General features: G+C 37.4%; 13 protein-coding genes and 2 long non-coding RNA genes across 15 annotated transcripts; 13 read left to right on the top strand and 2 right to left on the bottom strand.

The window, feature by feature from the left end:
• Positions 1 to 1,280: 1,280 nt before the first annotated feature.
• On the top strand, positions 1,281 to 13,578 carry LOC143451651 (uncharacterized). The gene is made up of 16 exons (XM_076952351.1): positions 1,281 to 1,425; positions 1,580 to 1,705; positions 1,900 to 2,070; positions 2,172 to 2,261; positions 2,430 to 2,552; positions 2,841 to 2,912; positions 3,128 to 4,110; positions 4,192 to 4,522; positions 4,618 to 4,696; positions 4,782 to 4,921; positions 5,566 to 5,653; positions 5,737 to 5,882; positions 11,638 to 11,724; positions 12,369 to 12,628; positions 13,254 to 13,424; positions 13,507 to 13,578. Exons 1-16 carry the CDS (start codon positions 1,281 to 1,283, stop codon positions 13,576 to 13,578), a joined length of 3,084 nt encoding a protein of 1,027 aa, XP_076808466.1.
• An 11,587-nt stretch (positions 13,579 to 25,165) lies between these two features.
• Positions 25,166 to 26,443, top strand: LOC143453424 (uncharacterized). The gene is made up of 3 exons (XR_013115174.1): positions 25,166 to 25,300; positions 25,622 to 25,881; positions 26,338 to 26,443. It is a non-coding gene; the product is annotated as an uncharacterized LOC143453424 (long non-coding RNA).
• A 307-nt stretch (positions 26,444 to 26,750) lies between these two features.
• LOC143453426 (uncharacterized) lies at positions 26,751 to 135,778 on the top strand. Its single transcript, XR_013115177.1, has 3 exons — positions 26,751 to 26,811; positions 27,181 to 27,375; positions 135,631 to 135,778. It is a non-coding gene; the product is annotated as an uncharacterized LOC143453426 (long non-coding RNA).
• On the top strand, positions 28,056 to 118,137 carry LOC143453396 (uncharacterized). The gene is made up of 4 exons (XM_076954732.1): positions 28,056 to 28,078; positions 28,944 to 29,010; positions 29,313 to 29,508; positions 117,310 to 118,137. Exons 1-4 carry the CDS (start codon positions 28,056 to 28,058, stop codon positions 117,381 to 117,383), a joined length of 360 nt encoding a protein of 119 aa, XP_076810847.1. The 3' UTR covers positions 117,384 to 118,137.
• On the top strand, positions 30,139 to 31,637 carry LOC143451648 (5-oxoprolinase-like). Its single transcript, XM_076952349.1, has 5 exons — positions 30,139 to 30,231; positions 30,297 to 30,686; positions 30,750 to 30,832; positions 30,901 to 31,061; positions 31,292 to 31,637. The coding sequence occupies exons 1-5, from the start codon at positions 30,139 to 30,141 to the stop codon at positions 31,537 to 31,539; spliced, it is 975 nt and encodes a 324-aa protein (XP_076808464.1). The 3' UTR covers positions 31,540 to 31,637.
• Positions 43,034 to 55,564, top strand: LOC143451647 (uncharacterized). The gene is made up of 15 exons (XM_076952348.1): positions 43,034 to 43,196; positions 43,323 to 43,454; positions 43,610 to 43,780; positions 43,888 to 43,977; positions 44,166 to 44,288; positions 45,189 to 45,332; positions 45,626 to 45,724; positions 45,846 to 45,917; positions 46,092 to 46,115; positions 46,232 to 47,202; positions 47,282 to 47,612; positions 47,711 to 47,774; positions 47,863 to 47,927; positions 54,575 to 54,661; positions 55,293 to 55,564. Exons 1-15 carry the CDS (start codon positions 43,052 to 43,054, stop codon positions 55,562 to 55,564), a joined length of 2,790 nt encoding a protein of 929 aa, XP_076808463.1. The 5' UTR covers positions 43,034 to 43,051.
• LOC143451646 (uncharacterized) lies at positions 99,693 to 102,517 on the bottom strand. Its single transcript, XM_076952347.1, has 4 exons — positions 102,422 to 102,517; positions 101,787 to 101,972; positions 101,004 to 101,163; positions 99,693 to 100,760 (listed from the first exon to the last, which is right to left on the bottom strand). The coding sequence occupies exons 1-4, from the start codon at positions 102,515 to 102,517 to the stop codon at positions 100,705 to 100,707; spliced, it is 498 nt and encodes a 165-aa protein (XP_076808462.1). The 3' UTR covers positions 99,693 to 100,704.
• Positions 109,091 to 112,084, top strand: LOC143453398 (5-oxoprolinase-like). The gene is made up of 5 exons (XM_076954735.1): positions 109,091 to 109,148; positions 109,814 to 110,051; positions 110,187 to 110,471; positions 110,610 to 110,698; positions 111,731 to 112,084. The coding sequence occupies exons 3-5, from the start codon at positions 110,315 to 110,317 to the stop codon at positions 111,839 to 111,841; spliced, it is 357 nt and encodes a 118-aa protein (XP_076810850.1). The 5' UTR covers positions 109,091 to 109,148; positions 109,814 to 110,051; positions 110,187 to 110,314; the 3' UTR covers positions 111,842 to 112,084.
• LOC143451645 (uncharacterized) lies at positions 113,876 to 116,572 on the top strand. The gene is made up of 3 exons (XM_076952346.1): positions 113,876 to 114,095; positions 114,324 to 114,439; positions 116,442 to 116,572. The coding sequence occupies exons 1-3, from the start codon at positions 114,016 to 114,018 to the stop codon at positions 116,570 to 116,572; spliced, it is 327 nt and encodes a 108-aa protein (XP_076808461.1). The 5' UTR covers positions 113,876 to 114,015.
• Positions 118,289 to 119,727, top strand: LOC143453386 (5-oxoprolinase-like). Its single transcript, XM_076954717.1, has 3 exons — positions 118,289 to 118,430; positions 118,746 to 118,855; positions 118,921 to 119,727. Exons 2-3 carry the CDS (start codon positions 118,763 to 118,765, stop codon positions 119,302 to 119,304), a joined length of 477 nt encoding a protein of 158 aa, XP_076810832.1. The 5' UTR covers positions 118,289 to 118,430; positions 118,746 to 118,762; the 3' UTR covers positions 119,305 to 119,727.
• Positions 121,549 to 124,417, top strand: LOC143452519 (uncharacterized). Its single transcript, XM_076953523.1, has 2 exons — positions 121,549 to 121,921; positions 123,436 to 124,417. Exons 1-2 carry the CDS (start codon positions 121,828 to 121,830, stop codon positions 123,810 to 123,812), a joined length of 471 nt encoding a protein of 156 aa, XP_076809638.1. The 5' UTR covers positions 121,549 to 121,827; the 3' UTR covers positions 123,813 to 124,417.
• Positions 135,779 to 136,852: 1,074 nt separating the features above from the next.
• Positions 136,853 to 146,997, top strand: LOC143451772 (NACHT, LRR and PYD domains-containing protein 3-like). Its single transcript, XM_076952499.1, has 7 exons — positions 136,853 to 137,011; positions 140,927 to 141,023; positions 142,645 to 142,746; positions 142,923 to 143,899; positions 143,973 to 144,303; positions 145,875 to 145,955; positions 146,966 to 146,997. The coding sequence occupies exons 1-7, from the start codon at positions 136,946 to 136,948 to the stop codon at positions 146,995 to 146,997; spliced, it is 1,686 nt and encodes a 561-aa protein (XP_076808614.1). The 5' UTR covers positions 136,853 to 136,945.
• A 3,779-nt stretch (positions 146,998 to 150,776) lies between these two features.
• LOC143451766 (uncharacterized) lies at positions 150,777 to 151,487 on the bottom strand. The gene has a single exon (XM_076952493.1). It carries the CDS (start codon positions 151,485 to 151,487, stop codon positions 150,777 to 150,779), a length of 711 nt encoding a protein of 236 aa, XP_076808608.1.
• Positions 151,488 to 174,437: 22,950 nt separating this feature from the next.
• Positions 174,438 to 179,675, top strand: LOC143452368 (uncharacterized). Its single transcript, XM_076953311.1, has 12 exons — positions 174,438 to 174,615; positions 174,738 to 174,869; positions 175,020 to 175,190; positions 175,522 to 175,620; positions 175,791 to 175,913; positions 176,536 to 176,646; positions 177,323 to 177,453; positions 177,801 to 178,041; positions 178,441 to 178,524; positions 178,992 to 179,045; positions 179,220 to 179,351; positions 179,425 to 179,675. The coding sequence occupies exons 1-11, from the start codon at positions 174,471 to 174,473 to the stop codon at positions 179,339 to 179,341; spliced, it is 1,413 nt and encodes a 470-aa protein (XP_076809426.1). The 5' UTR covers positions 174,438 to 174,470; the 3' UTR covers positions 179,342 to 179,351; positions 179,425 to 179,675.
• Positions 179,676 to 187,997: 8,322 nt separating this feature from the next.
• On the top strand, positions 187,998 to 190,323 carry LOC143451765 (corticotropin-releasing factor receptor 2-like). The gene is made up of 4 exons (XM_076952492.1): positions 187,998 to 188,217; positions 189,283 to 189,416; positions 189,731 to 189,952; positions 190,192 to 190,323. The coding sequence occupies exons 1-4, from the start codon at positions 187,998 to 188,000 to the stop codon at positions 190,321 to 190,323; spliced, it is 708 nt and encodes a 235-aa protein (XP_076808607.1).
• Positions 190,324 to 203,195: the final 12,872 nt, after the last annotated feature.

Genomic DNA, 203,195 nt, shown 5'->3' with positions numbered 1-203,195 from the left:
AGCTGTTGGTACTGTTCGGAAAAGAATTGTAAATTTAACTTAACAGCGTCTGTTTGAAAATATTAAAACACCGATAATCACCGTAATATGACGTCTTACGATTGTAAAACACTGTAGTTAGTATGTGATAGCATTTAGGAGGGAATATAATTCTGGGAAAAATCCTGCAAACTAAACTGACAAAGTTTAAAGTGTGCGTTGTTGCTCCGTCCCTCCGTCTAGCGGTGGTTGCAATTCAGAAATGATTCTTAATTCACTTCAAGAAAATAAAATTTAAAATGCAGTGCTTGCTGAGTAAAGTCGACTAAAATTAACATAACTCGATACAGATGACTTATTTCAAGTAACCAATAGGAGAGCGACAAGTAACATGTAATCCGGTCAACCACACAAAGGCAATGAGACGGTCATCAACAGTATGTCAAGAAATCAAATAAACTGACAGCAACGGTTCATAAAACAAATCAATTAGAAGCACAAATAGCGACACAACAAAACTGATCTATACGGTTATAGCAAAACCCACCAAACCGGCAAAGTAAAGAAATATACCCTCATGTAAATATGATTTAATAATATGACATATATTGATCATATAATATTCCACCAAAGTGAACTAGGTTTCTGTAAAAATACTATGTTCGCCACCAGGCAAAATTTAAGTAACTACAGGTGCTCAGCTGGTGAATTAATTCCTTATGAACCAACATTTCGCAAACCCATGCGTGTGAGCTTCGTCAGGGCCAATAGGAGAATAAGAAAGTTGCCAAAGTAAGATATATTTCTGAAAACTGCAAACATGTAAAATTACCTGTAAATAAAATTATGTTACTGTAAGTTTCGTATGTGAGTAATATTATCACAATAGAATAATGATAATAGAATACGGCCAGGATTTGCCAGGAACAGATACTTTTGACGTCTTCAGATATTTGAACGCTACCGAAGTAAGACAAAATAGTCTATTTGAATAAAGCATATGATGCTTCCAGTGAAATATATTTCGTATATTTGTATACGGGTGTAGAACAATGTGGTCTGGTTACCTACAACAACAGATAATAATTAAATTTCCTTTCTTAAAAGTGAGAGTCTGCATGAAATTTGGTAGACAGGCAAGGGGCAGAGATCATGTTATTATAAAAGTAGCTCGTATGTTGGTAGTTACGTTAAAATTTCAGGTTCAGCTTCAGTATTTTTTGAAAAACTTTTACGTCATCAAATTAATTTCGACTAGGTGTATATAACATAAGCTAAGATAATTACTGCAACGTTGAAGTATGTCGAATCCAGAAGAGCAAAAATTGACCGAAGATAAACCTCAACTTGTACAACCTGATAACAATGAAGAGAGCTCATCAGGTGAAAGTGATGAACAACCTGGAACATCACGTGCTGTTGCAATGCAAGCGGGGATGCCTCATGGTGAGTAATCTGAGATTAAAATGTTTAAGTCTTTGTCTTTGCTATGATTAATAATAGGAACCTTTTAATAATTAAAAATAGGAGCTTTTGACGTTTTCCTTTAAATTTGATGAAAAAAGAATTTTGTTTTATTTTTCCTTTGCTTTAAATCCAGATTCTGCAGATACAGGAAATCAAGTCTTGCAAACAATGGAAAATGCTGAAGCTTCTCAGAGTGCTTTAAGTAGAATCGATCCAGGATTGATTGAGCTTGCAAACAAAATGGCTGAAAGCAGAGCGGGTAAGTTTTATTAAGACTAATTTGCTGAATACGTAAGTACGTAAATGATTGTGAATATTTAAAATACAGCTCACAATTTGCATTTGTCGTAATATGTTTCAATAATGTATTGTTTCTGATATTGATGATGTTCAATGATATTCTGTTTTGATGCCTTCTTATACAAGATAATCTTTACTTTTACCGCAAATCAGGACCAGTTATGATCATTAATGCTCCTAAAATTTATCACCACGACGAAAGGCAATACCAACATCACGATCGAAGGCAGTATCAAGACAAAAGAAAATATAAGGAAATGGATATCAGTGATTTAAAAAAAGGAAAATCGACACAAAGTGCAGAAAAACAAATAAAATCTTTAGGTAAGCAATATGTAATACCGTGCAATGTTTTGTTAAAAAATTTTATTTTATGAGATTATTTTTTGAGATTCTCCTCTTGAGCTTACCACATTTTTACCAAGATTTTGCAAAAAGATTTGAACCAAGAACTGAGCAGCAGGAGTCGGCAAATAATCCCTTTGATCTTCACCAATTAAACACCCAACCACAAGGTGCATATTTGATGCGTTAACATTTGGTTAAAATCTGATCCAAATATGCCACTTTTGTATTATCTGCCAACCTGCGAAATCTTTGCTTAGATTTTTTGTGTTTCTATTTCATACGTTAGTTATTTCATTTGTACGTATGATAATATATGCTGACACTTTCATTACTAGATCCACTTGATGTGACTCATCCAAAGCAACCGATCGAAGCAAATCCACATGTTGAGCCCCACACAGACATCTCAGAAGTGACCAATCAATCCAATGCTTTGAACATTGAGACACCTTCTACAAGTAATGATTAGATTATAGAAAAAAGCAGTCAATACTGTCTGTGTACTGACTGTCTTTCTTACAAATTCGACAGTCAATTAAAATCTTGATTGATCTAATTGTCCATCTTGACAACATCTGGAATCTTTGCAAATTATCATGAAGTAGCTAAAATCAACGGTTTAAATTTAAATGAAGTTTTATTTGAAAGTTATTATTCGTTGCTTGCAACTAAAGCTTCATGTTTTATATAATGTGTTCATATCTTTGAGCAAACCGGTTTTACGCAACCTAAACAACTAATTCCAGCATCAAATTCACAAACTGAAGTACCAAGCACCAGTCCCTCAATCGCCAATCTACCAACGACTTCATCTGCAGGTATTTTTTTAAAGTATGTTTGGAAAATATAGATGTCAAATATTTGTAAGGGATCTGACGCGAGAGTCATGTAACATATGTGCAGCATGGCACTTTTTTATTTCTGCTATCTTAAATAAATTAAGTTAAAAATTTCAAACATTTCTGTATCTAAATATTTCAAATATTAAAATCTCGCAATTATTATTTATAATCTATAATATTAATCTTATCAGACCAACGAATACTAAAAAAGCGAGAGGAAGCTATTGGAAAAGTTTTGCAAGAGCAAAATAAACGCCGTGAAAATGACATCCGTCTACAAGCCGGAATCGACGTCTCAGTAGCAGATATTCCAATTGTCCATCCAAAGTACACTAAAGTATCTTATTTCCGTGGAAAAGCAGTTCCTAAACATGAAATCTATGCCCCGTCAACTGGTGAACCTGATACATTTGAGCGGGATGAGGATATTGAATTTGAAGAATTGCTGAAGTCCAACAATCGCTTTACCGCCTTCATAGGTTACCCCGGATCCGGAAAGACGACTTTGTCAAAAAGATTAGCCAAAACAGAAGAATACAAATGTCTTCATTACAAATTTATGGAGATGCCTGTTGGCAAAGAGGTCAGTTTCCGGAAGCTAATTATGGATAACATTTATCCGGATTTAGACGACAGCACTCGAGAGGATGCATGGGAGTGGATCAAAGAAAATCAGAAAAGTTGTCTTCTACTCTTTGATGGTCTGGATCAGGCGGAGTGGTCATTTAAAGACAAAGTACCCAAAGTAAACTATGATACTCCCCAAAGTGTACCGAATCTTTTAGCCAATCTTTGCAATAAACAATTCCTTCCAGACATTAAGCTCATCTTTACCTCCAGGCCCCACAGCATTATTACGCTTCCTGCTCCACTACGTCCAGACTCTACAATCTTACTTGGTGATCTGCCCCTTGACTCTATGAAGGAACTGTTTTATTTTTACGCTGGTGCTTCTGCCGACAAGCTTTGGAATGATCTTTCCCGAAATGCTAAAATTGTTTTTGCACTTTGTTTTAACCCGCTGTTGCTTCAGTTAGTTATAGCAGCAGGTTTGGCTCCTACAACACAAATTGGAAAAATCAGCACCACAACGCGGGTTTTTGCCACAGTTTTGGAGAACCTCAGATGCAGTGACAATGCAAAACACCAAGACATCACTTTACTAGTAAAGCAGGTGAGAGAACTGAACATGTTTCTGTTTGCCTAAAATAGTGAGAATGAACAAGATCATATTATTAATTGTTTTGTGTTGCAGCTCAGTGAATTGGCCTACAAAACCACAATGAGGTCTTCAGTTGTCATCACACGAAAGGATCTCACAGAAGTGAAGCTTGAACCAGACGAGATACAAGATATCGTCGTCGGCATTTACGCCCATTTTGCGGAAGTCTGCCGTGTGTTTGATGGCCACGTGAAGTATTACTTCGCCCACCAACTGTATCAGGAGTTTTTCACCGCAAAGTTTATCGTTAATGAGCTGCCCATGGATAAGTTTAAGCACCTTGTTTCAAACGAGCTATTTTCCGAGGAGAAGTGGTCTGTTATTAGGAGATTTGTTTGCGGTCTGCTCATAGATATGATGAAAGGTATTATCAGGATAGTAGTAATGTGCATTTTAAGTTATGATTTACTATTAAGCTTATTCAAACATGAAAATTGTAAAATATCAACTTTTCTTCAGATTCCAGCATCAGCAAGATTGCTGCAACTGGGCACGATCAACCAGAACGATCGTGCTTGTCCTCACCTCCTTTCAACAGGTGAAGTTAAAAACGTTTTTGTTGTTCTATAAGCGGTCTCATACTATAGGCAAGAAAGAGAAAAAAGCAATTATGACATTTTCAGACAAGATGAGCAGGTAGAGGAGCAGATTTCACTTACACAAGAGCCAGCAGAGGAGAATATATCATCTCCAGAATACCAGTCATCATCCTTACTTTCGCCTAGGTCTACAGAACAGCAGGCAGAGGAGATGGAATCATCCGGTTTGTACCATAATGTTTTTTTTAGATTTTGCACACATTTATGAAAAACATAATTAATAAGAAAGAAGATGTGAAACATGTTGCACATTTTGTTGAATCGTTTTCACAAAAAAACTTGATAATATACAAACATCGTGCTTTTACCATTTGTGCTGTTTGTTTAGTTATGCTTCCGTTAGACAACTTGCCGTGATATGCAGGAAGGAAATGTCCGACAAAAATAAAAGTTGTTGTAATAATTTGTTCCTGTTCAAGAAGCAGTTTCTTTATTAAAGCGCTATTCATAAAAAACAAGCTTCCGGTGTAACACTCGACATTTTCTCTACTATTGCACTCACTTAACGATCTTTACTTTACTATTACTTAACGACCGGGTGGGTTCATTGGGCCAAGGGTGCCTTTTACAAACCCAAGCGTTAGTGACTGCAGATGTTTTCAGGTTTTCATCAATTTTCTTTCAGTCCCTTATATCTTGTTTTCGAATCTTGGAGCTATAATTATGTGCCGTTTGATCATACAGTAGACATCAAAAAAGGTTTTTTTACGCAAAGTGTTCTATATGCAAATACCTATTTTTGTAAACGTTTAGCCATTATGCAAATATTTTCTAAACATGAACCGATCAAACGATATATTTTTTGCAGATTCCAGCATCAGCAAGATTGCCACATCTGGACACGAGCAGGGAGACCGCTCGTGCTTGTTATCTCGATGTTTTTGCTGCCTTAACAGGTAAAGTTTAAAAAGTTTTTACTGTTCTATAAACGAGTTCATATTAAACATGAAAGAGACAAAAGCAATTATGACTTATTCAGACAAGATGATCAGGTAGAGGAGCAGATTTCACTTACACAAAAGCCAGCAGAGGAGGAGATATCATCTCCAGAACATCAGTCATCAGCCTTACTTTCACCTAGGTCTACAGAACTGCAGGCATATAAGAAGGCAACCTCTTCATCCGGTTTGTACCGTTATGTTCTTGTTACAGTTGTTGTTACTTGTTCTTGTTACTTTGCAAATGCTTTTGCAGAGTAATTTCGTACAGTTTTCAAAAGTAGCAACGCTCAACGGTACCAGAAACTCTGTATTATATAGAGCAGTGCCAAATTGTATAGGACTTGGTACAAGAATTTATAAGCTACGATTGCAAGTTTTATTTACTTTGACTTACGTTTATGTTCATCGTTATAAAGTTATAGCTTGTGTTTTTCTCGCTAAATTGGATGAGTTTCGTATCTATCGGTGATGAATTATTCCGTCGCAAGGGTCATGATATTATGGCACTCGCTCCAACATGACAAACTTTGTCAATATGATGTTCATTGAATTGACATCCCTGTAACTTCAAATTCCACAATAACACTACAATAACGTATCCCTTCAATCACATGTTTTTCGTTTTATTTCAAGCCTTAAATATGAGGAACGAAAAATTGTGCCGACGTAGGTGGTCGCAAGGACATAAACAATTACGATGATAATTACCACAAATAAAACATGCAAATGTGGCCTCGCAGGCTAAAACGTGCATCACAATAATATAATGGCAAAGAATAACATTTTATTTCAAATGGTATCGAATACAAAATAAATGCTCATTTTACTAATTTTATTTTCATTATAAATCAATCCTAAAGTACAACGAAGCATATAGCAAAGGATTTATCAAAACTTCAAAGGTTTGGTGGAAACATCGTCTCTAATGGTTACTGTGAAAATAATCAAAATAACAACAAAGTCACGTGATCGATTCATTGTTGTCATTTTGTATCAAACTGATCCAGACCTGCAATTGATGAAGTTAACTGTAACTGCCACTTACACAACTGTTTAAAATTTTAGTTATACTCTAAAAGTAAACGTTGCGAAGTTAAGATGGACACTATTACTGTTAATGAGGTATGAAGATTATGTGGCGTCTGAATTATCCCGTCATCACCATAGAACAAGGGTAATGCTAAAGCCGAAACTTGTGGTAAAGTACCGGTAATAAGCATACATGTGAAAAACCTACGTTTTATGTCTGACTAAAACTTAGTAATATTCCAAGAAAAGTTGCCGAATATTACGGCATGTTTCAGTGCATAAGAAACATAGCAGGCTAAAGAATTTAGTAGGATGTAAAACAAAATATGAATAATTTTCTGACAAGTTTTAGTGCAGTAGTTGGCCTATGTATAAGCTACGGGTAAACAAATTGTCGTGTAATTTGCAACTACAGAACTACATTTACGATCCTTTTTAATCATTTTTGCCATTTTTAATCATTTTTGCCATTGCCATTCTTTTTAATCATCATTGAACATCAATTTTTGCCTTGCTTTGTCTTTGCCCACAATTTAGGTGACTGTAAATTTTAGCACACTACCGTCTAACAAATTGCAAAACTTGAATTTATAATAGATGTTATAACCGTCAAGCTAAAGTTCCTGGGTTACTGCTTTCAGAAATGTTCCAATGTGAAAGCTCTGCTCATATTTTACAAAAGCTTTTATGGACATTGTTTTTTTAGGTCCAAGAACTTAAACACAACTGCATAATAATGTTCATCGAAAAGTGGTTAACATTTAACACAAAGTAAAATGACCAATTAACTTACTTCCAGTTATCATAGGCTGGTAAAATTGGCTGTAATTAACCATAAACACATGACTGGACGATAATAGTTGCCTTCATTTATCATCTTCTACAATGAGTCTTTTTTATAAATTAGATGTGATAAAAGAGAGATTTGTTCTTGTGGAAGTATTACACAGCATGATGATGTCATTAGATATATCACCCATGCTTGTTGCTGTGCTACTGCTATATCTGTTTAAGTCTGATATGCTTGGCTTAGTGCACTAGCCTTGTGGAGCTCTAGAACTGCCTTTGTCTCACTTAGCATTTCTTAAATTGTTCTCATAACAGTTGTTTCCATTTGTTGTTGCATATATTGAGTATAACTATCAGCTGAAGCTCTTAAATGTGATACGCTAAAGTTAAAATCATATCTTTGAGTTGAAAAGGCATTGAGTTAGATAACTTTGGATGAACAGGCTATATTTCTAGCTTGTAATAACCCATTACTGAATCAAATAAATAAATCACTATGGTGTTTATGTTTATTTCTACTGATAACAATTTTTTCACTAATGTTGAGATAATTAGTGCTAACTATGCTCTGGGAAACAAAAAGAACACTTCAGTCACTATTACTAGTTTACATGAATTTTATTAGGTTAAGTTTCCTTAAATTATTTGAATCTCCATTCAAATGAAGTCAAGTTAATGAGCTTTAACTGTATTACAATTTCTACTCGAACACTGATACAACATTTTCTACATTACTTGAATGAATAGATTTACACATATCTATTTGGGTGGTATAAAGCTCAATATTGGGTACATTTATTTTCGCACATTGCTTGTAAGTGCCGTGGCATTAACTGTAATTTGTGCATTGTCATTTCCACATCATTCAACACAGCCAGTCCATAAATGTCATTTTTGTGTTGTATTGTATACAAAACAGGCCTTACTAAGCATGAACCCAATGCAAGAACTGATAGTGGGCATTTTTTGCCAATTTGAAATAACTTAATGTAATAATATTCATAACAACGTTAACCAAATATAAACTCTTTGCAAATCAGCTCTCATCAAAGCTTTGCTTTGTGATATGTTTTCACCAAGTTCACATTCTCTTTCGAAAAAAAGTTAAATAATAACATCGATAATAACACTTCGAGAACAAATTGAGAACACTGTGATCTGCGATTTCTGTTTTGTTACTATTTCTGTTTTGGTACTAAGCAGCATGTAGCCCAAGTTGGTTAAATCACTGACAATGGCCTAAGACCAGCCCTGACAATAAATATACATGTACTTGTAGTATGAAATGTTTCTTTTGTCAGTGTCTCATTGTGGCAAATGCTGCCAAGTATACAATGTTTACTCTGTTTTAAAGGGCAATGATTAACATTGTTACAGTAATATAAACAATGTCCATTGCCAAATCATGTGATCACTCTGTAGTTGTTACTGGAGTAAGAGTCAGTGGTTGACTTTTGGGTTGACTATTGATCAGTTTCAGAATTGTAACTGGTGGTATAAGCCGGTTGATTTTCATCGGTTTTGGTTTGACACACAGTTCACTCAGGTCTGTTGCAGTTTGATAGCATTTTTCTAGCAGCACAAGGTGGTCTTCACGTCACACAAATGCATGTGATGTTCGTGGTATGGTTGCACCTTACTATAGACATCGTGTTTGTTGAGCATGTCTCTGAGGTTGAGTGCAGATTGTGGAAGAATACTTCAGTGGCTGTTTTGCGAATGAGTTGTCATTCTAAGAATATAAATTTCATTAAATGTAAAATAGAGAAAAAGCATTGCAAATTAAATAATAATTTACAAGTTTTTGTGTCACAACAGGAAATCATTTATATTGCCATTTTGCTATATACAAGTATTTTGACACTGAAAATCACAACTAAACATACTAGCAGAAAATTAGAATAAACTAATTTGGAGCATACGCACTGTTATTCATCTGTATAATACTATAATACATGGTTTGGTCGCAATGTTTCGATTGTTTTTTCAAAAATTTGGTTTTGATACTCATAAACTGATTCAGTACTCCTCTACTTATTATTACAAAAGCAATTACAGCACTACTACGAAAGCAAGCAAAACCTGTTTCTGTTTAGTTTCTCCGCCAACAGAAATTAATATAGCTGAAATATGGTTTAGGCTAACACTTATGTTATTTTACACTGGCCACCCCTACCAACTCATGTAAAAAAATGATAGCCACCATATGGTGTGCTACACATTTATATGCAATAAAGTCGGCTTTAATATGACAACCCGCTTTATATGACCGTGATGATATAGTCCCAAATTTTGCCATACAAATGTCTCTGTTTACTATGACCTGTGTTTGAGTATTACGACCACTTTTTCAATTTTATTCACCCAATGTTTCTTTGTCAATTATGCAATGTGACAGGAATGATTGTGCCATGTGAGTTTTCTTTCGCATCATGTAAGAAATGTATGAGATTTTAGAAAGTTTAGTCAACTTGTTTCCGACTGTGTCGATACTGCTTAGTGTGTGGTGCTGTATCAGGCTTGCAGTTGTGGTTATTATGACTATTCCAATGTTGTGACCAGAATGGTTTGGTCCAAAGAGAGTCATAATAAGCGAAGTCTACTGCATTAACATGCAGTGTAATAATTTCGTTCATTTCTCTTTGCTATCATGGTATTAGAAGATAGTTTTTACACGACCTCAGAGATGATTCCCCACCAATCAAACATCGGTTATTGAGCAAGACTTAGTACAGTTCTCAGAGGTGAGCAATACAGCAGTACTATAGTACCAAATTATTTTATTGCGGTACTTTATTCAGTACCGATACCATCGGTACTTTTAGAGAACAGTACAGAATCCCTGCACTGAATTACTTTTTTCTAGAAATTTAAGTTCGTCCCAGTGCTTGGTACTTCTAAAATGATTACTTCAAGGTTTTCAGAAGTTTGCTTTTTAAAATTTCATTTTAATTGAAACTTGATTTCAATTTTAGTGTTTTTTGCTCTTTTTTAATCTACAAATGTCTAATAAAGCGGCATAGAGTGAGTTCACATTGTTTTTGACCTGAAGTAACCTTTAGCGGGGCCATAATATCAGCAAAAGTTGCACTTGTAACATGATCCACTGTACGAAAAGTAGTTTGGTACCCAGTACTGGCAAAGTACCGGACTACTTTTTTGAAATAGTACCAAATACCGGAACCGTTGGTACATGTTTTGCCGATGGTACTTTCTACGTACTGAGTGCCCACCTCTGACTGTTCGAGATCCATGTACTTTATAATAAAACGGTGTCATGCACAGTTTGCTTATTATTTAAAACAATGCATTGTAATACATAACCGTTATAAAATAAAAGATCCTCTAGCAACTGCTCTTAACATGCAGTCTTAAAATATTACTACAACCAATTTTTTGTTTTCAACATTATATATACTGTGCCTATTTCGGAAACTACACTTTATCAAATTTGTATGAAAATATTGTTTTAGAACGTTAGTAATCAGCAGCAAAACGATAAAATAGTTGTCTGTTTTATGAGCAGCCATTCGCACAGTTTGGTAAATCAAAAATGCAACTTCAGTAAATGGCATCCAGTCAGTTAAAAAAATGCAAATTTAGCAAATCAGCAAGTAGGCTTATATGCAAAAAAATTGGCAATAGTTTTATTTAGTACATTTCACTGCATTCTAGCCTACAGTTACTTGCAAGCTATTTTGTATAGGCAGGGTTGCCATACCGTCCTTATTTATAAGATTTGTCCTTATTTTAAAGGTCCGTGTCTTAGAAAATATGTTTGTCCTTATTTCTAAGAAATGTCCTTATTTTCACTTTCGTCCTTATTTTTAGGGCGGAGGTGGGCACTTTTGTCCTTATTTTGGGCATTTTGTCACCTTTACGATACCATTTTGTACCAAAGAGATACCAAAATTATGAACTTGCAGATAGTGTCTTGCTTTTTTTTTTTTTTTTTAGGAACATTGGTTGCTTTCTCTTGTTGTACACTGGTTAAGGTGGTATTCCTCGTTCATTTTCTAGTCGTCCTTATTTTTGAGTTGAGACTGATGGCAACCCTGTGTATAGGCCTAGACTATATTTGTCACCTGTCAGTATTAAGCTTGATAACATTTTATTTCCAGATGTTGCTGAGAAGAGGAGGATTTGGACAGAAGCACTAAAGTCACAGCTGGTACGATTTGAGAAAATGCAGTTCACAGATTGGTCACGTAAGTTTATTTTCTGACTTTGTCCTAAATCTGCGATTAAATGAATAAACTACATGTGCATGTTATGCATTATTTGCCACAGACATGCATTATGTGCAGCAGAACACACATTTACGTTGAATTTCAAAACTTACCTTTACTTGGCCTAGTACAGTAAGGCTGCTGGCAGACTGGTGATGCTCTGAAAATATTTGTGTGATAATATTTTGTGAAACTTGATTGAAATGACATGTGGCCTATTTAGCCGGGAAATATTTCCACATAATCACTGGTAGATTAATACAACAGCCTACTAGGCCAAGTAAAAGTAAGTTTTGTCATTTACATGTCTATTGCAAACATATTGCCAGTGCTAGTGTACAGAGCCTAGCTTAGTAGGCTGCCGGTAATTCTGGTGAAAATATTTACCGGCTAAATAGGCCACATGTCATTTAGATCAGTTCTGGTTGTTGTATTAAGTTTATCTTCAGTTTAAAATGCCTGCTTCTTTTTTTAATTCGTTCCAAACAGATAATTTAAAGAAAAGTCAGTTTTCGCTTTCAACTTGACTTTGTAGCTTAAACATGAAAAATTTCCGTCTTAAATTTATTTCTATAACGCGGCGAACTACAACCGGTAAATAATTAACTATTATGTTTGTTTAGATGACGACCAACGCAGATATATTTCGCTTTTATGCGAATTAAACGAATCCAGCGACATGGAACTCTTCAATATGGCGTCACTGCGCTTTCCAACAGAGATGATTCTGGATCTATTGAAATTGTCATCATCGGAAGTCGCGATCTTTTGTGACGTTTTAAGGAAACAACGAAATGATTTAAAGAAGCTTGGTCTGAACAACTGCTTCTTCCCTGGTGATGTGGAAAGATTAATTTCGGCGATCTCTGAGATGCCTGGAAAGGTTTGACGATTTATTCAACTTTTTATCGTTTGCTTAGAACAGCATATGACGTCATCATCAATTGTTTACATTTGTTTTTATGACGTCATAATGGCTAGTACGAAGATATTTTTCAAGGCAGTTTGTTGAGATTACTGGGCAGTGTAGGTCGGATATTTTGTGCTAATTTATATAAAATTGCAGAATAATTTTGCGACGGTTTAATGATTACTTGAATCTACAAGGAATGTGGAATCTGCGATAAACTTGGTCGCTTGAAATTCCTACTTTTTAACGAAAAAATGACAAAATTTTGTTGGATCAGTTTTAGCCTGGCATGTACCGGTTAATTTTTGGGTCAACTGAAAAGTTTCATTTTATTTAAAACTGAAAATATTTTTGCAAACTTATTATCAGGATTTGTTTCTACAACTAATACTCGATACCGGTTTTAATCGGCCGCTCAAAATTATTTCTATTTAATTCAAAAACCAAGAATTTGTGTTGGACCAGTAGGCTAGGCCTAAATCTGACCACATGGTGCTGGTTAGTTATTAACCAATTAATGGTAATATTAACTTGTATGTAGTAATATATTAGCTTCACCAATACACCAGGTTGTAGTTTACAAACATTTCATCTGCAGGTAAAATGGTTGAGAATCATTGGCAACAAAATCAAAGACATTCCAGGACCAGAATTTTTTGCTAAAATTGAAGAAGATCTGTGGATGGTTGATTGCTTCGAAGATGGAAGATTCGCAAATTCGAGCGAGATTCAAAAAATTCAACTCGTCCTTGACCAGCTTCATGGCTCGGTATTCTTTATATCTTGTCATGTTTGTGTCAACTTGAACTTTGCACAGAAATTTAATTTTTAACCTAATTTTTAATTTATAGCGGTTGGAAGTTTATGTTGGTTGGGATGACGAAGGTAATGACGTCTATCTCACTCCGCGCAATCACTGCTGACGTAATAATGGTAAGTAGGTTTCATTTTTAAACAGAAATACATTATTTACTCAAATTTATAAAATTCCTTCCACACATCGATTCACTTTTATAAAAGGAATTGCGTCGTGGCCGGGATTCGAACCGCGGACTTCTGCAACATCGAGCGATCGCTCAACCCGATGCGACATCTACAGATTTATTAATTCATTGATAATATTGATTTATATTTGTACATAAACTAATAGTGATGTCATAATTATAATTGTTAGACATGCTTATTCAAATAAGTATTCACTGCATTATGTTAAATGGTGAATTTGCTGCAATGTTTTAGATTTGCTGATTATTGTGATTTGAAATATCCAGAGTGAGTTTTGTAGAAATAAAATTTGTTGTAAGACAGAAATTGGTTTTGTGTCATATTTTCAGCGTCATATTTCTGCCCAAGCGTTATAAGTAAGTTTTTATCATCGCTAATTGCTTTGTAGAGTTCAGCTCTAAATTGCTTATATCTGCTCAAATCTAATGCGACTGATGCTATGGCTTGTACGCCAAAGCATCTGCCTCGAATGCTGCCTCTACCTTGTAACCAATGATTAACAGAAATATAAGCTACCAAAATTTTTATATCAACTTGACGCAGACAAATAACAGCAGTAATATTAATAACAGCACGGCGTGTAGTTGGGGCAAGACATCAAACACACAGAGTTATATCAGGAGATTAGCTTCCTGCTGCAACTTTTGCTACGAGTTGTTCGGCTGGAAATTTATGAAAACAGTCGATGTTATGCGTTCCTGAGATGCGGAAAGAAACTGCGTCTTTGCTTACACTCCGTGCTTATGACAACCAGGTTAGCAACCAGCAATGTTCCCTCTAATTCTTCACGAGTCTGAGCAAACATACTAACTCCCTGAGCGGTCCTTGGACCACTGTGGGCAACATCAGACGTGCCACGTGCGCACTGTGGCCATTATTATGCGTTTATTTTGTTTTCACTTCAGGTAGAATTTTTTTCTTGTGCGCAGCACAGATTTTCTGTGCGCGAAAACCGTGTCAGCAGTGCGCACGCGCGCAGCTTATAGGGAACATTGGCAAGCAGTGAGGTATTTTGAATCGCGTTGAGAAGCGGGGAAAATTGTTTTAAAGTCCCCTTTAAAATACCAGCGTCTGCTCACTGTGTAGCCCTATCAAAATGCGGGGAGTGAAAAAGTTTTGCTTGTTACGCTTGATTAAGTGCTTAACGACTCGAGATGAACTGTATGCTCTATTACTCTCATATTAAGGCAGGGGCATTCGAACGCGCTCCTATTCTTTAGGAACGATCTCGAGAGGTTAAGCAGTTTATTTGTTTATTTGGTTTGAGCTAGGAAAAGCTCTTTTGTCAACGTTGGAACGGAACCACGCCCGCGCTCCCTTTTAGGGATTATTCGCTCTTCGCTATTTTTTTGCACAAGCAACGCTAGGTTTAAGGACTGCTGTAAGAACATCATTTTATGTAGTGACTAAAAATTATACCTTTGAGACTAATTCAACAACAAAACGGTGAAAAGGATACAACTTAATACGCAACACAATGCACAGCAGCACGTCAGAACCTTGTTTTAGAGGTTCGATATAAACGCTTTGTTTTTAAGCTGACATCATTGTGTCGAGAATCGTAAGTTTGTCGATGTTGTGCGTGATCTACTTTTGCATGAGACGCGAAAGCGATATTTATCGTGGGCTTTGTGCAATCTGATATCACTTTAACAGCTTAGCAGCGTCACTGCCGTACTTTCATACTCGGTTTATGGTTGTATCAATTGTTATAAAAGGACGGTTATGACGACACGACATCAACATCGTTTTCTGATATTACCCAGCTTGGAAAAAACGGCAAAGTGGGCAAAGAGCCGAGTGCAGATGTCGCATTTCAATAACATTTACGCAGAGAATTCATACAGATAAAAGCTATCGATGGTTTGTGTGCATAAAATGTACCAAAAAGTAGTTTGCGAAATAACGTAATTTGTAGCAAACGTTTGTAACAGGAGCTCCGTTACGTGATTACGTACGTTGCGTAATTATTTATAATTTCGTGCAACATTAGCGAGCACACACACTTGGTATAAACCTATTTAGATGCAAATAAAAACTCTCGAAACTCGGCGGGGTCCTGGATGCATAATGATTGATAAGTTTGCTTTTGTAACACCTCAAAAATTTCCTCTTTCAGTATGAGAACTCCAAAGACATCCATTGCGGAGCGGAAGTATCGACCAAAGCTTCTGCCTTTTATGTGAGGTGCAAAAATAAAAAATTTTGCGTCCCTCGCGTTTTGGCCTAGATGTGTTACCGGCCTTTTCTTATGCTGGTTCGAATAGACCTGCAGTTAAACTATAGAATTGTATTTGATAAAATAAAGGGTAAAAACAGGCACGTCTGCTCACAGCTCAGGCAACGGTAGAGTGACACGTTCGCCAACTAGCCAGGCGCAATTACAAACATCAGCGCCTCCGGCCGAAGGCAGAAACACAAGGCACGTCAAACGAGAACAAAACACGTAACAGATGGTCAACCAGCCTTTAAAAACATTCAACTTTCTACGAAATTCAAAATATGGCTTCGGGAATGGGGCGATATTTTCTGCCTTAGCGCAGGGCTGCTAAAACCTAGGTTACGCCGCTGTTTCAGAATAACTATGACGTGGTGACAATGGAGCTCCACAATTTAAAGTTGCCTCAGAGCTAAAACATCATCATCATCATCATCATCATCATCTGCCAATGGCTTATTGGAGTCTGCCTCGCGTCCATCGTAACAAAGCGACTGCTTTGCATGACGTATACACATGATGACGCGTGATGACGCATGACGTATACACAGTGGTGAAAACAAACCGGAACGGTCCGGAACACAGTTCCCGCAAATGAGTTATTGCAGGTACGGTGCACCTGCAAGGGAGAAACGCCAAGATGTCAAAAAGTGATAAGTCAGTTAGTTAAAGTAGAAAGTTAAAAGTTGTGATACGAAATGAAACAAAATTTTCCGTGTAAAGTTTTTAATAGATATTTGCACCAAACGTAGTCACCGTTTTATAAACCAGCTCAGGACCAGAATTCTTTTACTCTCAACGACCGTGTCAATTTATCTTACTTGTTGTCTTGTTTTTAGCACCTCTTGTTCAAGAGTTGGGGAACCCCCTTTTACGAAAGTTGTGACATGTCCCACCTTGAAAATAGGTCCTACTCCTTGGTTATGGCTGCATTTAATAGGGTCAATATTTTGTTTCTCAGATAAATTTTGGAGTCTATCATGACATATGTTGCAAACACAACACTTCTTGTCAAGATTTTTGAGATAAATAGCGCATGGTTATGCCTGCATTTACTAACGTGGCCTGACAATTATAGCAAATATCACAGCTACCGCCAACTAACGGCTAATGCATTCCAGCTGTCAGTTATAGTAAATTCCCGCCCCACACAGGAAGTATTTAGACCTAAATAGTTTTAGTAAGTCATATCATATAGTTTGGAAATAATATAATTAGGGGAGCTATTAATAGGAAAGGAAGATAAAATTTTTCGAGAGGTAGTCTGCTCAAAACATGTCGCAAACGGCCTTTTATTAAAACATCAATTGCTATTCTTGCACTTAGTGCAGAAGTGCACCGTCAGACTTTTGACAATCTGTAAATTCGAACAAAGTTAATATTGTTGGAATTGGGGAGGAATTTGTTTGACCGTCAACACAGCGTTGGTTCTGGTGAAAATCCAACAAAGCGCCAACAAGTGGGGACTAAACCTACAATGAATCTGTTACCAAATGAATCGTTACTTAACAATAAGAACGAACATCAACGGGAAGTTTCAGCCTTTCTACGTATTCATGTTAATACGCAATTTTCTTGTAAATTTTTTTTTAAAATATTGCATTTTATAGAAAGTTGGTTGTTGATTTATACATAGTTTGATGTAGGATCTACTTGACGTCAGAGGCGGTATTACCAACGCACCCCGCAAGGATTCAGTTTCTCGTAAGTGACGCTTTCACTCACAAATTCCTTCCGAGTTGTACCGGAGTGCTTCTTGGAAGGATAATGAGGTTTAGCGGCAATATTAGCAGTAATATTTACAGGTTCCTCTGACCCCACTTAAGCACATTGCAAGGAAGTAGGCTGCTTAGGGAAATATAGGAAAAGAAAAAATATATAGATAGAAAATATATAGATATATAGATATATATAGATATATAAATAGATATATAGATATATAGATATATATAGAAAAAATATAATATATGAATATATATGACGAATGCTTCAAAACAGTTGTGTCTTTGATGTGGTTAACAGAAATAGATAAATCAACATTAAAATGATGTCTTTTCATAACTTACAAATTTTCCAAAATCGTTAAATTTAGCTACGACATTTTTCTAGTGGAGTAGAGGAATGGTTATATTGCCACTTAATTTCCCACATTCAAAAAGAATCTAAAAATATAAGACTTCTACAAGCAAGTGCGGACGAAATTTGACACTGAGGCGTCAATTTTAACGCACGATAACTTTCGTACTGTACCTTATGACTTTGTTTAATTTCCTTCTGTAATTTTCACTCGTAGCTGGTAAAAAATTAACTTTCCAGATCATAACAACAAACGAGCTCTTTTATAATTATAGGTTGAAAAGTTCTCGTTTGCAATAAGAAACTTACAACTAGACACTCAGAAATTGTGGTTTATAAAATAAATTTGACTTAATTGTAAAAAATTCCATGCAGGTTTTGAAGATCAAGATTTACTGACAGGATTGCAAAAAGACAAATGAATAGAAACATGGCTTTATTGGGTTATAAGTGAATACGGCCTCGAATTTACACTCTAATTGGATATACTCCAACTTCAGAAGAAATGGCATCCCGCAAAATTAAATTTTCTTCATAATGTAGTTTGCCATATGCTTGGGTAGTTAGTTCAGTGCAGGGCTGTAGAGTGACGCGGTGTCGTGGCGGATTTATAGAATTGCATTGATCAAGCTTGCCGTGTTTATTGAAATCTCTTCTGAGTTGTTTCTTTTATGTTTGCGGTCCGTTGCTTTACTCGAACTTTTAATGTTAGACTTGCATGTTTCACTCATGACTGTTTTCGCTTTCTGTCTTCCAACAAAGATTTATAAGTAAAGAATAATGAAAAGTTTATAAAGTTATAGTTATAGCCACAGAACGTCCATATGTCGTTGCAATAAAAGCAACAGTTGTAGTGCGAGGTGTCTGAGTTATAACCAGAGCAGAGGATGTGTTCAGGAATTAATGGGTATGCTTTTATTAATAAAAATAGTTGGGATAAAATTAAACAAATTTTGTTCGCTTTTTTCTGCATCAGCTATAGGCCTCTATAAGAAAAGTTTCAATTAAGAGATGGTTCAAGTAATGACGTCATTGACAATGATGTCATTCTCGTAAAAATTAACGTTCAAACAATTCCAGTAGTCTTGGTTTTCTTGGCCGCACAGGTATTAAGTCAAAGTACAAGATAGGTGATGAAATATGACGTATTGTGCCTAATAACCTGGCCACGTTGCTGCAACTTGCATTTTGACGTTGTCAAGTAACTAAGATATGTATAGATATGTAGAGCTGTTTATCAATGTGGTTATGACTTAACAATTGCTGTAGTTTATAACTCTACGTTTATTTTTGATCCATCAAACTTTCCACCAAAACAAAACCAAGCGTCATTTTCTGCTGCTAGTTTTCAACGGAGTTGATGGTCAGTGGGATCATTTCAACAAATTTGGACAAGATGTGTGCCAATTATAGGTATTCGCTTTATGTCGAAAATGATGTCATAATAGTTCTCTGTGACGTCTTATTTTAGTCGAACAAGCTACTACTGTATTTATTTTTCCTATTCGACCCAGCCAAGAGCCCCATGACAAAGAAATTGAGTTTCTGGGAGAGAAACAGACGAGTTGCGTCATCATTGCCAAATTCTGTCAAAATTACACCAATGTTTCCGGTAATATTATGACGAAACAATCTCTTGTCTCAATCTCAACTAAAAAACACGGAAACAATTCCAATTTTTCACAAAACTAGAAATACTCGATATTTCCACAAAATCCTCACCTTACTTTCCTTGTTAAAGGTCACTGCCCTTACGTCAACACTCACGTGACCAACATGAATCCCCCGGATGTCTGCTTTTCCCAGACGCTTGGTGGCGGCATTGCTTACACGAGATGTTTTAAGAAGCTCAATGGAGTTCATTACAACAATTCATGTATGAGGGTTTTAACCTGGACGACATTAAGTTATTCACAGTATACTTTTTATATTCTCATTGCAATGGAGCTGCCTATATTACTGTTTACAAATAGATAAACTGAGAACTTTATATGACATTTGGTAGTCTACAAGGTTATCGATGAAAATAAATGGAACATTCTTATGAGTTACTTTCTTTGAAATCCAGTTAACGCGACTCGCAAGTGTGAATCGGACGGAAGATGGTCTCGCATTAATTTTACTGCTTGTCGTCCCATACCGGACTCGGTCAGTTCTGCATGAATGCGTTCACATAAAAATTTGATAACCTGCACTCATGGGTTTAATAATTCCAGAATAACAACAAATAGAACTTACATTCAATTAACTTTAAATAAATTCAATCTGGAGTCAACAAACTTTATCAATTATATGATCGAGATTGCTTGCTTGTCTCGACTTATATGATTCAATACTAACATCGCTTGGGATGGGATAGAAATTTTTAAATCTAAAAATTGATTTACACGATTTTTAAATTTCAGAGTGACCCTGCCGAAGATTACTTCAATGCCCATCTCAAGATTGTCGTCATGATAACTTACGTAGGCAGGGGACTTTCCCTCTTCACATTGATCATCGCTTTTTTACTCTTCTGGAGACTCAGGTACATCTATGGCGGATGACATCGATTTTAAAACATCGCGATAACTCGATTTAGAGGTCATTGACCCCGTATTCTTTGATCTCAGTCTTAACCGTTTGAAACTTTGGGTCATAATTATACTTTGACTTCAAAGTAAATTCAATTATGACCTAAACGTAGTTTGGGAAAATTCACAGCGAGGTGATGACGAAAATTCGCGGCTTTACGCGATGGAAGTTCTGCAACGATTCAATTATAATAAACTGGTTATAAGAAAGTGCTTATAGTTTGTATGTTGAAAGTTAAAAGACTTATGTGAGAAAAATATCTCTTGCATAGGGAGGACTCTATCGCATAAACTCTATGCTAACACTTTATACAAAGCATTAAGTGAAGTCCAATTCTGTTGTTCTCTTGGCAAAAATAGGTTATTTCGGCTTTATTACGGCATGCATACGTCATTTTGTTTACGTCATCACGTTGTAGAAGCATCCGGTGTTGGAGAAATATCATTCATTGGAATCTTGCTACGTCGCTCATTCTACAAAACTTCATCTGGTTAAGTCATAGTTTCTTCACCAGCTACCAAACAAAAAAAAACAATGAAGTATTTTGACGTAATTAGTATGACGTAAACGATATCTTATGCTTACCACTACTATTACAACAAAGCTAATTAGAATGTTAAAGTTTAAGTTCAATTACAAATTTACGGTTTGTTGTATCGACATTTTTTGGTAAACAAAATATCTTTATATAATATGTGCAAGTCTGCACAATTGTTTGCGCCACTTCTTCTTCACACAATCACCCAGGTTTGGTTCCAGGTTCTATGTCGCGTCCTGGCCGCCATCTCCATCTACTCTCAAGTGGCCACCTACTGCTGGATGTTCGTGGAGGGCGTCTACCTTCACATGATGGTGGTCATGGCTTACACGTACGACAGGTTCAGCATAAAGCTATACATGGCGCTAGGTTGGGGTAAGTCAGGATTCATTACAGTTGCTTTGATCAATATTTCGATTCCCATTTTACGAGTCAGTGGGTTTCGACCTACAGTCAGTTCTGAAGAAACAATTATTCTTCATCATACATTTATTTATTTTTGCCGAAGTTTGGTGACAGGGTATCATGGTCACGTGGTAGTATTAAAGCTACCTACACACATACTGACTATTGTGATGTCAGATAAGTCCATTGTTACCGCCATTGTCTTTGGCTTCTACAAAATCCTGTTCAACCATTGACTTAGTCAGGTTATTTAATGTCATATATGTCACGCAACTTAAAATTGGTCCGAATATTAACATCCTAAAACTTGTCCCAACTCTTTTAGATTGCGCTAGGAATGTTTTGTTAATAGCGCTGTAGGAGTATAAAGGAGTCTTTTGTGTTTTTATACGTGTTTCTGAGATGTTGCATAAACCAAAGCTTATACCTGTTTCATTAAGCTGTTTGTATCAGATATGTTCAGCACAAATTTTCGTCGAAAACATGTTAATTACTAATAACTCAAGATGTCTATGACGCAGGCACACCGATCCCAATCACGGTCTTATGGGCAGTGCTCAAAGCGGTTTATGAGGACAAAGAATGCTGGATGCAGAACCCGACAGATACCTGGGTCGAATATTTCTACCAGATTCCCATCTTTGTCTTGTTCGCGGTAAGTTTTTATGATGTCACATTATAACAATGATCAGAATTAAGTATTGGCTATAGCAGTCAGGATCAGAACTACCAGTCGCTCGGAGTAACTTATTTGAAGTACTTTTTGCCATCTCTTAGTAAACATGAAGAAGCAAGCTTATGGTTGCGAAAGCTCGTATAGAAGAATCTAAAATAAAGTTAACTTTCAGAGTGCGACCACCTTATATCTTGTTTTTATTTTACTATCTACTGGGTCAACACGGTTCATCCACCATCAACCAAGTAATTTATGACGCTTTGGAATTAAAACATTTATTTCCTTCTAAGCAGATCAACGCGTTGATAATGGTGAATGTCGTCCGAATTTTGGTCACTAAACTCATCAAGCAGAACTCGCTGGAAAGTGCAGTGACGTATTCAAAAGCAGTAAAGGCGGCTTTCTTTCTTTTCAACCTTCTTGGAATTACTTACATCTTGTTTTTCTCAGTCCGGGAGATGGCGCTGGTGAAATCGCTTTCTTCCACGTCAACGCCATCTTGCAGTCATTTCAGGTAAATTTGTTGATTCCTTCGATTGTGCGGTCAGAATTGTCTTTCATCTCCGGGATGCAACTGGCACCTTTAACTACATGTCTTACAATCGCGATCTGCACATAATTGCGCTTCTCTACCATTTGTGTATTGACGACTTGACGTCATAGCACTCTGTCGTTTCACTGACGGAGCCATAAATGTTTTGATTAATACATTTCTGACGAATTTCAGAGAACTTATTGTTTTTTATGACACGGCAGGGTTTCTTGGTCTGTTTGATTTATTGCTTGAGCAATTCGGAAATTCTCAACGCGGTTGGAAGGAATTGGCGGAAATGGCGTCACAATACAAGAATGCCCTGCTTCGAGAAAGACCTCCGTGGTATTGGCTGATGTTTAATCTGCAATTTATTAAATATTTTTTAACAAATGAAGGTTTCCCCCATCCAGCCACAAATCAAAGATGTCATGTCATTACTCGATTTGAATGGCCTGCTTGGCTTATGACGTAACAATCACAGTTAAGGCATGATTATGACTAAATTTAGTGAGACGTCACTCGACTCAATCCACATCACCGACCACTCATTTGCACGTAACCGTCAAGCTAGACAGGCATTGTGACGAATCCGGAACTGAAAGACCAGAACAATTGCCTTCCCACCAATTGCGCTCGGTCATTTTGCATGAAACGGGTGCTCCGACGCTCCATCCAGCGGAAAACGAATGGTAGGAGCACAGTGTATTACTTTGTGGCATCATCCCTACTTAATACCATGTACTAATTAAATGCTTTTCATGTAAGTTGTTACGTCACTGTATTACAAAACCACGAATGAAAAGCTTCGATGACGTCACACCTTGCCAACATAGCAAACGCTGTTACACGTCACACTCAAGTAATTACATATTAGGTCCTATACGTCCTATTACGTCCTATAGTTAGGAACCACATTTTTTAGCTTAATTTAAGGTTATCTTGAATATATTTGCTGTGATTTTTAACATAAATGCCATGTTTTTATGTTAAAAGTAAATCAAATAATCGTAGCTCTTGTGTGCGTTAGCATTCCCGGATTATTTAAAAAAAAAACGTTTTTACGTTTCTAAGAAAGTAATTTGGGTTGTGACGTCACGCGTGACTCGCGAGTCATGAGTTGTTGTGGAAATGCTTAAATTTTAAGTTGGGATCTTGCAATTCAGTTGCAGACCAAGCTTAAATTCTCCTTAATGACGTTCAGAAAAACTACCTGGCTTGAACTGGTGTGCCATATAAATACCGATATAATGTTTGCAATCTTTCCTTTTACTGTTCCCATTCACTTGTTACTACTGCGTAATGTAACATTCAGTAAGATTTGCCCAAAGGTGTAAGCCTTTGAATCTGATAATAAATAAAAATGGGACTTTAACATTTACTAATATGCATAGACAGAATTTAAGCAACTAAAACAGCATAGTCACGCCGTTTGAGAAATGAGAACTCATACCATCGAGTGAGAAGTAAAACAACTATCAATCAACATTGTACTTCGCTCATATGGTAACACGAACAGCCAGAGAAAGTCCGGTCTTTATGGCAAAGGTGTTTGTTGTGTAATAATTCAAGCCAAGTAATACAACAACGAAATTATTATTTGTCATAAACTCATTTTTCATAGGTTAATGATAGTTGTAAAAAAATGTCGGCCTGTTGTATTTACACAGGATTACTTCTAGGTTGTTTTGACCTTGTTGCACCTTGCATTTAGTAGAAAAATAAAAATTCATAAAAATATGACATTGCAAGGATAAGGAATCTTTTAAACAGTGACGAAATGTCACCATCTCAATATTAATGTGATATTTATCGCGATAACAGCAACTATTAAGTCATTAACTCTGATTGTGTCAAGTGGCTCCATATATTACATGACACGAATGAGATTAAGCCAGTAGTCTTTCACTTATAACGAAGTAAACGCCAATCACATCGTATAATGGGTTTTAGTTAACCAACATTGTTTCCAGTGCATCGGTGGGACGTAGCCTAGTCAGCCATAAAAAGGCGTTGCAAACTGCATGTAGGCAGATTTATGGGTACTTGACCACAATAAGGCATGATGGCCAATGTTTTTAAACGAAATCGGCGTCTTATTAGTCAATGATAAAAATTTTGGACTAGCCTAGGCCTAATGACGGTCACTTTTTTCCAGTGTAATATAGTTGCTGAAGAATTGTTTGGTTTCAAAAGAATAATATTTGAAAAGCAAATTTTTTAAGTAAAGGGCCTTCAGTAGGCTGTATAAGAACATGTATACACTGGCTGTATGAAAAATGTTGACCCTGGTTTGTTTAGCCTGGAAAATATAAATATAGGAAATATAATAATTTTGTAGTCAGTTTCGATATCGTTAGCCTAGTATTTGTGTTCACCTGAATGCAGATGATATTCGGCGAATCTATTCTAGTTTGGGTTTGTATCGGCCTAACTCTACAGGCAGCCTTGTAAGTGCCTTTTATTATGGCATGAAAGAAAATAATGGACGCACTCCGACACTATGCTTAGATTTTAGGAAATACTTAACATGATAAATGCTGAGTAAGTTCTGAGAAGAAACAAATTTTGAATCAGAAAAGTAAACACAAGGGGAAGGAACTTGAAGGATTATGGAAGAGGTTTGTGACAAAAATAAACACATAGCCAATATGGTAAAGTTTATCATAATTTTATTGATGATTTTATGTCTCATAGTTGTTTCAAGTTTACTAATTTGCTTCGTTGACAAGGCTAAAAAGATTATTGTGAAAAGTAGTTTGATTTTAAGGCTGGTGTTTAATTACAAATATGCCCGTAATTTTGTCTCTAATTAAACTTAGCTTCCCTTCATTTCCTCAAGTTTAACCATTTGTCGACTTGGCGAAAACCACTGCTAAGAACTGTTGTTTAATTTGATAGACTGCCTAATTATGTATACATAGTTTAATTTTGTTTTAAAGAGTTGAAAATTATGATGATCGAATCATTCGACTCAAGTAAGATCGATTTCATCCGGATTGGAACGACGGTCGCTACAAATGCTCTCCTCGAGAGGAAAGGTGAAAGAATGGCACTTGCTCTCACTAAGGGTTGGAGAGATCTTCTTTACATTGGAAATTAGTCCAGACTGAAGATATTCGACCTCGTAAGCTGATCAACTCTGATGTTTCCAGTTGACAATGCAGTTGTATTAAGCTACTACCCACTGGTGACGCTAAATGTGGGTTTTGTATTTTTCGTCTTTGCTTATTTCATAGTTTCTATGGTTTTAAATACTTAATTAGAGACGAGTTTATTACCACTTTTTACTTTGTTCTTAACCTTTTTGATCTGCTTTCCCATTAAAGCCAACCAAAAAACTCAAATTTCCCCTTACTGATATTCTAGTTTTCCGTTAGTTTTAGTACAGTAAATACACTTAAGCTAGTGTCTGATTAGAGCTCAAGTAGGCCTCACTTCTGTATGTAATTATAGTAGTTTATTTGTTTCATGCTGTTGTAGGTAGAAATAGAAACAAGTGAGGACTCAAACTAATTATGACATCATTTGTGCTTATGATTGTGCCTGCCTGTACAAACTCAACACCCAAAGCAACCCATGAGTTCAAAACTGTTGCCCATCCTGGGATTACATCTTCTGATATAAAATATAACATCTCACACTCCTCTATGCTCAGGTTCAATGAAAGTAGAACAATATTATCCGGCCCAGCAGGTGGCGTTATGTGGTACGCTATGACGTCATTTCAAGACCAACATAGCATTTGGGTACAACATGAGAGGTATGGTGCCGCTAATATATCCAGTATCAGTATGAGCATGTACGTTGCATGCATGCACAAGCTAGATAAATATTAATAAGATTACGTAAGTTATGTCCTTGTGTTGTCATCGTGGTATCCCAACCATTTATTCCAGTGCTTGGTGTTGTGGCCGTGTGGCCAGACACTTGTTTATACAATTTGTGAATATCCTGACAGGTTCTTTGTTCTGTAATAAAGAATGATTTTGTGACATGCAAATACTTAAATTGTGATGAAATTTATGACACTATTTACACAGGAACATCAACAGATCTAAGTCGATACGACGGGGAATATGAGCATGTATTCAAGTCTACTACAGCTGGTGTCACCATACAAGCACCACAGGTATTTTGTTTTCAAATCTTAAATTAAAGCAAAACTTCAACAATGGCACAAATTTTCCTGTTAATATCAACATCAGGACAAAGTTTGTTTTTATTTCAATGTGCCGATATGTGCTAGTATGTGTTGTTTGGACTCTACATGCTTTGTTATATTTTTGTGTATATGTTGTATTTACTATCTTGTTTTCTTTCAAGCTTTTTGATATTTTTTACCTATTTAGCTTTTACAAATTAAAGTGGACGTTCAAAATTTGGAGAAAGACGACTTGTCTCATTTGTTCTTGTCTCGTTTTGTATTATTTCTACTGACAGTAGAATATGTTGTCTTATTTTGTTTGATTTCTATGACAGCTGAACATTTTCATCACAGCTTGACATCGACACAGTCGCAGCACGGTCTGGTCTATGCAATTTTTCCGGTTGGGTTTCTTTGTCGTCAGCCCTAGTCCTCCCTGAATCTGTTGGGGCTCACCCAGGCCCCACATGCTACAGAAAGGGGATTCCCTAACTGTGACGCCAATCTTTGTCTGGGAATGTTGTTGCCGGAGCAAATGTTGTACGACAGGTAACAATATGATTTGTGATGATTAGGGCAACCAGTTTTTTGACCTAAAAATTTTAAATTTTGACCTTATTTTGACCTAAATCGTTTAAATTTTGACCTCATTTTGAAAAACGCTATACTGATAGTCTCTACACTGTCTACAGCAATTTTCTAATCTAAAGCTGCATTTAAAAATGACAAAATGCTTTTCTAGTGTTGACTTTTTTTTCGTTTCTGCGAATAATGAATAATATTACAAAATGGTTACAAAATTACAAGTTTAATAGATTTTGACCTAAGAAAAAGACCTAACGAAACAATTTGACCGTATTTTGACCTTACATAACATTTTGACTTTATCTGACCTAATAACTCCTATACCACACGTCGTACAAAGCTGAAATTTGTTTTGTGTTTGTTTCATAGCATTCTGAGCAGGTAAAAAATTGACCATATTGACTTTTGGTTGCCCTAGTGATGATGTAAAGTGTTGTTAAATATCAATGCTAAATTTTTATTTGCTGGACCTATGTGTATGTTGTGCTATCGTCTTATTACAAATACTTAAATCACAAACCGTGCATAATTTCATCAATAACTCTCTATATTTTCACACAGGTCAGTGTTATTTCGTAGATACAGTTTTTGGAAGCAAGTTTATAACTGACAATAACTGGAAAATTGAATATCAAATGCATGCAATGACCATTGGAGTAGTTGTAAGGTGCGGCTGGGTTCTTTGTCATTCTCCGTTATTTTAAATATACAGTCAAATCCGCTTTATTCGGCCAAAATGCTCGGGAACGGAACAAAAGTAAAAATTGAACGTAAAAAACTCCTGTTAATTCGGACAATTCTCCGCTTAATTCGGACACAAGTTTGCAATTCCATCGTTAGGTTATGATACAATAAACAGTACTTCGTTCGTTTTAAGACAAGATTTAATTGCATTACGAGTGATTATGGTGAAACAATGACGATACATGCAGTAACAATCGACAATGAACTCATATAACGCCATGCCAGCTTCATAGTCGCTTTTACTTCGGTACAATTGCGTCCATCTTGTAGGACAAAATTGTACAGAAAAGTTTAGCACAAAAAGTGAAATTGCTCACTAAAGTAAACGAAGACGTTTTATGCGATCAGTGCCAATTACTGCAGTATAGCGCAGCAGCAATTCATTTATTACGCAACAGTGCAGTATTTTAAATGCATTTTTTGCCTTTATGCATGACCATGAAACGAACAATTGATTTTCCGCTTAATTCGGACAAAGCCGTTTCTCAGCTTAATTCGGCCAAAAGTGAGCTGAACCAAAGTGTCCGAATTAAGCGGAGTCGACTGTATAGGTGTTATTTTGTAGACTGAATTTTTCGAAGCGATTTTTATGACTGTTATTATTATTTCAATTTACCCAAATGACAATAACTGGGAAATTGAATATCAAATGCTTGCAATGATTATGGGGGTAGTTGGAAGTGAGGTTGGGTTATTTGTCATTCCCGATTTACTTTTGTTGTGTGTGTGCTAGACTGGGATCACTGATCTTATCAATATATTATAACCTCTGACCTTTGACATCAAAGGTTCACGAGCATTGCAGAACAGATGGGTAGGATTCTACAACGGACAGCAATATCCACTAACATTAAGGTATTTGTCTGGCTTGAACTTGTCATATTTTAACATGTTTGTTATTTATACATTACTGGTCTAGATAATCGTCCAAAACTGCTTTTATTTGTTTGGTCTAATTTCTGCGAATTTATTGCACCAAGATTTCCCAGCCCTTGACATTTTATCCGTGGTGCAGTTGTTGAAAGTCCTGTATAGTCTTGTGTATATTGCAAGACTTGCTTGTGTAAATACGTTCTTGATAACTGAGTAGGTGTGGTTCTATTATGATGATTGTGGGTCGACATTATTGTATTGTGTAACATTACATGAATCGACAGGTACGACTTGACTTCCCGTGCGCTCTTTTCGGACCCGATGGTGGTCTTGCTTCCAACGCTCCTCACATCCCAGGCCACCTAGGGGCCATGTTGGATGGCGTGCAGTACCAGATGTGGGCGATAGAGATCAATGAAGCAGATTACATCGTCTTCAATCATCCATGTGCTGGAGGAGTTCATCTTCCTGTTTACTCTCGTGAGTATGATCATGTGATATGCTTGGTGATGTGATAAATGTTATAGATCTGATCACGAAGTTTATCATATGACGTTCAAAAATTTCATAGTTGTATAGCAACGGTGTTTGTGTTAACCAACCGCTACTGAAACATTTTGAGAAGGTTGCGATTTATGCTGGGATGTGATTGTGATTTATGTGATAATGTTGTGAATGACGTGCTTTCTCGTATCATATGATGCTGAAAAGTTTCATGGTAGTTGTTGTGTGAAATGACAAATTGGTTTCTGATTTTTTAATGAGTCAGAATTACCTTTAAACCAGTGGTTGCGAATGTTTTTTTAGTCGCGTACCCCTTTTAATAAATTTTCAAGCCTGCGGACCCGTACCTAAAATTTGCCAAGAATTCAATCAGAAAATATCTTGTTATTTAATGCATAACCTACTATTGAGGGATATTTACTGTAATATCGGATATACTTGAGCTGCTGCAAATTTCAATGAAATAGCGTCTTAAAATGTTTATGATTCTTTTCTTTCGTTGCACAAACCCCCAAGTGGTCCGCGAACCCCAGGTTGGGAACCACTGCTTTAAACCCTATTGAACTTGTTTTTACTTGTTACCTCACAGAAGTAACAGCGTTTCTCATGCTCCCAGGAGAATTCACTAGTTGCAGCCGGACCCACAATATCCATGGCTACCTGGCCGACTTGAGAGCGCTAGTTGCCGCTAACCAGAAGGTAAGTGTCTTTGTGACGTCACAACTGTATCAATCTCAGACATTTCAACGAAGCTTTCTGTTTAGGGTATCCACCTGGTCCAGGAGCTCATATCGAGAAGCGCGACATTCGATTTCGAGGGGACATCCCCTATGGTGATAAACAAGTTGAACGCGCCGAGAGCGATCAGCAAGTCTGCTATCATCTACTCTCTCAGGTGCATGGTGGGCTACGACATCCCGCTTAACCATGGCTGCCTCGCCCCTATTCCCGTCAACATACCCAAGTGGTCCATACTCGACCCCGATGATGACGCGGCCGTCGTCGGTGGCAACGTGCTTACGTCACAGAGGATCGTTGACGTCATAATGAAGGCGTTTAAAGTGTGTGCTGCGTCGCAGGGTTGCATGCACAACACGACCTTTGGTGATGACAGCTTTGGTTATTACGATACTGTCGCCGGTGGAGCTGGAGCGGTAAGTTCTTTGTTTTATAAATGACGTTTTGCGTGACGTAATGATGACGTGGCGATTTTGCAGGGACCAACCTGGCACGGTCGCAGTGGGGTTCACAGTCACATGACCAACACAAGAAGCACTGATCCGGAAATTTTTGAAAAAAGGTGGGTAAGTTATATTTTATTGTGACGTCATAAAGTTGATTATTTGGTAACGAGTTTGTTTTTGGCAGATATCCGGTTCTCCTGAAGAGCTTCCGGCTTCTCCCGGGCACTGGCGGAGAAGGGCGTTATAGGGGCGGGGACGGGGTTTTGAGGGAGATTCTTTTTCGAAAAAACTTAACCCTGTCAGTGTTGAGCGAAAGGAGGGTTTTCCAACCCTATGGAGCTGATGGTAAGGGGGATTCCCCGTATACCCACTTAGAACCAGTTTGTGATGAAATATTTGATAATCTTGGAAGATGAAAAAGCGGCGATGTAGGAACCGGTGTCACGAGGATGAGAGAGATATTACGAAAGTTCTGACCATTTTGCTTCACAAACCTTAAATATGACTCATCACCAGCGCACCACCTTTGGTGGGGAATCTGCTAAAATTTCACTAAACTTGACCTTATAATGCAGGTGGTGGACCTGAAAGTCGAGGTGAGATTGTTTCGTCAAAAAAGTCTACAACACCGCTGAAGCGTGACGTGCCATTGGAAAAAAGAATTTCGTCTTCCACAACATTCCTCATAGTTTTACCGTTTCGAGTGAAGTGTGTGTTTCTTGCGGAGAAATTACAGTTTTGTGTGTTTAAAACTTTAAAGATTGTTCGTCTTTCGCGCGCATTTTGCAACCGTTTAACATCGAATGAGGCGATGGCCAAGTAGCAGTAAACGTTTTATTAGTTTGTTAAAACTTTTTAGCTACTTGTGTGGTTACTTTGCCAGCTTCATAGTCGTGAGTATAGGTAGAGGAACAATACAATACAAAGACTAGTCTTTAACCAAATACCTATAACCTATAAATAACTCTAAACCGGTTTTGTTTGCTTAAAATGAGAACACTTCGGTAAAACGGAAACCACGTTCACATTTTCCACCGGACAACTTGGAATAAATGAGACAATCATCACAAACTGGACATAAAGCTAAGAACGTCGCTTTTGTTGAAGCAAGTTATTCAGCAGAAAGATTTTGTCAAGTGGACAGAAATTAAGAGCGGAAAGTAGAATGCGAAGGAATTTTATATTTATTTGCTACATCCAGCAAGTATTGTTGCTGTAAAGTATGTCTCAAGATGGCGCCCTGCAGCTATTAAAGCAGATTTCCAACATATTTTTCTTCAAAAACAATAAAAACCTACAGCCCTCGTGTATTGGGGTCATATAAGAACCTCGACCGCTTGAAGGAATTTTTGCTGGAACGTTTTGTTCCTGGCAGCGAGTTTATCTTATCGACACCAGGTGGCGTTATAGCCCGCAGTTGTAACGCACTTGGACAAGGCATTAACGGCACTTGTCCTGTTCAGTGGACCTGGTGGGTAGTTCTTAATTCAGGCGATAACTTATTACATAAAGGTCAAAGAGAAACTAATAAACAACGTGTGGGAATCAAAATATGCACAAAGGCTACCTCGGTAACCGGGACTCGAGGGATGAGAAATCGTCGCCATGTTTAAGACTTGCAAATACTGTTCTCAGTCCGAGGACAACGATTAATTATTATACCAAGCATTAAACAAACTTCTCCTAGTTTTATGATAATAATAATCTTTACTTCTCTGTGCAGGGTTTCGTGACGTATAAGTTGAATAAATTTCTCCTTCGTAGTCAACAGCTTTATACCTGCTGCTCGGTCTCCTCTCACACAGACACAACTTCCGTGTGACCGTGAACTTGGTGCTTTGCTCCTCGGAGTTGTCTTTGTTTTTGGCAGGGAATATGGAATTGTTAAAGCATGGAATGGAATGAAAGATTTCATTTATGAAATGGAACGAATCTTCAATAATAAAGTTGAATGCATATTCACACAATTGAACTCAGTTCACGCATTCCCAGAACAGTACACGCGCACCCTCATTCACACAATCAAGTGCGTTCACCACAAACTTTTAAAATTATAACAGTGTGGTTTCTTCCATTTTCGAAGGCGTTAATATCGTACAAAGTATGGAATATGAAATGAAAGATTTTGCAGGATATGGACCTTGGAAAAATTTCCATTCCACAGCATGTCTTGGTCTTTGGAATTGTGGGAACGTCGCTCAAGCGTGACCAAGCGTTGAGACTGCGCATGACTTGTGTGTCATTCATTCTATCTGTGCTGTTATGGAAAGCGGCCACTTATTTCATCTTGTGCTTTTAACATGTTATTCACTTATTTTGTCCGGGTCGTTGATTGCTCGGAAACCTGCTGGTTTTAAAGAGCCAAGAAAATACAACACTACGACTGGTGCTTTACCGTCATCAACTGTAACACCAACACGAAACTTAATGCTAATAATCTGAAACCAACAAACCTAAATACGTTCGTCGCCTCCTATCAGTGAACAGTAATTTGATTGGTTTAAATATTCGCACAACAACTTTATCGTAGCAATTAAGAAGTTTTTCTCGGCATACTTTGTTCACTCACTTCATCGTCCGCCAGTTTGTTGCATTTGGTTGAAAGCATGTTTTGTTGTTTTGTATTGCTATATCCAGGGTTGCCATCAGTCTCAACTCGAAAATAAGGACGACTAGAAAATGAACGAGGAATACCACCTTAAACAGTGCACAACAAGAGAAAGCAACCAATGTTCCTAAAAAAAAACAAGACACTGTCTGCATGTTCATAATTTTGGTATCTCTTTGGTACAAAATGGTATCGTAGAGGTGACAAAATGTCCAAAATAAGGACAAAAGTGCCCACCTCCGCCCTAACAAATAAGGACGAAAGTGAAAATAAGGACATTTCTTAGAAATAAGGACAAACATATTTTCTAAGACACGGACCTTTAAAATAAGGACAAATCTTATAAATAAGGACGGTATGGCAACCCTGCCTATATCTATGAGTATCATGATATCATCTGGAAAGTATCATTTTTTCCTTCGAACATTTATACAAGTGCTTCAAAATCTGATTTAACTACAACTCTGTTTATCCGTGAATTCATGTACGTCACACTGGTTATTGTTTCATCATTTGACAAAAGAAACTTACTGCGCAAGTGAATACACTAGTATCAACTTTTATGTAAGATCGTATCACATCTTGTAGGAAAAAGTTCTTCATTACAAAAGAAATAAGATCTGGTCGCCATTATCTCTGTGTACTAACTTCAGCTTGTGGCAGTTTAAGCCGTCCCTGGAATTGATTTGTTTTATAGGGATTTGTTCTAAAGGGACTTAGTATTTTGATGATATTTTATTCTGCTGCAAATCCAGCATTTAACGTTTTGAAATTTATCTGAAGATAAGCTCTTGTAGTTTTAAGTTCATTTGTGAGTTACAGCTTACACAACGGAGGAAAACTATGACGTCATAATCGGTGAGTCTACTAATGATCAAACAATGTAGTAATTTGTTGATTGTCTTGCTAGTTATTGATGTTGTCTCGTACATTGACCGTTCAATTTACTTAATTTGTGTTTAAACATTCCAAATATTAGCAAATATTAGAACCGAGGTAACTTTTCAGCATTCTAATACATTGAGAATCCATTGTAGTGATGTGTTGACTTAAACGTCTGGTCCAGCGTGGTCCAACTTCTTTTCATCGCGAGCCAAAATCAGAAAATTTTTTATCTTGCGGGCCAATGTTTTTAAATTAGAACTGAAGAACAATGTGACATTGATATTAGAACTGAAAAAAGTTCTATTTTTTATTAAAACTGAAATTAGAATAGTTCAAAACTTAGCTGATAGAATTTAAAAGCTGATCAATGTGACATCTGTGGTCGAGGTTCTTCCTCAACAATAGCGACTATCAAAGCTGACTATCAGTTCGCGGGCCTGCAGTTGGACCACGCTGGTCTGGTCAATATAATGGTTTTATTTATTTTTTTATGTTTGGATAACAACTCTGTAGCTTTGTTTGAACTGAGACCTTTGGTCATTGCTTCATTGTGACGTTTGAACGTAACAATCCCAGTGCAATGTGCGGCTTGCGCTTGGTTACAAATGATTTAGCCGCTGAATTTTGACCAAACTTTGTTTGTTAGACAAGGAACTGTCATGTCCTGTCATGTCCTGTCATGTCCTGTCATGTCCTGTCATGTCCTGTCATGTCCTGTCATGTCCTGTCATGTCCTGTCATGTCCTGTCATGTCCTGTCATGTCCTGTCATGTCCTGTCATGTCCTGTCATGTCCTGTCATGTCCTGTCATGTCCTGTCATGTCCTGTCATGTCCTGGCATGTCCTGTCATGGCCACGCTACAAACGCAACAGTTGACTTTTTAAGTTAGCACCGGTTCAATCCCAAATATAACGACTTTCTTTTATGCCTTGTTCATTGAACCGTAACCGGTTGGTAACTTTCATATCTGAAACAGTTTTACAAAATCCTTTAAAAAGTTCGATTAAATTTAAGTAAAATTTTAAATTTTAGTCATAAAACTTTGTAGTTATCACAGTTTGGTGACTTTCATATGAAGCCTTCCATAATATAGAGGGAAAGAGATGCTTTGTACTTGATGAGTTTGTCGTAAAACCTGGTTCAGCTTAAATTACAACAGTTAAGATTCCAACCATTGTTTGATATTTTTCCGATTCTCCCCGCTCTTTATTCTTTCAATTGAATTTTCATTTCATGCGACCGCTTCATTGTGACCGTTGCTACGTCGAAGAACACGTTTCTTAGAAATTCTACGTCATTAATTTGGGCTTTCATCAAATTTTTTCCTGAAAAAAATTCTTTAACAGAAACCAGTGATCCAACACGAAAACATATGAAAAGGATTCACAGACGATGTGTTCGTTTTTGGTGTGTCGTGTCCGATGACCATGGTAGGCCTATTTAAGGATAAATGGTACCAAAATATTTAGCCTACACAGAATTTTGTTTCCAAACCTTTAAAATAAAACAAAACATGCGATGGCCGCCGCTTTATAAGCCCACCTGAAGATTGATTGACCTGCAGTGTGGTGCTTTCTACAGCACAAAACCGAACAACAGTGAACTCGTTCTTGCTTCAACTGAGTTTATGACGCAACAGTTTTCCGCCCGGAAAAAAATATTTATGAAAAAGCGTAAAATAAAACAACGCTTCGCTTGGGTGCACTTGGCTTGAAGCAAACTGCGCGAAAACTTGCTCACTTCGTCTTTGCGCTCAATATTATGCGATGGTGTTTGGAAAACGGGCTCATATGAAACGGGGTTTCGTGTTTATTAAGTGTGGTGTTTTACTACCGGAATGAACAGAGTGCGTCTGAACCACGCAACATCGGGTTTCATTAGCAGGAGGGCTTATTATATACCGGAACGTATAAAGCGGCGACCATTGCATTGAAACAAACGATATTCTTCTAAACATGTAGTAAAAATTATTTTATTAAACAGTTTATCAAGACCAACCAGATAAAACATGTTAAAATGTTCCGATTTTTAATGGGTCGAGTGGACTACGCTGTGATTCACTTATTTAAGAATTTGACCAGTAGTGTCGCATTAGGGTAATTACCGTCGAACGCAACGTTGTTAATTAATCTTAAACTGTTGCGTTGTTAATTAGGACCGGCAACATTTTTTGACGTCATAACATGTTTTGATTGAATGAAATCGTTGATTTGCGGAATGTCTGATACAACTTTGATGAACGTCTGGGCCTTTGTGTCTGTTTGTTGATTCATTGAGCGGAGATTGCTATCTCAATTGCGCTTTGTCAACATCAAGTGGCCAAATGTGTATATTGGTCAATGCGGTTCTCAGCGGCAGCGCAATGTGCTGTGTTGGTGTAATGTTATTGTTAGCCGACCATCATCTTTGAATAAATTTAGAAACAAAAGTAATAATTCTTCGGGTATAAATTAGAAGGTTTATTCGCTTTCTTTGCGTCTCTCTCCGGATTTTGCTTGATGTCTATTCTTTTGCACTAAATCGTTGTGTTTCGATCAGTCAAGTTTAAGTCGAGTTGTTTGCGATATTATGAACTACATTGTATTATGCTACTCAGAGTTAATTGTTGTGGTTTGTGCTAATAACTACGAGACCAATTCTCAGTCACAAATATTTGTACAGATGCTTGAGTCTTAGATCAGCGTATTTCCGATTCTTCTGATAAATTATTTGTAACGGTTGGATAATATTTCATGGTTGGCGTAGGTATGGCCTCTATGCAGGATTACGATTATTTCTTATGATTCATTTCCAATATAGGCAGAATAAGCAAGATTATTGCGGACTTAGCGGGAAAAGTGTCAGGTTCCGATTTAAGTAGGGCGAGTAAACAACCGCTATAATTCACTTATTTAGGAATCTGATCTGTTGTTTCGCATTAGGGAAATAACTTTTAAACGCAATATATTTGAACTCTTCCCCCGTTATTTAGGAGCGACAACATTGGTAGATGTCATGAAATGTGTTGAATTAAATCGTTAATTTGCTGAATGTCGGATACAACACTTCACTATGGGTGAGCGTCTATTCACGAATTCGTTCCACAGTTTAACTTTTGAGCAATGAATAAGCAAGATGGTTGCGACTTATTCATAACAGCTCCAGGTGTTCAGAAGTTAGTCTCTGGCATATGTTTGTTTTCGGATAAGGAGGCATTTCAGATTTTAGTTCGAGTTTTCTTTCTAGATCGACCTCTCCTAAACGCTCGCCCGCGGGCTTCCAGCAACTTTTGGCCCGTCAAGCTATTTTGTTTGATCCAAAATCATTTGCTTTACTCGCAGCGTAACTCTAATAGTGGTTCAGAAAGCAAAAGTTAGATCTATGTCAGTCATTGTAAGAAGTGGAAGAATCCTCTAGCTTAGCAAGGAATTGACGTCACTACTTTTTGCCAAAGTCGATTATTTAGACGGGTAATATGATATTCGGGTTTGCCATTGTTATAGTTGGCTTATTCGTGTCAACTCGAATCAAGAATATGATATTCGGGAAAGTATTCTTCAGTTTGTCGTCGCATATCAACCTATCTTGATTTCGTAATAAATACTCACATCGATTCATCGGAGTTCGATTGAGCTTTTCTCATCCTTCAGCATCTCGCGAGAGCTCAGCGTTTCGACATGGCCGCCATGTTCCTCAGCCAAAGCGACAAGAACATTGTTGGCGAAATATTTGCCAGTCTGGCCAACTCTGTGGAACCTCATCAAGTCTTCCTTCGACTTTTCCGACTTGAACCGACGGAGAGCTTGTTACAAGATCTACCTGTAGCCGTCTGCGCTTCGAGAGATATACAACATAAGGAGAATTGCCATCAATGATGTCATAGCAACGTCGCTAAGCGCAGGTTTCTTGATGGCAGAAACGGTACTTAATTTTTGCCTTCGGTATGGTTTGGTTTTAGATATTCAGTGAGTTGACTTCATTCGAGTCTTATTTGCCGGATGAGTCGACTTGACAGATTCGAGTCACTTCTTTCAAAATACTTGACTTGGGACTCGAGTCTGATGACTTAGTTACGACTCGGCAAACGAGCGAGTGTAGCTTAATTCAAACAAATACGTCACTAAGCTTTGTGCGTTGGTTAAATTCTGTTGATGATTTTAAATCACTTAAATATCGGTGACTTGCTTTTCCGTTGGTTTTCTGTTACAATTTGGCTCGTGATTCCCGAACTAGAAACAATAAACTTCTTTCAAAGAGAAGTTGTGAATGATTCTATTCGATAAAACTGAAACCGAACAAAAGTTAAGGGAAATCCCCTTCGCGTCTTAGAAGCTCAACCTTTCAATTAAGGCTGCATGGACAATAGAACAAGCCAGACTTTAAACCCCCGATAGATGGAAAATTAACTTTGCTTTCCACAACTCGCTTTACAATATTTGTGCTTGGATAATTGACGAGTAGCAGAGAGAAATTGGTATTGTGATGTTATGATCATCTTTATCTTCGGACTGACGAAATTTTTACGCGACTTAAACCCGATGATGATTCTTCATCGCTCGAGCCCCTGTGTCCGAGCTAGCAAATTCCGATTGTCACACTTTTTTTATTTTTTTATTTTTATTTTTTACGTAGTATTTCCCGAATTTAGAACTGTCCACCATGTCCACTGAACAGAAGCAAGTGTGGTTATAATCTTATTAATTATTATATCATATTACTGGCATGGCCAAGGACGCGGGATCACGAGAAGTTACCGTGAACAAACTCACCGGCGACAACTGGTAGTGGCCCAAACCACTCGGCTACTAAGAAGACTTAATTAATAAATTAAGTGACGCAGTCATTTAAATATTGTCCATATCAGCATAGTTCTGTGAATAAGCTTTTATAGCCTTCAAGTATATTTGTTACGGCGTAATCGGCAGCCAATGATGCAAAGCATCTGGATATTTGGAACGCAATTTCTAAATTATTGAGATATCTCAGTATGTTTGAAATTTACCTCTTTTGTTCGAATGATCTGAACCCGGGCATGATGACGTCAAAGCTACCAGCTCACCGCTGGAAACCTGATACCTGTGCGAACGTTACGAAGCTGCTTTGTGCAGATATAGCTTAAGAAAGAAGTTTTATGTGCTTTTGTTTTTCATATTATTATCCGGTAACCGCCCGATTAACCGCCCAGTGGTTTGAAAGTTCGCCTTGGAAAGCTACTTTTTCAGGACCGAGCCTGCACACTTCAAAGACTTTACAAGTGAAAATTCTCTTTATGCCGGACACCATCAGTCGGTGTCCATCAGTCGGTGTCCGGCATAAAGAAGGTGTGTAGCGAGACGAGAGTAAATAAAGTTTGAAAGATTTAATATACATTATGTCTATGTTTACAAGTAGTTCGTATGTAGTGATATATGAGAAAAAGTAGGCCTATATATTTCGCATTGGTCGGTAGCTTGCAGTAACAAAAATACGACTTTCCGCGCATTTTTCGTTGATGTCCACCGTCAATAACTTAACCTGAGGCTTGTGACCAGTATAAACGTAGGCGGCCTACAGTAACTAGTTGTAGTAACCAAATCACTTCTGCCAGGAGAGAAAATTTGTTCAATTATGTCAATAAAACTGTGCAACAAATTCAATATCGACGAGTAGGCATTGCAAGAAATAGCAAGAAATTTAAAGATTTAGCAAAAATTTTGCCAACGTAAACCTACGCTGTTAGTGATTGTATGCGCCCACTATTGCCGCAATATAACATAAAGTTCATGTTTTGTAAGTTGTTCATATATTTGGAAATATCCATCGACAGTCGACCATCATTGCAGATTTGAAGCATTTGCATGTCATAGATTCTATTCAAAAATTTCACAACCGTATATACAGCATCTTATTATATCAAATGTAAATGTGGTCAATTATATATATATGTCAATTAATTATATAAATTTATATAAAAGCATAAATGCAATGTAGCGATGTTGGATGGCAGTTGTTCATAATTTTCTTGTTTTACCACAAATTTTGCAGACGCCGAGTATTGTAAGCTGGCTCGTTATAATGGCTGGAGGGACAAGTTTCTTTTTTAACCTTAGACAGTTAAAAAAGATCGTTTTATAAAGATGTTTTGCGCCAGGAAAAGTTTAAACAGAGACCGCGAACAACCTTCCAGATTTTCACTATTGTTCGAATGACGCGTCTGTGATGACGACACAGATACAAGACCTCATCAATTTCAGAGAAAGGCAAACACGTGAATGGAATTTTTTTTTTTTTTTCTGAAACCTGACACTTGCACCTATGATCGTCACTTGCACCTGTGATACGTCACTTGCACCTATGATCGTCACTTGCACCTATGATACGTCACTTGCGCCTGTTCTACTTTTCAATAGAATTGATTTACCACTTGCCTTATTCCGTCAGCATTTTTTAAATCTGCGTTTCCATTTGATTTAAAAATCTTGATGCGTCTGTGATAGGCTAGATATTGTCTTTCAGTCTTATTTGGGCGGGATAGGCATGCCATTGGCATAACAGGTTTAATATGGACTAAATGAGAACTTGTTGTTACAAATAAGATCATTTTGGAAAATGCGTTTTGCCGCGAGTTTCTTGAGCAACAGCTGCAGATCAGAATAAAACACAACGCTGTAAAGCTCCACAGGCGCAGATTTACGTGGTGGAATGCCCTGGGGCCCAGTTTGTGTGGGGGCTCATTCATCAATAAAATTATATATTAGGCACATATTCGCCAAGTTTAACTTTATGGACTTAGTCTATCCAGCTGTTGGTACTGTTCGGTAAAGAATTGAACATTTAATAGAACAGCGTCTGTTGGAATATATTAAAATACCGATAACCATCGTAATATGACGTTTTAAGATTGTAAAACACTGTAATTAGCATGTAATAGCATTTAGGAGGAAAAATAATTCTGGGAAAAATCCTGCAAACTAAACTGACAAAGTTAAAAGTGTGCGTTGTTGCTCCGTCCCTCCGTCTAGCGGTGGTTGCAATTCAGAAATGATTCTTAATTCACTTCAAGTAAATGAAATATACAATACAATGCTTGACGAGTAAGGTCAACAAAAATTAACACAACTTGATAAATATTACTTATTGCGAGTAACAAATAGGAGAGCGACGAGTAACGTGCAATCCGGTCAACCACACAAAGGCAATGAGACGGTCACCAACAGTATGTCCAGAAATCAAAAAAATTGAGAGCAGTGGTTCATAAAACAAGTCAATATGAAGCACAAGTGGCAACACAACAAAACTGATCTATACGGTTAGAGCAAAACACAACAAACCGGCAAAGTAAAGAACAGCGAAATATAGACTCACCCTTCGCGTAAATAGGATATAATAATATGACGTATATTGATCACATAATATTTCACCTGAGTGAATTATGTTTCTGTAGAAATACTATGTTCGCCACCTGGCAAAATTTCAATAACAAAAGGTGCTCAGCTGGTGAATTAATTCTTATGAACCAACATTTCGCAAACCCATGCGTGTGAGCTTCGTCAGGGAAATAGGAGAATAAGATATATTTCTGAAAACTGCAAACATGTAAAATTACCTGTAAATAAAATTATGCTACTGTACGTTTCGTATGTGGGTAATATTATCACAATAGAATAATGATAATAATAGAACACGACCAGGATAAGCCAGAAACTACTTTACTTTTGACGTCTTCAGATATTTGAACGCTACCAAAGTAAGATAAAATAATCTATTTGAATAAAGCAGATGATGCCCGCGTCGGGTGAAATATATTTCTGGTTTTAAAATATCAACTCAGCCGATCCCTTCGAACGCTTTCTTGCTTTAATAGCGGTGGCTGAGAAGTTTTTTAAATCCTGGTTTTAGACAAATTTTATTCTAAGTTATCAAAATAAGAATTGAAAACTTTCCAAGAATTCAGTCCAGCCAGCACCCAAATTTAATCGGGGAGTAGAAACCAACAAGTTGAACACTACCCTGTGTCAGCGGGTGTAGAACAATGTGGTCTGGTTACCTACACAAACAGTTAATAATGGAATTTCCTTTAAGTAACTAAAGGTGCTCAGCTGGTGAATTAATTCCTTATGAACCAACATTTCGCAAACCCATGCGTGTGAGCTTCGTCAGGGCCAATAGGAGAATGAGATATATTTCTGAAAACTGCAAATATGTAAAATTACCTGTAAATAAAATTATGTTACTGTAAGTTTTGTATGTGGGTAATATTATCACAATAGAATAATGACAATAGAATACGACCAGGATAAGCCAGGAACACGTACTTTTGACGTCTTCAAATATTTGAACGCTACCAAAGTAAGATAAAATAATCTATTTGAATAAAGCAGATGATGCCCGCGTCGGGTGAAATATATTTCTGGTTTTAAAATATCAACTCAGCCGATCCCTTCGAACGCTTTCTTGCTTTAATAGCGGTGGCTGAGAAGTTTTTTAAATCCAGGTTTTAGACAAATTTTATTCTAAGTTATCAAAATAAGAATTGAAAACTTTCCAAGAATTCAGTCCAAGCAGCACCCAAATTTAATCGGGGTGTTGAAATCATCAAGTTGAACACTACCCTGTGTCAGCGGGTGTAGAACAATGTGGTCGGTCTGGTTACCTACAACAACAGTTATTAATGTAATTTCCTTTCGTAAAAGTGAGAGTCTGCCTAAAAGTTAATAGACTAGTCAGGGGCAGAGATCATGTAATTATAAAAATAGCTCGTATGATGGTAATTACGTTAAAAATTTCAAGTTCAGATTCAGTGTTATTTGAAAAACTTTTATGTCATAAACAATTTTGACCAGGTATAAAACATAAGATAATTAATTACTGCAACGTTGAAGTATGTCGAAGCCAGAAGAGCAAAGATTGACCGAAGATAAACCTCAACTTGTACAACCTGATAACAATGAAGAGAGCTCATCAGGTGAAAGTGATGAACAACCTGGAACATCACGTGCTGTTGCAATACAAGCGGGGATGCCTCATGGTGAATAATTTGGGATTAAAAAGATTATGTCTTTCTACTTTGCTGTACTTAATAATAGGAACCTTTTGATGTTTGCCTTTAAATTTGATGAAAAAAGAAATTTGTTTTATTTTTCATTTACTTTAGATCCAGAGTCTGTAGATGCAAGAATTCAAGTCTTGCAAACTATGGAAAATGCTGAAGCTTCTCAAAGTGCTTTAAGTAGAATCGATCCAGGGTTGATTGAGCTTGCAAGCAAAATGGCTGAAAGCGGAGTTGGTAAGTTTTATGAAAATGTTTTGCTGAATACGTAGGCACCCAATTGTTTTTAAATACTTAAGATAAAGCCTATTAGTTGCATTTATCAAATTATGTTTCCATATTATTGTGATGCCTTTTTATAGATGAAAATCTTTACTTTTGTCGTTACACAGGAACAGTCACGATTAATTATGCTCCTAAAATTTATCACCACGATGAAAGACAATACCAACATCACGATCAAAGACAATACCGAGACAACAGAAAATATAAGCAAAAAGACATCAGAGACTTGAAAAATATAAAACCAACACAAGTTAAAGAGAAAAAAATAAATCCTTTAAGTAAGCATTATAAAACCATACAACTTTATCTTGTAAAGTGCTTATTGTCTTTCTTTATGGTATCACATTGTTTTTCTTTCTCATTGAGCTTACCATATACTTTAAAGATTCTGCAAAAAGATTTGAACCAAGCATTGAGCAGCAGGAGTCGGCAAATAATTCCTTTGATCCTCCACAATTAAACACCCCAACACCAGGTGCATATTCGATGCTTTAACGTTTGTTTAAAATCTGATCCAAATATGTCGCTTTTGTATTATCTGCCAACCTGTGGACTGTTTGTTTGGATTTTGCTTAGATTATATTTGTGTTTCTATTTCATATGTTAGTTATTAGTTATTACATTTGTACGTATGGTTGTGTTTGTTGACATTTTCATTTCTAGATCCACCTGATGTGACCCATCCAAAGCAACCGATCGAAGCAAATCCACAAGTTGAGCCCCACACAGACACCTCAGAAGTGACCAATCAATCCAATGCTTTGAACACTGAGGTATCGTCTTCAGGTAATGATTAGATTATAGACTAAAAAGCAGTTAATGGATACTAAACATGTTTTGTTAACTAACAAAACCCATCGTTAGTTAAACGAAATTCATAACACCTATAAATCATCACTTCTTAGGCCGTATGTTAACCAACATTAACAATACATTGTCTGTAATTACTATAAGCAGGAGCAGAACGAAAAACATTGAGAATTTAAAATTAACACAAACAGTAGCAGTGGAGAAACAAGTGACAACGAGAGGGATCAATGAACAATGTCATTGCTTCTTCAGTTGTTAACAAAACGGAACAAAACGTGCATTGCAAGACGTTGAACGTTTTTATTGTCTACATTCGCATTTTCATATTTCAACTAACGCACTGTTGGCAGCATATAATTAATATCGAAGCTATCTTTTAAAGTTTTACTTGAATGGCGCCATCTACACTGAAGCTTTCCCAAAAGAAAACAGTAATAATTTCCCTTCAAAACATGGAGTTCATCAATATTTAAAGCAAAATGATATGTAAGACCTCGCCACAATAATAATATCATTTAACTCATAGAAATAACTTTATCCAGATCTATTGCTCAGATGCCGGGTAAATTCCTTTAAAACGTATCGAATTACATCTAACTCTGTTTTGTATTTGGTGATGATGAAAAATTATTAGTACTAGGCTGTAAAATTTGTTACCATTAGGCTGTACCGTAGAACTTAAAGATTTCATTACCAGGGTGTTGTTACTTGTACAACAAAGTTCAATCTTGCGGCTCAGACAACTAAACCCTTATTGAATCAAAATAAGCATTATGATAATGGTTTAAATGCAAGATTTAATCCACAATACACATTTGCTTGTTTTGTTGCACTGAAAACAATCGTAATTCAGTCAAAACAAAATTGTTTTATTAGAAAACTCAAGTGGTATCCAAACCAAGCAAGCAGTTTTCTCTCAAGCTGCAAACACACCAGCCAACTCTGATCTACCAAGCACGAGCCGTCAGTTAGATTCCAGCCCAGAAACATCTCCATCTTTGAATGTTTCATTCAATCCAGGTATTGCTTCCTTAGTTAGCATAAACAGCAAAACCCTACTTAATACTAACCATACAACTGGCATCGTCTATAAAACAATGAATTTAATCTCAATTATTAAAAAATTGTTTGGTGATTTTAATTTTATCAAAATTAAAAAACGTTTATAATTATAAAGTAGGTTCAAAAAACACAATTACTTTGTTCACATATCCTGACAATTAGACATTACAGAAACATCAAATATTGCTATGTGCAATATATAAGCGTTTATTTTGTGCTTTTCCTCTTTAAAATGCTGTTCTACTGACCAGCTGCAAATCAAGGAAGTCAGTTATCCAACCAGCCATCAACGTTTAGAGCACGTATGGAACCAAACAAAGAAATTCCAAGTATAAATGCACCTTTCAATGGTAAAACATTTTTATTTAACTAGATAACGTACTAAGTTAATGATAATCGTTTTTCTTCTGTATGCATTGTTGCGGTTAAAAAAGATGTAAATTAAATTTCAATACTGGAAAGTTCTTTCAGGTCAAGAAAAAGGGTTTTCCACCAGCAATGCTACCAATATGAAACAAAAATCTCGACTCATGCCAAAGTTCAGTAAGTCTTTATCTCATTAATTATCTGTAATCCAAATTACATTAGAAATATCGTCGTAGTGTTGATAATTCGATGGAGCATTTAGCTTCAATCAGCTATTTTATAATTATGATATTTTCGAAGACATTTATTTTAATTATAGTGTTTTAATGTTGTTTGATTTTACTCTTTTAGGAAAGTTATTTTCGGGCAAAAAAAGTAAGTAAACAAGCAAGATATTTATCGATCCCAACTGAATAGTTGAAAAATATTTACTTAAATTTCTTGAAAAATAAAGATGTTGAGATTGAAATTGATATTTATTTGGTCATCAGATCGGAAAATGAAAAAAGCCATTGAAAAAGTTCGCCAGGTGCAACTTGAACGTCGTGAAGACGACATCAGGCTACAAGCCGGAATCAAAGTTTCAGCAGCAGATATTCCAGTTGTCCATCCAAATTACAGTGAAGTTTCTTTCTTCGAGGGAGGTGCAGTCCCTGAACATGAAACCTATGCCCCGTCAACTGAAAAGCCGAAGGGGATGAAACACAATAGAAATGTTTCCTTTGATAACTTACTAAAGTCCAGCGAACGATTCTCGGCAATTGTCGGTTTTCCTGGATCCGGAAAGACTACGTTGTCGAAACGTCTGGCCAAGACCCAAGAATACTTTTGCTTGTACTCTAGGTTTATGGATTTACCCGACGGCGAAAAGCTAAACCTACGTACACTGCTGATAGATAACAATTTTCCAGAACTGGACGATGCCACTTGTGAATACGTGTGGGAATGGGTAAAAAAGAATCAGAAGAAATGTCTCCTGCTGTTTGACGGCATGGATCAAGCTGACTGGTCTTTCAACAAGAACGCACCTAAAGTGTCATATGATACTCCCCAAAGTGTACCAGATTTAATTGCAAATCTTTGCTGCAAACATTTCCTTCGAAAGGTTAAACTTATATTTACCTCCAGGCCCCACAGCGTTATTGCACTTCCTGAGTCCCTACGCCCTGACGCCACAATCCTGCTTGGTGACCTCCCTTATGAGAGTATGAAGAAATTATTCTATGCCTATTCGGGTGAATCGGCCGACAAGCTGTGGAAAGATCTCTCTGAGAGCGCACCAGTTGTCTTCTCGTTGTGTTTTAACCCATTGTTACTCCAATTGGTAATCGCAGCAGGTCTAAATCCTTCCAAAAATGTTGGCGAAATCAACACAACCACTCGGGTATTTTCAACTGTGTTGGAAAATCTGAGATGTAGTAATCACGCAAAACACCAAGACATCACTTTACTTATGGGGCAGGTCAGTAGATTGTTATAGTTTTAATTAACCAAAGTTGTAATGATAACAAAAACGTGATATAACTTTTTTTATATCACAGCTCAGTGAAGTGGCCTACAAAGCTACCATGAGGTCTTCAGTTGTCATCACACGAGACGACCTCAAAACAGTTGGTCTTAAACCAGACGAGATACAGGATATCGTCGTCGGAATTTACGCCCATTTCACTGCTACCAGCCGCGTGTTTGACGGCCATGTGAAGTATTTCTTCGCCCATCAGCTATATCAGGAGTTTTTCACTGCTAAACATATGATTAGTAACTTGTCACTCATTGAGTTTAAGGGCCTTGTTGACAATCAACTTTTCTCTAGTGAAAAATGGTCTGTTATCCGTAGATTTATCTGCGGCTTGCTGGTAGATTTGATGAAAGGTGTGTCAAGAAAATGTCAAATTCGCATGCTTAGTAATGCTTTACTATAATTCTTTCATTTATGGCCAAGAAATTAATATTGATTAACTACCTTTAAGCTATCATAGATCCAAGCATCAACCAGATCACAGCAACCACCTACAGTCAGACTGAAAGTACCAGGTTGTTTTCATCTAACTTTTGCGTACTTCGTACTTGGATCGCCTATGCCTACCATAAATATTAACTTCTCACAAACCTTCCCATTCAGGCAAAAAACACACGAACACCACTCCGGGAATGAAAACATTTTTCCGAACGATCAATTTTCTCCAGGTATGTATTGTTCATTAACTTTATTATGCCCTAGGGAGATCCTGAACCTCAAGATATTATTGCACTTAAACGTAAATTTCGATCATATTTTTTTGCAGCGCATAGTTGTAAGGAGTTTGCAGTGTAATGAGTAAGCTACATGCCGCTAACACAATATATTCCACCTAAGAACAATGTTAGTCAAGTCACTAGTTTTGCATTTTAAATCACCATGACTTGAAAATTAGTCTCAAAGCCTTTAAAACTTCCTTTCTCAACTTTAAAGCGCATTCACAACGTTCTTTCATGCCAAGCACACAAGCCAGCAGAAAAAAACAAATTTTAAGCTACACTTGCAGTTGATGGTCATAAGGTTAGAGGTTGTGATTACTGACTAAATTGAATGAGTCTCTTATCTAACGGTGATGAAGTATTCCGCCGCAAGGGTCATGGTACTTTTATGCTCACCCCAACTTGACAAGTTTTGTCAATATGATGTTCATTTTATTGACAACCCCGTATCTTCTAATTATACAATAAGAATGCAATAACGTATCCATTCAATGACATAGTTTTCATTTTATTTTATACCTTAAATATGAGTGACCAAAAATTCTACTCACGTAAATGGTCGCAAAGACATAAAAAATTACGATGGTATTTACCACAAATAAAACGGGCCAATGTGGCCTGAAAGGCTGAAACGTGCACCACAATAGTAGCCTATAGTGGCAAAGAATAAAATTTTATTTTAAACGGCATGGAGTAAGAAATAGGCCTAACTGTTCATTTTAATGATTTTATTTTCATTATAAATCAATCCTAAAATACTACGAAGCACATAGCAAAGAATTTATTAAAACTTTCAAAGGTTTGATGGAAACATCGTCTCTAATGGTTACGGTGAAAATAATCAAACTAACAACAAAGTCACGTGATCGATTTATTGTGGTCATTTTGTATCAAACTGATCCAGACCTGCAATTGATGAAGTTAACTGTAACTGCCACTTGCACAGCTGTTTAAAATATTAGTTATACTCTAAAAGTAAACGTTGCGAAGTTAAGATGGAAACTACCAAATTTAATGAGGTATGGAGCTTACGTGGCGTCTGAATAATCTCGTCATCACCACAGGACAAGGGTAATGCTAAAGCCGAAACTTGTGGTAAAGTACCAGTAATAAGCATATGTGTGAAAAACCTACGTTTTATGTCTGACTAAAACTTACTAATATTCCAAGAAAAGTCGGCAAAGGATTAGGACATGTTTCAGTGTATCATAAACATAGTGAAGAATCCGGTAGGATGTAAAACGAAATATGAATAGTTTTCTGAGTAGTTTGTGTAGTTAGCCTATGTAAGGCTACCGGTAAATATACTTTTATATCAGTTGCAACTACAGAGCTACAATTAGGATCTTTTTTAATCATTTTTGCCTTGCCTTTGCTCACATTTTATTGCACACTTAGCACACTACCGGCTAACAAATTGCAAAACTAAATCTGGCTAAATTTCCTGGGTTACTGCTTTCAGAAATGTTCCATTGTTCATATTTTACAAAAGGTTGTTGTGTACATTGTTGTCTTAGGTCCAACTTTAAAACAATTGCATAATAATGACATCGAAAAGTGGTAAACCTATTAACACAAAGTTTAAGGACCAATCAACCTACTTCCAGTTATAATAGGCTGGTAAAATTTGCTGCAAATAACCATAAACACATGACTGGGGTATAATAGTTGCATTCATTCATCATCTTTTACATGGACTCTTTTTTGTAAATTAGATGTGGTAAAAGTGAAATTTGTTGTTGTAGAAGTATTACACAACATGATGATGTTATCAGATTTATCACCCATGTTTGTTGCTGTGCTACTAATATATCTGTTTAACTCTGATATTCTTGGCTTTGTACACTAGCCTTGTGGAGCTCTACAACTGCTTTTGTCTCACTTAGTTCAGTTTCTTAAATTGTTCACATAACAGTTGTTTCCATTTGTTGTTGCATATTTTGAGTATAACCTTCAGCTGAAGTTCTTAAATTTATGTGATACGATAAAGTTAAAATCATATCTTTGAGTTGAAAAGGAATTGAGTTAGACAACTTTAGATGAACAGGCGAAACTTCTGAGTGAGATTTGTTCTTTAGGAAGTATTACACAGCAAGATGATGTTATTAGATATATTACTCATGTTTGTTGCTGTGCTACTGCTATATCTGTTTAAGTCTGATATGCTTGGCTTAGTGCACTAGCCTTGTGGAGCTCTACAACTGCTTTGGTCTCACTTAGTTTAGTTTCTTAAATTGTTCACATAACAGTTGTTTCCATTTGTTGTTGCATATATTGAGTATAACCTTCAGCTGAAGTTGTTAAATGTGATACGCTAAAGTTAAAATCATATGTTTGAGTTGAAGAGGCATTGAGTTAGACAAGTTTAGATGAACAGGCGAAACTTCTAGCCTATATTAACCCAATATTGAATCAAATCATTAAATCACTATGGTGTTTATTTCTATTAATAACGATTTTTTCACTAATTTTGAGATAACTAGTGCTAACTATGCTCTGGAAAACAAAAAGAACTTTTTGTCACTACTAGTAGTTTACATGCATTTTATTAGGTTAAGTTGCCTTAAATTGTTTAAATTTCCATTCAAATGAAGTCAAGTTATTGAGCTTTAACTGTATTACAATTGCTATTTGAATGGTATAAAGCTCAATATTGGGTACATTTATTTTCGCACATTGTTTGTAAGTGCCGTGGCATTAACTGTAATTTGTGCATTGTGATTTCCACTTCATTCAACACAGCCAGTCCATAAATTGTCATTTTTGTGTTGTACACTATACATAACAGGCCTTACTGAACACGAGCGCAATGCAAGAACTGATAGTGGGCATTTTGCCAATGTATCAATATTCATAACAACGTTAACCAAATATAAACTCTTTGCAAATCAGCTCCCACCAAATCTCTTGCTTTGTGATATGTTTTCACCAAGTTCACATTCTCTTTCGAGAAAAAGTTTAAAAAAAATATTGATAATTCGATTCGAGAACAAATTGTGAACACTGTGATTTGCGCAAAGAAATGCTATTTCTGTTTCGATACCAAGCAGCATGGGGCTCAAGTTGGTTAAATCACTGGCAATGGCCTAAGACCAGCACTGACAATAAATTTACATATATAAGTTCTCTGAAATGTTTCTTTTGTCAGTGTCTCATTGTGGCAAATGCAGCACAGTATACAATGTTTACTCTGTTTTAAGGAATAATGATGAACATTGTTACAGTAATATAAATAATGTCCATTGCCAAATCATGTGATCACTGCTGATAGTCTGTAGTTGTTGCTGGAGTAAGAGTCAGTGATTGACTTTTGGGTTGACTATTGATCAGTTTCATTATTGTAACTGCTGTTATAAGCCAGTACTTAAATAAGGCTTTTCATTGATTTTCATCAGTTTTGGTTTGACATAAAGTTCACTCAGGCCTGTTGCAGTTTGATAGCATTTATCTAGCAGCACAAGGTGGTCTTCACGTCAAACAAATGCATGTGATGTTCATGGTATGCTTGGTCCTTTTGATAGACATGGTGTTTGTTGCACATGTCTCTGAGGTTGAGTGCAGGTGGTGGAGGAATACATCAGTGGCTGTTTTACACATGAGCTGTCATTCTAAGAATATAAATTTCATAAAATTTAAAACAGAGCAAATGTATTGCAATTTAAATACTAATTTACAAGTTTTTGTATCACAGCTGGAAATCATTTATATTGCCATTTTGCTATATACAAGTATTTTGACACTGAAAATCACAACTAAACATACTAGCAGAAAATTAGAATAAACTAATTTGGAGTACAAGCACAGTTACAGTCATCTGTATAATACAAATGTTTACAATACTATAATACATGATTTGGTCGCAATTTTTCGATTGTTTTTTCAAAAATTTGGTTTTGAAACTGATAAATTCATACACTGATTCAATACTCCTCCCCTTATTATTATACAAGCAATTACAGCACTACTGTTAAAGCAAGCAAAACCTGTTTCTGTTTAGTGTTTAGGCCAACAGAAAATAATATAGCTGAAATATGGTTTAGGCCAGGGCTACTCAACTATTTTTAGCAAAGGTCCAGTTACAAAAGTTCAAAATTTGCTTAGGTCCGTTATAACTCTCATGAAATAATTGACAGTCATACAAATGTATTAAAATACAGTATATAAAATAATATAATTCTGTGGATGGGTATTAATTTAATTTTAAAATCTCTGGATTTTAAAATATTAAATTCTCTGGAATTTTTTAACACAACAAATGAAATATGGTATATACAAAATCCGGTAAAGCGGTATTAGCAAAAGCAATAAGCGAAATTTATTTATTGTTCTGTTAGTCAAAGCTAGTGGGAGAATTAGAATTTCTTGTTTCTTGCTAGTTCTTTAAATCTTGGTTCTAAAGTAGTGAGAGCGAGTGGAAGGCAGTGGTGAAGGTTTTCATTGGTCATGCAGATGCGAAATTTATTCTTTAAGAAGTTCATGTTTGAAAACGCTGACTTGCAGCTTTGCATTGTGACGTCAACAAGGCTTGTTTGAAATTGTGCTATTGTCTGCTGTTTTTTTGTTTTGGCAAATCAAAGATAAGGGATTTGGTTTTGTTAAAAAACTCGTGTTTTTTATGAAGTCACAGATATCATTGTGCCTTCATAAAGTTTCTTTATGGGTTGCAATTAGCGCCTTGCTGATGATGGGCTTTATCCAGAAACAGCGCTTTCGAACGCTACATCTCCTTAGTTGTTTTGTAACTTGTGTAAACATCGTTTAATCAACAAAAGATGGCGAAAAACACCGATTGACAAACGACCTATTAACAAAAACCGCTAGAAGACTAGTTTGAGCTACCACTTACACATTCGCTGATTAATTGAATAAGCAGGAATAACAAAACTAATGATGAACGATTCCATTCGCGTAAATGCTGAGACAGATAAGGTCCGGATTCAACACTGAAAAGGTCCGCATTCGGACCGTGGTCCGCCAGTTGAGTAGCCCTGGTTTAGGCAAACACTTATGTTATTTTACACTGGCCGCCCCTACCAACTCATGTAAAAAAATGATATCCACCATATGGTGTGCTAAACGTTTATATGCAATAAAGTCGGCTTAATATGACCACCCGCTTTATATGACCATGTTGATGTAGTCCCAAATTTGGCCATACAAATGTCTCTGTTTACTATGACCTGTGTTTGAGTATTACGACCACTTTTTCAATTTTATTCACCCAATGTTTCTTTGTCAATTATGCAATGTGACAGGAATGATTGTGCCATGTGAGTTTTCTTTCGCATCATGTAAGAAATGTATGAGATTTTAGAAAGTTTAGTCAATTTGTTTCTGACTGTGTCGATACTGCTTGGTGCGTGGTGCTGTATCAGGCTTGCAGGTTTGGTTATTATAACTATTCCGATATTGTGACCAAAATAGTTTGGTCCAAAGATAGTCATAATAAGCAAAGTCTACTACATTAAAATGCGGTGTAATAATTTTGCTCATTTCTCTTTGCTAATTTGGTATTAGAAGATAGTTTTTACACGACCTTAGAGATGATTCCCCAGCAATCAAACATTATTGAGCAAGACTTAGTACAGTTCTCAGAGGTGAGCAGTACAGCAGTACTATAGTACCAAATTATTTTATTGCGGTAATTTATTCGGTACCGATACCATCGGTACTTTAAGAGAACAGTACAGAATCCCTGTACTGAATTACTTTTTTCGAGAAATATAAGTCGGTCCCAGTGCTTGGAACTTCTAAAATGATTACTTCAAGGTTTTCAGAAGTTTGTTTTTCAAAATTTCATTTTGATTGAAAGTTGATTTTAATTTTAGTGCTTTTTGCTCTTTTTTAATCGAGTGAGTTCACATTGTTTTTGACCTGAAGCAACCTTTAGCGGGGCCATAATATCAGCAAAAGTTGCACTTGTAACATGATCCACTGCACGAAAAGTAGTTTGGTACCGAGTACTGGCAAAGTACCTGACTACTTTTTTGAAATACTACCAAATACCGGAACCGTCGGTACATTTTTTGCCAAGTACCGTTACTGACGATACTTTCTACGTACTGACTGCCCACCCCTGACAGTTCGTGATCCATGTACTTTATAATAAAATAGTCTCATGCACAGTTTGCTTATTATTTAAAAAAATGCGTTGTATTTGTTATATATAACCGTTATAAAATAAAAGATGCTCTAGCAACTGCTCTTAACATGCAGTCTGAAAATATTACTGCAACCCATTTTTTTGTTTTTTGCAAAATATATACTGTGCCTATTTCGAAGACTACCGTTTATAAAATTTGGATGAAAATAGTGTTTTCAAACTGTAGTAATCGGCAAAGTAATTGTCTGTTTTATGAGCAGCCATTCGCCCAGTTTGGTAAACCAAAAAAATCAACTTCAGTAAATGGCAGCCACTCAGTCAGAAAAATGCAAATTTGGTAGTACACAGCAAGTATATGCAAAAAAATGTGCGATATTTAAAATTAGTACAATTCACTGCATTCTAGCCTACATTTTATTGCAAGCCATTTCGTCTAGGCCTAGACTATATTTGTCACCTGTCAGTATTAAGCTGGATAATAATTTATTTCCAGATATTGCTGAGAAGAGGAGGATTTGGATAGAAGAACTAAAGACGCAGCTGGAACGATTTGAGAAAATGCAGTTCTTGGAATGGCATGGTAAGTTTATTTTCTGACTTTGTCCTAAATCTGCGAATATTTGAATAGACTGCATATGCATGTTTTGTATTATTTGCAATGGACATGCATCATGTGCAGCAGAACACACATTAACGTTGAATTTCAAAACTTAGCTTTATTTGGCCTAGTACAGTAAGGCTGCTGGCAGACTGGTGATGCTGTGAAAATATTTGTGTGATAATATTTTGTGAAACTTGATTGAAATGACATGTAGCCTATTTAGCCAGGAAATATTTCCATATAATCACTGGTAGATTAGTACAGCAGCCTACTAGGCCAAGTAAAAGTAAGTTTTGTAATTTACATGTCTTTTGCAAACATATTGCCAGTGCTAGTGTACAGAGCCTAGCTTAGTAGGCTGCCGGTAAATCTGGTGAAAATATTTGCCGGCTAAATAGGCCACATGTCATTTAGATCAATTCTTGTTGTTGTATTAAGTTTATCTTCAGTTTAAAATGCCTGCTTCTGTTTTTAATTCGTCCCAAACAGATAATTTAATTTAATTTCAACTTGACTTTGTTGCTTAAACATGAAAAATTTCCATCTTAAATTTATTTTTATAACGCGGCAAACTACAACCGGTAAATAATTAACTATTATGTTTGTTTAGTTGACGACAACAACAGACGCAGATATATTTCGCTTTTATGCGAATTAAACGAATCCAGCGACATGGAACTCTTCAATATGGCGTCACAGCGCTTTCCAACAGATCTAAATTTGAATTGTTTGAAATTGTCATCATCGGAAGCCGCGATCTTTTGTGACGTTTTAAGCAAACAACAAAAGGAGTTAAAGGAGCTTGATCTGAGCAACTGCTTCTCCCCTGGTGATGTGGAAAGATTAATTTCGGCGATCTCTGAGATGCCTGGAAAGGTTTGACGATTTATTCAACTTTTTATCGTTTGCTTAGAACAGCATATGACGTCATAATTGTTTGCTTACATTTACGCTAATGACGTCATAATCGCTAGTACGAAGATATTTTTCAAGGCAGTTTGTTGAGATTAATGGGCAGTGTAGGTCGGATATTTTGTGGTAACTTTATATAAAATTGCAGAATAATTTTGCGACGGTTTAGTGATTACTTGAATCTACAAGGAATGTGGAATCTGCAATAAACTTGGTCGCTTAAAATTTCTTCTTTTTAATAAAAAAATGACAAAATTTTGTTGGATCAGTTTTAGCCTGGCATGTGCAGGTTAATTTTGGGTCAACTGAAAAGTTTCAATTTTTTTAAAACTGAAAATATTTTTGCAAATTTATTATCAGGATTTGTTTCTACAAATAATACTCGATACTTGTTTTAATTGGCCGCTCAAAATTATTTCTATTTAATTCAAAAACCAAGAATTTGTGTTGGACCAGTAGGCTAGGCCTAAATCTGACCACGTGGTGCTGGTTAGTTATTAACCAATTATTGGTAATATTAACTTGTATGTAGTAATATATTAGCTTCACCAATACACCAGGTTGTAGTTTACAAACATTTCATCTGCAGGTAAAAGTGTTGGACATCAGTGTCAACATAATCAAAGACATTCCAGGACCAGAATTTTTCGCTAAAATTGAAAAAGGTCTGTGGATGTTTAGTTGCTTCGAAGGTGAAAGATACTCCGCAAATTCGAGCGAGATTCAAAAAATTCAACTCGCCCTTGACCAGCTTCATGACTCGGTATTCTTTATATCTTGTCATGTTTGTGTCAACTTGAACTTTGCACAGAAATTTAATTTTTAACCAAATTTTTAATTTATAGCGATTGGAAGTTTGTGTTGGTCGTGACGACGAAGGTAATCGCGTCATTCTCACTCCACCCAAGCGCTGCTGACGTAATAATGGTAAGTAGGTTTCATTTTTAAACAGAAATTCAATATTTACTCAATTTTTATAAAAATTCCTTCCACACATCGATTCAATTTTATAGAAGAAATTGCGTCGTGGCCGGGATTCGAACCGCGGATTTCTGCGACATCGAGCGATTGCTCAACCAGATGCGTCATCAACAGATTTACTAATTCATTGATAAAATTGATTTATATTTGTACATAAACTAATAGTGATGTCATAATTGTAATTGTTAGACATGTTTATTCAAATAAATATTCACTGCATTATGTTGAATGGTGAATTTGCTGTAATATTTTAGATTTGCTGATTTTTGTGATTTGAAATATCCAGAGTGAGATTTGTGGAAATAAAATTTGTTGTAAGACAGAAATTGGTTTTGTGTCATATTTTTAGCATCACATTTCTGCCCAAGCGTTATAAGTAGGTTTTTATCATCGCTAATTGCTTTGTAGAGTTCAGCTCTAAATTGCTTATATCTGCTCAAATCTAATGAGACTGGTGCTATGGCTTGTAGGCCAAAGCATCTGCATCGAATGATGCCTCTACCTTGTAACCAATGATTAACAGAAATATAAGCTACCAAAATTTATATCAACTTAACGCAGACAAATAACAGCAGTAATAATAATAACAGCACGGCGTGTAGTTGTGGCAAGACATCAAACACACAGAGATATATCAGGGGATTAGCTTCCTGCTGCAACTTTCGCTACGAGTTGTTCGGCTGGAAATGTATGAAAACAGTCGCTGTTATGCGTTCCTGAGATGCGGAAAGAAACTGTGTCTTTGCTTACACTCCGTGCTTATGACAACCAGGTTAGCATGCAGTGACGTATTTTGAATTGCGTGGAGAATTTTTGCTTGTTACGCTTGATAAACTGCTTAACGACTCGAGATGAACTGTATACTCTATTACTCCCATATTAAGGCACGAGCATTCGAGCGCGCTCCTATTCTTTAGGAACGATCGAGAGAATTCGCTCTTTTGTCAAAGTCGGAACGGAACCACGAGCGCGCTCCTTTTTAGGGGTTACTCGCTCTTTTTCTGCACAAACAACGCTATGAACGCGCAAATTGGCAAAAGGTCCATAGATTGAAAACGTTTTAGGTTTATGGACTGCTGTAAGAACATCATTTTATGTATTGACTAAAAAATTACAGCTTTGAGACGAATCCAAAAATGAAACGAAGAAAAATAAACAACATAATACGCAACACAAAGCACAGCAGCACGTCAGAACCTTGTTTTAGACTTTAGAGGTTCGATATAAACGCTTTGTTTTTAAGGGGTCAATTCCCATTTAGGGATTATTCGCTCTTCGCTCTTTTTTTGCACAAGCAACGCTAGGTTTAAGGACTGCTGTAAGAACATCATTTTATGTAGTGACTAAAAATTATACCTTTGAGACTAATTCAACAACAAAACGGTGAAAAAGATACAACTTAATACGCAACACAATGCACAGCAGCACGTCAGAACCTTGTTTTAGAGTTTCGATATAAACGCTTTGTTTTTAAGCTGACATCATTGTGTCGAGAATCGTAAGTTTGTCGATGTCGTGCGTGATCTACTTTTGCATGAGACGCGAAAGCGATATTTGTCGTGGGCTTTGTGCAGTCTGATATCACTTTAACAGCTTAGCAGCGTTTATGGTCGTAGCGATAGTTATCAAAGGATGGTTATTACGTCACATCACCAACATCGTTTTCTGCTATTGTCCGGCTTTGAAAAAACGGCAAAGTGGGCAAAGAGCCGAGTGCAGATGTCGCATTTCAATTGCATCTACACAGAGAATTCATACAGATAAAAAGCTATTTAACGATGTTTGTGTGCATAGAATGTACCAAAAAAGAAGATTGCGTATTAAACGTAATTTTTAGCAAACGTTTGTGAAAGGAGCTCCGTTACGTGGTTACGTACGTTGCGTAATTATTTATAATTTCGTGCAACATTAGCGAGCACACACACTTGGTATAAACCTATTGCGGTGGAAACAAAAACTCTCCAGGAAATTTGATTTTCTTGCGAAGCGAAAAACTGGCAGTTATACCCCGACCTTTTCATGATGGCCGGTTAAGGTGAAAAGCGAAACTCGGCGGGGTCCTGGATGCATAATAATTGATAAGTTTGCTTTTGTAAGATCACAAAAATTTCCTCTTTCAGTATCAGAACTCCAAAGACATCAATTGCGGAGCGGAAGTATCGACCAAAGCTTCTTCCTTTAATGTGAGGTGTAAAAATAAAAAAATTTGCGTCCCTCGCGTTTTGGCCTGGATGGTCAACCAGCCTTTAAAAACTTTCGACTTTCTACGAAATTCAAAATATGGCTTCGGGAATGGGGCGATATGTTTTGCTTTAGTGCAGGGCGGCTAAAATCTAGGTTACGCCGCTGTTACAGAATAACTATGACGCGGTGAAAATGAATCTCCACGATTTAACTTTGCCTAAGCGCTAAAACATCACATCATAATCATTATCTGCCAATGATGTGATCTATGTGTGTGATCTACTTTTGCATGAGACGCAAAAGCGATATTTCTCGTGGGCTTTGTGCAGTCTGATATCACTTTAACAGCTTAGCAGCGTTTATGGTTGTAGCAATAGTTATCAAAGGACGGTTATGACGTCACATCACCAACATCGTTTTCTGCTATTGCCCGGCTTTGAAAAACGGCAAAGTGGGCAAAGAGCCGAGTGCAGATGTCGCATTTCAATCGTATTTACGCAGAGAATGCAAACAGATAAAAGCTATCGATGGTTTGTGTGCTTAAAATGTACCAAAAAAGAAGATTGCGTAATAACGTAATTTGTACCAAACGTTTGTAACAGGAGCTCCGTTACGTGGTTACGTACGTTGCGTAATTATTTATAATTTCGTGCAACATTAGCGAGCACACACACTTGGTATAAACCTATTGAGGTGGAAATAAAAACTCTCCAGGAAAGTTGACTCTCTTACGCAGCAAAAAACTGGCAGCTATACCTCATCGTTTTCATGATGGCCGGTTAAGGTGAAAAGCAAGACTCGGCGGGGTCCTGGATGCATAATATTTGCCTCTTTTGCTTTTGAAAGATCTCAAAAATTTCCTCTTTCAAGATGACAACTCCAAAGACATCAGTCGCGGAGCTGAAGGATCGACCAAGACCAATCCTTTGAAGTCGTGACACAGATGCCCCTGGTTTTGCGACGACAATTCCAGGCCATCTCGGCTTTGCTGACGACCGCTTGCGATGGCATTCTCACCCCAGTCTACTGCCTGAGCTCAATGTTCTTCGTTTGGCGAAGAAGTTCGAGGTCGCCGGAATCCCATTCGAAGATGCAGCTCGACATGAACTAACATTGGATGAGATACTTTAGTGCACCTCGGAGCTAAGCGACGAATGAAGCGCCAAACAATAAGCCACACGATAAGGTGAAAACTTAGAAATTTCCGCAGCGATTTTAAATGTAAGTAGGAAAATAAATTTAACTTTTGAGGCATTTTAAAGCGTTTTATACGAGGTGTAAAAATAAAAAAGTTTTGCGTCTTGAGCTGGATGGTCGAAACGCAGGAATTTAACAACCAGCCTTTAAGCACTTTCGGCTTTCTACGAAATTCAAAATATGGCTGCGGGAATGGGGCGATATTTTCTGCCTTAGCGCAGGGCGGCTAAAACCTAGGTTACGTCGCTGTTTCAGAATAACTATGACGTGGTGACAATGGAGCTCCACGATTTAAAGAGCTAAAACATTACCTCATCATCATCATCTGCCAATGGCTTATTGGAGTCTGCCTCGCGTCCATCGTAACAAAGCGACTGCTTTGCATGAGGTATACACATGATGACGCGTGATGGCGCATGACGTATACACATGATGACGCGTGATGACGCATGACGTATACACAGTGGTGAAAACAAACCGGAACGGTCCGGAACACAGTTCCCGCAAATGAGTTATTGCCGGTACGGTGTACCTGCAAGGGAGAAACGCCAAGATGTCAAAAAGTAATAAGTCAGTTAGTTAAAGTAGAAAGTTAAAAGTTGTGATCCGAAATGAAACAAAATTTTCCGTGTAAAGTTTTTAATAGATATTTGCACCAAACGTAGTAACCGCTTTATAAACCAGCTCAGGACCAGAATTCTTTTACACTCAATTTACACTCACTGTGTCAATTTATCTTACTTGTTGTCCTGCTTTTAGCCCCTCTTGTTCAAAAGTTGGGGAACCCCCTTTTTCATAATATTTGCCCCTTTTGCTTTTGTAAGATCTCAAAGATTTCCTCTTCCTGGATGAGAATTTCAAAGACATCCATCGCGGAGCTGAAGGATCGACCAAAGCTTCCACCTTTGAAGTCGTGACAGAGATGCCTCTGGTTTTGCGACGACAATTCCAAGCCATCTCGGCTTTGGTGATGGCTTTGCTGACGGCCGCTTGCGATGGCATTCTCACTCCAGTCTTCTGCAAGGTCAGACCGCTGAGCTAAAAGTACGTTGTGCTTTGACAGATCTTTTTGGACTGCAACAATCTCCACCGATAAACAAAAGCTAAGAAGACTCTCACCGGCCTTCGCGCATCGCTTCATCAACCCATCGGCCATGCTTTGTAGTGTGGGTTTTATTTCCGACGTTGTCACCATCGACAGCAAAATTTCTCACAATTCGTTGTCGATACTCGTCGACCAGTTGGCAGGGCTTAAAAAAATTCAAATACATTTTAATTTTGATAAGGCATTTACATGAAAGTTTACCAATTTTTCCCAAACCGTAATTATCTGTCAGAGCTCGAGCAGTAAAGCTCGACATATATACTTAGTCAATGCCAGTACTAGTAATAATAATACAATAATAGTAATACTATTTAATCTCTTTATTCGTTATAGCATGGTACTCTTTACTCTAGTGTAGAGCTTGCATGTATATTACAAGTTTTCTTATGTATTTGTATATTTCACGTTGTACTGTACATTTTCAAAATATTATTACAATTCGCAACGGACTGTGACGTAACCGCCACATTTATTGCTTAGTTAACTAGTTACTCTAGGCCAATTTTTATGAACACATGACCATACCTCTGCCTTGACACACCTAGTGTTGAAGAGTTTGTGATGATTTTATACAATTGTTTGCAAATCAAATGCCGCATAGTAAACGGAAATCGGCAAAGCAAAGCATTGCGTTACGTGTCGCCTATGCATGACTTCCGGTGTATCGTTATAATTCGTGACGTGAATTATTCTTTCGTTTATAGCTATTTGTTGCGAGACAGTCTACGAAGTTAACCATAGAAAGTGGTCGACTTTATTGTGTAGCTGTCACAATGTCTTATTTAATGTAATCGTTTAAACAAGAAACAATATAACCAGTTTATACAGTTGTCATGGTGTACAGTTGATTCTAAGATTAAGAGAAGCGAAACAACGACCTGAGACTCATTCATTATCGAGGACTACAATTCAACAGACAAACATTGTAATTGAAGTGGTCGTCCTTACAGGTTAAGGAACGATACATCACCATTCCATTACAAGTTAATTCAGATGTAGTATTCGCTTTAACCACCTAAAATGTCGGGCTATTATAGCACAGACGGTCGAAATAATAAAACAACCTAAAAGTTAATATGTATTTATCTGATCGTATGCAAGTCATTCCTAGGACAGTAACTAATTAGCATTATTCACATATTGAGATGAGGTTCGTTAGCATCGAGGAATACTGTTCGTCTTGCTCAGTTAACGGAATGATAGAGGAATACCTTGAAACAGCGTTACACTTCACCATCCATAACGTGCGGGTAAAGGAATGATAAAATCCGCAACTCATTACGTAGCATTGACGGATGTTATTGCAATATCTCCAGTAATGCAGCACGCATCTCGAAGCGTTATACGCATGTGACGTGAAATGCGTCAAATTTTGCGTGGTACCTACGGCGCTGCATTCATATAACTTTGCCTTGTATTTTAAGCAAAAGTTTAAAAAATAGACAAATGTGGCAGCAGATAACAACTGAATTACTTTTAGTACATTCCACCCCGACAGTGATTCCCAAAGGGCCTATTGTTACGCCAAGCGATTATGACATTCTGCTAACTGGACGTATTGTTGGGGTTGTGAACTGTTGTTAATTATTGCCTGATCGTTTGTTCGCTAATCTGACACCACTGATAGTGCATTCATTAACCCGTGATAGCCAGTTAAGCATCACAGTATTAAAACCAAACTGTCGATGTCTTGAATCATTATTTATTATAGGTTCTCAACGAAACGGTTGCTGTTTTCAGAGCATAGAATCTAGCTGCATTCGGTAGACTGCAAATTACAGACTGTCCAATAACAGAACTAACGCATTGAGCGCTGTAGTGCGAATGATGTAATTCAGATGTAAACATAACCGGGTCGTGCATACTAAACACGGCCAAAGTATAGTACGGCGCTTGTTGATAAACACACGAAACAGAACACAAATAACCTTATAATATCATTAGATCTGCAGGAGAATTCCGTAGGAATAAGATCTAATTATGACAATTAGCACAAAATAATTAACGTAATGTAGAATGAACATTCGACTTTGCTCCAACCTGCGGACCTTGTTGCCACCAAACTACGGATCGCGAGATTAGTTTATCAAGCCCGCCTCACTGTGGCAAAATAGAGCTTATTGTTTTGAAGTCTATTAAAACAAAGCGGCAATCCGGCACACGATCATCAGTTCTCTGCTTATCTGGCCCTTTGTGAAAAAAGCTTGGCTGCCGTTGTTTCATCGTAAAAAATCGTTCATTCAAATCTTTGCTCTTTTTCACAGTTTCTTGTTAGATTTTAAAACATAATAAGCCTAACCTAAATCTACCTTCTAATCTAAATCTTACTTTACAGTCGTGGTCAAACGTTTAGGACCAGCCCTAAAAATTCTGACTAAGACAACAAATACCATTTAAAAACTTCGACTTAACAATTTCATTACTTTTTAAAAATTGCTTTAATTTTCAACTTGATAGATGTTGGAGTTTTGCATCGTTCTTAGCTCCTTTTCATCAATATTTGTGCTCCATGGAGGGAATTACGATTGTGCAGACATCTACAATTGCATTTATATTTACCAAAGCCCAAAAAAAAACATTTGCTTATGGAGTGATCCCGCGATGTAAGATGTCTATGCTGTACACTCTTAAACAGCAACCAATGTAAAGTAGTTCATAAAAAATGAAAATACTCAAAAACAAAATAAACATTACATTAGTAACTGCATTAAAATGGACGAACTTTACTTATAATAGCATGATGGCTTATGTTTTTACAGTTATCTTGATTGAATTCAGTGTAACCACTGTCATGTTGTTCACTATGAACGACGCTTTGCGTGCGATGTTCGTCACAATCGCCGTGTTGTCGCTTTAAAAATATTCCATCGAAAATCAGGCGTTTCAAAGCTAAAAGCCTAGCGACTGAGGACAAAAATCCAAGATGCTGTATCTTGCAAATGTCCTTCGTTTTCAGAAAATTTCTTCGAAGGAGAAGAATTGAAAACGCTCATTTAGAAAACAATTTTAACTTGAAACCCGTTGGCCGGTTTTCTTTGTAAATTCTAGCGGTTCGTTTCCGTTCTTTCGAAAGCAAAAGTTTATCAAAGTAACCTTCTTGTTTTAAAGACAATTATTTTCAAGCCATATGTCGCGCCTCTGCTTTTCGCTGCTGCAATCCCGACGCCGAGCACCATTTTTCAAAAATCCCGTGACGCAGTACTACAAAAATAATCGAATCGACATCGCGCCGACATCGCCTGGTTACCGCCGACGCCGACCGATCTCATCACCGAGCTCACTTATACGCATACCTATCCGCTTTTGGCGTCTGCATCTGCCAAGCAAACGAAACTGTTATCATGTATCATTTCCATTTCTTTCTTCTAATGCCTCTTCCGCTTTATCGCGCAGTCACAAGACAAGTCTATCTAAATCAAACCGGGTTTGCTTGTACATCGAAGCAGCAAAAAATAGACACCGGATGGCGAGGTAAGTTTTTAGGTTGCTATATCCGGTAAAGTAGATCAGCTCCAAAAGGCTGCTGCCACAGTAATATGCTATCCTCGCTCATATATTAAGTAAGTAATAACCATCTGAGCTCAACACTTTATTGGCATCATCGTCGAATCGCCGAAACAGTGGCAAAGAGAACGAACGAGAGAGCAAATGAACATGCGGTGTTCGATCACGATTTTACATCAAATTCGGGGAGTAGCTTAAGAGCGCCAACCAGCGACAGAGTGAAAGAGAGGCGAGAAGCAGCTACTATGAATAACACGGATTGTTGCAATCGAACAAAGACATGCGTTTCCATAGCAGTGAAGAAAGCGCAATTTACACACAAAATTTACACGTACACCATACAAGGGTAGACTGAAACAACTTATTCTTGGCTACAATAAAGAAATGATTCAACGAAATAGAAACCCTACTTAAAAGAGACGAACACGCGATAACAGCCCTTAGTAAAGATGAAATCGGATTTATCAAATATCTTGACGCAAAAAAGTATCTACGAAATTTTAAAAGAAAGAAAATTATAGGTAGAATTGCAAAAAATAGGGAAAAAATAGGTAGCAAAGAGTTCTTTGCCAAATTTGAAAGCAAACAAAATGAAACGTATATAAATGAACTGTATGATAAATATTTCTTACCGAATTCCAATGTAAAAGAAATGATCCAAACCACCGCGTCATTTTACGCTAAACTCTACGCCTGTACTAAAACAAATGCTTGCACGAAAAACGCCTTTTTGAAAGAGATAAACCCAGAAACATCATTAATTTTGAAACAACCCCTCGCGGTAGAGGAAATGGAAAATGCGGTCAAAACAATGAAAAAAGGTAAGTCGCTGGGTCCAGACGGGATCTCTGTGGAATTCAACAAATCATTTTGGCCTAAAATAAAGAAAGAAATCCGCGATTTAATGCAATTCTGGCTAGATTGCAAAGCTGTACCCAAGAGGTTAAAAGAGGTTCAATCACGCTAATATACAAAAAAGAGACGACGCCAATTTAAGCAACTATAGACCCATAACGTTGCTAAATATAGAATATAAAATCTTTACGAAAATCCTGGCCAATAGAATACGACAAGTAATTCCCTACTCGGCGTAAAAATTGGTAAAATCAGCCTGAACCATTTTTGGCAAGAAATTGGCGAAAAAATCGAATCAGTAATAAAAGAAATAGATAAAACATACACCATGTTCGACGCTAAAGAAATATTAATAAAAGCGAGATTTGCCGTATACCCTCTATTTTCTTAAAACATAACCTGTCATGGAGAGGTACCGAATACCTTGATATAAAGACCAACTTTCCATTATATTCTTTCTGCACTGGTTATTGTACAACAAAACAACTGGTTACTGGTACAACTGGTTACAATGCTATTCGGATGTAAAAATTCGGTAATTTTATAATTCAATTTATCTTCAATCATTCAAGTCGAGTCTTGTGTGTAATAATATAAGGTATGTTATGATACTCAAAGATTAAATATTGTTGTTATGAGTCTTTCAATAATTGTATTCTCCTGATAAAGCATTGGTAAGGGTTGGTTACAACACGACAGGTGCTGTACATTGTTAAACAAAGATCACTGGACAGGAGCAAGCGTCGTTAATGTCTTGTCCTTGTCCACGCACATGATCTTGGATTAAGACCGAAAGACCGCGCTCACGGGTGCAGGCTTCAGAAATAAGAATTTCAAGGAGAGTTTTATAATCGAAGAAACGCTGAGCAGGGGGATGCAATTATAACAATGATACAACAATGCAGTTCTGTATGCTTAGAAGCGGTATCACAACAATGATATCACGCTGAAGCTGATTTCCTGGCTTCAACACACGACTTCCTGGACCATTACAAACAAAGGGCGTATATGTAATGATATGATAGCACGGTTGCATGTAAGCATTCGTTATACGGGCAAATGGCTCTCTCACTGCCTTGCTATTTTAGGTTAGAATCATGCGATGTGTTGAGTCTCATATTCGTAAATAATTTGGTCGTTGGTTTAGGCTATTTTTTGACAACTCACGATAACAAACAAAGTTCAAGAAAGTTACAAGTGCTAAGCAAGATGTGACCAAACCCAGGATTTAGCGTTTAGCGCTGGTTTTTATACAAAAGCACACAAGAGATTGATGGCAAAGATGGTTTAAAATCAGAAAGCGGTTAAAGCATCGCTTCTTCGAATAACTTAATTCAATGATCTCGAGCTAAAGTTCTTAGACTTCATCATGAGACATCATGTTGAAGATTTATGAAGAAGCCTCAGTTGTTGTAAAATGCGGCAAGATCCGCAAGTTACAAACTATAGGTCCATGATAGTAGATAGATTTGAAGCAGAAACTTTGTCACGAATAAGATGATTTGTTCTAAATTGACCAAATGACGCTTTTGCAAAGTTTACTCCATTTATCGTCAGATAAGAGCTAATGTCCAGGCTTTCGTTTTCACAGAACTTTTATCAAAATATCAGCTCACGTGACATCTAACAACATGATTATTGTCGTCGTTTCATGATCTTTCACCTTTTACATCGGTTTGCAAATTTATGCGCACTTTATATCTATATCGAATATCTCTAATTTAAACTATAACGTACAACATCAATAACGCATATGACGTAAATGGCAGACTTTGACGAGATTAAAAACATCTCTCGGTTGGAAGATTAATTTATAACTAAGCTGTAGTTTTACAACTTTTATAGCTGTCCTTTATGAGAGGTTATCCAAAAAAATTTGTTTTCATTATTTTACAATGAAACCAGTTTACCTAACGCTCCTTCCGAGAGCGACCTGGCTTCCTTGTTGCTGCCAGACTAAGGCCAACAAACGACGATTATGACGCAAAAAGTGAATTTACGTCATCGTCTGAACCGCATGAGTGTATCTCACTTCGTCAATGACTTCCTCGCAACCTGTGCTAAAAGCTTTAGACTGTTTTGTTTTAATTGAGTCATTGTGTTCACAGTTACAGTAATTTTCAAAAGAAACAAAAACTACAAAGTGCATCTTTAGAAAACTTTCAATCATGAACAATCACCCGCAAAGAAATGCTGTCAGTTAAGGTAACTGTATAAAAACAATCTATTATTTTTTTTATACAATGCAACTGATACAATAAAATAGCCTGAAAAAGAATTAAGTTATTACTTGTTAGCTCTAAAATTAAGCAATGGTTTGTGACGTACAGCCATTAGAGGGACTAGTTTTTAGTTAAGCGTTGTTAATTCTGCCTGTATTGCTTATTAAAACATGTTATGTTATGTTATGTCTGTAATCCTTATTAAAATGATGTAGGTTACGAAAACCTGGTTGCTAGGGACAAACGTGCATAGAAATAGTTATAACATAGAATTATAACTTTAAAGTGTGAACTAGTTCAGTGGAAAAGAAATTAAAATATTTTTTGCGTTTTGAGCAGAACATGAAGTATTTAATGTTCCAATATGGCCGGCACACATCGTCTTGCCATGGCAATAACTTCCTATTTCCTGTTTCAATTCTGTAGCTCTTTTCGCTGCTTATTTTTGCGTTATTTGTCGAAGTAAGGTTTTGCTTTGACATAGAAAATTTACAAAGCTTTTCTTAAAAAAATTTTACCGCAAGTATTGGCCAACTTGTTCCTAATTAGAGGTTATATCTTTGACAATAGTGAAGTTTTGAGCAAGAAGATTATTAATACAATGCCCCATCGATGATTCGTGGTTCCAAATGCAAGCGATTATACCCTTCCTTACCAAAATATGCACCCTTATGACCTTTATTTTACAAAGATTGTGCTGTAAGTTATCAGACAAATCTTGACTTGCTCAAAACATGTTGCCGTATAACCTCTATTTTCTTAAAACATAACCTGTCATGGAGAGGTCCCGAATCCCTTGATATAAAAACCAACTTTCTATTATACTCTTTCTGCACAGGTTTGACATTCGACAAATATTACTTTTTTCCATGCTGTATTTCAGCACTGGCTTCAACCGACGCAATTTTTTCAATGCGTTTTGGCAAGAGTTATCGTTTTCTTTTTTCATAAAGGCTAGCCTTATTGTCTTCGTTTCATCCCTCCAGATAAAACAAGCCACCATTACTTCCAGTTCCGACAACCTAATACCTTCTAGTTCCAGCAGGAATTGTGTAGTGGCAACAAAACTGCTTCAAAATTTCCTCCCGTGTCAACAAGTCCTGGAGCAGTCTGGAGATATTTGGAACTTAACTGTGGCGGCAACCACGCTGCTCCAGAAATTCCGGCAGAAAACCTGCTGACTGGTTTGGAAATTCGGCGGAAACGAGAATGCTCTGGAAATAAAATCCGGCGGATAAAAGATTTACTCCCGGAACTTCAGTGGAAGCGATATTTCTCCGGAATTTAACACAGGCGTTAACGAAGCTGCTCCAAAACCTCCAGCAGCTACAAAACAGCTGGAGGAACTTTATCGGCAAAGAAATCGCTTCAGACAGGTGACACCGAGACTGTTTCGCGAACTCCGTCAGCAACCAGGCTTCTCCGGCAACTCGAACGGAAAAAAGAAAGCTCCGAAACTTAACCCGATGGCAACAAAGCTGGTCCGAGGACTTTGGCGGTGACGAGATTGTTTAAGTACTTCGGCAGAAATACGATTGCCTCGAAAATTAACTCAGGTGCCAAGGAGGCTGCTCCAGAACTTAGGAGGAAACAAGACTGGAAATTAACTTGGGAGGATTGTCCAGAAATTTGACGGAAGCGAGATTGGAACTTTATTTCAGCGGCAACGAGGTTACTCCGGAGTTATACTCTGGTGGCATTGACACTGATCCAGGAACCTCGAAAGATACAAGATTACTCTGCAATTCAGGCAGAAACGAGGCTACTCAGCAACTCCGGCTTAAACAAGCCTGCTCCGGAACTCAAATTCGTCGGCAACGCACAGACGTGTTCGTGCTGACAGCAGCAGCACATATAATCATCATATATATATATAAACTAATAAAATACTAAAAAAAATACTAAAAAATTAAAATAAAACTATATAGACTAAAGAACTAATCGTTTTGTTAACAAACTTCAAATTTCAAGTTCACGTCATCAACAATTTCCACCAGGTATAAAACATAAGCTAAGATAATTACTGCAACGTTGAAGTATGTCGAACCCAGAAGAGCAAAAATTGACTGAAGATAAACCTCGACTTGTACAACCTGATAACAATGAAGAGAGCTCATCAGGTGAAAGTGATGAACAACCTGGAACTTCACGTGCTGTTGCAATGCAAGCGGGGATGCCTCATGGTGAGTAATCTGAGATTAAAAAGATTAAGTCTTTGTACTTTGCTGTAATTACATAATCACTCACTTACATCACATCACTTACATAATCACTTTCCTTTGATTTAGAATCAGAGTCTGCAGATGCAGGAAATCAAGTCTTGCAAACAATGGAAAATGCTGAAGCTTCTCAGAGTGCTTTAAGTAGAATCGATCCAGGGTTGATTGAGTTTGCAAGCAGAGTGACTGAAAGCGGAGTTGGTAAGTTTTATGAAAATGTTTTGCTGAATACGTAGGCACAAAATTGTTTCTTAAATACTTAGGCTAAAGCCTATTAGTTGCATTTATAAAATTATGTTTCCATATTATTGTGATGCCATTTTATAGATGAAAATCTTAACATTTACCGCAAATCAGGGCCAGTCATGATTAATTATGTTCCTAAAATTTATCACCACGATGAAAGACGATACCAACAGCACGATCAAAGACAATACCAAGACAACAGAGAATATAAGCAAGTGGATGTCAGTGATTTAAAAAATGTAAATTCTACACAAGTTAAAGAGAAACAAATAAATTCTTTAGGTAAGCGTTATAAAACCGTACAACTTTTTCTTGTAAAATTCTTATTGCCTTTCATTATCGTATCACATTATTTTGCTTTCCTCTTGTCACTTCCTGAATTATTTTACATGGGTCGCTACCTGTTTAAGTGCTTCGCGTTTCCTTTCTCCAACAGCGGTATAAAAGCAATGCATCTTTGCTTAAATGTTACATCTTGTTTCAGAACCTAATAATCCACAAGCAACAAATTCACCTTGTGGACCTGGGACCAAGCAACACCAGGATGATAACAAAGGCAACCAACATATAATGATCAGTTATAACTGGAATGATTCAAAGAATCTTGCTCATAAGGTTTGTAAATATATTTTATGATCTCAATATATATGTTTTAACGAAATACACGAAATGTTAATAAAATTAATAATCAAAAAAATTTTAAAACTGCAAATTCAAACTTTGTCTTTTGGTAAATACATAGTTTCGTTCTTCACTTTCGCTGTATCTTAATTTAAATGTATGTGCTAGGGTCAAGAAGAAAGTTTTATTTCATACACATATCGTAAATATCAGTTACAACATCACTTAGATGATGTGGAATATTATAAAATGCGCTGTTCTGTTTTCGTGTTAGATTTATTTTGCAAATTACTAATAACCGAAACCGCTTGTTGGTTTTAGAAAGATATGAAAGTCAAAGAGTTGCAAATTAGCCAATGATAGCAATATCTTAATATTAATAATCTAGTTTAAATTTTTCGCACTTTTGCAGATATCCGATGAACTCTCTGCCGCTGGTTACAAAGTGTGGATTGATAAAAACGAGATGAGAGGAGACATTTATGACAAAATGTATGAAGCTGTTGACAACGCTTACTTGGTCCTCATGTTTCTGTCTGAAAATTATAAAATCAGTGAAAACTGCAAAAGGGAAGGCAAACTTGCTGCTGACAAGAGAAAACGTATAATACCCATTATCACCCATGACAACTATAAAATGGAAGGCTGGACAGGTATGCATTTTTATTATACTTTTAATTTGTGCTTGGTTGTTTTCAACACATTTTAATGCTCATGACTCGTTGATTTTTAAATTGATTTCTACGTCACAAAATGGGATGTTGCTTAAGGTTTGAATGGTAACATTAAATTTAGTATTGTTATTTTCGTTATTAATCATACTGGTTACACAAGAAGACGTAAACTCAAGTATACGAAAGCTTGTGGTGATAAATCAATGTTAACTTTAAAAGTGCTATATATTCTGCTCTTGCTCTAACCAATCATTTATGTAAGTTATGTTAATGTATTTTCTATTTGTATCTTTTGATATTCGTTACTGAATTGATTTTTTTCACCAGCTTTCACCACACATTAACATTTTTACAATTTTTATCAAAAGCTCTTTTGGTGTCGGGAAAACTCTACTACGATTTTAGAAAAGAATCATTTGAGGATAACTTTGATAAACTTATCCAAGAAATAGGTAATTAAACTCATAAGTTGAAATAGGTATTTTCACAACATTTTATCATTAAAAAATTAACTGAAGTGTTATTATTGGTTATTAGTTCATTTTATTTAATTTGCTGTTAGTTTTTATGCTTTTATCTACTGCTACCTCGAGAAATATTAATAATTCCAAACTTTACAAAACTGTTGGCACGTTTTGTAATTATTTCGTTTTCGATTTCTTATCACGACTTTTGTTTGCTAAACTAAATTTTTGTTAAAAGAATACTGCTGCACTTATTATCATACTATCGTTTTATTATAACAGTTAGCAGTTATACATAGCAACGATTAAGAAACCAGTTAAACTTTTAGTCAAGGTTTTTCCATTTTTGCACTGTCATGGCTTGTATTTATTTGGGTTTGGAACTAAAATCCAAATTTTTCCTAAGAACATTGTTTCTTTCAACAATGCATAATTCTTTTTTACCTGTTCCATAGATCATCCCAATGAACAACAGCAACTCACGAAATGTTTGGAGGCAAATAAAGCAGGTTAGTATATACAATGACGTATTTAATGGACCATTAATGTTTGTTTTATATGCCGTAGTTGCTGAGGAAAACAACATGTGCGTTCTGTAACTGTTCCAAATTATAAATATATATATAACCTTATGCAGTTTCCTTTACAAAAATTCATGCTTTAAAGGTCTGTATTATTATCAGACCACCGAAAACTCGGAAAGCGAGAGGAAGCTATTGGAAAAGTTTTGCAAGAGCAAAATAAACGCCGTGAAAATGACATCCGTCTCCAAGCTGGAATCAACGTCTCAGTAGCAGATATTCCAGTTGTCCATCCAAAGTACACTAAGGTATCTTATTTCCAAGGACGGGCAGTTCCTGAACATGAAACTTATGCCCCGTCAACTGGTGAACCTGATACATTTAAGCGGGATGAGAATATTAAATTTGAAGATTTGCTGAAGTCCAACGAACGCTTTACCGCCTTCATTGGTTACCCCGGATCTGGAAAGACGACTTTGTCCAAAAGATTAGCCAAAACAGAAGAATACAAATGTCTTTATTACAAGTTTATGGAGATGCCAGTTGGCGAAACGGTCAGTTTTCGGAAGCTAATTATGGATAACATTTATCCAGATTTAGACGAAACCACTCGAGAGGATGCATGGGAGTGGATCAAAGAAAATCAGAAAAGTTGTCTTCTACTCTTTGATGGTCTGGATCAGGCCGAGTGGTCACTTAAAGACAAAGTACCCAAAGTGGACTATGATACTCCCCAAAGTGTACCAGACCTTATTGCCAACCTATGCAATAAACATTTCCTTCCAGACATTAAGCTCATTTTCACATCCAGGCCCCACAGCATTATCACGCTTCCTGCTCCACTACGTCCTGACTCTACAATCTTACTTGGTGATCTGCCCCTTGACTGTATGAAGGAACTGTTTTATTTTTACGCTGGTGCTTCAGCCGACAAGCTTTGGAATGATCTTTCCCGAAATGCTAAAATTGTTTTTGCACTTTGTTTTAACCCGTTGTTGCTTCAGTTAGTTATAGCAGCAGGTTTGGCTCCTACAACAAAATTTGGAAAAATCATCACCACAACGCGGGTTTTTGCCACAGTTTTGGAGAACCTCCGATGCAGTGAGCATGCAAAATACGAAGACATCACTTTACTAGTAAAGCAGGTGATAGAACTGAACTTGTTTCTGTTTGTCTAAAATGGTGATAATGTACAAAAACATATTAGTACTTGTTTTGTTGTTGCAGCTCAGTGAAGTGGCCTACAAAGCCACAATGAGATCTTCAGTTGTCATAACACGAGACGACCTCACAGCAGTTGGTCTTGAACCAGGCCAGATACAAGATATCGTCGTCGGCATTTACGCTCATTTTGCGGCAGTCAGCCGCGTGTTTGATGGCCACGTGAAGTATTACTTCGCCCACCAGCTGTATCAGGAGTTTTTCACAGCAAAGTTCATCGTTAATGAGCTGCCCATGGATACGTTTAAACAACTTGTTTCAAACGAGCTATTTTCCGATGAGAAGTGGTCTGTTATTAGGAGATTTGTTTGCGGTCTGCTCATAGATATGATGAAAGGTATTTTCAGGATAGTGACAATGTGCATTTTAAGTTATGATTTACTAATAATAATCAAACATGAAAATTGTAAAATATCAACTTTTCTTCAGATTTCAGCATCAGCAAGATTGCCACATCTGGGCACGATCAGCGAGAACGCTCGCGCTTGTTATCTCGTTGTTTTTACTGCTTAAACAGGTGAAGTTTAAAAAGTTTTTGCTGTTCCATAAACGAGTTCATATTAGACATGAAGGAGACAAAAGCAATTATGACTTATTCAGACAAGATGAGCAGGTAGAGGAGCAGATTTCACTTACACAAAAGCCAGCAGAGGAGAAGATATCATCTCCAGAACATCAGTCATCAGCCTTACTTTCACATAGGTCTACAGAACAGCAAGAATATATGAAGGCATCCTCTTCATCCGGTTTGTACCATTCTGTTCTTGTTACAGTATTGTGCAAATGCTTTTGCAAAGTAATTTGATACAGTTTTCTAAAGTACCAACGCCCAACGGTACCAGAAACTTGCTAAGTTATCTAGAGCATTACCAAATTGTAACTTATAGGACTTTGCAGAAGAATTTGTAAGGTACGATTGCAAGTTTTATTTATTTTGACTTACGTTTATGTTCATCGTTAAAATGCTATAGCTTGTGTTTTTCTGACTAATTTGGATGAGTTTCGTATCTATCGGTGATGAAGTATTCCGTCGCAAGGGTCATGATATTATTGCACTCGCCCCAACTTGACAAGCTTTGTCAATATCATGTTCATTGAATTGACAACCCCGTATCTGCTAATTCCACAATAACACTACAATAACGTATCCATTCAATCACATGTTTTTCATTTTATTGTATGCCTTAAATATGAGTGACCAAAAATTCTACTCAGGTAAGTGGTCGCAAAGACATAAACAATTACGATGATATTTACCACAAATAAAACAATCGAATGTGGCCTCCAAGGCTAAAACGTACATCACAATAACATAATGGCAAAGAAAATTTTTTTATTTCAATTAGTACCAAATACAAAATAAGGGCTCATTTTAATAATTTAATTTTCATTGTAAATCAATCCCAAAGTATTACAAAGCACATAGCAAAGGATTTATTAAAACATCCAAGGTTTGGTGGAAACATCGTCTCTTATGGTTACTGTGAAATTAATCAAAATAACAACAAAGTCACGTGATCGATTCATTGTTGTCATTTTGTATCAAACTGATCCAGACTTGCAATTGATGAAGTTAACTGTAACTGCTACTTGCACAACTATTTAAAATTTTAGTTCTACTCTAAAAGCAAACGTTGCGAAGTTAAGATGGACACTATCACAGTTAATGGGGTAATGGAGGTTACATGGCGTCTGAATAATCCTATCATCACCACAGGACAAGGGTAATGCTAAAGCCGAAACTTGCGGTAAAGTACCAGTAATAACTAATAAGCATATGTGTAAAAAACTTACGTTTTATGTCTGACTAAAACTTAGTAATCTTCCAAGAAAAGTTGCCGAAGATTAGGGCATGTTTCAGTGTATCACAAACAAAGCGAATAATCCGGTAGGATGTCAAACGAAATATGAATAGATTTCTGAGTAGTTTGTGTGGTTAGCCTATGTATAGGCTACCGGCAAATATACTTTCATATCAGTTGCAACTACAGAGCTACAATTAAAATCCTGTTTAATCATTTTTGCTTTGTCTTTGCCCACATTTTAAGCTACTGTACATTTTAGCACACTATACTGGCTAACAAAATGCAAAACTCGCATATATGTTATGACGTTCAAGCTAAATTTCCTAGGTTACTGCTTTCAGAAATGTTCCAATGTGAAAGCTCTGTTCATATTTTACCAAAGCTTTGATGGTTTTTATGGACATTGTTGTCTTAGGTCCAAGAACTTAAACACAATTGCATAATAATAACATCGAAAAGTGGTTAACCTATTAGCACAAAGTAAAAGGACCAATCAACCTACTTCCAGTTATAATAGGCTGGTAAAATTGGCTGCAAATAACCATAAACACATGATTGGGGTATAATAGTTGCATTCATTCATCATCTTTTACAATGACTCTTTTTATGTAAATTAGATGTGGTAAAAGTGAGATTTGTTCTTGTGGAAGTTTTACGCAGCATGATGATGTTATCAGATATAGCACCCATGTTTGTTGCTGTGCTACTACTATATCTGTTTAAGTCTGATATTCTTGGCGTTGTACACTAGCGTTGTGGAGCTCTAGAACTGCTTTAGTCTCACTTAGTTTAGTTTCTTAATTTGCTCACATAACAGTTGTTTCCATTTGTTGTTGCATATTTTGAGAATAACCTTCAGCTGAAGTTCTTAAATGTGATACGCTAAAGTTAAAATCATATCTTGAGTTGAAAAGGAATTGAGTTAGACAACTTTAGGTGTTGAGATAATTAGTCCTAACTATGCTCTGGGAAAAAAAAGTACACTTCAGTTACTATTAGTAGTTTACATGCATTTTATTAATTTAAGTTGCCTTAAATTGTTTGAATTTTCATGGAAATGAAATCAAGTTCATGAGCTTTTACTTTATTACAATTGCTACACATATTCTGGATATTCAATTATGGAATTACACAAATCTATTTGGGTGGCATAAAGCTCAATATTGGGTACATTTATTTTCGTGCATTGTTTGTAAGTGCCGTGGCATTAACTGTAATTTGTGCATTGTCATATCCACGTCATTCAACACAGTCAGTCCATAAATTGTCATTTTTGTGCTGTGCAGTATACAGGAAAGGCCTTACTAAGCACGAACCCAATGCAAGAACTGATGGTAGGCATTTTTTGCCAATAACTTAATGGAATAATATAACTTAACTTTAAATAACTTAATGGAATAATATTCATAACAACGTTAACCAAATATAAACTCTTTGCAAATCAGTTCTCATCAAAGCTTTGCTTTGTGATATGTTTTCACCAAGTTCACATTCTCTTTCGATAAAGTTAAATAATAACATAGATAGTAACACTTCCAGAACAAATTGAGAACACTGTGATTTGCGTAAAGAATTGCTATTTTTGTTTTGGTACTAAGGGGCATGGAGCCCAAGTTGTTTAAATCACGGGCAACGGCCTAAGACCAGCACTGACAATAAATATACATATACTTGTAGTATGAAATGTTTCTTTTGTCAGTGTCTCATTGTGGCAAATGCTGCACAGTATACAATGTTTACTCTGTTTTAAAGGGTAATGATGAACATTGTTACAGTAATATAAACAATGTCCATTGCCAAATCATGTGATCACTCTGTAGTTGTTACTGGAGAAAGAGTCTGTGGTTGACTTTTGGGTTGACTATTGATCAGCTTCAGCATTGTAACTGCTGTTATAAGCCGGTACTTAAATAAGGCTTTTCATTGATTTTCATCAGTTTTGGTTTGACACACAGTTCACTCAGGTCTGTTGCAGTTTGATAGCATTTTTCTAGCAGCACAAGGTGGTCTTCACGTCAAACAAATGCATGTGATGTTTGTGGAATGGTTGCCACTTAAGATAGACATCGTGTTTGTTGTGCATGTCTCTGAGGTTGAGTGCAGGTGGTGGAGGATTACATCAGTGGCTGTTTTGCACGTGATTTGTCATTCTAAGAATATAAATTTCATAAAATTTAAAGCATAACAAATGTATTGCAATTTAATTACTAATTTACAAGTTTTTGTGTCACAGCTGGAAGTAATTTATATTGCCATTTTGCTATATACAAGTATTTCGACATTGAAAATCACAACTAAACATACTAGAAGAAAATTAGAATAAACTAATTTGGAGCATAAGCACAGTTACAGACATCTGTATAATACAAACGTTTACAATACTATAATACATGGCTTGGTTGCAATGTGTCGATTGTTTTTTCAAAAATTTGGTTTTGAAACTGATTCAGTACTCCTCTACTTATTATTACAAAAGCAATTACAGCACTACTACTAAAGCAAGCAAAACCTGTTTCTGTTTGGTGTCTTGGCCAACAGAAAATAATATAGCTCAAATATGGTTTAGGCTAACACTTATGCTATTTACACTGGCTGCCCCTACCCACTCATGTAAAAAAATGATAGCCACCAGATGGTGTGCTACACATTTATATGCAATAAAGTTGGCTTAATATGACCATGTTGATATAGTCCCAAATTTTGCCATACAAATGTCTCTGTTTATTATGACCAGTGTTTGAGTATTACGACCACTTTTTCAATTTTATTCCTCCAATGTTTCTTTGTCAATTATGCAATGTGACAGGAATGATTGTGCCATGTGAGTTTTCTTGCGCACCATGTAAGAAATGTATGACATTTTAGAAAGTTTAGTCAATTTGTTTCTGACTGTGCCGATACTGCTTGGTGTATGGCGCTGTATCAGGCTTGCAGCTTTGGTAATTGTGACTATTCCGATATTGTGACCAAAATGGTCTGGTCTGAAGATAGTCATAATAAACGAAGTCTAATGCATTAACATGCAGTGTAATAATTTCGCTTATTTCTCTTTGCTAATATGGTTTTAGAAGATAGTTTTTACACGACCTCAGAGATGATTCCCCACCAATCAAGCATCGGTTATTGAACAAGATTTAGTACAGTTGGCAGAGGTGAGCAGTACAGCAGTACTATAGTACCAAATTATTGTATCGCGGTACTATATTCAGTACCGATACCATCCTTACTTTTAGAGAACAGTACAGAATCCCTGTACTGAATTACTTTTTTCGAGAAATATAAGTTGGTCCCAGTGCTTGGTACTTTTAAAATGATTACTTCAAGGTTTTCAGAAGTTTGTTTTTTAACAATTGATTTTGATTGAAACTTGATTTCAATTTTAGTGCTTTTTGCTCTTTTTTAATCTACGAATGTCTAATAAAGTCGCATAGAGTCAGTTCAAATATTTTTTGACCTGAAGCAACCTTTAGCGGGGCCATAATATCAGCAAAAGTTGCACTTGTAACATGATCCACTGTACGAAAAGTAGTTCGGTAACGAGTACTGGCAAAGTACCTGACTACTTTTTTGAAATAGTATCAAATCTGGAACCGTTGGATCCTTTATTGCCAAGTACCAAGTACCGTTACCGACGGTACTTTCAAAGTACTGACTGCCCACCTCTGACAGTTCGTGATCCATGTACTTTATATTAAAACAGTTTCATGCACAGTTTGCTTATTATTTAGAACAATGCGTTGTATTCGTAATATATAACCATTATAAAATAAAAGAACCTCTAGCAACTGTTCTTAACATGTCTGGAAATATTACTACAACCCATTTTTTTGTTTTTAGCATTATATATACTGTGCCTATTTCGAAGACTACTGTTTATCAAATTTGGATGAAAATAGTGTTTTCAAACTTTAGTAATCAGCATCAAAAACATAAAATTGTTGTCTGTTTTATGAGCAGCCATTCGCCCAGTTTGGTAAACCAAAAAAGCAACTTCAGTAGGCCTAAGTGGCAGCCAGTCAGTCAGAAAAATGAAAATTTGGTGGTATACAGCAAGTATATGCAAAAAAAGTGCGATATTTAAAATTAGTACAATTCACTGCATTCTAGCCTACATTTTATTGCAAGCTATTTCGTCTAGGCCTAGACTATATTTGTCACCTGTCAGTATTAAGCTGGATAATAATTTATTTCCAGATATTGCCGAAAAGAGGAGGATTTGGATAGAAGCACTAAAGTCACAGCTGGTAAGATTTGAAACGCTGACAAGTTGGTCAGGTAAGTTTATTTTCTGACTTTGTCCTAAATCTGCGAATAAATTTGCCACAGACATGCATTATGTACAGCAGAACACACATTTATAGTGAATTTCAAAACTTATCTTTACTTGGCCTAGAACAGTAAAGCTGCTGGCAGACTGGTGATGCTTTGAAAATATTTGTGTGATAATATTTTGTGAAACTTGATTGAAATGACATGTGGCTTATTTAGCCGAGAAATATTTCCACATAATCACTGGTAGATTAGTACAGCAGCCTACTAGGCCAAGTAAAAGTAAGTTTTGTAATTTACATGTCTATTGCAAACATATTGCCAGTGCTAGTGTACAGAGCCTAGCTTAGTAGGCTGCCGGTAATTCTGGTGAAAATATTTGCCGGCTAAATAGGCCAAATGTCCTTTAGATTAATTCTGGTTGTTGTATTAAGTTTATCTTCAGTTTAAAATGCCTGCTTCTTTTTTTATTTCGTTCCAAACAGATAATTTAAGGAAGACTAAGTTTTCGCTTTCAACTTGACTTTGTAGTTTAAACATGAAAAATTTCTGTCTTAAATTTATTTTTATAACCCGGCGAACTACAACCGGTATATAAGTAACTATTATGTTTGTTTAGATGTCGACGCACGCAGATATGTTTCGCTTTTATGCGAATTAAACGAATCCAGCGACCTGGAACTCTTCAATATGGTGTCACTGCACTTTCCAAACAAGCTGTATCTGTCTGGTTTGAAATTGTCATCATCCGAAGCCGCGATCTTTTGTGACGTTTTAAGAAAACAACAAAAGCATTTGAACAAGCTTTATCTGATCAACTGTTTTTCCCCTGGTGATGTGGAAAGATTAATTTCGGCGATCTCTGAGATGCCTGGAAAGGTTTGACGATTTATTCAACTTTTTATCTTTTGCTTAGAACAGCATTTGACGTCATAATCAATTCTTTATATTTGTGCTTATGACGTCATAATGGCTAGTACGAAGATATTTTTCAAAGCAGTTTGTTGAGATTACTGGGCAGTGTAGGTCGGATATTTTGTGCTAATTTATATAAAATTGCAGAATAATTTTGCAACGGTTTAGTGATTATTTGTGTCTACAAGGAATGTGGAATCTGCGATAAACTTGGTCGCTTAAAATTCCTTCTTTTTAATGAAAAAATGACAAAATTTTGTTGGATCAGTTTTAGCCTGGCATATACCGGTTAATTTTGGTTCAACAGAAAAGTTTCAATTTTTTTCAAACTGAAAATATTTTTGCAAACTATTTATCAGGATTTGTTTCTACAACTAATACTCGATACATGTTTTAATTGGCCGCTCAAAATTATTTCTTTTTAATTCAAAAACCAAGAATTTGTGTTGGACCAGTAGGCTAGGCCTAAATCTGACCAAGTGCTGCTGGTTAGTTATTAACCAATTAATGGTAATATTAACTTGTATGTAGTAATATTATAGCTGCATCAACACACCAGGTTGTAGTTTACAGACATTTCATATGCAGGTAAAAGTGTTGGTCATTACTGGCAACATAATCAAAGACATTCCAGGACCAGAATTTTTCACTAAAATTGAAGAATATCTGTGGATGACTGATTGCTTCGAAGGTGGAAGATTCGCAAATTCGAGCGAGAAACAAAAAATTCAACTCGCCCTTGACCAGCTTCATGGCTCGGTATTCTTTATATCTTGTCATGTTTGTGTCAACTTGAACTTAGCACAGAAATTTAATTTTTAACCAAATTTTTAATTTATAGCGGTTGCAAGTTTATGTTGCTGGTAACGTCATACTCACTCCACCCAAGCACTGCTGACGTAATAATAGTAAGTAGGTTTCATTTTTAAACAGGTTTCATTTTTAAACAGAAATACATTATTTACTCAATTTTTATAAAAATTCCTTCCACACATCGATTCACTTTTATAAAAGAAATTGCGTCGTGGCCGGGATTCGAACCGCGGTCTCCTGCGACATCGAGCGATTGCTCAACCACATGCGTCATCAACAGATTTACTAATTCATTGATAAAATTGATTTATATTCGTACATAAACTAATAGTGATGTCATAATTATAATTGTTAGACATGTTTATTCAAATAAATATTCACTGCATTATGTTAAATGGTGAATTTGCTGTGATATTTTAGATTTGCTGATTTTTGTGATTTGAAATATCCAGAGTGAGATTTGTGGAAATAAAATTTGTTGTAAGACAGAAATTTGTTTTTTGTCATATTTCTAACATCACATTTCTGCCCAAGCGTTATAAGTAGGCTTTTTTTATCATCGCTAATTGCTATGTAGAGTTCAGCTCTAAATTGCTTATATCTGCTCATATCTAATGAGACTGGTGCTACGGCTTGTAGGCTAAAGCATCTGCCTCGAATGCTGCCTCTACCTTGTAACCAATGATTAACAGAAATATAAGCTACCAAAATTTATATCAACTTGAAGCAGACAAATAACAGCAGTAGTAATAATAACAGTGCGGCGTGTAATTGGGGCAAGACATCAAACACACAGAGTTATATCAGGGGATAAGCTTCCTGCTGCAACTTTCGCTACGAGTTGTTCGGCTGGAAATTTACGAAAACAGTCGCTGTTATGCGTTCCTGAGATGTGGAAAGAAACTGCGTCTTTGCTTACACTCCGTGCTTATGACAACCAGGTTAGCAAGCAGTGACGTATTTCGAATTGCGTTGAGGAGCGGGGAAAATTGTTTTAAAGCCCGCTTTAAAATACCAGCGTCTGCCCACTGTATGGTCCTATCAAAATGCGGGGAGTGAAAAAGTTTTGCTTGTTACGCTTGATAAACTGCTTAACGATTCGAGATGTACTGCATACTCTATTACTCTCATATTAAGGCAGGGGCATTTGAACGCGCTCCTATTCTTTAGGAACGATCTCGAGAGGTCGCTCTTGTGTCAACGTTGAAACGGAACCACGCCCGCGCTCCCTTTTAGGAATTATTCGCTCTTCGCTCTTTTTTTGCACAAGCAACGCTAGGTTTATGGACTGCTGTAAGAACATTATTTTATGTAGTGACTAAAAATTATAGCTTCGAGACTAATTCAACAACAAAACGGTGAAAAAGATACAACTTAATACGCAACACAATGCACAGCAGCACGTCAGAACCTTGTTTTAGACTTTAGAGGTTCGATATAAACGCTTTGTTTTTAAGCTGACATCATTGTGTCGAGACTCGTAAGTTTGTCGATGTCGTGCGTGATCTACTTTTGCATGAGACGTGAAAGCGATATTTGTCGTGGGCTTTGTGCAGTCTGATATCACTTTAAAAGCTTAGCAGGGTCACTGCCATACTTTCATACTCAGTTTATGGTTGTAACAATTGTTATGAAAAGACGGTTATGACGACACGTCATCAACATCGTTTTCTGATATTACCCGGCTTGGAAAAACGGCAAAGTTGTCAAAGAGCCGAGTGCAGATGTCGCATTTCAATCGCATCTACACAGCGAATTCATACAGATAAAAAGCTATTTAACGATGGTTTGTGTGCATAGAATGTACCAAAAAAGAAGATTGCGTAATAACGTAATTTGTAGCAAACATTCGTGACAGGAGCTCCGTTACGTGGTTACGTACGTTGCGTTATTATTTAAAATTTCGTGCAACATTAGCGAGCACACACACTTGGTATAAACCTATTGAGGTGCAAATGAAAACTCTCCAGGGAAGTTGACTCTCTTGCGCAGCGAAAAACTGGTAGTTATACCACATCATTTTCACGATGGCCAGTTAAGGTGAAAAGCGAGACTCGGCGGGGTCCTGGATGCATAATATTTGCCTCTTTTACTTTTATAAGATGTCAAAGATTTCCTCTTTCTGGATGAGAACTTCAAAGACTTTCATCGCGGAACTGAAAGATCGACCAAAGCTTCCACCTTTGAAGTCGTGACAGAAATGCCTCTGGTTTTGCGACGACAATTCCGGGCCATCTCGGCGTTGGTGATGGCTTTGCTGACGGCCGCTTGCGATGGCATCCTCACCCCAGTCTTCTGCATGAGCTCATTTCTCTTCGTTTGGCGAAGAAGTTCGAGGTCGCCGGAATCCCATTCGAAGATGCAGCTCGACATGAACTAACATTGGATGAGATACTTTAGTGCACCTCTCAGCTAAGCGACGCATGAAGCGCCAAACAATAAGCCACACGTTAAGGTGAAAATTTAGAAATTTCCGCAGCGATTTTAAATGTAGCCTAAGTACGAAAATAAATTTAACTTTTGAGGCATTTTAAAGCGTTTTATATGAGGTGTAAAAATAGAAAAGTTTTGCGTCCCTCGCGTTCTGAGCTGGATGGTCGAAACGCAGGAATTTAACAACCAGCCTTTAAGCACTTTCGGCTTTCTACGAAATTCAAAATATGGCTTCAGGAATGGGGCGATATTTTCTGCCTTAGCGCAGGGCGGCTAAAACCTAGGTTACGCCGCTGTTTCAGAATAACTATGACGTGGTGACAATGGAGCTCCACGATTTAAAGAGCTAAAACATCACATCATCATCATCATCATCTGCCAATGGCTTATTGGAGTCTGCCTCGCGTCCATCGTAACAAAGCGACTGCTTTGCATGAGGTATACACATGATGACGCGTGATGACGCATGACGTATACACAGTGGTGAAAACAAACCGGAACGGTCCGGAACACAGTTCCCGTAAATGAGTTATTGCAGGTACGGTGCACCTGCAAGGGAGAAACGCCAAGATGTCAAAAAGTAATAAGTTAGTTAGTTTAAGTAGAAAGTTAAAAGTTTTGATACGAAATGAAACAAAAATTTCCGTTTAAAGTTTTTAATACATATTTGCACTAAACGTAGTCACCGCTTTATAAACCAGCTCGAGACTAGAATTCTTTTACACTCAACGGCCGTGTCAATTTATCTTACTTGCTGTCCTGCTTTTAGCCCCTCTTGTTCAAAAGTTGGAGAGGACAGTACCCCTTTTTCGAAAGTTGAGACATGACCCACCTTAAAAATAGGCCCTACTCCTTGGTTATTGCTGCATTTAATAGCGTCAATATTTTGTTTCTCTGATAAATTTTGGAGTCTATCATGATATATGTTGCAAACACAACACTTCTTGTCAAGATTCTTGAGATAAACAGTGCATGGTTATGCCTGCATTTACTAACGTGGTCTGACAATTATAGCAAATATCGCAGCTACCGCCAACTAACAGCTAATGCAATCCAGCTGTCAGTTATAGAAAATTCTCGCCCAACACAGGAATCATTTAGACCTAAATAGTTTTAATAAGTCATATCATATAGTTTGGAAATAACATAGTTAGGGGAAGTATTAATAGGAAAGAAAGATATAATTCTTCGAGAGGTAGTCTACTCAAAATATGTCGCAAACGGTCTTTCATTAAAACATCAATTGCTATTGTTGCACTTAGTGCAGAAGTGCACCGTCAGTCTGTTCACGATGTATCGATTCGAACAAAGTTAATATTGTTGGAATTGGGGTAGAATTTGTTTGACCGTCAATACATCGTTGGTTCTGGTGTAAATCCAACACAGCGCCAACAAGTGGGGACTAAACTTACAATGAATCTGTTACCAAATGACTCGTTACCTAACAACAACAACAATGGGAAGCTTCAGCCTTTCTACGTATTCATGTTAATACACAATTCTTTTATAAATTTTTTTTTTAAATATTGCATTTTTATAGAAAGTTGGTTGTTGACTTATACATAGTTTGATGTAGGATCTGCTTGACGTCAGAGGCGGTATTGCGAACGCACCTCGCAAGGATTTAGTTTCTCGCAAGCAACGCTTTCACTCACAAATTTGAGTCAACTTGAACTTTGCACAGAAATTTAATTTTTAACCAAATTTTTAATTTATAGCGGTTGGTAGTTTATGTTGGTGGTGGCGCCATACTCACTCCGCGCAATTACTGCTGACGTAATAATGGTAAGTAGGTTTCATTTTTAAACAGAAATACATTATTTACTCAATTTTATAAAAATTCCTTCCTCGCATCGATTCACTTGTTTAAAAGGAATTGCGTCGTGGCCGGGATTCGAACCGCGGACTTCTGCAACATCGAGCGATCGCTAAACCCGATGCGCCATCTACAAATTTACTAATTCGTTGATAAAATTGATTTATATTTGTACATAAACTAATAGTGATGTCATAATTAAAATTGTTTGACATGTTTATTGAAATACTGTAAACATTTACTGCATTATGTTGAATGGTGAATTTGCTGTAATATTTTAGATTTACTGATTTTTTGTGATTTGAAATATCCAGAGTGAGTTTTGTGGAAATAAAATTTGTTGTAAGACAGAAATTGGTTTTGTGTCAATATTTTTAGCATCACATTTCTGCCCAAACGTTATAAGTAGGTTTTTATCATCGCTAATTGCTTTGTAGAGTTCAGCTCTAAATTGCTTATATCTACTCAAATCTAATGCGACTGGTGCTATGGCTTGTAGGCTAAAGCATCCGCCTCGAATGCTTCCTCTACCTTGTAACCAATGATTAACAGAAATATAAGCTACCAAAATTTTTATATCAACTTGACGCAGACAAATAACAGCAGTAATAATAATAACAATGCGGCGTGTAGTTGGGGCAAGACGTCAAACACACAGAGTTATATCAGGGGATTAGCTTCCTGCTGCAACTTTTGCTACGAGTTGTTCGGCTGGAAATTTATGAAAACAGTCGCTGTTATGCGTTCCTGAGATGTGGAAAGAAACTGCGTCTTTGCTTACACTCCGTGCTTATGACAACCAGGTTAGCAAGCAGCAATGTTCCCTCTAATTCTTCACGAGTCTGAGCAAACATACTAACTCCCTGAGCGGTCCTTGGACTACTGTGAGCAACATCAGACGTGCCACGTGCGCACTGTGACCATTATTATGCGTTTATTTTGTTTTCACTTCAGGTAGAATTCTTTTCTTGTGCGCAGCACAGATTTTCTGTGCGCGAAAACCGTGTCAGCAGTGCGCACGCGCGCAGCTTAGAGGGAACATTGGCAAGCAGTGAGGTATTTTGAATCGCGTTGAGGAGCGGGGAAAATTGTTTTAAAGCCCCCTTTAAAATACCAGCGTCTGCCCAGTGCCCACTGTATGCTCCTATCAAAATGCGGGGAGTGAAAAAGTTTTGCTTGTTACGCTTGATTAAGTGCTTAACGACTCGAGATGAGCTGTATGCTCTATTGTATCTATATCTATACCTGTATCTATACCTAAGGTATATTATGGTACCAAAAATAACAAAATTGATAAAAGGGAATTCTTTAAAATACTGATTGAAGTTAAGTGTCCCGTCTTGCCCCACTTTCCCCTACTCTCATATTAAGGCACGAGTTTTCGAGATCGCTCCTATTCTTTAGGAACGATCTCGAGAGGTTATGCAGTTTATTTGTTTATTTGGTTTGAGCTAGCAAAAGATCTTTTGTCAACGTCGGAACGGAACCACGTCCGCGCTCCCTTTTAGGGATTATTCGCTTTTCGCTCTTTTTTTGCACAAGTGTAGCGGCCGTTGGGTGTTTGTTTGGTTTGTCGCTGGTTGGCGCCCTCGGGACGTTCCCAGCATGTGTTGATTTCTGCACTGAACGTTCGTTTCACCACTCCAGTTCCACTTTTCCAATGCTTGCGTGCACAGGACTGTTTTCGATTAAAGGCTTGAACTAAGATGGTCGTGTTTTAACCTTTAATATATGAGCGAAGCTAGCTTACACTGAAACAGCAGCCTTCTGAGTCAGGAGTCAGCAACGGATTAACCTAACAACTTAATAGCCCTAGCCTTCGCCATACAAGCAATGCTAGGTTTAAGGACTGCTGTAAGAACATCATTTTATGTAGTGACTAAAAATTATACCTTTGAGACTAATTCAACAACAAAACGGTGAAAAAGATACAACTTAATACGCAACACAATGCACAGCAGCACGTCAGAACCTTGTTTTAGAGGTTCGATATAAACGCTTTGTTTTTAAGCTGACATCATTGTGTCGAGAATCGTAAGTTTGTCGATGTCGTGCGTGATCTACTTTTGCATGAGACGCAAAGGCGATATTTGTCGTGGGCTTTGTGCCGTCTGATATCACTTTAACAGCTTAGCAGCGTTTATGGTTGTAGCCAAGTTATTAAAGGACGGTTATGACGACACGTCATCAACATCGTTTTCTGCTATTGCCCGGCTTTGAAAAACGGCAAAGTGAGCAAAGAGCCGAGTGCAGATGTCGCATTTCAATAGCATTTACACAGAGAATGCAAACAGATAAAAGCTATCGATGGTTTGTGTGCATAAAATGTACGAAAAAGTAGTTTGCGAAATAACGTAATTTGTAGCAAACGTTTGTAACAGGAGCTCCGTTACGTGGTTACGTACGTTGCATAATTATTGATAATTTCGTGCAACATCAGCTGGAACACACACTTGGTATAAACATATTGAGGTGCAATTGAAAACTCTCCAGGAAAGTTGATTCTCTTGCGCAGCGAAAAACTGGCAGTTATACCCCGACCTTTTCATGATGGCCGGTTAAGGTGAAAAGCGAAACTCGGCCGGCCCTGGATGCATAATAATTGATACGTTTGCTTTTCTAAGACCTCAAAAATTTCCTCTTTCAGTATGAGAACTCCAAAGACATCCATTGCGGAGCGGAAGTAACGACCAAAGCTTCTTCCTTTTATGTTATGTGTAAAAATAAAAAAATTTGCGTCCCTCGCGTTTTGGCCTGGATGGTCAAAAAGCCTTTAAAAACGTTCGACTTTCTACGAAATTCGGGAATGGGGCGATATGTTTTGCTTTAGCGCAGGGCGGCTAAAACCTAGGTTACGCCGCTGTTTCAGAATAACTATGACGCGGTGAAAATAAATCTCCACGATTTAACTTTGCCTAAGCGCTAAAACATCACATCATCATCATCATCATCATCATCTGCCAATGGCTTATTGGAGTCTGCCTCGCGTCCATCGTAACAAAGCGACTGCTTTGCATGACGTATACACATGATGACGCGTGATGACGCATGACGTATACACAGTGGTGAAAAAAAGCGGAACGGTCCGAAACACAGTTCCCGTAAATGAGTTATTGCCGGTACGGTGTAAGGGAGTAACGCCAAGGTGTCAAAAAGGATTAAGTTAATTAGTTTACAGTTTTTGAAAGTTTTGATACGAAATGAAACAAAATTTTCCGTGTAAAGTTTTTAATAGATATTTGCATCAAACGTAGTCACCGCTTTATAAACCAGCTCAGGACCAGAATTCTTTAACACTCAACGACTGTGTTAATTTATCTTACTTGGTGTCCTGTTTTTAGCCCCTCTTGTTCAAGAGTTGGGGAACCCCCTTTTTCGAAATTTGAGACATGTCCCACCTTGAAAATAGGCCCTATTCCTTGGTTATGGCTGCATTTAATAGCGTCAGTATTTTGTTTCTCAGATAAATTTTGGAGTCTATCATGACATATGTTGCAAACACAACACTTCTTGTCAAGATTCTTAAGATAATTAGCGCATGGTTTTGCATTTACTAACGTGGCCTGAAAATTATAGCAAATATCGCAGCTACCGCCAGCTAACGGCTAATGCAATCCAGCTTTCAGTCATAGAAAATTCCCGCCCCACACAGGAAGTATTTAGACCTAAATAGTTTTAAGAAGTCATGATTAGGGGAAGTATTAATAGAAAAGAAAGATAAAATTTTTCGAGAGGTCGTCTACTCAAAAAATGTCGCAAACGGCCTTTTATTAAAACATCAATTGCTATTCTTGCACCTAGTGCAGAAGTGCACCGTCAGTCTGTTCACGATGTATCGATTCGAACAAAGTTAATATTGTTGGAATTGGGGAGGAATTTGTTTGACCGTCAATACAGCGTTGGTTCTGGTGAAAATCCAACACAGCGCTAACAAGCGGGGACAAAACCTACAATGAATCTGTTACCAAATGAATCGTTACTTAACAATAAGAACGAACATCAACGGGAAGTTTCAGCCTTTCTACGTATTCATGTTAATACCCAATTTTCTTGTAAATTTTTTTTAAAAATATTGCATTTTTATAGAAAGTTGGTTTATACATAGTTTGATGTAGGATCTGCTTGACGTCAGAGGCGGTATTGCGAACGCACCTCGAAAGAATTTAGTTTCTCGCAAGCGACGCTTTCACTCACAAATTTCTTCCGAGTTGTACCGGAGTGCTTCTTGGAAAGACAATGAGGTTTAGTGGCTCGTAATATTTACAAGTTCTTCGTCAGACCACCCTAGAGCACATTGCAAGGAAGTAGGCTGCTTAGGGGAGTATAGATGACGAATGCTTCGAAACAGTTGTGTCTTTGATGAGGTTAACAGGAACAGATAAATCAACATTAAAATGCTGTCCTTTCATAACTTACAAATTTTCAAAAATTGTTAAATTTAGTTGCAAAATTTTCCTTGTGGAGTAGTTGCTGAAAGGAATGGTTTTATTGCGACACAATTTCCCACAGTATAAAAGAATCTAAAAATACAACACTTCTACGGGCAAGTGCGGACGAAATCTGACACTAAGGCGTTAATTTAACTTCGCGATAACTTTCGTACTGTACTTAACGATTTTCTTTAATTTCCTTCTGTAATTTTCACTCGTAACTGGTAAAAAAATAAACTTTCAAGATGATAACAACAAACGAGCTCTTTTACAATTATAGGTTGAAAAGTTCTCGTTTGCAAGAAGACACGCGCAATTAGACACTCAAAAATCGTGGTTTATAAAAAAAAGATGACTTAATTGTACAAAATTACAATCCAAGTTTTGAAGATCAAGATTGCAACAAGACAATTGAATAGAAAAATGGCTTTTTTGAGTTATAAGTGAATACTTAATCTGGCCTCGAATTTACACTCTAATTGGATAAAATTCAACTTCAGAAGAAATGGCATCACGCAAAATTAAATTTTCTTCATATAGTAGTTTGCCATATGCTTGGGTAGTTAGTTCAGTGCAGGGCTGTAGAGTGACGCGGTGTCGTGGTGGATTTATAAAACCACCCGCATTGATGGAGTTTGCCGTGTTTATTGAAATCTCTGATCAGTTATTTCTTTTATGTTTGGGGTCAGTTGTTTTACTCGAACTTTTAATGTTAGACTTGCATGTTTCACTCATGATTGTTTTCGCTTACTGTCGTCTAAGAAAGATTTATAAGTAAGGTATAATGAAAGATTTATAAAGTTATAGTTATAGCCTCAGAAAGCCCATATGCCGTTGCAATAAAAGCAACAGTTGTAGTGCGAGGTATCTGATTTATAACCAGAGCAGAAGATATGTTCAGGAATTAATGGGTATGCTTTTGTTAATAAAAATAGTTGGGATAAAATTAAACACTTTTTTTCGCTTTTTTCTGCATCAGCTATAAACCTGTGTAAGAAAACTTTCAATTAATAGATTGTTCAAGTAATGACGTCAATGAAAATGATGTCATTCTCGTAAAAATGAACTTGGCCGCACAGGTATTAAGTCAAAGTACAAGATAGGTCATAAAATATGACGTCTTATGCCTAATTACCGGGCCACGTCGCTGTAACTTGCATTTTGACGTTGTCAAGTAACTAAACTAAGATATGTATAGATATGTAGAGCTGTTTATCAATGTGGTTATGACTTAACAATTGCTGTAGTTTATAACTCTACGTTTATTTTTGATCCATCAAACTTTCCACCAAAACAAAACCAAGCGTCATTTTCTGCTGCTAGTTTTCAACGGAAAACTTCTTTCAGAGATTCAACGCTTTATCTTCAACTTTTTAGTAGTCATGAGTGTCTTAATGTTTCATTAAGTCTGCCATAATGTTGGCGACTTTGACTAAATCTTTAAATAAATGTGAAATATTCAGAGCGAGATATAGAATTGATGGAAATAGAATTGTTGTTTATAAAAGATTTTTCATATTTTATTCTGAAATAAGTAAAACTAGTTGAAACCGAGTCATATAAAAAACTAAACCAGAAAAACCTGTCGTTCAATCGAACTGAAATACGATTTAAGCCGCAATGACGTAACAAGGATCGGAAGTAACGTGGACTATGTATCACCGCTGTGAGAAAGCGAGTCTTCTTTTCTTACGTCACTTTCAAATATCAACAACACTTCTGGTGAGTTGTACAGAGTTGATTGATTTTAATTTTTGTATTTTTCGTCACTTTTATTCTTTTCTTAGTTGATGGTCAGTGGAATCACTTCAACAAATTTGGACAAGATGTGCGCCAATTATAGGTAATCGCTATATATCCAAAATGATGTTATAATAGTTCTCAGTGACGTCTTATTTTAGTCGAACATGCTACTACTGTATTTATTTTTCCTATTCGACCCAGCCAAGAGCCCCATGACAAAGAAATTGAGTTTCTGGGAGAGAAACAGACGAGTTGCGTCATCATTGCCAAATTCTGTCAAAATTACACCAATGTTCCCGGTAATATTATGACGAAACAATCTCTTGTCTCAACCTCAACTAACAAACACGGAAACAATCTAAATCTTTCACAAAAGTAGAAATACTCGATATTTCCACAAAATCCTCACCTTACTCTCCTTTGCTAAAGGTCACTGCCCTTACGTCAACACCCACGTGACCAACATGAATCCCCCGGATGTCTGCTTTCCCCAGACGCTTGGTGGTGGCATTGCCTACACGATATGTTTTAAGAAGCTCAATGGAGTTCATTACAACAATTCATGTACGAGGGTTGTAAATTGGACAACATTAAGTTATTTGCAGTATACTTTCTACAATCTTATTGCAATGGAGCAGCATATATTACTGCTTACAAATAGATAAACTTGAAATTTTATATGACAATTGATAGCCTACAAGGTTATCGTTGAAAATAAAGGGAACATTCTTATGAGTTACTTTCTTTGAAATCCAGTTAACGCGACTCGCAAGTGTAAATCAGACGGAAGATGGTCTCGCATTAATTTTACTGCTTGTCGTCCCATACCGGACTCGGTCAGTTCTGCATGAATGCTTTCACATAAAAATTTTATAACCTGCACGGATAGATTTAATAATTTAAGAATAACAACAAGTAGAACTTACATTCAATTAACTTTAAATAAATTCAATTAAGATTCAACAATCTTTATCAATTTATATGGTCAAGATTGCTTGCTTGTCTCGAATTATATCATTCAATACTAACATCGCTTGGGATGGGATAGAAATTTTTAAATCTAAAAATTGATTTACAGGATTTTTAAATTTCAGAGTGACCCTGCCGAAGATTACGTCAATGCCCATCTCAAGATTGTCGTCATCATAACCTATGTAGGCAGGGGACTTTCCCTCTTCACATTGATCATCGCTTTTTTACTCTTCTGGAGACTCAGGTACATCTATGGCGGACGACATCGATTTTAAAACATCGCAATAACTCGATTTAGAGGTCATTGACCCCGTATTCTTTGATCTCAGTCTTAGCCGTTTGAGACCTTGATTCATGATTATACTGTGGCTTCAAGTAAATTCAATTATGACCTAAACGAAGTTTTGGAAAATTCACAGAGAGGTGATGACGAAAATTAGCGGCTTTATGCGACTGAAGTTCTGCAACGATTCAATCATAAGAAACTGTTTATAAGAAAGTGTATAACTTAGTTTGCATGTTGAAAGTTAAAAGACTTATGTGAGAAAAATATCTCTTGTATAGGGAGGACTCTATGGCATAAACTCTATGCTAACACTTTATACAAAGCATGAAGTGAAGTCCAATTCTATTGTTCTCTTGGCTAAAATAGGTTATTTCGGCTTTATTACGGCATGCATACGTCATTTTGTTTACGTCATCACGTTGTAGAAGCATCCGGTGTTGGAGAAATATCATTCATTGGAATCTTGCTACGTCACTCATTCTGCAAAACGTCATCTGGTTAATTCATAGTTTCTTCACCAGCTACCAAACAAGAAAAAACAATGAGGTATTTTGACGTAATTAGTATGACGTAAACGATATCTTATGCTTACCATTACTCTTACAACGAAGCTAATTAGAATGTTTAAGTTTAAGTTTAATTACAAATTTACGGTTTGTTGTATCGACATTTTTTGGTAAAAGAAATATCTTTATATAATATGTGCAAGTCTGCACAATTGCTTACGCCACTTCTTCTTCACACAATCGCCCAGGTTTGGTTCCAGGTTCTATGTCGCGTCCTGGCCGCCATCTCCATCTACTCTCAAGTGGCCACCTACTGCTGGATGTTCGTAGAAGGCGTCTACCTTCACATGATGGTGGTCATGGCTTACACGTACGACAGGTTCAGCATAAAGCTATACATGGCGCTAGGTTGGGGTAAGTCAGGATTAATTACAGTTGCTTTGATCGATATTTCGATTCCCATTTTACGAGTCGGTGGGTTTGAAGAAACAATTATTCTTCATCATACATTTATTTATTTTTGCCAAAGTTTGGTGACAGGGTATCATGGTCACGTGGTAATATCAAAGCTACCTACACACATAGTTTATATTGTGATGTCAGATAAGTCCATTGTTACCGCCATTGTCTTTGACTTCTACAAAATCCTTTCCAAACAACAGACTTAGTCAGGTTATTTAATGTCATTTAGGGGAAAGTGGGGCAAGACGGGACACCTAACTTCAATCAGTATTTTAAAGAATTTCCTTTCATCAATTTTGCTAACTTTGGTACCATAATATACCTTAGGTGCACCACTACCAGCAACCATAATATTAGACTCGGCCAAAATCACACACCGCCGTAATTAAAAAAATAAAATAAAATTAAGTTGTCCCATCTTGCCCCACACCTAGGGCAGAACGGGACACCCGTCCCGTCCTACCCCATTATTACCAAACTCGATTTGAGCTTTAATTATGCAGGTATTTTGTAAGGTTTGGACTTCTATAACCACCACTGAAGCCGTTTTGTATGTTTTTTGTGCTTAATACTCTGAAATATTTCATATTATCTTACTCTAATTTATGCCTTCCACTAAAGCATTGCGTGAAAACAATAAACAAGTAATCAATTGTAATAACGAATATATACAGCACTGCCAATATCTTGTCATATCAAAAAACGATTTGTCTCTATTTGCAACACACATAGGCGAATAACATTAGCCAACAATGAGGCAGAATGACAGGCTACTTTTTAGCGCAAAAGTCACACACAAAATTTCCATGTCCAGGATAAGCAGAGCAGTTTTCATGACACCACTTTTTGCACAAAGAACACTGGATCCAGTCTTCTTTCGGTGGATGTATATACAATTCACTGCAAATCAGACATTCATAGCTTCCGGGAAATTGCAATTGCTTCTTGTTCCTTTTATGGATACGTTTGTTTGAGGAAGGAACTTTGCTCTTTGAAAGTAAAATTTTCTTGAAAGGTGAACTGGTTAGCACCTGCGATTTCATGGCTTTCCTCTTCCGAGTGGTCAGTTTCGCATCAGGAAGTGGAGAGATGTCCATCACATGCACCCTGGTGGAAGGGCCATCAGTCAGCTGCACTTCCGATTGAACTGCAATCTGCGCACTGGTGGTAGGGCCATCACTAAGCAGAATACCCCCGAGCCCTTCAGCTGCAGCCTGATCGCTGGTAGTAGAGTCACCACTCCGCTGCATGCTTGCAACCCCTTCTCTTTCAGCTGAAACCTGATCGCTGGGAGCATAGTCACCACTCCGCTGCATACCCGAATCCCCTTCTCTTTCAGCAGCAGTCTGAGAGCTAGTGATAGTGATAGTGTTATTACACAGCTGAATACTCATAACCCCTTCTACTTCAGCCAGAGAGCTGGTAGTTGCACCATGAGCTTCCAATTCCGGTGGACCAACAGCATGGATCTCGGTCACCATCGACGGAGCAAAGTCTGTTTCGACAAAAATGTCCGGGTTGAAGGGCATTATACCTGCCGATTTGAATCCATTTACAGCTTTCTGAACTGTAGCCGCTTTGGAATATGCAGTGCAAAAAAATCCACAGACTTGAGAACTTTGAACACGTTTACCATAATTGGTAACCATCCAGTGGTCGATAGCCTGATTGTAATATGTCTTCAAAGGCCCAAAGAATGTCCTATCCAGGAGTTGCAAGCGGTGAGATGTGTGAGGAGGAATTGACAACATTATGATTCCATTCTGACGAGCAAACTCCATCGCAGGCAGGTTCAAATGGCTCGCATGATTGTCCAGGATTAAAAGAACTTTTTTATCAATGGAGGGATTTGCATATTTTTTGAAGTGTTTCAACCAATCCAAAAATATTTCGGAATCTATCCAGCCAGACGGTGAGGCAAATCCACGAGAACCTGGTGGGGCATCCTGCAATAGACCCATGGCCATCCGTTTTCGAGGAAAAATAAAAATAGGGGGGACATAATTCCCAATGGCACTCATTGCACAAACTGCAGTAATAGTTTTTCCCCGCTCAGCACTTGTAATCCTACCCACTTGCTTCATCCCCTTTTTTGCAATTATTTTTCCTGGCTGTTGGACACAGGTAATTCCAGTTTCATCCACGTTGTACACATTTTCAACAGTTATTGCTTCTTTTTCATAAATGCCCTTGAGCAAATCAAAAAAACGACCAGCTTGTTTACGGTTAAAGCCCGTTGCTCTTGACAGGCTTGTTGGCTCTGGTTGTCGCAGACTCAAGTCAGGATGTCTCTTCAAAAAACATGACAACCAGTCTTTGCCTGCTTTCTGGTTGTTTATGTTGAATGGTACTGGAATGCCATTTGCATTTGCTAACTGGAAGGCCAGGGCACGAAGAGTTTCACCAGTTAATCTGAAAAACATTTCCTGCATTTTCTTATCATGTTCGACGAGCTCTTCTTCTAAGTCGCTGTTAAGAGCTCGCTTGTACTTCCCTAGGTTTACTTTGCCAGGGTGAACAACTCTTCCTTTCCAATGTCTTTCCAAAGTACTTTTTGGGACTCCATGCTGTTCAGCAGCTTGACGAATAGACAACTTTTTATTTTTGATATCATCAATTGCTTTTTTCATATTTTCTTCTGACCATTTACCCCTCTGGGTTTTTCGTACATAGTTCCACACCATGGTTCATAAGTAGCAATAAAAGTAAGAATACAGAAATTTAAGCATATTATAAGCATCAACACACCAGCTAAACAATACAAAAAAACAAGTGTTATACGCTACATATTAGACCAGACTACGTTACTTAACAACACCAAAACAGTGAGCTAAAATTAGAATACCGGCTGTTTACATTATTAGACTAGTTAAATTCACATTTGCATCACATTGCAGTAGCCTAGACGACAATTTAGGTTAATACATCATTAGATATTAAACAAAGATTATCAATAATTTCAATGGGGCAGGACGGGATATTTGACCCGTCTTGCCCCAAGCAGTCCTGTCTCGTTTTGCCCCAATGACCAACATTTTGAATTTTTTGGTTTGCTTATTATATGTAACTCAGATCTGAAAAAGTTATCTACCTTTTAAAATTACTTGTCTTGCTGCATCTCTAAAACACATTTCATTTTCCAAAGTTTTGTCAAATCTAGCTAAAATAGTAGAGTTTTAAGAAAATTTCTTATAAGAAGTGGCTTACAAACACTTCTGCCGCTGCCTAAACCATCTGCTTCACGCAAACTTTTCAATTTTTTGCAAGTCACTAAGAATTGTGGTAACCTGTACCATCCAAATGGATAGAGGGCGCTAAAACCAATACTTTTGGAAAAATCCATCATGTCCCGTCCTGCCCTGAGTCCCATCTTGCCCCACTTTACCCTATGTCACGCAACTTAAAAATGGGCCGAATATTGACATTCATCTTTTATTGGGTTCGCGTTTCCAGTACGCTGACATCCTACAACTTGTCCCAACTCTTTTTATTGCGTTAAGAACGTTTTGTTAATAGCGCTGTAGGAGATAAAGGAGTCTTTTGCGATCTTATACGTTTTTCTGAGATGTTGCATAAACCAAAGCTTATACCTGTTTCATGAAACTGTTTGTATCAAATATGTTCAGCACAAAATTTCATCGAAAATATGTTAATTAATTACTAATAACTCAAGATGTCTATGACGCAGGCACACCGATCCCAATCACAGTTATATGGGCGGTGCTCAAAGCGGTTTATGAGGACAAAGAATGCTGGATGCAGAACCCGACAGACACCTGGGTCGAATATTTCTACCAGATTCCCATCTTTGTCTTGTTCGCGGTAAGTTTTTTATGACGTCACATTATAACAATGATCAGAATAAGGTATTGGCAATAGCAGTCAGGATCAAAACTACCAGTCACTCGGAGTAACTTACAGTCGACTCCGCTTAATTCGGACACCTTGGTTCCGCTCACTTTTGGCCGAATTAAGCGGAGAAACGGCTTTGTCCGAATTAAGCGGAAAATCGATTGTTCATTTCATGGTCATGCGTAAAGGCAAACAACGCATTTAAAATACTGTACTGTTGCGTAATAAATGAATTGCACCTGCGCTATACTGCAGTAATTGGCACTGATCGCATAAAACGCACAAGAGTACGAGTAAATGAGTACGCATAAAACGCACATTCTGAGCCGCTTCCTCTCTGTCTTTAAACCTCGTCCACGAAGCATAGTCTCCTCACGTTGTTCACGCAGATTTGCATCATTTTTTGCCAATCTTGCAAAGTACGTTTTGATATCCCCACCAACGCAGCTAACTGCCGAACTGTCAAGGAAGCGTCGTCATTTTTTTCTTCGTTTACTTTAGTGAGCAATTTCACTTTTTCTTCTAAACTTTTCTGTACCATTCTGTTCTACAAGATGGTCGCAATGGTACCGAAGTAAAAGCGACTATGAAGCTGGCACGGCGTTATATGAATTCATTGTCGATTGTTACCGCATTAATCGTCATTGTTTCACCATAATCACTCATAATGCAACTGCATCTTGTGTTAAAACCAACCAAGTACTGTTTATTGTTTCATAACCTAACGATAGGAATTACGAACCTGTGTCCGAATTAAGCGGAGAATTGTCCGAATTAACGGGAGTTTTTTACGTTCAATTTTTAATTTTGTTCCGTTACCGAGCATTTTGGCCGAATAAAGCGGTTGTCCAGGTTATCCGGTGTCCGAATTAAGCGGATTCGACTGTATTTGAAATAATTTTTGCCATCTCTTAATACACCTGAAGAAGAAACTTATGCTTGCGAAAGCTCGTGTAGAAGAATCAAAAATAAAGTTAACTTTCAGAGTGCGACCACCTTATATCTTGTTTTTATTTTACTATCTACTGGGTCAACACGGTTCATCCACCATCAACCAAGTAATTTATGACGCTTTGGAATTAAAACATTTATTTCCTTCTGAACAGATCAACGCGTTGATAATGGTGAATGTCGTCCGAATTTTGGTCACTAAACTCATCAAGCAGAACTCGCTGGAAAGTGCAGTGACGTATTCAAAAGCAGTGAAGGCGGCTTTCTTTCTTTTCAACCTTCCTGGAATTACTTACATCTTGTTTTTTCTCAGTCCGGGAGATGGCGCTGGTGAAATCGCTTTCTTCTACGTCAACGCCATCTTTCAGTCATTTCAGGTAAATTTGTTGATTCCTTCGATTGTGCGGTCAGAATTGTCTTTCATCTCCGGAATGCAACTGGCAGCTTTAACTGCATATCTTACAATCGCGATCTGCACATAATTGCGCTTCTCTAACTTACCATTTGTGTATTGACGTCATAGCACTCTGGCGTTTCACTGACGGAGCCATAAATGTTTTGATTAATACATTTCTGACGAATTTCAGACAAATTATTGTTTTCTATGACACGGCAGGGTTTCTTGGTCTGTTTGATTTATTGCTTGAGCAACTCGGAAATTCTGAACGCGGTTGGAAGGAATTGGCGGAAATGGCGTCACAATACAAGAGTGACCTGCTTCGAGAAAGACCTCCGTGGTATTGGCTGATGTTTGATCTGCAATTTATTAAATATTTTTTAACAAATGAAGTTTCCCCCCCACCCAGCCACAGATCGAAGATGTCATGTCATTACTCGATTTGATCGGTCTGTTTGGCTTATGACGTAACAATCACAGTTAAGGCATGATTATGACTATATTTAGTGAGACGTCACTCGACTCAATCCTCATCACCGACCACTCATTTCCACGTAACCGTCAAGCTAGACAGGCATTGTGACGAATCCGGAACTGAAAGACCAGAACCATTTCCTTCCCACCAATTGCGCTCAGTCATTTTGCATGAAAAGAGTGCTCCGACGCTCCATCCAGCGGAAAACGATTTGTAGAAGCTCAGAGTATTACTTTGTGGCATCATCCCTGCTTAATACCATGTACTAACTAAATGCCTTTCATGTAAGTTGTTACGTCACTGTATTACAAAACCACCAACGACAAGCTTCGATGACGTCACACCTTGCCAACATAGCAGACGCTGTTACACGTCACACTCAAGTAATTACAAGGCGAGAAAGCAAAGTAGAAAATGCTAAAATAACAATGCAGTGTGGTATTGGATTAGATTCAATGATACTATATTAGCGGTCATATGCACATAGAAACATTATTAACAACCATAACATCATGTTACCAATCATCAATAGTTTGAATATAACCGACAAAGCCAATGATTTGGTTAAGAATTTAGCTGTTGGTTGGTTGGTGATTATCAAATTGGCAATAACAAAGAAAAAAAAAATTTACTTGAAAAATCCAATAAAAAATATGCAAATACACAAGGTAAGAAGGCAATGCTAGGAAGAGAATGAGGAAAGACAAAATCTAGAAATGAATACAAGTCACAATCTATAAACAAAAGAAATCAACTCAACTCCCAAAGTCTGAAAAACAAGATTTATTGCCTCAAAAATGATGCAACCTTTGACTTTGGTGTGCCACCAAATGAGCAAAACACATAAAGTATTGTCACGTTTGACCTGATCTTAGTTGGACAAGTTGTGACAATTTGATTTCAACATTCAGAGTAAAAAGTTAAAAATCTAAGAATCATATTGCGATGATGCCATAGTCCTTCCATAGAAATCAAACGCTGGGAGAATATGGTGGAGGGGCAGGCTGTTCTGTGTACGGCGGTGGGACTGAAATAGACAAATCAAGTTGAATCACAGAAACACTCTGCTAACTCTCTTGCCCAACAGCTTAAGATAATTAAAAAGTAAATCATACTGAAAATGTACCATATTTGTCATACAACTAAATAAGAATCATGAACTTTAGAACTCCAGTGAAAACTTGTAAATTCAACTTAAAGTATCATGTTAAGCCTTGATCCAGATCCCAATCCAGAATTCATTTTCATGGGATTGAACCCAAAATATTACCTGGTGGTTGGACGTTGGAGACTGCATTCATGCCGTCCACGTAAGCTCGTACCAGCATCTGCGCCAATTGTTGTCGTTCTGCTTGATTGACACCTTCAATATAAGTGACCATCGCTCGAATTGGGCAGTCAAAGTCATTTGAGTTCATCGCTCTATAAATCTGTGATGGAATAAATGTGCAAGTTAAAGCGAAGCAGAATTCCATGGAAAATAGTGAACTCCAGTCGTCGAAACTGAGAAGCTGAAACAAATTCTCAGAGTTGCCTAGACACGCACCAAATATAATCATAATTGAATCCCAAACAGAGGAAATAAGACCAATAATCATCACTTCCGCTTTCAATTATGTCTCAATAAAGACAAGAAGAGTCAAGAAGTTTAAAGCACAATAAAAAGCAGAAATAACAAAGAAATCATAAAATCTTGCTTTTAATTTAATTTTTAAATTAATTAATTTTTAATTTAAAATCCTGTTTTAGCAGATTGCTGAAATACATGGTTGGTTGCTTCCTACATTAAACATCAGACATGTGGCGTCCACACAAAGTAAACTTACCAGTAACCTTGAAAAGTAAAAGAAATATTTCCAAAACCAGCACCATTTTTACAAGTTAATTTTTTCCAAGGAACTGTGGTTTTAATTAAGGACAAACACTAAAATGATCTTAATTATTTCAAACCGCATTGTAAAGATCAAAATACAGAGTGCTTAGTTACGTTTAAACGAATTGTGATTTCCATAACTCCATTAAAATCTAATGTTGGAAGAAATATCAGACTTACACAGTAAGGCGGTCCGCACAGCAGCATACACGGAAAGCATCCTATCCACACGAGGGGGTTGTAACACTCATTGAAGCGTTGGCGAAAGTTTGTGATGCAAAAATTGGAGCCCTCCGCAGAGTAGGAGCCGGAAGATTGCGCAAATCTTGTCTTGTACCAAGCCTTTAGAGCTGGTCCAACTTTGACCTATGCACGTCGGTAATATTTATGAATCGCACAGATATCCAACAATGACCAACACTGTGATAATGATATATCAAAGCAAGTTTGACAATTATCAATGCATTATGCACTATCCAGGTGCCACAGCCTTTGAAACGATCACTGTAACTAACTTTCAGTGTTTTAAACGAGACCGTATAGAAACTGAATTGTTATGTAACGTGCAAAAAGACGATTAAATAAAGTGACAAAAAAATATTAGCAATTAAATATAAAAAATAAATATAAAAACATTTTTTTCGTGGCATCTTCTTTAGGTTTGACAAGTAACGGTTTGTTTGCGATGAGATGCGATACAGGGAAAATTTGTATTCCAGGTGGGAGATCCATGCTTCGGGATTGAATTTCCAAAAGGTAGAAAGCTTGACGTGTGAAAACAAATCGTTTCGCGAGGTATTGTCCTGTGTCCGCACACTTGTCTGTAATTTATTGTCAGCACCCAGACCAGAGGTTCCAGCCGCCTCAATGCTGGGGGGATCTGACGATTGTTCTCCGTTTCCGCTGGACATGGTCGTATCCTGAATTGACTCGTCGAGCCGCGGGGTTAATCGTGTGCTAAAGTGGTACTTTGACTTAGTTTTGCCTGGTATTGCAGTAACTTTTCGTTGTGTCGGCAACGGTTTTGACATTTATCAGAACCGATAAAAATTTCGACGACACCACGAAAAACATTTCGGTCCCAAGAGAACCCGAAGAAAAAATTTTTCAACAAAAACTTTTATTTCATAATACAACGCGATGTGAAAATGATAGCCTAAGCTAGGTGAGCATGCATTCCAAGCTGATGAGCGTGCATTACAAACTAGGGTTCCAGCTAGTTGTAAAAAAACATGCAAAATCCACTTACCAGTGAAGAATGGCTGTAAGGATTGAAACACGTCGGGTCAACGTCGGGGTCACCAAAATGCAGAGGTTTTGCAATGCTTGTCAGTCTTAACTTGTGATTTCGGACTTAATTTACCTGCCGATTTAATGATCTGACTCCATGGTTCCGTGCGGTTAGAATCCTCCAACCTTTTACTAGCCGAAAGCTCTTACGTTATTACAGATACAGTTTATCATAAACGATCCTTTATTGTAGGAACTGTACAGATTCCAAATATGACACAATCACAAACTTATCATTCACGATTTAAAACAAGTCTAACGAATTACAATTAACGCAAATAACGTAATACGTTCGTACGATTCTGTATCTCTGTCTGAGCGGTTACTCGCACAGACGTTTGAGCTTATAACAGCGTGGAGCGGTGTGAACGGAAATGTTCGACACAAAATACACGAACATTTCAAAACGTGCGAACGATAAACACAAAGCGTTGGCAATGGGAATTAAATTCAGTTAAAACTAGGGTTGTTATGAAATCACTTGGTAACGTACTAAACGGCGTTTTCACATAAAGTTATTTAGAGCAAGTTTCCAAATATTAGACGACAATTGCAATATTTCAATAATTAACTGGCGAATACGTTCCCACGAATGATATAATGGTATTAAAAATGCCTCCCAGGCCACTACAGTGTCATAAAGATAATTAATCTGCCATTGAACCATTGACATATTTTTTCCATGTCGAGCGCAGGGCAACATCGCCATGAGCATATAAACGTTTAAATAATATTTGTAAATGTTGTAAATGTTGTAAATGTTCTTCTTGATGACGAGATAACAATAAGACGTCATTAAGGTATAAGAAACAAAAATTTACATCTCTCGTAATTGAATCCATAAAACATTCAAAGCTTTGAACAGAAGCTGAAAGCCGACTTTGCTTTATCTTCGGAGGCAATGGGGATTTGAAAGAATGCTTTTAATAAGTCACACTTGGAAAAGATCGTTGCATCGTGTAACTCACTAGTGAAATCTCACAAGTTCGGAAATTTGTAACGGTCAGATTTGGTGACAAGTTTGAAATTACGGAAGTCACCTACAATTTTCACACCACCGTTTGAATTTTTCCAAGTGCATGGGAGATGGGACTAGACCATGTGGACTTGTTGAGCTCAATAATGCCCTGACTAATCATTTTAACAAGTTCTTCTTTAGCTGCACGAAGTTTCTCGAAAGATAAACGCCTCGCGGGAAAATGAACTGGCGGTCCGGTCGTTTTGATTTTGTGCTGATCCTTGTCCTTAATTACTCACCAACATAAAGACGCATGAAATATTTCCGGGTGAATGCCGCGAAATTCGGCCAAACTCTTATCAGATGGTGCGCTAAGCGCTTTTGCTGAAAAAGATGAATTTTATCTGGCGTCGAATGTACTTAGCCTGGCCTCGTCAAGTTTAACAACAAGTTTAGCGCTTGCTTCCGACGTCAACCGACCGACAAATTGGTCAACCAACAAATTAAAACGCTTCAAGAATTCCGCACCAAGAATCAGATAAAGGATGTCCACCAAGGCGAAAGTAAATTGAAACGTGCAAGAAGTCATGAACTCTGAAGTCAACTCATGAAGACAGACGTCAATGGATTTGTAACCATAAGTTTGCATGCGACTACTATTTAAGGTGGAAAGAAATGCAGTTAGTTGCGCATTATCGTAACAAGTACGAGACAAAAGGAACAAACTAACTTGACAACCTGTCAATGATAAAAAAAATTATGGTTGAGTTGAGTTTAAGTTTTGCTCACTGATAGGTCTGTCGGAATTGTGACCACGTAAAAATTCCGACCTAAGCATTTTTTGGAGCATTTAGCCGACTATTCCAGTTGCAAGGTGGCTTGCAGTGAAAAGCTCGATGAACAAACTTGGAATGGTGAAAACACAACCCAGGAAAACCAGTGTCCTACTCGTGACCAGAGTATTTCCTATTGAATCGGTGACCGAAACAATTAACTGGCCCAGATTTGCGAAAATCATGAAATCCATTAAAACGGTCACGTTGATGATTTTCCCCGGACGCAGCTTGTGGCGCTGAATGGGACATGGTTGAAGCTCTCGATTTCATTGGCTGTTCCAGTTTTTTTAATTTCTCGGAAAGTGCATCTAACCAACTCATTAATGACACTTTGGCGTGGAAATGAATTTGAAGAGACTGGTTTTGCGACAGCCATGATCTTGTCCTCCGTGAGGGGGCGTCAAAGACCGAAAACTTAGATCTCTATGGTATTGTTGGACGTCCTACGTAGGGTTTTAAAAAACATGTTTAGACCAATCAGAAGGCAGCATGGTTGGTGTGGTTTTCTAGCCTGGGAATTACCCTAGCAGTTGGTGTGCTTCAATGTCCCAAGTCGCGTGCAGAATTAGGCTAAAAATTAGCACGAAAGTAGCTAAAATTGGGTTTTTTAGACCAAGCATTCTAGTATTTTTATTTTGCGCCTCTGTAAAAAAAGTTTGAATCATGGTTTTTTGATGACATTTTATGGAATGGTAGTTTTGTAATGATGTACGTTGGGTGGAATGATGTGCTTGACCCTTTGATGAATACTCGCAACTGCACAGACACTGGGCTTCCGAGCACCAACCCCCAAGGCTGCGGCGACCCAATTATTGCTGTTCTTTATTTCGTGTTTTATATATTTATTGTGTTTTTAGGTAAGTAACCTTTCACTTGATATTTGCAGTTTTTCTCTGACCAATCCACCATCTTTTCTTATTTGCAGTTATTGTTAATATGTACATCGCCATTATTTTGGACAATTTTGACGAAATATTGAAGCAGGACGAAAGCGGCGTATCACAGGGAGATTTTGAAACATTTTACATGGTATGGGGCAAATACGATCCGCAAGCCAGCCAGTTTGTGACGCTTACAAAACTGTCCGACTTATTGCATGACTTGCATCTTCCGTTTCAACTAGCAAAGCCTAATTCAGTAAGATCCCTGAAAATATATCTGCGATTACTGCCAGAATATGATTAAGTATTGGTCATACTCTGTACTGTCTGTAGTGGCTTTAGTGAGCGAGGCGGTAATCCAAAGCATACTAAATTGACATGCAAAATTTCAGAGAGCTCCATATGGAGTATTTTTCAAGTAATCAGTATTTTAATAAGTTTACTGTATAACAAAACAAACAAAGATTTTATAGCATTTTTTGGTGTTTGAAGCCACCTGAATCGCGTGACTAATTTGACCGGAACTCGCCGAAAGCCTTGAAAAATCGGCATTTTTAGCGTTTCCTAACCTCTTTATGCATTAAGATATCGTCTTTACATTTGATCGGTAGATGGGTACATTCCCCTTCAGTATTCAGCTATATAGGCTACCCATACCGATCGACTTCATTTCAGCCTCAATTTTAGCTGTGCTCGTCTCGAAGAGTTGGTCAAAGTTGCATGTATTTGTATCATCCATCGCCATTAAATAACCTGAATAGTTTTGACGCGACAGTACGACACACACTGTAATTCAAATTACAGTAACGATCGCGACGTCGTAATGCGCATTGTTGCTAGTTATTCCCGTGTATGCATTGCAAAAGACGGTAGGCCTACGAAAGCAGACAGTTACAGCTTTCACTTCGGGCAGTATTTTTAATTCCGCAATAACGTGATATGGGGCTAAAGCCGATAGATTCTACCACGTGTAAGTGCTGGATTGAAATTGACATGCAAAATTTCAGAGAGCCCCATGGAGGATTTTTCAAGTAATCTGTCTTTTAGTAAATTTACTGTATAATAAAACAAAAAAAGATTTTATGGCATTTTTTGTTGTTTGACCCCCTTAAGCGAAAGCTTGTCCAAATTTCTTTCTGGATCAATTTTTAATATTAATTGCGCTTGATAAATCGAAACTGTCCAAGAACAATTTGCGCCATATATTATACGCCATCTCGTCGTCAAAATTGTACGAGCCTAAGAGTGACTTCATGTATTTTAAATTGTCACTCGGCTATTTGCCTTGAAAAGTCTTGCTGTCCAAACGAGCACTCAAACGTTTATCTCAACTCAAATCATAGGTTAGCGCGGATTGGCCAGAACGACGGGAGTTTCACGTCAACAAGTTATCAACCATCAATCGTCCTCACTCATATAGTAACAATAGCCGCCAGTGTATGCGGTCTTTATGGCGAATATGTTTGTTGTTTAATGCCTCACACAAGTAATACAACAACGAACTAAAAATTTTCATAGTGTAAACAAAATAAAAAATATAATCCACCGGCAAAATGACTGAGAGCGGTGAACTAAACGTCAAGATTCTAGAAGGGGAAGATTCTGCATGGGTTCGTGGCTGAAAACTGGACAGAGTGACGCTGTGTAGGACGGTGAATTAAAATTTGCGGCAAATCAAGCAAGGAATCACCGCAGAAACCAAACAAAAGGTTTTCAAGATCTATCAGCCCGAGGTGGCTCAGACACGCGAAAAGCCAAATCACAGGTAAGATTATGGCCGGAGCAGGCGGCGAAGGAGCAACCTGGGCGTGGCCTTGACCATGACGTAAAGTTGAAAAGTTGTTTTTGCATATCTTGGAGATAGGACATCTTCAACAACTTGTCGTCGGAGTCACCAGATTATATGGCATGACATGAGTTCACAAAATTGTGTGGACTACATAAAAATCAAATTATAATTTAAAGCGCACGAACAATATAAATGCAATAAAGAGAGAAGACAACGCGTTATAAAGGAATTTATTATCACGAGCTATCTTCGTTAAGCAGATGTCAGATATAGAATACACCATCCTTATAACTACCTCTGTTTTCAAGTAAGTGATGTTGAAAAGTTTAATGCTTGACAAGAAATATCGTGATAATGCTACCAGGCTAACACAAATAAACCTGATTCTATTGGCTTAGATGACAAAGACTGGTACAACTGGGCTGTGCTCACTGCTCAGGAGATGCTCCTTTACTCCAACAAAAAAGGACAAGAAGCAAAAAAATCAAAAGTAATCGTCTTCATTGGTAGGCACACTTAAAGGTTTCCAACCAAGACGATATACACTTCACTAGGTAGCTACAAAAAACATGTGAACGTCTGTTTGCCAATTAACAAAGGAAGCGTACTCCAACCCTCACCTTTCCACAAGGTAGAGTCAACAAAAAAACATAAACCTGCCAAAGGTGACCAAGGTACAATCCAACCAAGGAAAAGCGTTAAAAAATATCTTTTCAATCGGATTCCAATCCTGCCGGCCGGGAGCCGTGAACTGTTTGAAATTAAATATTTACATGTTGTAAGTATACAGGATTTTCCATTTTACAAGTTGAACAGTAAAATTTTAATACCTCAAATAATCGATATTAGTGGGATTGTTTGATTGTAATTCTGTTTGAATTTGTTCTAACAAAGTGCATAACATTTGTTATTATATAGTTAGGAACCACATATTTTAGCTTAAATTAAGGTTATCTTGAACATATTCGTTGTGATTGTTAGCATAAATGCCGTGTTTTTATGTGAAAAATAAATCAAAGAATCGTAGCACTTGTGCACGTTAGCATTCCCTGATTGTTAAAAAAGGTCTTTATATTTCGAGGAAAGTAATTAGGGTAATGAAATTTGTATTAAATGTCTGCCTATTGTACTTACACAGGTATACTTTTAAGTTGTTTCGTCCTTGTTTAACCTTGCATTTAGTGGAAACGTTTATAAACTTACGGCATTGCACGAATGAGAAAGTTTTTAAACAGTGACGAAATGCCACCATCTCAATATTAATGTGATATTTATCGCGATAACAGCAACTGTTAGGTAAGAAACTCTGACTGTGTCAAGTGGCTTCGTATATTACATGGCACGAATGAGATTAAGCCACTAATCTTTCACATATAACGAAGTAAATGCCAATCACATCGTACACTGGGTTTAGTTGTAGCCATCATTGTTTCCAGTGCATCGGTGGTGCGTAGCCCTAGTCAGCCATAAAAAGGAGTTGCAAACTGTATGCAGGCAGATTTATGGGTATTACTTGGACCACAATAAGGTATGGGCAATGTTTTTTCAACGAAATCAACGTCTAAATAGTCAATGATAAAAATTTTGGACTGATGACGGTCACTTTTTTTCCAGTGTAGTAGGCCTAGGCCTATGCTACATAGCCTAGACATGAAAAATGCTAGTCCTAACTTCATTATCGATATTGAAAGCATTCATTGCAAATGCAGCAGAAGTAGTGCACTTGCTCTCACTGAGGGTTGGAGAGATCCTCTTGGAAACCAATCAAGACCAAAAATGTTGGACCTCGTAAGTTTATTAACTCTGATATTTCCAGTTGACAATGCAGTTGTATTCAGCTACTACCTACTGGTGACTTTAAATGTGGGTTTTGTATTTTTCATCTTTGCCTATTTCATAGTTTTCATGGTGTTTAATATTTCGTCAGAGATGAGTTTATTATTACTTTTTACTTTGATTTAAATCAGCGGTTCTTAACCTTTTTGATCTGCTTTCCTATTCCTAATTATATCCTAGTTTTCTGTTGGTTGTAGAACTGCACCTACGCTTATGTTAGTGTCAGGCAAGAGCTGAAGTAAGCCTCACTTCTGTGCGTAATTATAGTAGTTTATTTGTTTGATGCTGTCATGCATTTATACATGTGAGTCTATGCTGTTGTTACAATGAAATTACATACAGCTTGGCAATGCATATGTGTTGGTGCTTACAACTGTTTTGCTTTGTTTGGCAGCAAAAGTAAAAGAATGCTGAGTTTGAGTCTTGTTTAAGCTCGATTGCTTTAAGTTGTCGTGGCAAAACTTTGCATCATCGATTGTTTGGTTAATGGTTATTGTTCACTTTGTCATGCTGGTCTATTGTGTTTATATATTGATTAGTCATTATGCTATTGCATAATCAAGTTTAATTTAATATTTTTAACGTTCAACTGTGACATCAGATGTCTATGTATGCAGCTTTTCCGAGTATGAAGTAGCAGTTAAAAAGATTGCCATGGAGATGAGATTTAAACAAGTCTTAACTATCATCTCAAGTCCATGGTCAAGATTGTCTCGCACGACTTCGCTGCATGCGTAGATGCCTACCTCACACTGTGAGTTAAAGAATATGTAGAAGCTTTCAGTCTGACGTCAGCAACATAGACATCAACTCGCTCTTTATGCAGTCTGATGGTGGCCTCACTCCTATTGATAAGTAAGTTTGTTCGTAAGGCTGTGATTATATTATTATATTAACATGAAGTATAACAACAGATCGTCATATTCATTTAAATCAGCGATAAGCAAGCTACCAACGAAGTGACACCTATCATTGCAAACTGTGTTGTAGATTGAGGAACGCAGATATAGGAGCAAGTAACAGCTCCAACTAATTATGACATCGTTTGTGCCTATGATCTGGCCCGCCTGTCAAAACTCAGCACTCAAACAGCCCTTGAGTTGGAAAAGATTCATCAAATGTTTACGTCTTCTGATATAAAATACAACATCTCACACTCCTCAATGCTCAGGTTCGATAGAAATAGAGCAATATTATCCGGACCAGCAGGTGGCGTAGTAGGGTACACTATGACATCATTTGAAGACCAACCCAGCATTGGGTACAACATTGGAGGTATGGTGCCGCTAGGATATCCAGTATCAGTATGAGCATGTATGTTGCATGCATGCGCAAGCTAGGTAAATATTAATAAGATTACGTAAGTTATGTCCTTGTGTTGTCATCGTGAAATTTATGACAATATTTACACAGAAACATCAACAGATGTGAGTCGATACGACGTAGAATATGAGCATGTGTTCGAGTCTACTACAGCTGGTGTCACCATACAAGCGCCACAGGTATTTTATTTTGAAATCTTAAATTAAGACAAAATTTCAACAATGGCCCAAATTTTCCTGTTAATGTCAACATCAGGACAAAGTGTGTTTTTATTTCAATGTGCCGATATGTGCTTATATGTGTTGTTTGGACTCTACATGCTTTGTTATATTTTTGTGTATACAGTCGAAATCAGTTAATCGCATAGTCAATTTTCCAAGCTTTTTTATGCGATTAATCGGTGTATGTGTTCCTACATTTTCTCTGTTATTCTTTTTTAAACACCGGCGCACGAATTCTTGCTCCTCCGCCGATTTTTGGAATGACGCAACAAGTGAGCTTCCTTCTTTTCGATTTCGACACAAAAAATTTTTCAATAACAAGGATTCTATCGGACAGACATAAATCTTTTCGCTTTGCTGGCTTACTATTTCCTGGCATTTTATATCGTATACGTAGGCTACAGTACAGTACAGGTATTCTACGTTTTTGCAGTGGTTTGCGCTTTGCGACGTAACAATGCTTAAATAAAAATTAGTCTTGTTGTTCTATTGTGATGTAACGATCCGTAACAATCCTTAAATGAAACGTAGTTTTGTGGTTCATAATCACTGTAGAGAAGGCTTTTTTTCGTGAAGTTTTACTTTATTGTTCAAATCATTTACGTGCTACTGTCTCTATAGCCTTGCGAGAGATCTGACGATGATTTTTGTTTATTGGTGAGGATAATCTTCAGCGACTTAACACTTCATCAAAGGAAATATGCGGTTAAGTGGTACAAGTCTACAAATCAATCAAGAAAACCTATTCGATTAACCGATTTATGCGATTAACCCTTATGCGATTAACCGTTGAATTTTCTTCAAAAGTGAATGGGAATGGTTTGGGATTATGCAATGCAATGCTATTAAGCGATTTATGCCTTTAACCGATATGCGATTAACCGATTTCGACTGTATATTATAGAATTGAGTATCTTGTTTTCTTTCGATCTTTTTGAGATATTTTATCTTTACCTTTTGTAAAATATTGTGACTTTGTGACTTTCATAGAGGATCTGTCAGGTGATTCACGGTCCAGCGATTATCATCCACAAAATCAGCACAATCTTGGTGGAACCTGACTGCAAGGGAAAGATGACTAAGAAAGTTATTGCATTATGACATCATGGTTGCGTATGACTATGTATTGCATTATGACATCATGGTAACATCACTTTAGATTGTGTTGAGGGTTGTCTTTTCGTTACATGATAGACTGACAACATCATTGTAGCTTGCCGCGATTAGAAATTGTAATTTTGTGAAAATTCGCTTATTCAGGTGACGTGACCATCATGATAGGGAAGGGAAAGCCGAGGCATATTGGCAAGGAATTGGACGCCATCCAACTCTCTATATTTTCACACAGGTCAGTGTTATTTCGTAGATACAGTTTTTGGAAGCAAGTTTTATAACTGGAAAATTGAATATCAAATGCATGCAATGACCATTGTGGTAGTTGTAAGGTGTGGTTGGGTTCTTTGTCATTCTCCGTTATTTTAAATAGGTGGTATTTGTTATTGTTAAGTGTTATTTGGTGGACTGAATTTCTTGAAGCGATTTTTATGACTGACAATTTACCCAAATGACAATAACTGGGAAATTGAATACCAAATGCATACAATTATTATTGGGGTAGCTGTAAGGCGTGGTTGGGTTTTTTGTCATTCCCAATTAACTTTTATGGGTTATGTGCTATACTGGGATCACTGACCCCGTCACTATATTATAACCTCTGACCTTTGACATCAAAGGTTCATGAGCATTGCAGAACAGATGGGTAGGATCCTACAACGGACAGCGATATCCACTAACATTAAGGTCTGGCTTGAACTTGTCATATTTATACATGTTTGTTATTTTATATTACTGGTCTAGATAATCGTCCAACAGTGCTTTTACTTGTTTGTTCTAATTTCTGCGAATTTATTGCACCAAGATTTCTCAGCCCTTGACATTTTATCTGTGGTTCAGTCGTTGAAAGTCCTGTCTAGTCTTTGTATATTGCAAGACTTGCTTGTGTAAATACGTTGTTGATAGCTGAGTAGGTGTAATTCTATTATGATCATTGTGTGTCATTAGAACACTCATTGTTTATTGTATAACATTACATGAATCGACAGGAACGACTTGACTTCTCATGCGCTCTTTTCGGACATGATGGTGGTCTTGTTTCCAACGCTTCTCACATCCTAGGCCACCTAGGGGCCATGCAGGATGCCGTGCAGTACCAGATGAGGGCGATAGATATCAATGAAGGAGATTGCATCCTCTCCAACCATCCATGTACTGGAGGAGTTCATCTTCCTGATCAATCTCGTGAGTATGATCATGTGATTTGCTTGGTGATGTGATAAATGTTATAGATCTGAACATGAAGTTTGCCATATGATGTTCAAACATTTCATGGTTGTGTGGCAACGGTGTTTGTGTTAACCAACCGCTACTAAAACATTATCAGAAGTTTGCGATTTATGCTGGGACCACCACCATTATGTGGTTACCTAATTTACCAGCTATGTGGTTATTTGGCAATTTAGTTGCCGATGTGGTAATTTATGTTGTTACCAACAATCATTTGTTTAGTTGGTATTATATCATATGAAATTAGCTGAATATTTCCCACAACATTATGCAACATGGCTTCATTATTTCCAACCACACACCAGGTTTTCATCCCTGAGCACACGAAGCCGATATTTTTCACGGCGAATTGCCACGAAAAATTTGCCATTCCGTTCGTGGTCCATGTGTATTTAGTGCTAGTTTTGCGGTAGCTCAGGCAACTTGACAATCTCTTCTCTCTACAACAAAGGCTGTCTCTTATTTAAACAAGATTAAATAGTTACATCTTTTCCGAATGTTTTCACTTATTTAATTCATTTGGGTGACTTTTTTTTAATTAACAGTTTGCAACAGTTATTTTACATCATTATTACCAATTTGTTACATCACAGTGTATTATCACAGTTTAAATCATCATCTCGCTGTAATGGTTGGATAATAAAATGTCATATAAACATCTCAATATACATATGTTAATTGATAATCTCGTATTGGTAAATTGGATGATTGCAATTACCTAATAATTTGTTCTTTTCTGATTTGTTTGATATAAATCTTTTGAGAACAATTTCGTTGCATTTCGATCACAGAGCCCATATCTGCACTAGATGTCACTATTGATGAGCTTATAGTCGAGTGTGTGCAAGCATTATCAGATCAGGGTTTCCCCTGAAAGCATCAAAACCGATCTTTATTTGAATCCGAGGTATGAGCGGACCGACTGCGCCCTCATGTGTCAGCCTTCTACGGTGAAAAACTTAGATTTTGTCGCATCAAAGTTTGGTGACTTTTTGCAGACTTTCCAATCCAGGTGGGTTCTAAGGTCAACACTGGTGCAGTTGAAGTATTTTCCACATTTAGTTGCAAAGAACCTCATCCATGTATAAGTTGTTGTCGAATGATATTTGTAGAATGTTCACAACCAATTACTATGCAACAGCTACGCTGTCGTTTTATTAAAACTTAGCATTCAAATTTTTAGATTATTCAAACATTATTATTTAGTTCACTAACATCAAACTCATTCACGCATCTGCAGATACAAGAAAGAATTTGGTTTTGCCAATCCAGGACGTGACATCATCAACGACGGGGGCAGAGTTGGAGGTATCGAACTTTCTGGGATTGAAGATCATGCTCTAGTGACATCGAGTGGTAAGCCACCACATGTCGAAAAATTAAACAGTTTTTTCATATCTAGTTCTCGTATCCTGGACATAAGATCATATCAGATTTCATCCATCAACAATGCCACCTTCTAATGGAAATAATTCAGCCCTTTTAAACACGTTTTCTATCGCTGATTCTGATGTCGCATCCCATGCATGGTTGACGTAATTCGCTGCATCTAGCAGATGATGGTTGCCATAGGCAACACCCGCTGCCCCTCTGGGTAACCTTTTTGCTTGCTCTTGTTTGCGTAACTTCAAAGTCTCTTTTAGCTCATAAAGGCTAAGAACATCTTTAACATACAAATATCTCAACTTTTCTTTAGTGCTGCAATTATACCCATATCGCATGGTTGCTTCCAGCTAGTGCAGTTGGAAGGGAAAATGCCACCATGACGTTGTTTCTCTCAAAAGCATAAAAATGACCAGGGCCAGTGTCCATCAACAAGAGAACCCAGCGTCCTGTTCTCTTCTTCACTTCAGGATGAAAAACTTTATTGAACCATTTCCAACACCTGTCAACGTCCATCCATGCTTTACCCTGACTTAGTACTTTAGAGGCCATTCTCGATTCTTGACACAAGCCGGAAATTTTGGTTTCCCAATCAATGTACAAGGAACTTTATACGTTTCTGTGGTATTTGTGCAAACACCCAGTGACACTCATTCGTTAGCTTTCTTTTTCCTCGGGTAGTGCTGACATCGCCAGATGGCATGAGCAAGGTATATCTGAGCAAGAGCTAAAAAAATAACCCAGTTTCCCAGTTTTGTTATAAACATTCTCGGGATCATACTGAGCAATAGCATGCATATAAATCATTTAATGCAGCCAGTAATCCAAATTTTTCTTTATCCACTTCTGCTCGTTCACCGTGGAGAAGAAGTTTCTGCTCCACCATGTGATCGGAATCTGCTAAGCCACTGCCATGAAGCTTTCAAGTCATCCTCTGATATTAATAGTTGTTCGGCGATTTGCTTGGCTTTTAAAACAAGCAATGAAGGCTGAACTGGAAGGCTTGTGCAGTGCATGCTATCAATCCAAACATACAACATATCCTCCAGTTCAGAAAATCGAACAACAGATGCTCGAAATTGTTATGTTTTGGTCTCTTCATACATCAAAGCAGATCATTTTCAAATAGCTTCTCGATTCTCCCAAACCTTTCGAATAATGTCTTCACTCACTTTGTCCTTTTGAGCAAAACTTTGCTTACTAGGAGGAGCTGGGTCCCTCAACTCTGTAATTCTCTTAAACGCTTTCCTTTGCCTGTCATCATGCGCAGTTAAAAGTTACAGAATTACTAGGAGTAAGCTACTGTGCAATTATACTCACCACCTAACACAATAATTTCATCTGCAAAAACTTGTACAATTTTACTGCAGGCTAGCTCACTACTGCACCCATCTCCTGCAGGTGTTGAATATAGTGCATGCAGATTTGAATCCACAACCTGGTACACTAATAATAATTAATCTATTTGCGATTACAAGTTTGATGCTTTGGACTATTTTACTAATCTAAATTAAAAACTTAACCTCAAGGACCAAGCTTCTTGCATTTCTTGTCGTAACAGTAAACCCAGCAGACGAAATTACACTTGCGTAATTGTTACGGCTTAAAAGAGTTGATAGTGATGCGCAGTACTGTCACCGTACACATTTCAAGGGAAGAAAAAACGAAAACATTGCTAAGTACGCGCACCTACCAGTTGCGTACTTAAGCTGGAGATTACTGGTCTAGATAATTGTCCAGCACTGCATTTACTTGTTTGCTCTAATTTCTGCGAATTTATTGCGCCAAGATTTCTCAGCTCTTAACATTTTATCTGTGCTTCAGTCGTTGAAAGTCCAGTATAGTCTTGTATATACTGCAAGACTTGCTTGTGTAAATATGTTCTTGATAACTGAGTAGGTGTAGTTCTATTATTGTCATTGTGTGTCATTAGAACACTCAGTATTTTTAAATATAACATTACATGAATCGACAGGAACGACTGGACTTCTCATGCGCTCTTTTCAGACCCGATGGTGGTCTTGTTTCCAACGCTCCTCACATCCCAGGCCACCTAGGGGACATGCAGGATGTCGTGCAGTACCAGATGAGGGCGATACAGAATAAGGAGGGTGATTACATCCTCTCTAAATATCCATGGGCTGGAGGACTTCATCTTTTTTATCTAACTGTGATCACTCCTGTGAGTATGATCATGTGATTTGCTTGGTGATGTGATAAATGTTCTAGATCTGATCACAAAGTTTATCATAGGATGTTCAAAAATTTCATGGTTGTGTAGCAACGGTGTTTGTGTTAACCAACCGCTACTGAAACATTTTGAGAAGGTTGCGATTTATGCTGGGATGTGATTGTGATTTATGTGATAATGTTGTGAATGATGTGCTTTCTCGTATCACATGATGCTGAAAAGTTTCATGGTAGTTGTTGTGTGAAATGACGAATTGGTTTCTGGTTTTCTAATGAGTCAGAATTACATTTAAACCAGTGGTTCCCAATGTTTTTTTAGTTGCGGATTCATTTTAGTAAATTTTCAAGCCTGCGGACCCGTACCTAAAATTTGCCAAGAATTAAATCAGAAAATGTCTTGTTGTTTAATGCATAACCTACTATTGAGGGATATTTACTGTAATATCGGATATATTTGGGAGCTGCTGCAAATTTCAATGAAATATTGTCTTAAAATGTTTATGATTCTCTTCTTTCGTTGCACAAACAATAGAGAAATAAAGTAGCCTACATGCAACCAAGACACTCACGTACCCCCAAGGGGTCCGCGAAACCCAGGTTTGGAACCACTGCTTTAAACCCTATTGAACTTGTTTTTACTTGTTACCTCACAGAAGTAACAGCGTTTCTCACGCTCCCAGGAGAATTCACTAGTTGCAGCCGGACCCACAATCTCCATAAGACATAAGATCATATCAGATTTCATCCATCAACAATGCCACCTTCTAATGGAAATAATTCAGCCCTTTTAAACACGTTTTCTATCGCTGATTCTGATATCGCATCCCATGCATAGTTGACGTAATTCGCTGCATCTAGCAGATGATGGTTGCCATAGGCAACACCCGCTGCCCCTCTGGGTAACCTTTTTGCTTGCTCTTGTTTGCGTAACTTCAAAGTCTCGTCTAGCTCATAAAGGCTAAGAACATCCTTAACATACAAATATCTCAACTTTTCTTTAGTGCTGCAATTATACCCATATCGCATGGTTGCTTCCAGCTAGTGCAGTTGGAAGGGAAAATGCCACCTTGACTGATCCAAATTAAAAAGTTCACCTCAAGGACCAAGCTTCTTGCATTTGTTGTCGTAACAGTAAACCCAACAGACGAAATTACACTTGCGTAATTGTTGAAATTACACTTGCGTAATTAAAAGGGTTGATTGTGATGTACAGTTCTGTCACTGTGCACACTTCAAGGAAAGAAATAACAAAAACATTGCAAACTACGCACAAACCGACCAGATTTAAGTTGCGTACTTAAGCTGGAGACTGCTGTGTGCATCACTGGTCTAGATAATCGTCCAAAACTGCTTTTACTAGTTTGGTCTAATTTCTGTGAATTTATTGCACCAAGATTTCTCAGCCCTTGACATTTTATCTGTGGTTCAGTCGTTGAAAGTCCTGTATAGTCTTGTGTATATTGCAAGACTTGCTTGTGCAAATATGTTCTTGATAACTGAGTAGGTGTAGTTCTATTATTGTCATTGTGTGTCGTGAAAACACTCAATATTCTTTGTGTAACATTACATGAATCGACAGGAACGACTTGACTTCTCATGCGCTCTTTTCGGACCTGATGGTGGTCTTGTTTCCAACGCTCCTCACATCCCAGTCCACCTAGGGGCCATGCAAGATGCGGTGCAGAAGCAGATGTGGGCGATAGAGATCAATGAGGGAGATTGCATCCTCTCCAACCATCCTAGCGCTGGAGGAGTTCATCTTCCTGATCTCATCGTGAGTATGATCATGTGATAAATGTTATAGATCTAATCACAAAGTTTATCATATGATGTTTGAAACATTTCATTGTTGTTGTTTAACAATGGTGTTTGTGTTAACCAACCACTACTGAAACATTATGCGAAGATTGTGATTTATGATGGGTTGTGATTGTGATAATGTTGTGAATGACGTGCTTTATCGTATCATATGATGCTGAAAAGTTTCATGGTAGTCGTTTAGTGAAACGATGAATTGGTTTCTGGTTTTCTAATAAGTCAGAATTATCTTTAAACACTGTTGAACTTGTTTTTACTTGTGACCTCACAGAAGTAACTGCGATTCTCATGCTCCCCGGGGATTTTCCTCGTTGCAGCGGGACCCGCAATCTCCATGGCAACCTGGCCGACTTGAGGTCGCTAGTTGCTGCTAACCAGAAGGTAAGTGTCTTTGTGACGTCACAACTGTATCAATCACAGTTATTCCAACGAAGCTTTCTGTTTAGGGTTTCCACCTGGTCCAGGAGCTTATATCGAGTTCCGGGTTGGAAGTGCTCCAAGCTTACATGGCACACATCCAACACCACGCCGAGGTCCCGATTAGAAATCTGCTACGCGACGTCTCCACGACAACGGACAGCGTACTCCACGCGTCGGACAAGATGGACGACGGATCAGTGATCAACCCCCGCGTGGAGATCGACTTGAAGGAGGGAAGCGCGACATTCGATTTCGAGGGGACATCCCCTATGGTGATAAACAAGTTGAACGCGCCGAGAGCGATCAGCAAGTCTGCCATCATCTACTCCCTCATGTGCATGGTGGGCTACGACATCATCCCTCTTAACCAGGGCTGCCTCGCTCCTATCCACCTCCTAATACCCAAGTGAATACTCCAAATACCCTATCCACGTCCACATTGACCGAATTGGTTCCTACTCGACCCCGATATCCAGTTATCCGGTCGTTCTCAAGAACTTCCAGCTTCTCCTGGGCACTGGCGGAGAGTGAAGTTATAGGGGCAGGGACGGGTTCTCCTGGGCACTGACTATTAAGCAATTGTTTTGATTTTTTAAAGTTACTGAATTTTGTCAAAACTTTATATTTTTAAGCCGTATTCTGATGCACTCGTAGACAATATTTTTTGCGTCACTCGCAAAATAACGCGGTGTAGTTTCAAATGACATCTGTTCGTATTATTTGCTGTCGTCCTTTCAAACCTTGTCACGTGCATCAGCCGCAGCACTACTTCTACAAGTTTTAATTTTGCGAGGTAATTCACCGAAAGCGAAATACAGCTTATTCCAACACCAGCCAGACACAAAATCCAGCTCCATGCGACCTGATGCGTGTTGTTGAAGCTTCCCGACTACTTGTGAGTGACCTTGCAGCCCAGCATTCGAGAGATCGCAATCTCGTCCTTACTCCACATACAAGCCAGATGCGGGAAACGACGCAGGAAAGTTTCGAGGCAGCATCTTTTCTCAGAATCCTTTTTTTAAACAGACGCAGCTAACTTACAGCAAATGCAGATAAATAATACGCGGTCCACAAGATAAAAATATATTTCATGGCAAGTTTGTATCTACCCAAGGTCCCGGCTCACACCTACTCGTGTGACCACACAATCAAGTAATTTTTGTGACCTCATTTGACCTTCCCTGCACCTTATCGCGTTACAATAATAATCGATCTAGTCAACCTTTTGTATCGCATGTTGGCGCTAGTGCGCTACAATTATTTCAAGCTTTTATGTGAACATTTTATATCATTTGCTGTGCTGGTGTGAAGTAATCGCTTGCACACGAAGCAAAATAATGGTTGGTTTCTGTGGGTTTCATAATAATTATTATTCAACACAAAGCAAACAGTAAGTTTCTTTGATAAAAATACGTTTTAACATTACCTATTATTACGTAATAAAAGCTGTGTTGAATCATAAATTTTTGCTTATGTTAGCGAGAATAAATCGATCAAATTGGTCAAAGTATCGTACACATCATAAAACTCTCCAATCAGCAACGATAAACATGAATCTGAAACACGACGACAACCTGAAAGTTTTTAAAGCAAAGCGGAAGTCCAGAGAACAGCTGGAACATGTTGCGCATGCGCACAAGTATTCCATGTATGCGTGTACAGCGACAACCGACCTTCTTCTTTGAGCAGTGATGCATGTCTGGTCCAGGTCAGCACGCTAGTGACGTGATTTGTCGGTGACGGTGAGGCGACGTTATCATTCAACACCACAGCATTGGTGCCAGATCACTGCAACTAACGCGTCATCGAGAAGCAAGAAAAATAAAATTTGCAATTCAGCAGCTTGTTTGAAAACAACTTACAAGAAAATTTTATTTTGGTTTTAAGACTTACTCGTTGTTACGCTGAAGCTAAGTATTTCATCATAGGTTATGTTTTATGTTGTTGTATTGTCATTGTAATGGCAACGTAACCCCTGTTTTTGTACGTTAACAGGTTCGCTGCAAAAGCCAATACAATTCATACAAACAATAATGTTGATGTCGTCGTTTCTCCTTTTAACTTTAACAACCATTACAGGTAGAAAAGGATTTGGAACAAAATTCTTGGTATCCATAGACTTGTGGAAATGGGCTGCTATGTTAATCATTTTAATGCTTGAATTCTCCTTCATAAATTCTTTTACGCTGCAATTCATTAACTTATAAAAATTACGTAACAGTTTAGTATTACCTTGTTGCGCCAAGTTGAAGCCAAACTTGTGGGATTCTCCTACTTTCTCACGCGTTTGTTGATCGATGGAGATCCAATTTCAGTTCCGTTTTCAGGGATTACCCACAGTCGAAGCTGTTGAACAGGACTATAAAATGCGATTGTTTCTCAGCACCGAACAGCTAAGGACTAATTGTGGGTTTGATGTGCCCCAGCTGACCGAGGTTAACGCAGCAAGTTGAATTAAAATAACGTTACGAGAAAGCGATACAGCTGAGTATGGCACAGCCGCACCCAACACTGTTTTCGATGAGCTACAGTGACAGTGGCGCAGGTCAGGTGCTGCCTATAATTTTGCACTTAATGATTTGGACAGCAGGCCTACTGTGCACTCAATTGTTATTTGATGGAGAGATTGAATTATTCAAACTGTTAATATTACTACGTAGAAACGCACTTCAAGTGCATCCAAAGATTTTTGTGCAACCGCTCTTTTCATTTTTGGTTGTTTAACGCACGCAAGATTTTGCTTAAAATGGTCATACTCTGCATTCCAGTTGGACAGGCATGCCTATACCGCTTGACTGAAAAGTGTTGCGAATTTAAACGAAAGATCGTGCATACGTACAGAGGTATATCAGAAGTTTGGTGACGGCGTACACCAGAGTGGAAAGTACTGTATGGCCTGAACTGCAAAGTATGGCAGTTTTCACCAAGAATTCATGTGTGCAGAGACAAAATTCTGGTGTGCAAGGAAGCAGCTGGCGTGCACTGCGACTTGTAGCCCAAGGCTGCCCGATGTTTGTGATAAGCAAGGTACGGCCCTTTATGATAGAAATCGTGGGAAAAGTTAGTGGTTCCCATCTTTGTTTTAGAGACATCGCTTGTAAACACTAATTTTGCAGTACAAATCGGAGCGAAAATTAGTGTCTCCTTTTTTTTTGGAACACCGGTTTGTTCTGGTGTGCGATGCCATTTTGGAAAAAAAAATTCGAGTGTGTTCTTGTCATACTCTGCAGTCTGGATAATGGCACTTGCATGCACGAGGTTAATCAACGGGCAGCCTGAAATTTTTTTATCTTCATGCTGATTTATAATAACTAGGCTAAATAAAACTCGTTGCTTGAACACTAATTCATAATAAGTAAAAAATGAATTCACGCTTCAGTTTGTCAATACACATCATCACACCAAAATTTGCAGCTTTGTGGTTCTAGTTCTCGTCGATAACTATCATACTTTCCGGTGGAAGGCGTGCACTGAAGCTTTAAGCGTTTGCTTAATCGTTGTAAATTGGAGTTTAAACAATGAAATCTACATAGGAAATATTTTTTTGTGAATCGGCACTACAATGGGCTTTGTGCTTGCGTTTTCCACTTTTCTACTCTCTGTTTATGGGCGAAATATTTTTAATTTATAGAACCAGGCCGTTTTTCTACTGTATGATACACAAAATAGCTTATGTCTATGTGCCTTATTTTCATGTTGACAGGGTACTGGTCTGTATTTCGCGGCAGGTGCATAACCGAGATGAATTTCAGGCAAACTTTTTCCGTATTTTGATTATGAAGCGCACAAGAGGCGCAATAAATACACACAACAGTAATACAAAGATAGAAATTACAAAAGGTGACAGGAAGAAGTAAGGGTCGGATAATTACAAGGGGGATACAAAGATGTGGTAACTCTGGTTTATTTGTGAATTTCATTGATATTCATTTAAACGATGTGAAACAATAACGAACTCGTCGGATAAAGAAATGATTACATGTGGGTGGTAGCAGGCCAGGGTATTATGTTGAAACAAATACGTGCAAGGTAAAATAGCGTATATGAAAAGGTGGTACAAGTACTCCTGTCCTGTTTGTCCTGGCTAGTGTGTCTGTCACCAAGTATTGCTGAGAGCATGAGATGCATAGTATGCAATGTACAACGGAGAAGAGAGACGTTAGAATGAGATGACGCTAATATGAGAAGGGCATTAGTATTTATGAGCGCACAATATCATGTATGGTAGGAAGTTGCTTACAGAATGTTATTAGACTTGAATAGATCTTTAAAACGGAATGGAATTAGGAAACTCATGTGGAGATAGTGGTAGGAGTCCAGCAGAGTTGGGTGGTTGTTAAGTGGGTTTAATTGTTTGTAGATATGAACGAAGTGAACCGAGGTCATGCTTATAAGGGCCAATGTTTCGATGCTTTATTAATTAATGACACAAGCGAGTGTAAACTAACGGTTTTGTCATGAAAGTGTATATTGTTCCTACGTTTCCAAATCTGTTGTTTGGCGATGGTGATCATGAAGGTGATAATGTCTTTCTGTTGTAGATCGAGATTTTGTACAGCATCATCATATTCCATTCGCCTGTTGTTCAGGCCTGGTCTTTATCCCGAAACAAATTCAGGGTCAATCAGTTGTCTGTAGCGACGCCTCCACTATCCCCTGTCAATGGCATCCTCGATCTTCAAACCTCTCCTTCTCATATCATCCTTCACCGTCTCTTCCCATGTTTTCTTTGGTCTTCCTCTTTCCACCTTTCCTTCAATCATCTTATGTTGTACTCATCTTATTAAGCTCTCTTCATTCATTCGCTCAACGTGTCCCAAGTTCCCAACCATCTCAGACGATGTCCTCTCAGATGTTCTTCAATATCTTCCACACATGTCCACCTTCTTATCACATCATTGGTAATCCCATCTCGTAGTGTCTTACCACACATCATTCGAATCATCCTCTTTTCTGTCGTCTGCATTCGCCTGATATTAGCCTTCTTCATCGCCCAGCATTCAGCTCCATAACACATCACACTTCGTACACATGCTTTATACAGCCTTCCTTTCAGGTTGCTAGAGAGTAGTCCGCCTGATTAAGTGTCCTAGTGATTATGTGTCGGTGATTAAGCGTCGCGTGATTAAGTGTCGCGTGATTTAAGTGTCGATACACCCATATCCCCCAAATAACGAAACTCCTTAACAAGCTCGATCTCATCACTTCCCAATTTCACATATTTCTCCTCTTCTTTATCACTAATACAACCTTTACTTCTGCCACATTCGTAATTCATTCCACTCGTCAGCCTTCCATTGACACCTGAACATCTCTTATGCACCCAATACTTGCACTTGTAGTGGTCTGGGAGGCACTTTTAATACCAATATATCATTCGTGGGAAAGTATTCGCCAGTTGTTTATTGAAATGTTGTTTGTTGATGAAACTGCAATTGTCGCTTAATATTTGGAAACTTTCTCTAAATAACTTTATGTGAAAGCGCCGTTTAGTACGTTACCAGGTGATTTCATAACATCCGAGTTTTAACTATAAATAATCCCCATTGCCCAACGCTTATTTTATCGTTTGTGATTTCTGAAATATTTGTGTATATTGTGTTTCCGTTCACATCGCTCCGCTTTATAAACTCGAGCTGATACGCGAGTAACTGCGCAGACAAAGATATAAAATCGTACGAACGTAATGTTAATGTTAATGGTGAATGTTAAGTTTGTGATTGTGTAATAATCGGAACCTGTACAGTTCCTACAATAAAGGACCGTTTCTGATAAACTGTATCTGTAATATCGTAAGAGCTTTCGGCTAGTAACACGATAGGTTAGAGAATTCTAACACGCAACCACGGAGTCAGATCATTACTTCGGCAGGTAAATTAAGTCCGAATAACATAAGTTAAGATAAACAGTGCTATCCTCTGCATTTTGATGACCACCGACGTTGACCCGACGTGTTTCAATGAAGCTGGTACTGCTAACTTTATTCTTGTAAACAAGTTGATTTAACAACAACGACAGCAATGGCTCCTGCTCAAAGTAGTTCAGTTTCTGACGGAAATGACGAAGACGACGATGATGACGACCTCTTCTGCCACATTCAGGACTTTTCGGACTGGTCGCAAAATCATTCCACCGAAACGTTTCTCTGATTACAAACACAACATGTTCATTTGTTTGCTGCTTACATGTTTCGCTTACATTTCCGAAGTTCTCACTATTTTCAACGAAGAGAACAAGTTCCTACATTGTCAACTCACGAAGCTGATTGGCACACTCTACAAAGCAGTTGGGAAGATTTTCCCTACTGAGATACTGTCTTCCACTCTTGGACATCAAACCATGGGTTCCAGCCTTGGAGATTTTATGTCCAAAGCAACATGTCACTCTATCAACGGTACCGTCTTACCGTCACTTGCGTACAGAAACGCATTCAGTCAACGTCCTCTCATCCTATATCGCGATCAAAACGGCCAAAGTCAATACGGCCAACTCATTTCGGACAACCTTGTCCTACCGGGAGTACATCTGCTGGAATCGTATCGACCAGCGAGAAGTTTTTTCTTCCGAGTTCTGGGACACACCGTCCTTTATCACAACTATACTTTATCGCACGAACATGTGCAGGTGCATCAACTCAACTTACCATTGTCGACTATACACATCAACTACAATGCTCCCGACTACGAGAAGATTCTCAACGAGCTACCTGACTCCAACTCGTTCACTGACCTTCAATCGCTGCTCAGCTCTATGTCTGAAGCCAACCTGCTTAAGGAGAAAATGCGACATGTCATAACAGGTCTTACTACAACTGATGAAACTATGATCAACGGCTCCTACGTCACAGACACATTCGTGTACGCCGCAAAACAAACGTTACTGCTTGCACTGTCGCAGATTACGAATCCATTTCTCTCAGCCCTTATCTTCATCCTGCAATTACTTGCCATGATGTGGGCCCTCTTTTATACCATCGGGTTTATCCGATCATCTCCGCACCATTTACAGTATGCCAGATCTCTTGTATCCCGTATTCGCGCTGGGCGCAACCAACGAGATGCACGTCCACAACAAACTCAACCGTCGCCTTTGCTTCGACGTTCTCGTGACCAACCGTCTCCTTCTGGATCTACTGATGACGCGCCGCCCGCTTAGTCGTCTCGTGATGAGTTCGCGGACACACACACACTTTGAGTTTCATTTTGTGTATCAACTTGTTTTTCGGTGCCGTTATGTCTTATGCATGTGTCACGAGAATATCTTTTTACACCTGTTTTATAAGCACTGCATTTTAATGTTGGAACACCCGATTTGTAAAACGCTAGTTTACGATGTAAGCTGTTTATGACTATACTTAGTGTTTGCTTTATGTTTACTACCCCGTAAACTGTTAGGGATTTTTTACCTTGGTGTGTGCGTGCACTGTTTTTCTGCTGCATTATTTTATACAGTAATTTGGTCCAATATGTGTGTGTCAGCCGTTTCTGTGGATGCTGTTCGTTGCTTCATTTGTGTGTGCTTGCATATGCTTGTCGGTTTTCATGACTTCTCTCGCACTGTCGCACTTCTTTACAATTTACACGTGCAGGTTTTTTTTTAGCTTGTTTCTTGTTCCGCGTCACCGCACTACCCATGTAGGCCTATTTGGTAATTAACGCCCCACGCTTATTTTCTTGCTATGTGGCCAAGATTAATTCTGTGTTTGGTTGGTTGCTCGGCGGACAAGTTTTTGGGTGGAGTTGAGTTAGTCTACGCTTGGTTTTAATAAAGAGAAGACGTTTGTTTTTATTTAAGGAAGACTCGTAAAAATAAGAGAGTCTGGCGAATTGACTAGCCGTTAAAGCGGGGAGTTAAAAACTTTGGTTACACATGTAACTTTTTGCCATTTCCCTTTGTAGTTGTCGGCCGACATTTTTATTATATCTCTTTTGCTTAGTGCATGCCTAATAACTAATAACCTTATCTTTGCTGCGACGATTTGTCTTGTGCTTGTATCGTTACCGATTTTCCGTCTTATTGCATGCTCACTGTTGTAATCAGAATGTTACTTTTTAATTGTCAATTTTTTTCCCTTCCGTAGCGGGGGAGGAATGTAGTGGCCTGGGAGGCACTTTTAATACCAATATATCATTCGTGGGAAAGTATTCGCCAGTTGTTTATTGAAATGTTGTTTGTTGATGAAACTGCAATTGTCGCTTAATATTTGGAAACTTTCTCTAAATAACTTTATGTGAAAGCGCCGTTTAGTACGTTACCAGGTGATTTCATAACATCCGAGTTTTAACTGTAAATAATCCCCATTGCCCAACGCTTATTTTATCGTTTGCGATTTCTGAAATATTTGTGTATATTGTGTTTCCGTTCACATCGCTCCGCTTTATAAACTCGAGCTGATACGTGAGTAACTGCGCAGACAAAGATATAAAATCGTACGAACGTAATGTTAATGTTAATGTTAAGTAAATGTTAAGTTTGTGATTGTGTAATAACACAATGTAACAAAAAAAGAAAATTTTTTTGTTCCCAGGTTCTAATCGATTTTCCCCTATTGCTTAGGACCAGTAAGTGTCGAAAATCAACTTTATTTCATATAAACTTTGTTTTTGTGGTTTAGAGACTGAAATTCTAAAATCGCAATATTTTTGAGAAAAGATATCAAAGATATGGCTAAAGAGCATCCAAGATGGATGTTAATAACTTTTAAATGTTAATATACTCTCATTCAGTCCACCTGAAAGAAAACTATGAGACTGTTACGACTTTGTTGAATGTTTTAAAGTACGATCAATATAACTGGGAAAAATTGGGGACTTTAAAATGGTAGCGTTTTTAATGGGTATGCAAGGGGGGTTCACCAAGTATCCTTGCCACCTTTGCCTTTGGGATAGTAGGGCTACCACAGAACACTACAAAAAGCAAATATGGCCAAAACGAAACGAATTTGTTGTTGGAGAGAAAAACGTAGGGCAAACTCGGTTGATTAACCCAAACAAAGTGCTTATGCCTCCCCTTCACATAAAACTTGGGCTTATAAAGCAATTTGTGAAAGCATTGGATAAAGGTGGTGACGCATTCCAGTTTCTGAAGAACTTGTTTCCTGAACTATCAGAAGCTAAAGTAAAAGCTGGTGTATTTATTGGCCCACAAATTAAAAAGATTCTCAAGTCAAATGATTTTATCCAAATGCTTAATGATGTTGAAAAGAAGGCTTGGGATAGCTTTGCAGATGTGGTGAATGGGTTCTTGGCCAATAACAAGGAAGATAACTATGCCGAACTCGTTGCCAATTTGGTAAAGTCGTATGGAAACATGGGGTGCAGAATGTTCATGAAAGTACATATGCTTGATGCTCACTTGGACGAGTTTAAAGACAATATGGGAGCTTATTCAGAAGAACAAGGGGAGCGATTCCATCAAGACATAACAGATTTTGAAAGGAGATACCAAGGGCAATATAATGAAAGCATGATGGGAGATTATGTCTGGGCCTTGATGCGGGAAAGTGATGTAGAGTACAAAAGAAAATCCCGCAAAACATCCCATTTTTAACTGATTTTATACTTGAACTGTTTTAGCCTGAAATATTTATTTAGTTTTGCATTTAACATTTAATGATGGTATTGATTCGGATACAGTTGATACATTTATGTGCAAATTTCCATGTACCAAATGCCTGTGCTTTGTGATTTGATTTTAATAACAAAAATTCTAATTCGTTGCCTGTTACTAGGCAAACTCAGAATTAACCCTTTGCCAGACAGAAAAATAGCCAAAAGTTGGCTGTAATTTGCTTTGCGAAAAAGCAATCGATAGCCTACGACTAGCGCGTCAGAATATTTAGTAAATACATTGATAGAATATAACTTCTTAGTCGATGCCAAGCGATTAAAAATGGACTTACAGCGATCAAAGACAGTTTAGTAAATATCCATTTCCTATAGGGTAAATCAGTATAACCATGCACAATATTGCATATACCAGCAAATTCAAAAAATTACTCTCCTAACCACAAAATCAATGTTTGGAATGAACTATATTGATTTTTGGAGGTTTCTAGGTGAGAGAGATCAGGAAATATCAATTAGAACCCGGGAACAAAAATCGTGTTACACAGTGTAATCGGAACCTGTACAGTTCCTACAATAAAGAACCGTTTCTGATAAACTGTATCTGTAATATCGTAAGAGCTTTCGGCTAGTAACACGTTAGGTTAAAGAATTCTAACCGCACGCAACCACGGAGTCAGATCATTAATTCGGCAGGTAAATTAAGTCCGAATATCATAAGTAGGGCAACCAAAAGTCAATATGGTCAATTTCTTTTACCTGCTCAGAATGCTATGAAACAAGCACAAAACAAATTTCAGCTTTGTACGACGTGTGGTATAGAAGTTATTAGGTCAGATAAAGTCAAAATGTTACGTTAGGTCAAAATACGGTCAAATTGTTTCGTTAGGTCTTTTTTTAGGTCAAAATCTATTAAACTTGTAATCTTTTAACCATTTTGTAATATTATTCTTCCGTTTTTCTCTTTTCTTGTACCGCAAACAATTCCAGTCCCGCAAATTTTACTTAGAACCAAAGACACAAAGAGAGGGAAGGCTTTTCAGCGCGTTTGGTGACGTCACGATGTGACGGCATTGCATTTGAAACTGCAAGTTGTCAATCTTAATACGCAGAAACGAAAAAAAGTCAACACTAGAAAAGCATTTTGTCATTTTTAAATGCAGCTTTAGATTAGAAAGTTGCTGTAGACAGTGTAGAGACTATCAGTATAGCGTTTTTCAAAATGAGGTCAAAATATAAACTTTTTAGGTCAAAATGAAGTTAAAATTTGCAAATTTTAAAGTCAAAATTTAAAATTTTTTGGTCAAAAAACTGGTTGCCCTAATCATAAGTTAAGACTGACAAACAGTGCAGTCCTCTGCACACTTTATGTATTGAATGGAATTTCTCCCTACTCTCTTCCCACAAATTGCGCAAGGATCAATAGTACTGGCTACTCTCTTCGACGATTTTCTACCAATTCTCATCGCTTTGGTTTTATTGATGTTCACCTTCAAACCTTTGCTTTCCAGTGCGCTTTTCCATCTAACAAACTTCTCCTCCACCTCTTTCCAGCTATCTCCTACGAGAACTAAATCGTCAGCATACAAGAACTCTTCCATTGTTGTTTCCAAATCATGTGTCAGAGCATCCATAACAATTACGAAAAGCAATGGGCTTTGCACTGAACCCTGGTGGACCCCCACTTCTACCTTAAACCATTTCGCCTTCGAGTTTCACAGATGTCTCAGCTTCCTTATACATCTCCATCACCGCTCTTACTTCTGGTTCCATCACACCTTTCTTCCTCAAAGCCCACTAAATCACTTCTCTGGGAACACGGTCAAAGGCCTTCTCCAGATCAACAAACACGAAATACAGCTCCTTCCCAAACTTTTCGTATTTCTCTATCTATTGTCTCACAGCAAACATGGCAAACATGATTTTGTACAGCATCAAAATTTATTATTTCAATAGGTTGAGTAATAACATGTGGGTAATATCAGCGAGTAATATATTGTTGTTGAGTTATAACAGTGGGTTGAATTAGTAATGTTGGACTTGTAAAGTTTTTGTGTGATATTTGAAAAGGAACCCATAGATTAACGATTTTGCACCTAGTGAGAGTATGGGTTAACGTATCTGGACCCCAGTCAAAAATTATGTAGGTTTTATCTATGGGCCTTACATGGCTACGAAGTAGCATGTATGGCTTATGTGTGGGCTTACTGAGGAATGGCCAAATCATTAAATGCCAAACAAGGGCCATACATGGCTTTTGTCTGTGAAAATGCAAAAACATTTTTATTTGACTATATCTACTTCATAGTGATAACAATTGTAGTTTTTGTTGCATTTTGTTATCGTATAGTTCAATATTTCTGTATAAATTTTCTCAAAACTTTGCCTAATTTCATGTGCGAAAAATGCTGCAGTTTGTAGTTTTTAAAAGCTGAAATAGAAGCAAACAGTGTATTATTATTTTATAAAGCAATGAAAGATATCTTTCATTTAAATTCAAAACGTATACACATTTACGGTTACGAAATTGCTGTTTTGATAATAACGTTTTAGAAAAATTAGAAGTCAGTAATTTATTGAACTTTTAAAAACCTAAATAATAAGATGTTAATTTGGCAATCAGTCTATTCATACGTTTAAATTAATGTCATTATAACAAAAAATAAATACAATATATAATAATCTTTTAATAGAAAGGTATTGTTTAAATTAAGAAACTGTTTATAAGATCTTTATAATTTTCGCGCTCACCTGTCATGCTAAATTGAGCCATCAAAAACGAACCAATCAGAAAGTAGTGTGGACACTACCCTTTCACTTGTTCAACTTGCGCCATTTTGCGATTTATTAGCCTTGCCGATGTTTGGTATAAATAGTTTTGATAGTGCATGTTGCAAAACAGGATTCTCTCGGCAGTAGGCGAGATTTTACTAGTTTTTGTTCCTGCAAAGCTCTTTAAGCGCTTGATCAATGTTTTTAAGGTTTGCCAAGTAACTGGATAATGTGTGTGAGTTTTTCACTGAAAGTATAGGATAGGTTATGCAGGCTGTTGTTAAACATAGCCTATACCGGTTAGGTTAGAGAAGGGGTATGCAAAAAGTTGATCCTAGCTATTTTCGGTTTAACTGGAGTTAGATTTAGATTACAAGGTGAATTTAGGTTTTAAAGTTTAGGTTACTCTGTTATAACACTTAAGTTAGGTTGACAAGAAACTGTGAAAAATAGCTTTGAACGAACAATGTTTTCCGGTGTAATATTGCTGCATGTTTTTTAAGTAGGTTTGGGTAAAATTAAGTATTATTAGGCGCAATTATATTATAAGATATGCAGACTATAGCGAATAGGGTAATTTTTTATTTTGGTAATCAGTCGCACGCTGAACTTTTATGTAAACAAAACTATTCGTACTGTCATTTGCTGACGATAAGGAATAGGCCTAGCCGAGATAGGCTAGACCAGGGGTGGGCAAACTTGTTCAATGAAAGAGTCACTTGCGGAAAAATATAAACACCAGCGAGCCGAAAAATCAGTAATGATTGTCAATTTGGTTATTATAGGCTATTATTAGTAGTCATTTTGGGATATTACTTTTTAGCTAGAAGACCCTTAAAAAACATGTCGGCGAGGCACACTTTGACAACCTTTGCCTTAGAGCAGGCATGCACAGCATATGGCCCGCGGTCCGCATGCGGCCCGCGAAAGCTTTTCATGCGGCCCACGAGATATTCCGTGATTTCGCTCATTCAGGCATTTTCTCCACGGTTACAGTTACATAATCAACGAATCCGATGCTTTACCACCGCTAAGCGTTAAAAACAACTAAATACTGTAGTGCGAGAGGCAACCGTCTCTTGACAGTACCCATCTTCTCAACGATATCTCTTATTCAACGGTTAATCGGTCACATCATATAAAGTAGGCTACACGTTAGTTACAACAACGTTAGCACGCGGCCCACGAAAAATATTTTTTCGCTAAAATGGCCCGTGTACTGTTTTGAGTTGTGCATGCCTGCCTTGGAGTATAGAATCTATACCTGAAAACAATGTCGAATTCTATATGTAGTGTTACGTCATAAACGAAATGCTGGCCTAAATAAAGAAATAATAGACAGAAACGTTCATAAACAGTACTCATGGTAGCCTTTACAATTTTTTGGAATTTTACGGTTCGACAAGAAGAGCCACAAACAACATGCATGCGGCTCGCGCCGCAGTTTGCTTGGACCCATGATAAATTATCTATGGCTAACGAAAATTTTTCTAACAGGTACCTGTTAGGCATAAACATGAAGCTGATTTTGACAATGGGGTATAATTTATTGGGTTTCCTCAGGTGTTTAAATCATTCCATTTATAATAATTGTTGAAGGCCTTTTGCCAATTAGATAAAATTAGGTTGTGTAGGTTACGAGGGGCCAGGATTTTTTTCGGGACCTTGGTGGCAGATTGAGGGTTCACTGTCTTTTATCAAGCGTTGGTATGTTGGCCGATGTTATCACTAAGTGCTGCGTCTTCTCTGTTTTTTGCAGTAATCAATAAAGAGATTTAATATAAGGAGGTCTGTATAAAGCGACAGGTTGGTAATATCGTATCCCCTTATGGTCTAGGCCAGGGACCCGTGTCAAACTCAATCGCACCAAGGGCCAAAACTCGAAACTTATTTAACGCCGCGGGCCGTAAGGATAAAACTTAATGGAGCGTTTCGTGACACGAGTACATGAATCGGAACAGGGAGCGAAACAACACCAAATTTTTGATGTTTATGACGATTTTTGACTGGGCTATTTTTGATTATTCTTCTCCTACATCATTATGTTTCATTCATCTCCTTGCAAAAGTATTAAAGAATTAACAAACAATAAAGAAAAAAGCAGCCCAGATTACAAGCGCTAGGATAAATCGATTTGTTCTATCGTATGATGGGACAACTGTTGTGCTGCTGTATTATGCAATTTGTTTTAATCTTGTTTCTTGCTTGAAACAAGTAAGTTACACTGTACAATGGGTTACGCGGGCCAGAAATAGTTCAATGTATAAAAGAACATTGCGAGCCAAGTTTTATTGTAAAGCGGGCCGGGAGTTTGACACGTATGGTCTAGGCCAGGGGCGGGCAACTTCTTCGGTCGGCGGGCCTGATATGAGAAAATGAAGTACTTGGCGGGCCGGATTGCTGAATATATTGGAACGCAGCTTTGTCTTATTAATGTTAATGGTCAAAAATGTTTGCTCATAAATGTATGTAGACCCGAACAGAACAAGTAGATTCATGGCCATCTTTCTCAGGTTGGCAAACTTGAACTTATTCAGTGACGCAATACAGGGATTGCGGCAGAATGTGGCCGCAGGCCACATTATCATGTAAGACCGGAAACTGTCTGCGGGCCGCTCAAAATCCTGTCGCGGGCCGGATCCGGCGCGCGGGCCGTATGTTGCCCACCCCTGGTCTAGGCCTATGTAGCGTTTTATCGTTTGCAAATTAGTTGATATTCTTAAGGATGAAACTTTAAACGATTTTAGTTCTTAGGTGATACTGGATGGCAAAGGTTGGGGAAAGACGTTTGCGATATTATAGATAAGAGTTTGGTTTTATCAAGTACGCTCTTAGCATTTAGAGTTGAAGGAAATATCTTAAGATGTGAATCTTCTGCTTTTACTTTTCTTGATGGCTCTGTCTATTCTAAATCTTATAATGCTGAGTGTGGTACCTAATATATTTAAGTGTGTTTGGGTCTATTTGATCGGGAACACGTTGGTAGATAGGACAATGTTGGGTTAGGTTAACACACCTTGCGGTTTTGCTACATTTATTCATAAACCGGAGTCTGTGATATCTTTGGGATATTGAGGAGGATATTTTTCAAGAACTTGTAGAATAATTAATTATGGTCAAACGTACTAAATCGGGTACTCACAGATTTGTCCCCAAAAAAGCACCGATCATTATGAAAAGCAAACAAAAATATTATTGCATTTCCAGTCCTTTTGTTGACCAGTCTTTCATCTAACCACACGCTGAAGATAAGCTGAATGCAAGTCTTCTGACTTCTTCATCTGAAGGTGTTTTGTCAGGCTTTTAATTTTAGGCGAATAACATGTTTCGCATTGGCTGTCTGAACTTTGTTGTTGCACATTCCATGCCGGTAATTTAAACAGATTTTATGTCATTTACTGATGGCGGGACTTTGTCTTTGGTCATATGTTAAACATTTAAATCCTGTTTATTTATATTTTATCTATTGCTGTGCTTATGGTCCCTTAAGAGTAGACACTGAAAAGTAGCAAGTGGTGCGTGAAGTGAAGTCTATAAATATACGAGAATTGGCAACAAAGCAGCAATCAACTATTTTTGTTGTTGTGGCTCACATTTTTTTGCTGTCATAAAACCTGTCTTAGTCGATTGTTGTACTCATCCATTTTATTAGGTTAAGCAACGCAATTCGATAAGATTGTGGACTCATGGACAAGGTCATTCGATAGAGAATAAATTGAACAAGGCCACATGCCAAGAAATTCAAAGAGGCAGACTTTGATATTAATATTGACTTTGATATTAACGGCACGCCATTCTATTGTTGGTAGACAATACTACCTGCTATATTTACCATCAACAAACATAATACATATTAACAAAAAGTAGTGAGTCTTAATTCGAACCATTAGTGGCATTACAAGGTAATAGCATAAGGCCTACGAAGTGATGAACAAGAAAAGTTTAAGATTTAGCAGAATGACTGATTAATTTCCAAGCTAGTTAGCTGTCAAGAATAGTCATAAAGTATAGTTGTTTGTTATCGTATTTGATTGTGTATCATCTGTCCTGTTTATTTGCTTAGTGAAACAAATCGATTGAATCGTATATGTTAACATCTATTGTCTCTGCATCTATTTACATACTAGCGCTGTTTCTTCAATGTTTTTGGCCTCCAATAAAAACGCAGGGCAAATTACTAATTATTAGGGCAACCAGTTTTTTGACCTAAAAATTTTAAATTTTGACCTTAAAATTTGCAAATTTTGACCGAAAACGTTAAACTTTTGACCTTATTTTGAAAAACGCTATACTGATAGTCTCTACACTGTCTACAGCAACTTTCTAATCTAAAGCTGCATTTAAAAATGACAAAATGCTTTTCTAGTGTTGACTTTTTTTTCGTTTCTGCGTATTAAGATTGACAACTTGCAGTTTCAAATGCAATGCCGTCACATCGTGACGTCACCAAACGCGCTGAAAAGCCTTCCCTCTCTTTGTGTCTTTGGTTCTAAGTAAAATTTGCGGGACTGGAATTGTTTGCGGTACAAGAAAAGAGAAAAACGGAAGAATACAATTACAAATTCGTTACAAAATTACAAGTTTAATAGATTTTGACCTTAAAAAAAGACCTAACGAAACAATTTGACCGTATTTTGACCTAACGTAACATTTTTACTTTATCTAACCTAATAACTTCGATACTACACGTCGTACAAAGCTGAAATTTGTTTTGTGCTTGTTTCATAGCATTCTGAGCAGGTAAAAAATTGACCATATTGACTTTTGGTTGCCCTACTAATTATACGAAAAGTACAGTCAAATCCGCTTAATTCGGACACCGGATAACCCGGACAACCGCTTTATTCGGCCAAAATGCTCGGGAACGGAACAAAAGTATAAATTGAACGTAAAAAACTCCTGTTAATTCGGACAATTCTCCGCTTAATTCGGACACAGATTCACAATTCCATCGTTAGGTTATGATACAATAAACAATACTTCGTTCGTTTTAAGACAAGATTCAATTGCATTATGAGTGATTATGGTGAAACAATGACGATTCATGCAGTAACAATCGACAATGAACTCATATAAGGCCATGCCAGCTTCATAGTCGCTTTTCCTTCGGTACAATTGCGTCCATCTTTTAGGACAAAATTGTACAGAAAAGTTTAGCACCAAAAGTGAAATTGCTCACTAAAGTAAACGAAGACGTTTTATGCGATCAGTGCCAGTTACTGCAGTATAGCGCAGCTGCAATTCATTTATTACGCAACACTACAGTATTTTAAATGCGTTTTTTGCCTTTGAATGACCATGAAACGAACAATTGATTTTCCGCTTAATTCGGACAAAGCCGTTTCTCCGCTTAATTCGGCCAAAAGTGAGCGGAACCAAAGTGTCCGAATTAAGCGGATTCGACTGTAGTTGCTGTTATTTAAAAGTAGTATTATTTACACGTGTAGGTAGATACCGCCTTTCACCCAAGCATGATTTATTGCAAGTTGATGCACAAGCAAACGTGTAATTGGAAAGTTTCCAAAAAAGTGTGCCTAATTAGGACGTTGAACCATGATTTACTAATATTATATAATTTAATAGTTAATGTTGTGGAATATGTGTTGTTTATTGTAGATATAGGTAGCAGACAATATTGTTTAACTGTGCTGTGGTTTTAAATCTTGTTTGTGCACTTATTCATTATTTGTCAAAGACTTTGAAGAGAAAAGTGATGGGAAGAAAGAACAGGAAACGACGTGGAAAGCAGAGCTCTAGTCAGACCCAAAAAACCCCAAAGGTGCTACACATATAAGGACAATGTGTACTATATATGATTTTGTTAGGCCTATTCAAGACCATTTGTATGACAGCTTAGGTGCTGACTTATTTTTGCATGGGGTGACTGTGGCGTGACAACTTTATGTCGTCTTGGTTTGTTACGTTAAAGCGTGTTATTGTCATCTTTTTGGGCCTGGCTGTTTAAAGCAACGATAACGCGCTCACCTCGATTGTTTCGGGAGAGTGATTGATAACTTTCCATGAGCGCACAAGATGGGCAGATTTTACATCTTGCAAATGTTGATAGCTAAACATTCAACTTTGATGAATGCATTTTTATTCAGCTTTCAATTTGTTGCCGACTTCCTGGATTGCGAGATCTTTCGACGATCTCGACATTTCTGTTATACATTTCTTGCGAGGAAAGTTTACTGACTTTCTGAGGAGCCAAGTGGCGCCAGCCCCTGAACACTTGGGACTTGGCAAAAAATTTACAACAAGTAAAAGTGATGCTTAAGTAGATAACCGTATTGAAAATGTGTGTTTATCGCAAACGGCCTTATTTCTTACTTCGCTTTTGAAGACACGCATTTCCGCCGAGGCATTGTTTATATTAAAGCGATCTTTTTGAAACATGGTCGACAAATCAACCAAGTGAGATACTTTAAAGCGTCAATGATAAACCATAGCATTCATCTTATTCTTTTCGTATAAAGACGTTGATATCAAATGGTGTAGTTGCAATAACTTTCATCAGTATTCACAACGTAATAAAACCTAACATAAAAGTAGGCTACGAATGCTACAAATACTTCGCCTGTAAAATTCTTTAATTTATAGTTTAAAGATGATCATGTGTGGCCTATTTATTGCATGAACAGAATTCGGTTGACATTTATAAGCATAAATAAATGATATAAATGAAGTTAGACATAAATGTTTTACCAGATTTTTGGTTCAGCGTATATGCCCCCTCTCATTTTTGACCCTATATTTTTGCAAAAAAAGGAGCTTATACGCCGGTATATGCGAGACACACATGCATTTATTGAATAAGTGTACACATAACAAACTAATGGTAGCTGTCAGTATAAACACATGTTATTAGCTTATAGTGTTGCTTAGGTGATCGTTAGGGCCAGTTTTATTTTGACCTAAAAAAAATGTTTTTTGACTTTATTTTTATCAAATTTTGACTTTATTTTGACCTAACGAAATTGCTTATTTGTAGAGAGGCCAGAGTTCTTCCTCCAGTTACCCAAACATATTATTTTGTCGATTTCAGACCCAAACGTAATATTTTGTCGAAAAGTCAAGGTGTTTTATGGATTATAAAAAGTGCGTCGTGTTTTTGGCGATAGATTTAGGTAGCTTGTGTTATTTTGTCCTTGTGAAAAGGGCACTTTGCCTCGATTTTCTCCACATGGTAAATTCTAATAAACAGCAAATTATACAGGGAAGAAGTAATGTAACCCCCTTCATGCGGCATGAGGATGATTCAAATACGTAACAATGAATAAACAATGGACAATTTACGATAAAAGTTACTGCTGATCCAAGTGGCCATTGTGACTTATTTCCTGCTTTTATGGGTTTGTAATGAAATGATTGTTTGTTGTTCCTTATCCTGTAAGGACGACCACTTCAATTACAATTTTGTCTGTTGAATTGTTGTCTTCGATGATAAATGAGTCTCAGGTCGTTGTCTGCTTTTCTTAATCTTAGAATTAATTGTACACCTCGACAACTATATATTCTGATTATATTGAAGTTTCATTGAACGAATAAATCAAGATAGAACATTGTGACAGCAACAGCATAAAGACATGTTGCGGCGTTGAACATACGACTGTTAAGTGATGACTCGTAATGCACGCACAGTAACAGAGAAGCAATCGATTACGTCACGCAGTGTTATGCTTCGCTGATTCGATAGACAAGAATTCTATGTCTTACACAATTTTATATTACATTAATTGATATATTTATCACAGGTTAATATGGTTTAATTGTGTCGCAGTTCCTGATTTACAATGCTTCCTCGAGGATTTTTACAAAAATTACTCTCGAGAAACACAAAAACTTTGTCAAAAGCTATAATTTGACAAATTTTGACTTTATTTTGACCTATAAACTTCTTAAACCCCCCCCCCCCCCTTTTGGTGCTGAAAACAAATTTATTCTTTGATTCATGGTCAGACGAGGTCCTTAAAATTTTCTGACTTTATTGACTTTGGCGGGCCCTAGTGATCGTTAAGAAACTTTAGAAGAACACAGCCTATTGAAAATAAATCGGTAACAGTTAATTTTCTGCTGTAGTTGCAGAAATTTAAATTTTGAGAGATTTGAAGAATTTGAGTATAGGTAGTTTCGGCCTCCAAAAACATCTTCACAAAAACGCTGCGGGCGTGCGTATAAATACGGGTTTACAACTGCAAAAGTGGCAAGTTAGTTGTGAAGGTTTGGAAAACCCTAAAATTCGTATATTACATGACACAGCGTGCAAGTAAAATACCACGTCGCAGTAAATGTTGCTTTTGTAAAAGGTCACAAACATTGGCCGATGTTGAGAAGCACCATACATCGGTAAAACCTGGCATCGGTACATCTCTTATGCAAAGGCATCTTGTATAAAATACGAATGTAACTATCCTGTCAAAGTAGAGTATTTATGCGCTAAAACGTATTAAAACATACAGATCTTTTGCAAAACAATACACTACATAAATAATGCAATTCCATTGAACTCTTCCAACATATGATAGGACAATAACATCTTACAAACAATTACGATATTTGGTTAAACTCTTGAAACATAACGTACATAAAAATTTTGAAACTTAAATACCTAGTTGAAAATATAGTTACAATATTTATTAAAGTACTCAGGTTCTCACTTTTTAAGTCAATACCTTTGCACAGTTCGCACGACCTGTGCCGAGGAGCTTAAAAGAGAGAAAAATTGTCGAAGAGAAAGAGAAGGGAGACAACACGCATTTTGGCGTCACACACCAAATGCTACATTGCGGGTGTGTTATTAGAAAGTGAACAAATTTTGCTAAACATGGCCGCATATTGCGTAGAACTAACAAAGGCCCAGAAGTTCACTTAAACTTTAGAACTCAATGTTCTAGCTCAGGGGTGGGCAAACTTTTTGTACTGAGGGCCGCATTAGAAAAAATGTTGCAGCCGGCGGGCCGCACACTCTCATTACAAAGTAGGAAAATTATTACCCGGTTTGTAAATAAACGCATATTCATATTAAACACAATTTTTGCATTTCACACTCAGTTACGTTTAAAGCTACGAAATCTTCATCACAAAGGCCTACGGTAGCCGCTACCGTATTTGTATTTTATGATCAAACGATTGAATCAAACAATGCGTGAGAAGTGTACGGCTAGTTGCTGAAAGCATGTTGCAATACATGCGCGACTGACGTGTGTGTGTTTACGCACTGAAAGTGAAGAGAAAAACACACTCGTAAAGGTAATAATATTTTGTCATGTAACCTGTTTAATTAAAACAATAAGTGATGAGTAGGAGTTTCTGCAAGTGCCGGCGGACCGCATGCGGTCCGCGGGCCGTAGTTTGCCGACCCCTGTTCTAGCTAATAAGGAAGACACATAGCTAGCGAGCTAAAAGAGAAAGTGACCTTTTTACAGAGAGAGTAATGCCCAATAGTAATGTCCAGTAATGGCCCACTCGCCACACGTGAAACAATGAATCTCATGTCAGATCGTGATCTCATCGTATCTCAAACTATGTATCTCATATCAGATCAGGTGTTTTTGAGACTGGAATGCCACCCATTTTTTTTAAGCAAACCCAAATCTAACTATCATATTTTGTTCTTAGTTATTCGTATTTTCCACTAAATCATATTTCATAAAGCAAAATTGGGGATGTAGATGAAGTTTTTTTGTGTGTTAAGCGGAAGACTAAAGAAATGCTGGAGACCACAAGTGATGTTTGCGCTGACCAAGCAGGTCCTTCAAATGTATCAACGACGTCGCAAAACGTTGCCACAGGTAAACTGTATGGAACATTATGTAATTGTTTGCATTGATTTTCAAACTTTGGCATACTGCCCGTTTATGTTGAACTACTCAGCTATTTTAATTAATTTTTGCCGAAAATCAAGTCTCAAAAAACTTACTCACTCAAGTAAAATTGTTTCTATTAACCCAAATGTGGACTTGGTGGCATTATAATTAGGTCGAAAGTAGATAGTTTGGGGTGGTTTTTGAGGAATTTTTGTGTATTTTTGTTCAACATTGCCAGTGAAAGCAGAATTGTGCTGATGAGTGGCCTTCCTGGGGCTTTTATTTCGTCAAAAGATTTCTTTCACATTCCTTCCATTTGGCTACGCTCCAATTAAATATGGTTGTTGCGCGATATACTGCTTGAGCAGTGTTTCTCAAATTGTGTTGCACGAGCTTCGAAGTGTTCCGTCAAACAAATCATTTCTGTAATCCACTGTCACAGTAATGTTGCATACTAGCAGTTGAGTTATTAGCAATGTATTTCACTGTATACCCCAACTCCCTTTTAAATACGTCGTTGTTTCTTGTTATTCCGTGTGGAATGATGAAATAAGTGGGCGTGGCATGTGATGTCACACTACATCATCACGTCTCCTCCATAGGCGTCATTTACAATAGTTCAGACAGTGGTCATTGTGCAACTAAACCAATGACAATGGCAATGACACTTATGCTCTCTTCACTAAAAAAAAATGCACAAAGTTGAGTCAAACTGAAATATTTGTGATTAAGAAATTTGATATAGCTTTACCATAGTTACAACGTTTCTATGTGGACATTCGACACAATGACCATAAATTATCCTGCGTATAAGATTATGAGGCCATTACTTGGTGTCACTGTTCAGGGAGATCAAGCTCTTTATACTATGGAGTGGTTTGTATAAGATGCAAGTCGTAATGAGATGACTTGCCATTAGTATCTCTGCAATGTCAGGTTGCACTCGCTGTCAAGCCTCAACCTGGTATTTCAGAAACAGTTTTACTATACAAGAATGTTTCTTTTTCGTTAATGTTTCTTTAGGAATGTTTATTCTTATTGAAATAAAATTTCTTCAACTTGGAACAAAAAAGAACTGCATATTGCAGCCTGTCACAAACTGTTGAATTTGCCGGATACACCGGACTTTGCAGAAAATCTTGATCTGGCGGAACAGTTTTGTATATTGTCTTTCAGGCATGCATTCTCAGCAGTATAGCCTGTAGACTAGTAGTAGCATAGTATTCTATGCGAGAAAAAGTCATGCTCCTGTGCCAGTGCAGGTCTTTGCAAACAACATGTGTGGCTTCAGTTAAGTCTGCATAAGCCAGATATACGAAACACAGTAGTGGCAAAAAGTAACTCGTAAGCCAAGTGTTTCCCAGCGTTACACAATGTTAGCTTGCTCTTCCTTTTAAAAAATTAAACTCCCACTGCATAGTAGCAAGGATAACTGATACTCTTAGTTACATTGTGACATCAAATTTGAGTACTTGATACTCAGCCAGGTGCCTTATAATTACTCAGATTTGAGTTGCTGAATGAAACTTCATACAATAGCTACTCTTATGATAAGTGAGAAATTGTGTAATTGAGTAATTGTATAACCATTTGAAGTGATTTGTAGATCAGTCAACCAATAAGAAGAGCATCCACTTGGAAGATGCCAATCTTTCAAATTTTCAGGGAATACTTAATATTGGTGGCGACATTTCTGGACAAATAGCAGGTGGGATCAGTAATACATTCCATGATTTGGTAATAATTTTTTTTGCTTGTAAAAACTTTTTAAACCACCAGTTTTCTCGAAGTTGGTTGACTGCTTATGTCGATTGTTCATGATTGTGATAATCATGTGATCATGATGATTCATGATTGAAATTCTTTTATTGTGTTATTTATCAGATCCTTCGAGGATGAAAGAACAAGAAGCCATTGAAAAAGTCAGGCAAGAGCAAAAGAAACATAGAGAAGCTGACCTTCGGCCCCAAGCTGGCATCAAAGTATCAGAAAACTTTCCTGTGGTGCATCCTAATCTTGCCGAAGTGACGTTTTATCAAGGAGGAGCAGTTCCTAAGCAAGAAACATATATCCCATCTACTGATGACTTAAAGGGTATATCACATGAAAGAAGTATTGACTTCGATAGCATGGTGAGGTCAGACAAACGCTACACCGGTGTGATCGGGAACCCCGGTGCAGGGAAATCGACCCTGTCCAAGCGTCTTGCGAAAACTGAGGAGTTCACTACCTTTCACGTCAAGTTTTCAGATTTACCTGGTAGAAGAGAGCTCACTTTGCGCGAGATGCTAATTGACAATAATTATATTAACTTAGATGATGAAACCTGTAAACATTCATTTGAGTGGGTTAAAATCAATCAAAGCCAGTGTCTAATTATATTCGACGGGCTTGACCAGGCCAATTGGGCCTTTGAGGAGGAAGTTGCTAAACTATCTTATTACGCTAAGCAATCTGTGCAAAATATCATTGCAAACATTTTTAATAAACATTATCTTCCTGATGTTAAAATCATAATTACTTCACGACCTCATAGCATGCTTAATCTTTCTCACACCTTGCAACCAAACCGTACCATTTTTATTCGTGATTTGTCTTATGATAACATGAAAACACTATTTTACGCTTACACTGGTACACGTGCTAAAAGTTTGTGGTTTCAACTTTCTCAAAACGCTCCTGTTGTGTTTTCACTGTGTTACAATCCATTGTTGCTTCAGTTAGTCATCGCAGCTTCTCTAAATCCTTTAAAAGATGTTGGAGAAATCACAACAACCACTCGTGTCTTTGCTACCGTTTTGGAGGGACTGAGACGTAGTGATAACACAAAGCCTCGTGATATTGCTGGTCTCATACTGCAGGTTTTCAGATTAAAACTGGTCATTCAAAGCTTGTTTAAGATTTTCATGATAACATATTTTTATTGTGCTGCAGATTAGCAGGTTGGCTTACAATGCAACTAAAAAGTCAACGGTTGTCATTACACCAACCGAAATGCAACAAGAAGGTCTTTCATCCGATGATGTCCAGGATATCATAGTGGCACTTCATGCTTATGTTGGATTCTCACAACGTGTGTTTGATGGCGACCAGAAGTACTTCTTCTCACATCAAATGTTCCAGGAGTGTTTCACGGCTAGATACATCATTAGTCAAATGTCCCTGTATGAATTTCTTAGCTTTGTTACAAACGAGGCTTTTGATGATGAGAAGTGGTCAGTCGTTCGACGATTCATTTCTGGCTTGTTGATAGATATGCTCCGAGGTATGTCTACTTTACTAATCTGGTCATCTTAAATATTCGATGATAATGCCTTGTTGCTCAGCAATAACACATCTGCTTTAAAAGTAGATGATCCATGTTCATTAATTTATGAATTTCTAAAACACATTGGTTGATTCTTGATGTTTTGTCCAACTCTACAAAGGACGATGTTTTGTTGCTGTAATTCTTTTCTGTTTGCTGTTATTCACCACAGCAAACTTGTTCTGTTATTAATAATTTAAAGTCATTTTTTTTATTTTCATTTTTTGCATTTTTTTAAAGGCCATTTAAAGTCATTAAAGTCATATTTTTTACTATGCATCAGTAAGTCGTGAAATCAACTTTAACGCAAAAATCGCATCCCTATGAGGTATATTAAAAAAGTTATGAAGTCATATAAAGTCATATTTTCCTGGTTAGGTCATAAATCAGCTTTTTAAGTTATATAGTCATATTTTTGAGTTATAAAGTCATATCGTTGTATACTTTAAATGAAAAGTACCAATTTAAGCGGTGAAGCACTAAGAAAGTAAGGCAATTTCTGATTGAACGTAACACTTACAGTCACAGACCTATATTTTATGATGTCACAAATTGCATTATGAGGTCACACTCACACATTGCATTGTGTTGCAACACAATCTGTTCTACTTCTGTGCATTGAAGTGGGACGTCATGTGAAGTTCAGTCAGTGGGTAGGCAAGCTAAAAAGCTGAACCTTGGTCTAGTTATATACAAATACAGTACAACTAGTAGCAAACTGAAGAATATAACAGTTAAATATGTACAGAGACTTAGACATAGAGAGAATATCTGGTTCAGCATGCCAAAAGTGAAAGAATCAAATGCAGCGAAAGTCAAAGCGATTGTAAATGAATTTAAGGACTTCACAATCTCCCCTAATAGTCAATAGAAATAGTCAATGCATGGGAAGGTGAAGGAGTTATTGTAAAGAGCGTCAAAAATTCAGTCAACGATCCAAAGTTGACTAGTCAGTTAACAGAAATATGCCTCCACTACAACAATATTTCAAACTTAATACTCAAAATGGAAAGTTGTACGTACACCATCAAAGAGGCCCATGCTGATCTAAATGCCCTTGATTTTGGAAAAGATCCGCTTGAGCTCAAAAATTACATTAAGAAGCGATTGGACAAAAACGATGTGAAACAAATTATGGAGCTACAAGACATTTCACCAGCGCTTTATGCAAAACTGCAGAAGTGTAAACCCACATCAGCATCTGTGGAGCGCTCATTTTCATTACTAAAGTCATTTTTACGTCCAAATCGTAACTTCAAAGACTCTAACATTCCACACTACATGAGACTGTACTACAACAGTAGTTTAAAATAGAAATGGATGTGTATTACTGTTATGTTGCGTATGTTTTACTCTTTAGTTCCGTGAGTGACGTTGTTCGCATGTAAAAATACACGATTTTCACATAAGGTCATATAAAGTCATATTTTCCAAAAAATAAAGTCTTATTATAGATTTTTAAGGTCATATAAAAATGGCCCTACAGTTATTATATTACCATAACATTTTTTAATTCATCTGTCTTTTAGACTGCCATGTTGGAGATCAGGTGTCAACAACAGACATCCAAACAACAAGCACATTTCTTATGGAAAGTCAATTGCCTTCAGGTTAGTTGATGTTCATTGCATGCAGGTATACACAGGAACGAAGTTAGAATTTTGAATAAAGGTGGACATTTTTAAAAATACACTTTCTATATTCCCTTTTGCTTTTTATAAATGAACCTGATATAAAGTAAATTTTTTTTGCGTTACATGAAGAGTCCAGTTTCACAAAAGTTTTGAAAATGGGGATTCCCCAAGATATGAGAATTCTGCCAAGTTTATTTTGCAGTTGGTTGCAGCGCTCTCAGGTTTAGGGATTTAGTTCCAATTTGGAAGTTTTAGCCCCTTTTAGGGACAAGTCTAGGGATTTTGATGATCTAGGGATTTTTTGGGGATTTTTGAAGTTGTTGATAGGTATAAAGTACTTATTAAGATTTCGCTTTTAGCATGTAAACAAGGTTAATTTGTTTGTCATTTGTATATATATATGTATCCCTACTAGCCATCTTTGAGCTAATGTGATCAGTAGGGCGATTATATTTTGACTTGTCAAAAAAAGTCAAATATTTTTCTAATTAACAGCGTTCGGTCAAAAATTATCAAAGTTGTTTAAAAAGTCAAAATTTTTTTCCAAGTCAAAGTTGTTTAAAAACTGCATTGTCGTGGTGTTGTAGAGGTTGCACTGTAGGTGAACTTGTCATTTTACATTGTAAACCTTGTAGCCTACTTTATACTGTTGTAAATAGCCCATTGTCTACTTATTGTGAATCAACTCTTGCTTCGGTTTTGCTTTAGATACATTATGTATCTTTAGTTTAGAGTTTTTAGACAAATGTATTGAACAGTTTTTGTTGTGTTTTAGTTGCAGTTTGTTTGGTAGTGATTTCTAATTAACTCATTTCCCTTTTCAGAATACGCTAGGTCTGTGTTCAGAATTTTGACCTTCTTTACTACAATAAATTTTAACGTTTTGTACAATAATGCGTAATTTAACTACTGCAGTTCTTCATACGTCAAATTTTGTCAAAAAAAGGTTTTTAATGTAAAATTTTGTCAAAATTTTCAATTTTTAGGTCAAAAAAGAATCGCCCTAGTGATAACATAATAGTATAACGCGCTAATTATGGTTTAGGGATTTTTTATGCCATCTAGGGATTTTTTGGCATAGCTTTAGGGATTTTCTGGTTTTCATTTGTGAGAGCCCTGGTTGGTTGGTACATTAAAATTCTTAACAAAAGAGATTAATTTAAGATTGCCTTCACCTTCACCATTTACGCAGACGCATTGTTTGTGCTAGAAATGTACTTTGGCCGTCTACTTGCTAGTATTCAGACCGAAAATTTGTAAAGATTACAAACAAAATGGCACCTTTGCCAACAGACCATTTCAGTTTTCCGCCATTATATTAGCAACCGTTGCAAGGTGGTACAAAATTGCAATTCAAAACTGCATAGGCTACCACCAAGCATTCATCAGAGTCTAGCCAGCAAACTATTCCACTTATATTTGACGTAAGTTATTATATTTCATGTTTATATGCTGATGTATGAGATTATATTTTGTGGTTTGGAGAGATACATAGCTACCGGTAGTTGCTGGAGATTAAGCCACGTTCATGCATACGGTGAAATCGATGAAGAACCTGGCAGCAGGTAAAACCAGATAGGCTATAAGTTCTTGACAAATAGCCTACTTGGTATAATACTTGATAATACATACAGATGATTACAATAGAATACTCATTTGGTTTCCAGAAATAATCCCATATGTTGGTAGAACACATCTTTATATGCTGTTACTTAAGGTTAGATAACTTGAACATTATTACACAGTCTGGCAGTGGTGGTCAAAGTAACCACATCAGTTACTTAAGTAAAAGTATTATTACTCTGAAAACATTTTCTTTACTGCAAGTATTATTGTTCAAAACTACTCTATGATTCTTCATCGCTTGAGCCCAGCTTACTGAGGTAGCCTTTGTGTAAGTTGCGGTTGTCACGTAGGCCTACATTTTTTAGTTTGATATTTTTATAGCATTGTTCGAATTTAGAACTGTCCACCAGGGCCACTGAACAGGAGCAAGTGTTGTTAATGCCTTGTCCTTGCATCACAATGTTCAGGCGCCACTGGATGTTGAACACGGAACCTGTACATGTATTACTGTATCATGTGCTGTATTACAGTATCATGTGCTGTATTACAGCCACATGTATTACTTGGCCAATGCTCGAACCACTCAGCTTTTGAGCCGATTAAACTAGTTTAAAGAGTACCAGTACTGATGGTTATCAATGTAAAATATGAGGTTGTGAAAGGACAAAGTACCAAGATCGTACTAAAAGCAATACAACTGCAGGAAAATACATAGTCTTATGAAGCTAATTAGTTTCAGACATAGTTTTGTTCTTTGTCAGAGCATTGTTACTTGAAATTCAAATTATAGACTGTATAGTTTGTGCAGATGTGATTGCAAATGAAAATTACTGCAAATTATTTTTTTGAACTAAAACATTTACTACTTCAGCTTTCGGTAAACTTACTCAGGTATGTTACTTTGATATAAAAACTATCATACTTAAGTATAAGCACCCATGAACCAGACTGGAAAGCATGGAATTATTGGATGAGATCTCCAGGGTGCAGGACATCTAAAGTTGTGTTTACCTGCTGTAAAATGGTACATTTTGCTGGACATTGTCTGGATAGCAAAATGCAATGCCTGTGGGCTCTTTTTCGGGATGTAAATGTGAAAAGTTCGGGTGCAGCAAACATAGTCTTCAAAAATCTCAAGAGTGCAATTGCTATGCTTTTCACTATTGCCCATGAACAAAACTACTTAAGTAGCCAAAGTAAAAGAAATTTACTTAAGTAAAACTACTCTGTACTTAAGTAAAACTACTCTATACAATTGAAAGAAAGCAACCAATCAAATTACATGAGTAAACTAAAATTGGCCTCAAATAATCATAAACACATGACTGGGGTATAATAGTTGCATTCATTTACCATCTTTTACAATGACTCTTTTTTGTAAATTAGATGTGATAAAAGTGAAATTTGTTGTTGTAGAAGTATTATATAGCATGATGATGTCATTAGATATATCACCCATGTTTGTTGCTGTGCTACTACTATATCTGTTTAAGTCTGATATGCTTGGCTTAGTGCACTAGCCTTGTGGAGCTCTAGAACTGCTTTTGTCTCACTTAGTTTAGTTTCTTAAATTGTTCACATAACACTTGTTACCATTTGTTGTTGCATATATTGAGGATAACCTTCAGCTGAAGTTCTTAAATGGTATACGTTAAAGTTAAAATCATATCTTTGAGTTGAAAAAGCATTGAGTTAGACAACTTTAGATGAACAGCTGAAATTTCTAGCTTGTAATAACCCATTACTAAATCAAATAAATAAATCACTATGGTGTTTATGTTTATTTCTTATTAATAACAACTTTTTCACTAATGTTGAGATAATTAGTGCCAACTATGCTCTGGGAAACAAAAAGAACACAAAAGTCACTATTAATAGTTTACATGCATTTTATTAGGTTAAGTTGCTTTAAATTGTTTGAATCTCCATTCAAATGAAGTCAAGTTAATGAGCTTTAACTGTATTACAATTGCTCCACAAACACTGATACAACATTTTGTACATTAATTGAATGAATAGATTTACACATATCTATTTGGGTGTAATAAAGAAATATTGGGTACATTTATTTTCGCACATTGTTTGTAAGTGCCGTGGCATTAACTGTAATTTGTGCATTGTGATTTCCACGTCATTCAACACAACCAGTCCATAAATTTTTATTTTTGTGCTGTAGATTATACAGGAAAAGCCATACCTGGCACGAACCCAATTCAAGAATGGATGGTGGGCATTTTGCCAATTTAAATAAATTATTGGAATAATATTCATGTCAACGTTAACCAAATATAAACTCTTTGCAAATCAGCTCTCATCAAATCTTTGCTTTGTGATATGTTTTCACCAAGTTCACATTCTCTTTTGAGAAAAAGTTAAATAATAACATTGATAATAACATTTCGAGAACAAATTGAGAGCACTGTGATTTGCGCAAAGAAATGCTATTTTTGTTTTGGTACTAAGCAGCATGGAGCCCAAGTTGGTTAAATCACTGGCAATGGCCTAAGACCAGCACTGACAATATATATACATATATAAGTTGTATGAAATGTTTCTTTTGTCAGTGTCTCATTGTGGCAAATGCTGCACAGTATACAATGTTTACTCTGTTTTAAGGGATAATGATTAATATTGTTACAGTAATATAAACAATGTCCATTGCCAAATCATGTGATCACTCTGTAGTTGTTACTGGAGAAAGAGTCAGTGGTTGGCTATTGATCAGTTTCAGAATTGTAACTGGTGGTATAAGCCGGTACTTAAACAAGGCTTTTCATTGATTTTCATCAGTTTTGGTTTGACATAAAGTTCACTCAGGTCTGTTGCAGTTTGATAGCATTTTTCGGCTCGGGTTCCAAATAGCGACTGTCAATAGAGCGACTACACGACAGCGATTCATCAAAAACAGCGACCTCACTTTTATTAAATCCAAGGCTTACGCGCACACGCACTCTTTTACCCCCTCCACACATACCTTCCATCCCCCACACCTCTCTACACACGTATGCACGCACAAACAGGCAAACACTGCGTAGTGAAAGATTGAAACCAAAAGGGACTTTAAAACAACATTTTATTTGGACTATCCATAGAAGTCACATGATTTAAAAAGAAATAGGTTAGTCAAGCCAAACAACAGAAAGTCGTCAAGCCTTGCAATAAAATTCAGGGTCTAGAAAAAGATTGAAACCAAAAGGGACTTTAAAACAACCAAAAGTCTTGCAATAAAAATCAAGCCACGTTTATTTCTAAATTGCGAGCAAGGGCTCGAAGGAACTGCCGCAGATCATACTGGCCTCGATTTTGCTGTACAACAGTGATTCGTGTGTTCATTGTCACGTATCTTTTCATTCGCTGAGTCAGGTCTCTGCCTTGTAGTAGTTGGGTTCGGTTTGCCCGTTGAAGGGCTACCTCCCGTCTTAAAGCTTCGATGAATCGAAAGATGGAAGGATGATGAGTTTCCGTTGATCCCTGAAACGCATTGTGCCAACTCTCTAGCTGGTTGTTGGTTCGTGGCAGTCCCGCATCTTGTCTGGCTCTCACACTCCACATATGTACGGGAAACAATGGCTGTCGTCTGTCTCCCCGTCTGTTTCTTCGGCCCACGTAGTTGTCTTCGAAGTAATTTACGAGAGGTATTACTTCTGCTGGGTAGTCTGCCACCAATTCATCAAAGGCATCGCTCACTTCATCCACTGGTAGAAAGGCAAGAGCAAGGAGCATTTTCAGTGCCATCCGAATATTGTCGTCTTGCACATATAACCGTTGCAGTCCGTTTTCCTGAATCTTTCTCCAGAGCGATTGTCCCAAGTGAAAGTAACAGCCGTAGATGTGCGTTTGAGGAAATGCTTCAATGAGCGCAGCTTTGGAAGCTAGTTCAAAGTCGATCTGTACACTTCTTGGAGCGAGTCCAAGTTTCAGTGATTTGATTTCAGTCCACATTTGAGTCCACTTCAGTTGTCCCTGACGATAGGAATCCAAAATAGTCTCATACTTCTAGTAAAATGTAAACAACATTTATCTGATAAGGCTTGTTGTTCTGAAGCGTCCCGCTTTTCAATCAAAAAAATATGGTAAGCCTAGTTAAGTCGCTATCATAACAGTCGCTGTTTTAATGCGGTCGGCATTTATACAATCGCTGTTTGGAATGTCGCTCACTTGATTACGTCGCTATTATGAAGTCGCCATTATGACAGTCGCTGTTTTGACAGTCGCTATCCGGCCTGGATGCCCATTTTTCTAGCAGCACAAGGTGGTCTTCACGTCACACAAATGCATGTGATGTTCGTGGTATGCTTGCTCATTACTATAGACCTTGTGTTTGTTGCGCATGTCTCCGAGGTTGAGTGCAGCTTGTGGAGGAATACTTCAGTGGCTGTTTTGCGAATGAGTTGTCATTCTACGAATATAAATTTCTTTAAATATAAAATAGCGAAAAAGCATTGCAAATTAAATACTATTTTACAAGTTTTTGTGTCACAGCAGGAAATCATTTATATTGCCATTTTGCTATATACAAGTATTTTGACACTGAAAATCACAACTAAACATACTAGCAGAAAATTAGAATAAACTAATTTGGAGCATAAGCACTGTTACAGTCATCTGTATAATACTATAATACATGGTTTGGTCGCAATGTTTCGATTGTTTTTTCAAAAATTTGGTCTTGATACTCATAAACTGATTCAGTACTCCTCTCCTTATTACAAAAGCAATTACAGCACTACTACGAAAGCAAGCAAAACCTGTTTCTGTTTAGTTTCTCCGCCAACAGAAATTAATATAGCTGAAATATGGTTTAGGCTAACACTTATGTTATTTTACACTGGCCACCCCTACCAACTCATGTAAAAAAATGATAGCCACCATATGGTGTGCTACACATTTATATGCAATAAAGTCGGCTTTAATATGACCACCCGCTTTATATGACCATGATGATATAGTCCCAAATTTTGCCATACAAATGTCTCTGTTTACTATGACCTGTGTTTGAGTATTACGACCACTTTTTCAATTTTATTCCTCCAATGTTTCTTTGTCAATTATGCAATGTGACAGGAATGATTGTGCCATGTGAGTTTTCTTTCGCATCATGTAAAAAATGTATGAGATTTTAGAAAGTTTAGTCAATTTGTTTCCGATTGTGTCGATACTGCTTAGTGTGTGGTGCTGTATCAGGCTTGCAGCTGTGGTTATTATGACTATTCCGATATTGTGACCAAAATGGTTTGGTCCAAAGAGAGTCATAATAAGCGAAGTCTACTGCATTAACATGCAGTGTAATAATTTCACTCATTTCTCTTTGCTAATATGGTATTAGAAGATAGTTTTTACACGACCTCAGAGATGATTCCCCACCAATCAAACATCGGTTATTGAGCAAGACTTAGTACAGTTCTCAGAGGTGAGCAGTACAGCAGTACTATAGTACCAAATTATTTTATTGCGGTACTTTATTCAGTACCGATACCATCGGTACTTTAAGAGAACAGTACAGAATCCCTGCACTGAATTACATTTTTCTAGAAATTTAAGTTCGTCCCAGTGCTTGGTACTTCTAAAATGATTACTTCAAGGTTTTCAGAAGTTTGCTTTTTAAAATTTCATTTTAATTGAAACTTGATTTCAATTTTAGTGTTTTTTGCTCTTTTTTAATCTACGAATGTCTAATAAAGTCGCATAGAGTCAGTTCACATTGTTTTTGACCTGAAGTAACCTTTAGCGGGGTCATAATATCAGCAAAAGTTGCACTTGGTCAATTCCAGCGTGACTGACGGGACAAAAGATAGAATTTTTAAAATTATAAATGCATTATTATTAATTTTATATAAGGTTGGAAAAAAGGAAATGTGTTTTCAGTTAATGGTAGTTGCATGTTATGAAATGGTATCATAAATTTTTGTAAAATAATATAGTAAAAGTTTTGAAAACCACATTTTGTTAGCGTGACTGACGGGACAGAAATTAACATGCGTTTTTGGGACAGTGTAACTGATGACAAATTTCTATCTCATTATTTGATAAATCAAGGTGTTTCCTTGTAGATTTCATTGTTGACCCGAACTGTGCTTTAAACTAATTTCGAACTTTGGCTGCAATTACTAAGTACAAGATTATAGTGTATTGTGTACGTGCCAGACGGGACGTTTTGTATGTGACCGACGGGACAACATCTGAAGTAATAAAAGGATACTCACAGTTTTTGGATCAAGTATTAAATAAAATCATCTACTCAATTTAACAACTGAAACTAAATAAAATTAATTAGTTTTTTAATCTGAATAGCAAATTTTTTGCATGACATGCAGTAAAATATTGAAAATACTAATTGACAATTCAAACAACTAACAAAATAGCAAGCTGTAAAAACATGACAATAAACTTCTACAGCACTGTATAAAAATAACATTGTCGTCCATAAAATCATTTTAACTTGCAAATTAACTTACAAATAAATTATTAATGCCCTGAAACTTTTGAAGAAATGCATCTGAACTAGTAAACATAAATAAAACCCAAACAACAGCCGTAAACAACTCAAAGCTAGAAAACTTTAAAACTAAAATAACAATATATTTTAGCACCTGATTTTTATATGTTCTAAACTATTTTATACATTCCTCGGCTATTTATAAGAATTGGTACATCTTTCATCTGACTAAGAATGTTATCTTTGGTGTACCAAACAGTGTCATGATCCGGTTCTAGTTTATAACTTAAAGATGAACTATCTGATTTTTTTAGGTATTTTATTGTATTGTATTATTATTGGTATTTTTAGGTATCTGATTTGTATTTTATATTCACCAGCTATTTTATTTATTACAAGCCCATAAAAGTCTTCTGCTAAGTATTTTACTTTAACCCAAGATCCAATAGCAAAATCTTTATCATTTCCTCCTTTTGACTGAACTAACACTTCATTTGACCCAATAAATGAAAAACAGTCCATTTGTTCATTATTCACAAGCGAATGCACAGCATACCTAATTTCGTATGGCTTAATTGATTCAAAAAAGTGTGCATCCCTGGTGCCACATTTTGTTCAGTTTTGGGATTTGGTGCAAATTAACAAATGGTTTTGTCCAAACACAGAAAAGTAAATTTGGTAAATTTAATCATGTTTGTTCAGACCAAAAATTGTCCCGTCGGTCACGTGACTGACGGGACAGTTTTAATTCACCTACAAATTTAAAGTTAAGATATATATGCCAAAAGCTTTTAGTTGTGAGAATGTCCTGCTTAATGTAGAAGATAGCTATGTGGAAAGAAAAACAATAATATCAGTAATGCATTTTTTATCAAACTATATGTGCTATTTTTGTGACTGACGGGACAAATGCTTTTGTCTTTTTTTAACCTTAAATTTTTATGCAGGGAAAGGTGAGTAGAACTTGGCGGATGTTTTTTTGCAAACACTTACTTTCATAATATGTGCAAAAAGAGTAATAATTGTCCTATGTACTAAGCACTAGAAAATAATTTATGTTATAAGAAGAGGTGAAATTTACATTTTTATATGAAGACTTCATACCAGATACACAAATGCTTTTATATATAAAATACAAAAAGTATAATAATTCAGAGTGTCTTTTTCAGAAAGGCCCAGGCGTATACTCTAACATAAACATAAATTTATTTGTATAATTTGTTGATTCAATTTTTGCTACTTTGTAACATTATCATGGAATTAACCACTTGTAACATGATCCACTGCACGAAAAGTAGTTCGGTACCGAGTACTGGCAAAGTACTAAACTACTTTTTTGAAATACTACCAAATACCGGAACATTTTTTGCTTTGGTACATTTTTTGCTAAGTACCGTTACTGACGGTACTTTCTACGTACTGACTGCCCACCCCTGACAGTTCGTGATCCATGTACTTTATAATAAAACAGTCTCATGCACAGTTTGCTTATTATTTAGAACAATGCGTTCTATTTGTTATATATAACCATTATAAAATAAAAGCTCCTCTAGCAACTGCTCTTAACATGCAGTCTGAAAATATTACTGCAACCCATTTTTTTGTTTTTAGCAATATATATACTGTGCCTATTTCGAAGACTACTGTTTATCAAATTTGGATGAAAATAGTGTTTTCAAACTGTAGTAATCGGCAAAGTAATTGTCTGTTTTATGAGCAGCCATTCGCACAGTTTGGTAAACCAAAAAAGCAACTTCAGTAAATGGCAGCCACTCAGTCAGAAAAATGAAAATTTGGTGGTATACAGCAAGTATATACAAAAAATGTGCGATATTTAAAATTAGTACAATTCACTGCATTCTAGCCTACATTTCATTGCAAGCCATTTCGTCTAGGCCTAGACTACATTTGTCACCTGTCAGTATTAAGCTTCATAATAATTTATTTCCAGATATTGCTGAGAAGAGGAGGATTTGGATAGAAGCACTAAAGTCACAGCTGGTACATTTTGAGAAACTGCAGTGGGATGATTGGGATGGTAAGTTTATTTTCTGACTTTGTCCTAAATCTGCGAATAATTGAATAAACTGCATGTGCATGTTATGTATTATTTGCCATAGACATGCATTATGTGCAGCAGAACACATATTTACGTTGAACTTCAAAACTTATCTTTACTTGGCCTAGTACAGTAAGGCTGCTGGCAGACTGGGGATGATGTGAAAATATTTGTGTGATAATATTTTGTGAAACTTGATTGAAATGACATGTAGCCTATTTAGCCGGGAAATATTTCCACATAATCACTGGTAGATTAGTACAGCAGCCTACTAGGCCAAGTAAAAGTAAGTTTTGTAATTTACATGTCTATTGCAAACATATTGCCAGTGCTAGTGTACAGAGACTAGCTTAGTAGGCTGCCGGTAATTCTGGTGAAAATATTTGCCGGCTAAATAGGCTACATGTCATGATAGCCTCTTTATTTTAAGTTTTAAGTTTTAAGACTAAGTTTTCGCTTTCAACTTGACTTTGTACCTAAACATGAAAAATTTCCGTCTTAAATTTATTTCTATAACGCGGCGAACTACAACCGGTAAATATTTAACTAATATGTTTGTTTAGATGACCACAAACGCAGATATATTTCGCTTTTATGCGAATTAAACGAATCCAGCGACATGGACCTCTTCAATATGGCGTCACTGCACTTTCCAACAGAGATGAATCTGTATCGATTGAAATTGTCATCATCGGAAGCCGCGATCTTTTGTGACGTTTTAAGAAAACAACGAAATAAGCTGAAGAAGCTTGATCTGAGCAGACGCTTCTCCCCTGGTGATGTGGAAAGATTAATTTCGGCGATATCTGAGATGCCTGGAAAGGTTTGACGATTTATTCAACTTTTTATCTTTTGCTTAGAACAGCATATGACGTCATAATCAATTGTTTACTTTTGTTATAATGACGTCATAATCGCTAGTACGAATATATTTTTCAAGGCAGTTTGTTGAGATTACTGGGCAGTGTAGGTCGGATATTTTGTGCTAATTTATATAAAATTGCAGAATAATTTTGCGACGGTTTAACGATTACTTGAATCTACAAGGAATGTGGAATCTGCGATAAACTTGGTCGCTTAAAATTCCTTCTTTTTAATAAAAAAATGACAAAATTTTGTTGAGTCAGTTTTAGCCTGGCATGAGCAGGTTCATTTTTGGGTCAACAGAAAAGTTTCAATTTTTATTAAAATTGAAAATATTTTTGCGAACTTATTATCAGGATTTGTTTCTACAACTAATACTCGATAGTGGTTTTAATTGGCCGCTCAAAATTATTTCTATTTAATTCAAAAACCAAGAATTTGTGTTGGACCAGTAGGCTAGGCCTAAATCTGACCACGTGGAGCTGGTTAGTTATTAACCAATTAATGGTAATATTAACTTGTATGTAGTAATATATTAACTTCACCAATACACCAGGTTGTAGTTTACAAACATTTCATCTGCAGGTAAAAGCGTTGGACATCAATGGCAACATAATCAAAGACATTCCAGGACCAGAATTTTTCACTAAAATTGAAGAATATCTGTGGATGGATCGTTGCTTCGAAGATGATTTCTCCGCAAATTCGAGCGAGAAACAAAAAATTCAACTCGCCCTTGACCAGCTTCATGGCTCGGTATTCTTTATATCTTGTCATGTTTGTGTCAACTTGAACTTTGCACAGAAATTCAATTTTTAACCTAATTTTTACGGTAATTTATAGCAGTTAAAAGTTCGTGTTGGTGACGTCAAACTCACTCCGCGCAATCACTGCTGACGTAATAATGGTAAGTAGGTTTCATTTTTAAACAGAAATACATTATTTATTCAATTTTTATAAAAATTCCTTCCACACATCGATTCACTTTTATGAAAGAAATTGCGTCGTGGCCGGTATTCGAACCATGGACTTCTGCGACATCGAGCGATTGCTCAACCAGATGCGCCATCTACAGACTTACAAATTCATTGATAAAATTGAATTATATTTGTACATAAACTAATAGTGATGTCATAATTATAATTGTTTGACATGTTTATTCAAATAAATATTCACTGCATTATGTTGACTTTGCTGTAATATTTTAGATTTGCTGATTTTTGTGATTTGAAATATCCAGAGTGAGTTTTGTAGAAATAAAATTTGGTGTAAGACAGAAATTGGTTTTGTGTCAATATTTTCAGCGTCATATTTCTGCCCAAACGTTATAAGTAGGTTTTTATCATCGCTTATCGCTTTGTAGAGTTCAGCTCTAAATTGTCTATCTTTGCTCAAATCTAATGAGACTGGTGCTATGGCTTGTAGGCTAAAGCATCCGCCTAGAATGCTGCCTCTACCTTGTAACTGTGATTGTCGTCGGAACGGAACCACGAACACGCTCCCTTTTAGGGGTTATTCGCTGTAAGAACATCATTTTATGTAGTGACTAAAAAGTTACAGCTTTGAGACTAATTAAAAAATAAAACGAAGAAAAATAGGCTAAACAACTTAATACGCAACACAAAGCGCAGCCGCACGTCAGAATCTTGTTTTGGCGTTTCGATATAAAGGCTTTGTTTTCAAGCTGGCAACAACGAACCGAGTTTGTATCGAGAATCGTAAGTTTGTCGACGTCGTATGTGATCTACTTTCGCATGAGACACGAAAGCGATATTTGTCGTGGGCTTTGTGCAGTCTGATATCACTTTAACAGCTTAGCAGCGACACTGCCATATTTTCATACTCGGTTTATGGTTGTAGCGATAGTTATCAAAGGACGGTTATTACGTCACGACACCAACATCGTTTTCTGCTGTTGCCCGGCTTTGAAAAACGGCAAAGTGGGCAAAGAGCCGAGTGCAGATGTCGCATTTCAATAGCATTTACGCAGAGAATTCATACAGATAAAAAGCTATTTAACGATGGTTTGTGTGCATAAAATGTACCAAAAAGTAGTTTGCGAAATAACATAATTTGTACCAAACGTTTGTAACAGGAGCTCCGTTACGTGGTTACGTACGTTGCATAATTATTTATAATTTTGTGCAACATTAGCGAGCACACACACTTGGTATAAACCTATTGAGGTGGAAATAAAAACTCTCCAGGGAATTTTACTCTCTTGCGCAGCGAAAAACTGGCAGTTATACCCCGACCTTTTCATGATGGCCGGTTAAGGTGAAAAGCGAGACTCGGCGGGGTCTTGGATGCATAATATTTGCCTCTTTTGCTTTTCTAAGATGTCAAAGATTTCCTCTTTCAGTATGAGAACTTCAAAGACATTCATCGCGGAGCTGAGAGATCGACCAAAGCTTCCACCTTTGAAGTCGTGACAGAGATGCCTCTGGTTTTGCATCGACAATTCCAGGCCATCTCGGCTTTGGTGATGGCTTTGCTGACGTCCGCTTGCGATGGCATTCTCACCCCAGTCTTCTGCATGAGCTCAAATATACCATCGAATGAGAAGTAAAACAACTATCAATCAACATTGTACTTCGCTCATATGGTAACACGAACAGCCAGAGAAAGTCCGGTCTTTATGGCAAAGGTGTTTGTTGTGTAATAATTCAAGCCAAGTAATACAACAACGAAATTATTATTTGTCATAAATTCATTTTTCATTCGTTAATGAAAGTTGTAAAAAAATGTCGGCCTGTTGTACTTACGCAGGATTACTTCTAAGTTGTTTTGACCTTGTTGCACCTTGCATTAAGTAGAAAAATAAAAACTCATAAAAATATGACATTGCAGGGATAAGGAAGATTATAAACAGTGACGAGATGTCACCATCTCAATATTGATGTGATATTTATCGCGATAACAGCAACTATTAGGTCAGTAACTCTGATTGTGTCAAGTGGCTCAGTATATTACATAACGCGACTGATATTAAGCCACTAGTCTTACACTTATAACGAAGTAAACGCCAATCACATCGTATAATGGGTTTTAGTTAACCAACATTGTTTCCAGTGCATCGGTGGTGCGTAGTCAGCCATAAAAACGAGTTGCATACTGTATGTAGGCCTAGACAGATTTATGGGTACGTGGACCAAAATAAAGAATGGGCAGTGTTTTTTCAACGAAATCGGCGTCTTATTAGACAATGATAAAAATTTTTGACTAGGCTTAATAACAGTCACTTTTTTCCAGTGTAGTTGCTGAAGAATTATTTGCTTTCAAAAGAATAATATTTAAATGGTGATTTGAACAGCAAAATTTGTAATTTTCCCAACTTTTTCCAAGAAGCTCATCACTGAAGTGGACAAAGTTGTGCTCCACTTCTCAGGCACAAGATGGCGCCAATCGGTTTGCAAAATACTTGTGTTAGAAAATGATCTTGGATGAAGTGTCGTTGGATCAGATCCCGGTGATGGTGAGCAACAAAACGACCGACCACATGATCGTCAACTTCGCGCACATCGCCCAATCCCACATCGAATCCTCGGAGTTCGAGCGAGCTTTCCTCATCCTTCAGCATCTCGTGAGAGCTCAGCGCTTCGACATGGCCGCCACGTTCCTCAGTTAAAGCGACAAGAACATTGTCGGCGAAGTATTTGCCATTCTGGCCAACTCTGTGGAATCTCAGCAAGTCTCTTTCAACATTTCCGACATAGAATGCAACCATAAACATGTACAAGTAAATATAACGCATGCATGACGGCAATAATGCTCAACATGACTGAGTGCAGATTATAAGCATACGTATATATATTTGACACATACAGATTTCCTGAGAATGATCGGGTAGAATAGATTGGACTGGATTCTAAAACCATGGCAGGCCACTGAAGCTCAGCCAGGTGGTTGAAGAATGTCATTAACGCCAATGAATAATGTGGCATTCGACTTATAGTTATGACGTAAAACTGCAGAGCAAACAATTTCTAGAAATAATATAACTAAAAAGACGGCACTGATAGAAATAATTTTCCATTAAAAACCAAACAATGGCGGTCAGTGCCACAGAAACATTCCACACCAAAAACTTTTTTGCATAAAGTTGGACCAATAAATTCGCGACCTTCCGTGGTTTTTCACACGGTTTGATGGACCAGTCTCAGATAAACGTGTTACCGAGAAGGTCGTGATACAGTTTTTGATTTAACGAACGCTGAAGCTACGCTTTCATTTGTGAGCTATCTGGGCAGCACCAGCGACCTTCTGCAGGAGCCAGACAGCTAAAATGAAGACATCATTCAGTTGTAACGTTTCGATATGAAAAGCGCCATAATAACATGGATGTTGATCTGTGTGCGAGCAAGTTGCACAGCACAAAGTATATAAATAGCTCAAACAGGAAACATAAATTGGGGGAATTTTCAACGTATGCGATACAAAAACGCACAGCGCGTGACGTAATCATCAATGGAGAACCGCCAATGTAATGTTGGCCCAATATTTACTGCAAGCGTGAACAGTCATAGTCTAATATATAAAGTTATGATCTAATTCTAAACTATGGTAGTTGAATACTTACCACGAGATGACACTAGGGATGGGCCGATACAAACCCAAACCCGAATAGATTCGCCGAATATCGCCTTTATGGAAGATTCGGGCGAACGCGAATACCAACAATGGCGAACGCGAATACCAACAATGGCGAAACCGAATACAATATTACTTATAAATTTACTGACTTTTGTAAGAAATGATGATCTAGTTTCCCGACAATGCTAAACTAGAGTCAGCAGTTCTTACAATGAAGGTCGTTTTTCTAGCGATTTTACTTTTTCGATCGTTTTTTAAACACTATTTTTCGAAAGAAAGCGATTTGTTTATCGATTACGTCATTTTAGAAGCAACATTTGACAACTTTTAGAGGAAATTTTATTGTTCAGTTCTAATACGAATAGATTCGGGATTCGTTCGTGTCGACCTTCACGATATTCGGGTTCGCACGAACCCGAATAATCTTCCTCGCGGCACATCCCTAGATGACACTTAATTATAACAACAGCTGTTGAATAGCAGAATATCGCAAGCTCCTAACTACAAACTAGGCCTATTGTATTGGTATAGGTCAGTGTTTCCCAACTCGTTTTAAGCCAAGAACCAGCAGAACAAGCTTTAGAGTTAGACTGCGCCTGAGGAGAGGTGATGCCTGTTCTGTTCATTACAACTTTCGTGTTTGATAAGCTAAAAAAGTTAGATCACGCCACCTATTATGTCGTCACAAAACGGTTGCAATATTTTAAAAACTAAAGCTGTTTAAAGTAGATTTGTGTTGTTGGAAACAAAGTAAGTTGTTGTAATAAGTTGGAAACAAACATAACAGTCTAACAAAGTACCAGGAAACGACAATCAATGCCGGCAACAGAAAACGTTGCATTTGTAGTGAAACCGATTGTTTGGTAGATTTAGTGAAAGGAAACTAGAATATTTTAACTGAAGCATGCGATCCAAAGATAACGAGAAATATGGTGGATAAAATCTGGGTGAAAGATCTTACAGACTCCATCAATGCTCTACGTGTCAGCTCTATCAGACCGGCTTCGGATCAGACATAGAACGAATGATTTGATTTAAAATCCTACTGCTTGAATTTTTAAATAGGTACCAGCAAGCCATGTTTTAATAACATCTGAGATCGCACTGTATGCTACAGATGACCCTGTCAGCAGCTACTAACTACATATTTCGCCCAGATAACGAGTGGATTTTTGCATTCGATAAATATAACCAATTTTGACGTCATATGACGTACGCTTCCCGACTATGATTCTTTATATCCGAGCATGGAACAACATGTTTTTATCGTATTTCTTAAATTAATTGAAAATACTGAAATTCGTTATTTATTGGAAGCATGGAATGACCCCCAGGTATTTTAAGCTCTATAATGCTGTAACAACCGAGAGACTATGAAACTTATTCATTAGGTTCAATAGTGGATGGTTTAGTGCATTCATGATATTTAAGACTTACAATTCCTATTTATTTATTTACTAAGCCTTCCCCGGCCGCCCTTGATCGTTTTTGAAATGTAGCAAGACACCGTGTGGTTGTATTTAAAGCAAAAGTTGTAGGAATCGAGCTTCTTTGCGGGATATCCCGACATGTTCCGGACATAAACATTTGCCTTTCGGACAAAAAACAAACCAATAAATAATGCAATGAATAAATATGTGTGCTTTTGCGAAAGTATCTTCACGAAAAAGAGGCCAAGTTTAAAATGTTTAAAAAAAGAAGAAGCATGATAAGATTGTCACGTGGAGACAAAATCACTGATAAATAAAGGACATTGTTAAGAAATAAAACAAGTTGTAACGACAATAAACTCCATTCCAAGTATTTTCCCCATCTTAATCTGAAAAGATTTTTTTCGGTGTCAAATATGAAGATATTATGATCGTGTGTTCGGCAACTTCATGCTTCGTTCGAAAAAGGTGACCGATGCAAATATATCGCTTAAGTTGTGCAAATGAATCATCTGGCTGGCCTACAGCCCTACACTCCAGCTCGTACTATAGCTACACTGGGGCAAATGAGACACTCGCCTCCGTACTTGTTCTGGAATTATTGACCAAAACATTTTTAAATACTTAACTTCATTGAACAATATGCCTAATCGGAGACTAATTAATATATTTTTCTGCGTAAAAACTTAACCCTGGCTGCTGCCTTGATGGTTGTGACGTCATTTATACGTGAATAATGATGCGAAAACAACCAAGAGATTCCGAGGCCGTTTTATAGAAATAATTCTCGGCTTTAAGTCAAAAGTTTGTGAGTATATTAAAATCATTCATTTAAAAAGTTGATGCATTTTTTAAATATTAACATCACTTAATTAGATAAACATGACAACATCGATTGTAATCCACCTTTCTCGTTTAAACCCCATAATGCAGTGTTGGTGATGCATCTCGATGGAACAGGCGTGTTGTTGGATTATGACGCAAAATTGTTTGACCTACAGAAAGGGCTTGGCTCACAACGTACTTTACAACAGCCCAGCTGCATAACTTGTTTTTTTCTGGTCCAACGCAATATGATGTGACAATCTTTATCTCCGGACTGAGAAAAGTCTTTGCACGGTTTAAACCCGGCGACGGTTCCTCATCGCTCGAGCCCCAGTTACCGAGCTAGACTTTTGCAAGTTCCGATGGTCAGACATTTTTTATTTCAGTATTTTAATTCTTATTTCGCAGTCCCACAAGATCTTCATGTTCGCTCGTTCTTATTGTCCAATGGCAATAACACAGATAAGCGTTAAGTGCATTCGTTGTGAGATTTACACTGACTGGTTATTGTTTAGGGCAAAAGTCGGCAATCTGCAACCCGCGGGCTAGATGCGGCCGACAAGCAAAATCATCTGGCCCGAGACATCTCGTTAGTTATTAAAAGAGTTCCGCCTTCTCGTTTGCAATTTTATATTTTAATCTTTGAATTTTAAACGATTTATGACGTAATAAACCTCTGAATAGTTGTACATGCAGACAAAACGGGAATGCTATGAAATTACGTAATAAGTGCTTGTGTGTTTGCAGACACGCGCGTTAGTGAGAGTGGAAGCATTCCGTCACATTTTAGAAAGTTTTGTAGCTTTGTTGTTGAACCCACTGAGCCGTTTTATGCACGATTATTATGAACTCATAAAACCCTATTAGAGAAAATAAAAAATTAGAGATAGAAAAGGTAGAAAACGGGGTGTCTTTTAATCACTAATCAGGTTATTACAAACACAAAGTGAGCAATTGTTGAAAAGGTGGTTTGGAATAAATATGTAAATCAGCGGAAGCGGTTGAGAGCGTTATTGCTTCCGAATCCCTGCCACAAGAAAAGGTTTGGTCGCTGGAGACAAGTGTGGCCAAAACATTACAAATTTAGATTTGGACCGAGACATGCAAAAGGTTGCCGACCACTGGTTTAGGGGTTGATGTGTGAGCTGTTTAATGTCAATGCACCGCAGCGATTATTTAATGTTGTCGTTTAATGTAGTACCAAAGCGAGGTGTTAATTGGATGCCCAATTATTCGGTTGAAATCAATTATCGAGAATTGAAACGTGAAGAAATATTTTGCTCTTCGAACCATTCGCCGTTCGCCATTTTCGTCATTTTATAACTTTGCCAGGACTTTTTGGTATGAAAGTGTTTCGGCACCTTCATAAAACACTTTACAACACCCAACAAGTCTTTACAACATGAAAAAAGTTCATCTTGACTCCGAAACAATCTTTTAATGAATAAAAAGTTTTGATAAGTCGCCGTGATCTATCATGAATCATCATATACCGCCAAACTTGGAGTATGCGCTTAAGGCCAGGGTCTTAGTATTAGTTTTCACTATTTTTGTTATTTTTATCGTTTTACCACCTTGCCAAGACTTTCTTGTATGTAGATGTTTTGGCGCCTCCATAAAGCTCATTCCCCCCCTCCCCAAAAACGGAGTAGGACGGCAGAATAATGACTTTACGTCACAATGCACCCGCGATAACTAGCCTTGTTTTAGCATTTTTACGTTTATTACTTCAAAACTGGAAAGTGGCGTGGCTTTCGCATCTTTCTAACGTCACTTCCGTTATTTTTTGTTGCTTTCTTAAAATGTGTATTTGTTTGACTCATTCTGCTTCGGTTATTTTTTTTTCATTGTTTAGGTTCGTGATCCTCCGCCGATCCATAAGCGAGACGTAAGTTAGAACAAGAACGACTTAGTTAATTATGGAAGAAATAGGAAAACTTATTGCTTTGCTGATGAAACTATTTAACATATTTTTACCTTATTTCAGTGATGATGATGATGAACTTGAACTTGGTATCAAAACGGGTCCAAGTGTGATTGAAGCCGTATAAGTGTATTCACTGTAATTGCGTATTTGTAATAAGCACATTTGCTGCGAGTACTTTGCCACACAATTGATACGAAATACAAGATACTTTGCGACAAAAGATGACAATGTAATACAATGTAATAAAATTAAACAATAACAATGCACCACAATTGCGCAGAATACTTCGTCAACTGGCGCTGACTCACACATTCAGCTGCAACAACCCAAGTGATCACTCTCCTGGCTTCGAACTTCAAAGTCGATGTTTTACGGTGTTGTTGATATAATCATAATCGACACAAATGGATGGAAGGTTAAATTGACAACGAAATCACTCGAAACTTTAATAGATGGATACAACGTTGTCAAATGCTTTGTATTTTGGCGGCGCTAAAGCTTTAACTGATAGATTTTGCTGAAAACAAAACTGACCAATTCGAAAATTATTTTGCATATAAAATCATTTGACTTAATTTTTTTACGATCAAAACTGTTGATAAATTGTGCCTAAAATCGTGATTAAAAATTAAACTTACCAGGTTAAACTTTGGTCAAGTTCCTCTTATAAACTATAGTGCCAAGTTCGGAAGGGTAAATGCTATATGATATGATTATGCCGTAAAACCAACTTCTGAAAAATTTCTGCAAACTATTGAAAATTCTGGGACATAATTCAAAGTCTATGCAAGGTATAAGAAAGCAGCGTATTTGTTAAAGAAAATGAAGCAATTAGATCTTTTCAGTAATTTCATTTATTTTATTGTCTTATTTTTACTTTGGTCTTCGTAGTTTAATTTGCGGTGAACGCCAAATTGTCTTAACTAGGCACTCTCTTCACTCACATTCCTCTGTTCACATCACATCATCATCAATCAACAATCATCATAATGCAAGTTTGAATGTTATTATCAACTCATAAATTTTTTGAAGCATAATCTGCATACTTTTAAGCATCTGGGCAAATCGACGACTGTTGTTCACACTGGTTGATGTGACGGAAGCAAACGATGTGAGGACACATCACCGTCAATAACTAATTTACAAGTTTATTTTGCAAAAACATATCATCACTTTGCATATCTCTTTGTAATCATGAGAGAAATTTTAAGAATTGGTCGTCACACGGAAGTGACGTAAACTATGAAAAGTTGCCAAGTATCAAAGTGTCAAAGAGGCAAGCGCTACCCCAAGTGAGACCTTGAAAGCTGTTAATCAACGTCACAATATTTCAACTGAAATCAATCGCGACTTAAATTAATTATTTGCTTGTCATTATAACTCGCTAAAGTGAAAATAATGTTTATAGTTTACTTTGTGTTATTTATTCTTTTGATAAAGAAAGGGTCTAAAAACTACAAAGATTGACGCAAACTGTGTAAAATTTAAGCTTGCCGCTGTGAAAAATTTAGGTTCAGTTTTTCCTGTAAGTTATATCAGTGCCAGATTGAGGCAAATTAAAGGCCAAGTTACATCAACGATAAGTGACAGGTAGAGGACGGTAGGTGACGTATAAATAAGCTAAAAGCGATATTTTTATTTACATTTATCTGATCATGAGCAGGACATGCTGGAACGTTATTTAGACTTCATGCAAACTATAACGCTTAATCTGCATACTTATAAGCATATGCGCAAATTGTAGGCTGTGAATTACAACTGTTTATTGATTCTGTGCCAACCGCCAAAGCGTTGAGATATAAACGAATAAAAATTTGTTTAACATTTCTATGAGAAGTTTGTCAGGAATTGTTTGTTGCTTTGCATAAAACTTGTGCACCGTGATGGTGAAACAAAATGGCGGTATAAAGGAGGAGGCGAAATGTTAAGACAAGTGGAAGTTTCAACTTCCTTGTGTGCGATTTCGTAACGGGATCGTCATTGTGACGTCATATATACAAAGTTCATCGTCATTAATTGTATAGTTGTTATAGAACCATTGTGTTAACGACACTTGCTTTAAAAAGAGATGACGCAAAAACGAGGAAGTAGCTTAAACGTTAAACAAACATTCATTGTAAGAAATTCGCTGCAAAAATGTTGTTCATTAAGCAAGGCTTCTTATAAACAACTCGTTATTGTCTTTACATGAAGCAAATGCATTGAAAGAATTTAAAGTTTCAACTTAATTCAAAGCGATGTATTGTGACGTAGACAGTGGAATAACTTGGAGTGAGCGGCTTGAGGTTAATTTCTTTTATAATTTGAAGACAAGAAATCTTTTGGCGTATTTTTTAATTCAAGTGTCAAGTCGAGTCAGTCATATGCTTCATTTAAGTCACGTCACCTTCTTAGCTAAGTTGGACTCGATTACGACTCAACTAGTCGACTCGAGTCCACAGAATAGATGAGCAAGGACTCGCATAAGCGCATTTAACGTTGTTAAAATTTTTAAATGCTCGCATTTATCAACTCGACTTTATATGTTGCGAGAATTATCAGAATTTAATTTAAATGTTTAAAAGCTAATTCTTTTTAAAGTTTTTGTGCTGTTGAACTTTGTGACAATATCATCTCAAATACCGCGATAAGTTAATCAAGGTGGATCGAAAGCATGTTTCTTGATTAGACGTGATTTTTAATCACTTCATGGCTTCGCGCAGTCAGCTGCCAAAACGCCAAACCACATTTTGTATGACTTCTTGTTTTCTGGTTTCGATTATTTATCAGTGCGTTGCATTGCTGCTTTTAAAAGTTAGTTATAATTTCAACAGAGAAATGAATCTTTAATCAACATAAAAAATGCGCAACCGTTTTGTTGATGCAGCGATGTTAATTGTTTCTAAACTTGAGGCAGCAAAATGAGAATTAAAACGAAGCATCGCTTATTATTACACCGTTTATTTGAAGTGAAGCGATTATAGCTCACCATGTGTCTATTCACGATATGACGTCGGCAATTTTCTATCGTCTTATTATTTTAAGGTTAAGCTGATTGCTGGTTTTTAACAAAAATTGCTGAAGCTGCAAAGACTGTTTCTCCTACCGCCAGGAAAAGCGCTCGGCTATTTGCTGAGAGTTGACGTTTAAAAACTGTTGCTAATATGCTATGACAATGGCGAAAAATAAACGCTACGTTAATGCCATTTGTTTTATTTTGCAGGTTTTAAGTTAGGTGTATGATTAATACTAGCAATATAGCAGATTTATATTAATACCATTTGCATGTTCAACGTTTGCATCTTGAAGAACAGGTAAATGTTTTGGTTATTACTTAGCTATATCATGTTGCTATCACCTGAAATTAGCGTATTAATAATGTTGCTGTAATGTGGCGTGTATCAAATACTGTATTAGCTTTACCAGTACAAGCAAAATAACCCAACGCTTATTTAATCTTAATATGATCTTAAGCACTTAACAGAAAAAGCTCAAAACTTTGTTTTATTTGATAAAACATTTAAGTTTAAAAATGTCCAAACTTTTTTAATGTTTTAACGTAGTGATTTAATTTAATTAACTCTTTCACTCACTTGGTTGTAGGGTCTTCATTCAACACTGAATGTGGTGTGATGTTGTTTCTAAAAAACGTTCTGCTTCTGAATGGCTTTTCATGATATATGACGTATAACACCTTGCGCCAGATGTGGCGTACTTGGTGTATGAGCCTATATAGAATCACTGCAAATATCATGCAAACGATTCTGTTTGATTGGAAATATTTTATTTGAACCTTGTATCTCTAAATACACATCGGTTTTGGTTCAATTCTTTATCAAAACTATCAAAAACTATTTTATCAAAAATATGGTCTACTATCAAGTTAATTTACTTCAACATTGGCACATTGCCCGATTGATGCATCATTGTGTGTATTTAGTATTTAGTCAAAAGCATCAAGTGTTTAGCTTTTTCAACAACATCAAACCAACACACAAGACCTCCGACGTGATTTCCGCGTAACAAAGTTTTGCTTATACTAAGTTTGCAGCAAAAGGTCAAATTCCGTATTGCATGACGTCATACGCGGAAGTTCCTATTGCTGACTCTTATTATGGAGAAACCTTTTAATTCATCCGGACTAAATAAGTATGACGTATTTTAACCGTACAATTGTATGAAATAAGTAGTCCAAAATCAAATTAGCATTGGTTTTTATTCAAATTATATGATTTAAGTGATAATGATTTATATCATTTGTGAACCGTGACCTGCTTGCTAACCATGTGCTTCCAGTTTCTTTGTGTTATATCTAGTCGCGCATCAGCTTCAATCCCAGCCAAATATTTATTACAAACAAATATTTACTTTACACATAATATACTACCATCAACTTAAACACAATAATTCAGCACTTGCACGGTCAATTTATTTCCCGGTCAATTTTGATTCCGGTCAGTTGGTTCTAGGTCAATTTACGTCACGGTCAGTTGTCCCCGGTTGGTTTGTTCGCGGTCAATTTCACACGGTTTTACTTAGTCAGTTGTAGAGTCTGTATTTAACATTGAATATGGTGTGATGTTGTTGACAAGTAGCTTGGCCACTAAATCCGAAATTAAAATATAAATATAAAAAAGACCATACTTCTATTTATGGTCGGTTTCCTCTTTAAACAAATATGCAGTTATGTAAATGTGTTGTGACGATAACGGGAGCTGTATTAATGTTTTTGAATGATATAAAATCAAAGGCTTTAATAGTTTGATTACAATTTTTTTGCCTTTTTTACTTTTGACTCCGTTGCTGATGAACGTTGATGATGATTTGAGCTGAGTTGAGCTGAAAAACAACAACACGCTGAACACATGATGTCACAATGGCAACATGCATACAGCAGTAGTAAGGATTTTATTGCAAATACGTCAAACGTTCAAACACGGCTTGAGGCATGAGATTTTCCTCACCATTGGCGCGCAATAATTCCCGCATAAACTGGGAAGGTTTTAAGTCAACGAGCGATAAATCTTCCATTCACATGTCTGTGTTGTCTGTGCGCTCCTCGAAGTTCTGTGTAGTTGAATGCATTAGTTTGTCAAAACCCTCAGCGCCGTCATGAGCTTGGAGACCTAGCTGCGATTGCAGTTGCGAGTGTGTCAGTGTCTCAAGGACTAAAATATATCGTTGCAGTTGCGTCATAACATGACACATGTCCAGCTTACATAGGACTAAATTACACCATGATTCGACGTCTTCGGGAAAGTGGCCGCAATTTAATTTGTTGAAACGGCGTGGTTGGTTGAAGTTCTGTCGTGTTTGATGGTCCATGCGGCCTCGATGGTCCAGACCTTGTCAGGTTTTGACCACAGATTCCGGCCATCTCTATCCTCTTGTTATTGAACTTGCGTGATCTTAAATAATACTCGTGTTGCGCGATCTTAGAACTCGGTGTTTCCAGTCGAGATGCTTTCATCGACCCAGTAACCTTTCGAGTTAGCAAAATCGCCCTAAATTTATATATATATATATCTATGGATAAATTTATGAACTAAAAATAATCAACTCCGATACCATGTGTAGCAGGTTGCCTGCGGTATTACGTTGTGGTTAGGAAATAAGAGCTTGCGTGGCTGGAGAGAAATTTGTATCAGCGGCAGTTAAAGATCAGTTGTGCAGTTATTGAGAATGTGACGTTTTGCGTTGTTCTTTCTATTAGGGAAATCCTCCTGATCACCGCATTCATAATAACAAATTGGCGGGAAACGTACCATCGCAGATTTTATGTCATAATCGCTATTGTCTGTCTCAGTCAACAAAAGATTATCTTATTTAAAATTATATCCGCTATATATATTCACATACGCGCCTACTTTCCGCTTAAGTCTGTGTTATGTGAAAGATATTGAAAATGAAAGCTATTAAGCCTGTTTTGTTAAACCCCATATTTGGTTGTGTTGCTTAAGTGCCGTTTGCGTCAAGGCTGTGGTTGATTTTACATTCGTGTTGCAGTTGCGCAGACATGTCTCTGCGCATGCGCTGAAATCCAGACGGATAAGCAAGCTTGATTTCCTTCCGCATTGAAATGACTAAAACGCGATCACGGTATGTGCTCACTATAAACAACTCCGCCATTTCAAGTGATTCGGTCGACTGCGTTGCTGGATTTGGATTTTCTATAGAAATTCATTATACGTTTAATTTCTCAAAACCACAACGCAATAACAACTACTTAACAAAAAAGTTAAAAAACGCATTTTGCAGTTTAACGACACTTGAACTTTTCACCTCAGTGTGAAGTAAAAGCAATGTCGCTGTGTTACGCTGGTTCTATGAAATACAATTAAAGCACGGAAATACAATTATGACTTTTCCCACCCAGAACTCTTTCCCCCAAAGAGCAGCTTTTACTCGAATTTTCTCAAATTACCGGTGCGGTCGTGTTTGAAATAATTCGCTGTGAAAAGCTCGGCATGATGACAATATTACTTGCATCGTTGACAGGATCATCAGTGTAACGGGAGACCTGCTTGTGGCGATTATGCGATCAAAGTAAAATACACGGCAGCGTGTGAAGGTGAACTCTTGGATACAGCGCACAGTGCAAAGCTCTGGAACGTGACACATCAAACAAAACATGGAAAGAGTGGAAAACCGTCTCCCATGCGTACAAACCATACGATGTCGCAAAGTACCCAGTATTCATTTTAACAGGCATATGATTGATTGATCGTGTCAAACGTCTGCAAAACCACCAGCAACAATAAGATTCAGCCGTTTCTTGTTTTCAACTTATATTTTCTTGAAATAACAACTATCGCGGAGCGCTTTTAGCATCTAAACAAAATCCCGCACACTTTGATTGGGCAATTGAACAGGTTGGACTTAATCTAATCGCAGCTCGTGGGAAAGCTCAACGCTGTTGGTAGCCTAGGATGCATGTTGAATCGAAGTTCATTGATACTCTTGTCTTTGCCTTCGATATTTTATCTCGAATCATGACCGATGGCATCTACGAACAGAAACAAACGCAAGATAAAAGATTAGTCACAAAACTCACGGTTTCTACGGACACCAGGCTATGTTGCTACTTTGACGGGCTTGGCTGACAAATTCAAAAGTCTGTGTCGTTGCTCCATCTCTCCATCTAGCGGTGATTGAAATGCAGAGATGACTTTTGATTCACTTAAAGTAAATGAGATTTTAAATGCATTGATTGCTAAATAAGATGGCTTATTAACTGGAGAGATGAAATTTATATTTTATTTTTTACTGAGCACGAAAGCAATGAAAAGTGTAAGTTAAATTGCCGAGTTATCTTCAAGCGTTGTTTGCTCAGCGTAATAAGGTGCCAGGACGCAATAAAGTATCCAGGAGATAACTCGCCATATATCAACGTAAGCAAACAAGCTCGGCGCTCATGGCTTTTCCCACCCAGGACACTTTCCCTTTTTAAGCGCAAAAATGCTGATTTTAGTTGTTTCTTTGTTTCTCGGATCTGGACTCCCGGCAGTAACGAGTCGGCTGGAGGAATCTGGCGGCAAAGAAATCGCTCCGAAATCCGCCGGAAACGAGCTTATTTCCGTTGTCGACAGGGGTGCGCTTGGATATCTGGCGGAAACGAGACTGCCCCTGAACCCAACTCTGCTGGCAATTTCTCCTCCTTGTGTACGAATATTAACTCATCAAACGTACTTCATAGCCCCCTCCCTGTACGTAACCTCCTCACTCTGTCGACTTATACAGATGTTAATATAAAACTGGTTTTTATGAAACAGGAAATGATTAAATTGAGCAATACCAAATTAACCAGCGACAAAAGGGAACAGTTTAATTCGCGGCTACTTGCAGCCGTAATACCACTTAACTAAGTCAGTGCAATAACAAAATTGAAGGACACTACAATAACATACGTCACGATTACAGTGCAGCATTCACTGAGTCCTTAACTGTGGTTTGTCCACAAACGTGAATTTGTTAGGCAGGGGAGGCATCTCGTGGTTATAGTTTTACACCCCACAGCCAAGCTAATTACACAGATCAAATGAAAAATCCTAATTCTAGCTGTGGTTCGGTCATGGCTTCGTAGTAAGTTTCATCGTCAATGACGTGGCTTTAAAGAGACTACTCCAAGGCACAAAACGGCGAAGAAACGGCTGGAATTCTACGGCTGAAAGGAAATCGCTCTGGAAATCCGGCGACAACGAGGCGTTTCCAGGTCTCCGGCGGCAAGAGGATTGCTCTGCAACTCTGACGGCAGGGTGGCGGCTCTCGAATGCCGGCAGCAACGCCGCGGCGCTGAAACTCCGAAGGCAATGAAACAGCTCTTGTACTCCAGCAGCAATGAGGCAGTTTTGGAAATCCGGCAGAGAAGAAGCGGCTTTGAATTTCCGTTGGCAATGGTTTTGTTTCGGTTTCGGTCCGATTTATGGTTTGGAGCTTTGGCGGAAACGAGGCTTCACCGGAACACAACTTAGGCGGGCATGAAGTTGCTCCAAGATTTTCGGCTGGAAACAACCCTGCTTTAAGAACTCTGAGAGCTGCCAGGCAACGACAACCAGGCTGCTCCAGGAATTCTGGCAGACAAAAAACAGCTCTGGAATTCAATTCTGGCAAATACTGTAGAAGGCCATCCTGAGTTAGGATGTGTAAAACAATGTGATCTGGACATCTATTAAAACAGTTTACATTTTCCGGTTAATTACTTTTCGTAAACATCCTGCTTACGTCTTTTTTATTTTTTGGAAAACTTTCACGTCATCAACAATTTTGACCAGGTATAAAACATAAGCTAAGATAATTACTGCAACGTTGAAGTATGTCGAAGCCAGAAGAGCAAAGATTGACCGAAGATAAACCTCAACTTGTACAACCTGATGACAATGAAGAGAGCTCATCCGGTGAAAGTGATGAACAACCTGGAACATCACGTGCTGTGGTAATGCAAGCGGGGATGCCTCATGGTGAGTAATTTGGGATTAAAACGATAAAGTCTTTGTACTTTGCTGTAATAAATAATAAACTTTTTGGTGTTTTCCTTTAAATTTAATAGAAAATAAATTTTTTTCTTTGTTCTTTGCTTTAGATCCAGAGTCTGCAGATGCAGGAAATCAAGTCTTACAAACAATGGAAAATGCTGAAGCTTCTCAGATTGCTTTAAGTAGAATGGATCCAGGATTGATTGAGCTTGCAAGCAAAGTGGCTGAAAGCAGAGTTGGTGAGTTTTATTAAAATGTTTTGCTGAATACGTAGGCACACAATTGATTTTAAATACTTAAAGCTTATTAGTTGCATTTATAAAACTATTTTTCCATATTATTGTGATGCCTTTTTATAGATGAAAATCTTAACTTTTGTCGTTACACAGGGCCAGTCATGATTAATTATGCTCCTAAAATTTATCACCACGATGAAAGACAATACCAACATCACGATCAAAGACGATACCAAGACAACAGAGAATATAAGCAAAAAGATATCAGGAACTTGAAAAATATAAAACCAACACAAGTTAAAGAGAAACAAATAAATCCTTTAGGTGATTATTATAAGACCGTACAACCTTTCCTCGTAAAACTCTTCTTGTCTTTCTTTATGGTATTGTTACGTGTTTTGTGCTCGTTTGACGTGCCTTGTGTTTCTGCCTTCGGCTAGAGGCGCTGATGTTTGTAATTGCGCCTTGCTAGTTGGCGAACGTGTCAGTTTACCGTTGCCTGAGCTGTGAGCAGACGTGCCTGTTTTTACCCTTTATTTTATCAAATACAATTCTACAGTTTAACTGCAGGTCTATTCGAACCAGCATAAGAAAAGGCCGGTAACAGTATCACATTGTTTTTCTTTCTCATTGAGCTTACCATATTTTTACTAAGATTCTGCAAAAAGATTTGAACCAAGTAAACCAAGCATTGAGCAGCAGGAGTCGGCAAATAATCCCTTTGATCCACCTCAATCAAACACCCAAACACAAGGTGCATATTCGATGTTTTAACGTTTGTTTAAAATCTGATTCAAATATGCCGCTTTTGTATTATCTGCCAACCTGCGGACTGTTTGCCTAGATTTTATTTGTGTTTCTATTTCATATGTTAGTTATTTCATTTGTACGAATGGTAAGATATGCTGACATTTTCATTTCTAGATCCACCTGATCCAACCCATCCAAAGCAACCGATCGAAGCAAATCCACAGGTTGAGCCCCACACAGACATCTCAGAAATGACCAACCAATCCAATGTTTTGAACACTGAGATACCTTCTACAAGTAATGATTAGATTATAGACATAAAAGCGGTCTATACTGTTTGTGTTAATCATGTTTTGTTTAAATAAGTTACAAATTCTACAGTTAATTAAAATTCGAAAGACAAGGTGTATATTCGATACGTATAATTTCTGTTTGAATTTATTTAAAATGTATCACTTATGTTTTTAGAAAATGCAATAATGTACAATTAAAAATTATCTTTAAAATAAAGTTTAATGTTTTTGAATTTGTTTTACTTTTGCAAACATTCATTGTGCTTATTTCTATTTTCTGTAAACTGGTTTCAATAAATTGAATTTAGACACCTTCAATCTTTATTTTATTGCAGCTTCTGAATATCATTATTATATATTTCCAAGCTAATATTTTTTGCCTACATCTAATGCATCTAAATGCTAAATGATCTGACACGCTTAAACCATTGTTACAGTCATCATTATTGTGTGCTGCGCTTGTTTTGGCTTGTAATTGTCCATCTTTACAATATCTGGTATATTTGCAAATTTTCTTGAAGATGCTAAAATCAACTGTTTAAAATTATATGAACTTTTATTTGCAAGTTATTATTTGTTGCTTGAAACTAAAGCTTCATGCTTTATATAATGTGTCCATTTCTTAGAGCAAACCGGTTTTAGGCAACCTAAACAACCAATTTCAGCATCAAATTCACAAACGGCAGCACCAAGTACCAGTCCCTCAATAGCCAATCTACCAACGACTTCATCTGCAGGTATGTTTTGGAAGTGTTCAACATTGCACCTTTTTAAAGTTTTCTTTATACATCGGTTTAAAAATGTTACTCGAGTTAAGCCTATACGTAGATTTAATATTATCACTCAGGTCAAAGTCTACCAAAGTTCTGTTTGATACAGTTTTTTTCAAATATTGTAAACAGGAATGTTTTAAATGTTGAATGTTCAGGAATGTTATATGTTTTAAATAAAATAAAAAAAAAGTTAAGAATAACCTAGAAAAAAGATTAGTTTACGTTAAAAAAATCTAAAAACATTTTATCTTCACCTGATGACTAAAGCACACTTTCAAACGTTAAATTTGGTTCAAAATTATTTATTTCTGCTACAAAACATTGTATTCAACATAATTCATAGGTTTAATTATATCTCAATAATGTTTCATTATCAGATATCGTGCAAAATCAAGCAATGTCGGTGGAAATGTGTGTGATATCATACAATTTGGCTGGAGTTAGTTTTCAGTGATTGCAAAGTTCTTTGTTGTGATTATTGATAGATGCTTCAATTCATATATTGCGTGCGAGTTAAAAGCTAATCACTTCCTGAACTATTTTACATGTGTCGCCTTCTAACTAAGTGCTTCGTGTTTCTATTCTCCAACAGCGGCGCAAGAGCAATGCATCTTTGCTTAAATGTTACATCTTATTTCAGAAACTAATAATCCACAAGCAACAAATTCACCTTGTGGACCTGGGACCAGTCAACACCAGGATAACAACAAAGGCAACCAGCATATAATGATCAGCTATAACTGGAATGATTCAAAGGATCTCGCTCATAAGGTTTGTAAATATATTTTATGATCTCAGTATACATGTTTTAACGAAATACACGAAATATTAATAGAATCAATTATCAAAAAATCACTCTCAACTTAAATATTTGTGCTAGGGTCAAGAAGAAAGTTTTATTTCATAAACATATCCTAAATATCAGCAAAAATATTACTTAAATGACGTGGATGTTATAAAGTGCGCTGTTCCGTTTTCGCCTTAGAGTTATTTTGCAAATTGCTAATAACCGAAACCGTTTGTTGGTTTTATAAAGATTACGAAAGCAGAAGAGTTGCAAATTAGCAACTCACAAACTTAACTTAACAATCTAGTTTAAATTTTTCGCACTTTTGCAGATATCCGATGAACTCTCTGCCGCTGGTTACAAAGTGTGGATTGATAAAAACGAGATGAGAGGAGACATTTATGACAAAATGTATGAAGCTGTTGACAACGCTTACTTGGTCCTCATGTTTCTGTCCGAAAATTATAAACTCAGTGAAAACTGCAAAAGGGAAGGCAAACTTGCCGCTGACAAGAGAAAACGTATAATACCCATTATCACCCATGACAATTATAAAATGGATGGCTGGACAGGTATGCATTTTTATTATACTTTTGATTTGTGCTTGGTTGTGTTCAACGCATTTTTATGCCTATGACTCGTTGATTTTTTTAAATTGATTTCTACGTCACAAAATGGGATGTTGCTTAAGGTTTGAATGGTAACATTATATTTAGTATTGTTATTTTCATTATTCATCATAATTGTTACACCAGAAGACGCAAACTCAAGAATACGAAAGCTTGTGGGGATAAATCAATGTTAACTTTAAGAGTGCTATATATTCTGCTCTTCCTCTAACCAATCATTTATGTAGGGTTATGTTAATGTTTGTTTCTATTTTTACTTTTCGATATTCTTTACTGAATTGATTTTTATCGCCAGCTTTCACCACAAATTAACATTTATATTTTTACAATTTTTATCAAAAGCTCTTTTGGTGTCGGCAAAACTCTACTACGATTTTAGCAAAGAATCGTTTGAGGATAACTTTGACAAGCTTATCCAAGAAATAGGTAATTAAACTCATAATTTAAAATAGGAACTATCACAACATTTTATAATTAAAAAAATAAGTGAAGTTGTTATTATTAGTTATTAGTTCTTTTTATTTCATTTACTGTTAGTTTTTAGGCTTTTATCTGCTGCTACTTCCAGAAGTATTAACAATTCGAAATTTTGCAAAACTGCTGACACCTTTTGTAATTATTGCGTGTTCGATTTTTCATCACAGCTTTTGTTTGCTAAACCAAATTTTTGTTAAAAGCAAACTGCTGTTATTATTATCATACTACCGTTTCATAACAGATTGCAGCTGTGCACAACACCGATAAAATGGATCGATTTAAAGTTTTAGTCAAGGCTTTTGCATTTTGGCACTGTTATGGCTTGTATTTGTTTGGGTTTGGAACCAAAACCAAAATGATTCCTAAGGACATTTTTCCTTTCAACGATGCATAACTCTTTTTTACCTGTTCCATAGATCATCCCAATGAACAACAACAATTCACGAATGGTTTGGAGACAAATAAAGCAGGTTAGTTTATACAATGATGTATTTAATGGACCATTAATGTTTGTTTAATATGCCGTAGTTGCTGAGGAAAACAACATGTGCGTTCTGCAACTGTTCCGCTTTATAAACATATATATAATCTTATGCAGTTTCCTATTTAAATGTTCATGCTTTAAAGGTCTGTATTCTTATCAGACCACCGAAAACTCGGAAAGCGAGAGGAAGACATTGGAAATGTTTTGGATGTTGGTTGGGTTGATAATGAGGATTACGACGATCGTAATCGCGTCTATCTCACTCCACCCAAGCACTGCTGACGTAATAATGGTAAGTAGGTTTCAATTTTAAACAGATTTCTTTTTTAAAATTCCTTTCTCACAACGATTCACTTCTATAAAAGGAATTGCGTCGTGGCCGGGATTCGAGTAGCGGACTTCCGCGGCATCGAGCGGTCACTCAACCCGATGAGCCATCTACAGATTTTCAAATTCATTGATAAAAGTGACTTATATTTGTACATAAACTTATAGTGATGTCATAATTGTAGGCAATTGTTAGACATGTTTTATTCAAATAAATATTCACTGCATTATGTTAAATGGTGAATTTGCTGTAATATTTTAGATTTGCTGATTTTTTGTGTTTTGAAATATCCAGAGTGAGTTTTGTGGAAATAAAATTTGTTGTAAGAAAGAAATTTGTTTTGTGTCAATATTTTTACCATCATATTTCTGCCCAAGCGTTATAAGTAGGTTTTTATCATCGCTATTTGCTTTGTAGAGTTCAGCTCCAAATTGTCTATATCTGCTCAAATCTAATGAGACTGGTGCTATGGCTTGTTGGCAAAAGCATCCGCCTAGAATGATGCCTCTATCTTGTAACCAATGATTAACAAAACTATAAGCTACTAAAATTTTTATATCAACTTGAGGCAGACAAATAACAGCAGCAATAGTTGTTTGTCAACGTCGGAACGAAACGACCGCGCTCCCTTTTAGGGGTTATTCGTTCTTTTCCTGCACAAACAACGCTATGAACGCACAAATGGGCAAGAGATGCTTGGATTGAAAGTGTTTTAGCTTTATGGACTGCTATGTAAGAACATCATTTTATGTAGTGACTAAAAAATTATAGCTTTGAGACTAATTCAAAAATAAAACCGCGAAAAATAAACAACATAATACGCAACACAAAGCACAGCAGCACGTCAAAATCTTGTTTTGGCGTTTCGATATAAAGGCTTTGTTTTCAAGCTGACAACAATGAACCGAGTTTGCATCGAGACTCGTAAGTTTGTCGATGTCGTGTGTGATCTACTTTTGCATGAGACGCAAAAGCGATATTTGTCGTGGGCTTTGTGCAGTCTGTCGTGTAGGTGTCGTGGTGTATTATAGGTGTAGCTATAGGTGTACTTTAACAGCTTAGCAGCGTCACTGCCATATTTTCATACTTGGTTTAAAGTTGTAGCAATAGTTATCAAAGGACGGTTATGACGACACGACACCAACATCGTTTTCTGCTATTGTCCGGCTTTAAAAAACGGCAAAGTGGGCAAAGAGCCGAGTGCAGATGACGCATTTCAATTGCATCTACACAGAGAATGCATACAGATAAAAAGCTATTTAACGATGGTTTGTGTGCATAGAATGTACCAAAAAAGAAGATTGCGTAATAACGTAATTTGTAGCAAACGTTTGTGACAGGATCTCCGTTACGTGGTTACGTACGTTGCGTAATTATTGATAATTTCGTGCAACATTAGCGGGAACACACACTTGGTATAAACCTATGAAGTGCAAATGAAAACTCTCCAGGGAAGTTGACTCTCTTACGCAGCGAAAAACTGGCAGTTATACCCCAACCTTTTCATGGTGGCCGGTTAAGGTAAAAAGCGAGACTCGGCGGGGTCCTGGATGCATAATATTTGCCTCTTTTGCTTTTGTAAGATCTCAAAAATTTCCTCTTTCAAGATGACAACTCCAAAGACATCCATCGCGGAGCTGAAAGATCGACCAAGACCAATCCTTTGAAGTCCTGACACAGATGCCCCTGGGTTTAGCCGCCCTGCGCTAAGGCAGAAAATATCGCCCCATTTCCGAAGCCATGTTTTGAATTTCGTAGAAAGCCGAAAGTGCTTAAAGGCTGGTTGTTAAATTCCTGCGTTTCGACCATCCAGCTCAGAACACGAGGCTTATCGTGTGGCGATTATTGTTTGGAGCTTCATGCGTCGCTTAGCTGCGAGGTGCACTAAAGTATCTCATCCAATGTTAGTTCATGTCGAGCTGCATCTTCGAATGGGATTCCGGCGACCTCGAACTTCTTCGCCAAACGAAGAACATTGAGCTCATGCAGAAGACTGGGGTGAGAATGCCATCGCAAGCGGACGTCAGCAAAGTCATCAGCAAAGCCGAGATGGCCTGGAATTGTCGTCGCAAAATCTAGGTTACGCCGCTGTTTCAGAATAACTATGAAGTGGTGAAAATGAAGCTCCACGATTTAAGTTGCTACTCCTCCTAAAGTTGTTTCAGAGCTAAAACATCACATCATCATCATCATCATCATCATCATCTGCCAATGGCTTATGGGAGTCTGCCTGGCGTCCATCGTAACAAAGCGACTGTTTTGCATGAGGTATACACATGATGACGCGTGATGACGCATGACGTATACACAGTGGTGAAAACAAACCGGAACGGTCCGGAACACAGTTCCCGCAAATGAGTTATTGCCGGTATCTGCAAGGGAGTAACGCCAAGGTGACAAAAAGGATTAAGTTAGTTAGTTTAAGTAGAAAGTTAAAAGTTGTGATACGAAATGAAACAAAATTTTCCGTGTAAAGTTTTTAATAGATATTTGCACCAAACGTAGTCACCGCTTTATAAACCAGCTCAGGACCAGAATTCTTTTACACTCAACGACCGTGTCAATTTATTTTACTTGTTGTCCTGTTTTTAGCCCCTCTTGTTCAAGAGTTGGGGAACCCCCTTTTTCGAAATTTGAGACATAAAAAAACCTTAAAAAAAACCCTGGTTGTATCAATAGTTATGAAAGGACGGTTATGACGACACATCACCAACATTGTTTTCTGATATTACTCGGCTTTGAAAAAACGGCAAAGTGGGCAAAGAGCCGAGTGCAGATGTCGCATTTCAATAGCATTTACGCAGAGAATGCATACAGATAAAAGCTATTTAACGATGGTTTGTGTGCATAGATTGTACCATAAAAGTAGTTTGCGAAATAACGTAATTTGTAGCAAACGTTTGGGACAGGATCTCTGTTACGTGGTTACGTACGTTGCATAATTATTGATAATTTCGTGCAACATTAGCGAGCACACGCACTTGGTATAAACCTATTGAGGTGCAATTGAAAACTCTCCAGGAAAGTTGATTCTCTTGCGCAGCGAAAAACTGGCAGTTATACCCCGACCTTTTCATGATGGCCGGTTAAGGTGAAAAGCGAAACTCGGCGGGGTCCTGGATGCATAATAATTGATACGTTTGCTTTTGTAAGACCTCAAAAATTTCCTCTTTCAGTATGAGAACTCCAAAGACATCCATTGCGGAGCGGAAGTATCGACCAAAGCTTCTTCCTTATATGTTAGGTGTAAAAATAAAAAAATTTGCGTCCCTCCCGTTTTGGCCTGGATGGTCAACCAGCTAAAACCTAGGTTACGCTGCTGTTTCAGAATAACTATGACGCGGTGAAAATGAATCTCCACGATTTGACTTTGCCTTAGCGCTAAAACATCACATCATCATCATCATCATCATCTGCCAATGGCTTATTTGAGTCTGCCTCGCGTTCATCGTAGCAATGCGACTGCTTTGCATGACGTATACACATGATGACGCATGATGACGCATGATGACGCATGATGACGCATGACGTATACACAGTGGTGAAAAAATGCGGAACGGTCCGGAACACAGTTCCCGTAAATGAGTTATTGCCGGTACGGCGTAAGGGAGTAACGGCAAGATGTCAAAAAAGAATAAGTTAGTTAGTTTACAGTTTTTGAAAGTTTTGATACGAAATGAAACAAAATTTTCCGTGTAAAGTTTTTAATAGATATTTGCATTAAACGTAGTCACCGCTTTATAAACCAGCTCGGGATCGAAATTTTTTACACTCAACGACTGTGTCAATTTATCTTACTTGTTGTCCTGTTTTTAGCCCCTCTTGCTCAAGAGTTGGGGAACCCCCTTTTTCGAAATTTGAGACATGTCCCACCTTGAAAATAGGTCCTACTTCTTGGTTATGGCTGCATTTAATAGCGTCAGTATTTTGTTTCTCAGATAAATTTTGGAGTCTATCATGACATATGTTGCAAACACAACACTTCTTGTCAAGATTCTTGAGATAAACAGTGCATGGTTTTGCCTGCATTTACTAAGTACGTGGCCTGACAATTATAGCAAATATCGCAGCTACCGCCAACTAACAGCTAATGCAATCCAGCTTTCAGTTATACTAAATTCCCGCCTCACACAGCAAGTATTTAGACCTAAAAAGCTTCAACAAGTCATATCATATAGTTTGGAAATAATATAATTAGGGGAAGTATTAATAGAAAAGGAAGATAAAATTTTTCGAGAGGTAGTCTACTCAAAAAATGTCGCAAACGGCCTTTTATTAAAACATCAATTGCTATTCTTGCACTTAGTGCAGAAGTACACCGTCAGACTTTTGACAATCTGTAAATTCGAACAAAGTTAATATTGTTGGAATTGGAGAGGAATTTTGTTTGACCGTCAATAAAGCGTTGGTTCTGGTGAAAATCCAACACAGCGCCAACATGCGGGGACTAACCCTACAATGAATCTGTTACCAAATGAATCGTTACTTAACAATAAGAACGAACATCAAGGGGAAGTTTCAGCCTTTCTACGGATTCATGTTAATACGCAATTTTCTTCTAAATTTTTTTTTAAAATATTGCATTTTTATAGAAAGTTGGTTGTTGATTTATACATAGTTTGATGTGGGATCTGCTTGACGTCAGAAGCGGTATTGCGAACGCACCTCGAAAGGATTTAGTTTCTCGTAAGCGACGCTTTCACTCGCAAATTCCTTCCGAGTTGTACCGGAGTGCTTCTTGGAAGGATAATAAGGTTTAGTGGCTCGCAATATTTACAAGTTCTTCGTCAGACCACCCTAGAGCACATTGCAAGGAAGAAGGCTGCTTAGGGGAGTATATATGACGAATGCTTCGAAACAGTTGTGTCTTTGATGAGGTTAACAGGAACAGATAAATCAACATTAAAATGCTGTCCTTTCATAACTTACAAATTTTCAAAAATTGTTAAATTTAGTTGCAAAATTTTCCTTGTGGAGTAGTTGCTGAAAGGAATGGTTTTATTGCGACACAATTTCCCACAGTATAAAAGAATCTAAAAATACAACACTTCTACGGGCAAGTGCGGACGAAATCTGACACTAAGGCGTTAATTTAACTTCGCGATAACTTTCGTACTGTACTTAACGATTTTCTTTAATTTTCTTCTGTAATTTTCACTCGTAACTGGTAAAAAAATAAACTTTCCAGAAGATAACAACAAACGAGCTCTTTTACAATTATAGGTTGAAAAGTTCTCGTTTGCAAGAAGACACGCACAATTAGACACTCAGAAATCGTGGTTTATAAAAAAAAGATGACTTAATTGTACAAAATTACAATCCAAGTTTTGAAGATCAAGATTGCAACAAGACAATTGAATAGAAAAATGGCTTTTTTGAGTTATAAGTGAATACTTAATTTACACTCTAATTGGATAAAAATCAACTTCAGAAGAAATGGCATCACGCAAAATTAAATTTTCTTCATAATGTAGTTTGCCATATGCTTGGGTAGTTAGTTCAGTGCAGAGCTGTAGAGTGACGCGGTGTCGTGGTGGATTTATAAAACCACCCGCATTGATGGAGCTTGCCGTGTTTATTGAAATATCTGCTTAGTTGTTTCTTTTATGTTTACGGTCCGTTGTTTTACTCGAGCTTTTAATTTTAGACTTGCATGTTTCACTCATGACTGTTTTCGCTTTCTGTCGTCTAAGAAAGATTTATAAGTAAGGTATAATGAAAAATTTATAAAGTTATAGTTATAGCCATAGAAAGCCCATATGCCGTTGCAATAAAAGCAAAATTGTAGTGCGAGGTATCTGATTTATAACCAGAGCAAAGGATGTGTTCAGGAATTAATGGGTATGCTTTTGTTAATAAAATTAGTTGGGATAAAATTAAACACTTTTTTTCGCTTTTTTCTGCATCAGCTATAGGCTTGTATAAGAAAACTTTCAATTAATAAGTTGTTCAAGTAATGACGTTAATGACAATGATGTCATTCTCGTAAAAATGAACTTGGCCGCACAGGTATTAAGTCAAAGTACAAGATAGATCATAAAATATGACGTCTTATGACTAATAACCGGGCCACGTCGCTGTAACTTGCATTTTCAAGTAACTAAGATATGTATAGATATGTGGAGCTGTTTATCAATGTGGTTATGACTTAACAATTGTTGTAGTTTATAACTCTACGTTTATTTTTGATCCATCAAACTTTCCACCAAAACAAAACCAAGTGTCATTTTCTGCTGCTAGTTTTCAACGGAAAGTTCTATCAGAGATTCAACAATTTATCTTCAACCTTTTAGTAGTCATGAGTGTCTTAATGTTTCATTAAGCCTGCCATAATTTTGGCGACTTTGACTAAATCTTTAAATAAATGTGAAATATTCAGAGCGAGATATAGAATTGACAGAAATAGAATTGTCGTTTATGAAAGATTTTTCATATTTTATTCTGAAATTAGTAAAACTGATTGAAACCGAGTCATATAAAAAACTAAACCAGAAAAACCTGTCGTTCATTCGAACTGAAATACGATTTAAGCCGCGATGACGTAACAAGGATCGGAAGTAACGTGAACTATGTATCACTGCTGTGAGAAAGCGAGTCTTCTTTTCTTACGTCACTTTCAAATATCAACAACACTTCTCGTGAGTTGTACAGAGTTGATTGACTGACTTTTAATTTTTGTATTTTTCGTCACTTTTATTCTTTTCTTAGTTGATGGTCAGTGGAATCACTTCAACAAATTTGGACAAAATGTGTGCCAATTATAGGTAATCGCTTTATATCGAAAATGATGTCACAATAGTTTTCTGTGACGTCTTATTTTAGCCGAACATGCTACTACTGTATTTTGTATTTCCTATTCGACCCAGCAAAGAGTCCCACGATAAAGAAATTGAGTTTCTGGGAGAGAAACAGACGAGTTGCGTCATCATTGCCAAATTCTGTCAAAATTACACCAAAGTACCCGGTAATATTATGACGAAACAATCTCTTGTCTCAACCTCAACTAACAAACACACAAACAATCTGAGATTTTCACAAAACTAGAAATACTCGATATTTCCACAAAAATCTCACCTTTCTTTCCTTGTTAAAGGTCACTGCCCTTACGTCAACACTCACGTGACCAACATGAATCCCCCGGATGTCTGCTTTCCCCAGACGCCTGGTGGCGGCATTGCCTACACGAGATGTTTTAATAGGCTCGATGGAGTTCATTACAACAATTCATGTATGAGGGTTTTAACCTGTACGACATTAAGTTATTTACAGTATACTTTTTATATTCTCATTGCAATGGAGCTGCCTATATCACTGTTTACAAATAGATAAACTTAGAACTTTATATGACATTTGGTAGCCTACAAGGTTATCGATGAAAATAAATGGAACATTCTTATGAGTTACTTTCTTTGAAATCCAGTTAACGCGACTCGCAAGTGTGAATCAGACGGAAGATGGTCTCGCATTAATTTTACTGCTTGTTGTCCCATACCGGCCTTGGTCAGTTCTGCATGAATGCATTCACATAAAAATTTTATAACCTGCACGGATAGATTTAATAATTCCAGAATAACAACAAATAGAACTTACATTCAATTAACTTTAAATAAATTCAACCTGGAGTCAACAAACTTTATCAACTTATATGATCAAGATTGCTTGTTTCGAATTATATCATTCAATACTAACATCGCTTGGGATAGAAATTTTTAAATCTAAAAATTGATTTACACGATTTTTAAATTTCAGAGTAACCCTGCCGAAGATTACGTCAATACCCATCTCAAGATTGTCGTCATGATAACTTACGTAGGCAGGGGACTTTCCCTCTTCACATTGATCATCGCTTTTTTACTCTTCTGGAGACTCAGGTACATCTATGGCGGATGACATCAATTTTAAAACATCGCGATAACTCGATTTAGAGGTCATTGACCCCGTATTCTTTGATCTCAGTCTTAGCCATTTAAGACCTTGGGTCATAATTATACTTTGACCTCAAAGTAAATTCAATTATGACCTAAACGTAGTTTGGGAAAATTCACAGCGGGGTGATGACGAAAATTCGCGGCTTTACGCGATGGAAGTTCTGCAACGATTCAATTATAATAAACTGGTTATAAGAAAGTGCTTATAGTTTGTATGTTGAAAGTTAAAAGACTAATGTGAGAAAAATATCTGTTGCATAGGGAGGACTCTATCGCATAAACTCTATGCTGACATTTTATACAAAGCATTAAGTGAAGTCCAATTCTGTTGTTCTCTTGGCAAAAATAGGTTATTTCGGCTTTATTACGGCATACATACGTCATTTTGTTTACGTCATCACGTTGTAGAAGCATCCGGTGTTGGAGAAATATCATTCATTGGAATCTTGCTACGTCACTCATTCTACAAAACGTCATCTGGTTAATTCATAGTTTCTTCACCAGCTACCAAACAAGAAAAAACAATGAAGTATTTTGATGTAATTAGTATGACGTAAATGATATCTTATGCTTACCACTACTCTTACAACGAAGCTAATTAAAATGTTTAAGTTTAAGTTTAATTACAAATTTACGGTTTGTTGTATCGACATTTTTTGGTAAACAAAATATCTTATATAATATGTGCAAGTCTGCACAATTGTTTACGCCACTTCTTCTTCACACAATCGCCCAGGTTTGGTTCCAGGTTCTATGTCGCGTCCTGGCCGCCATCTCCATCTACTCTCAAGTGGCCACCTACTGCTGGATGTTCGTGGAGGGCGTCTACCTTCACATGATGGTGGTCATGGCTTACACGTACGACAGGTTCAGCATAAAGCTATACATGGCGCTAGGTTGGGGTAAGTCAGGATTAATTACAGCTGCTTTGATCAATATTTCGATACCCATTTTACGAGTCAGTGGGCTTCGACCTACAGTCAGTTTTGAAGAAAGAATTATTCTTCATCACACATTTATTTATTTTTGCCAAGTTTGGTGATAGGGTATCATGGTCACGTGGTAGTGTCAAAGCTACCTACACGCATAGTGACTATTGTGATGTCAGATAGTCCATTGTTACCGCCATTGTCTTTGGCTTCTACAAAATCCTGTTCAACCATTGACTTAGTCAGGTTATTTAATGTCATAGGCCAGGGGTCGGCAACCTTTTGCACTTAAAGAGCCATTTTAACCGATATTCCACAAAATAAAAATCAATGGGAGCCGCAAAACTATTTTCACAATAAAACGAAAACGACACTCTGTAACAAAACTGTCATGTGTCGCATTTATAAAAGCAGTTAATTCAGTACGAAAGCAAATGAATTTGTCCACGAATCGTTGAACGTTCTGGTTTCTTCAGACACTTTTCTTTTCTTAGATTTACTCATAGTTGGTTGGCTGTTACAGCCTGCGCACTCTCTAACTAGTCTAACTGCTGCTAGTAGACTGCTAAAAACAACCTTTATGTTTATCGACTAATTATGACGTCACAACCAGAATGATTATGCTTTCATTTACTATAATGTGCTCAGTGAGATAAAGACGCGAGTGTTCTTCAGTTTGTTTCTACTGTAGCAATAAATTAATAAGAGCCGCATCAGAAGGATGAAAGAGCCGCATGCGGCTCCGGAGCCGCAGGTTGCCGACCCCTGTCATAGGCCTATATGTCACGCAACTTAAAAGTGGTCCGAATATTAACATCCTAAAACTTGTCCCAACTCTTTTTATTGCGCTAAGAACGTTTTGTTAATAGCGCTGTAGGAGTATAAAGAAGTCTTTTGTGTTTTTTTACGTGTTTCTGAGATGTTGCATAAACCAAAGCTTATACCTGTTTCATTAAGCTGTTTGTATCAGATATGTTCAGCACAAATTTTCATCGAAAACATGTTAATTACTAATAACACAAGATGTCTATGACGCAGGCACACCGATCCCAATCACGGTCTTATGGGCAGTGCTCAAAGCGATTTATGAGGACAAAGAATGCTGGATGCAGAACCCGACGGATACCTGGGTCGAATATTTCTACCAGATTCCCATCTTTGTCTTGTTTGCGGTATGTTTTTTATGACGTCACATTATAACAATGATCAGAATAAGGTATTGGCAATAGCAGTCAAGATCAGAACTACCAGTCGCTCGGAGTAACTTATTTGAAATATTTTTTGCCATCTCTTAGTAAACCTGATGAAGAAACTTATGCTTGCGAAAGCTCGTGTAGAAGAATCTAAAATAAAGTTAACTTTCAGAGTGCGACCAACTTATATCTTGTTTTTATTTTACTATCTACTGGGTCAACACGGTTCATCCACCATCAACCAAGTAATTTATGACGCTTTGGAATTAAAACATTTATTTCCTTCTAAACAGATCAACGCGTTGATAATGGTGAATGTCGTTCGTATTTTGGTCACCAAGCTCATCAAGCAGAACTCGCTGGAAAGTGCAGTGACGTATTCAAAAGCAGTGAAGGCGGCTTTCTTTCTCTTCAACCTTCTTGGAATTACTTACATCTTGTTTTTTCTCAGTCCGGGAGATGGCGCTGGTGAAATCGCTTTCTTTTACGTCAACGCCATCTTTCAGTCATTTCAGGTGAATTTGTTGATTTCTTCGATTGTGCGGTCAGAATTGTCTTTCATGTCCAATTTCCACCTGGCAGCTTTAACTACATGTTTTACAATCGCTAACTGCACATAATTGCGCTTCTCTAACTTACCATTTGTGTATTGACGTCATAGCACTCTGACGTTTCACTGACGGAGCCATAAATGTTTTGATTAATACATTTCTGACGAGTTTCAAAGAACTTATTGTTTTCCATGACACGGCAGGGTTTCTTGGTCTGTTTGATTTATTGCTTGAGCAACTCGGAAATTCTGAACGCGGTTGGAAGGAATTGGCGGAAATGGCGTCACAATACAAGAGTGCCCTGCTTGGAGAAAGACCTCCGTGGTATTGGCTGATGTTTAATCTGCAATTTATTAAATATTTTTTAATAAATGAAGGCTCTCCCCATCCAGCCACAGATCGAAGTAGTCATGTCATTAGACTCATTAGTCATTACTCGATTTGATCGGCCTGTTTGGCTTATGACGTAACCATCACATATTAAAGCATGATTATGACTATATTTAGTGAGACGTCACTCGACTCGATCCATATCACCGACCACTCATTTCCACGTAACCGTCAAGCTAGACAGGCATTGTGACGAATCCGGAACTGAAAGACCAGCACAATTACCTTCCCACCAATTACACTCGATCATTTTGCATGAAACTGTTGCTCCGACGCTCCATCCAGCGGAAAACGAATGGTAGGAGCACAGTGTATTACTTTGTGGCATCATCCCTGCTTAATACCATGTACTAACTAAATGCCTTTCATGTAAGTTGTTACGTCACTGTATTACAAAACCACCAATGAAAAGCTTCGATGACGTCACACCTTGCCAACATAGCAAACGCCGTTACACGTCACAGGCAAGTAATTACAAGGCGAGAAAGCAAAGTAGAAAATGCTAAAATAACAATGCAGTGTGGTATTGGATTAGATTCAATGATACTATATTAGCGGCTATTAGCACATAGAACCATTATTAACAACCATAACACCATGTTACCAATCATAAATAGTTTGAACATAACCGACAAAGCCAATGATTTGGTTAAGAATTTAGTTGTTTGTTGGTTGATGATTATGAAATTGGCAATGACAAAGGAAAAAAAATTTTACTTGGAAAATCCAATAAAAATATGCAAACATACAAGGTAAGAAGGCAATGCCAGGAAGAGAATGAGGAAAGACAAACTCTAGAAATGAATACAAGTCACAATCTATAAACAAAAGAAATCAACTCAACTCATAAAGTCTGAAAAACAAGATTCATTTCCTCAAAAATGATGCAATCTTTGACTTTGTTGCTCCACCAAATGAGCAATACACATAACGTATTGTCACGTTTGACCAGATCTTAGTTGGACAAGTTGTGACAATTTGATTTCAACATTCAGAGTAAAAATTTAAAAATCTAAGAATCAAATTGCGATGATGCCATAGTCCTTCCATAGAAATCAAACGCTGGGAGAATATGGTGGAGGGGCAGGTTGTTCTGTGTACGGCGGTGGGACTGAAATATACAAATCAAATTGAATCATAGAAACACTGTGACAACTCTCTTGCCCAACCGCAGAGAACAGCTTAAGACAATTGGAAAGTAAATCATACTCAAAATGTACCATATTTGTCACACAATTAAATAAGAATCATGAACTTTAGAACTCCAGTGAAAACCTGTAAATTCAACTTAAAGTATCATGTTAAGCTTTGACTTTTGATAGAAGGAATATCACAATCCAGAATTCATTTTCATGGGATTGAACCCAAAATATTACCTGGTGGTTGGACGTTGGAGACTGCATTCATGCCGTCCACGTATGCTCGTACCAGCATCTGCGCCAATTGTTGTCGTTCCGCTTGATTGACACCTTCAATATAAGTGACCATCGCTCGAATTGGGCAGTCAAAGTCATTTGAGTTCATTGCTCTATAAATCTGTGATGGAATAAATGTGCAAATTAAAGCAAAGCAGAATTCCATGAAAAATAGTGAACTCCAATCGTCGAAACTGAGAAGTTGAAACAAATGCTCAGAGTTGACTTGACACGCACCAAATATAATCATAACTGTATCTCACACATTATCACTTCCGCTTTCAATTATGTCTCAATAAAGACAAGAGTCAAGGAGTCAAAAGCAAAATAAAAAGCAGAAATAACAAAGAAATCATAAAATCTTGCTTTTGTTTGTTGTCCGCATATTTTAATTTCAAACCCTGCTTTAGCAGAAATATATGGTTGGTTGCTTCCTACATTAAACATCCGGCATGTGGCGGCCACACAAAGCAAACTTACCAGTAACTTTGAAAAGTAAAACAAATATTTCAAAAAACCAGCATTATTTTTACAAGTGAATTTCGTCCGAGGAACTGTGGTTTTAATAAAGGACAAACACCAAAATGATCTTAATTATTTCAAACCGCATTGTAAAGATCAAAATACGAAGTACTTAGTTAAGTTTAAACGAATTTTGATTTCAATAACTCCATTAAAATCTAATGTTGGAAGAAATATCAGACTTACACAGTAAGGCGGTCCGCACAGCAGCATACACGGAAAGCATCCTATCCACACGAGCGGGTTGTAACACTCATTGACATAATAGAAATTGTTGGTCGCTCTGATGAAGGTTCACCTGATCGGCTAATGAGAACAAGAAAAAGCATGTAAGCAGCAAGCAAACGAACATGTTGTTCTTATAATTCGAGAAACGTTTCGGTGGAATGATTTTGCGACCAGTTCGAGACGTCTTTATAGCCGCCGGAGGTTTTGTTGACTCAGAAGCAGTGATAGTAGGTGGTACTATTTGTTGTTTCGCTAAGGTGGAAGGCAATGACGGCGGAGCAGGATCTTGGATCTACAAAAAGAAATTTTGTTGATGTAGTGGCCTGGAGGCCATATCCAATACCATTATATCAATTGTGGGAACGTATTCGCCAGTTAATATTTTGAAATATTGTTTATTGATAAAACTGCAATTGTCATTTAATATTTGGAAACTTGCTCTAAATAACTTTATGTGAAAACGCCGTTTAGTACGTTACCAGGTGATTTCATAACATCCTAGTTTTAACTGAATGTAATTCCCATTGCCAACGCTTTGTGTTTATCGTTCGCACGTTTTGAAATGTTCGTGTATTTTGTGTCGAATATTTCCGTTCACACCGCTCCACGCTGTTATAAGCTTAAACTTCTGTGCAACTAAGCGCCCAGACAGCGAGATACAGAATCGTACAAACGTGCTACGTTATTCGCGTAGATTGTAATTCGTTAAACTTGTTTCAAATGATGAATGTTAAGTTTGTGATTGTATCATAATCGGAATCTGTACAGTTCCTACAATAAAGGATTGCTTCTGATAAACGGTGTCTGTTAATCGTAAGAACTTGCGGTTAGTAGACGTAAGGTTAGAGAATTCTAACCGCACGCAACCACGGAGTCAGATCATTAATTTAGCAGGTAAATTAAGACCGAATAACATAAGTTAAGACAAACAGTGACCTCTGCAGTGTTGCGAAGGGGCATCAGTATCGATAGTATAGCTAGGCTTGAGACGGTCGAGGGAGACGCGGTCCGGTTTGCCCTGACGGGAAATAACAAAATACTTTTCGTATCTTTCCAATACTGGAAACGGTCCAACATAAGGGCGTTCCAACGCTCGTTTGACATGATCACAGCGAACATAGACGCGGTCACAATGTTTCAAATCCGGATGAACGTAGGACTGTATGAATTTCGTATGAGTGGTCGTTGGAGTAAACTGAAGGTCGTTGATGAAGTCTCGGTAGGCACCGAGGTAGCTGGATGTAGGAACTGCAGAGGCAAGCTTGGAGTCAGAAAAGAAATCACCTGGGAGACGTAAGGTGTGTCCAAAAGCTAACTCCGCTGGTGTACATTTCAGGTCATGAAGATAGCGATTGCCCCGAGCCAGGACAATAAAACCCAATTTGTGAAACCAACGCTCAGGTTCATCGGAACACTTGATGGCGCGCTTGATTTCTGCATTTGCACGTTCTGTAATTCCATTGGAAATGGGGTGATAAGCTGTAGTCAGATTATGTTGAATACCAAGAGAGCGCATAATTTCCGCCCAGGCAGAACTGTGAAACACGGTCCGCGATCACTTGTGAGGATGATTGGAACGCCGACCAAGGAACACCAGTGATTGACAAAGTAAGCAGCAACGGTTTCTGTAGTGGCATCAGGGAGTGGCATGGCTTGAAAGAAACGAGTATATCGGTCAATACATGTAAGGATGTATTTTTAACCGTGGGAGGTTGGGAGTGGTTCAATTAGATCAATTGAAACATCGGAAAATCGACCTTCAGGAATTTTAAATGTGACGGGTGCGGTTTTGGTGTGGCGGAACATTTTTCCTTCTTGGCAGTTTGGGAATTGTTGGACCACATTATCAGAACCTTTTATGTGTTCCAGGGTTGTCGTGAATTCTGAAATGAACAACAATTGTCGGAATTGTCTTGGTGAGTAATGTTCGGAGAGCTTCCTGAGACTAGAAACTAGAGGTAGGTGGTCAGTACTTAAAATGAATTGACGGCCTGTCAAGAAGTAGCGGAAATGTCGAATTGACTTGTAAGCGGCCAACAGTTCTCGGTCAAAGCAACTGTATTTCTGTTGACTTACATTTAGTTGTCTTGAAAAGAAGGCTAACGGGAAAAGTTGGTTTCCTTGTTGTTGTTCCAACGTTGCTCCAATACCGGTCAATGAAGCGTCAACTGTTAAATAAGTCGGAGCGTGGAGTTTCGGAAACACCAAGGTGCTAGCATTTGCAATAGCTTGTTTGCTATCAGCGAACACGCGTTCTGCTTCCGCATTCCATTGTAAAGGGGCGCGTTTGCTTCGATTGCCTGGAACGAGTTTGTAAAGTGGTTGCAATAAATAATAGCAATAATAGCAATAAATACCCAAGTAACGTTTCAGCTGTTTGCAGGTTTGTGGCTGAGGAAAATCAAGAATGGCCTGCACTTTTTCTTGAGTGGGTCGTATACCTTGAGGATTTATGTGATGGCTCAGATAGTCAAGAGAGTTGCGGTTGAGTTCACATTTGTCGCAATTCAGCGTTAAGCCAAATTCGTCAAGGCGTTGAATAAGCAGCTTAAGGCGTTCAAGAAGTTCTGACAGGTTACTACTTCCAATGATGATATCATCGAGGTAAGCAAAGATTCCAAGGTGCAGAAGGGGACGTACCACTTCTCCTATGAGTCTGGAAAACGTCCGTGGAGCGCCGGACAAACCAAACGGAAGTCTTGTATATTCAAATTGTCCTAGAGGGCAAACGAATGCCGTTTTATTAACGTCCTCAGGAGCCACCTCTATTTGGTGGTATGCGACTTGTAGATCCAATTTGAAGAAGACAGTCTTACCATACAAGACATCGGAAAAGCTGTGTAGGAACGGGAGAAGGTAACAGCTGTCGGTTGTTTGTTTATTGACCAATTTATAATCAATGAAAAGACGATATTTGTTGCCAGAAGGGCCTTTAGGAACGAGTAAAGCTGGACTTCCGTAAGGAGAATCACTGTAGCGGATGATTTTCCGTTCGAGCAAGCTGTCAATTTCTTTCTTCAAGATCTCGATTGTTTCTGGGATATAACGACGTGGGCGTGCATGCACAGGCGGGCCTGAGGTACGAATGCGGTGAACGATGGATTGTTTCACCGGTTTAACAGCTGACATGGGTTGTAACAAGTCCGGAAATTGATGTAACAGATCGCCCACAGGATCTATCTGGTTGAGAATGGATATTCGAAGAGGATCACATGCAACAGGCTCTAACGTATATTGCTGTTGGTTCGGTACAGCTATCAGCAGTTATGCTTTAAGGTCCAAGACAAAGTTGTAGTTAGTGAGAAAATCCAACCCCAGGATGCAAAAGGGTGTGTCCGCAAGCACAAATTCAAAGGGATAAGAAAAACGAGGACGAAGAGAAACATTTAGATGTTTAACGCCATACGTAGTAATAGGCGTGCTGTCAGCGGCAAAAAGCGGCGTTTTTGGTTCGCGACTTGATTTGTCAGCTGAACTGGCCGATAACAGAGAAGTTGCGGCCGCGCTATCTACATAAAAATGAATATCATTGCAGTGATCATAAACAGTCAACAAAGGGCAGCCTCTTGTGACATTAGCTGCGATCGACGGGGCTGGGCGTTCTAATGTTGCGTCGACCGCCAAACGTTTTTTGTTGGTTGCGAATTATTTTCCCACAGGGAGCATGACGGGTGACAGCGGCGCGCATCTTTTCCGAAGCGTGCGTGATAATAACATAAGCCATTAGAACCATGGGAAGCACCAGGGTAATCACCAGGGGATGCACCTTGGTAATTGTTGCGTTGATATTCTCGTTTCGGAAAGGTGGTAGACGAATTTGAAAACTTGTCATTGCGTTTGTTCGGGAAGGAAGGACCGGGTGGTCGTTGATTATCTCGATCAAAGACGTTGTTGTTGACTGATTCGTGGAACCGTCCATTGTTTGCGTGTGGCGATCGTTGTTGCCAAGTAGGGTTGAATGCTTTGCGTTGGTTTGCTGGATTCTGATTGGTGAAGTAAGGATAGCAGGATGGATGGTGAAGTAAGTAAGGATAAGGAAGTAAGGATCTTTGTCTGAAACTCTTTGTTGCATGTTGTTGTCCATCCGTATTAGTGATAGCAAGCGAAAGGTTGTTCCGAGAAGCTTTAGGTTGTTTAAGCAACAGTTTACTTCGTGCGCTTTGTTTGCAAGGCTTTGGAGATTGACATGTTCCACGCTGGCCAGCGTAATTGCGACGTCTGGCGGTAACGCTTTGAGAAATTTTGCACGAATTAGTTTAACCACTGGGGGAGTAAGATTCTCTTGACCTACTGCACTCATTAATTCCCGCATTAAATGTTTGGGCGACTGATCATGCAGCGTGAGGTAAGCCAACAAAAAATCCAAATGATCCTCACGTTTATCAAAGCTCCTCAAAATTTCGTTGATCAAGGTGTCGTAACAGTCATGAGCCGACGCAGAAGGCAAACGAAGTAACGCGAGGTCTGTAGCCGGTATTGCTTCTACTGCTAACAAGTAACGGTTTGTTTGCGAAGAGATGCGATACAGAGAAAATTTGTGTTCCAGGTGGGAGATCCATGCTTCGGGATTGAATTTCCAAAAGGTAGAAAGCTTGACGTGTGAAAACAAATCGTTTTGCGAGGTATTGTCCTGTGTCCGTACACTTGTCTGTAATTTATTGTCAGCACCCAGACCAGAGGTTCCAGCCGCCTCAATAATGGGGGGATCTGACGAGTGTTCTCCGTTTTCGCTCGACATGGTCGTATCCTGAATTGACTCGTCGGGCCGCGGGGTTAATCATGTGCTAACGTGGTACTTTGACTTAGTTTTGCCTGGTATTGAAGTAACTTTTCGTTGTGTCGGCAACGGTTTTGACATTTATCAGAACCGATAAAAATTTCGACGACACCACGAAAAACATTTCGGTCCCAAGAGAACCCGAAGAAAATCTTTCAACAAAAACTTTTATTTCATACTACAGCGCGATGTGAAAATGATAGCCTAAGCTAGGTGAGCATGCATTCCAAGCTGATGAGCGTGCATTACAAACTAGGGTTTCAGCTAGTTGTAAAAAAACATGCAAAATCCACTTACCAGTGAAGATTGGCTGTAAGGATTGAAACACGTCGGGTCAACGTCGGGTCAACGTCAGGGTCACCAAAATGCAGAGGTCTTGCACTGCTTGTCAGTCTTAACTTGTAATTTCGGACTTAAGTTACCTGCCGAATGATCTGACTCCGTGGTTGCGTGCGGTTAGAATCCTCTAACCTTTTACTAGCCGAAAGCTCTTACGTTATTACAGATACAGTTTATCATAAACGATCCTTTATTGTAGGAACTGTACAGATTCCGAATATGACACAATCACAAACTTAGCATTCACCATTTAAAACAAGTCTAACGAATTACAATTAACGCGAATAACGTAATACGTTCGTACGATTCTGTATCTCTGTCTGAGCGGTTACTCGCACAGAAGTTTGAGCTTATAACAGCGTGGAGCGGTGTGAACGGAAATATTCGACACAAAATACACGAACATTTCAAAACGTGCGAACGATAAACACAAAGCGTTGGCAATGGGGATTATTTTCAGTTAAAACTAGGATGTTATGAAATCACCTGGTTACGTACTAAACGGCGTTTTCACATAAAGTTATTTAGAGCAAGTTTCCAAATATTAGACGACAATTGCAGTTTTATCAATGTGGCGAAATAATATTTCGCACTATTGTTTGTTTGTTTTTCGTGCATCTTCCCACGCTTTTGTTTGCTTAAGTTATCAGTTAACTTTTATTCTGTTTGTTGTTTCTCTTGATGATCTGATTTTATTGATTTCGCTTGTCCACTGTTTTTTCACGTTGTTTATACCGCCTCAAGTGTTTTGATGTGGTCCAGTGCAGGTTCATACGTGTCCTGTTTTCGGTTGGTCTCCCGTATGGGCTTCAGGCGGGAGAGGTGAGCTGGCGAGAAAAACGTGGCTTTCATGGGGGTCGTGGTATGGGCGGTTAGGAAGAGGACCTGTCGTGGACGTTGGTCGCTCAGAACTGCCCTGGTTGCTTTATTATATTTTACCATTTTGATTGTAAAACGTGTGCACCGTAAGTCAAGCCCCAAAAGCGGAGTGGAGTGCTTTTAATCTGATATCGAAATACAATCTCACTACGTTAAAGAAGCTTGTTGGCTTTGAGTGAGCCGTGAAAGCGGTGGAGAAGGACCTGGCAATAGAAAATTTGTAACATCAATAAACAATATTTCAATAATTAACTGGCGAATACGTTCCCACGAATGATATAATGGTATTAAAAATGCCTCCCAGGCCACTAAAGTGTCATAAAGATAATCTGCCATTGAACCATTGACATATTTTTTCCAGGTCTAGCGAAGGGCGACAACGCCATGAACAGATAAAAGTTTAAATAATATTTGTAAATGTTCTTCTTGATGACGAGATAACAATAAGACGTCATTAAGGTATAAGAAACAAAAATTTACATCTCTCGTAATTGAATCCATAAAACATTCAAAGCTTTGAGCAGAAGCTGAAAGCCGACTTTGCTTTATCTTCGGAGGCAATGGGGATTTGAAAGAATGCTTTTAATAAGTCACACTTGGAAAAGATTGTTGCATCGTGTAACTCACTCGTGAAATCTCGCAAATTGGAAATTTGTAACGGTCAGATTTGGGGTTCCACGACATATGGCCGCGGGAAAGTGACCGCGAACAAACTCACCGGGGTCAACTGAACGTGACGTAAATTGACCGCAAACAAACTGACTGTGATGTAAATTGACCGCGAACAAACTAACCGGGAACAGACTGACCGGAATGAAAATTGACCGGGAGGTAAATTGACCGTGCAAGTGCTGAATTATTGTGTTTAAGTTGATGGTAGTATATGATATGTAAATATTTGTTTGTAACTCTTTCCTTTGTTTTTAACAAAATTTTTTTTTATTTCAATACACATTGAAACATTTATTGAAATTAACAGAAATAGTTCCGGAAATACGAGTAACAACATTAAAAGACGTTCACTGCAAAACACATATGACACTACATAATAAGGGCACTAAAATTTACACAAAATGTTATTTGACAAATATTTGCTGGTGTGGACGTATCGTTAGCGTTGCCAGCGCGTTCCTTGACGACCGTAAGTAGTTTGGCCACTTGAACATGTCTCTCTTCTTGTAGGTGACTGTGTTCGTGCAACTCTTTCGTGACTAAGCCATCTACAGTATGGAGACGTGCCTTACAAAAACTCTTGTGGTAATTACTGCATCTCCAGAAAGCAGTTTTCCCGTCTGAACTTTGTCCACCTCTCCAGAAAATGTAATGGTTGTAAACTAATTTTTTCTTACCTCTTTGTGAGATTACTTCTGCCATTTTCAGACCTTAAAAATCAGTTTTATTCTAAAAGTGTCGGCATCTAGTCTGCAAAAGTATCTCAATTTAGTATCTCAATCACGTGGCTATAGGCATTACACCGGGTTTACTGGCAACTCACTTAAACAACACAAAGTCGTAAATGTACAAAACAAGATCACTTGATTCCTGTCTGTTCAATCTGCTGATTCTGCTCATCTGCTGTCTCACTCTCCAGTCTCCACCTGCTGGGCTTCTCCAACTCTTTTTGCAATTTACAATTATTAGTAAAACCATAACCAAGACTTAAAACTAGGGGAGTCCTGAGTCCTGACTTACAGCTTCAATCTGACAATTTACTTAACTAAAGTGTCCATTGTTATTGCAATGAGTCCATTGTTACTACATGAGATAGGCTACAACGCATTGTTTCATAATCTCATCAAACAACTCGTCTAGACGGGGAAAATGCATGTAACAATAAGAAATCTATGAATATGGGTCACCGTACAAGGGGCCAAAAAACTCTACGAGTGGCAACCTTGACTGCAATACACATACTGGATAGTGACTAGATAGCGACTAGATAGTGAATTAGAATTTTGACCTTTTGACGGCCAATCTGTCGCCGGTTAATTTGATCGCCGGCCAATTTATCGACGGTTAATTTCATCGCCGGCCAGTTTACGTCACGGTTAATTTGATCGCTGGCCAATTTGTTGCCGGTCAGTTGTCCACAACCAGTTGTCGCCGGCGAGTTTGTTCACGGCCATATGTCGTGATCCCCAGATTTGGTGACAAGGTTGAGATTACGAAAATTACCTACAATTCTCACACCACCGTTTGATTTTTTTACCAAGTGCATGGGACTAGACTATGTGGAGTTGCTGGGTTCAATGATGCCTTGGTTGATCATTTTAACAAGTTCTTCTTTAGCTGCGCGACGTTTCTCGAAAGATAAACGCCTCACAGGAGAATGGAATGGAGGTCCAGTCGTCTCGATTTTATGCTGAACCTTGTGCTTAATTACTCGCGAACGCAAAGAAGCATCAAAAATTTCCTGGTAAATGCCGCGAAATTCGGCCAAACTCTTATAAGATGGTGCGCTAAGCGCTTGTGCTAAAAACGATGAACTTTCTCTGTCGTCGAAAGTACTTTGCCTGTCCTTGTCAACCAACAAACTAAAACGCTTCAAGAAATCCGCACCAAGAATCGGATGAGGGATGTCCGCTAAAGCGAAAGTAAATTGAAACTTGCAAGTGAACTCATGAAGACAGACGTCAATGGATTTGTAACCGTAAGCCTGGATGGGACTATTATTTAAGGTGGAAAAAATCAAGTTTTTTGGGTATTATCGAAACAAGTAAGAGACAAAGGGAACAAACTAAACTAACAACCTGGAAAAGTTGTTAGTCACAATTATTGTAACAAAGTTAATTCAATTGGTAACAAGGTAATATCCAACCAAGGAAAAGCGTTGAAAATATCTTTACAACCAGATTCAAGTTCTGCCGAACAGCAGCAAATAATTAATGGAGAAAATTCGAGAACCAAACTTACATCGCCAACATGGCAGAAAACCAGCACTATGAGCTGGATTTAAAACTGTGAAACGATTTAAAAACTTTAAAGCTTTAAATGTTCTAACGTTTTAATGTTCTTTAATTCTGTCATGTCTTTAATTCTTAACTTTCTTCTTTTTCTTAACTGTCTTTCTTGTTAATAATTAATGTTCTTTAACTCTGTCATGTTGATATAAAAGAATGCGTGTCGATTTATTTTTGGTGGGACGACAGACAAATAGAGTCTAGTTAACGTTTTGAATTTCCTTCGGTGACTACATTGTTCAATTTTTTACGTAAACTTATGCCCCACCGCCCCCCTTCGTAGCAATGTCACAAAGCCTGAAAATTGCTCGTAACGAATCTCATGGTTGCAAAATGAAACAGCTACGGCTACATTACAAAATTTATTTCTATAAGCAATCGCACGCAATTCAAGTATTACTGTGGAATGTGTAATTTCGTCGTCGTTCTTCTCCTTTTTCCACTCTTTATTGATTACGGATAGGATCACTCTGGGATTAAGTGGGAAGGAACGTGATAATCATGAAAAGTTAGTAAACTGTTCGTATCATCTACAAAGATTTCATCAAAGGTTACCTGCGGTATTGTACAGTCTTCTTGGAATGACATCATAAATTACGAGATAGCACAACCATCAAGAGATCGATTGTTTCAGTTTTCAAACATTTATAGCGATCTAAGGACTTGTCATAACTAATAGAATGCGCAACTCATCACCACTGGGTGATAGCCCAAACCAGAGAATATATATCTGAAAGAAAATTTGGGCCAACATCCGCAAGAAAACTATTATCAGATCAAACAACTTCTTCCCAGGTATAGTGCGTAGCTCACAACAAGCAGGCGAAATTAGTTGCAAGGAAGTCTTATAAATGGAGCAGAAAGCTTTTGAAACAAGGTTGCTTTGATCATTAACGGAAATATAATAACTTTACTTGCCACAACTTATCCAACTTTAGAATGAAGTATAATCGCTCGCCCCAGAACAAGATGCCACAAATGCAATACCTGCAAAAATAACAGAAAATAACAGAATTGCCAACAAGGTTTCAATCCCTTTAAAGAAAGTTTCATGCAAACCAGTTTTGAAAGCGATGTTTCGTAACCAAGAGTCCATCTCCTACAGTGCCGTGTTTGAAAAGAAAGTATATTATTAGAGACTTGTGTAAGACGTTATCTGCAAAGTTGTTATTTATTGGTTGGATTGTTGGATAATCTCCAACTTCTTTTGAGGCTTTTTTCTTTTCGGCTAAATACTCTCCAGGTCTATCCACTTCCATCAATTCCCTTCTTCAGGACCAGTTAGTTTGCCTGCATGTAATCATTAGTCGCAATAGTTTATAGAGGATCAATCCAGTGGATGAGAAAGTTGAGATGAAAACGTTGAGTCGACAAACCCGCTTAGTATTTGGGAAAAAGGTGCGGCGTGTTTTTGTTTGAGCATGAAAGAAAAATACCATCTCATACAGGTTAGAAATACTTGTTCACTGAAAAAGTATGAAGGTGTAAATCGCTGCGTTTACAAATAAATTCTATTGCGTTTTGTCGTTAAATTGTTTCTCACTGAACAAAATGACTTGACAGAATAAAACTGAATAATCCCCTGAAATGAAACTACATTCACTTGATAGTTGAGTGCCGAATTAAGCATGAAAGGAAGCGAGAAAAGCGCGCGTTTGACGTTGACAAATTATGATATAATACGAGATAATATAAAT

This window comes from Clavelina lepadiformis, chromosome 4 (genome assembly GCF_947623445.1).
Source record: "Clavelina lepadiformis chromosome 4, kaClaLepa1.1, whole genome shotgun sequence".
NCBI lineage: Eukaryota > Metazoa > Chordata > Ascidiacea > Aplousobranchia > Clavelinidae > Clavelina > Clavelina lepadiformis.
The sequence above is the reverse complement of the archived record's forward strand: the minus strand, read 5'-3'. Positions and strand labels throughout refer to the sequence as shown.

What these genes read in the sequence shown, in the direction of transcription:
- LOC143451765 (XM_076952492.1), top strand. Translation starts at nt 187,998, where the DNA reads ATGTGCAAGTCTGCACAATTGTTTACGCCACTTCTTCTTCACACAATC. An exon ending in ATACATGGCGCTAGGTTGGG is followed by an intron (nt 188,218 to 189,282) that starts GTAAGTCAGGAT and finishes TCTATGACGCAG; the next exon opens with GCACACCGATCCCAATCACG. An exon ending in CCATCTTTCAGTCATTTCAG is followed by an intron (nt 189,953 to 190,191) that starts GTGAATTTGTTG and finishes ATGACACGGCAG; the next exon opens with GGTTTCTTGGTCTGTTTGAT.
- LOC143452368 (XM_076953311.1), top strand. Translation starts at nt 174,471, where the DNA reads ATGTCGAAGCCAGAAGAGCAAAGATTGACCGAAGATAAACCTCAACTT. An exon ending in AGTGGCTGAAAGCAGAGTTG is followed by an intron (nt 174,870 to 175,019) that starts GTGAGTTTTATT and finishes GTCGTTACACAG; the next exon opens with GGCCAGTCATGATTAATTAT. An exon ending in ATCAAACACCCAAACACAAG is followed by an intron (nt 175,621 to 175,790) that starts GTGCATATTCGA and finishes TTTCATTTCTAG; the next exon opens with ATCCACCTGATCCAACCCAT.
- LOC143453386 (XM_076954717.1), top strand. Translation starts at nt 118,763, where the DNA reads ATGCTCCCCGGGGATTTTCCTCGTTGCAGCGGGACCCGCAATCTCCAT. An exon ending in TAGTTGCTGCTAACCAGAAG is followed by an intron (nt 118,856 to 118,920) that starts GTAAGTGTCTTT and finishes CTTTCTGTTTAG; the next exon opens with GGTTTCCACCTGGTCCAGGA.
- LOC143451647 (XM_076952348.1), top strand. Translation starts at nt 43,052, where the DNA reads ATGTCGAAGCCAGAAGAGCAAAGATTGACCGAAGATAAACCTCAACTT. An exon ending in AATGGCTGAAAGCGGAGTTG is followed by an intron (nt 43,455 to 43,609) that starts GTAAGTTTTATG and finishes GTCGTTACACAG; the next exon opens with GAACAGTCACGATTAATTAT. An exon ending in GAAAAAAATAAATCCTTTAA is followed by an intron (nt 43,781 to 43,887) that starts GTAAGCATTATA and finishes TATACTTTAAAG; the next exon opens with ATTCTGCAAAAAGATTTGAA.
- LOC143451772 (XM_076952499.1), top strand. Translation starts at nt 136,946, where the DNA reads ATGGGAAGAAAGAACAGGAAACGACGTGGAAAGCAGAGCTCTAGTCAG. An exon ending in AGACCCAAAAAACCCCAAAG is followed by an intron (nt 137,012 to 140,926) that starts GTGCTACACATA and finishes TTGTGTGTTAAG; the next exon opens with CGGAAGACTAAAGAAATGCT. An exon ending in GTCGCAAAACGTTGCCACAG is followed by an intron (nt 141,024 to 142,644) that starts GTAAACTGTATG and finishes AGTGATTTGTAG; the next exon opens with ATCAGTCAACCAATAAGAAG.
- LOC143451648 (XM_076952349.1), top strand. Translation starts at nt 30,139, where the DNA reads ATGCTCCCAGGAGAATTCACTAGTTGCAGCCGGACCCACAATATCCAT. An exon ending in TAGTTGCCGCTAACCAGAAG is followed by an intron (nt 30,232 to 30,296) that starts GTAAGTGTCTTT and finishes CTTTCTGTTTAG; the next exon opens with GGTATCCACCTGGTCCAGGA. An exon ending in TCGCCGGTGGAGCTGGAGCG is followed by an intron (nt 30,687 to 30,749) that starts GTAAGTTCTTTG and finishes GCGATTTTGCAG; the next exon opens with GGACCAACCTGGCACGGTCG.
- LOC143451645 (XM_076952346.1), top strand. Translation starts at nt 114,016, where the DNA reads ATGTGTCAGCCTTCTACGGTGAAAAACTTAGATTTTGTCGCATCAAAG. An exon ending in TTGCAGACTTTCCAATCCAG is followed by an intron (nt 114,096 to 114,323) that starts GTGGGTTCTAAG and finishes ACGCATCTGCAG; the next exon opens with ATACAAGAAAGAATTTGGTT. An exon ending in TGCTCTAGTGACATCGAGTG is followed by an intron (nt 114,440 to 116,441) that starts GTAAGCCACCAC and finishes ATGAATCGACAG; the next exon opens with GAACGACTGGACTTCTCATG.
- LOC143451646 (XM_076952347.1), bottom strand. Translation starts at nt 102,517, where the DNA reads ATGTCCAGCGGAAACGGAGAACAATCGTCAGATCCCCCCAGCATTGAG. An exon ending in TGTGCGGACCGCCTTACTGT is followed by an intron (nt 101,164 to 101,786) that starts GTAAGTCTGATA and finishes ATTCCATCACAG; the next exon opens with ATTTATAGAGCGATGAACTC. An exon ending in CTCCAACGTCCAACCACCAG is followed by an intron (nt 100,761 to 101,003) that starts GTAATATTTTGG and finishes TGTCTATTTCAG; the next exon opens with TCCCACCGCCGTACACAGAA.
- LOC143453396 (XM_076954732.1), top strand. Translation starts at nt 28,056, where the DNA reads ATGACCATTGGAGTAGTTGTAAG. An exon ending in CAATATCCACTAACATTAAG is followed by an intron (nt 29,011 to 29,312) that starts GTATTTGTCTGG and finishes ATGAATCGACAG; the next exon opens with GTACGACTTGACTTCCCGTG. An exon ending in TCATCTTCCTGTTTACTCTC is followed by an intron (nt 29,509 to 117,309) that starts GTGAGTATGATC and finishes GTTACCTCACAG; the next exon opens with AAGTAACAGCGTTTCTCACG.
- LOC143452519 (XM_076953523.1), top strand. Translation starts at nt 121,828, where the DNA reads ATGTGTGCAGAGACAAAATTCTGGTGTGCAAGGAAGCAGCTGGCGTGC. An exon ending in CGATGTTTGTGATAAGCAAG is followed by an intron (nt 121,922 to 123,435) that starts GTACGGCCCTTT and finishes TTTCTGTTGTAG; the next exon opens with ATCGAGATTTTGTACAGCAT.
- LOC143453398 (XM_076954735.1), top strand. Translation starts at nt 110,315, where the DNA reads ATGTTTACGTCTTCTGATATAAAATACAACATCTCACACTCCTCAATG. An exon ending in CATTGGGTACAACATTGGAG is followed by an intron (nt 110,472 to 110,609) that starts GTATGGTGCCGC and finishes ATATTTACACAG; the next exon opens with AAACATCAACAGATGTGAGT. An exon ending in TCACCATACAAGCGCCACAG is followed by an intron (nt 110,699 to 111,730) that starts GTATTTTATTTT and finishes TGACTTTCATAG; the next exon opens with AGGATCTGTCAGGTGATTCA.
- LOC143451766 (XM_076952493.1), bottom strand. Translation starts at nt 151,487, where the DNA reads ATGTGGACTGAAATCAAATCACTGAAACTTGGACTCGCTCCAAGAAGT.
- LOC143451651 (XM_076952351.1), top strand. Translation starts at nt 1,281, where the DNA reads ATGTCGAATCCAGAAGAGCAAAAATTGACCGAAGATAAACCTCAACTT. An exon ending in CATTGAGACACCTTCTACAA is followed by an intron (nt 2,553 to 2,840) that starts GTAATGATTAGA and finishes AACTAATTCCAG; the next exon opens with CATCAAATTCACAAACTGAA. An exon ending in TCTCTGAGATGCCTGGAAAG is followed by an intron (nt 12,629 to 13,253) that starts GTTTGACGATTT and finishes TTTCATCTGCAG; the next exon opens with GTAAAATGGTTGAGAATCAT.